Raw genomic sequence first — 288,358 nt, 5'->3', positions numbered from 1 at the left:
TACAGTTCTTCGACATGTTTTGAATGAGGTTTGAGCTTATTCGCTTACAAAAGTATTAGTGCAATGTCTGCACACGCGAGTCAAACATTGTCTGTTCTCAACCATGTGTTTGCTACTCATTGGTTAGTAAACAAACAAAAAGCAGATATTTATAGAGCAAGGTTTATTCAAAATTTATAGTTGTAAATTTGCTTAACGTTTTTACAAATTCAAGTTGCTTGACAACTTGCTAATCAGCTTCATGGCTATATTGGATAGGAGTTGGTTAGCCTCCACCCATATCCTCTGCAGAGACTTGATACTGGCGAGAATTTTGAATGCACCATCTGTCAGGAGCTGAGTGCCAAGGAAGCGCTCGCCCTTAACTTGTTAAATTTAAAACTGGCCGGTTGCAGTATAATACAACAATGGTGGCTGCTTTTTTATGATTGAAATATTCGCGTAAGCCTGTTCACACACAGGTAATATATACCAGAGTTTCACTGATATTTGATACTAATAATTCTGTGAAGTAACTTAACATTTATATGATGACCAGCCGGGTGCCTGCATTGTGCGGGTGTTAAAAAACAGTTTATAAACAGTGGCAAGTAATGCAGTTACCTGCCACTTGCCATTAGCCTGGCACATTGCCAATAGTCTGGCACATTGCCAATGGATAATTTGAGTAAGCTGGTATACGTATTGCTAAACTTACTAATTAGAACCATGAGAGCAAGCTTTAGTGATGTTGGCGCATAACGCAGAGTCGCCGTAGGTATTTTAACCCAGATAATGACTTGTATCATCCAATGAATCCATTGCATCTTGTGTAGCTTAATAGGTTAGCTTGTCACCTTGTAAACGGGAGGTTCCCAGATCAAATCTGTTGTGATACGGGTGTTTCATCGCTAGATTTTAATTGCTAAAATAGCTGGACAGACACCGAACAACAACAGGCGATATGAAAAACTTTGAGATTCATATAGATAGAGGATAGATTACACTAACTTGAACTATATACTAGTCGCTATAGCTGGACAGACCGGATGACAACCTTTGAGATCTATATATATACATATAGATCTATAGATCTATATGTATATATATAGATCTATACATATAGATCTATAGATCTATATGTATAGATCTATAGATCTATACATATAGATCTATAGATCTATATGTATAGATCTATAGATCTATACATATAGATCTATAGATCTATACATATATATACATATAGATCTATAGATCTATATGTATATATAGATATAGATCTATATATATACATATAGATCTATATCTATATATATACATATAGATCTATAGATCTATATGTATATATATAGATATAGATCTATGTATATAGAAGCACCATTATTATGAGAGTTTGGTAAGGCTTCATACCGCAATGTGTAATATTGCATGTATAATAACAGAGTTTTCTTTTCATACTCACATTTTATTTGACTTGACAGCAACATGTCCATAAAAATTACTCTTGTATAAGTCAACCCTAAAAATTTTACCTTACAATCATCTCCCAAAAACTCAGCTTATTCATGACTATATATGGTCTATTATTTCTGGAACTGTTGCAGAATTAATTTTAGACTTACTTTTATCTAGGATTACTGACACCGGTGTAAGGCATCTCATGGAAGGCCCGTCTGGTCCCAAAATCCGGGAGCTTAATCTAACTAACTGCATTCGGGTAGGAGACATAGCTCTAGTCAACATACACAAGAGGTAACTTTCAATATCTATCAGAGCTTCACTTAATGTCTTGAAAAGTGAACTAGTCTATTTGTATTGATATAAAGTTATTAGACATTTTATTAGTAGTTTTAGTATCATCAAATAGAACAAATACTTATTAGGTAATATTTTGATCTAAAACATTTATAAATGATATAGTTATTTTTATATATATACATGTAGTTACAATGCCAGCATCACCAAATTGAACAAAATGCATTTTAGATAATATTTTGATTAAACACAGTGACAAGTTATGTATCGCCTTTTTATATATATCGTTATAGTTCAGTATTTCCAGCGTTGCAATGAACATGTCGTGCCCTGATTTGAACAGTAAATCTGTGAGCTCAAGGATAACAAGCTTTTTTTTTTAGGGACAATTTAATACACCACTTGGTTTATCTCAGTAGAGTGTACTTCATTGATGTCTCTAGGTATTTCTCAATTACCGCCTCGCTGCCATAAACATAGAATTTGGTGCAGTAATGAGTTACCCAACAATAATAGTTACGCATGCTACAATTTGATGACGAAATCATATAATAATCGAGTAGTAGTTTGAAATGGATCTGCTATGAATTTTTATGAAGCTAAATATTCAGGCGCTCAGAGAAAGAAACAATAGCTAAAAGCATTTGCTAGACCCTTTAGTGACAATGCCAGTGCCAAACCAACTGTGTATACACTTGCAAGGCCAGATGGGTTTGTATTGCTGATTAGCTGGGCAAGTCTGAACTGCCTTTCCCTTCAACTCCAGGCTTCTTTTACCCTTGCAGAGCCTCTTTGAGTAGTTAAAATCTAGTCTTCTCATTGGCTGTCCTGTCCTAGCATTGTCATTGATTAAAAACTGAATCCTGGTCGACTTTCACTTCTATGAGAATTAAAATACAAAACAGCAAATACAATTTATATAAAAAATGTTGCTATTGTGGTATTACAGTACTGGTTTTGTGCTACCAAGCTATTGTGGTGCTACAATGCTAATATTTACCTGAAGTTATTGTGGTGCTACAATGCTACTGTTGTACTATCAATCTCTTGTGGTGCTACAATGCTACTGTTGTACTACCACACTATTGTGGTACTACAATAGTGTTTTCCTAACACGCGGGACATTAGGAAAACAAAAGAATGTGAAAGAACAGAAAGAAAAAAAAGAATGTGAAAGAACATAGCCAATTTTTTAACAACGATGCCAGAGCTTATTGATGATTATTTAAAATTTTATGATTAGATATTCACTTATACGAGGTTACCTATTTGTCATTTGTTTGTGAATGTTTTCTAACTGCTACATTATTCAAGCATGTGCCAGATCAATGAGACATGAGACTACGAATCAATCGTTATAAGGGCTCATTGCTTCTACACACTTGATTGCTAGTTGAGGATGGCTTGTAGGTCACAAAATCTTGCGTACCTCAGCTTGTGTTTCTGTGAACACATAAGTGAGGCAGGGATCGAGTTACTGGGTCAAACTCATAGTCTGATCTCTTTGGACATTTCTGGCTGCGCGTGTGGAGATCAAGGTCTTTCTGCACTTGGAAATAACACAAGGTTTCGAGACGTTACCTTGGCTGACTGTAACAAAGTTACGGATCTCGGGCTACAGAAGTTTGCTCAACAATGCAAAGACATAAACAGATTGAGTTTGGCACACTGTAGGGTAAGAAATGCCTTACCTATGTTTTATGTATGTACGTACGTATATATGTAGAACGTTTTATTGGCATTGGTAATCATAAAAAATGATGTTTTTCATTACATACCAAAAAAGAACAAACAGATAAATTTTTATCATCTTAAAATATTCTCATTCATGTTGACACATAGTATGTAAAGCTAATAGTACATTGTAGAACCTCACAGATGGAGCCATAAAGAACCTTGCATTCTGTTGTCGTCTGCTGAATGTACTGGACCTGGCTGGTTGTAAGCTGGTGAGTTGCTTTATACATCAGCATAATGCTTATGATATGGTAGTTTCTCTAATCTCTATCTTGTGTTATTTATTATTCAAATCTGTCAAGGCTGGTGTATACTTCATAAAAAGTAACATTTACCGTACAACCTTTATTTGAATGCCATGGCGCTCTATTTTCTAAATCTTCCTTTAGAGTGGCGCTTTATTGGAGGTGACGTTCAAATAGAGGCCGCCGTTGTATTTTTCAAATACCTCGTCAAAATGTTGCAAAGAAAAACATTTTTCTCTCTTCTTCGGGCGGTGTGACATTAGCCGTTTTGGACGCAAGAAACTAACTTCCAACTTGTCGTAGATATCTAAATAAATATTCACGAGGAAGCTGATACATGTCTCTACCGGTTGATCTCTATTGCTTGCAAATAACCTGCGATGATCTCATAGCCTTATATTGTTAAAGCTTTCGAGTTTTTTATTCTCTTTTAAATTTGAAGGCATATTTTTATTTTGTTAGTATAGTTAAGAAGGTTGGATGAAATATTATTGCGCTCATCGATCAGTTTGCAGCCAAAACTGACTTTTTATGTGCAACAGAACAGGAGTTACGAGCAGAGTGTCGATCCGTTGTAAGCTGAGTTCAGATTACCACAATCATGGTAGCAAATAATATGCTATGAATCTGCAAATTTATAAGTTTGATAATAATAATCTATCAAATGCTACAAATATATATTCAAGAACAATTGACGAGTCATAATTATAATACATGCAAAAACAAAAATTATAATTGAAACAAAAATATTTGCATTGTATGCCACTCGGCAGGTTGCATTCTGATTGTTGTTTTCGTATGAAGCCATGTCATCATCTTCTAGCTGTTCAATCTCTTCCAAAGTGTTTGCTGACCTTCACTCTTTTTCTGTGCTGCTGAACTAGTTGATATTAGCGTCTAAACAGTTTTTTTACCGGAGCAAAACTTTTATGCGTTGCTATTTGAAAAACTTTTCGCAAAAATAATGATAAACTTTTAGCCAGATGCGTGCTTAGCACAAGTCGTTGAAAGCATTGTAATTGCTAAAACATTTTTTATATACGTCGAAATATTAAGACCGCGTTAAACAAGGAACTACTATTAGTCTGATACAGTTACTAATTATTTCTATGGTATTGCAATCAAAGTTTTTAACGAAACAACCTAAAGACTTGGAGTTGCAAACCAGACTTCGATACAAACAGAAACAACGAACGAATTAATTGTTATTGATGTAATCGAGTCATTATCAGCACATTTGTGTGGACACTTTTCTACTGATCACTTGCTATTATGGGCTTGCGAAAGATTAAAAATGTCAAAAAGTTGTGGTCAAATAGAAGTGTCGGGCAAATAGAAGTGGTGGTCAAATAGAAGTGCCATTCAAATAAAGGTGACGTTCAAATAGGGTAATATTTAAAAAAGATAACTATTTGTGAGATTATAGCCTATGAGTTGTAGTCGGTTTGAAAAATGTGTAGCTGTGTTGGCGATTATATGTAATCAGTAGTACCACGGACATAAGAAAATAGTTTTGTATAATTTTTATAACATTTGTATAACATTTTATAACATTTGTATAACATTCCGCAACCGAGTTAGGAACTGTGGGCTAGAAACTGACAAATAGTTTTTTTAAAATCTTATTTTCAAATAGAGGTTTTACAGTATGCTCTTGTAATGTAATTTCATTGCAACATCTTCAGCTTTTCGTACTAGACAAATATAGTTCTTTACTGGTTCAGTCTTAAAATAGAACTGCTGCTCACCGATGCCACATTGCTGCCTTTGATAGACAACCATGGTTCTGCACAGTGTTGCGATATAGAAACACATTGTGGTCATTCATGAAATCCGTTTTCTAAAGTCAAACTTGTTTTCGCTTTTCTTTAAATTATGTTTTAACGGCACATTATGAAAAGCATTTCATCTGCCAAATAAAGTTTAAGAAACATGGCTAGTCATACCGTTTCTTTTGCACAGTTGACAGATCAGAGTGTACAGTATTTGTCTGGTGTCTGCCACTATCTGCGGGAGCTTAATATGAGCGGATGCATACTGCTGACGTAAGTGAAAGTTATCTTGTCTAGTTTTTATGTTATCTCATTGTGTGGTGGGCAAATAGTTTAAACTGTTCAGCCAGTATCTGACATGTCAATGCTCAGTTATGAGTAGCTTGGATATGCTTCAATGTCTTATGTGAATATAGGATACGTCTAGTTTGTCTCTATTTTTATGTTCTTTGTCTTTTCTCTTTATTGATGCAAAGTCTAAACTATTCAGGTAAAATGACAAGAGAAACTCACTGGAGAGCTAGATATAAAACTGTGAAAAATTTGCAATGACAGATCTTTGGCTAGGGGCTCAGCTATGATATTGCATTGCTAGTGAATGCGTGCAAGAGGTTTTAACTTTTGCTCATAAGTGACAGTTTATGATCACTTGTTTAATGCATCAAATGTCACACATACATCTCTTGCTTCAGCACCTACTGAGTCCATCCTTTAGCGTTGTTTTTGTAAATAAAAACATTTTGATAGTTTAAAATATTTTGTAATTTTAAAAGTTACGAAACCATACCTAAAGCTGTTGTCCGTTTACATAAAGCTCAACGCATGAATATTAATTTACAGCATTATGAAATGAATCAATGTTTTACATTCATGTATAATAGTATGGCTAGATACCTCTGCTCTTTTCAAAGCTATTGCGGTTGTTAAGGAACTTATATAACATGAGCTCTTTTGGGTTCAGTTGTTCAAGGTGACTGCTGGCCATCCTTGACACTGGTACAGCCGGATATCCCATGATATCTCTCATCATCGCTTTCATATTCTGTATCTGCAGTGACAAGGCCATGAGGTACCTTCGAAAAGGTTGCAAAAACCTGAGGAGCGTATCAGTGCTTTACTGTAAAGCTATCAGCAAGTAAGTCGCTTAAATACAGTACTGTATAGATATCAGCTAGGGTATTAGTACTGTGCTGTAAGGTTACTAGCTAATATGCCAGTGTTGTACCGCATAGATATCAGTAAATGTGTCAGCACTGTACAGCAATGGTGTCAATAAGCATATGAAGTCGACTTCTTCTCCAAGTCCAACATAAAAAAGTGTAATTAGGCTTTACCCGCACTACTGTTTGAATTTGGTCTCTATTTTCTCTATTCCTAGTACATGTACTATTATTAATTGTACTGAATTTTTCCTAATTAATAGACTATCAGCTTCTCAAGGTTAAGCTAGTTTTAACACTTGCTACACAAACTAAGAATACCTGTATAGCTAGCTTGCAGAAACATCACATGTCTCAACACAAGTTTGCGTTTAATTCAACTAATCAGATTGTTTTGTGTTTTTGTGATATGCGATTGTCAATCATGACTTCCTGCATTGTTTGCAGACGTTCTGTGCAGAAGATGCTGGTGTCCGTACCAAGAGTTGAGTGGACAGATGATGAAGTTCCTGCTCATTTCAACTACTGACTTGTACCCAGTACCTGATACACTTAATTTATCTTTTTATGGATCTTTTTGTGCATTAAAGAAGCCATCCATGTCTTGTTTCACTACATTTATATATTTCCTAAAATCTGTTTATAAACCTATATAGAGTAAAACACAATAAATGCTGCTCCATAATACAAAAAAGTTGTAAGTAAAACATACAAATACTGACAACAAATGACGGTTAATAAAAATATACTGAAGCATAGCCTTTTGACCTTCTTTATAAGCAGGTTTTGATAAATACAAGCTCAACTGTACCAAGCATGTGCACAGAGGCTAGGACTTGCGGACAAAAGTCCTGTAGAAATAAGGATGACAGACTAGTATTTCACATGACTAGATCAATAGTTGATAAACAGAGAAATTTGGTTCCAGTTTTGAAAAATGAATGTACAATAGTTAAAGTAGCTTCAATAGATTCAACGACATGACCACAACATTGAGGTGACAGCTAGAACATAACGTGGCCTTTAATGACTTCTAGTAAATCATGGGATGAAGGTGCTGCCATGACTCCATCGTTGCAGTAGACTGAGAGAACATCTTTCGGTAAGATTGAGAGGTCCTCACTAACTAGAGCATCTGCCCCTAATTCAACACTGGCATTAGAGGTTAGCTTAGCATTGGGTGCAGGTGTCAGCTCAGTGCTGACTGCGGAATCAAGTTGATGAATACTACTGGCAAGTTTACTATCGGCAGTGACATCCCTTCCTCCAGTTATCTCTGGTGAATGCAACTTTTTGTGCTCCGATAATAGCCAGCTTGAAGAGAAGGTCTCGGTACATAGTTGACAAGCGTGGTCCAAAGTGGTCAGGTTCCTACATAACAGAGTTATATGTGATGATACAGTTGTAGGATATGATGGCTTAAAAGATAGCTCAATACCGACACAGTATATTTGCAATATCAGCGTATCTGCAACGTCAGCATATCTGCAACGTCAGCATATCTGCAATGTCAGCATATCTACAACGTCAGAATATCTGCAACGTCAGAATATCTGCAACGTCAGAATATCTGCAACATCAGCATATCTGCAACGTCAGAATATCTGCAACGTCAGAATATCTGCAACATCAGAATATCTGCAACATCATCAAAACTGAAATATACGCATATAGGCAACATCAGCATAATTATAACATCAGCGCCTCTGCAACATCAGCGCCTCTGCGACATCAGCATATCTGCGATATCAGCATATCTACAACATCGGCATATCTACAAGATCAGCATATCATATTATAGAAGCTCGTATGAGTATCAATTTACTTTATAAAATAAGGGTTATCCATGTAGATCGATTTAGTCCATAATTATGAGAAAGAAGTCGGTACCATAAAGGGGTGGTCACACGAGGACCGAAAGGAACTAAACGACACAAAACGACGTCGCTGTCAGTTGTAAACTGTTCGGTCGAAGACATTTCTGGCTGACACGAACCATTTTGGTCCTGCTCGAAATTTCGTGGCCGAACCCTTGCTCTTATTGGCTAGTTAAAATTCTAGCGAGCCCCCATCACATTCCTCCTTACATGCGTGTGAGCAAAGTTAAAAAAGAAATGGGACGATCTTTTTATTTCGTTAAATAAACAACATGAAGCAATTTACGACAAGGCTCACCCGGACTTGTGATTGTGTTGCATAAATGTAAGATGTTGCACTTGAGTTTTGCATAAATGTAAGAGAATTATTGTGGTTTTCTTTCGTGTAGAATAGAAGTAATGTGTCATACTCATCCTGATGAAGAATCATTGACTGATTTATTTATGTAAAACCACAGTACTATGATAACGCCTGTTTTTGTTTGTTATGTACTCAGCATAAAAAAACATTCAAGTGTTAACAAAAAATATAATTTTGTTGATGGGAAGGGTTGGCAAAATCTTTGAGCAACTGAACGATCTTCTGATAAATCTGCTGCGTAATTATAATTATTAATTATTCCTCAAAGTTTTTTTTTTACAATAGAAATATTTAGCCCGAAGACATAAAAACTACCAATGAAACAGTGTCCTGTCTTCATGCGTATGGTATCTAGGAAGCGAAGTGATTTCGGATGCCGTGTGACATGTGGCTTAGCCGAACCGAAGTAAAACAACCTCCAAATCTAAGTCGGTTCGGCCATCGTGTGACCACAGCTTAAGGCTACAGCCTAACCTTGAGGCCTAAACAAAGACCTTGACTAGAAAAATTTACCGTTGGTGCTGCTTCATATGGTTTTTGAGACCCTGCTGTCGACGAAAGGATCTCCCACATTCAGCGCAGAGAAACGCTTTTTCACCATTATGAGTGAGTGTATGAAGCCTGAGCTCCTCTAAAACAACATGTATAGCATAAGCCAAAATTCTATTAGGTGAAAGGTTCCATCTTTAAGGTTCACCATAAGATCATGGCAAGGTTGATGAGAAGGTATTGCTGAATAAGTACAAGGCAGTCTCTTACCGAGACTGTAAAAAGAAGATGAACATTGACTGCACTTGTGGTTCCTCCGCTTCTCATGGTGTCGTTTCCAGTGATTGTGGAGTCCTACCTTCTGCGTGAAAAATTTAGCACAAGGCTCACATTCATAACGGCTTTGTTCTTTGTCTTTATGAGTATCTCGGTGACCCATCCAAGAGCCTAGCTGAGAGAATCTCATGCCACAGACGTCACAGCTAAAGAATGTCAGAAAATAAAATGTAGATAAATGTGAGAAGCTGATTGAACCAGTAAATACAAAGTACAGTATAATTAATTTGTAGTACAGTCTCTACTTACAAACTTAATTCGCCGTGAGGGTTGTTTTATAAGTATACAATTTTGTAAGTAGAAACCAATTTTACCATTTAATTGCCCTAATCTGTTCGCAGCCCCAACACAACTTGGATATAACATTTGTATAAATTATAAATACATGTAGTGGTTAAAACTGTAACAAATGCATTTTAGAATTATATTACCGCGTAATAAATCAAGAAAGTACACGTGAAAAAATAGAAAGCAGAAAAATAACGAATAAAAACTTTAAACGGTATGTTTACCTTTAACCGTCTACACAAGGCAAAGCTAAGACCACGGGAAGTGGGAAAACGGCGGTCAAAAGAGGAGGGCATTGTATTGCTGTCTTGGTTTTGTTTGGTATAAGTGCTTTTAAGAATGTGATTAAACAGATTTTTTTACATCGGCACGAACAGAAAAACCATGTCATCATACAAGAAACACAGAACTTGATTTGCTAAAAACAAGAGTAGTCCTACTCTGTATCAATATATGATAACTCCAAATTACAGAACAAACAAAACAATTATTCATCACTCTCGCTAGCTATGAAACCCACAAGAAGCAAGCCAGAAAAAACATGAAAAAACAAATGGGCAAAATCTGAAAAGCATGACGTATCAAAAAATAATTTGTTTAAGGTGAAGCAAAATTTTTACCAAAAGAGGTTTTGTGACTTGAAAATTCTCTAAGTAGAGGTTCCACTGTATGAGAAATAGCACGTTTCCGTAAAAGTTTAATAAAAATGCAGTCAATGGAGCAGAGTATGAGCAAAAACACGCTTGTTTGGATGACATCTAAACACCCTTGTCCTGATGACATCTAAACACGCTTGTCCGGATGACATCCAAACACGCTTGTCCGAATGACATCTAAACACGCTTGTCCAGATGACATCTAAACAAGCTTGTCTGGATGACATCTAAACACCCTTGTCCGGATGACATCTAAACACCCTTGTCCGGATGACATCTAAACACCCTTGTCCGAATGACATCTAAACACGCTTGTCCGGATGACATCCAAACACGCTTGTCCGAATGACATCTAAACACGCTTGTCCAGATGACATCTAAACACGCTTGACGTGATGCCATCTAAACGCGTTTGTCCGGATGACATCTAAACACGCTTGTCTGGATGACATCTAAACAAGCTTGTCTGGATGACATCTAAACACCCTTGTCCGGATGACATCTAAACACCCTTGTCCGAATGACATCTAAACACGCTTGTCCGGATGAAATCTAAACAAGCTTGTCTGGATGACATCTAAACACCCTTGTCCGGATGACATCTAAACACCCTTGTCCGAATGACATCTAAACACGCTTGTCCGGATGAAATCTAAACAAGCTTGTCTGGATGACATCTAAACACCCTTGTCCGGATGACATCTAAACACCCTTGTCCGAATGACATCTAAACACGCTTGTCCGGATGAAATCTAAACACGCTTGTCCGGATCACATCTAAACATGCTTGTCCGGATGACATCTAAACACGCTTGTCCTGATGACATCTAAACACGCTTGTCCCGATGACGTCTAAACGCGTTTGTCCAGATGACGTCTAAACGCGTTTGTCCTGATGATGTCTAAACGCTTGTCTGGATGACATCTAAACAAGCTTGTCCGGATGACATCTAAACACGCTTGTCCAGATGACGTCTAAACGCGTTTGTCCTGATGACGTCTAAACGCTTGTCTGGATGACATCTAAACAAGCTTGTCCGGATGACATCTAAACACGCTTGTCCAGATGACATCTAAACAAGCTTGTCTGGATGACATCTAAACACGCTTGTCCGGATGACATCTAAACACGATTGTCCTGATGACATCTAAACACGCTTGTCCCGATGACGTCTAAACGCATTTGTCCAGATGACGTCTAAACGCGTTTGTCCTGATGACGTCTAAACGCTTGTCTGGATGACATCTAAACAAGCTTGTCCGGATGACATCTAAACACGCTTGTCCAGATGACATCTAAACAAGCTTGTCTGGATGACATCTAAACACGCTTGTCCGGATGACATCTAAACACGCTTGTCCTGATGACATCTAAACACGCTTGTCCCGATGACGTCTAAACGCATTTGTCCAGATGACGTCTAAACGCGTTTGTCCTGATGACGTCTAAACGCTTGTCTGGATGACATCTAAACAAGCTTGTCCGGATGACATCTAAACACGCTTGTCCAGATGACGTCTAAACGCGTTTGTCCTGATGACGTCTAAACGCTTGTCTGGATGACATCTAAACAAGCTTGTCCGGATGACATCTAAACACGCTTGTCCGGATGACATCTAAACAAGCTTGTCCAGATGACATCTAAACAAGCTTGTTCGGATGACATCTAAACACGCTTGTTCGGATGACATCTAAACACGCTCGTTCGGATGACATCTAAACACGCTTGTCCGGATGACATCTAAACACGCTTGCCCGAATGACATCTAAACACGCTTGTCTGGATGACATCTAAACACGCTTGTCCGAATGACATCTAAACACGCTTATCCAGATGACATCTAAACACGCTTGACGTGATGCCATCTAAACGCATTTGTCCGGATGACATCTAAACACGCTTGTCTGGATGACATCTAAACACCCTTGTCCGGATGACATCTAATCACCCTTGTCCGAATGACATCTAAACACGCTTGTCCGGATGAAATCTAAACAAGCTTGTCTGGATGACATCTAAACACCCTTGTCCGGATGACATCTAAACGCGCTTGTCCAGATGACATCTAAACACCCTTGTCCGGATGACATCTAAACACGCGTGTCCGAATGACATCTAAACACGCCTGTTTAGATGTCATCTAAACACTCTTTCTGAAGTAGATTTAATTTTGTTACTTAGCTCATCAACTAATCAGCTAGTGATAGCGCCTAAATATTTTATCATGAAAATATGTGAAGGTAACTTCCTACCATACAATGTCTTAAATCTACCTCAAAACACTATGGAAAGCTAGACATTGACATACAATAAAGACCAACTGTGTTTTGTGTAGATACAGATCAGTAGCTAGCATATCTACGATATTAGAAAGCTTATCTTAATAAAATTACTAACCTGTAAGGTCTTTCTCCGGTGTGAATACGTCTGTGGACTTCAACGCTGCGCTTTTCTGTGAAGCTCTTTTCACAAATGTCACATTGATACGGCTTCAGTCCTGCATGAATCCTCTTGTGTCTCAACAAGTTAGACTTGAGAGAGAATTTTTTAGAGCAGATATCACAGTGATATGGTTGGAGCCCTGCATGCATCTGCATATGAGCATGCAAGGCTCCTTTACTACTTAGAGTAGCACCACATTGGCTACATGTTACAGCTTTCTTATTAACTTCTTGAATTTTTTGGTTGGCATCAAATGTTTTGTGCCTCGAGTCCAGGTGACGAAGCAAGGCAGCGTAGTAGGAAAACTTGAGTTCACACTGATCACACTGAAACCTCTCATCTCCTTTAAAGTCTTTTACCACCAGGCAGCCAACCTCTAGAAAAAAACCAATACAATGAATCATCATTGAAATGGAGGACAGAAAATAAACCACCACGAAAGCAATTGACAAATGTATAAAAGTATTTATACATTATGTATAAAGAAGATGTAACTGAGTAGATCCCAAAGCTGTAAAGAAAAACAATAGGAAGTTAGCCGCTAGGACAAAGACACACCCTGCAGACATTCAACCATAATACAAAGAATAAAGTATTATTGAACTAACCATCTGCTTTAGGTAATTTATCCTGTCTTCGGTGACCTCTATCTTCCCTTTTCTCCAGATTAATATTATAAAGTTCACTCGATCGTCTTGGCCTTGTTGTTTTACGTCTGCTTCTTTTCACGCTGTTACATTAATATGATGTGTTAACAGATCCAAAGTTTCTTTCAAAAGTCACACAAAAATCATTTATCCAAAGGTAACTACCATAAAACCTCTAATTGAACGCCATGGCGCTCTATTTTTCAAACCTTTCTTTATAGTGGCGGTCAAATTCGGCTCATTAGAATTTTGGGAAGATAAATTTAGTCCTTTTACGGGGGAAGCGAATGTAGCCTATATTTTGCCCTCATTTTCCGGTAAAGCGATATTATTTAAACCTTTTGGATGCAATAAATCTGCTAACTTAACGCCAACTTATAAAATATCTCTCAATAAATATGCATTGAGAAACCAAGAAATATCTTTACCAGTTGATATTTATTGCTTGCAATTAATATGCGATGATATTATAGCCTGTGTCTTGCTTCGCAATTTATTAAAGCATTAAATTGTTATTTCACTCCAAATTTGAAGACATATTTTCATTTTATATCTATATTTACAAATGTTGCGTAAAAGTTCATTGCACTCATTTATGCTTGCTACAGTTTGCAGCCAAAACTAGCTTTTTATGTGCAATAAAAGAGGAGTTACGAGTATTGATCAATTGTATGATCAGATGACCGAAATGATGCTATCAAATAATACGGTATAAATCTGTAAATTTATAAGTTATAAAATGATAATCTATCAAATGCTGAAAATATATATTCATGAACAAGTGATAGCAACGAACCATTGTTACACGTTGCAGAAACAAAAGTTAACATTTTTAAAACAAAAATATTTGCATCATCTGCTTGGATTGCTGAGTTCTGATTGTTACTTTCGATGGAACAAACATCATCTGGCTGTTCAATACCTTCCACAATGTCTCTTGACCTCAACTCTTCTTTTGCATTACTGAACTAGTCGATATTAGCCTCAAAACCATTTTTTAGCAGAGCAAAACTTTTACGCGTTGCATTCAGCACAAATGCAACACGTAAAGGTTTTGCTCGCTAAACGTACCCTTTGACTAAATGTAAACCGCTTTTTATATTGATGTGCTTTGAAGTATCAAAACTGTGTTAAACAAGGAACTACTATTAGCCTAACACAGTTATTAATTACTTCTATGGTTTTGCTTTCTAAGTTTTAATGAGAAAATGTGAAAATTTTTGGAGTTGGACCATGAGAGAATTGATCGTTATTAATGTAAATGATTCATTATTAATACAATTTTGTGGACACTTTGCTACTGATCACTTTATATTATAGGCTCATAAAAATCAAAGATTGTCAAAGTGGCGGTCAAATAGAGTGTGGCGCTCTATTTTTCAACCCTTCTTTTATAGTGGCAGTCAAATAGAGGTGGCGTTCAATTAAAGGTGACGTTCAATTAGAGGTACCGTGCAATTATGTTTTACGGTACTTTGTTTAATATTCAAATAAATGTTTCACATACCCATTCATGTTTAGAGATTCGTTAGCGTTATTGTTTGGATCCGAACTTGAATCATCATCTGCTGAGTACCGTCTATCACAGCTACAACTAACTACAAAAGTTACACAAGATGATCTAGTAACATATGAGTGTAGTCTAGTTGTAGTACATAGAAGATAGCATCTCACACTGCACATTACAAGCTTGTTAATGTGTTAAGAGAAACTGCCTTTGCAAAACTAACCATCTCCATCCTGTTCCAAAGTCAATGGTTTTAAGCAAACCTGACAGGTATCTTCTGCCTTGCACTGACCCGTCTCTGCAACAAGACAACAATTATCTGCAATTATTAATATCACTAGTTTGATGAAAAGACAAAATTATCTTACCATTGCAATGAACAAGGATAGGTTTCAAACGTACTCTAGGTGATAACAAACTGACCTGAACAGCTGCTGCTGAAAACATCTACTAAATTTTGCAGGTGACTCAGTGCTTCCCTATAGTCTTCAGCTGGCAAGTTTCGGAATGCAACTGTTAAAGCTTCGACCTAAAAATCATTAGACATGCTGTATTTCCATGCTTATCAACAAGCGTTTGGTAAAATAATCATGTTAAAGTGTTCTGTTGCATTTTCACACATCTGCAATGGTTATGGTTATTCTTCTAGCTTATGTTATAGTCTCCGCAAAACCCTGTCTTTACTTGTAAAATTCTTTCGGCCAAATCAGAAAAAAAGTGATATATACGAAGAGCTGGAAGTAAGCGTTATGTATGGCTGTACAGTTAAACACTGGTAAAAAGTATTTCTGACTGAACATATCAAGTTACCCAATGAAGCTTTTATTAGAATTGTTATAGACCCCCAACCTCTAGCCCACATAAGGTTTAATCATTTGGCTGATGGTCTTGACCTTCATTGATGCTTTTCAACACTCTTATTTAAAACGAACAGGGTACACATTCGCTACATTGATTAAATGATTAGTGAATAGAAAACCACATAGAAACACAGCATAACTCGCATATGAGCTTCAAAAAGTTCTTATTTATTTTTAATGGTGACCAGACTGGGCGTTGAAACTTCGATAATTTTGTAAATGAAGTGATTTTTAAACAAAAATACATCATGTATTTATTGAATTTCAACTACTACGCCTGAGAAAAGAGTGATTTCTATGTTAAATACGTTATATTAGTACTTTTCAACGATACGACAAAATGCTATCTAGTTGTGTAATAGTTAATAAAGCAACAACGTGTATACAGGTGTTATATATGAGCAATCTTTATTGCGTTAATCAGTGGTGTTCAGTTTACCTGTTTCAAAAAATCAAGCATAAATGGTGAACGCTCACATGGGTCCGTCATATTGTAAAAAGTTCAATGAACTTATAAAGTTTGAGTTTGTTCTTCAGAGATAGCACCGCAGATACGACCAAGCTACAGTATCGATCTTCCATTCCAGTTAGCGGTACTAAATCAATACAGTCGGGCCTTCATTCTAACCACGAACCTACAAGTGGAACGTCATTATAGCCGTCGACCCGTTTAATTTGCAGAACCTAAGCAGCAATTACACTCGCTGCACAGTATGCTGGTAATAGGTAAAGCACTGTGTCTGCACATCTAACTCTCGTGGATCTCTTCATACCGTATAATTTTTCTGGAGAAAATTTTCAAAGACATATTTCGTCAATATTGTGATGTCAGGATAACTCCACATTTGCATCCCTTGATACGCTCCAGTATTATATACAGTATGTAGTCCGAAGCATAACTACAAACAGGTAGTTTTCAATTTGTATAAATTGAGTGAATAATTATTGTAGAACCGTGCAAATTTTCGCTAGCCGTATTTTGGACAGCATGGTTATTGAAATACTTGCTCTATAGTAACAGTACACTTGTAATTAGCCCCAGAGGCCTTGATAAATTGCCTCAGAAGTAAAAATTTGGTTAAGACTTAGGTTCACCTAGATTCCAGCATTAGGCTGAGTTATGTTTCAGTCTAGATTTAAGTCTTAAGTCTAACGGTTTTGGGTAAGAAACTGTTATGAAAGAGGCGAGTCACGACATATATTGATGTTGGTTCACCATGGGCAGCAGCCCGTGTGATTATGGCAGTATCTTTTCTGTCAGTAGTAAGCTCATCATAAACAGAAGCTAGCACATTATGTTTACTTTCATGTGATAAAATCTTCATCAGTAAAGCTACTCTCTGATTTCTTCTGGATTCAAGCGATTGTGAACCTAGCTTTTCACGATATGATTGTTTTGTGATTTCATCAGCTCTGTTCTTGACTATTTTTTATAACACGTAATTGAGATAGTTTATACCTCAGTTAACTTATCATGCTGCATGCTTGACTTATATAGGATTCCAAACTACGGCATTTTCGTGATGGCTGCGATTAACTATTCGTTTTTTTAGCTTTTAAGAGCTTGCAATCACATTTTCACATAATTTGCACCTACAACACAGCAGAGTAAGACATGGCGAGTCTTTTGATACAAAATAATTGTAATGTGATTTTTCTTGCAAGTCAACCTTTAAGAATCAGAGCAGCGGCTTGAAATCCTTAGCTGCAAGTAGTATTTCATAAAAATTGTTCACTTTGAGTTGTCTGTGATATGCGAACCACTGCACCACAATCATAAAATGTAATATGCTGTTGCACAAGCACATGTGAAAACAAACAACCCTAAAACAGAGACTTCCTCTATGATTTATATTATAAATTGTTTAGTTGTTCAAATCTCGTGTAAAAAATACGCAGCCGATTTAGGATGTAAATGTGAGATTTTTCTTAGCTGTAGCACAAAAAGTTCAGTTAGTCTATTACCATTGCTATCTCATAGAGTTATCAAACTATAATCAGTCTATGAGTTTTTATTTGGCAGCGTGTTGATAATTCCTTGTCTGCACTCCAGCCATGTGTTTTTCTACTAGAATAATGGCTGATATTTTTTGTGTTATTTGGTAGGACCAGGTGTCTCAAGTAACTTCAAAAGAAATTTATATAACGCTCAGCTACGATTGTATTATATTTTGTTAAAACCCTCATATTTAATAGTAATTATTTTTAATTAATACACATATTAATAAAATGTTTGTTCACACCAGATTTACTAGGCTACTGTTAGTTACCTGTTTACTGCTAGATTATATTGTTGGTACCACTTTGGTGCATCTGTCGGCAGCGGATAAAGATTTGATATAACAAAAACTCATTCTTATAGGGTAAAGCCGTTTTTGGCAGGATTGTGACGCGCGGGACATTTGAACGCTTCCTCGCATACCTCTCAGCTCAGATGCGAAATTCTGGTGTCATTCATACTGTTTTAGAAAGCACTTGACATCAACTACTACTGAATGAGATTTCATCCTTGTCATGAAATGTGTTAACAAATTATGAATCATTGAAGCTGGTGTGACGCGCGGGACCATAATTTGACATGAAAAACTACTCTTTGATCAATTGGAAAAATCTTCTGAATTTTTGAACTCATAGCATTATTATTTGACAAGCGCAAAGCTCTTTTGTCCTTCTGCTAGGAATACATACCATTTTGTTTCCAGGCCCAAGTTTAATGACTCTGTGAGGTTTGAAAGAAGACAGCCACCTGTGACGCGCGGGACTGTGACGCGCGGGACAAAAATAACATCATGAAAAATTAAACATTTTTCTATGTTTTGTTGTTGTTAGACCACAAATTGCCATGAGTTGTAATTGTAACAGTGAATATATTTGTATTAAACCCACTAGTAATTAATATTATTATATATTGCATTTATTTTATTTAAACATAAAACATATATAACCTAAAGATTGTCAGACTTTCATGCAGTAAACCATTTTTTTTAAATCAGCATGATTCATTTTCCATTTTACACAGTTCTTTTCAGTAGCTGGTGGAGCGTAGTAGGCATTTCCAAAGAACAGACACTAGCCTGCCGCAGTCCCAGTAGAGCTGAATCCGCATTTTCGCAGTATTTGCAAGCACAGACAATTTGACCATACATGTCTAGAAACTGGCTTGCAATTTACTGGGCGCAACTCTTTTTAAATTTACTAAGGCCAACCTTAATATCTGGATATTCCTCCTTGAAAATCTCAAAGATGTCACTTAACGTGTAGTTCAGTGTTTCCGAAGTTTTCATCGCTTACCAGTCTTGTCTTTTACACTGATGGTATCCTTCTGGCTTGGCATTTCTCGACTGATCTTACTGTCCCGGTAGAAAGAAGTTATCTTCTCCACTGTTGATTCAAGTAGCTTGTTCCGTGGCTGAAAATTCATTCGCGCTTTTGGTTTAGGCAGACAAACTGCCTGAAGGGCAATATCCTGTTTGGTCGGGCTCATCATGGACAGCTATTTACCAATCAAAAGAGCTTTTCTCCATGGAAAGTGTGGCAATGCTGTCTGTAGCTTTTTTCTCGCTCCTCATTCAGACAGTCTGCTTAAAAATATGGAAGAGGTGCTTGTTCCTGGTGTTGAATTAGCTTCTGCCTCTTAGCGCGATATTTGGCCTTTCTCTCTTTCCTTGGCACGCTTTGCTTCTAAATCTGATGGAGCCATACGAAATCTCTTTCTCTCCCTGTGCTATCTACACCTATATAATCATAAAACTGTACACTAATATTCATTACAGATTAAACCATATTATGTACATATCATATACATGTATATGGCATGAAACCTGTTGAATGTTTACTCAAATTCGTGATTCACCTTACATCATCAAACCACAAGTAGTGTGATTGATAAAAAATGTTGTACGTACTTGTGTATACTTGCTCAGAAATGTATAATAGGCATTAAATATATTTTACCTTTCATTCTCTAGTTTCCTGAATGCTTTAAATCCATGTTGTGCTATGAAAATTTCTCTACTCTTACGCTTACGATCCATCGAATTAGGCATCTTGCAAGCAAATGACATCTAACATAACGCCAAGTATGGCATGACGCTGAGCGTTATGTTGAGTGTGGTGTTATTCTGTCAGCCTTGCCTGACAGGGAGGATGGCATGTTTAGTATGGTGTCATTTTGGCAGTATTACCATACCGAGAGGAAGTGTAGCATGATTTTAACAGCAGTTTGGCAGTCATTGGAACACATGCCAGTTTGAAAGTGTGAAAAAAGCAAACGTACTCTCTCTGAAAAATTCTTAGTGTTTATGAGGGAAACCTACTTTCTCTACTGACTGAAAATTAAATGCATGAGTGGAAAGTAATTTTTGTAACCATACTTTACAAATACACATTTGGTTCAAGGATTACCTCGTGATTTGCATGCTAGGTATGTGTGTGTGTATCAAAAGAGTAATCTTGACAAGCTACATATTTTGAGTTACAAAACTTCATAAAATAATTCTAATTCATTATTTTTCTCAAAGAAACTGGCTTTTAAGACTTGGAATATCCAGCATTACTTTCAAATACCAGAGTATCAAAGAGAACTCCCAAACAAAGGCAGGCATCACCATATTATTAAAAATGTCCCGCGCGTCACAAATACTTCCATGTACCTATAAAACTATAACTTGCAGTATCTTCAGCAAATTGGCGCGTTTGGCTAAGCTATAGCAGCCCAAAATCGAATTATAGATGAGAATTTTTTATCTCAGATAGCTTTGAAAGAACAGGCTGCAACTAAATGCACTTAAATTGTGACGCGCGGGACAAACTAATTTTTGCTTGCCTAAATGGTAAGGAAAAATTTGCATTTGCTAGGAAAAAACACCTGGGCTATAAAATCCACTATAGTATTGATTATAAAATGGAAGAAAAATTTATTTCAGAATGAATTGCAAAGTTTGAGAAGAGATGATCAATTGTCCCGCGCGTCACACACCATACCAGAAAAACCTACTTGCATGCCCAATATCTTCATAAGAGAAGATTTCATTATGAAAACTTTTGTGTTTCCACATGTCTGAACATGTTTGCTTGCCAATTAACTAAAAATTATGGTTGCTAAAGGCAGAAAAAAAATTGCCTTTGTGTGTGACACCATGCTTGGCCTTGCCCTATATACAAAGAAACACATTTGGACTGTTATCATCTGTAAGCCTAATTGTTGTCTGATAACCCAATTTGTCTCTAAATCTGTTGTCCATAATTATCTTGCGGGCATCTCTTAGATCCTTAGTTTGTCACTGAACAGCTACTGCTTGTATTGGATCAAGCTGTCTACTTGCACATGCAGTAATGTAGATATGTCATGAATCTTAACATCGTTTTGTTCAATTTGTTTAATTTTGTTGAGGTAACGTTCTTTTTCAAAGCTTTGAGTGCCAAGGAGAGCAACATCTATCTTTAAGCTATATTAGGATATAGTGTAGTGTGTGACTCATATGTCTGTTTTTTAAAAACTTGTATATAGGTTTGTGGAAATTTTGTGGGTGATCTTCTATTGCTGATGTTAGTGAATGTGTGGCTGTTCAGCTATACTTATGAATCTCTAGTGCACTCAATACAAAGAGAAACCACAGAAGTAGAAGCCATACTACAGATATATGTGATGGGTCGGTCCAATCGAAAGAAGCAGAAAGAACATCGCAAAGGATTAGGGCAAAAAACAACGGAGGTGTGTGAATACGCTATAGATTAACTGTTTTCATACATTGTAGTTTCAAGTCAGATAATCAGCGTATTTATAGGTAGCGGGTAATAAAACATTTTCAACAATCAAATCGTATCATAATACGTTACAACAGAGATAGTTTCATGTATAATTATACTAGGTGTTAGTAGCCAAAACTTGCTATTAGTATATGTATGTCTTTGGATTGCCTTTGTCTCAAACAAATGTTACCCTTGTTGCTAGAGTTGACGGTAAACAAATAAGCAAGCTATTGTAGAATTTCCACTCCACAACAAGACAGCTAAATTGTTCTAGCTGTTTTCATGTATGGTAATGGTTTGCGAAGTAGCGGAAACATTGCTTGCAACTTATATTCTGGAGGCTTTCTTCTTTAATAACTCCTTCTAGTGTTGACTTGATTTGTTTTTACTTACGCATGATCTGTAAGAAGAAGTGAGATACAACTGAATGTTATTACGTCATGTAAAATACTATTAATTATATGTTTTATAGAGGAAGCCTAAAGCGTATAAGGACACAATCAGGGAAAATGCTCTCTTTGTCGACTACTATAAGGTATTCTCTCTTTTAAATCATTGTGTTTTCTGTAGTAATCGCATTCCTATCTCTCACGTCTGACTACATACATGTGTCATTTTACAAGTATGCTAGTCCATCATCCATCGGTTGAGCCTTTTTGCCTGGCAATTTTGTTCATTTTTCCTCCAGAAACAACAAATAGTAGATGATGAAGACTGGGAAGAGTTTATGCAGTGTATAAGGGAGCCTCTGCCAGCAGCGTTCAGAGTCACTGGCTCCAAGAGGTACGTGTTATATATCCATAGCTCCTCTTCACACCATCTTATATAGGTAAGATGTCTGCTATGTTATATTGGTTGTAGTCAGGCCGAGCAGCTACTCCATCTGATAAAGCACACCTTTTTTAAGCAGCTCAATACATCATCAGAATCTCAACCTGATGCCAGTCTTGATTCATCGGTGCATGGAGAAGTTTCAGCAGATACCCCACCAATAGAGTCTCTGGAGATAAAAGAAAATGGTAAATTACTCGATTTTAATCAATTTCACCAAGAAAAAACATTTCAAGTGGTCGTCCTTTTCACGATGTTGTCCTTTTTCAATGTCCCGTATTTTTCATTTTGGGGTTGTTAGTTGAGCTATTGTACCACTTAACAAATTTGTGATTTGACAACATCCGTTCCAATGTTTTATTTTTTTAGACACTTATTTACTACCTTTCCACATAATTAGTAGAGACTTGCATCTTGTAGGCAGCAACACTCATACCGCAGCCCCTGTCACTGTTGATGATGGGACTACGGATGACACGAGTAAAGAATCTCCTCTCGTGAAACCACCACGCTGTCTTTCCTGGTATCCGGATGGACTAGCCTGGCAGCTTGAGTATTCCAGAGTTTCCATTCGACAAAATCAGACACTAAAGAAGCTCCATAGTTTCCTCGTGTCAGAGAGTGAAAGTGTAGGTATTTTGGTTTAAAAGCTATTACTCAAGGTATTTGAGAAGTTAATAAATTTGCTTCTTAGACAGACGCTTTCATCAACCAATCATTTTTCATAAAGAGTAGATTATAGTAATGTCTCGCAGAAATCTTGCTGATGCTATTAGCTTGGTAGGGAGTTCATTTCTTGTTTATTAATGGTGTGATCACTGACATTATATACCGTAACACCTTTATTTGAATGTCACCTTTATTTGAATGCCATCTGTAATAGAATGCAACTATAGGATAATTTAATAGAGGTTTTATGGTAGTTTCTACTGGCTGTATGTCTGGTTGGAAGGACTACTATCATGCATTGGATGATTACTAAGTTTCCATACAGCGATAGCATAGCTACACACCCTCACCCCTATATTGCGCTGCAATCTCATCATGGAAACAGTCGTGTCACTCTCATTCTGTCATGGTTCAGTGTCACTGTTTGGAAGCGAAACACCTGTGCGATGCATCACCTTTGTGCCATAGAAACAGCCTTAACGACCAACGGCATCGCACTCGTGCATGCACATGGGGCTTGCTTTCCTGCTGCTTCATAGGTGTCGCGCAACAATCACTCTTTTATAGCACCCTAGGGAAACATGATCTGCTTGTCAGCGTAGCGCTTTGGCGCTGGCACACCCAGGTGTCACTTCACTGTCACTGTATGGAAACTTAGTAATTCTGCATAAATTAATTTATAGCTTAATGTGTTAGCTGGTGGGTAATTACTATAAATATGAGCATGAAGTTCTTTTGTATCCGCACTATTGTATACAGGTTTATCGAAGTTAACTCTGAACTTTATACTATAATACTAGTAATCTAGTATACTAGTACTCATGGTATAAACTTGTCTAGTTGTCGGTATGGTTGTTAGGGCAACATAAGTCGTCAAGAGGCTGTCAGTATGATTCCTCCATTACTTATGGACATCAAGTCTCATCATAAGATCCTTGACATGTGTGCTGCGCCTGGCTCCAAGACTGCTCAAATGATAGAATACCTGCACGCTGACAGCGATGACCCGATGCCTGATGGGTTTGTCATCGGCAATGATGTGGATAATAAACGATGCTATCTAATGGTGCATCAGGTCAAAAGGTTGCAAAGTCCCAACTTCATGATAGTCAACCACGATGCTACGAGGCTGCCAAGTATGACATTTGCTGACCCGGTAAGCTCCGCAGTATCTACTATATAAATGGCAAACAATCTGTCTGTATATTTGTGTATGTGCGTGTTTGTCCACCTTATAAAGTAGTCTTTCCTTTTTCAATTTGGTCGTATGAAGGGAACTGAATTAATATGAGCACCGTACGTTTCTGACTATTAGCCGCTACTTTTTCTGATGGTTTGAGCCATGCAGCTTATATAAGGGTGCAGCTATTCTGTGTTTTTTTCTTTCACCGCTAGGGCGCATTAACCAAAATCTCCGGTTAGTGCGCCTCTATACATAACCTATTCATCATTTTCCGTTTTCACACAAAAATGACGTAATAATTACAACTCTGAACTTTTTTAGCTCTATGACACGTGATGCTTTTCTGTCCTCGCCGTATTAGGGCTAATTTGTTTTCGGCAAACGATATTGACAATAGACTCCCTCGATATTAGAATTTGGCGACTAAACTCTATTTACTCTATGAAACACGATGCTTTTTTTGCGTTTTTGTGAACCTCTATTTCCGGCATTTCTCAAGGTTCAATTGCTAAATCGTCGTAACCGTTAATACTTTTCACGCGGACAATTGTATTATCTCGATGATGATGAGGATGATGAACTCTTATTGATTAAAAATAATACATAAACAAAAACAGAAAAATGCCCCTTTTTGCGGGCCAAGATGGAAGGTTAATATTTGAGAGGGTGTAAATACAATCTACAGTGTTGTACAGATTTTTACAGTGTTATAATTTAATATTGTAACGATAATATATACATAATACTTGAAAATAAAGATTGTATGAGTATCAGTATTATCTCGAGTAGGAATAGCCTCTAAAATCTAGATTCTCTCACCCTGGATCAGACGAAGACACTACAATATCTCAGTTTTACACATCGTCGTACCAGTATCGTCGTATTCAGAGTTTTGATGGATAGCTGTTGGTGGAACAGTAACTTTTTTATACACACACTTCTATGCAAGAATTGTTATTATTAATTCAGCACATTCAGAATTTTTATTTTGTTTTCTCAGTTTGCATTAATTGTATCATTACCGCATCATCTTTTATGGCAATTGTAGCAAAACCGACTTAATTTAGCTATTACTTGCTAACTATTTCCCTTTTACGTCTAAACCCTTTTATAATCGTTTTATTTTTTTAATTTATTTGACTTGCACGAAACATTTTTCTCATGATATGAAGTTTAAAAGTTGTTTGACAAATTTTGAAAACCTTTACAGTTGTTTTTAGATAGAATGGCAAATGTTGTTATATGTTAAATACAAATCAATTTTCTGTCAACAGACCTTTTTATTATCTGGGCAACGCCGGGTTGTACAGTAACCGACTTAATTTAGCTATTACTTGCTAATTATTTCACATTTATATCTAATCACTTTTACAATTGTTTTATTTTTTTTAAATTTATTTGACCGGCACAAAACATTTTTCTCATGATACCAAGTTTGAAAGTTACAGCTGTTTGACAAAATTTAAAAAACTTTGGTTTTTATTTTCTCTCAAATTATTTCAATTACACAAAACACTTTTCTCATGATATGTAGTTTGAAAATTAGAATGGCAAATGTTGTTATATATGTTAAATACAAATAAATTTGCTGTGCAAAGGCTTCTTTATTACCCTGGCAATGCCCAGGTACAAATACAGCTTATGGTGTAAAATAGCAAGTACAAGCTTAGCAAGTGCAGTTTATGGTGTAAATTGTTGAAAAAATACTTTACCGAAGTTGTTTTCTCGCCTTGAAATGGATTAAAGTTTGCATAATTTTATTTTAATGGGAAAAATTGTTTCGGATCTCGAACGACTCAGTTTTTGAACAACCTTCTGAAACGGATTATGTTCGAGAACTGAGGTTCCACTGTACGTTATTAAAAGATATAGGTCGCTGAAAGTTACGTAATTTTAAATTTACATTGGTTTAAAAACCTTTACAGCTGTTTTATTTATTTTTAAATCAGTTGTCCTGCACAAAACCTTTTCATTATGATATGAAGTTTGAAAGTTATAGTTGTTTGAAAACCTTTACAGTTGTTTTATTTCCTCTCTCAATTTATTTCAACTACACAAAACACTTCTCTCATGATATGTAGCTTGAAAGTTAGAATGGCAAATGTTGTTATATATATAACAACATTTGCCATATGTTAAATACAAATCAATTTTCTGTCCAAAGACTTTTTCTATTACCCGGGCAACGCCGGGTAGCACAGCTAGTCTCTCTATAGAAGTATCGTACATATTTAACAGTGGTCACATAGATATTTGATTACTTGTCGTGTTTATTATGTGTAGGTGACCAGTAAGGAACAACCCTTGCTTTTTGACCGCATACTTTGTGATGTGCCTTGTTCCGGAGATGGGACCCTGAGGAAGAATCCAGAAGTCTGGAGAACATGGGGACCTGGCCATGCCATTAACCTGCACAGTGTACAGAATCGTGTGCTCACTCGGGGACTTGAATTGCTCACTGTAGGTGGTCGACTTGTTTACTCGACATGTTCATTCAATCCTATTGAAAATGAGGCTGTCATAGCTCACATGATCAACAAATGTGAAGGTAGGTTTGTAGGATAGTGGCCAATTGTGAAACAATCCTTGGTCAAATTTGAGAGTTATGTCATCAGAATTGTGATGAGAAGGGAATTTTTAAACTGTTGGTTGTTTTTACACTAGCTATGTGGCTGCTGAGCCTCAGTTACTCGGAACGATTTTGCCTTCACTAAATATTGTACATTCTGCAGAAAACAGAGATTGGCCAACCACAATATTTTAGTAGTGTGTGATGTGATTAGATTGATCAATCTGTTTCCTTGTTGTATCACTACAATCTTCTCCAGCTTCCCATAAGACTGATAATTCAGCGCAAAGGCACTCTATTTTTCAACCCTTGTCTCATAGTGACAGTCAAATAGAGGGGACGTTCAATTAGAGGTGATGTTCAATTAGAGGTGACGTTTAATAAGAGGTTTTGCGGTATACATACTTCGTGATAGCATTTGTGAAAAGAAACTAATCGGTTAGTCTTTAAGATTTTATTGAAACCAAACAGTGTTTATTTGAGTGGTTTTCAACCCTAAATTACAGAAAGACACTACTCCCTCCACTTTTTTGTGTGTGACTTTCAGTCTTATATGCTTTTTTGTGTGTGATTTTCACATTCTTATTACATGTATACAGAAGCTGTGTGCATTGAGTTCTATTGCATTGCACTTTAAACCATAACTGCCACGAACAACTTTTATTGTATTTACTAGGTAAATCAGACACGCTGATTCCGATTTTGTAATCAAAATAAAGATTAGGCCACTAACTTTCAGAGTAATGAAGGATTTTTTATAGCGTTTTAATACCGGTCTCGAAAACAACACGATTGGCATAACAAGCTCCGCCCATAAATACGTGACTTAACCTAGCTTTTTAGGAACAGAAGTTACGTAGGTATGTTTAGACCGATTTAGAATAATAGAGATGGGTGTTTTAAAATCCATTAATATCTAAATTCAGCCTTGAAAATAATATCAGTCTTTTCTGAAAGGTAGATAAGCTATTTAGCATTGCATATTTAAAAAGCGCGATAGTAACGCTAGCTTGTGATAAAACCGCGCTTTTTGAGCTCATTTTTCTCGGCGTCCAGCCCATTTAAACGTCATGTAACAAGCTGCGAGCAATTTTAAATAGTTTATATCCCTTTCATAAAAAACTGAAATTATTTTACAGGCTGGATTTAGATAATAATGGGTTTTAAGACACCCATCTCTATTATTCTAAATCGGACTAAACATTCCGAACTTCCGTTTCTGAAAAAGCTAGGTTTCATCACATATTTATGGGCGGAGCTTGTATTGTCGATTGTGTTGTTTTCGAAACGGATATTGAAACGCTTTAATAAAGCCTAAATGACTTTGAAGGTTAGTGGACTAATCTTTATTTTGAGTACAAAATCGGAATCAGCGTGTCTGATTTACTTGGTAAATACGATAAAAGTTGTTCGTGACAGTTATGGTTTAAGGATTTCTGTCATTATCAAGGACCGTGATGACTAAAGAGGCAAGCAGCTGTTTTTATTTGTTAGGCTCTCCTCAGGGTTTCAATGAGCATTTTCGCACATGATGACTAGAGGCTGTCATCCAGTACACAACAGGTTTTATGAGCTTTTACACGAGGATAAGTCCAAAATAGTAGGAATTTTGTCATAACATGTTATTACAATAAGATAGAACTTTACATATTTTTTCACTTTTCAGCAACGTTCCCTTTTTTCTATACACTTGTTCCACCTTTCTACAAGGCTATCGATTTGTGCAGAATGAAACTCTGGCGGCTGGGTTCTAAACCATATATGCACAGTTTCAATAGTGGCTGCATCAGTCACGAAGTGCTTGCCCCTCGTATGATTCTTTCATCGTCCATAAAAATGAAAATTTTTTGGTACCAGATCTGGACTATAATGAGGGTGTACTAATGCCTCACAGCCCAGTTTCTCAATTTTTGCCATTGTATGGCCAGCGGTATGTGGATGAGCATTGTCCTTGTAGAACATGACACCACTTCTTGGCTCATCAGTGATGTCTTCTCATCCTTTCTTAAATTCATCAACCCACCTATAGCAGCTTGTTTGTGACATACAACTTGTCCCATATTGATCTTTCATTCTACTCTGTATGACACTTGTTTTTTCATTGTCAGATGTTATCAATCTTTAAACAGCTTCCCTGTATGTGTGAGCATGTTTTTAGCTTTGCGGTCATTTTGAATATAAGTAATTTCAAAAAGTTGAATGTCTAAAATGTTGAAATTTTGATTATGTGTTGACAACTCCTATTTATAAAAGTTTTGGAAATATTAAATGGCAAGATAAAATAGAACAAAATTGTGACAAAATTCCCACTCTTTATTGACTGGCCCTCATATATCCATATAAGCATGCTACAGGACTGAAGCAAAGGTTTTATCTGTGACTCTCCAATCAACTTTCTTCACAATAGTTTTCTTGCTTGTTGCTACGAGTTACGGTTTACAAATATAAATAATGAAATGCCATCCAATTTAGATTTAAAGATGATTGGAGTACAACTTCTGTCATTAGAACAGCATGCGGTGACATATTACCCACATAATATCTTTGCTGTGGAGTCATTTAAAGAATGTCTGTTATGCTTTCCATGTTAATTCAAGGTTTGTGTCTATATGTCCAGGTTCAATACAGCTGGTGGACTGCTCGAAAGAACTTCCAGAGCTGCGAAGAGCAGTTGGTTTAAAAACATGGCGTGTATTGACGAAAAACGGAGACTGGTTTGCAAGCTTTGAAAACGTACCCGATAACAAACGGAGCTGGGTGAGACCATCCATGTTTCCCGCATCCAATATGGATGACATTCACATAGATAGATGGTAAGTTAACTGTCATTTAGCTGTAGTGCAATGGTTTGGCCTGTTGCGGGTGTTATGGCTGCCGCCCCTGTTTTTAGCCTGCGCATTGTGCCACATCACCAGAACACAGGAGGCTTCTTTGTCGCTGTGTTAGAGAAGATAAAGTCACTACCCTGGCAAAAGGTTGCCCCAGATACTGACAAGTTCGAGCCCGTGGTAAGTTTGACACATAACCCTACGCATATAAAATTTCTGAGTAAGTTATGGTTTGCAGCTTTAAACCGTATGTTTCCTATATTCACTCTTCATCTCCAAATTCTTTTATTCACCATGTTCCCATGACAGGGATTAAATGCAGATTTGGAGTTGTGTGCACATTGAATTACCGTGCAATACGAGTTGCAATGGACATTCGCATGATGAGGTTTAACGCAGACATTTTGTTAGAAAAAGTAAGGGTTTCTACACCAGAGGTCATAGTGGCCCATTTGGAGCAGCTCAGCTTAAAATAAGAAAGAATGAAATGTTTAAAATGGAATAGCTTGCACGGCATTTGCTTGCACATCATCCGCAAGTGTTATTTCCACCTTTCGCAAACATGAAACATTCGATAAAGGTTTGCGAGTAATAAAACTCGCTTGACACGCAGGTTTTTGCTGTTTCAATATTCTTCGTTTTTTCGTGACGTAATATTATTGTTGTCAGCCATCTTTATAGACAATTTTATTGTTAAAAACACGAAGCTTTTGCAATAAATGTTTGAATACGATGCTTTTGTTTGCAATTTCTTTATTATAGTATCAAAACAACACCAAAAAGTACTATTAAATAAAAGAAAAAAGATCGTTTTCTACAAGCATGGCGGCTTTTTCGGGAACAAGCGCATGTGCAAACGGCTTGATGACATAAAAAAATGACGGTTTGTGGATAACTTGCAGATTGAAGCAAACTTACAGATTAACCTTGTCATGGAGATATACATGTAGTTACTGTCCACCTACGTTCTTTTAGCCAACTGACAGCAGCTGTTTCTTCGACTGATATAATCTCTTGTTACAAATAGTTTTAAAATACAACTTCACACTACTGTTCTAATTGCCCAATGTGCCAGCAGGCATATTGCATTTTGGTATCAGTCATATTCATCCCTCAACTATCTGTTGTTCCTATCTGTTGTTTGTATCTGTCTGATTGGGGTCTGTACTAGCCCTCATACAGTTATAGACGTTTAACTTTACTCAGGCTGTTCAAATGCTAATATAGTTATCGTATAGGTTATTCCATGAATGTAGGTAGAGAAGGCAGAAGCGAAAGAAGCTGTTGAAGAACAATCTGACACCACCACTCCTTCCGAGTAAGTATTTTATTGTGTTGTTTTGAGCTGCGGAATGTCGTACTTTTTATGTAAGTCATTTGTCTTTTAAAAGTGAACTCAGATTTCCTCATATAACTATTCGTATAAAGGAAGTTTCTGTTCTTTTTAGTCGTAGAAGGAATCTCTTTTGAGTTGGATGAATTTATTTTGTAGAGAACCACCGAACAAAAAGATAAAATATGTCGGCTTCAGGGAAGAACCCTTCTTCTATCTAAAGAAAGACAACTCCCAGTGGCCAAGTATAAAGTAAGCTTGAATACATTTTATTGATGTACGAGCATTATAGTGGGAAAATACAGTACCGCAGTAGGCGTAATAGCAACATGCAGTCATTTCACCATAGCGATGATAGTATATGAGTGGCAATCAATGAGTAATGGCAATCAAGTAGTAAATGAGCAATAATCTACTCATGATAGTGGTACTTTAGTAGCAGTAGTAGTACTCTAGTAGTAGTAGTACTCTAGTAGTAGTACTCTAGTAGTAGTACTCTAGTAGTAGTACTCTAGTAGTAGTACTCTAGTAGTAGTAGTAGTAGTACTCTAGTAGTAGTAGTACTCTAGTAGTAGTAGTACTCTATTAGTAGTAGTACTCTAGTAGTAGTAGTACTCTAGCAGTATTAGTACTCTAGTAGTAGTAGTAGTACTCTAATAGTAGTACTTTAGTAGTAGTACTCTAATAGTAGTAGTAATACTCTAGTAGTAGTATTAAATTAGCAATAGTGGCAGTGCAGTAACAGTAGTATTTGAGCCATATTAATGCCGGGGTACTTTTAGTGCCAAAGCAGGGATCAGTTACAATGTACTAACTCTTTGATAGAGTGTTTAGGCATGTGCTTGTAGTGCTCCTCTGACTGCTTTAGAAAGTTCTTTGGTTTTGACGAGACATTTGATGAGACCCAGCTGATGGTAAGGTCAAAGGAGAATGAAAAGAAGAGAAATATTTATCTCTCCTCCAAGTCCATTAGAAATATAGCTCTCTGCAATGAGCACAAAATCAAGGTATGTATAACCTTGAGTTTGTGCCTCACTGTTTATGGATGTGCTAGAAATGATAACAGTTACACCACATTTCTGTTTTTTGTTACAACTAACGTGGAGTCTGCTACAGCTGTGTACTATCACTGCCCTATCCTCATACACTTCATATTTGGTAATTCCCCAAACAATGTTTTTTGTTTGTGGTAAGACGACTCACAAATTAACCCTAGTCAGGATGGTACCCAACGTCATTTACTGATTGGTCAGCGATGATTACAGCAGTGGGTCATGTGATAAAGAAAATGGTTAGCGTAATTCATGTCTCAGCATTTAATGATTTTCTTTTGTCATCCTTGAGTGATCGTCTTCTCTTTGTGAATATTTCAAAAGGGCTACCGTGTAAAGAGATAAAATCTAAATTGTGTCAATAAAATAATGTTTGTACTTGAACCACAAGAATTTAGATTTAGCATGCATTGGAACTAGACCTTAGATGTTATGGATAGTATCCATAGCATCTAAGGTCTAGTTCCAAGTGATCTTGTTCTGGGAAAATTGACATTTGACCTAATTAATTATATAAGGTGAAGAATGGCTGTTGTTTAAAGCTGTGTTCACACCTGCTGGTTTGCAACAAAGTTTTTGTTGCCGATATCTGAAAGATTTTATGGGAGTTATCAGCCCAATTTTTTCTGTTCACACCAGGTTGAGTATTGTTGACAGTTTTTTACGAAGTTTCTCGTGGACGTTTTTACGTGAAATTGTTACTGGTGTTTAAAGCTATGACAAAAATGTGCTCAAATGCAAAAACAAACATAAGCGTTCACTTTGAATGGTATGGAGTGATTCACTGTGAGAGTGATTTCTTTGGCTACTCAAATTAAAAATCAGTCGAGAATTGTCTACCGATCGGGCATGGCCCGATAACATTTCTCTCTGGACAAAATCGGGCTCGTTTGCTCTTTTTACACGAGGCGGTTCTCGGCCAGTGGGTCAAATAGTTCAGACAATCGGCATGAAATCGGCTGGTGTGAACGCAGTTAACACAGGTCATGTTGTCTAGTGCCCGCCTTCCTTTAAACCTGGTTCCCATATACGTCGCAAAGCACCGGCGACAGCACCACAGGCTATTAGCGGTGAAATGGGAACCTACGGGCCAGGGACCGCCGGTAGTTGCCGGCGGCATCGCAATAGTTTAGCGCTGTTCAAATTTCGAAGACTAGAAATTTGAAGACTATAGATTTGTTCAAGACTAAGACTATAGATTTGTTCAAATGTCCACTGTAATAGAAATTCTCACCTTCGTTTAAATTTTGAGTTTAAGAGTATAATTTCAAAGGTGGCCATAGAAGGTTTTTATCATATCTTTGCCCTGAGTTTCATATAGAATATTAAAGACTAGAAATTCCCCTGTCATACAGCCCACGACCAAAGTGATAATGGAAAAAAGAAAGGGTACTGCTGGTTGTTGAAAAAGTAGTTAAAAAAAGTCAGAATTCTACAAAAGTAGAATTCTTTAGTAGATGTTGTAGGCTTCACCTACAACATCTACTAAAGAATTCTCTGAATCAGATGAGTTGTTGTTATTATTTTGAATAGCGTGTTGTTGAACATTAGCATTTGATGTTGATGGTTGCTGTAAGGACCTTCTATTTCTCCTCTTCCGTAATAATTGGGAGACAGGTGGATGGCCAATGCGACGACGTGGTGTTCTGGGAGGTTGTATGTTCATGGTAGTTGTCAAGTTGTTTTGAAATGAAATTCAAAAGGTCAATTATGCAAAACAAAAGGTTGTATAAAAATCAGACCTAATCTACTACTATCTCAAATCTATGTTTTACAACAATAAAATAAATATTAATTCAAGCTGTAGACCTAACCTACTGTACGTAATTTAACTAACAACAGCAATAAAGAAATATGTTTATTATATCTCTGAAATGCAATATTAAAAGTAAAACAGCAAGCTGCCGTGTAATATACAGTTTGAAGGTTGGTTGTGTTGTGAATGTAGAATGGTTTTGACAGCGATATGTAACAGAAAGCAAGCATTAGCATTCACTTGTCTGGAAGTTTTCTGCAAACTGGAGTGAAATAAAGAAATATTCTTGTCATAAAAGGGCATTGTAGTTCTGCCCTAGCTTGTAGATAAGATGTAAAGAAATCTGGCTAATGTTCTAGATAATTAAAAAAACCTTCGATAATTGGACAAAAAACGTAGGCTGATAAACTGTTCGAACATACAGCGATATGTAACAAAAAGCAATCGTTAGCATTCACGCGTCTGGAAGTTTTCTGCAAACTGGAGTGAAATAAAGAAATATTCTTGTCATAAAAGGGCATTGTAGTTCTGCCCTAGCTTGTAGATAAGATGTAAAGAAATCTGGCTAATGTTCTAGATAATTAAAAAAAACCTTCGGTAATTGGACAAAAAACGTAAGCTGATAAACTTTGTACCACATTTTCGTTCCTGTAAATCGGTCTACGCCTCAAACAGTCTACGTTAATTACACAAACCTTCGGCAATTAAACAACTCTATAGACTGGTGAGATGTCCACGTTCTTCTCGTAAAATGCTAGCGACTTAATATTTCTACTTTCTGTCGCACGGCTTTATCGGCGTTTCATATGCCGGTCTTAATTTTAATTACAATAGGCTTGTAAATTTTTTATTTCGATTTAAGGCCGAATTAATCTGTCTATTTATGTATAATCCGATCAGATGGGTTAGTTTCAGGGTTTTGCGGTATCCTTTCAAAGACTTGGTAACATATTTAAAAAGGTTTATATGTGTTTTGTATCGTCATTATATTTAAACGACTCTACACAAAATTGGTTAAATTTGTTGATGAGACTTCAGTACAAGGGTTTGCGACAGCCGTTAATGAATAATTTTCGGGAGTTGTGTGCACATGTGCATTTATCATAAATCTCCCAACCAATCACTTCATTCGTGTTTGGTCGTGGGATAAACGTGCACAAATATTTTGTCGATTTTATCTAAAAGTATCAGAATTTTTCTATCATTTGCAATTGTTTTTTATGTTTAAGGTGATCTGATTGTCGGGATGTTTCTAGATTAAAATCGATGCAACTTGATCGCGATTAAAATGCTCAGACTAAAGATTAAAATACTCAGATTAAAATGCTTATTCGTCGAAATATTTTCACAAATATATTTCACGCATTCAATAAAACCATGTCTATTGTTCTTACGCGTCTGTTTTATCATCATTGTAATGCTGTCACTTTTAGCAGTGATATCTCATAACTTACCGTAAAAATTCATTTAACTTTTTAACCTTACCTCGAAGGAGTACATATCATTGTCTGATAATCATGACGAGCCTGTTGGTCACCTGTGATAATCGAAAAGTGCTGCAAAAATTATTTGCGAAGTATTGGGTCACATGATCAGATTACGACTTGCCGATTAGACCAAGCCGAAACAAAACGGTAAAGTAGCGAGCATCTATATTTGATACCGGGTCTTCGATAAAACCCGAAGTGTTTGTCATAAACTAGTACTACGACAAGTTTTATATTGAGCTTTGTATTCGCCTTTCAATTCACGTGAGAACATACGTGACAAGACGATAACCAAATTTCGTGGCTACGTCATCGAAATAAAGAGATTCCAATCTACGGCGGCTTTTCGTTTTTGAGCTTTTAAGAGCTTGTAATCACATTTCCACATATTTGGCACTTACAACACAACAGAGTAAGACATGGTGAATCTTTTGATACCAAATAACTGTAATGTGAATTTTGTTGCAAGTCAACCCTTAAGCCTGGTTCCCATATCGATTGCGAGTCTCCGGCGTTAATTTTGCGCAGCAAAACGTTTGCAACGCTAGGCTTGGCGGCATATGTTCACGTAGGCTATAAGCTGCATCGCTAAGCATAATCGCATAATCAAGTAAAATGTTCACTCGCCATGCCGTTTCTATAATGATGACCTTCACCCATACAGTGCATTTCGGGAAGGTTTTGCCTGCAGCCTTTTGCGAAATTTGAACAGCGCTAAACTATTGCGATGCCGCCAGCAACTACCGGTGGTAACCGGCGCGTAGGTTCCCATTTCACCGCCAATAGCCTGCGATGCTATCGCCGGTGCTTTGAGACGTATATGGGAACCAGGCTTTAGCGCCCGGCTCAGTTCAATTCAGTCGGCTCATTTCAATTCAGTCGGCAGAGTCCTAAGAGGATATTTATGGTTTAGGCACAGCAATTCTTGATTAGCATGTGATGATTCACAGTGTTTTGAGAGAGTCCCTGTGTTTACACAGACTGTTCATGGTATTTGATTTCATAATTTGTATCGGGTATTTATTGTTATTTCCTCCTTGTAGTACATCAACACAGGTGTCAAAGTTTTTGCAAGGAGTGAACATGTTCTCTGTGATTGCTCTTACAGACTCGTTCAGGATGTATGTATTTTCCTTTATTCCATCTCATCAATTCAGACATATTGTTGAAGCAACTATGTGTACTTCTCATCATTGTTATCATTGCAGAAATCATTAAACTGACAGCTACGATAAACTTTTGTCAATAAATGGGCTGTTGGTGCATCTCCGCATGTGTATTTCTTATTATGAGGTTTTGGTCTGCCATCAGTGTAACTATGTTTAATGGAAGCTATAGTTTTAACAAAACCTGTATTATCACATTATTCTTATTGATATTATTTTAGTTATTTATGCTACATACATATTGACCATAAAAAAACATTTGGATCTCTGTAGAAATTGTATTCCAAGTGCTGATTTGGGCTTGTTGGTTGAGGCGAGTCGGGTGCAAGAAAATGGCTTGGCTAAATTATCATTGCCTACGTTTGTTCATTGATTAATAAGTACGCTGGGCAATCCCTTCTCCGGCATGTTGTCTCTGTGGCGCAATCGGTTAGCGCGTTCGGCTGTTAACCGAAAGGTTGGTGGTTCAAGCCCACCCAGGGACGATCGTTTTTTAATCGATACTTATAGCAATAGTTCAGCTCATCTAATAAATACATTTTATTATTTTAGGGCATTTCGAGTGTGAGTAAATATGTACATGGACGTCGGGTCACAGTGATAAAGTCTGACGTCATAGCTTTGCTAACACAAGAAAATCCTTTCATTTCTGAGCTTTCTCCAGCAACTCAGACAGCTATATTTGAAATTGGGGTTGGTGGAATGGTTATGCTCTATCGTCATGTGGACAGGTCAGTTTTATTGAACCATTTAATGAAACTAGTTCAACTTTGTGTTGGTTTTGCTATAAAAGTTCTTTGCATATCTTATTTTATATACGTTCGATCTTATTTGTAGTAACTATTGTTTCTAGTGAGACGAGTACTGAATCAGACATACTGATGACCGGTTGGAGAGGCAAGACATCATGCCGGGTGTATGTACCTAAGTTTGAGAGGCACCATATACTCAGACTATGTGGGGTTGATCCGAGTGTAGGTCAGTTTCTAATTAGTTTTGTCTTGACTGCCAGATTCTGACACGAGGATAATCCAGCTTGCAAGGAAGTGCAACAATGCGGTTGTCTGAATGTAGCCAAAGTATTTTTATAATCATTCATCTGTTGTAGTACTTTTGGATTCTGAGTGGGCTGTGAAAGGCAAGACTGATACATCAGATCAGACGGAAGAGGCTGAAGTGATATCAGAAATAGCTGATGACGATTCCAAGTCTGGCTCCGTGGACCAGGGTCCAAATACACCAGGACCTGATTGTACTAATAAAGCTGATATCAATGACACAGGTGGCCCTGATTGTACCGATAAAGCTACTATCAATGTCACGGCTTCTGCGGTTTCAGTAGACCCAACAAATGTCAGTAGAGAATAGAAGAGGGATGCAGGCATACCACATGTATGAGTGCCTGTCCCTCTTTTGCAAGTAGATGCTGTAACTTATTTCTCTTTTGCTATGATCACAACATGCAAATAAAATTTTTTACTCGGCAGTGCAGCACCTCTCAAATGAACTTGTATGCTTGCTGTAGGAAGTACTTTGCAATGGCAGTATAAATGGGTGTAAACTTCATAAACTCTGTGACTCTACACTTCGGAGAAGTATTAACAGCGGTGAAGTCCATGCGTTTGACAAAAATGATGAGGCGGCAACTAAATTTATTGTTAATCTTGCGTAAGTAAACTTCTCATGGAACAGTTTGTCGCCATTCAGCATGCTCACACACAGGTATTAATGTTGGTACACAAGAAACAAGGGGTCATTGTAGTTGTGTACTTGAGTACTTGAAATGTTAAGTCTGGGCTATGCATTATTAGCATGTAACTTCATGTTTGAGGTCGTTAAATACACATTTAAGAGAGTCTCACGTTCTAATATTCACCGCAAGAGTTGTCAACATCTAACCACCCGTCGTGTGAAGGGAAGCAAATCTATAATAGGTTTAATTATTAATCCAAGCATGAAAATATTCTTTTTGTTTAGCTGTAAATATAATGGATGCCTCATCTGAAATGGCAGTGATCTGCTGTGTTACCTGAGCTTTATACGGTCCGCTGTAGAAGCTGATGAATGACATGGATCTGCCAGTGAAAGCTTTTACTAACAGCAGATGTTAGGCTGTTTGATTTGTGAATCAATTGTGTACACAACAAAAGAAGTATTGGGCTTTCATGATTGGACTTAGTAAAGCTAGTGGACTAGCCGGTTTGTGCTCGTAATACGCCTATTCTTGCAGCTAAACCAGCTTTATGTTGGAACACTCTGAACTTGTTTGAATATAGAACTATTTTCAGGTAGGTGGTAATATAAAACCTGTGGTTGTAGATTAGGGTTTAGAGGTCTGCACTTTATTGCTATTATTAGATCTAGTTCAGGCTTAAATGATGATCAAGTTCTGTTAATAAGTTGCTGTTATAATTTGTTGAATTGATATTGTCAACAGATTGGCCTTATCAGCAAGTTACAAGGCTGTCTGTTTGTCCTCTTGCTCTTCGATACAATTAATGTTGACCATACCAGTGTGCTGGTTGATTTTGCTTCAATTTAAATGCTGAGTATGAACATCATGGCTGGACTTATATTCATAATTAAATTACTTCAAAGCAGTTTAGCCACAGTATACAGTAGCTAGAGTATATACTAGCTGTATATAGTACATTCTTGACAAGATAGGCTCACAATGCTAAGGAACATCTTTGTAAGGTATTAGCTCTTAGAAGCTGCCCTGGAGTCACTATTTGTTGATTTATTTATAACTATAAATATTTTTATAATTGGCTTCGTACATGGCATAGTTTGTATGTAAACACTTTCATTGGGCAGTTGTGTTATTAGTATTATTTCATTAGTATTACAAGTTCCATTTCACCTATAACTACTAAGTGGGCTTTTTAGCAGTAAGAGCACCCTGCCAGTGTGTCTCATGGTCTGTCTGTATGTCCTTCAGAGATGGTGTGCCGATATGTCTCGTAGTGATGGCTGGACGAAAAAACAACTACAAACTCTTTACTACAATTGTCGTTACATGTGGATTCCTCTATTTCTACGTTAGCCTTAGCTCCAATCTACGTAAGTCTTTGCTGCATTTGTCATACTTTCTCCATGATTAGTTTAAATAAAGCCTTTCCCTAAAATGCTAGGTGTTGGGTTCTCGTATTTTAGTAGATGGGAGATATCGGTAGCTGTCATCAATAAATATCATACCTTCAGCGCTGTTTGACACTTAGCATTTTAGTAGTTTGGGTTTCACTTCTAGAATAAATTACACTTTTTTACATTTTTCTCATTGTGCTGGATCCATATCAATTATGTTACAAAACTTGTTGATATTGTAGTTGCTGGATCAAACCAGAAGTCGCACTCTGAATACACTTTCACTGAGAGTGTCCCCAAAACAATAGAGCATACAGACACAATTGAGGAGTTGCCTGAGGCTTTTGAGCAGTTGTCAGAGGAAACTCTCCAACTTATAATAAATCAGAAAAAAATTGAAAATAGCAAAAGGTACTATAGCTCTCTATTTGTAGCAGATTCTTTCTCCTATTGTAATGTACCTATGGACAGCTTGAAAGGCCTACATCAGCTCACTAAAATAGTGCTGTTATTTTGCTGCCAGGCAGGAAGGCTATTTTCACTGCAGCTGTTGGGGTACTAAGGATATTGTCACTGCAGCTATTAGGATACTAGGGCTATTGTCGCCGCAGCTCTTTGGGTACTAGGGCTATTGCCATTGCAGCTGTCTGGATACTCGGGCTATTGGCACTGCAGCTGTTTGGATACTAGGGCTATTATCACCGCAGCGGTTTGGACACCAGGGCTATTGTCACTGCAGCTGTTAGGGTACTAAGGCTATTGGCACTGCAGCTGTTAGGGTACTAGGGCTATTGGCACTGTAGCTGTTTGGATACTAGTGCTATCCATCGTTTTTTTGACGTCAAGCCTTTTGCTCGTGCGCTCGTTCACAAAAAAGCCGCCATATTTGTAGAAAACGATCGTTTTTCTATTTAATAATACTTTTTGGTGTTGTTTTAATACTATAATAAAAAAATTGCCAACGAAAGCATCGTTTTCAACAATTCATTGCAAAAGCTTCTTGTTTTTAACGATAAAATTGTCTATAAAGATGGCCGACAACGATAAAATGACGTCACGAAAAAACGAAGGATTGTCACTGTAGCTGTTAGGGTACTAGGGCTATTGGCATTGCAGCTGTTGCCATACTAGTGCTATTGTCACTGTAGCTGTTTAAATACTAGGGCTATTATGTTGCAGTGGCTGGGGTACTAGGGCTATTGTCGTTGCAGTTGCTAGGGTACTAGGGCTATTGTCGTTGCAGTGGCTGGGGTACTAGGGCTATTGTGGTTGCAGTGGCTGGGGTACTAGGGCTATTGTGGTTGCAGTAGCTGGGGTACTAGGGCGATTGTCGTTGCAGTGGCTGGGGTACTAGGGCTATTGTCATTGCAGTTGTTAGGGTACTATGTCTATTGTCGTTGCAGTTGATAGGTTACTAGGGCTATTGTCGTTGCAGTGGCTGGCGTACTAGGGCTATTGTCGTTGTAGTTGCTAGGGTACTAGGGCTATTTTCATTGTAGTTGCTAGGATACTAGGGCAGTAGTATGTAAATTGGCTGCTCTGAATCAGATATTTTGCCCTGGCACTTTTGTTTTAAAAAATCCAAAAAAAATTTCACAAATTTAAAACTTTCACAAAGGCAAAAGTTTTTTAAGTGAAGTTTTTTGGAATTATCCGAAGGGATTTTTAAATAAAGACTGATAACAAAAATGTAATTCTGGTCAAAGATTAGGGCTTTCTACACGCAAATTGATAGGACCTGCCGCTCAAGCTTGCCGTTTCCGCTTTCTCCATTACCACACAAATCCTTGATGCTTTTGATTGTCACTTCCTATTTATTATATTTATTATCCATTTCTATACCTTAATTAATAGTCGCGTTTGACTGAACATTCAACAACTTCTTATTTGACTGTCACTTATGTGAAATAGATAGTATCAAGTCAACAAGCTAAGTCAATAGAAGTTTATCCTCTGAGCGTTGTAAGAAATTTGAGTTGGCTTTAGCAAAATGTCAGGCGAAGCAGTGTAAAAGGGGTTAGCTAAATTAGGAAAGGTCAGCTATCATATCATGCTCGGGATTAATCAAAGGTAATTTTTGTACTAAAAAGGTATACCAATAATAGTAGAGATATTTACTAAAATCTTTATCCGGATGATGACATTAGTGATGTGAGAAGTTTGTATGGAGAGGCATCTGTGAGTCAGGTGCTTTAGGAAGCAAAGCATTTGGGTTTTGGAAGCATAGCCAAGCTTCTAAAATCTGAAGTTGAAGGTGTTGTGGGTGGTAGGTGGTTTCTTAGATTGGATGACCCTAGCGCCAAAGATTAAAAATCTTTAGCCTAACCTAGAAATATACCATTTGGCCCACACACCAAAAAATCGACCGAGCAGTTTTGTTGAGAGTTGAAGCTGAGAGAGTAAAGCGGGTAAAGATAAAAAAATACCTTCATGAATGATGTAATAAACCAGACTACAATCATAGATGTGTTCAGCTACTAATCTGCTGACAGGAACTTTGTGTGGAGGCAAGCCAAGCCTGTTATTATGGAGAGAGTACATCCGACTTTTGGTGGAACAAAAAAATTCGAGTCTTCACTGACAAAAATACATGTCTATGAGAATAGATGGTTTGAGTTTACAGACATCATCTAACATCTCAATAGCTTGTTGACCAAACTGGTGCAAGGTTTACACGATCAACCCCACCGGAAACAAAAAATATCCAAAGTAGCTCAGCCTACTTTTCAAGGTCCAAGCTGTATATCCATACAAGGACACGAACTCTCATGAGCGCTTTAAAGGCCGACAACTCTTGAAACTTACGACTTAGGACCCACCTTCCCTAGAAGTGGAAACGACAACCCTTTGATCACTGCTGCATGGGATCCAAAACAATGTGAAGTATGTGAGTATGTGAAGTAACGCTGCTAATTAGGCAGATGTGCCTATGTGCAGATGATAAAAAACAAGCGCAGACAATCAAAAACTTAGAGATAACCACATAATAAATGAATGAATTTAACCACTTGCTTAACTTTGATGAGCTTATGCCCAAAAAGATACAATACAATAAGTATACAAAGTCTATTAAAAAATACATTTTTCGAGGTATACGCGCACCAAGGTTTGAGAATAGAATCTCACCAGAATTGTGTGTAAAGGTAACTGAAGTCAAAAAGTGGGCCAAGACAAAAGGTATACCTGAGTACAGAATGATGAAAAAAGCAGCTTTACAATATGCATTAGGTTTTAGAAATGGCATGAAAAATTACATTTTTAAAAAGCTATACCCGCGGCAACTATAGTACCACCGATTAACAGTTTATTTCCTTCATGAACATTGTGCTCTCACTGGTTGAGGATAAAGTGTTGATGAAAACAATTGTACTACAAATATAGAAAACCTTACAAAAGGCATTGCTTTTAGTAGATTTAGGTGCTAGTATTGGTGGAGGCTTTGTGGGTATTGATGGAGGTTTTGCAAGCAGTGGTGAGGGTTTTAGGGTAGGCTTTGTAGGTTTGGCCGGTAGTGGTGAAGGTTTGATACTTAGAGTCTCAAACATTTTGGTTGTTTTAAGTTTATACGTAAATCCTTTGCCGCTTGATCTTGAAAGGTTTAAGTTCATGTCTGAATGTGTCGTACAGACTTTTGGCTACAAAATAATTTATTCGTCCAAGAGTTTCAATAAGGACATGTACAAAATTTAAAATAGGATCTTGTAGAAATTGCTTCTTCATGAATAAGTCATTGACTAGTGTCAAAAACTCTTGCTATGCCTTTTGGGAGGAACCCGCGTGTCTAGCTTAAACTGGAATACCTAGTGAACAGCAAAACAGCAGACATAAGTTCTAACGCTATCACTAAGTGTAACTATTCCGAAATATGAATGACTTATAATAATCAGTCACTACCCTTTTGTAGTCATAGGGTCTTGAGTTATTGAATCCATTTTAGTGCCTAAACTCGAGTTCCATTCAAGAAACTGATAAAAACTACCCCACTTTCCATCTTTACAGTGAACGCTCATGTAGCTGCTGTCTAAACCTGTAGAAGGATATTTAGGATACACCTTTCTGTGATAATGTAATCCGAGACCCTCTAGTTTTTGATGGCCATAGGTGTATAAATAAAGCCCAAATCTCCAGCGGGTTCACCAATCTCAGGAATATATTTCGTGGTTACTCCAAACTCATCGAGCAATTTGTGATGCTCGGTTTTATCGTACATGTAAGTATTGTTTCACAGACCAAAGTCAGTCTCCAGGATTTCTACTAGACTCCAATTGCGCTAAAGTATTTAAGTTTGATACATGATATGGAAGCGTAAAATAGCTTTTGTAAGCTGTAGATCGTGTGTCGGCTGATCTTTACTCACACTACACTAAGCTGTTGCGTGGTACAAGGCAAAATTATATCACTGAAAAGAGTATCACGTGTGATCATCATACGATCAACACACATCGTCAAAGCTTTTTATTACTAGTGGTATAAGTGAGATGTCGACAAAACTTTTGGTAAAGCTATATGATATTTTATTATTTTTGTCTCTGTCACAATGACAGTCAAGTTGTGAAAATCTATAGGATAACTGCTAGATAATTTTCCAGTTACTTATTAATAATGACATTTTTGGCGATAAACAAAACTGGTCATATTGACATTGATCGACTCGTGAAGGCGACTGGAATTAGTCTCAAAACAATTACTTTATATTTATCTTTATTACTAATCGGCTGAAGTGACCAGGTACTCATACAGCAAAAAGACAATTACAACTCAGCCGGGGTATTACATCTATGAACAGCTTCTTTCCAAATTACCCGTAGGCTCGTCTAAGGTTTACAAAAACACTCAATATTAGTACCACTGCAACGATTATAGGTCAACTAGCCAAACTGATAGAGAATGGTTATGTATACTCAACCGATCGCGTTTGTATTTACACATGGATAGAGTAGACGCCCCCAATAACTTATGAAACGGAAAATGATCAAATCTTCAATCAATCCTCTTAGCAAAACTGATGCGGGAGAAATAATACAGCACCACCCTACATATAATTACAAATCCATGTTATGTGATGGGCTAAACAGCTTAAAGGTGTCTATCTCAAATAATCGAGGTAACGCTTATCCTGGCAAGTTCACTGCTGAGCCCGAACTGTATAACATAAAATAAATGTATGGAGTTTGATTAAAACCTAAGAAAGTGCACCAAGTCAAGCTAGCTCGAGCAAGCATTTTTAATGGAAAATCCTTGTTTCACCAGCTATTCTTCAAGGTAGATGTAGTAAGGATATTTTTTGCCACCAGGCTTACAGACCCAAAGTGGAATTAAAGATACAAATTCTAAACGACGAATCTTGAGGTTATAAGAGCATATTCCAGGTTGCTAATTAATAAACTGCGCGCAATCAATCTTTAGGTAAAAAGTATCATATATACTGTCTCATATTTATTTTTTGTTATAAAAGAGTTTAAAGTATTTTATAAGAGATAAAAAAAGGATATCTTTTAAAAAAATAACTTTTTGAAAAATTGTTTTATTTTTTATTTTTCTATTTTATCTACTCAAGGCAAAAGAATCTGGTCCAGAGCAATCAATTTACATACTATTTAGGGATATTGTCATTGCAACTATTAAGGTACTTGGGCTATTGCTATTTCAACTGTTGGGGTACTTGGGCTATTGTCATTGCTACTGTCAGGCACGTACACGTAGGCTATTCTCATCGCAGCTATGTTACAGAGCTAGTCATTAAACTCTGCTAGTAGGTCTGTTACCATGAGTAGCCTTGCTACCAACATAACTGAGTCACCCTGAGGGCGCTTCTCTCATTGTCCCATAAGAGAAGTACTCTAAACAAGTATTAGCCTAATATTGTTACTTTTAGACTAGCTAAGATAGCATGGTTCTGCGATGCCGAAAAGAAGTTGCAATCGCTTCCTCCGACCAGTCATATGTATGACATTCCAGGACGAAACCTTTCACTCTCACTAATTGCCAAAGTCGCTTCTACATCTTGGGTGGCATTTTTAGCTCGAACCGAGATTCCCGCATGTATTCAATACATAGAGGTATTCAGTACATAGAGGTCTGTTGCTATCATGGTTACCTTCTCACCTTCCCATTTAGTGTCAGCTACCATTTCATAGACTTCTAGATGCGTATTTTGTTATAGTCATCACACTCTGGTCACGCAGACTTACATGCATGTGTGAAGGAGGGCCTTACCGTTGACCAGCATGAAGGACATGTGAGAGCACTTTTCATCAGAGATCCTTGGACTAGATTAGTCTCAGTCTATGAGGACAAAGTAATGTTTATATACATTTGTACTCTAGAGTCTAATCTTGTAAAGGGAAGATTGTGTGGCTTTATGTTAGCACTGTTGTAGCAGGTAAACTGATACAGTAGATATTGCTGTCTCCTTGCCTATCGTGTTACAAAATATGTTTTTTTGAATATGCAATTTGAATCACGTACGCATCGAGTTACCTTGAAATAAGCGTTTCAATGGACATTCGCATGCTGCTGGTTAACGAGGAGCTTTGTTAATAGAGATAAAGAATTCTACTCCCAAGGTTATAGCTGTGCACTCCTTTCTCATTTAGCAGCATGCTTTTGAAGTGGGAATGACTGAAGTGTGAAAAATGTTTAAAATGGAATAGCTTAAGCAGCATTTTCTTGCGTATCATTCGTAAATGCTATTTCCATCTTTCGCAAACATGAAACATTCAGTGAAAATTTGTGAGTAACAAAACTCGATTGACACGCAGGTTTTTGACGTTTCATCCTGCAGATGATGCCCTTAAAACAGTCAGTACTGGTAATTAACCGTGCCCTTAAAACAGTCAGTACTGGTATTTAACCGTGCCCTTAAAACAGTCAGTACTGGTAATTAACCGTGCCCTTAAAACAGTCAGTACTGGTAATTAACCGTGCCCTTAAAACAGTCAGTACTGGTAATTAACCGTGCCCTTGAAACAGTCAGTACTGGTAATTAACCATGCCCTTAAAACAGTCAGTACTGGTAATTAACCGTGCCCTTACAACAGTCAGTACTGGTAATTAACCATGCCCTTAAAACAGTCAGTACTGGTAATTAACCATGCCCTTAAAACAGTCAGTACTGGTAATTAACCGTGCCCTTAAAACAGTCAGTACTGGTAATTAACCGTGCCCTTAAAACAGTCAGTACTGGTAATACAAAAATATGTCACAAGCAGGTTTACTTTCACATACCATAAAACCTTTATTTGAACACCTCTAATAGAACGCCACTATTGGGATGGGTTTAAAAATATATCACCGCCTTTTAATTGAACGTCACCTTTATTTGACCACCACCGACATTCTTTGATCTTTACGAACCAATAATAGAAAGTGATCAATAGAAAAGTGTCCACAAAATGGTAATAATAATGACTCGGTTCCATCAATAACAATTAATTCTTTTGTTGTTGCTATAGTGGTTGCCATGGTTTTAGTGACGGTGTACCTGAGAAGATCGATCAGAAAATCATTAGAACTACATTCTGATTTGAAGTCACTAAGGTCTAAACTTGACCTATTGTCTTCAGATTCGTCCAAAATGCGGTATACAATCTGACCTACAGACTTTAAAGCGTTTTAATGAGCGATGAGAATACTTTTCAGGAACACCATACAACGTAATAACAGCCATTGTCATGGCATATTCTAATTTTAAAACGTTGAAAACGTCTTTAAAATTTAAAATGCTATATCCGTTTTCTAACTCCAAAGCTTTATGGGTTTTTCTTTAAAACTTTGAAAGCGACTCCATCGAAGTATTTAATAACAATATCAAGTAATATTTTATAATCAAAGTAGTTCTTTGGTTAACTCGGTTTGACACTGCGTCGAATATGCAAAACAGTTTAGCAAAAATGCTGCGGTCAATGGCATCGATGTCGATTCACCCAAAGGAGTGTGTAAAATATAGGTGACATTAGTCTCGCTTTGCCCGCCAAAGGTTAAATTTGTTTTCCCAAAATCCTGCCAAGCTAGTTAAAAAATACAGATCCATCCACCATTTGGACGTCACCTCTAATAAAATGCCGCTAGAGGGAAAGGAATGAAAAATAGAATGCCGTCGCATTGAAATACAGGTTTTATAGTATATGGATATGTTATGAGTGAAGGAGTAAAATATGTTGATATTAGGGACAGCACATATTAGTAATATACAGGTAGTCCGTATTTAATAGCATACTCGGTACCAATGATGCTCTTTAAAAATGATCTAATTTTCATATAATGTTCCTGCAATTACAAAGGTGCAGTGGCAGTGCATTAGTGAGTGTAACTGTATGCTGCTATTACAAAGGTGCAGTGGCAGTGCATTAGTGAGTGTAACTGTATGCTGCAATTACAAAGGTGCAGTGGCAGTGCATTAGTGAGTGTAACTGTATGCTGCCATGCAAAGGTGCAGTGGCAGTGCATTAGTGAGTGTAACTGTATGCTGCCATGCAAAGGTGCAGTGGCAGTGCATTAGTGAGTGTAACTGTATGCTGCCATGCAAAGGTGCAGTGGCAGTGCATTAGTGAGTGTAACTGTATGCTGCCATGCAAAGGTGCAGTGGCAGTGCATTAGAGAGTGTAACTGTATGCTGCCACCTTTCTTATGTTAATGAGCAATATTTTGTAACATTAAATTTCTTTTGTTCTACCTATTTATTAAATATAAAGAGTTGTGTAGGTTATTAAAATGATGGAGGTAGTCTTAAATATGTAGATTTGTACAGTATTATATAACAGAGGAAAAAAGTTAAAATTCTAAATTAGTAAATGTATAACATGATTACGATGTATCTCTCAGCAAAGCTTTAGACACTTGATTCTCATTGGCTGCTTGCATCTCAACTAATGTTACTATTATTACTTATGCTATTAATTAGATTTGAACTATAAATATTTCATTTCCTTACTTGACCGGGTATCATTCTATTAGACATTCGATTTTGCTAATATATTTTATTTGACTACGAGATGTCATGATATACTATATTCTAGATATAGACGTACTATGATATAGTGTTTATTCTGTCATATGCTGCTTCAAGCTGGTATCCCTTTGTATTGAAAATTGATAAAGAAAAATTAGCATGCTTTTAAAAATTATGTTTCACGATTATGCTGCCTGATATGGACAGTTACGGTCAGCACCTTAATGCCCTTAATGCTGATGTCAACTGTGTTTTTAGATTATATTTGCCATCTAAAATAATCAGATTGCATCTCCAATCTGCCTGATCATCCACTAAATGTTTACATCCCCAGAAAACCCACCACCCCTTATATCAAACACCAAAACATCACAAATCCGCACTATAGAACAGCAATATGCAAAAACAGCTTTTTCCTCAAACACTCACAATTTTACTACAATACTCTCTATTTTATTTTAGTTTTGGTCTGATAGTATAAGTTGCTTTTGAACGACCTTGACCAGTAATAATAAAGTTTGTTCATCTAAAGTGCACATTGTTTCGTTACTATATATAGTTTATTAGTAGTTAGTATAATATATATAAATACTAGTTAGTATACTTTGTTAGTATAATATACTATATATTATATAGTATTTATTGATAAATATTATATTCTTAACAGATAGTAAAGCAAAGGTTTGTACAAGCTGACGAGTGTTATAAAAGGTGGAGGATAGTACGAAAGCTGCCTTCCAACATGACTGATGATAAAGCTGTTCCTGCCAATCTCAGCTTTGCCCAGTTTATCGCTTGTATCATAGAAACCAAAGACCCTAATGACCTCGACCCCCATTATAGGCCACAATATCTCATGCAAGGCCTCTGCCACGAGCAATATACCCAAATAGGTGAGTAGTTTTTGTTAGCTACTGCACTCTAGTTTGTTAAGCGAGTTCACTGCATAATCACTTTTACTGTAGTGAGTGAAAATTAATTTGAATTTCTATTTGAATTCGCTTCAGGCACCCTTGAAGATCTCAATAGAGATTTTCTGTTTACTATGAAAATGGCTCAACCAAGTCTCACAGCAGCACAACTTGGGAACCTGTTGAAGATATTTTCTCGAGGACCTCGTCGACCTTGGGAGGTGACAAATCTAACAGATAAAAGACTGAGGACTGCGCATTACTTCAAAAGTTTAACCGAGACCAGTATACAGGGGCTTCAAAATATCTATAAATGGGATGTGCTGCTTCATTCTTACAGATTTCGCCCATTAACTTGAAGGGTCAAGGTAGCTCTTGCCGCGTCCATGTTTATTTACTTCGGATATGTGTACACTCTGTTTCTTTCTTAATTGTATCACCCTTGCCAGTAGTTGAACCCTAACTGTATCACTCTTGCCAGTAGTTGAACCCTAATTGTATCACTCTTGCCAGTAGTTGAACCCTAACCGTGATGCAAAGCTTTGCTGAATAATTTTATATAACAGCAGAGCTAAATGTTGGTGTGTTAATAGCTGGTTACTACATGACCGTGACCTCATTTTCAAATATACACGCAGAACAAACTTCTACATCCATATCCTGGGTATGGAGACTGTCCAAGTTGAATCTTAGCATGACTCAATTAGAGTGAAATCTGGTCGCTCCCAGTCTATGTTGAAACAGTGTCAGCTAGAAATACACTGCTAGAATAAATGTATTACTTAGATCAGAGACATACAGAAATTTTACCACTGCGGCATGACAAACACCTCCAGGAATTGTACTTAGAACCTCACAACCTAACTTTAAGTGCAATTGTAGAGCATGTTGATGTAAGCAGTGGAAGTAGTACGGTAGAAACAAATTGGAGTTGTCTGTTCAATTATACACAATAATTACATGTTGGTGTAAAATTTACAGCTCATAATTGCTGATGGCTGACATTCAGATATTTTCAAACTTTTTAAAAATACCTACACTTTTAATCTTCACATATAATTACCTTTAATTACCAGTTATAAGTAATTTAATTAGTAATTAAATTACTTATATTATTAGTAGTTTAATTACTAATAATATAAGCTACTTTTATATACATTTTTAGAAACATTTTAAGAGTGCGCTGTAACTTAATAATGGTTTTAGTTAATTTGGAATAATAGGCGTATTTTACTAAAGCAATATAACTGAACTGAGGTTATTAGCATCCTTTGTTGGCAAAAAGAAAAGAATAAAAGATTTCAACCTATTTTCACAATATAGTCTTCTTAAATATGGGTGTATGATTAAACCTGGGACAAAAAAAAGAACTAGGCTGAAATACGGTGTCCAGGATAATCTCATCTCCAGTGGTGTAACTAACAATAAGCCATCATTTAAGCTTAGTTAAATAGAGCAGATATAGAACATCACAGGGAAGTATGAGGTTGCTATAATTTTGCTCTCCTTTGTAGTGCACTAATAAAATATGAGAATTACGTCAAAGACAGATTTCTATAAACTGAAAAAAAACAATAAATTGCTAGTTTCATACACTGAATTTATTCAGTGAAACTTCCATGATATATCGACACTGTTCGCACAGCTTATGAATATCACTAACTGATCAATCCTTCATTCGCTCAATAATCAGCAAGGGATAGCAAGTTGGCGAGTTTGGAATTGGCATAGGAATTGGCGAGTTTTTGACGAAATCGGTTTGTGTCAAATTATCCTAAAGCGCTAAAACTCATCTAATAATAGCTTGCTCAATAATCAGCAAGCAAATTTAGTAGAAATATTAGCTCATCAAATGATGCAAGTGAAAACGTTCTACCAGAGCACATGATGTGAGCTCAGAATCTAATCACAGAGTTGGCCCACCGCGTTGTTTGTTACAAGTCAGATACCAATTATAAATAGTTTACTGAAGATGAATTGTATGTATTGTACAACTAGACTTTTCGCTGGTCAATTTACAAGAGGCAAAGCAAACAGGATTACTGTTCCTTGAGCAATACATCATGTACAGCTTAACGCCATGGTAAACAGAAAATAGCTCAAACATAACTAGGTATGTATAATGAACACAAACTACAGATCATATCAGCAGCATCAACTCGGCTTCTAAATAAATTTACTGCTGTCATTGAAGTACATGTATATTATAGTGGTCTCTTTATAGCTTTTGAGCCCACGTTGTAAAGCATAGTTAGCCATAGTTGCTTCTATAGCAATGTATGGATTGTCTAGTAGCTCGTGCTGTGGTGATGTGAGGGACTGTCGTTGCCTGATATCATATTCAGTAATCAAGGACAATAGAATTTGGTGATTTATAAAGGCCCAAGTATGCATAATTTATCTGACACTCTGCTTCACCATGATCCAATATGAGGCAGACTTGATACTCAATCTAACAATCCAATGAATGTAAAACTGTCAAACAATCTAAGGGGTGCTATACTCTGTCCAATAAACCAAGGGGTACTATACTCTGTTCAATAAACCAAGGGGTGTTATACTCTGTCCAATAAACCAAGGGGTGCTATACTCTGTTCAATAAACCAGTGGGTGCTATACTCTGTTCAATAAACCAAGGGGTGCTATACTCTGCTCAATAAACCAGTGGGTACTATACTCTGTTTAATAAACCAAGGGGTGCTATACTCTGTTCAATAAACCAAGGGGTGCTATACTCTGTCCAATAAACCAAAGGGTGCTATACTCTGTTCAATAAACCAGTGGGTGCTATACTCTGTCCAATAAACCAAGGGGTGCTATACTCTGTTCAATAAACCAAGGGGTGCTATACTCTGTCCAATAAACCAAGGGGTGCTATACTCTGTCTAATAAACCAAGGGGTGCTATACTCTGTCTAACAAACCAAGAGGATGCTATACTTTGTCTAATAAACCAGTTTCCAGGGATTTAGTGCTAATCTAAGAACTGGGTTATTATTAAATAATTTACTGGCTTTATTAGCTAGCAAAAATATTAATGCCTTCAGCTGACAGAATGAGATTATGGTTGCCAATGGCAACGCCCCGTCAGCCTCAATCTTGTCTATCATCTGAAGTTTTGTGACATGCAAATGATTTCCATGCCAAATCACTACATGTCATAGTGTGTCATAAAACACAAGCTGATGAATACAATTCTAATATAAGCGTACATTTCCACCGTAAATACCTATCTTCGATAAGCAACGGTGAGTCAGAACATCAGAGTAAATATATAAGGAGTCATCTGCTCCTTTGTGATTTGTGTTGAATCTAAAGATGGTTAGCTGCTTTGTAAAGATAAAGCAAAAATCATCAAGAAAAAACATTTGTTAATCATTCTTTTCCCTTTTATTCTGAACCACCTCCTTAGCAAAACTTGACATTATAACTCGATTATAGCAGGATTGTCCAGGGGCTGGCAGGTATGAATTACTCCAAGGCTTGAGGGCAGGGCAAGGCTCTTATAGGATTAATGAGCCATCACAAACTGGCAGAGTACCTAGCCAAAACTGGCATGACTTGAAAATTATGAAACGTGCCTGTATGAGTTCTCCTGATATTATGTCTGTGAGCATGTATTCAGTCACCTGAAACATAATAGCTGCAAGATTTCTTCCATGTTTTCAATCATTGATTATACAAGTTTCAAGTAGCAAAATTTTAAAAAAATTTTAGAATTTGGAGTGTTTTATGTCTATGAGAGTTTTTTTTTAAGTTTAGTATCAAAAATGCATTGCAATATCAAACGTACAAATATTTTATTACATGGTAGAAGCTGCAGAAGGTTCTGGATTTTTAGAGTTTGATGCCATTGAGGACCATTTATGATCAGTGTTATTATAGATGTTATTAATACCAGTACTCTCGCAGTCCTGTGTGCCACGAGAGATCATCAGGTGTGCTGGTAAAGCAGAGAGAGTAAGAATTCACACAACTATTCTGATTTGCTGCAAGGCAGAAAATTAGCCGAAATGTAAGAGGGATGTGCTGCAAAACCAAATGTAGAAGTTCGAATGCCATGCGGAGCAATCTTTTTTACTACCTCTTTTTCTACATGGCGGATGGTCACGGCTCTTATTATAGCAAAGACTATTACAGGCCATTGTCCGTTCGTCTGTCTGGCTTTTCACCTTTCCTGTCACAAAGCACAGAGAATAACATTAATATTATTATTATGACGCTACAGCATGCGGCCAGGTTACAGAGGTATAAACGTCAATCAAATAAGCTGAATATCATGTGTTTAAGCCCGATATTGGCCAACATTCTGGTTGTCTCAATCATTGCATGATTATGTATAATGAAATGTTGTGATTACGCAAAAGTTGCTCATTTAAAACAACTGCTATTGTGAAACAAAATTAAAATGCTTTGACATACAATTATGAAGGTGTATAAACGGAAAGAGCAGTAGCTGTCGTTCAACTTCTGCAGTTTTATTAGTTGAATTTGCTTTTCTTTTGTTACATAATCACAACATCAGGATGCTTTTTATGGTAAAACAAAACTATATATACTTTACTGAGAAATGAACCTTTTGTGATTGTAGAGCCTGTATTTTTTTATTGCAGTTTTAAAGTCTTTTTTGAAGTTTGAAAGTTTTGAACTCTTGCTACGTTATTCAGGTAAACATCGCATGACAATCCAATAAGCCTTTTGGTTGGTCAGGCTTACAAGCAGCTCTAATAATAATAGCCTCAGTGAGTCACAAGTCACTCTAGCTTTTTCCGATCTTATCTAACTGCCTCCCTCAACTCTCATGCCACTAGTCAAGTTCATACTACATGAATAACTCGTCCTATTCATGGTATGTAAGTCTCAGGCGTGTGTGGGACGTGGTAACCTTTTGGCTATGTCATAACGTGGCACCGAGTAGGCTATATCTCGATGTTTGGCTCTATTTTCAGAGCTTGAAATCAGAGATGAAGTACGGGCTGTCACAGCTTGTTATTGAAGTTAGAATATTCATGCGCTAATTAATAGGATGAATGTTATATCTCATGGAATGGATGTCATTCCTGTCATGCATAATCCCTGTATACAGCGCCCGTTATATGCTTGAGCATTATAATTACTTGGAACATGATGAAAAATTATGTATCTTTACTGTTTCAACGCATTTTCTGGTTGATGATAGAAACAACAGATTGTGATTTTGATTATAAGTGTTACCAAATTAACCTTTTTAATCTAATAAGGTGGTCAGAAAGGGAAGTTGTTCTTTTGCCATCTCCGCCTCCACAACAGTGACTTTGAAGAATGTATTAACCGTTGGGCTGGTCACTAATTGAGCTTTCTACTTGAGGAGACTCAATCGTAGAAATCAACCAGAAAGGAAGGGCATTTTAACGATGCATATCCTTCATGAGTGCACAGAGAAATAATGGTGTGTCACTGTTTTTAAATTTAGAATTATTGATGGCCTAAGCGCTAAAAACAAATTATCCTCGTGTCAGCCACCAACGATAATGTTTAGTGTCGTGAGGTTAAACAGCAGAGAAAGTGTTAGACTATCATGAAACCAAAAGGCATATACGGGAAGAGGATGGAACCTTCTGTATAGGACTGGTTCCTTCTTGCAGTATGCTCAAAATGCAATCTTCCGTTGTTTTTGTTTGGATCATTATTCTGTTGCAATTTCAGGTCTTCATCGGTTCCGGTAAGCAAATAGGTTTAGCTAAATGTCTGCATCACTTCTGTGGGCCAGTCGTGTGCCACTTCGAGATGCCAACCGAGTCGTGGTATCTGATGATTAATGACAAGGCAACAACCATGGAGCCAATGTCAGGAGAGATAGTCCAGCAAACCCTGTCCTCAAATGTAAAGCTGGCCTTTGAGCAGAAGTTATGTTATTTCTCGATTACTACAAAGTGATCACTCGTTTTTCTACGTCTAGTTATTTTAGTAGGATAAGAGGAAATTGTGTAAAATTTAGTGTAACCAACTCTAATCACTTGGTGAGTGTTGGAGCCAGCCATTATCTACCAGTTCCATAGCAACAGGGTCAGGCGGAAAGCCTGAATCAGAGCGACGTCAGAGCACGCATCGGTAACTATGCCAGGAAAATATAAGTGATACCAATAGAAAAGAATCTGTCTATTACCATACACATTCAGCATATACAGGTTGGCATGTTTTAACATTCCTTATCTTTAGGTAGTCTCCGTAACTGCGTTGTCAACTCATACCGTAGGTTTGTGTCATAGACTTTCAGGTCATGTGATCAACTGTAGGTCAATCTTTACTAACACTGCTGACTATTAGGTCATGAATTTTGAAATATTATAGCATACTAGTGGGCAACAACTGTATTCTACAGTGAGATATCGTTATGTGTAAGATCTATGTGCACAATTGCTCTTAGACGTGGCACTTTGGTCGAGCTGCTAGTTTCGAATCTGAATATCTGTGTTTGATTCCTGCATGGTACAATATGTTTTCCTAATGCTCTTAGTGTGGCTTTGGACAGACAGATGGTCACGGCTCTTATTATAGTAAAGTTACTTGGCTGGCTGTTCTACCATAGACTGGTACATCTTAACTTAGTACACTATAATTCATTTGTTCATATTCTGTAGGCTCAGATGTCATAGAATATACAACACACCCACATACATGATTAGCTAATCCATAGGAACTACTCACCACAGGCTAGTACACATACATGTGTATCAGTAGTGTATCGAATATAGATACGATAGATAGATAGATGTATACGATAGATCTATAAGCTTCAAGTATCACAGAGCTGTGAGCGGCAAGCTCAGTTTTTATGTTCTTGTACATGATAACCTTTTGGTAAGTGCACTCATAGATACTTGACTCTGGTCGCAGTAACTCTTTGGTAAGTGCACTCTTAAATACTTGACTCTAGTCGCAGTAAATCTTCACACAAAAGAAAGATAATCTTAAAAGAAAAGATATGGTAATCCATATAGGATGATCTGTGATATAATCCCCTGGATTATTCCGCGTTAACTAGTGCCAGCTCATTTACACCAATCTAATTCATCACAGATAAAGGGATACGGGCTGGTAGAAGAACAGAGCAGGGAGAGAGCGGCAGGCCGTGCATTTACTCCGTATCATAGACGATTGCTCAAGAATAAAGACAAGGCTTAGGTGAGTTATATTCTTAACATTTTGGAAGATGTGAAGAGGGTTAAGCAAGAGTGGTAGTGATATGTTTTGAAATACATGTATCTGAAACTTTCGTGATCCATTTTTAAAAACCGTACAGGTTTTCAAAGATTGTACAGGTTTTTGAAGACTACAAGTTTTTAAAGCCTACATGTTTTCAAAGACTCTACAGGTTCTTAAAGACTACAGGTTTTCAAAGACTACAAATTTTTAAAGACTAGGTTTTTAAAGACTACAGGTTTTCAAAGACTCTTCAGGTTTTCAAAGACTTTACAGGTTTTTAAAGACTACATGTTTTCAAAGACTCTCCAGGTTTTTAAAGACTACAAGTTCTCAAAGACTACAGGTTTTCAAAGACTTCACAGGTTTTTAAAAACTGCGGGTTTTCAAAGACTCTACCGGTTTTTAAAGACTGCAGGTTTTCATTGACTCTACGAGTTATTAAAAAATCAATATTCTTTAACTTCTCCATACTGACTTGACTGTTTTCTGAATCGCTCATGCTTTATATGCCTCCAGGTGGAACAAGATACCAAGAGACTTTCTCTTTTGGGTGTCTTGAAACTTATTCATAAAGTGCGAGATATTTAACAATGCAAAATTTTTTTAAATAGATACAAACATAGTTTAACAACAAGTTTCTATAGTCAAACTTGAACAATCAATAGTTAATATTCAAAATTGGATTAATAATTACCGGTTTAGTGTAGCTGTTTCAGTACGTATTATAAACCCTTTGGTAGAGACTGTTTCAGTATTATAAACCCTTTGGTAGAGACTGTTTCAGTATTATAAACCTTTTGGTAGAGACTGATTCAGTATTATAAACCCTTTGGTAGAGACTGTTTCAGTATTATAAACTTTTTGGTAGAGACTGATTCAGTATTATAAACCCTTTTGTAGAGACTGTTTCAGTATTATAAACTCTTTTGTAGAGACTGATTTTGTAGCGTTAGCTATTGTAGCACATAACATACTTTTTATTTCAGAATGGAATTGCTAAACACTGTAATATTGCTGCTGGCAGCGATATGCTTCACATCTACTAATGCTACGTTCAGAGATCTCGACTACCTTGACCTTATACATCCTATTGATTTCTGGCTGCGCTATGTGGAAGGGTTCAAGGTCACATCAGTCTGGCAGGGCAGTCAGTGTCGCCGTGGAACCATACCCAAGTCCAAACCTGGTGACTTCCTACATCAAGATTATGTGGGGAGCCTTACAGATGGAACCATATTTGATACAAGGTAGGTCTGTCAACTTCTTATTCATAATGTCTGGCAGGTTTTCACCAGTGTTACACAATAGCCGTTATATGTACACCGTCAAGTTATATAACCAACTCTGTACAGCAGTCAGTTATTAGTAGCTGTTATCTTTTGTAGCGCTCAACGAAACAAAACCTATAATTTCTTTTTGGGACTCAACTATGTAATAGATGGAGTAGATATGGGCATGACAGGAATGTGTGTGGGAGAAATGAGAGAGATCGTCATTCCTCCTTCACTTGGCTATGGAAACAGAGAACTCTGTGAGTATTTCTAGTTTTACAATTTTTTTTATTTTTTCTTATTCATGAATAACTTATCTTGTTTCACTATCCTGAGTATTTCTAATCTTACAGAATGTTTTTATTTTTTTCCCAATTATGAATAGTTTCACTCTTGTTTCACTATCCTGCCCTATACCTATGTTTGTTATATTACAGCAAACATACCGGCAAACTCTGTTCTGGTCTTTGATGTGGTTCTCAGAGATATGTGGGTAAATCCCTACAAGTTTGAGACAACTTTCCTTCCAAGCACTTGCACAAGAAAGAGCCATCCAGGAGACTTTATTAGAATTCATTACAACGGAACACTGGAAGCTGATGGCTCTACCTTTTGGAACACGTGAGTTCTTTCAAATCTAACCTTTGAAAACGTCTCGAGCCAGCCTAGTCACAGCTTTGATCATAAGTCGTATGGTACGATCTCTATGTTTTAGCTGTTTCCAGTATGATGCGTATTCGGAACAGAATTATGCTAAGAAACCGGCCTAAACTAGCCTAAACCAGTCTAAACCAGTCTAAACCAGTCTAAACCAGTTGAACATTAGTTCAGGAGAGCTGTCCCTAATGAGTTTAATAGCTTCATTGAATAGCAAAAATATTAATAAAGGTTTCAACAGCATTTTGGTATCAACAATTTTATTTTAATCAGGAGTAATTTTACTCTGAGAAAATGCGTTGTAGTTTAACATACTGTATTTGCAAATGAGCTGGGAAAGGGCAGTAGCGCAGGCCAGAGGCAAACAAAATTATTGTGTTTATGATCATGTAATGAAATGTCATTTTACCTGGAAAAACTTATTGCTATGGGTAATGCATTATTGCAATGTATTATTATTGTAATGTATTATTATTGTGCTGTAATGTTATTGTATTATTCACTTTTGTTTGAAGATTTTATATAACTTTACAATATCCTAATGCTGTATTCTTCAACAAACCCTGCTTCATAAAAATAGTCTTAGGTTATCTCCCCTATTCTTTCAGAAACGCAATGCTGAAAAGCTAATTTTGTTATGAGCTACTCTCTATAGATGTTAGCAATATTATATTAGTCTTGCTATTGCAATAGCTGAGAACTCAGCAAAGTTTAATATCACTTAAATTTTGTTTTGTTTTTATCAAACTGGCCGAAATACTACAAATAAATTATAATCAAATCTCTTAGATTTAGCTATCCAAGAAATACGAACACTGCCAATTTTTGAATTTTGCGATATAAGCCTAAAAGAAGTAGCAGTGAAAATGCGCAACCAGCCATATTGAAATGCTAATTTTAGGTAGTGGGCAGACCAAAAAAAGAGAATTTGAGATTCATCTTAACATAAATCATGGAAGATGGAAAGATTGCTGGGTTAAGGTTGTAAAATTTTGAGCTGAAAGAATAAGCAGCTTTTTCTCCTACTTTGAAGGTATGATCATGGGACAAACTCAACCTTGAATTTTACTCTTGGAGAAGGAAATGTGGTTAAAGCTCTCGACTATGGACTGCTTGACATGTGTGTTGGAGAAACGAGAAGGATACTTGCTCACCATTTGCTCGCCTATGGTAGCGGTGGTCGAGGCTCTTCAATTCCACCGGACTCGAATCTTATTTTTGATGTGGAATTGGTAGAGATTGGTAGGGGAAAGATGAAATGGTGGAAAATTGATGGACCCTCATGTGGAAGAAACGAGGGCGTCTTCAACCATGATAATCTTTTCATACAGTACTCAGGTGTATCTGCCAGTGGCTACGAACACAGTACTGGGTGAGTTCCTATTATTGAGGTATTGTTATAGCTGCATTTTAAATAAGCCATAACTGGCTAGAAGTTCACATTGTGATGCCATACGTAAATATATACTTTTGCATTTGCTTAGGCCAGGAGGATTCAGTTACAAAGTTGGAGGCCCTAAAGCGTCTTTAGGATTAGACCACGGTGTTAATTTAATGTGCATCGGAGAGAGAAGACGACTTCTTATTCCTCCAGGGTATATGACAGCTGACATCAACAATGGTGAGTACAAAAGAGATACTAGAAACCATATGCTTATTGTTACACTAATTAAGCTTTCTGTACAGAAAATGCATGTTGTATTAATTTGTTGTTACAGCTGGATTTCCAATCGGAGAGCGACTAACCTTAGACATCAAGCTCTTGAGAAATGATTTTGGAAAACCAAGTACTTTGCCTCAACCTGCACCTACACCAGCACCCACACCTGTACCCACACCAGCACCAACACCAGCACCCACACCAGCACCAACACCTGCACCCACACCTGCACCTACGCCTGCACCTACACCTGCACCTACGCCGGCACCTACACCTGCACCAACCCCAGCACCCACACCTGCACCTACACCTGCACCTACACCAGCACCCACACCTGCATCAACATCAGCACCCACACCTGCACCTACACCTGCACCAACTCAAGCATCCACACCTGCACCTACACCAGCACCCACACCTGCACCTACACCTGCACCAACCCCGGCATCCACACCTGCACCTACACCAGCACCCACACCTGCACCAACCCCAGCACCCACACCTGCACCAACCTCAGCATCAACACCAGCACCTACACCTGCACCCACACCTGCCCCAACACCTGCACCTACACCTGCACCAACCCCAGCATCCACACCTGCATCTACACCTGCCCCAACACCTGCACCAACACCTGCACCAACTCCAGCACCCACACCTGCACCAACTTCAGCACCTACAGCCACACCTGGAAAGCAAACACCTATTCTTACTTGTGTTGGAATAGCTCCATGGAACAACCCAGCTATGGATTCTTGGTGCACAAATAATTGCAACCGAGAAACAAGAAGTTATTGTCCATCTACTCATTGTCGCTGTGTATAACGTTTCATCAACCAATAAATTGTCTACACATTTTCCAGACACCCGCCGAAACTCACACCTGGTTTCAAGTATGCTGACAGTTTATGAACATCCTGTAGACACTCTAGTACTAACCAGAGTCATATATTATTTCCTTTAGTCCAGCTGATGTAGTTTATTCGCGATCGTGCTATCAGCCAACCGGCAGTTTAATATGGTATTTATTGTTGAAAGTAGATAAACTTTTACTTTAGAATTGCGGAATCTGCATCGATTTCTACCACTACTAATGAAGAAGCTCTATCTTGGCAATTACTTTAGCAAACCGCTTTTGTACAATTACTATTCTTGTACAAGTACTGGACGTACATGTCTATAGTCGTTCCAATGTGTTAATCAAGATTTTAGGGCTGCATTAACAGGAAAATAAAGGTATTACATTGGTTTCTAACAGCTTAGGGTTTTAACCTTGTAAATCTGTTTAAAGACATCGTTGAGACGCTACCGGCTGAGTATTAAATGTTGAAAGAGCATTAACCTTTAGAAGGAAGGGTAATGGTTAGATAATCCTATTAAATTAAACCTTGTTCTTCATGTCTGGCACAATTTCCCTTGATGAACGACTGTATCAGACAATGCTCTTAACACCAGCAAGTGAAAAGTGAGACAACGATATGCCAAACATTCGGAAGAAATACCTAACCCCTTTTGCAAAGCTTAACTGTCAGGGGCAAAAAGCACCATTTTATTTCACACTATCACATAACGCATTGTCATAAAACAAAAAAAACAATCATAAAAATAAGTTGCATGAAAATTTTATGATGCATAAGATGAAAAAATAAAACTCTGGCTAACCATATGTTAAGGATCTGCTAGTAGCATATGTCTATGGTAGCATAGATCTACCATATGTCTGCATATCAGAGTGAAGTAACACAACTGTGTAAACTCACACAGTTTAGAAAAGATTCTAGAACACTTTTGCAAACCCTTATAACGGCCGATTGAGATCTGGAAGAAGGAATAAAACTCGAAAAAGAGAGACAAATTCTCTGAGACAAACGAGCAGGCACTTGCGCTAGAATACATTCAAGGCTGGCTGTCCATAAAGGATGTCAACATTATATGCAGTTTCTCTGCTGCTCATTATGGTGTCTGGTATATCCGTTCCATTCCTTATAATTTCCCAGATATGGCGGCCACGGTTAGAAAAACACAAAAATACAATAATAATAAATCTTTGGTAGAATCTGTTTTGCATAAAAGAGAAACAATGCACATAAAAAAAGTTTCATATCTCAATTGCGCTGAATGCTCCATACTCTTTTGGTGGGTCGCACTACAAGTCCTCGCTTTTGGCAACATAAATGCGTACTAAGATTTATGGCTCACCCAGCTATGACTGATCCATGAAGCCAAGAGCTAATGGTTGGTAACATACCATGAGCGGTAAAAGAGTTATATTCGAGATGCGCTTATCTATTGGCACAAAAGTCTATTTTGGAATCGTCAATTCTTTCCTCGATATGAAAGCATGTTTTAAGGTAGCTGATGATAGTCTGGTAGTAGTGAACTGAAATGTCTGCCTGCTCCAGGTTGTTGCCAACATCTGGATATATCTGAAAGTACAAGCTTGATATGCTTTAGTGTATGTAAAGGTTGACACTGATATACTATAATACGATATTGTAGAAGGTTTCAATGCACTCAGTATCAGACAAAATCTTACTTGTTGCTGAAATATATATCTCACTCTTTGTAGGTCTCGCATAAGATTCATTGAGTTTTCTACCGGAACCAAAGCTGTAACAATAACAGTTGTGAAAATGTATGGTGCTCCTTTGATAAGAGTTGAGTAATAATGGATAGACGTTAAAACGATTCACATGAATTCAAATGTTTTTTAATACTCTTAGTTATGGTAGATACAGCCGCTATAGCAAAACATAAATCTTTTAAAATCTGTAAACTGATTTTTACCATAAAAAATTAGATTATTAGCTTGTGTATTGTAACATGTGTGAAATAAATAATCCAACTACTTACTAGATGATAGTTATAATCCAATCACTAGACAAATAACAGTTATAACCAATCACTAGACAGATAACAGTTATAACCAATCACTAGACAGATAAAAGTTATAACCAATCACTAGGCAAATAACAGTTATAATGCAATCATTAGGTAGATAACAGTTATACAATTATGATAGTGATAGTAAAGGCAGTGAATAAAACCATGAAACACTCGAGTCAGTCACGAAAGCTGCATTATCAGCAATTCCTAAAACATGTACGCTGAATATGAATAAATAGAATAAACACAAAAACTAAAAAACTGACTCTATATTAACAAGACCATGGTTTAACTATTGCTCTATTGGTTGCAAGCTGATTGGATATTATATATTATACAGTCTTTCATTCATCACTTAAATATTTAGACAAAACAATAAATTATTATTTTTATTTCTTTTCCCAACAGGATTATTTTTAGTAAAACTAATACAAACCGCTTTAAATAGGCACGTATCAAAATGTCTCTAACATAGTTAACTAAAATGTTCAAAGTATGAGTATTTATCAAATCTTTTGCAAAGCATGCAGCAGAAATGTTTCAGGTTGGTCATTTTTAATGTTACTTTAAAATTGTTAACTTATTTTAAATAGTCAAAGTTACAAATGCAGACAAATTATGCACAATAGCCAGCAAACCATTCAATTACTAAAAATCAGCTGTGGTCTGTTATGAATTTCCAAATATTAATGACATCACAGTGTGCCAACTATACTTAGGATAACTCCAATATGGACTAAGACTAACGCCATGACACTGAATTGACCAATGAAATGGTGCCATGGAACTGAATTGACCAATGAAATGATGAATCAGCATACCGTCATCAGTGCCATGCAAGAGCAGGAGGTTGGCCACTTGTGGAACAGCACAATAAGCAGACGTATCAAGGCATTCATAAATAAGCTCTGTAGAGGTTGTCGCGTTATGCATGTAGCGCTCTTCAAACCATCCACCTGCGGGTACATGACATAATTTCGTTAACTGTATGTGCAACAAAAAGGAGAGCCAGTTTAAACAGGAAGTTGGAACAATAACTAGTACCTCGTAATGATGTGGTTGGGGATTCAGTGATGACACATTCTATGCTTGCGTTAGTAGCTGCGTAAAGGGAAACAAAGCCACCATAATCTTTCCCCATCACTGCAATATAATCCTCGTCGACTTTGTAGTAATCCGAGTGTGCCATCAGGTAGCTATGAATAAATTTACATAAAGAGATTGGCTTTGTTTTACAAATGGGAAATAATGCACATACTGGCAGGTGAGGTTTATCTATAGCTATGTTGTAAGGAAATATATCCCGTGTCTTGCTTAATGTATTTGTGCAGTTGTGCCATTCCCATATACAAGCGAATAGTGCACTACCATTGCTAGACTAAAACTAACTTGGCATAGAAAGGAGTTATCTATTCATGTTTCTTGATATTAGCGAGAGTCATCTGCCCTTACATTTGCAGAAGCTTCAAAGCACTCAGTTTAATATGAATAAACTACTACCAACCTTGTTACATTGGAAATGTCTCTCGCTTCAACTACTCCAATTTGCCCATGAATTGCTTGACGGAGTTTCTCACCTCTTCCTCCTGCACCTCGCACATCTACTAAGGCTATGATGTACGTCTGGTTTTTAGCCAGGTACTCTTGGAAACCTAAGTGGAACTGCTGTGTAGCAGTTCTGCTCCCAGGCATGTTATTTCTGAAATAATAAGCTAATAGAAACTATATGTTATACAGTTGTATTATGCGTGTGCTGAGTGTACCAAAGGGCATGTTAGTGAGTGAGTGAATTGATAAATGAATGAGGTGAGAGAGTGTGAGAGAGAGTGAGTGAGTGAGTGAGAGAGAGGGTGAGAGTTAGAATGAGTGAGAGAGAGGGTGAAGGTGAGAGAGAGAGAGAGAGAGTGAATGAGTGAGAGAGAGAGGGTGAGAGTTAGAGTGAGTGAGACTGGGTGAGAGTGAGATTGAGATTAAGAGAGAGAGTGAGAGAGAAAGAGAGTAAGAGAGAGAGTGAGAGAGAGAGAGTGAGTGAGAGAGAAAGTGAGAGAGAGTGAGAGAGAGGAAAAACGAGAGTGAGAGAGAGAGTGAGCGTGAGAGAGAGTGAAAAAATGAGAGTAGACGTGAGAGTGAGTGAAAGAGATACAATGAGTGTGAGAGAAAGAGTGAGAGAGAACGTGAGAGTGAGAGAGAGTGAGAGATAGAGTGAAATAAAGTCAGACTGAGAGAAAAAAGTGAGAGTGAAACAGAGAAAGTGAGAGTGAGAGAAAGTGAGAGTGAGGGAGAGAGAGGGAATGAGGTGAGTGATTGATGCTCTTCTATGCTGACGTTGGTACGTAAGGTGAAGTCACCAGACCGAAGGCACGAGAGATAAAAGGAAATATTTGGCAGCACTCACTTCCACCTTTTACCCACAATGCTTGCGGTTAAGTACAGGTATCATGTATCATCTACACACTATTGTCTGGCCTGTGTGAAGCCACGTATGAAGCTAGCCGAGAGTGCAATGAGAATTGGGGGAGGGTACAAATAAACAGTGAGCGGCAATATTAATTATTGTACCGCTGCCACTGCCGCTGCTAGACATTAAACAGACAATTAGCGCTGTTCGTATTGCTGACTGCCACGTAGGTCAGTCAGTTTACTGCATAGCGAGCAACGAGTTGGCATCAAAAACTGGACAGAGAAGAAATCTAAGGTGAAAGCAAGAAGAGTAAGAGATAGAGGTGAGGAATCAGAGAAGAAATCTAAGGTGAAAGCAAGAAGAGTAAGAGATAGAGGTGAGGAATCATAAAGTTCTATAGAGAGTCTAGTATTAAATGACTCCATATTTTCTTCAGCTACAGAATTACATATTTTTGCAATTTGAACAACTTAAAAAAGTGTTTGATTTAAAATTTCAAGTACCTAGTTGCATACGCTTCCTTTGCATTACTTCTTCTAGCGAAAAAGGTTTTAGAAGCTGTTGAATACAGGTTCAACTATTGCAAGTTTAACATTTCAGTTGTCTTCAAATTGTTAACATACAACACAATGTGTGGTTACTTTGCAAGCTAATTACAAAGTAATGAGCTCATTTGGTGGGTACCCAAACATCAAACCCCATTTTGACTTTCATTTGATGATGTTATTGAAATATCCTTATATCTGTCTTTGTATCGGAGAGTCTTAAACCAAGCCAAATGTCAGCACTTTTAAAACTTTTCGTTGACTCGATGTTTTAGAATGAAGTTACTGCTGAGCATAGCTGCTGTTATCTTTGCTTTCGCATGGGCGGACGACTTGGACGGGTTTGTTCCAGGTTTTAGGATTGATCAGATATTTATCCCAAGCAACTGCACATACAGAGCTCGAGAAGGTGATTTTATGTACCAAGACTACGTGGGTACACTTGAAGATGGAACAAAGTTTGATTCTAGGTATATGAGTGGGAAGATTGTAAGAAAATATCTGTTAAGCTTTTGTATATTTGCATTTTATTTACATAAATTTGAGCTAACTGAACACTTGTGGTGTTAATAGTGGTTAACTATCAAAATTTAATTTGGTCTTTGATCCATACGAGTGTAAAACAGTGACCTGTTTGTACTTGTCAAATATCTTATTGTGGTTGTGATGATATGGGGCATGTCATGATCAACTGCAGGAGTATACTTGTGTAAAAAGCAGCAAATCAATTTTGTGACTAAATTATTTGGTAATGAGAGTGATAAGATGTATGATGGCTCTAGATGTAAACTTACTTATGTGACTGATTGAATTTCCTATAAACTTTAGTTCTTGACTTAGGTACTAGTATTGTACAACTACTAGAGTCAGTCATTCTATTTGTATAGTTTTATGATTGTACAAACGGTTTATTCTAAAATACTAAACTTCCATGTTTTTAAGCGGAAAAGATCACATCCTGTTTCCTAAAGCTGAAGTAAACGAGTGTCTTTTAACGCTACGGGTGTTGGTACCACAGGAAGTCATCATATGTGTATTACTAGAGTTTTGTTTGCTATGGCGGCTTCATTGCTTGTCTTCAAGATAGAAGTAAATATATTTATCCAATTTAACAACGCAAATAGGTATGTTTTAAAAACCAAAAACAGCAGATTTACCAAAATATACAAAGCATATTTTTCAATTTGTAGATAACAGTTTTAATTTCTTGTTATCTCGGGATAAACTGTTATCTCATTTTTAAGTAGTTTTATTTATTTGACTATTTGGTTTGTTTGTCTGCAGTTATGATCGTGGAAACACATTCAATTTTCACCTTGGAGTCGGTGAGGTTATTAGAGGCATGGATATGGGCATGAAAGGAATGTGCAAAGGAGAAAAGAGAAAAATAACGATACCTCCAGAGCTTGGTTACGGCAACAATGAGAGAGGTTTGTTTGTTTTTTTCTTAAAACTATTTTATACTGGACAATCTACCAACTCCAAATTGCATTAATTTTTGTTGGAATACTCCTTATGCGCCGTATGTTTAGGCAAGATACCCCCAGGATCAACGCTGATATTTGAAGTAGTTCTCACGGATCTGGAGCCTTCAGGGTTTAAAATTGAGCTGCTCCACATGCCTGATGGTTGTACGAGAAGATCAGCGGCTGGTGACTATATCCGTGAGCACTACAATGGCACCTTCACTAATGGCACAGCGTTTGATAGCAGGTGACTTTTTGCAAGTCAACGAGTGCATTATGGAGTTATCCTCTCTCACTTTATTTTTCCTTGCTAAGCTTATTATTTTATAAGAGATGTGTTTCTCTTATTTCCACTCTTCTGTCTTTAGCTATGACAGAAATAAGACCTATGATTTCACCCTCGGAGAGCAGCAAGTGATTAAAGGTGTTGATCTAGGACTGATGAATATGTGTGAAGGGGAAGTAAGGATGCTAACTATTCCACCCATTCTGGGGTATGGAGATCGAGGCTATGGTAAGCGCAAGTTTTTGACAAGTATAGAATTATAGCCAAAAAACAAAAGAGTTGGCTGTTCTTGTCACATAGTTACCCCCCTCAGTTTGACAAAACCATAAAATTTTGTGGTCAAAACTGATTAATTTTATCATCAAAAAAAGAAAAGAGTTGTACAGTTATTATGGTACATACTTTGCTAAAATAGAAAGTTCATGGAATCTTAGTCACTACTTTGTAAAACTTTATATTTTCCTTTTTGTTCTGTTAAATGAATTTATATACCCATTTAAATAAAACATGCTAGCTGCTATGATAATTGTGAAGAAAACTTAAGAGAGAACCAGGTTCAACTCGCGAGAGTTGAACTTAGTTCTCTCAGAAAGCAACCTTTTGTGTCTCAGTTTTTTACATTTAAGTGTCCTGTAATTCTTGTCATGCGAATGTAAAGCTCAGCTTATAAGAATAACTAGCTGTGCTACCCGGCATATTAAAAATCTGCTTATAAACAATGAAAGGTAATGAAAGTTGTCTGCCACTTGTTATTAGACTGGCACTTTGCCAATGGATAATTTGAGTAAGCTTACTAATAAGAGTTACGGCTTCTCATGACGTTACGCTATGACTCTGTGTCATGACCGAAAGCGTAGCGTGTTTGCTCCCATATAGCGACATATATCGCCTCGCAAATCTATCAACTCCTGTGCCTAAATTGGGAGTGCGTCGAACTGGTGAATGAGAGGTTCCGAGATCAAATTTTCTGCTTAATGGTTTCTTTATTCCAAGATTTTAAGAGCTACAGCTGGACATATACAACGGCGGACGACAAACTTTGAGAAATATATACTGTATATAGATAGAAGAAGAAGGCAATATTAACTGATGGTTAATCTTTATAGAACAAATTATAGCATATATACAAAGAAAGACAGCAGTTGCTCCTGAAGCCATGTTCAAAGCTACCAAAGACAACTGATTGATAAAAAAGGATGCTATGATGCACTATTTGTAAATAGAATAGAATAACTTGCAGCCATTTTAAAACTGCTTGTCAAACTTTGTTAAGTGTCTACTGTTCGCCTTGTTCATTACAGTTGGTGAAAGTAAGAGGCTTGCTTCAGTAGTTGTCATCACTTGCCAGAATGCAGAAGCTTTGCCAGTGTACAGAATTGTCAAATAAGCAGAGAGTATAATTGATGCCCACGGCAGGTGTGCGTAGTGTCAACTGGGTGACAATGGAGTTAGTTTATCATTATTGAGTGTGAAACCGGTCAGAATTGAGCAGCGGTTAGTATGATGAGCTACTGAAGGAGCCAGATGCTGACAGATGCTAACTATTAGTAGGAAAGAGCTGAGGAAGGGACCGGTAGCCATATTTCTGGGGAGGCATGGGAGAAGATGGGCAGACAGCAATTTCTGGTAGAGGTGGTTGTCCTATCTCCATAGGATAACCTAAGTTAGTAGGAGCATTTTGTCTTAAGGGCCATGTACATGGCCACCCCTCAAGACGTCTGCGGTACCACAAGTGGGCTTCAGTATTTATACCACATCCAGATGGATAAATGCAAGTTTGGCAACCTGCAACCCATTAAATATTTGCATAAACTGAGCACCAACGATTAAAATATTAATGAACCTACATACTGAAATGAATTTTTGGCTTTTTGTGAAAACTTACAGCTAGGACAATTATTTCCGTAAGGCGCTGGAATAGCGCTTCTTTTACCCAGATTCATTTGATTGATGTAGAAGGGTAAAGCAAAAGGAGACTTGAGAATGGGAGGCATGTTGAGAACCCACGAAGCCATATGGTTCCCACTTTGCAAGTAGTCCTGTCTGTTTGGTCCGAGACCATTGGTTGGGTAGAAGTCTGCATTGTGAGACACCGCGACAGGAGCCCACGATTGTCTTATCTCCCCCATAGCTTAACTCTACTTACAATACCTAGACTTCTTCTGCATGAATAATGACAAAACCTATTTGAGTAAAATATTGCAACCAAAGCTGTGATGTCATATCATGAGTCATTGACCTAAATGCAACTGGCTTCCTGATTAGGGTGTTCGCACCTCTAAGGGGTGAGAGCTTTTGTTGTTTACAGATGTTCGTAAATCAATGGTGAAGATGAAAGTGCATTTATAGTCACAAAAAAGTCTGAGCTACGATTTTTGTATAACTAGTGACAACCTATCAGCAAGTCTTCTATATGTTGCTGTGAGAAAAACTTTTAAAATGTTTAAATTTTTTTAGAATGACTTCTCAATGACATATTGTTATCATATATTCTATATATGTAATAAATAATAATTATTTTAATAATTTCATTTCAAACAGAAATGTTTTTTAAATTATTCCATACAAGAATCATAAACAGAAAAACAAAAAAGGCCTATTTCTGTTTCTTTCAAAACAAGGGGGTGTGAGATTGCCCTTGTCAGTCGTAGGAGGTTTGGCAATGAGCAGGGAAGCGCTGGCCTATAATAATATGGTTTAGAAAGGGATCGAAGAGGTAAAATTTAAAAACTTGACTACTGTACTTACAGTTTTCATCAGACAAGCAAGAATATGGGAGAATTCTGGCTTCATAATGAAATGAATTATCCGGAACTGTTAAAGCAATGCATGTGTACGTTATATTTTCATAGGCGATGTTATCCCTCCCAAAGCAACTCTAGTCATTGAAGCTCTGCTCGTGGAGATAGTGAGTGGAAAGCTAAAGTGGTACAAAGTGGATGGTCCGGGGTGTGAGAGCAAGGACTCAGTCCAGCAAGAAGACACAGTGACTGTTACATACAACGGCTTCACAGACACGAGATTTAAATTCAACAGCGGAGACGAGGAATACACATTCGCCATGAGTGACGCACGAGTCCTGCAGGGAATGAGGGATGGAATGGCAGGAATGTGCATCGGAGAAAGAAGACGTTTAAGAATTCCACCAGAGTTAGCTGTGGGAGACGTAAATGAAGGTAAAGCAACGGTTATAGTGAGAATCAATGCCTGTTTTTCAGCTGATAGTTTACCAAATAGAAATATACTGTTATTACTGACTACATGTATATCTCATTTTTCTTCCTTATATCTCATCTTGTGTTTGTAGCTGAGGTACCAAACAACGTGAGGCTAACACTTGACATAGAGCTCATTGACATTCATAAAGAGGACTTATTTAAAACGATTGATGCCAACAAAGACAAGTACTTAAGTATAGAAGAAGTGGAATCTTGGTTGAGGAGTACTCATGATGTAAGTAATATCTTGTTACATCAAACTTACTCCAAAAGAGCTCTGAGAATTACTAGATAATGGCAGTGAAAACTGATACTACATGGGTGCATGTTTTTATCCCCTATAAATTATAAATAATTTATAGTTTATTTATAAATAAATAATTTATTTATCTAAATAAATAAAATTTATTTAGAAATAAATATTTCTAAATAAAATTTAGAAATAAATGTTTCTAAATTTAGTACAAGTTAAGGATGTTAGATTTTGTGAGCTACTAAACAACACACTCAATAATTCCCGACTTCGGCGTTTCCATTTTGTTCTTTTGGCAGGTGACGGAAAACATCATTTTGTTATTAGTTATACATATACACATTATTTTGGTCATGCATGTATTCCTGATAAGCCACATTTTGCCCTCACTACTGTATAACAGCTAACAGCTCTCTTTCTATACCATCTTATGCTATTATTAGCCTTAAAACAGTTATACAAATAATTTAATTTTGCTTGCAGTTCAACAACGATAATAAGGGTGACGAGGAAAAGTTCGAGGAACTAAAGTCCTTTTATTTCACCGATAGAGATGCCAACAAAGATGAATGGCTGTCAAGGAATGAATTCAATGGATTACTGTCGAACCATGATGAGTTGTGAAGAGTGGAGAGTTAGTTAGTAATGAGTGATAGCAGTAGTAAGTAGTCAATAGAGAGACTAGTACATAATTAAGGTACTTAGTCCAGGTATGCATATGTACATTAAGGTACGCATACTTACATTATGATTATGGTCTCATATTTGCAGCCCTTCGCTCTGTTGAATATCGAGGGTAGTACAAGCTTTACCGACGCTTCTAAACAGAAAAGGTATCTTATGTTTCACATGTGTATTCTGGAAATACTCTACATGTTATTTTACTTTTTGTATGTATTTGTCTGTCCATGTCTTGTATAATAAATAATGCTGATTGTCCCACTCACCTGCGCCATGATCGAGAGGCACAGTGAGATACTCGATCTGTGGTAGTTTAATGTTCTCATAGGCAGTAATGAGTGTATCATAATGCCACTTGTCTATCTGTGTTGTGTTCGCCACATTGCCTGCCAAAAACCAGAAAGTGTTTGTAAAAGCTGACACCTGCTCTACAGCTGATGATCAAAAGGAGCACCTATAGCGTTTTAGTGATATAGCCGCGGCAGTGATGAAATATGTATCATAGTTGAAAACTGAATAAAAAAATGAAAACCATGTTAATGCAAAGTACAAAAAAGTAGAAATATTTTTAAATACCGGGGTTGTAACTAAACAATTTTACCGATACAGTTGTGAATGTCAACTTACTTATCAAGGCTACTGCAGTATTAGTAAATGTACTTGTTGAAAGCTTGAAAATGGTTTAGCTACTTAAAATTTGCTAGTCACAAAACAGGATATGATCTTCTTGAATCAGTTCTATCACTGTGTTTCCATGCTTCGAATTGGGAGTTGCTTCCACTACGAATCATAGAAACGGTAAGATTCGAACGCATTTGACCCCATTTTGTTTCGTTCGCTAAATTTGTGCAAAGGCATTCGCTGTGAGAGAGCGAGTCTACTTTAACAAGTTTTTTTTAGGAATACATCGTAAATCTTGGAAATATCTATATACTCAGTGCAACTCCAAGTCGTTGAAACAATAGGGTGTGAATTCGTCAGCAACGAGCAACTGCGAACCTGTTCAAAGCATGGAAACAGTGAATGATATCTTGCCATTTATTTCTGTAGTTACCAGTACCAATTAGGGTTATGGTTGTTGACCAACCAGTAAAAGGTTTTTGAACAAGTTATGCCTAATCATCTAGCAGTCGAATTCCATAACAGAAACGATTTGATCTTTGAATCTCTGAATGTAACAAGATATCTTGTTATTGGAAGGTAGTAAAAAGGCTCCTAACCGGTTCTTCTACAAGAGCCGGTTCCTATAAACAGGCTCTGGCTCCTATGAACAACAGCCCTGTGTTAGACAATACTGTGTACCTGTATAGAGCAGATCTGTTTTAAGTACATGGAATGTTGGGATATCCGGCCCAAGAATTGACAAATATATGTAAGCAGACGAGTGGCTGAAGCTTGCCTCAACATAGCTAACCGATTGGTTGCTTCTGGTGATAGGCAGCTGGCAGCTAAGGCAGACAGTCTCTCTAGAGGAGATATTTAGGCTGCAATAATAGATACAAGTTCTAGAGCAAGAACACATTATTCCTCTTGGATTCATATGCAATGCTGTATGATTAGAGTAAACACTGCTAGCCTGTGAACCAAGATATCTGTGAAAAGATATCTAAGAGCTCTGCAGACTCGTGAAAAGAATCAATTAGTATTGAGCCTCTCGGTTGTTTGTGAACCAAATGTCACGTCATTGAGAGTAATGCTATTAGTTGTTATGATTACAGTACTGTATGATGTTAGAATAGATAGAGAAATGAGTAGGATATGATACATTCCAGTTGACTTTTATCTCTAAGGACTGTAATGTGAAAATAATGATGTCTTGCTGTTTTGCTGCCTCACTATATTTCTTTGCCTAAAAGATGTTTCGTTGATGACATTTCCGTAGAATTCCAACATCTACAGTCTCACCAGTTTTTTCAAACATGGAAAAAATAAAACTGGTTTTTCTTTCTGTCTGAGAACCAGTAAACATGGAAGGACACTAATCAATAAATGCTCTTAAATAATATTGTTATCCACGCATTTTAGTAAATTAATATGCAGTATTATTTTTTATATGCAAAGCAGATGGCAGTATGTAAGACCACAGCTATAGGCTGGTTGCTATGGAGTTTAATGACATACATCAATAGAACACACGCACGCGCACACACAAGCGCACACACCACACGCACCACACACCTCACACCACACACACAGTACAATACAAACCTGTACAGGTGCTGGTGTGTAAAGTTGGAACCTGTACTTAAAAAGTACAGTCGAGGTTCATCTAATGCCAAAATCTCAACATCAGACCAGTAGTGCGACGTGAGAAATGTTATATCTGGGTCTCGGCGTTCGACTGCCATTTCCTAAATGATCATGAATGGTAAACAACTGGCACAGTCCTGTTCACTTTAGATTAAACATACAGCTAGGGATACTAAGTAGAAAGGAGTGTACTTTCAATAACTGATTCCATAAGCGAAATCCTGTGACCACCTTGTCCAAAGAGACACCGTTTATTACGAATAAAAAAAGTCAAACCAGTCATTTTAGACTAATAGACTGTTCTGGAAATCCTATTAATATCTAGAGCGAAAAAGGTACCAGAGAGTTTTCATACATGTTAAAAAGGTTTTAACTTGTGATGCATAAAATAAAAACTTATTTTTGAACAAAGAGAAATTGCTACCCGAGCTTCTAACATGTAACCATTGCTGTGAATGTTTGCTGTTGCCAGCACATCTGCCACTACAGCGGTTCTAGGATTGTGTACCAACCTTAATGGCTGCCACATGCCTATACAACTTGTTCTCAATAGCTGGGTCTGGCAGGAGAGTATAATATTCCTTTCTTTTGCTGTTGTACACTGGTGTTCCGTAGAGGCCGACCCAATTCAGGTCAAGAGCGGATGACTTATACTCATAGTTTACTTGACATTGGCCCGTGCTACATTGACAGATGATATACTGCTCAGTCTGATGGTCAGTGCTGAGCCAAACCACTAAGACTCTGCTAGCATCCATCCATGTAACAGCTGTCAAGTACCTGTAAAAGTGGCAACTATAGCTCAGACTCAATAGCTATGGCGAGTCACTTGCCCATCAAGTGGCAGAATTATGTTTGAGTCTTAAGCAAGACCAATTGAAGTTGCCAATGTACTGATAAGCATCTATCATAGTCTTGTTTTGGTTTGTGTCAGCTCCGCTCTTGTGTGCCTCTTGGTGATGTTAGGTCAATACCTAGAAGAGCCCTGACAGCTTGACCTCTAGAATTAGATAGCCAGAAACTGAAGGTTTTAATGCTGTCTCAAAGTTGAGTGTACACCAGATATTTTCAGAATGTGGATTTCTAGTTAGATTGAGCAATAAAATTACACTACTTTCCCTTACTAACACACTCTAAAAACCATAAACTGGACAGGTAATAAGATCGAGTTTCGCAAGCTTCAGTAAAGCAATCAAATTAATAAAAGTGAAACCAGTTTGCAACCAACTGGTTTCGATCCTGCTCAATTTGGTTTGACCAGGTGCAACTGAAGTCAACATTCATCAGACAATATAATATTAGCATAAGTGCTATGTGGTAATACAAGCCCCAGATTAAAAGACTCCCAGCCAATGTGAATTTATCATTGAGTGTCAACTAGCCAGAGCTCGAGATAAGCCTAGTGAACTCTCATTTGCAGAAGTCTGACGCCACAAGTTTATGACCGCACATGGCAATAGCTTTATTTTTGTTTATTTATATATGTTCATGGCTCGATATTTAAACCATTTTTTCTATAAAAATGATTATGGGCTGCCCACTAAAAGTAAATATATATATAAGTATATCTACAAGACGTGTTTCAACCAAATCAGGCAGAATCAGGCAAACATGTACTTTAAATAGTTGTGACTTTAGTGAAACATAATTTAAATGTAATTGAAATTTTTTTACTGAATCAAATACTAGATTTATTTGCTTTTCAGCTCAAAGAGTGACAGTTTAGGAAAACACACAAGAATAAAACAATACAACTCAGGTCAATACTGCATATTCAGAGGAACAAGTTGAAAGTTAACGCTGCTGTTGCCTCAGGCAGTTAAATTTGGCTTATTTGCCGACACTGTGAGGATTCTAATGATGCTTGGAACTCGAGCGTTGAATTTCTTTAAAACGAGTCATTAGGGTTATATTTAAATCACAAGAAATTTTGTCATTGCCGATGGTTCTGGAAGTGTTTTAGCGTATGTATTTTTTGTAAGTTTTGTATGTTTGTAACTTTAGGGATGACAGAAGGAGAAAGGAGTAAGACAGTAGAAATGAGGTAGGACAAGGAGGATGGGTAATGAATGACCTTTGAACTCAGTTAGACTACAGATTGAATTGAACTCTTTATGAAGATGATGGAAATCTTATGCCACTAAAACTTTGTTTCTGCCAAAGTGTTTCATGAATGTTAAACAGTTTACCAAAGTTGACCTGTGAGCAGGGCCCACAGACACAGGACATGGAAGTTGTGAGCTTTACTTACCCCTGTGTAGATGGCAGATTTAGTTGTCTCGTCTCCTTGTCAAAGACGTAAAGAGTGGCTGATCCTGCTCCATTGCTAATCTAAATAACAAGGAAACATTTTTGTTACACATCAGTATATATCTCAGTAGTAGAAAAGTATGCCCATGATGTTGTAAGGCACAATGTTATCTCGTCACTTACTGATGAATGAGAGGGATCTGTTTGATAGGATCCTGCCTCCTGTGTGTTTATTTTAGCAAACACAAACTTGCTATCAGTCGGTGAAATCCACACTAAACTCTCCATATTTGGGAAAATGTAAGCTGTAAAAAAGAGACTCAACAAATATAATACTCTAATACATAAACCTGTCTGGAGTTGTCCTACCAATGAGAGTACATATACAATAAATGAAGTACATGTACTGGCATAAGCTAGCAACTGGCAGACAATGCCACAGAGTTGAGAGGAAGCTGATAAGAATTAGTGACGATGGAAAAAGAAAGATCTATAGACATACCTCTGTAGACTCTGTCAGGTAGACCATTAAGTATGACGGAAGAACCGTCTGATGTGACGCTCTGGCTAGGCTGATCAGGTCTTTCTTTGTAGTATATGTTGTTGTCTTCAATATAGACCTGAAAATCATGTACAAATGTGACTATGGTAGAAATGTACAAAAAAGATCTACCACAGTAGTCAATAGCTGTAACCGTACTGCAGTATACTAACAAAAGTTATTTAAACAAGTGAAACTCGTATTATAGCAATTAAAAGTGGTAAGTTTATGCAGACGATCAGATAGGAGAGCCTGAAGATCGTAAAGATATTATGGGATTACTAGCCATTTCATAGAAATGATGGGCTGTAATATCTTCAAGGCAAAAGCCATGGTATAAATGACTACATATAGCAATAACGGCTATGGTCAGCCAACGGTCAGAAAAGTAAAACTATAATAAAAAGTTGCATAGCACTACTAGCTATAAGTATCAAAGGTATAATAAAGAAGACTGTACTAAGGCGAAACCAAGAAGATATACTGCAAGAAAGAGATATATCAAATAATCAGAAATAATAACTACCAGCTCTTCTTCAGTTCCAATCCATGCAGCATACTGTAGCCTTTTGTCAGACAGCTTGAACATTCTAAAATGAGATGCAGCTGGTGTATAGCTGGCATTTAGGGATCAACCCAAACCATAAAAATGAGAAATACTAGGACTAGAAATTCCACTGTCATACAGCCCACGACCAAAGTGATATTGGAAAAAAGAAAGGGTACTGATGGTTGAGAAATGCAATATTAGCAGTCAAATGGCACTGCAGTGCAATAGCTTTTAGCAACAGCGTTCTATAGCTATCACTTGTAGCTGCCGCTCTTCTATAACTAGAAGAGCAGCAGCTACAGGTGTTTTACTGAGAAGAGTGGGACCTACTAGTGTCACTCAAGCTCACATCATTTATAAAATTGTCAGCTACAGGGGTTCCTCCAGTGTGCCACATCTCCCACTCATAGAGTGATAATCATGCAGTGCTTATCAGTTTGAGGTTTAACAAAAACAGTTAGTACTAACTTTGATTGCAACTGATCGAATACAAGGTAGTCCGCTTGAGTGATGATGGAATCAGTTTGAGAGTTTAGCTTAACAAGAGCATAGATAGTGTTTGGTGAAGCTTTCACCTCTTCCGCTCCTCGCATTTTCTGTCAACAAATTCATCTCCCAAGTCAATTTTAAGCAGTAAAATAAGGCATATAATATTACATACATACTGTATCTCTTTTGCATCAATAAACAGAACCAGAACTGTTATTTAAATTATTATGACAAGAGAACAGTAAATATTTTATGACGATGTTTTAACATTCGTTGTATGTAGGCCTAGACCTAACTCAACCCTAGATTGCTTTGCGTATAATTCACTAACAACAACATAATAACATATTAGCGATAAGGTAATTGTACGCTAGGAGAGCTCTAATGTGTTTACATGCAGTTAAATAAAAGTGTTGAGTAATCCTGAGTGAGCATTAACATCGTGTGCTATTGTGTCACCTAATAGATAGCTGTCAGCCAACTCGCCTATAGTTTCAGCTTTAGTACATGTATGTGTATACTTAACATCATATACATGTACATCTCATCAACTGCATCTGTAGGCCTATACTTAACATCATATACATGTATGTCTCATCAACTGCATCTGTATACTTAACATCATATACATGTCCATCTTATCAACTGCATCTGTATATTGAACATCATATACATGTACTTCTCATCAACTGCATCTGTATACTTAACATCATTTACATGTACATTTTATCAACTGCATCTGTATACTTAACATCATATACATGTACTTCTCATCAACTGCATATGTATACTTAACATCATATACATGTACAACTCATCAACTGCATCTGTATACTTAACATCATACACATGTATGTCTCATCAACTACTGTAGTGTTAGATCTAATAAAATGTTTTGTTTAAATATTTGGAAAATAAAAAGGCTCTGTTAAAATAAACACGCACAATAAGGTAACCATGGTGATAAAATAGGTTGTTGTGCCGTGTTTTTGTGTAGTTTTATAAAATGTTTTATTGTGTTTAATTGTGAAACAAATTTAGATTCATCGCAAAAAAGATTTTAAGATGGTATGTATATGTATGTCTTTTGAATATTAAAACTTAAACTAGCAGAGCGGTATTTCAAAAAAACATTTGAGGACCAAACAGACCTTTTACAAATTAACATATTTCCTTACTTACACTTGACATAACAGCCTGAGAAACTAATATAGACTCAGATCCAGCAGTTGAAATATCAGTAAGGGTTGCATATCGCTGCTCAAACTTGTCGGTAGCATTTACTTCGCGACGAATGTAGAGCACGTAGTTATCAGAACCTGTAAAGCAGTTTATAACTTCCTTCAGTGTACAAATAGATGGCTATCTGCTCCACACAGCGAGTCAAGATATTTATCCCATAAGTAAGTCATGTGAAAATGTATGGACTCACCCTATAAGTTTCAAAATTACCATACACTTGAACTTTAGGACTCAATAAGCCTCTTATAGTTAACTTAAATATAACAAAGGTATATATTTTTTTATCTTAAAAATGTACTTTTTTGTGATGATGATTGATTATTATTGAGATAAAATTTTAATTCTCCTAATTGCATACTATTCTCCCTCACTGAGAGCTAATGAAACATCAGCAAATGTTGATTGGAGTTAATTCTTTCTATCGAGCCATTGATTAAATCCTCTGAAGTTTTCACGAAAGTTAGACGTTTCTATTTCCCCAGAAGTATATATTCAGTCATTATTGAAGGTTTTAAGCATCCATTTCTCATAACAGCATTGAATGAAAAAAATATTTATATTTAACACCGCTCAGCAAAGTAACAGCAAGTGTATTGGTTTTAAAGACGAGTAAATAAAACAACAGATAGAGGAGATTTTGAGCATTAAACTGATACCACGTTTCTGTATTCTTGTTTTTAAGACAAATTACAACTATATATTTCAAAAATACTAAATTTTTTGTAGACAGCCCCATTCTTTTGCACATACATGTATATAACGCAGTGGTTAGCAACAAATGAGACCTCGTGAAGAGCAATAGTGACTCAAGTGCGTTTAGTATTATATATACTCACCTCGAACCCAATTGAATCCAGGTCTTCGCAGTTGTAAGCTATCATCTGTCAGCATGCTGAGAGGCAAAGGACTACCTGGATCATAGATATCTTGATCTGTAAACCAAAACAACACGTTAGAGCTAGAAATCAGGTGATCAAATAAGTCAGACTAACCCAACAATTAGCGCAATGATATCTCCGCTGTTGATCACATGCAATATGAATCTTTTACAGAGTTCATAACTCTACCATACAACGTTGAGAGTAGCCTTAGGCTAGTAGACTAAAACGCCTAACTTGCAAACAACTGGTTGGGATGGAATCAGGCATGTCTCTAGTTGTTGAGGTTCCCTTGCCACTAGACTCAGACATGTCCAACCAAGATCGCGGAGGCAATGCTTGAGCAACAAAGTTTTTCAAAAAACACGCACAGCCTCTTTTTCCAGTAAACTATATAAGCAGACATCGTACTTGATCTTTTAGGGGGGTGCTCAGACACATACAACATACCCAGCGGAAGTGCTCACACACATACAACATACCCGGCAGTGGTGCTCACACACATACAACACACCTAGTAGAGGTGCTCACACACATACAACCTACCCAGTGGAGGTATTCACACACATACACCATACCTAGCAGAGGTGCGCACACACATACAACATACCCAGTAGAGGTGCTCGCACATATAAAATACCCAGCGGAGGCGCTCACACACTTACAACATACCCGGCGGAGGTGCTCACACACATACATCATACCCGGCGGAGGTACTCACACATACAACATACCCAGCGGAGGTCCTCAAACACATACAACATACCTAGTGGAGGTGCTCACACATATAACATACCCAGCGGAGGTGCTCACACATATAACATACCCAGTGGAGGTGTTCACACATACAACATATCCAGCAGAGGTGCTCACACACATACAACATACCTAGTGGAGGTGCTTACACATATAACATACCCAGTGGAGGTGCTCACACATATAAAATACCCAGCGGAGGTGCTCACACACATGCAACATACCCAGCGGAGGTCCTCACACACATACAACATACCCAGTGGAGGTGCTCACACATATAACATACCCAGCGGAGGTGCTCACACACATGCAACATACCCAGCGGAGGTCCTCACACACATACAACATACCCAGTGGAGGTGCTCACACATATAACATACCCAGCGGAGGTGCTTTACTGCCAAAAATATATATCTATAGATAGTAGGGCAGGAGGAAAGTCTACAGTTTCTTTGTACATTTTTTACAGCCTTATTACCATATTTGAGTACGTACTAGGGCTAACCAATACGATAGCGAGGGCAATCATGCCAAGTATAAAGGCTATGACAGCAAGAGCGATTACTATTCCTCTCCAGTTCTTCTCTTCTTCCTCAGAGCCAACCAGCTCCTGCAATCAGAGTTGTCATATTTTTTATTCTTTAACTTAATTCACGTGTCGCTGATCTCATCATACACTGCGTTTCCATGCTTCAAATAGATTTGGAGTTGCCTACTACCATCCAACTCGGGCCCTGCTATTTCAACAATTCGCCGTTGCACTATTATATACCCTTGATCTCTTTCAGATGCGCGATGTATCCCTCAAAACAAAACTTGTTAAAATAGACTCTCTTTCTCACAGCAAATGCCTTTGAGGAAGTTTTAGCGAAACGAAATGGTGTCGAATGCGTTCGGATTTTACCGCTTCTACGATTTATAGTGGGTATAGTCAACTTCAAACCCATTCAAATCATGGAAACATAGTGATTGTTCAGGTAGCGATAAACTAGTACCTCTATGAGCTTCCCTTCATTGTGCCAGATGCCTGCACAACAGATGAATACAGCAACTCTCAAAGTTTCATTACCCTCCACCAAGGTGGGACTATTTCATGGTGAGCATGCATACAGAGACCGCGTTGTACCAACTATCTAGGCAAGTCTGATGTATAACCTCAGACATTCACAGCGAGTTCTTTCTTTGTACATGTATAACGCTGCATACAAGTATTACAGTAAGCTCACACGCCTTTGCCTTTTATCTGATTAATAATAATAGTCAAGTTGAACTTTGTGTAATCAATGGGGAATTATTACTGGTCAGCAATAGGCGAGTTCCCACTGCTGCTGATGTTATTTTAGAAATGCTGCATCTGTGCTAGTGTAAGGTTAGCCCTATATATTATACTTATGAAGTCAACAAAATTGCCCAAAACTTTTGTAGACATTGTGAATTAGCCTCCAACATTATAGCTAAAGGCATATTTAGTTGTCTGATTCGTCTAACGGACCTCAGGAAGTGCAAAAGTTTTTCTACAGTAAGCTGTTGGCCTCTAGAGTAAGAGACGGATAAAAGAAATTTTGAAAACAGTAAAAATATGAAATGTGTACCAATAAATGGATGTACATTGCGTATAAGCAGCAGTCTGTTGTCGATGTCATGCATCGTAGATAAACGCAGATGATACAGTCAAATAGACAGCTGAGAAACCAGCCATGTGATGCTTCAGTTAGCATAGAGCGGGCACATAAAGTAAGTAGCCATCTCATGCTATTGTTAACCATTTTAGGAAGATTTTTAAGACCGTACTTATGACAATACAGCTAACTGTGACTCCACACCTTTAAATTACCGAAGTATGTCAGTGAATGCTGTTGAGTGTTATGTTTAATTGAATCAAGAAAGAGAATGGATTCAAAGAAATTTTTACAATTCACTTCATATAAAGGTGCAATTACACCAGGACAATCTGTTGGAGTTGTGTTTCTGGTGAGAGAGTTGGAGTCGGACTGGCTTCTAGTTTTTTTACGATTTGAAATACGTTTTACAAAGACTTCACACCAAACCATCTCATACTATGACTATACAAAGTGGGTCAACTTTTTAATCAATGAAATACAACATCAATATTTATTCCATTTGCATGTATTTTCGGCGCCGTTAAAATTTCGATACATTATTGGTCAATCCCATGTTGAACTTTTCAATGATGGCTCTCAAAAACGGATAAAAATAGTATGCAGCAGTTTACCGATCTTGTGTCGGCGAGTGGAAAAAATACTTTTTTACAATCAGTTTTCATTTTGCACCAAGTAGGCTTTGCCGGCGGGGAAGCAATTCCAATAAATCGTCCTGGTGTAAGTGCACTTTTAGCCTTTGTTACACTCTTGTCTTGAAGACTACAAACTAATAAACTATGAAAGAATGATATAAAACCTGATCACAGGCTTTTTGATTAGTATAAAGTAGGAAGTTATGTTCGTAGCAGTCAACTGCCAGCTAATTTGTTCAGACACTCACTCTTGTCAATGTCACATCATTGGTCGATCAATAACAACGAATTGCCACTTCTCGCGTATAATTATAGCAACTACTAATGTATTTTCCTTAGCGTGACACGCTTGAAAATGGAATGTTTTGCAAATGAATGCTTGCATTAATCTATGGGATATATGTAATGCCAAAGAGAGAGAGAGTAATTTATATAAAGGTTAGCTATACAAATGACACCTGCAATAGTACTCCCACCTTGTGTTTGACTCGTTATGTTTACACCCTTATTTGTAAGCTAACATCTTTCCGCCCTGCCCTTTTTCAAGGGCAGTCATTTCTAATTATAGTTTCCTTCATGAGTTTGAAGTATTGTAAACTTGGGCTATCTTCTGTGTCTCTTTTTAGTGTCCACATTTCACCTTAGTCATGATCTAACCGAAACCTATGTTTATCTTTGTGAACATATCAACCAATTTTATTTAAATACAAAAAGTTCACAAATAAAGCTAAGTATGGAAAAATGTTCTAACTTGATCATTTACATCTGGTGTCACTTACGTCTTTAACCTCACTTATACCTACTATCACTAGTAGCTAGTACCACTTACACCTAGTGTCACTTACACCTAGTGTCAGTTACATCAAGGGTCAGTTACATCAAATATCATTTACACTTAGTGTTACTTATTACTTGTGCCACTACATCACTGTAGTTGTCATGCATTAAGAGCATTATCTATACATGTCTATATCTGCAGTGTCTATGCAAATTATTATTCATATAGAGATTACCACTTCTATTAGTTGGCACTTTATCTAACCCTGTTACGATCTCTGTTAACAGGTGCTTTGTTTGTCCATGGCAGTATCTATTAACATAGGGCACTATAGTTTCATGTCACTATCTCTGTTAGCAGGTGCTCTGTTTGCCCATGTCAGTATCTGTTGAACTAAGACACTATCTACCCATGTCACTATCTATGTTAGCAGGTGCTATCTTTGTCCATGGCAGTACCTGTCTACATAGAGCACTATCTACCCATGTTACTGTCTCTGTTTGCAAGTACTGATGCTCATGTCTACATAGGGCACTATCTACCCATGCCACTATCTCTGTTAGCAGGTGCACTGATGCTCATGCCTACATAGGGCACTATCTACCCATGTCACTATCTCTATTAGCAGGTGCTCTGTTTGTTCATGTCAGTATCTATCTACATAGGACACTATATGTCTGTGTCATTATCTCTATTAGCAGGTGCTCTGTCAGTTCATGTCAGTGTCTATCTACATAGGGCACTATTTGCCCATGTCACTGTCTAAGGTTTGCTTGTTGTATAATTATTTGTCTCACTGCTTCGCTACTTTCACATGTTATGTTCTGTTTATCTCCGCAAGTGATTAGTGTAAAGTCGTCCATTTATTGACACAGTAATTAGATTGCCTCAATCACATGTTGTTTTTATAGCTCTATTTCATAGAAATACTTACAGGTTCGGTTGATAGATAGCTATCGTCTCTTTTCCTATGCCCATGCTTAGGTACAGTGGCAGAAGAAGAGCTGCCGCCAACATTCATAGCTAAATTGCTGACTAGTGAAAGACTGGCGAGATTATGATCAACCAGCAAATATCTCCCTCGCCTGCCTCTTGTTAATGCAGTCTTAGCCAATGTAAATTGACCTAGTATCAGCTTACACGCACTCATTTATATTATATTATATATATATACCCTTCCATAATACTCAAAGGAGATTACTTGTCTCCTTTCTACAAATATATATTTATTAGTAGATTAACTGTGACATCAGCGCTTTTATTATATTAGCAGCATTTGATACATGCGAGCTGGCGAAGACTAGAAAAATCTATTTAGCCTTTTTCAGCCAATAATTATTAATTCCTCTAACTCTCTATATCATGTTAAACTCTGATGACACCTAGTACTGAATGCATACCACCTAGTACTGAATACATGACGTTTACAACGGAATACACGTCCTCTAGTACTGAATACATGTCACCTAGTATTGAATACATATCACCTATTACTGAATACATGTCACCTAGTACTGAATACATGTCACTTAGTAATAAATACATGTCACCTAGTACTGAATACATGTCACTTAGTACTGAATACATGTCACCTAGTACCGAATACATGTCACCTAGTACTGAATACATATTACATAGTACTGAATACATGCCACCTAGAACTGAATACATGTCACCTAGTACTGAATACATGTCACCTAGTACTGAATACATGTCAAATATTCACTCACTTTGCTCACATTTTTCCTAGACATGTTTATGCTTAGTCAATAAATATATTTTTTTATAAATATAAATAAATTTAGTTTTAACAAATTTAAAAGTTAATAAATTGCCACATCAAAAAGCTTATATATTTCTGTAAAATATTTTTATCCACAATTTGACTTTATTCAGAAGCACATGCTCAAAAATTAACAACCAACTTTGAACTGTGAAAAATCTTTTTTAGATTTTGATGGGTTTTGATGTGATAGTTTCTGACATAATTATAATAGGAATCATAAACAAGTTGGCAGTATGATATGTATTCTAGCTGAAGGATTTGTAGATTTGGTGTTTTTTATATAAACAAGCTTAGAGTTGAAAGTAAATAAGTCAAAGAATGTTACAGATTTTTATATCTAAACTATCAGAAGTTTTAGATAAGTAATACTAAAAGGTTGAATATAATCAATTAATCGTTACTACATACAAATAAAATGTTACTAGGTACAAATAAATTGGTTTTGTGAACAATCATCTAACATTTAATAATTCTTTTACTCCTAGAATATCTAACTCAAGGTTGAGGAGAGCTGAATAAATGGCATATTTATGTCAGCAATTTAAATGTAAAATAATAAATGTCAGCCTGTAAAAATAATTAAAAAAAGAATAATATTTCTTTCAAATAATTCGGACACAAATGCCCCAGACTCTCAAGAAACTCCAAAAATGCTACAAGGAAACTAAGGCTATGCCGAAATTTTTGACAGGAAGTGATTGAATTTAGTGCTGAAGAAACTCATAGTTCTTTTTATCAATAACCTGTGGTCAGGCTATATTTATATACAATAACAGGTACACAGGCTATGTTTGTACACAATAATTACTCTAGTGCACAAGGTATGTTTATAGAGTAACCTTATGACGGACACGAAATTCACGATATCACCATCAATATCAAAACATCAACATTGAAGAGAAACACATGATATATTGCTCTCTTCAAGCTCTCTGCTCAATATTGGCGATTGATTGTCTGAAGATCATATGGTAGGGTTTGGTAAAGTGACTATAATGCCCGCAAAATATATCAGGTCAATCTTGCTCAGCACAGGTATAAAGATATACACCGTATATATATATATATATATATATATATATATAGGGCTCTCTATATTATAAGCTAATACAGTAAAATATAGTAAAATAAAAGAGTTCTACAAGAAATTGGAACAAATAGTATTAGTTATGGAAAATAGATCTACTCATCTTTGCAGCTACTGTCAGCTTTATCACCTCTCCTGTCAATCATCAGGCTGCTACTCCCATGATTGACTAAACAGGTCATGAAACTGACAGTAGCTGCAAAGATAAGTAGAACTATTTTTTATAACTAGTATAATATATATATTATATATATAATATATGTTTATACCTCTATATATCTATATATAGCATATATACACAATATGTAATATATATATTATGTATATCTATATATATATATTATCTGTATCTATATAATATATATATATATACAGATATATACTGTGCTTTGACGTAAGGACAATATTTGGTTTTGGTCGAAATGTAATGATGGCACTGAAGGGAGGATGGTGTGCAATGATGCCGACACGCAGTGATGCCGACGCGTAGTAGCAGCAATACACATTGATGCCAGTATGAAGTAATACCAAAAACATAACCAGAAAACTTTTTGCTTTGATTGTACCATCATAAGATCTCTTTGCCTAACTGGCAGAGCATCTTATTGCTGTTTTATAACTAATTGTATAGAAGCAAAGCTATGTTGTTTGTCTGCTGCCATGCAAACCTGACTACATTACTAGCCAAGTTAGAAAAAGAAAACTGGAAGAATACACGTCCAGGCTTGGCCCATTCATAAAAGCAAAGAGTGAAAAGAGGGTTTGAAATTGATTATAGAATTACATTGTGCCGATGAAAGCAGTTGCTCTCCAGCTGTTCTATCAAGAACACGGCTCTCTCCTGCCCTGTGCAGCATTATAATTGCTTCTGCATTTCCCATACACCCCTTGTACCTTTACAAAGGGTGTATAAAAACACAGAATCACCACTACATAGTACAGCAGTACTGTAAAAATTATTAGCTTGCTATTTTTTCGTTAGCTGTATGTGTGATTCCTACATGCATACAGTGAGTCACGGTGTGATTCCTACATGCATACAGTGAGTCACGGTGTGATTCCTACACGCATACAAGGAGTCACGGTATGATTCCTACATGCATACAGTGAGTCACGGTGTGATTCCTACATGCATACAGTGAGTCACGGTGTGATTCCTACATGCATACAGTGAGTCACGGCGTGATTCCTACATGCATACAGTGAGTCACGGTGTGATGCCTACATGCATACAGGGAGTCACGGTATGATTCCTACATGCACACAGTGAGTCACGGTGTGATTCCTACATGTATACAGAGAGTCACGGTGTGATTCCTACATGCATACAGAGAGTCACGGTGTGACGGACCTAAAGACAACCTGTTGAATACGCAGACATGCAGTGAAAATATTTGTGACTAGCTAAAATCTCCTTTAGGCTTACTTTGAAAAATTTTGGAAATATTTGTTCAAGTATCCTTCTAAAAATGGCAGAATGCTTATAAAAGACCACAAATATCGTGAAAGCAACATTATATAGATTGGTTTGCAATTCTCTTCTCTTTGAATACTGATTGGTTGCAACCAGTTAAACGGCTGACTTTCACGCACCGTAAGTTAAAAATATTTTGAAAAACAGAGATACCTCTGCTATCAAATCTATATATATATTTCTCAAAGTATGTCGTCCGTGTGTCGTATGTCTGTCTGCATTCTGGCTATAGCTATTATTAGAATAACTGCAGCTGGACAACAATGCTGACGCAATGTCATGGAGTACCGTCATTAAAAGCCTAGCAGCTTACTGCAATTTGCCATTGACAATGTGCCAGGCTAATAGCTTGAAAGTTACAGTTGTTTGACAAAGTTTTAAAACTTTCACAGTTATTTTCATTTTTCTCTTAATTTATTTCAACTAGACAAAACACTTCTCTCATGATATGTAGTTTGAAAGTTAGAATGGAAAATGTTGTTTTATGTTAAAAACAAATCATGCAGCTAGTATATATATAAACATAGTCCGTGTGCAGACAGGAAGTGATACAATGCTTTACTGAAAGGCAAGATGGGCAGAAAAAGTCAGAAAGCATACTAATGATTCGTTAGCTACTCACGTCGCTGTCCATGTTAGTCAGCGCAGTCGATCTGTCAGAAGTGAAACCGCTCTGTAGTGTTCAAATGCGCGCATGCGAGTGTACAATTGTACGATTCAAGCGCACCTACATGACAGATTCGACCATGAAGAAGATTTCTAATCTATAGCAATAAAAGGCAGGTATATTACTTGCGCTATGCCAGCTATACTCATAAGTGTGTAGGAGAGAGAGAGCTAGTCAGCCGTAATAATTGCTGCCGAGAGATGCTTATTGCCATGAAAGTAAATAATTCCTGATGTCCATCAGTGTAATATTATTAATAGAAGTTATTATTAGATTTGGAGCTGAGATGGAACTAAGGTAAAAATCCACTCAGAGCTTTGTGTTTCTGTCAAGCTAACCACTGTTTGTCCCTAATCATCTCCTCATGTCATAGCTGAACGATCAACGTGTTTAAAGTGAACGCCTCACGTATCCCACAAGTCTCTGCACAGCCCTCATGCGTATGAAAGGGATAAGTGCAATGCTAATATGTAGCCGTCCTCATGAGTTGCGTACATGAAATATTTTCTCTAGAGGCAGCAAATTTAGTTGCCTCACCCCTTGCACCTATTATTTCCTTTATGCACTGCTGCCTTATCAATAACAATCATTGCCAAAGATAACCTGACCTAAATGTACAACCTTTTTAGAGGCTGTATGCTCGAAGCAAAAACAGGATTCTACCATGCACTCACTATTATAAGTATACTACTCCATGAACTTGAATGACCTCAGAAAGCATCACACTCATAATCGATAGAGAAAAACTTGATTCTGTTGAACTGATTACACAGCATCATAGGGTAAACTTGTTCGGTTTTATGACTGAAGTTTCTCGTGTGACATTAATTTTAATTGTGACAAGGTCTGCCACTTTCAACATTGTACACCACTTGTGACATAGTGTGCCACTTTCAACATTGCACACCACTTGTGACATAGTGTGCCACTTTCAACATCGTACACCATTTGTGACATGGTGTGCCACTTTCAACATTGTACACCACTTGTGACATGGTGTGCCACTTTCAACATTACACACCCCTTGTGACATGGTGTGCCACTTTCAACATTGTACACCACTTGTGACATGGTGTGCCACTTTCAACATTACACACCCCTTGTGACATGGTGTGCCACTTTCAACCTTGTACACCACTCGTGACATGGTGTGCCACTTTCAACAGTGTACACCATTTGTGACATGGTGTGCCACTTTCAACAGTGTACACCATTTGTGACATGGTGTGCCACTTTCAACATTGTACACCACTTGTGACATGGTGTGCCACTTTCAACAGTGTACACCACTTGTGACATGGTGTGTCACTTTCAACATTGTACACCATTTGTGACATGGTGTGCCACTTTCAACATTGTACACCACTTGTGACATGGTGTGTCACTTTCAACATTGTACACCATTTGTGACATGGTGTGCCACTTTCAACATTGTACACCACTTGTGACATGGTGTGCCACTTTCAACAGTGTACACCATTTGTGACATGGTGTGCCACTTTCAACACTGAATACCACTTGTGACATGATACATTGGGTGTGACAGATTATCTGTATGCATAAGTACTATCTGTGTATGTAGACCCTATTTTGACCAATGTAGTTACCATAGTATGATCTCACCTCCATTGTGACCTGGATTTGAGGATGCCAAGGCTCATATCCACTGATTACGCTAGAGGAGTTGCGGATGATATGAAGAATGATATAGGAGTTGCGGAATAACAAGGACAAACTGTAAAGCTGCCACAATATCAACCAAACTGGGACTACATAATATTATGTAATACAATTCTAATATTATTCTAATATTTGAATAAAAATTATTTTAGTGCTATCAGAATTGATCCCAACTTAGGTTATTGCTAATTATTTAATATTTCTATGCCACTTTCATTATCACATTGTTGGTAGCACATAAAACATTACAGACATTTATTTAATTAAAATAATATATTAATTATATTGCTCAAAAATGAACAATCTGAGAGGGGTAAAAACCATATATTTGAAATCAGCTCGAAATTCTGATCTAGATGCCACTCTTATCACATAGCCGACCTTCAAAAGGAATAAATCCCTTTTTTGATAGCTTTTTGATGGCCTCCTACTCTACTGAAAGTGATGAATGAGAATTTATTCAGCCATTGTCATTGATCTAACAAAACTTGATAGTTGGTATTGTATTATATAAGTACTGTATTTCAAATACATTTTACAAATATTTACACAAAAGACTTCAAAAAATTATTTAGATGACTTACGCTATTAATACAATTTGTTCAAAATTTAGTGAAAATTTGTAAAATTTTACATAGCAAATGTTAGTAAACTTATGCTACAAGATTAGGTTTTCTCTTGCAGATTGTAATAAGGATAAGATTAGGTTAATGGCAGTGGTAACAAAAGAACAGACAACTCTTAAACCTCCTCTATTCTGACCGCATCTTTTGCTAATTTGTGATAGCTCTATAGATGAGCTTACTTCACAGTTTAAATATTTATGTTGATCATGTTTTTAGATGTTCGGAAAATGACCAAAATTTGCGACTTTTGAATGAGAGATAGTTCTGTGCAATAACCCTATCTATGATCCCACGGCTTTAGTTGACTAGATAGTTCAGCATAGAGACAGAGGTAGGTTGTGGAAGTGTACACTGCTTATTTAGCTTCTCAAATGCCAAACTTAACTGGAAGCATGTTTTATGTCTCAAATGAATTAACAAAGGCAATGCTGCCTAGACCTCTAGACAAAAGACAATGCTGCCTAGACCTCTAGATAAAATGTAACGCTGCCTATACCTGTAGATAAAAGGCAATTATGTCTAGAGCTAGAGAAAAAGGCTCCTTTCTTAATTGTACCTTTTTTACATAACAGGTACAGGTTTTCAACTCATTTTAACTTATGCAATATAAAAAAAATCATTGCCAGCTGCTTTAGCAATCTTCCATCTAATATTCGTTCTCTTAGCAGAGAAAGGCATTTTAAACACTATTTGTCAAACTATTTATTCAATTTTAGTGGCTAACTGTTGTTTTTTTTGTTTTATTATTGTTGTATGACATAACATGAAAAACATTTCTATTTAAAATAAAATTATTGCCAATAAAGTAATATATATAGATAATATATCTTGAATTTTGGCTAAAGTTGTAAAAGGAAATGCAATTTATTATGATTTGAAGACCAAATGCTTACACCAGAGAATACTTGAGACTACAAGTGTCTGCCAGTATTTGAAAAAATAGTGTAAAATCCTGTTACTGTTAGACATGTTCATTTACTAAGGGAGAAGACAACAACTAAATTCAGAAGTTCTATTTTATCATGACTAGTTCATATATTAAAAGCTGAGCCGACTGATTAAACAGCAAATTTTTTTATATCTTGAGCAAACATTTTAATCAATACCATTCAACACCTATTTGTCAATTTAAATTATTGTCAAATATTAAAAATACAAAGCTTTTTAAGTGCGAGCACATATAAGAATTAGAGTATTGTGTATATAAATAGAGGGTATAGAAGATATCTGATACGATGTTTTTATATGAAGTGTATTTGATTTGTGCTACAGAATACCATGCAGCGAGGCTAACTGAAGCATAATATCCGTTTGTATGTACAATAAGACCACGTTCAGCCCTGCCCCTTTAAAGCTTTCAAATGAATCGCCGACATGGATCAGCAGATCTAAAGACTTTGATAAAAGCTACAAAAATATCTTAATATCAATAACTGAATATTCACATTACGTTTCAGTTAGCAGGGCATGTGAGAAGTTTGAATTCCATGGGTCAAGTTTTTTCGCTAAACAAACCAGGCTCAATGTAAAGCCTATCATATTTTTTAGTAGAGAATGTCAAGTTGTAGCTGAGAGTAGTCTAGTGTATGGCAGCGTAATAAAAGATAATATAGTATGTAGAGCCTTCCTAATCTAGCTGACTCACCGCACTCCTACTGCACATTTATTAGTGTAATATCGAAAATATTCCCTCCAGAATTTTAACAAAAACCAAAACCATCAATTAAATTATCTTTGCATGAACACTTGATCTCTCTGTCACAAATAATGTGAGCGATGTAGGATTTGTTACTCCATGTATTGGTTATAACTTATCTGGCATTAGTGTCCGCATCTACGTAACAAGGTGAGATAGAGATGATGGAGAAAAGGGTTTACCAAGTTTACCAAGTCTTTTAATTTGGAATGTAGAAGGGAGCGGAAGCTCACAGCTATCATGTGTCAAGCTTAAGAATGAAAGAGATAGACTGATACAATGATTAATTTATCCACTATTTGCAGCCTTAATGTTTGCTGTAACTGAGGCTAGAAAAATAAGAAATAAATGGGCAACAAGTTATGTGTTTGCTCCTGATATAGAAACGTTAGACCTACTAGAAGGATATACCGGAAGAAAGGTGGTGTGTATTACCGCTGTGAGAACTGACGGCTTTTTTTGTAGCCGTCAGTTTTAGCTGCTAGTATTTCAATATTCTCACCTCCATTCTACGGAATGCGGCCTCAACAGTGCAGGTATACAGTTCGACTGGATCGTCCACCTTGATCGGCCGATAGTGAAAATGCTCGTCAGGAGAGTCACCACCACCTTTGCCTTGCGTGTTCGTAACAATCGCGGCGGCTGCCATGTTGGCTGACGATGTGGAATGGATGGATCGAGCTAGAGAATGCCTGCTGGAACCAAGACCGCTATTGTTATGAAATAATCCGAGGCTGCTGCCAGCGCTGACTACACCGACGGTAATGCTATTCATGGCAGTCCGGTCATCTGAATATTCAAAAAGCTGATCAACGGATTTATTGCAAGTGTTTGTTTACTCTAAGACGCGAATAACCCGTATCGCCATTCGTCATCTCATATCGTTGAATGGTTTTAAAGCTTTATTGTGAATTTCTTTACTCTCAATGCCTACTAATTCAATCACTTAAACGTTTGTTAACAACTTAAGAGCGCTAGCGACGGGTAGCAAGAAATGCCTTGATGTGAGCATTACGTTTCTGTTTTATTTCCAGGTTCAACCATATTTCAGACAGTTTCTATAAAGGCCTTGCTGACTGCAATAGAGTGTCCACGCCTCATCAATCCAAGATAGTCTTTTAACTCAGCCAGTTCGCTTTAAAATTTTGTCATTTTTTTCTGTTATTAAACAGGTGTAAGGAAGATGCAATCCTTTCTATGTCAAAAAAGTCATAGCTAGTAAATGATGCATGCTACAGTACTCTCTGTGTGCACTATTCATTTCTATCTTTTCTGTTGCTCTGGTTTGCAAAATGGACAATTTTAAAAGTATAGTTAAAACAAAGGACCAGTTTTTGTTAGTATCGCAAGACCATAGCATACAATACATAACAAGATCATAACCTAAGATATATGACAAAATTATAACATAAAATATATGATAAGATCATAACATAAGATATATCAGAAGATTCTAACATAAGATATATTAGAAGATCATAACATAAGATATAACAGAAGATCATAACATAAGATATATTAGAAGATCATAACATAAGATATATTAGAAGATCATAACATAAGATATATTAGAAGATCATAACATAAGATATAACAGAAGATCATAACATAAGATATATTAGAAGATCATAACATAAGATATATCAGAAGATCATAACATAAGATATATCAGAAGATCATAACATAAGATATATCAGAAGATCATAACATAAGATAAATCAGAAGATCATAACATAAGATATAACAGAAGATCATAACATAAGATAAATCAGAAGATCATAACATAAGATAAATCAGAAGATCATAACATAAGATATATCAGAAGATCATAACGTAAGATATATCAGAAGATCATAACATAAGATATATCAGAAGATCATAATATAAGATATATCAGAAGATCATAACATAAGATATAACAGAAGGTCGTAACATAAGGTATATGACAATAACAAGAGAACAGTGTTTTGACCTTGAAAGGCATCCGTTTTAAGCAATTACAGGTATTATTATTAATTTAGAAATTTGTGATCAGTTCAGATCCCCAACTAGATATTCAATTACATCAATTTATGACTTTAAAATTTAGTCTTTTGCCTATTTATTTACAGACAAACCTGATTTGCAGAAATTTTCGCTAATTTATTAGCTTCAGCTAGCTATTGCTTTCTTCTACCACTCATTAGCTGTTCTCATGTTTTGTTAATCAACCTAGCATATGCTAGTCAGGCTATGAAACAATAATATAAGCAGTGTACATAAGGAGTTATTACTCCATGTACTGCTACATCACAACTCCAACAATAATCTAAGATTAAAAACCATGTACATATATAGCATGTTTGGTAGAAAAAAGAAATTTTCTTGATTGTGAGATTTGGTGTGGTATGGATATATGGTTGTTTTGATATATGTTTTTGTATAGATATGGTTATTTCTCTACTTTAGCAAAATAAATTCAAACTCGAGTAAGAAAGAATGCATAAAAAAAACCACGTGAAATTCATAGATTTTCTGTCAATGGCAGAATTTACTTTTTGTAGGTTAGTACTTGAGATGGGATTAAGTGTTTGTAGGAATTACGGCAGAGTATCTTTTGATTATCTACATTGTACTTACTAGCAGTATGTGGGCAACACTTATGTAAGTGCTAGCACTTTGTGTAATATGTAGATCAATATGTAATCTATACTACATCATCTTCCATATGCTTTCTCTTAACTACTGTCAGGAAGTCACACTAAAATTTGTCTAAAACGCTACGCAGTAATTTTACATAAAAAAGAAACAATTTACATAGAATAGCATATCATTCTTACATTTTAATAAATTAATAGTAAACTCTACTTACCTGTAGCAGAGGAGCTAAGGCTAGTAATATGCCGATATAAAACTGTGTCAGATTTAATATTAATATGTTTAGGTTAATGTAAGGTTTAATAAAATTTATTTTAAGGTTTTCTAGTTAAAGAAAAACACCTGCCACATATTGAGGCTATTTTGATAAACAATTCCTCATTTGTACCACCTCGATAGTTTACTTTTCTTAACTCTTTTCAGCATCGCGAATTGCTGCCTTCGGCTGCAGTTAATCACGGCGCATTACTGAGTTGTACGAGCAAGCTCTGTATATATAGGGCTGCTAGAGAACCATCTCCAAACTTAAGCATAGCTGTAACATAGCATAAACATAGAGGAGGCTGGAGATCAACTCCAAGAGAAGGCCACAGTCGGTAACAGAAATGGCATCCAACCTTAAATTGATTTCTGCAACTGGGTCAAGGTCGTTGCATGTATGCAGTTGCTGAGGGTGCCTATTACTGGGTGCAGGCATGTTTAGCCAAAACCACAAAGCCACTTTTTGTGCAAAAATTAAAATTCTTGAAAACACGCGTGTCTTCAAGAATTTTAGTGTGCATATGGAGTGTGTGCATATGTCTTCTCTGCTTGCAGAAAGAAGACATATGCACACACTCCATATGTCAAGGTCTTCATGATGTAACATACCCTAAGCATAGCAGGACTCAGAGAACTGAGTAGGTAGAAATAAGAGAGTGTTGGTACAGTTGATTTTTTCATAGAGCCATGCAGCTACCTATAAAATGTATCGTAAGAAATAGAGTTCTGTGAATAGAGTTATTAAAATAGAAAGCAATAAGAAAGAGGAGTGGAAAGATTGAATGGAGGTATGAAAATACTTTTGAATTGATTTTAAATGGTCTGATGAGAAGAGAAAATAATTTGTGAACTGAGGGATTTTCTGAAAGAAGACCATGATTTACAAGGCACCAAGCAATTCCGATTCGAGTCTGAAAGGATTCGAATATATAACACGATCTGATAAGTCAAGCGTACAATTAAACTGCATAGCTCTGTTCTCCGCTGTTGACTTGTAGATACCGGTGTTGAAACTAAAAAATTTTTGCGTAACTTACCATTACTTCAGCAAGATCCAGTGGTCCTTTTCCAGTGGCAGCAGCATTTTTACGCGTTGGCTCACGATGAGTGAAATTGACGGCGCCTGCTGCTGCGGCAGCCATTTTAGCGTGTTTATGAAATAAAGAAGGCAAAATGTGAGTGTTGAAATGAGGCAAAGTGATAAGAGTAGTGGCCTCACTAGCGATACAAATTGTCTTGCTACAAAGAATTTGATTACAATGTGCCGCCGCCTCCCGTGACTATCGATGCGCGATTCTTGGCTATTGACGACTCAAAGGAGTGCTATTGATGTCCTGTTTCAACGAAAGAACACTGTATATAAGAGATATCAATAATTCACAAGCATATCAGTCCAAGCGTGTTCATTACAGTATGAAACTAGCTGAATGTTTGGCGTTGCACGGATAATAGAAAAGGTTTCTGCATAGAAAATATATCTTCAATCAACATATACAACATTTACCATTCTAACTTTTAAATGAAGATGTTTGTTGATTTCTGTGTGTGCTATGAGTTTAATTAAGTTTCTGCTATATAATTATACATATATATTATACGTATAATATATATAATATATATAATATATATAATACATATAATATATTATACATATATTAAATAACATTTTTGAAAGGTGTTTTTAGTACAATAGCAGCCCTGTGGGCCATTAAAGGTTGGCAGGCGTAATAAGTTTGTTCACAATTATTCCATAGTATGACCTGATGGCCATGTGGTGTAGTGGTTAGCTCTCTTGTCTGCAAAGACTGGTATTTCTGAATTAAATTATAGGGCGAAATGGCTTTGTTGGTCTTAGTAGTTTAAGCGGGCATATTTAAATCGCTATCACTGGACATACGACAGACCAACAAACAAACACTTATATTTATATAATTATATGCTTAAAAATCAGCTTATAAACAATGAGAGGTAATGAGAGTTGCTTGCCACTTGCTATTAGCCTGGCACATTGCCAATGGATAATGTGAGTAAGCTTACTAATAAGAGCTACCGCTTCTCATGACATTACATCATCACTTTGAGTCGCGACGAAGAGCGGTAGCGTATTTGCTCCCATATAGCGACATATTATATCGTCTAATGAAGTTATGAAGCTGGTGTGGCTGAATTCGTAAGGCATCAGATTGACAAGTCAGAGGGTCCGAGATCAAATCTTCTGCGATACGGATTCTTTATTCCAAGGTATTAATTATTAGCTATAGCTGAACATACCAAAGGACAGGCAACCAATATTGGGAAATATATATATATATATATACATGTATATATATATATATATATATATATATATATACATGTATATATATATATATATATACTAGCTGTGCAACTCGGAGTTACCCGAGTATTACAAATCAGCTTATAAACAATGAAAAGTAATGAGAGTTCCCTGCCACTATTAGCCTGGCACATTGCCAATAAATAATTTGAGTAAGCTTACTAATAAGAGCTACCGCTTCTCATGGCATTACCCTATCACATTGCGTCATGATGGAGAGGGGTAGGTATTTGCTCGCATATAACGACATATATTGCCTAATGAATACATCAAGCTTGTGTGGCGAAATTGGTAAGACAAGTCGGACTTGCGAACTGAAGGGTTCGAGATTAAATCTTCTGCAATACGGATCTTTATTTCAAGATATTAGTAGTTATTGCTGGAACTACACACATACACACAACCAACTTTAAGAAATATATATATAGGTATACTCGCCGTGCAACTCGGTGTTGCCCGAATATTAAAAATCAGCTTATAAACAATGAGATGTAATGAGAGTTGTCTGTCACTTGCTATTAGTCTGGCACATTGCCAATGGATAATTTGAGTAAACTTACTAATAAGAGCTACTGCTTCTCATGACGTTACGACATCACCTTGTGTCGTAACGGAGAGCGGTAGCATATTTGCTTCTATATACTGACATATATCACCTAATGAACACATCAAGCTTGTGTGGCTGAATTGGTAAGGCATCGGATTGACAAGTCAGAGGGTCCGAGATCAAATCTTCTGCGATACAGATTCTTTATTCCCAGATATTAATTATTAGAAATTCCCCTGTCTCACAGCCCACGACCAAAGTGATATTGGATAATAAAAGGGTACTGCTGGTTGATAAATTCAATATTAGCAGTCAAATGGTGCTGCAGTGCAAGAGGAGAGCTGTAATGTACTGGGTGTTATTATGTACAACAAACAGCAATAATGAAAGGAAAAGATTATATGTTTATATCTCTCCTCTGCAATAGGAGAAATTCAATATTAGAAGTAAAATGGCAAGCTGCTGTGTAATATACACAGGCTGGGGGGGCTGTATATTATTGGTACCAACGATATACAGCTTTTAATATCACAACTTCTTGATATTGGTTACTATCAAGAAGTTGTGATATTAAAAGCTGTATATCGTTGGTACCAATGATATACAGATATCGAGATTTCTGTATTTATATCTAAAATATTATACTGAATTTAAAAATCTAAACAAATCTTAGCTGGTTGTCGTAAAAATCGATGTATATCTATAAGAAAATGTTGGCCTATAACTTAATTTTGCAGATATTAAAAACGGTTTGGCAGTACAGCGATATTGGGCACAGCCGCAGTATCAACAAAATCTTTAGAAAAATAATAACAGTAACATATTGCACACTATCGGTCACTATATACTTTGCTTTTGTAAATTCGAATGATTATTCTGTAACTAAATCTTATAATAATCTTATAAAATCGAATAATTAATCTTACAATTAAATATTGTAATAATCTTGTAAGAACCGTTAGAAAAATATCATAGTCATTTCCTTTACTTTCACTGCTTTGGACATCAGTTGGATTACCAAAGTACTCATTATAAGTGTCCAAAATGTCAGAGTCCGGTAGAATTGGTAAAAAAGAAACGATTACTTTTCAGTACTTCTACGTTAATTACAGAAACCTTCGGCAATTGGACAATGCCATAAACTGGTGAAATGTGCACGTTTTTTTCGTGAAATGCGCACGACTTAATGGTTCTACTCTCTGTCGCACGGCCTAATCGGCATTTCGTTGGCCGGTCTTAATTTTGATTAAAAAGGTTTGTCAAGTTTTAATGGCGATTTTAGGCCAAATTAATCTTTCTAGTTATATATTATCCGATCAGATGGGTTAGTTTTAGGATATTGCATCAACTTTTCAAAAACTTGGTAACATATTTAAATAGGTTTATATGTGTTTTGTATCATTATTATACATAAACGACTCTACACAAAAATGGTTAAATTTTTTGATGGGATTTCAGTACAAAGGTTTGGCCACGGCCGTTAACGGATAACTTTTTGGGAGTTGTGTGCACATATGCATTTATCATAAATCTCCCAAACAATCGCTTCGCTCGTGTTTGGTCATGGGACTAGCTGTGCAACTCGGCGTTACCCGAGTATTACAAATCAGCTTATAAACGATGAAAAGTAATGAGAGTTCCCTGCCACTTACTATTAGGCTGGCACATTGCCAATGAATACTTTGAGTAAGCTTACTAATAAGAGCTACCGCTTCTCATGACATTACGCCATCACATTGCGTCATGATGGAGAGGGGTAGCGTATTTGCTCCCATATAGTGACATATATTGCCTAATGAGTACATCAAGCTCATGTGGCTAAATTGGTAAGGCAGGTCGGACTTGCGAACTGAAGGGTTCGAGATTAAATCTTCTGCAATACGGATCTTTATTTCAAGATATTAGTAGTTATTGCTGGAACTACACAAATACACACAACCAACTTTATAAATATATATATATAGGTATACTCGCTGCGCAACTCGGTGTTGCCCAAATATTAAAAATCAGCTTATAAACAGTGAGATGTAATGAGAGTTGCCTGTCACTTGCTATTTGTCTGCCACATTGCCAATGGATAATTTAAGTAAACTAATAAGAGCTACTGCTTCTCATGACATTACAACATCACTTTGTGTCATGACGGAGAGCGGTAGCTTATTTGCTTGTATATACTGGCATGTATCACCTAATGAACCCATCAAGTTTGTGTGGCTGAATTGGTAAGATGCAGGTCTAGAGAACAGGAGGGTCCAAGATCAAATCTTTTGCGATACTATATATATATATATATATATATATATATATATATATATATATATATATATATATATAACTATAAATTTTAACTTGTTACCATTCATCAATAAAAATGAACCATGAAGTAGTAAATCATTTTTAAAGTTTACAGTTCTTAATACATTTTATATAAATGCTCTATTTAATATTGAGTACTCTGCTTTTAGTGAACTGCAACCTTCTTCTTCATTAGTATATATATATATAGACATCTGTATGATATATAGATATAAGATATATAGCATATAGTAACACAGCGGAGAGACAGTATACTACGCATTGTCATTTGGAAATATTATTGTCTAATGGGATGGGGTCAGTTTGTTGCGGTTGTTTGTTGTTTGCGGTGTTGTTCCACACCACTAAAGACTGAAACACATACCGGTAAGTGAAAAGTAAGACAGAAATTACTACAAAATTTGGGGCTAAGAAAGTTCACCCAGTATTTTTACACTGAGCTCTTCTCCATTTGTGTTGCAAAATGTTGTTCATTAAACAAATTAAGCGTGTAAAGTTTAGTGCTTCTCTCAGCACAGATAGTAGAGAAAATAGTAGAGAAGATAGTAAAGAAGCTGTTAGTTACACGAGAGAGAATAGGCTCACATTCTTAGTGAGGCTGCATCCTACTAGCTGTATCAAACACACACTATAATATCCCAAAATGAGTTTTGCATTTGTGTGTTCGAGCCTTGTTAACTTGCTTATTCTGTACTGCCTATTTTTACTGTTAGGGTGACCAATCAGCTTGCGCCATTAACTGTGTACTGTTAGGGTGACCAATCAGTTTGCCCCATTAACTGTGTACTGTTAGGATGACCAATCAGCTTGCCCCATTAACTGTGTACTGTTAGGGCGACCAATCAGCTTGCCCCATTGACTGTGTACTGAACACATGATCAATCAGCTTGTTCCCTCAGCTGTTGCCATAGCAAAAACTTCAGTCTCAACTGAGGTTTTGACATGCCAACCTTTATGGAGTTTAAAGTTATTATTGAGATGCTAATATAACAATACGTTCCCGTCAAATGTTTGAATGATCAAAATATCCGGCTAGTTTTATCCGATTAATGAACAATTCTTAAGTGATTGAATAAGAGGCTTTGTAGAGGGTAGGTAATTATTCCATGACATGAAGTGCTCTTGAGATGTCGAAGTGTGCCTTAACAAGCAATCTATCTCAACTAATAACACCTGCGCAGTATGTAATGCTGCAGAGCTGTGGATTCTGGTAGTACTGTACATTATACCAGTTGGTTGTTCATGATTAGTCATGGCTCTGTCAGTATACTGATCAAAATTATGTATTTATATATACTTCTGTGCGGAAAAGTGAAGCTCTATTGCAAATATTTCTTTTGATATCGCTCATAATTTCATGAGTAATCACACCTTGTCTGCTGATGTCATTCAAATGGAGCGAACTATGAATCATCACAAAAGCTATGCAGAAACCAATTGAAACTGTTTCAGTGGAAAAGGTACACAGAGATCCAATATGAAGAACTTGTTGCTAACTCTCCAACCTTTGTTTAAAATGTAGAGGCTTTTTGTAATCTGTCCTTTTTTTTGTTTTGACGCCTGCGAGTTATGTGGTAAGATTGAGACCGACAGCGCTGAAATTTGAGCACTATCACTTAGACGCAGAACACCCTAGTTTGTGCTTCACAAATATCAACACATAATAACTTCTCATGCATGGAGGTCATAGACCAATTTATATCTGTAGGCATACGGTAAAAATTCGGCTATTAGTGCAAACAAAAGGATTTTCGAGAGCTATGAAAATTGAATGCACGTGTGTTTCTCCTGAAATTTCTATTATCCAGCATTCATGCATACTTGTACAATCAAATTAGATTTTTTTAAATATAGCCTGTTTGAAATATTTAAAGCTGAATGAAAAACTTTTTTTAAGCATTTTAAAATTACAATAAATTTAATTCAGCCCATCTGGCAAATTGAGTTGGGTAAAACAAGCTGACTGATACTTGTTCTATATATAGCCTAAGGGTTCTGTTTTAGTAAGACTCTCAATTACTTATAGCCACTCATTTGAGAGGAGGAAAAAGGAAAGAGGAAACGGTAGAGAAGACAACTTCTACTGATAATAATTTTAGTGCAAATAGCAACAGCTGCCAACTTCGGGTTCAATTATCTTAATACTCAATCATCCAGGATAAAGGCTTAACAATCTGTGTAAGATTACCAATGCACTAAGCTTTTAGTAAACATTAGTCATGGGTGAACTCACTCAGCAGGACCTGAGGCTAATAGACGATTAAAAGATAGAAAACAAAGGTATTGAGTGGCTCATCACTCCTAGTGCTATTAGACATGAGTACATCTAGGGACTTACGGTTCCTTCTGCCTGACTTCCGCTATCCTGTAACACCAGAATACAAACATACGTAAGCTGATATATGGTACCAAGTGATGGTAGCCGCTGTATTTCAAATCATTCTTGAGCTTGTACATATTGTACGTACTTGTACATGATGTGTATGCTTGTACGCAATATAGAATCGGATACATGATGTACAAGATGTATATGCTAGTATATAATATACAATCAGTTACATGGCGAATACGTTAGCACAAAATGTACAAGCAGGTATATGATGAATATGTGCCTGCACAATGCGCAAGTAGGTGTACAACGTATATGCTAGTATATAATGTGCAAGTAGGTATACAATGTATATGCTAGTATAGAATGTGCAAGTAGGTATACGATGTATATGCTAGTATATAATGTGCAAGTAGGTATACGATGTATATGCTAGTATATAATGTGCAAGTAGGTATACAATGTATATGCTAGTATTTAATGTGCAAGTAGGTATACGATGTATATGCTAGTATATAATGTGCAAGTAGGTATACAATGTATATGCTAGTATGTAATGCAACTACCAATACGTATATGTGGTAATTCGGCCAAATAACAAGAATATATGATTTAGATTTGTCAAACCCGTTAACCTGTCTACCTTGGATTCCGTAGCTCGGAGTGAGTACATTCTTGGCTGCTGCTTCGCAACTCTCTTCCCGCATAACCTAAACTTGAAATTAACGCTGAGCTAATAAAAGCAGCTTTCCTAGGTGAGAAATTCTAACGAGATATTCGAATCAATATGAAGTAATCGTAGTGTATTCATAACTGCATATCATCTCTTGAAAAAGTCATTGTAAAGTATTGATTAAATAAAATATGAGTGTTATGTTGACAGTTGAGTTTTCCTCGTGGTCACTTAGAGACGCAGTGGGACATTTACGCCCGCTGTGTATTTACATCATTAGTTTTTCATCATGACATCATAGCAATGGTTACCCGTTTAGCGTTCATCTACTTGTTAAGTATTTAGTTGGCCACTGCCCATCTGTTACACTGTCTATTCTGCCTTCTCACTCAATCCTTATCCTTATTCTCCTTTCCACTTAATCACTACACACTTGTCATTACATTGCTAACCACCTGCTAATCACCTGCTAATCACCTGCTACTCACTGCCACTCACTTGCTACTCACCTGCTAATTCTCTGGCACTCCTTCACTACTTATCCGGTAATCACTTGCTACTTATCTGGTAATCACTTGCTACTTACCTGGTAATCATTTGCTACTTATCTGGTAATCACTTGCTACTTATCTGGTAACCACTTGCTACTTACCTGGTAATCACTTGCTACTTACCTGGTAATCATTTGCTACTTACCTGGTAATCACTTGCTACTTATCTGGTAATCACTTGCTACTTACCTGGTAATCACTTGCTACTTACCTGGTAATCACTTGCTACTTATCTGGTAATCACTTGCTACTTACCTGGTAATCACTTGCTACTTACCTGGTAATCACTTGCTACTTATCTGGTAATCACTTGCTGCTTACCTGCTAATCACCTGCCAATCACCCTCTGCTCACCTGCTACTCACCTGCTACTCACCTGCTACTCCCTTGCTACGCACCTGCTACCCATCTGCTATGCACCTGCTACCCACCTGCTATTCACCTGTCGCTTGTGGCTCATCTGCTAGTCACCTGCCATTTACATGCCACTCATCTGCTACTCACCTGCCACTCACTTGTTACTCGCTGTTCACCTGCATTTATTCAGCTATCAATTACCTGCTGCTTGTCAGATACACACCTGCTACCTGCTTATTACTTAACTATCACATATCGACAAGTTACCTGATGTTTCCTTCTAGTGAATATAATCAGTCCTTCAACGGTGTTGTCTCAGAAATTTATTATTTAGTTGCTACTATTAATAATTTTGTGCATATGACAAAACCACATGATAGGATATATGACAAGTATTATAGCATAGAATGTATGACAAGCTTATAGCATAGGATACACAACAAAATCATAACATAAGACATAATTGTGTCAAGATCATACTATAAGATGTATAACAAGATGATACTATAAGATGTATGACAAGATCATACTATAAGATGTATGACAAGGTCATACTATAAGATGTATGACAAGATCATAAGATAGATGACAATACAAGATAACAGTGTTGTGACTAGAATGGCAGGGTTACTTTGAAAGCAATTTTTTAAGCAATTACAAATATGTTTCCTTTAAAATTTGTAATCAGTTTAGATACCCAACCATATATTCATGTATATAAATTGTTTACTCTAAAATACTTAGTACTTTGCCTATTTACATGTATTTACAAATAAACCACTTCGCAGAAGTATTATTTGATTTATAAGCTTCAGGTATCTAATCTTATCTTCAACCACCCCCTAACTATTTTCATGTTCTGTTAATCACGCTATTTTGACTTGAGTGCTGAATTTCTCTATCATACGCTACTTAGGCAATAGAACAATAATATAAACAGTGTAGGAGTTGTTACTAAATTTATCATTATATTGCAACTCCAACAATAATTGAGGATTAAAACCTATGTAACACGCTTATAGAAAATCAAGAATTTTCTTAATTGTGAGATTTTATCATCAACTGTGTGGTCATTTGTTCATCTTGGCAAGTCAATTTAAGCTCAGAGTGAGGAAGAATGCATGGGAATAATCACATAAAATTCAAGGCCTTCAGTCAATGGCAGAATTTACTTTTAGTAGGTTAGTATTGAGATGGGATTAAGGGTTTGTAGGAATTACTGTAGAATAGCTGTTACTGTAGGAATTACTGTAGAATAGCTTTTGCTGTAGGAATTACTGTAGAGTAGATTTTACTGGAGGAATTGCTGTAGAGTAGCTTTTACTATAGGAATTACTGTAGAGTAGATTTTACTGTAAGAATTACTGTAGAGTAGCTTCTAATGTAGGAACTACTGTAGAGTAGCTTTTGCTGTAGGAATTACTGTAGAGTAGATTTTACTGGAGGAATTGCTGTAGAGTAGCTTTTACTATAGGAATTACCGTAGAATAGCTTTTACTGAAGGGACTACTGTAGAGCAGGTTTTACTGTAGGAGTTACTGTAGAGTAGCTTTTACTGAAGGGACTACTGTAGAGTAGGTTTTACTGTAAGAGTTACTGTAGAGTAGCTTTTACTGAAGGGACTACTGTAGAGTAGGTTTTACTGTAGGAGTTACTGTAGAGTAGCTTTTACTGAAGGGACTACTGTAGAGTAGGTTTTACTTTAGGAGTTACTGTAGAGTAGCTTTTGATTAATTAAAGATACTTGATAATAAACTGACTAAAAAGATTAACAGCTAAAGGACTCAGGTTTTACTGTGTGCACTACTATATCACACAGAAAAATGTGTTGAGCTCTTTTCGTGCCATCAAAAATGCATTCTGGTCAATTGAATATAACCACGCTTTGCATACTGGTCTACAAACTGAATTAGTCTAAAAAAGATCTGCTAACAAAAGAACATGAGAGACTCACTAATACTGGACAGAATAGACTCACTAATACTGGACAGGATAGACTCACTAATACTAGACAGGAGAGACTCACTAATACTGGAAACGAGAGACTCACTAATACTGGACATTAGAGACTCACTAATACTAGACAAGAGAGACTCACTAATACTAGACAGGAGAGACTCAGTAATACTAGACAGGGGAGACTCACTAATACTGGACAAGAGAGACTCACTAATACTGGACATGTCTGTAATACCTTCTTGTATACATACTTGCCTATCATTCTGTAATTTTTCTATACTATTGACCAAATTGTGTTATTATCTAGACTCATATGTATCATGGAAATGGTGAATATGGCAGTACTTCGCTAATATCTCGGCAGTAATTCACTAATATCATGGTAGTACATGTACTTCACTAGTATTTTGGCAGCACTTCACTAATATCATGGTAGTACTTCACTGGTATCTTGGTAGTACTTCACCAATATCTTGGTAGTACTTCACCAATATCTTGGCAGTGTTTATTTCAATCATTATATAGTTCTTGTCAGTTTATAATCAGTTTAACGAAATTTACTACAGCTATTAAGGTACATAATCATCAGTACAGATTCACTATAGTAAGAGCTTTGTATCATGTACTTTTTTAGATACAAAGTTTTTACTGTTGCCAGCGCACCTCATAGAAGGGTGAACATAAACATGTATTCTTTAATTTGGTGTGTAAGAATAAATGAAGCCCATGAGGGTACAGAACCTGCAAGCACCTTTCAGCCAACTGTCAGCCAACTGTCAGCCAACTTTCAGTCAACTGTCAGTCAACTGGACCCTTAAGGTTCAATTACATTATTGAAGTAATGTACACTAGATTTTGAATAAAATTCAAGCTGCTGAAATGTATTTGAAATGTTTAAACAACATAAATATCACTCTGACTTTTATGTAACTAGATTGTCCTGCAACCTTTGAAGCAGATAGATGTGTATGCATATTCTCTCAAATTACCAATAAGAAGTTGTCTCCTCAATATAATGTAACTTGAGTAGGAGTGACATAGCGGATAAAGCATTAGTATAAGCAGATAGATGTTTGCTATACTGCATCAACTATATATTTAGTAAGTTCTTAAGTTGCAAATATAAAGCCAGCATAAATTACAATTGATCTGGGAGAGGCCTAAAATTGAAATGGGAAAGATTACCACAGGTGATAAATAGAAAAGGTGAGGATGAGGAAGGGGTAGAGTAGGAAGGAAAAGGTGTCGGAGGAGAAAGGAGGTAGCCAGGTAGGAATGAATGTGAAAAAAGAACTATATGAAAAAATGATATAAAAAGGTGTCGGAGGAGAAAGAAGGTAGGAATGAATGTGAAACAAAAACCAAATAACAAAGATGAAATGAAGATAGAAAGAGGAACAGAATGAAGAAAAAATAAAAGAATGTTGGATACATATAATCAATAGTATAATATAATCAATAATGTAATATAATCAATAAGAGCAAATGTAAAATAGGAGTTAAGGTAAAAGTGAACAAAGACAAATGAAGCGATGAACGGAAAGAAGAGAAAAGCGTTGGTGAATATAAATTAGACTAGAGAGAAAAGGGAACACTTAGCATCATACAAATGATCCTCTTTGCACATTTTGTACTTGTCCTTCTCCTACGCAATGCTGAGTATTTGTGAACATAGCAATAAAGTCGAGTGGACTGTTATTTGATTGTAAAGCATTTGCATAATCTAGTTGAAAGTCGTCAGCAATAGACGTCTTAAGGCAAGACTATGTCAGCACACAATGACTCTTGATTGAATGATTACTGTGTGCATGAATTCTTAATGTTGAGACTAATATTTAGTTAGGCTCAGCTGTATCAGATGATCAGATGCCGTGGCATTGATTCATTCTTGCTGATTAACCCGTGATGAAGGGAGTGTCAGTGCTAGTCCCACCTAGCAATCAGTCTAGTCTCCTTTTCTGAGCTGATTGGTGAGTTTACTTTTTAAAACCCATTCAGCTTTACAGAACTGGGTGGTAAACCTTGTAAAATTTTATGAAGCTTCACTAACTTCACTATTCAAAAATTGTGCAAATATAGTAACTCTTTGAGTACATCTATATTTTTATGATGTTTGTAGGTGAGCCGTCAGGGAATACAGGAAAAAGATGGCAACCTTAAAGGAAAGAATAATTGAACTGATTCAAGCCGGAAACATAGAAAGTGCCAAGGCGGAGCTCAACCTTTTACAAGATGGATTAATAGATGAAGAAGGAAATACTCTTTATCACGAAGCCGTGTCACGGCAAGATGTGCTGTTTCTGAGGTAAGACTAAGATTAAGCTGTTAGGAGATGGCTGCTAAGGATCCACAAAAACTAAGATGTTGACTTATATGAAGAATATAGAATATTTTTCATATATATGTATATTCCTTCAAGAATTTGACCAATTCTTTAACAGATGGCACAAATGTCAAAAAAGACTTCAGATTGTAAAAAAGAAGAGTGTTCAGAATCACTCTACTTGAAGCTCACCTTTTGCAAATTTGCATTTAAACATTATCACATCAACATTGTTATTTGTCAGTTATATGTGAAGGAAGAGGTTGATAATGATATCAATGGACTGTTACTTGTTCTTTTTGTACCAGTACGTTGTATGGAAAGGTGTAAAATACTAGACAGGTGTCACAGAAACAGCTGTACTATCTGATTGGTTAAGCCCTGTAGCTAAGTATTCTGGATTGTTGCAGTTATGACCCACATATATAACCTATGGTATCCTAAATACAGTTTATGTAACTCATTAGCCCATTTGCCTTTATGTTGTAGCTCATGACCTGAGAAAAGGGGCTGATGTAAGATTTTCATTACTTTCTATTAACTGCTGTAATTAAGAAATAGCTCAAATCATGTCTCTAATTAAAATTCAACTAAAGGCATATCTTTAATTAAGATGTAACTCAAATCATATCTTTAATTAAGATGTAACTCAAATCATATCTTTAATTAAAATGTAACTCAAATCATATCTTTAATTAAAATGTAACTCAAATCATATCTTTAATTAAGATGTAACTCAAATCATATCTTTAATTAAGATGTAACTCAAATCATATCTTTAATTAAGATGTAACTCAAATCATATCTTTAATTAAAATGTAACTCAAATCATATCTTTAATTAAAATGTAACTCAAATCATATCTTTAATTAAGATGTAACTCAAATCATATCTTTAATTAAGATGTAACTCAAATCACGTATTTAATTAAGAAATAACTGAAATGACGTATGTGCGAATGGTTTTAGTAAATATTGCTTATGGAAGATGCTATTTTAAAGCTAGCCAGGTCCTAACATTTATTAAAACATCTTTTAAAAAACTAGTATCTACGACAAATCCTTTAAAATGCGATTTAGCTACTATTTCAGACTATCTAATTATAATATTTCCTCTATGCGCTAGCAGCATATACAACTCCAGTCATTTATAGTCTATATTTAAGACTAGATTTGCCAATAAAATAGATGTACTATGTCTCTATTTGCAAAATTTAGATCTACTATCACCTCTAGTCATTGAGTTTTAAATGTTCTCTGTTTCAGTTGGTTACTGACCAATTACCAGTCCACACTTTCACCCAACACGCCCAATAATTCAGGCACCACATGCTTTCATATCGCGTGCCGCCAAGGCAAAACTGCCTCCTTCATGGCCTTGTGGAATGGCTCCAAAGTGCAACAAAAGCTTTTGTGTCAGAAGGCAGACAGCGACGGTCACACCCCCCTTCACATGGCATGCCTTGGTAAGACATTTTAAAGCAGGTGATTACAGGTGTTTGTTATGAAGGCTGCAGACAAGTTTACCAAACTCAAACTGCAGCCGACTTATAGAAACTTTATAGTTATTGTCGCAGGATGTGGCTATGAAGGGGCTTGAGGCTGTGAGTGACTGTGATCATGAGGAGCCTGTGGCTATGATGAGCCTGTGGCCATGAATTTCTTATTTCGAAATAGCAGGTATAATGACTGGCATTATACGCCCAAGGTGAAAGACGCTTCAGTAAACACTTCAGCCCAAACCCTGTTGATAAGTGTTTAAACATGATTTGCATTTCTCTGCTTTGCAAGTAAATGCTGCTATTAAGTGCCGCCATGATTCTCGTGTGATTCTGGGAAGAATATTCCAGAACAGCTGCGATGGATAAGATGTAGTTGCAAGAAATCTGATGTTTGAACTGCTGTTTGCAAGTTCTGCTACCTCATTTCTCATGACTAGCGGATATAGTTAAGAATGATAGGAATCGTAGTACACCTCTACGTGCATTCAAAAGTTGGCGACGCCCAACTAATTTTCATTTTGAAATCGCAAACTGTGATCCAGAAGAATCTGTAACTGGCAAACATTGCAACTCACAATTTTTGATGACTCCAATTGTACCATTACCATGCTCTGCAAATCTTTCAGCAGTGTCAACTAATACGAAGACTTCAGACACTTTTGACAGCAAACATCTTATCGGTGGAACTATCATTAGTGCTGCTTCTGTAGTACTGACTCGAGAAGAGCGTAACGCTGGCAGCTTATCACTTTGCAAACGTAAATAAAAGTCAGCAATATGCTGCTCTGTTGTACTTTTTATGTTGCTCTCTGTTCATGACAGAAGGTCAGCTGTCTGTGGCAAGGGAGATAGTTGGCAAAGTGAAAGAGGCAGCATTTGCCACAAACAAAAAGAAGCAAACTGCATTACATATAGCTGCTGCCGGTGGACATACATCATGCGTTAGATTGCTCACCCAGTTCAAAAAGCTTATTGATGCACTCGATTCATTTGGTGAGTTTGTAGTATGCCACATGACTGCTGTTCCTTTTACACTGTATGCCACATGACTGCCACTCCTTTTGTAGTATATGTCTCATGACTGATGTCCCTTTTGTTGACCCACTGCTTCTCAGATTATTTTCTTACTTATGGAAAGATCAAGTAGGCATAGCAAAGGATCTTAAGTAGGAGTAAGCCTGGTGTCATCGATTCCTTTCTATCACCTGTTAGAGTTCTGTAACACAATATTGTACCCTCAGCTTGTCATTGGCTCTACTCAAATATAAAACACCTGTTAGAGTCCTGTAGCAATGTTTTTTTCTCAGGTTTTTGTTGGCTACACTATAAGACAGCTGTTAGAGTGCTGTAACATAATGTTGTACCATAAGGTTGTCATAGGCAGGCGCTGCTCTAGTATCAGACACCTGCTAAGGTCTTGTCTAGTATCAGACACCTGCTAGAGTCCTGTCTAGTATCAGACACCTGCGAGAGTCCTGTCTAGTATCATACACCTGCTAGAATCCTGTTTAGTGTCAGACACCTGCTAGAATCTAGTCTAGTATCAGACACCTGCTAGATCCCGTCTAGTATCAGACACCTGTTAGAATCCTTTCTAGTATCAGTCACCTGTTAAAGTCCTGTCTAATACAGTCACCTGCTAGAGTCCTGTCTAGTATCAGACACCTGTTAGAATCCTGTCTAGTTTCAGTCACCTGCTAGAGTCCTGTCTAGTATCAGACATCTGTTAGAGTCCTGTCTAGTATCAGACACCTGTTAGAGTCCTGTCTAGTATAAAACACCTGTTAGAGTTAACCATTTAAGACGCAGTCTTTGTAACATTCATTTTTAAAGATTCTTCAGATTATCTTAATAAACCAATAGGTTACACATACTTAGTATTCTATTAAAGCCAGTGCTACTATAACATTCAGCAAGCCATTCAGTAGAGCATGATGCTGCTTCTCATATACCGCGTTTATAAGGAGCAGTGAGAGAGGGGTGGGAGGCTACCCCAACTAACAGATTTTTAGTTGTTGCACTAGTTGGGATAACTTGAGATAAATGGTGCAAGTTGCTATTGAATTTGGAGTGAGCCATTTGAATAAACGTAGAGTTTTTTTTTTCCAACCGTTCGTTGTCTTTTATTACGCTTGGAGGATCTGAAAACTTGCTAATCAAAAGATTGAAAAAGTTTTTCTAGTCCAGTTCATATCAGACTCAGGATCTGGTCTTTATAATATGAATAACTAATGCAGCATACAGAATTATATAATATGCTGTCTTGTGTTGAACTTACTCTGATCATTAGGAGCATATTGACTTTCTTAGCAGCCTCTTTAAAAGTAATATTTTTTAGCCTGAGTATGTTATTATTATTAGACCAATGCAAGTCATTGGGCATGAGAGCCAGGTTTGAAAAGTCTCAGTGAGATATGTGAAAACACAGATCCTGAGTCAATATGCTCCTAATGATCAGAGTAAGTTCAACACAAGACAGCATATTAGCCTATATAATTCTGTATGCTGCATCAGTTATTCATATTATAAAGACCAGATCCTGAGGCTATATTCACCTTTGCTTGTTTTTATCCCAATTACCTACTATCATTACTTACACTATTTCTTTTGATAACTCAAATTTGGTTTTTGATCTAATTGCAGATAGAAACTGGCAGGCGGTGGATTAACAAACCAAGGTCATCAGCATGAACTAACTTTCTTTTTCTACGCGAGGCTGTCCACTAGTGGTACACCTGTTTTGGCATAAGCTAGATAATTGGCACACTCCAAAAGGGCTCCAGAAAAGTTTATTTTTACCCAACATCCTTAGTGAATCTGGCATTAAACAGATAATAAACTCATGCTAGGTTTGTCACATCGGCAAATGTTCAAGGAATGAAATGAAGTCTTACTTTATGGCCCATGGTGCTAAGTGAACTCCCATTCTGCCTTTTATATCCATTCAATCAATATTGTAGCCATGCTGAAGGTACCAGTTGAGGGAAGTCTGCTTTTGACAAGTTATTCTATGAAGCATTATGTTGTTTGCTAGCCAGGTTACAATGTCCTGTATTCGGCTTTTAGCGGCTTATTTGCTTTAGAGCCTCCATGTACATGTAGGTCGGTTATACTAGGTCGATCACGCACGTACTCATTCTTCGTAAAACTAATTGACCGAGTTTTATGAAAGGAGAATTTGCAATTCCAGCATTGTACAAATAGCATCGACTAAAAACAGATGTTGTCAAGTACATAAGTGCAGCAAGATATTATGAGTTATATCAAACCCTTACTTGCGTTGAGTATGGGTATTTGTTTTTAAGTCTCTGCTTTCTCTAGGGGTTACTTCTGTCAGCTGGAAAGCAGAGTAAATGCGCAGACGCAAGTCATGTCAAAGGCATAGATTTGACTGCGCTGCTTTTGCAGACACGTTTTCAAAATCTTACATTAACTCGCAGAAGTAATTCTTCAGTTGTGTCAGCCAATTTCTGGTCATTTAAGAAATTTCATTTACTGTAAGAGAAGCCACCGTAGCATAAGGCCAGTTTCCAAAACTGCTATTGTACCAAACGGAACTCTAATTGACATTTGTTGGCAGGTATTATTGCTACCGTTTCAACTGGTATGATTAACATGTGTCATCCACAAGTGTGGGTAGATGTGATTAGTGTAGACTGGTGCATAAAGCCTGGTTCCCATATCGATTACAAGACTCCGTGGTAACTTGCGCAGCAAAACTCTTGCGGCGCTAGGCTCGGCGTGATCTGTTCGCATAAAACCTGCATCGCTAAACATAATCGCGTAATCCAATAAAATGTTCGCTCGCCATGCCGTTTCTATAATGGTGACCTTCACCCATACAGTGCATTTTGGGCAAGTTTAGCCTGTGGCCTTCTGCAAAATTTGAACAGCGCCAAACTATTGCGTTGCCGCCGACAACTACCGGCAGTCCTCGGTGGTCCTCGGCGGTACCCGGCGCATAGGTTCCCATTTCACTGCTAATAGCCTGCAATGCTGCCGCCGATGCTCTGCGACATATATATGGGAACCAGGCTTAAGGTGAGACTGACTGCTAGATCTAACTTTGCAGTCAGAACTTATGCTTTGCTGTCAGCCTACATCAGCAACCATGCCAAATATTTCATATTTATCATAATTGTGCGTTGTAGATGCGACAGCATTGCACTATGCCGTCAATGGAGGTCACCTAGTGACAGCAAAATATCTGCTAGAGAGATGTCATGCTAAAAGCAATTTTATAACAACTAGTCAAATGAATATAGCTCATGCTGCAGTTGCCTCTGGAGACTTCAATATGGTGAAATACATCTTTCACAAAACAAAGGAACGTACGCATGTTATGATAACATCTACCGGTGCCTCTGTTCTTCACATCGCTGCAGGTATGAAACGGTGCACTTACTTGCGGGGCCAAGTTGATGGTCAGTAATTTATGATAAAAATCTACTTTTTTCAAGAATAAGTAAATTGCTGTTATTTAGATCACTTTGTTAGAGACGAACTTGGATAAAGTTTCAGGAGATTTTAGCAGAAGGTTTTGCTATCATTCGCGATTGTGTTTGATGTTTGAGTTGATCTGACTGCCAGAATGTTTTAAAATATAAATCTACAAAACTTAATGGTGGTTAAAATGCTCAGATCAATCAAAAGTGCGATTGTGCTGTCTAAAGTTGCAAAGAGACTGACAGAATAGAGACGCGCATTGCTGCAACTTGAACGTAATAGCCGATATCAACTATAGCAATGATAGTAACTAGTGATGTCATTGTGCATGAATTTTTTTTCTGAGAATTTTAATCGTTATCAAGTTTTGTCGAATGTAATCTTGAAACATCCTGGCAGTCAGATCACCTCAAACTGCAGAAACAATCGCAAATGATGACAGCAACTGTAAGACCACATCTATAGGAATACATATCAGCACTCATGTGCTATCAAAAGTCCAGCAGTACTTTTCCATGAATTTTAAAAGAGTAAAGTTTGTAAAATAACTAAAAACATAAGCGCTGCTGAGTTTGGTTGAAAATCTGATATGCACTAACATAGTGCGGAGGCTCACTTCAGCGTCTGTGTTGTTATTGTAGGTATGGGGTATGAAAACATTCTAGAATTCTTGCTTGTTCAGCCATATATCTATCAGTACGTAAACATCCAGGAGAAGAATGGTTGGAGTGCAGCGCATCTGGCTGCTTTAAGGAACAGAGCTGGCTGTTTAGCCATTCTCATTGGTTTTGGGGCTGATATTCATTCTAATAAAGACAAGGTGAGTCTTTTTCAGCAACTGCCATAATGAACCACAGTTTGTTAACATATATAATATTAAAATATATATGTTAAGATTATATATGTTAACAAACTATAACATATAATTCAACTAACCAATAATTACGTGTATTTACTTGTAGCAATTACCTTAGAATTTTAAGCATGCATCTCGGCTAGAAACAAACATCTATGATTCTATGTCTATGACCATCTTATGATTGGTTGAGCAGCAAAGGTGTTGCTTTACTTGAAGATTTTATATTTTGAGCAAATTTTAGCAAGAATGCTCGTGTCTTGGAAAGCCATATGATCAAACAGGCGGATTTGGACAATTTCTTCTGTGTCTGGATTTGCATCATGAGTTTTATTTCAGTAGAATATCTAGTATGTTGGTAACGTTATTCAATTAATATTTTGAATTTTTGTTCAGAAATATAAATCACCAAAATAGTATTACCCAAACCTGTTTCTGCTGTTGGGTAGGGTGCTTTGACTTACGTTGAGTTGACAACTCCTTTCAGTTTTCAAAGGTCAAAGATAATTTTGTATCTTTTGATTGTATTCATTAATGAGAACACCCTAAAATACTCATAAAGGTGTCGACATCAACATGCCATTTATATAATCTAAGTGTGTTGGATTTTGAAAACTGATTACCGTAAATAATTTTAGAACCGGATGTCCGTCTATCAAATTATGTGCTACAATGAGACATCGGACATGCGCAGAACGTTTCCTCAGCTATTCGAACAACTCGACTTTGCACGAGGAAACCGCCAAACTCGAGCACGCCACAGAAGTCCTCCAAAATCCCATAGCTCCAACTATGTTATCAATGACAGCAGCATCGCTCAACAAAATGGCGACAAGACAAACAGAAAGTCGGCCTCCAAGAGAACTTCATCACTCAATGCTTCTTACATTGTGAAATCTCAAATGGATTTTACCAAAACAAACCCTATAGCTGAAGACTCTACACCTGGGCTGAAGCAACGAAGTAGGTGTCCAAAGAAACCACATACATTGCAAATTATTATGGTCTGACCTGATTGGTCTGTCAGACATTCTCAATACTCCATGAGTTATTCTCTGCTTCAAGAGCATTGAAGTATCTTATCAGACATTGTGATTTCAATTTGTAGTACTTTTGTAAATATCTAGGATTTCACAAGAATAACATGGCACTGCCTAAGAGCGGCACGACCAATAGAGTTGCTAACGGTTGGTATCGAATGACCAATGATGGGAACGATGACAGTGATGACGATATTAATGTCGATGACATCGAGCTGTGAGTCTGACGTTTGCGACTTTTATTCTTTTCACAGCTTTCATCGCTTTTCCCAGTTTCAACTTTCACTTTTACTATTTGCTATTTCGAAACTTTGTAGTCGAATAAAGCTTTCAAACATAGTTTTAGATATTTTCTCCATTGAGTGCAGCGAAAATATATGTGGCAGTGTGCTGGTGTGTTTTGACCCCATGCTGTTAACTGGATGGCTATATTATAGCATGGGGACCATAAAAACTGCTACCAACAGACTGAGTAGGTTTTATGGAAGTACTAAGGTACGATTGAAGACTATCTTGAGAAGCAGAGAAAGTATAATTGTAATAGTTAAATAACTGTCATAGTTAGTTATTAATTTGCATATTTCTTCATCTAGTCTCCCACTTGCTATCTACTCAAGTAACAAAATGCATACAAATGGATGTCATATGGTAACTCATTCCTGCTTAGTTTCCTGAAAATTGCTAGTAAAGGGGAATGGCTTATTATAATTTACAGGTCATGTAGGCTAATGAGCCTATCATGACAATAACTAACAGGTGGCAACAGGTAATACAGTGACTCCTGTGTTTTCACATATCTCACTGAGACTTTTCAAACCTGGCTCTCATGCCCAATGACTTGCATTGGTCTAATAATACCATACTCAGGCTAAAAAATATTACTTTTAAAGAGGCTGCTAAGAGAGTCAATATGCTCCTAATGATCAGAGTAAGTTCAACACAAGACATAATATTATATAATTCTGTATGCTGCCGCATCCATCCACTCGGCTTCTTTACTTTACTTTCTTTAATTTGTGCAAAATCAAAGTTTGATTTTTCTGTAAGTGGATGCATAACCACTTAGGTATTTGCCCTTTTACAGAATCCCTGAAACTCCTTTGAAAACAATTCAACAGTTCAACAATTTTCAACACAGCACATACACGCCCACCCAGTCAACAGAGGACTTGACTGAAAGGAAACCGAGTTCACCCATTATCCAATTAGAGAAACCTAATAATCAAATATCTGGTAAGACTCTTTTATGTGTAAAATTTGGATCACTAATAGAACCAGTTCATTCTATCATTTGCATAAACATTGCTCAGATTCTGATGAAGCAGCAATGCAATTGGCAAAAGAAATTTACAAAATATTTTCATGATTTTCGTCATGAAGAAACAAAGAATTAAAGACTGTTTATCAGATTCCAATCACAGAAAACTCTATTATATGAGGGATCAGCAGCTAACAATTAATTGTTAAATCAAAGCTTAGTTATGCGGAGTGGCGCAAAGGATTGTAGCGGTGAGACAACTTCAGCGTAGTAGCTTGCATATCATGAGTTTATAGTCAGTGTGAGTGTTTCTTCTTCACTTACATCTACCCTAATGTTGTCACACCTCTGTTATTATAAGGAACTTAAAATTTAGATTCGATAATATAAAGAATCGCTTGCTCAAAAATAAAAAGCTTCGGGATTTGAACTGAACTAGAGAAAGTTTTTCAATTTTGTGATTAGCAAGTCTTCGGATCCTCCAAGCATAATGAAAGACAACAAACGATTAGAAAAAAAATTTATCTTAAGACTGTTGACTAGCTACATGAAGTAGTCTTGAACTGTCAAAGCGTAACAAAAGATTTCTTCTCTTCTGCTAAAACTCATTTCTTTTTAGGTGATGTGCTCCTAACTTGTCATTTATTGCATAATTATTTTATATTGGTAAGTTTAACAGAGTTTCACCAGTTGCTCTATGTCTATCTATGTCATTTGTTTGAAGCAATTCAATATTTTTTTGACTGGATCTATTTTAGCCATGGTAGCACACATAACAGCTTCCGCATAACAGCTTCTTTATAATTCTTTAGAAAACTATAAAGTAGGCGACACTTCTTCACTTGTAAAAGGGTTAAATTCATCTTTCCTGATTTCTGACGAGCTAATTGAAAAGTACAACGCCAGCCTCTATTTGAATGCCACTTCTATTTGACCACCACTATAGGGGAAGGGTAGAAAAATAGAGCGGCATGGCATTCAAATAGTGTTTGTGTGGTATGTTGATGAAAATAAATTTTCCAATGTAAAAGTTATTTTATGACCCGCGCAATGCCGGGCATTTAGCTAGTCGTTACTATAAATAGAACTGTGTCCATCCGTCTGTCTGAAACCATGGCAAGAGTGTGAGGAAAACAGATTACCTCCCTCGGGATTTGATCTCACATCATCCATTTTACAGAAGGGCGCACTACCAACTGCACCACTCCATCAACTTAATAGTTATATTAATTATGATATTAAAGGTAGTATTAACTTTAATGTTGTGTATAGCTTCACCCCACAGAATAATTCTACTATGATATAGCACATTTGATATGTTGCATAATAAACAAGTGTCACTTTAGAATATCTTACGATATGTAATGGTGCTTCTTATAGGCACGACTTTACCAGTTATTGTCGATTATACTCAACAACAAGAGAATGGTGACGGAGTAACGATATACTTCCATAACGGTTCTATGCACACGGTCAAAGTAAAAACAACTACAGTCGATACCAGCAACCCGGCACAACCGATAAAAAGTTTCACGTCTACTTCAGAATTTGAAGTTCATCAGGAGCCAGAGTTTAACAACACTCAAGAAACCGCAGCCGTTGATGACCCCTCTTCGCACCACTCGCCAAATGTCCAAACTTTAGATGAGAATGAAACACTTTATCTGGCAGAAAGTTCAGATGAGTCTCTGCCTTCACCGCCTCCTTCTATAACTAACATGGCAGAGTTCTTCGAAACCAGACCTGATCAAGGAGCAGTACTGGCCGACAATGACTCGCCTGACCTGAATCAGCCTGAAACCTCTGGTGCGAGAAATTACATACCTCCTCCAGATTACAGCAGGGTAGAAAGTTTATCATCAGCCCTAGAGAGTTCATCAACGATGGATGCATCAGAAGGGGTTGCTGAGATCAACGCTGCAATTGCCAAACCTAACAGAATGGAGCAAAACAATGGAACTGGATTAACAGATCTCCAATCTTCTCTCTCACATCAAGCACTTTTGGCAGCAGCAAGAGCTCTCCCTGTTCCTTTACCATACACCAGACCACAAAGCAATAGGTACGTCGCTGCCAAACACGACACAATACAAGAACTAGAAGAAAAAGATTTAAGTTCTTCCGTCTCACATCAAGCAATTCTGACAGCTGCAAGGACTCTTCCTGTTTCTCTGCCATACACGAGACCGCGGAGTAATAGTTACTCGCTTGTCAAGAATGAAAAACAAGAACAAGAAGATAAAACTTTGAATTCCTCTCTCACACACCAGACAAATCTGATAACAGCAACAGAAATGCCTGATCCTCTTTCCGATACAAATTCACAAACCAACCCCTATACTGCCGACAAAGAGAGTGTGATAAAAGAATTGAAGGAAAGAAATCGTTCAAAGCAAACAAGCAATCTGCAAATTGTCGGTGAAAACGAAAGTACACGAGAAAGGGCGAATCCTGACAAAACTTCTTTGGAGGCTTTAGCGAATACCACAACCCATTCCAATGATGTTGATAAGTCATCTAGACAAGGTAGTGCTACCAAAGTTAGCAACTTGCAAGTTGCCGATTACAATGGCGATCAATTGTCTCAACACACGAGTGACTCAGCAAATTTGGAATCTAAAAATTATCCAGGCAATAGCTACTCACAAGATGGTCTTGTAGTTGACCAGCATAATTCTGCTGACGAAATTGAACGTGAATATCTATTATTTGCGGAGGAAGAGCTCAATACACGAGATAACAGAAGTGAGAGATCTGATAAAGAATCTGGAAGTATTTCTTCCGAAGCATTTTCTCAGTGCCAAGAACCATCCTCGGCTGAGGTAAAACGTGGTAAGTAAATATTCTTTTGTAAAGAAGAATTTGTTAGACTCTATTGCACTCTATTTCTTTATTTCCATTTGTAAAGCCTTTTTAGATGGGGTTTTATTAACTTGAGTGGCACGACCTAATTGAACAAATAGAATCAAACAAAAAAATCGAACCTTGTCACATGCATTTACAATGTATACATAAATAAAATACTCGCAGTTCAAATTTACGCAAATTCAAAATGCTATATATGTTAAAGATAGAGTAAAGCATAAGCAGACAACTCTTTGGTTCTCAGTTTGTTTTAATATAAAATTTGATCTTTTATTAGTATTTCCTTCAGTAACTATGAACAGCGAACTAAGAAATGCTGACCCTCGGCTGATGAGAGAGATAGTCATTCACACAACTAAAGCTGACACAAAGAATATGTAAATAATGTGTATAGTAATTGCTATAATAAATAGCCAAAATATATGTTGTTGATGGTAAATTTAGGCCTGGAAACTGCTAATTCAAACCTAGGGCTTGCCTTTTGGCTAACAATTGATAATCAATAAGCACCTACAGTAAGTTTTTTTAGTCACAGTAGTGGCTCTTCTTCTCTTACAACTTCGCTATTTTGAAATTATATTACCCTACAGACTACAACTCAATTAAGCACATTTATCTGTGCTTAAACAACTCTATTTATACTGTTTTCTAAACTTGTAGAATAACATTCGGTGCGTATTTAGAAGTTTTCTAGTTTAGCCCATAAGATAGCTTTAGAATCTTGTAGAATAATTTGCATGCAGAGTTTCCTAGAGAAGTTGACAAGTCAAATGATTATATCTGCGAAAATACGCCAACTTCATTTCTTTTCTGATTGTAATTTTGATTAGTGACATGAGAATATTCAGTCTTTAATCTTATATTTTGTGTCATCACGCATACAGCTGATCGAACTGCTATTTTATAATAGACTCCAACAGCCTAGTGCGCAGAGTTCCTTCAAACACAAGTGATGGGAGCAATTCCAACCTTGAACTCAAGTCTTCAACTTCTTTCAAGTTCAACTACAGAGCGTATAAAAAGAAAATATCCACAAAACATGACACGGCCGCAGATTTATTCGAGTACGATCCAGTAAATTAACATTTCTGTAGCAACCCCTTGACCTGTGACCTTTGCAGCTCGTGAATTGTCATAATAACTAACTGACTAATAGTATTGCATTTATCTTGTTTGTTTTCTTCATTTCTGTATATAATTGTTAATGAGGCCAGTCATTGTGAATGTCCCCAACTTAATGATGTATCTATAAATTTAACGAATGAATTTCTTTATGGTATTAAATAAGATAACCCAATATAGATCCATAACTGCAGCTGCAGTTGACTATTTGTGTATGGTGTTTTTTCGGAAGAATGTTGAAAGCATCATCCTCAACGTTCGAACTTTTTCACCTAACTGTTCCTTGGAAGAGTATGCAGCTCTAGTATATCGGGATAATAAAATTGCGCAGCTCATGTATATCAGGATAATAAAACTGTGCAGCTCATGTATATCAGGATAATAAAATTGCGCAGCTCATGTATATCAGGATAATAAAATTGTGCAGCTCATGTATATCAGGATAATAGAATTGTGTAGCTCATGTATATCAGGATAATAAAATTGTGCAGATCATGTATATCATGATAATAAAAATGTGCAGCTCATGTATATCGAGGATAATAAAATTGCTTATAAAAGTAAACTTTAGGGTATAAAAGAACTTTTGTCAAGCGCTGTCATTGTCTAGGAAATGGGAAGGATCGCAAATGCTGCAAAAAGGATTGGAAAAAACCAAACGACATTGAGAATGGTGTTACTGCAAATGTTTTAAAATTGTCATAAGAATATGAGAGCGAAGTCAATTTGGTTTTCAAAAAAGTGGCCCTAGATTTTTATTTACTTTAGAAAGTAGAAATTGTCTAACGAATTAAGAGCGACTATTTTGGTACAGCTTGTGATTTTGACTGTGCGTGTGTGCGTGAAAATGATTCAGGAAGAACATTGGTGCTCAATTGACTTTATACCAAACAATGAATCATATTGCGGATTTTTCAGCAAGAATGTCTATGACTTTAGGTCAAACTAAAAGAATCATTAACTACTGCTTAATTGGTTACATTATCACACTGCTGTCTACCACCCGCTATCTACCGCTCGCTGTCTACCGCCCGCTGTCTACGGCCCGCTGTCTACCGCCCGCTGTCTACCGCCCGCTGTCTACCGCCCGCTGTCTACCGCCCGCTGTCTACCGCCCGCTGTCTACCGCCCTCTGTCTACCGCCCGCTGTCTGCCGCCCGCTGTCTACCGCCCGCTGTCTACCGCCCGCTGTCTACCGCCCGCTGTCTACCGCCCGCTGTCTACCGCTCGCTGTCTACCGCCCGCTGTCTACCGCCCGCTGTCTACCGCCCGCTGTCTACCGCCCGCTGTCTACCGCCCGCTGTCTACCGCCCGCTGTCTACCGCCCGCTGTCTACCGCCCGCTGTCTACCGCCCGCTGTCTACCGCCCGCTGTCTACCGCCCGCTGTCTACCGCCCGCTGTCTACCGCCCGCTGTCTACCGCCCGCTGTCTACCGCCCGCTGTCTACCGCCCGCTGTCTACCGCCCGCTGTCTACCGCCCGCTGTCTACCGCCCGCTGTCTACCTGCAGTATACTTGCCATATACTGCTCATCCTGCACTGCCTACCAATTATTGGCTGCCAACCATCTGCTGCCTACCATCCACTGTTAACCTAACATCTATCTAGGAAACCAATCACATGAAAGCTTTTGCCTCTATTACCTACTGCTGTCAACCACTGTTGTCACTCTCTGCTGTCACCCACTGCTGTTGCCTAGTGATGTTACCCACTGCTGTTGCTACCTACTGCTGTCCCTTACTGTTGTCACTTACTACTGCCTGCCGCTGCTGTCACACACTGCTGTTACCCACTGCTGTCACCCACTGCTGTCACTCACTGCTATCACCCACTGCTGTCACTCACTGCTGCCACCTGCTGTTGTCACTCATTACTCTCACCCACTGCTGTCACCCACTGCTGTCACCCACTGTTATCACAGCGTCATACACCAATAATGTTTAGCAATTATCTTACATTCTCCATACCCAGATATTAAAACAATATCCCTTCTTTCTCATCTGCCACCTTCCTCTCAACACATCACTAGCATATCACCTGCTAACCATTACCTATACTTGGTTTTTTTGTGATGTCATTCTATCATTGTCGGCCATCTTTGTAAATAACTTTTATAGTTAAAAACACGAAGCTTCTGGAATGAATTTTGAAAACGATGATTTTGTTTGCAATTCTTTTATAATAGTATCAAAATGACACACAAAAATACTATTAAATAAGAGAACAACGATCTTTTTCTACAAATATGGCGGCTTTTTCGTGAACGAGCGCGTGTGCAAATGAATTGATGACGTCAAAAAAATGATGAATGGTTACTACAGATCTTTCCTTGCTTCAGAAGCAAACTACCAAAGCCATGATACTTCAATGGCCAACACACCTGTTAATTTAGGGCACTCCTGATTCTCATGCACTTTCTGAGTGTAAAAACATACATCAGTAAACTATTATTGCTTCTCTCAGCGGTGAGAAAGCAATATTTATACCATTTTTGTATAAACACTTTGGAAGCTGGTTGTGGGCTATACTGCCTTGCTGCTGGCTGCCAATTACTTGTACACAGGTATTGCAGACAAGGAAACCCCTTTATGTTGATTATTATATGGTATATTTTAACATAAAACAAACCATAATCACATATTTAAAAGTGTAAATTGTTTACAATAAGAGTTCATAGTGATCATAAAAAAGCAAGAGCGTAGCAGTGGCTTAAAAACATTACAAAACATTTTTGTTGTGTCATTATTGTTTGCTGACTAAGTGACCTATCACCTGAACTCAGCAAAATGGATCTGGTTACAAAAGTGACTTGAGAGAAGAAACCTGCCTGTGGCACCATCTCTAGCACTCATTTCCAGAATAGTAAGCAATGCGTGTCATTTGGCCACCAAACTAAATAGCTAGTAAGTACAAGTATGAAGGTAAAGTTAGAGTTAACCTACGTGCAGGTAAGTCATAAGTGGGTCAAGCATTCGAGTTAGTATAGCTTATGGGCCAATATGGCTTTTTAGCCCAGCCACCAAGTAGCCGCTAGAGACGAGGAGAGAGTGAGACAGCTGATGAGAAGTGTTGGCGGAGCTTGGTTGCCAGTCGTTGTTTCTAAACTTGGTGTATAACTCGTGTAGCGGAGTCCTGTATAAATAGTAGAAAATACAGTGAAATGAGCGTATAAAAACTATTTTTTATAACAACCGTGTGCTACAGAGTACATCTCTACAGAGTAAGTGAACTGTGTAAGTGGATAGAGGGTCTAATATTGACATATGATTAAGGTTCACATCACTTTCTACTAAAACTTGGGTCAAGATTTGCATACACTTGTGCCAATGAGTAAGTCTATGTTTTGGATATATCTAATTCATCACTTCTCATCTATGTTGATATGGTATGAGAGCTTACCTAGCGCACCACTTCTTATCTGTATTTATATACTATGAGAGCTGGTTGTAAATGCTTATGAGCAGGTAAGAAGCTTCTTTGTTATTTCAATATATTGCAGTTTGATTTACCTGAACAGCCGCTGAGACATCTTGCAGTGCTTGTGCTGTTGGTCACTGTTTTCTCTGTCATGCCGTCACAGGTGCCTGCTCCAGATTCTTCCTCCACCTAAAACAGGAACAGTATAGACCTGATATACTAACATGAGATTTTATGTTTTCTTACTTGGGCTCAATATATGTAAAACGGAGCTGCCGTTGGCTCAGTGCCAAGTTTTAACAATTATACAGGGCAATAATTTAAAAAAGGACAAAACTTAACTATGAAATTTACACTTAAAATTATGAAGAACATTAGAAGCTTGCTTTTGGTATAAACCCTGCCATCATATCTATTTGAGCGTCTCTAATAGTAACAAGCACCTCCTAGTGAATGTCATATGAACGTACTTTTATCACATGTCCAAGGTTGTTGAGGCCAGTCTCAAATTCGGAGACATTTTTGTTGAGAAAGAGGATGTTGTAGGCGGGGATTCCAGGCAGCAGTGGGTCACCCAGTTCTAAAAGGACATCATAGTCACCTGCTGGTACGGTCAGTTTGAGGGAAAATGTGATAGTTATATCTCCATCCTCAGGACCCCATGTTCTTGCATCATTAAACTCAGATATTTCACCAGTTGTATAGTTAGTAAATGGATCCACTCTAGAAGGAACAATGTATCACATTGCGGTGGTCAAAGTATGAGTGGAGGCCAACCAGAGAGAAACAAGAAATTTTCAAACATAAAATTTGCAACTTGTAATGAGAAGTGAGCAGTCAGTAACTACCTTAGCCTGAGGATTATTTTAGCAACTCTGGAATGGATCGGAGCAGCATAGCCATCATTCGTCAAAGTTAAGCTAAAGCAAGCATCAGCTTGCTTAAGCACGGTCGTTGGCAGAATAGCAGAAACAAGTCGCAGATGATATCCTAGTTTTCTGCAAAAAACAATCATTCAGTTATTGCCAGTTTTTACCAACCTTACGATAAGATACACGCAGCAATAAGAGACAAGCTATCTACAGTAGGATCAAAGAGGCTTATTAACTCACGTGAGGATATCATCATAGCAACCGCCACTCTTCCAGGAGTCAATCACTGCTGTATCAGGCGCCTTAGCAGCATTGCGACCAGCTATGTTCAGGTAGGTATAGTGAAACCTGCTTAGCTCTTGCTCAGCAGTAGTGCATTCAGTTCTATACAACACAAGGATAATCTATTCTCCTCAGAGTAAAATATTAACACTGACAGAATCTTCTAAAATCCTTTATACATTAAGCAAGAGAGCACAAGGTTCGGTAGTCGTCTGTAGTTTGCTCAAAGAAAAATAAAACAAAAAGTAAGATTTTCGAATACGTGACTACCATCTGCTAACCAGTGAAGTATACCGTAAAACGCCACAATTGAACGTCATTTAAACGCCACCCTTATTTGATCGCCACTATACAGGGGAGGTTGAAAAACAGAGCGTCATGACGTTCAATTAGAGGTTTTACAGTATGTATAAATCTAAACGTACTTGTGCACCAGGCTGGCATCGAATAATATTTTGAAGTTTATTTGCTAACTCAAAGGTCTAAGTGGATCAACGCATCAGGGTCAGAGGCTGCATACTCTCGCATGTAGAAAATGCAATGAGCCATTATGCCATGATTTGAGGTTGGATAATTTTGAATATATAATGACAACACAGAAGGTGAAAACACTGTGAACACTCAATTAACCGCTGTAACCATGACCCTGCTGTGACTCTCTGAGTAGTGAGAAAAGACAGTCACTCACCATAAGGTCTAGGTTATGGGTAGTGAGAGCACACAGTTAACCCACCTTGGTGCATTAGCTCCGCATGTTTCTCCACCCATCGGTACAAATACTGTCTCATTTTGAAGATACGCATAGTCCACAACAATATCGCTGTAAGTGCCAGCATCCGTCTGATTGTACAGAAAACAATTACTATAGTGGCCTGCAAGGAAACGAGATACATAGCCTGTATTTTGTATTCACTTATTTACATCTGAAGTTGTGACCTTCAGAAGCCCCCCAGTAAAGTATATCATATAGCCTCTCTTGGTGGTTTACACACTCAAAGGCAAACCTGCTGGATTCCTTAACGCTACAGAAAGAGCTTATCTGCTCATGCAGAGTTTTCCAGCGGTGACTGTATACTACATAAAAGAGAACAGCGACTATCCAAGTCATCACTTGGCCAAACAACATCACATCCTTTCAGAATCATCTATTTAGCATTGTTAAAAATACTATCTAATATAATTTAACTGAGCCATAATACATAAAGGTTATTCCTGCACTTGAGAGCCTATTTACTTAAGTGTATACTTTTATCAGCAAAACCTTTAATGAAAACTATTGACCATAAATATCGTTATTCGTAACCAAACTACAGATAAAACACTCACACAATTTTATAATACGTGTACTAAAAATCTGATTCCCATCTTGTACAACAATATTTCATACAATTTAACCATTATGATTTCACCATATCTTTTGATGCACCTTACTAATTCAAGCATACACACAAGGAGAAAATGTTAATTCAAAGGTCAAGGTTGATATAACTCACTCAATTTTTGGTTAGCAATGAAAGGATTAATTTCGCCATGCTTTGCTTAGAAAAGTGAGTTTAACGTAAAGTTTCATAAAGTTTAACATAAAGCAATTTGATTGTTTGCTGGCTAATGTTTGCTGGATAATCGTGTAATGATGATTTATCTCAAGCCTGATGATTTTCAGAGTGAGTTATACTGGAACTAAAACGCACGGGTCTTTTAGTTTCAGTTCATAGATGATCACATATGATACTGGAACTAAAACGCATGGGTCTTTTAGTTTCAGTTCATAGATGATCACATATGATACTGGAACTAAAACGCACGGGTCTTTTAGTTTCAGTTCATAGATGATCACATATGATACTGGAACTAAAACGCACGGGTCTTTTAGTTTCAGTTCATAGATGATCACATGTGATACTGGAACTAAAACACACGGGTCTTTTAGTTTCAGTTCATAGATGATCACATATGATACTGGAACTAAAACGCACGGGTCTTTTAGTGTCAGTTTATAGATGATTACATATGATACTGGAACTAAAACACACGGGTCTTTTAGTTTCAGTTCATAGATGATCACATATGATACTGGAACTAAAACGCACGGGTCTTTTAGTTTCAGTTCATAGATGATCACATATGATACTGGAACTAAAACGCACGGGTCTTTTAGTTTCAGTTCATAGATGATCACATATGATACTGGAACTAAAACGCACGGGTCTTTTAGTTTCAGTTCATAGATGATCACATATGATACTGGAACTAAAACGCACGGGTCTTTTAGTTTCAGTTCATAGATGATCACATATGATACTGGAACTAAAACGCATGGGTCTTTTAGTTTCAGTTCATAGATGATCACATATGATACTGGAACTAAAACGCACGGGTCTTTTAGTTTCAGTTCATAGATGATCACATATGATACTGGAACTAAAACGCACGGGTCTTTTAGTTTCAGTTCATAGATGATCACATATGATACTGGAACTAAAACGCACGGGTCTTTTAGTTTCAGTTCATAGATGATCACATATGATACTGGAACTAAAACGCATGGGTCTTTTAGTTTCAGTTCATAGATGATCACATATGATACTGGAACTAAAACGCATGGGTCTTTTAGTTTCAGTTCATAGATGATCACATATGATACTGGAACTAAAACACACGGGTCTTTTAGTTTCAGTTCATAGATGATCACATGTGATACTGGAACTAAACACACACGGGTCTTTTAGTCTTATAATAAGCTCATTCCATGGCCTTCCACACACACGGGCATTTGTAAAATAATTGTTATAATAATATAATAATCGTTATTCAAGTCAAATATACATATAAATATTAACAAAAATTTACAGATTTTCTACGTAACACTAATATCATGATATATTCGTTCAGGATATATTATATATCACGAATCGTCTATTCGCAATATCGAATCGTCTGTTGATTTTTGAAAATTGGAAAGCTCTAGTTTAACAGCATCCGTTGGCGTTTTTAAGTCATGCTGTTATTAGTATTTCTTGCTTCTTTATCAGTGTACTGCAGCAAAAGTCAGCGAAGGACAGTGAACGTCAGCAATGAACAGCTGACCACATTAACCAAGTTTGGAGTAGAATTGTTAAGCATTATAAACCATATCTACAGACTTGAATTGTCAGCCAATCTTTAGCTATTGCAATTGGAAATATTCTTTGCGAAATAAAAAATGTTGATTTCTTATACAGTGAATGTCTCTGGTTTAAATCAGAGTCAGATGGTTTACATTACGTTGTAATGTAATACAACTCATTGCTACTAACAATTATCACTTCTGGTGTCTGAGGACAGGTTTAACTTCATGCCGCTTTGTTCAATTACAAGTGGTATGTGATGACTATCATTGGATTATTCAAGGCTGCAATATCAAGAAGCGCCAGTGAACATGTTCTATCATTGTTAGGTGTGCAGTAAATGGGATCAATTGTCTAAGACAGGCTACTTGATCGGCATTTATGCTGATAATTTTACCTGATGAGGGCAGGATAGTAATGCATACCTATTCGAGAGGTTGTGGCTCCGCTTTCGAAGTCTGCTGTCGTGAGAGGTCCAGTACTGCCAGTGAATGCTACTTTATAAGCAGGAGTCCTCAATTGTACACTTCTGCTAGTCGGTAAAGCTGCCAGCATTGTTGTAAGGACGGTATCTCGGTCAGCCTGTTCATCGTCGGTGATAATACCATAGTCACCAAATTGGACTGTATGGTACCATTGTCCTACAGAGCATAAATAAACTAGGTCATGCACCATCATAGTTACATAAATAAACTAGGTGAAGTATTTTAATAGTTTTATAAACTAGGTCATGGAATAACATGGTTTAATGATCTAGGTCATGTAATATCATACATTAATAAAATACAGAAAACGGTTTTGAGAAATATTGTTTTCTCAATAAGATAAAAATGGAATAACACAAAATCAGATGATATATTATTTTTTTACAATAAACTGAGACAAATCCTTACCATAGACTTAGATAAATCCTTATCATAGACTTAGATAGGTTCTTAACATAGATTTAAATAACTCCTTACAATAGACTCAGATAAATCATTACCATAGACTCCGATAAAGCCCATTTGCACACAGAGTATCACATCAATGTTATTCTCCAGAATTGGGGTCAGCTCAGTGATGTGGTTGATGATATCTTCCAACTCCATCTCAGTCGTGCCAGTATAATCCTGCAGCAGACTATGTTTATCATTCTCTACTCTGCGCAGACTATGAGTTTTTATTAATCAGAGTATCACTGTTCAGGCTATGAACTGATCAATCATTTTTAACTATATCTTTACAACTACAACTAACCATACTTATTTTATTTTAATTAATTTAGACTCATGGACTGACTAAAATAAGCTGGTAAATTGGTAATGAATAATATCAAAATGATTGTACAGATAGAACCAGTAAAACAATCATCTATAAAACGAATTATTAAAAGATGAAGTATAAACACATTTCAAGTTTTTTATAATGTTGCACTCATAGTGATTCATGTTTGTTGTTTAGGAAATTGACAGTTTCAACTAAAATGCTAGATGCTCATGATTTTTCGATGCATTCCATATGCCAGATGATTACATGGCTCAAGCATACATTGCTTTCATTTGATACCAAACTAGTGGTGGTCTTCGGTTCACGGCAAAAAACACGAGCTATGAGTTATTCGCTATAACAGGCAGGATATGACTCCTAATTACATGTACTAAAGTACACTTTAGTACATCAATAATGTACTAAAGTAAAGATTCAAAATCAAACAATGCTTGATGTGATTACACCAACCATGTTGTTGGTATAAGCGAATCGTATAATGACTTTGAAGCCATTTGCCCTCAATGCATCCATATCTCCTTGTATGACATCCTTATAGTCACCGATTTCACTAAGGAAGTCAAGGTAATATTCCCTCCAGATCAAGCTGATTGTGCCATAATCACTGAGGACAGCATCTAATGAGTCTTTCTAAAATCATGGTACAAGTTAATAAAATGTTGCTAAAGCATTACATGAAACTCGGTTACACAAAATGGCAAATATATATGATAAGTTTAACGATGACTCAGAAGTGAAAAGCTTAAAATAAAGTAGATAGTTTTAAAATAATGTTTGTACTGCATGTAAAAATGATATTTTTACTGCATCAAATGTTAAATATAATACATCAAATACTGTATCTAATACATCAAATACTATATCTAATACATCAAATGCTGTATCTAATGCATCAAATACTGTATCTAATACATCAAACACTGTATCTAATACATCAAATGCTAAATATAATACATCAAATACTGTATCTAATACATCAAATACTATATCTAATACATCAAATACTGTATCTAATACATCAAATACTGTATATAATACATCAAATACTGTATCTAATACATCAAATACTGTATCTAATACATCAAATACTGTATCTAATACATCAAATACTGTATCAAATACATCAAATACTGTATCTAATACATCAAACACTGTATCTAATACATCAAATACTATATCTAATACATCAAATGCTGTATCTAATGCATCAAATACTGTATCTAATACATCAAACACTGTATCTAATACATCAAATGCTAAATATAATACATCAAATACTGTATCTAATACATCAAATACTATATCTAATACATCAAATACTGTATCTAATACATCAAATACTGTATATAATACATCAAATACTGTATCTAATACATCAAATACTGTATCTAATACATCAAATACTGTATCTAATACATCAAATACTGTATCTAATACATCAAATACTGTATCTAATACATCAAATACTGTATCTAATACATCAAATACTGTATCTAATACATCAAATACTGTATCTAATACATCAAATACTGTATCTAATACATCAAATACTGTATCTTATACATCAAATACTATATCTAATACATCAAATACTGTATCTAATACATCAAATACTGTATCTAATACATCAAATACTGTATCTAATGCATCAAATACTGTATCTAATACATCAAACACTGTATCTAATACATCAAATACTGTATCTAATACATCAAATACTGTATCTAATACATCAAATACTCTATATAATACATCAAATACTGTATCTAATACATCAAACACTGTATCTAATACATCAAATACTGTATCTAATACATCAAATACTGTATCTAATACATCAAATACTCTATATAATACATCAAATACTATATCTAATACATCAAATACTGTATCTAATACATCAAATACTCTATATAATACATCAAATACTGTATCTAATACATCAAATACTGTATCTAATACATCAAATACTATATCTAATACATCAAATACTGTATCTAATACATCAAATACTGTATCTAATACATCAAATACTGTATCTAATACATCAAATACTGTATTTAATACATCAAATACTGTATCTAATACATCAAATACTGTATCTAATGCATCAAATACTGTATCTAATACATCAAACACTGTATCTAATACATCAAATACTGTATCTAATACATCAAATACTGTATCTAATACATCAAATACTCTATATAATACATCAAATACTGTATCTAATACATCAAACACTGTATCTAATACATCAAATACTGTATCTAATACATCAAATACTGTATCTAATACATCAAATACTCTATATAATACATCAAATACTATATCTAATACATGAAATACTGTATCTAATACATCAAATACTCTATATAATACATCAAATACTGTATCTAATACATCAAATACTATATCTAATACATCAAATACTGTATCTAATACATCAAATACTGTATCTAATACATCAAATACTGTATCTAATACATCAAATACTGTATCTAATACATCAAATACTGTATATAATACATCAAATACTCTATATAATACATCAAATACTGTATCTTATACATCAAATACTATATCTAATACATCAAATACTGTATCTAATACATCAAACACTGTATCTAATACATCAAATACTGTATCTAATACATCAAATACTGTATCTAATACATCAAATACTCTATATAATACATCAAATACTATATCTAATACATCAAATACTGTATCTAATACATCAAATACTCTATATAATACATCAAATACTGTATCTAATACATCAAATACTGTATCTAATACATCAAATACTATATCTAATACATCAAATACTGTATCTAATACATCAAATACTGTATCTAATACATCAAATACTGTATCTAATACATCAAATACTGTATTTAATACATCAAATACTGTATCTAATACATCAAATACTGTATCTAATGCATCAAATACTGTATCTAATACATCAAACACTGTATCTAATACATCAAATACTGTATCTAATACATCAAATACTGTATCTAATACATCAAATACTCTATATAATACATCAAATACTGTATCTAATACATCAAACACTGTATCTAATACATCAAATACTGTATCTAATACATCAAATACTGTATCTAATACATCAAATACTCTATATAATACATCAAATACTATATCTAATACATGAAATACTGTATCTAATACATCAAATACTCTATATAATACATCAAATACTGTATCTAATACATCAAATACTATATCTAATACATCAAATACTGTATCTAATACATCAAATACTGTATCTAATACATCAAATACTGTATCTAATACATCAAATACTGTATCTAATACATCAAATACTGTATTTAATACATCAAATACTGTATCTAATACATCAAATACTGTATCTAATGCATCAAATACTGTATCTAATACATCAAACACTGTATCTAATACATCAAATACTGTATCTAATACATGAAATACTGTATCTAATACATCAAATACTCTATATAATACATCAAATACTGTATCTAATACATCAAATACTATATCTAATACATCAAATACTGTATCTAATACATCAAATACTGTATCTAATACATCAAATACTGTATCTAATACATCAAATACTGTATCTAATACATCAAATACTGTATTTAATACATCAAATACTGTATCTAATACATCAAATACTGTATCTAATGCATCAAATACTGTATCTAATACATCAAACACTGTATCTAATACATCAAATACTGTATCTAATACATCAAATACTGTATCTAATACATCAAATACTCTATATAATACATCAAATACTGTATCTAATACATCAAACACTGTATCTAATACATCAAATACTGTATCTAATACATCAAATACTGTATCTAATACATCAAATACTCTATATAATACATCAAATACTATATCTAATACATGAAATACTGTATCTAATACATCAAATACTCTATATAATACATCAAATACTGTATCTAATACATCAAATACTATATCTAATACATCAAATACTGTATCTAATACATCAAATACTGTATCTAATACATCAAATACTGTATCTAATACATCAAATACTGTATCTAATACATCAAATACTGTATATAATACATCAAATACTCTATATAATACATCAAATACTGTATCTAATACATCAAATACTGTATCTAATACATCAAATACTATATCTAATACATCAAATACTGTATCTAATACATCAAATACTGTATCTAATACATCAAATACTGTATCTAATACATCACATACTGTATCTAATACATCAAATACTGTGTTTAATACATCAAATACTGTATATAATACATCAAATACTGTATCTAATACATCAAATACTGTATCTAATACATCAAATACTGTATCTAATACATCAAATACTGTATATAATACATCAAATACTGTATCTAATACATCAAATACTGTATCTAATACATCAAATACTGTATATAAGACATCCTATATTATAACAAATACATGTAGTATGAAATCTAATATCTCATTCCCTCATTTTTCGGCATCAATCAGGACTGGCACCTCTCCGCTCAGCCAGTGAAAAATAAAAATTCGAGAAATAAAAACCAATAAGCTCGTATCTAATAAAGGCACCCTTTCATTAGTCGTAAGCATGTTTCCCTTTTCTTATGTTCAATAGACGCTGGGTTGAGGGCGTTTAAGCTGATTTATGAATAAAGAGTGTCGCAAAAAGCTGGCATTTTTACACTTCACCAAAATGTAATAAGAAAACGGTGAAGTACGATGACTGTTACCACAATGTTGCTCATAGAGTGATCTCACTGGGCCAGAGTATGAGCGAGATTACTGTAGTTTAGGTATTCTCTGTAATTTAATTATTTTCTTTTTCTAATTATGTTTTTCAAACTTTTAATGAATATTTTTCACTCCACAACATACTGAAGTTGTGGAAGCTGAACCTTAAAGTAGCGAAGGATTATTGTACATTGCATCAACATCCAATACATCATATACTGTTTTTACTGTATCGGGCATTGCACCCACTGCATTAAGTATTGCATCTGTAGCATTAATTATTGCATCTGTAGCATTAAGTATTGCATCTGTAGCATTAATTATTGCATCTGTAGCATTAAGTATTGCATCTGTAGCATTACTTATTGCATCTGTAGCATTAAGTATTGCATCTGTAGCATTAATTATTGCACCCACTGCATTAAGTATTGCATCTGTAGCATTAATTATTGCGTCTGTAGCATTAATTATTGCACCTGTAGCATTAAGTATTGCATCTGTAGCATTAATTATTGCATCTGTAGCATTAAGTATTGCATCTGTAGCATTAATTATTGCATCTGTAGCATTAAGTATTAAATCCAGTTTATTAAGTGTTGCCTTTACTGCACCATGTATAGCACCTACTTCACCAAATATTGTATCTAATGCAGTTAGCATTGCATCAACAAACTCCAGTGTAAAGCGGTATTCCCAATTGCAGAAATTAATAGCAATAATATTTTTGGTTTGCTATGTTAAGATGACACATTAACCTTAAAATACACAGAGCTTACATGGGCTTCTTTGCTAACCTTCACAAAGCCCTTGCTGACCTCTGAATTTTCCTAAATTTTTACATTTGTCCGGCAGCGGAATAAGTCTGGGCCAATATTTTTTAATGATTGAATTTTTTTGTGAATTTACAAAACAAGCAAATTTTTATATAATGTGAAAGTAGCAATAACAGCATTGCTTAAATATCTGTATTTTATTCAGTATAAACAAGTAATACACATCAGACAGATGGCTTACCGTACATACAAGATACTCAAACTTTTTAGTAAAATTTACATTGACCTGCTTTCTACATATTTTATACCTTTGCTATGATTGCTCTGACTTAATCTAATGACAGTTGCTGCAGGTGTCTTGTTTTCACTACTGGTCTCTGCTCGGTTAAAAAATGGCTTGACTTTTGAGTAAAACTAAATCTAAGGTGAAATGGAAGGCTAAATCTGCAATTTTGTTCAAAAATATATTGTATCCATTTTTCTCTACCAGTTTACCGTCAATGGAGATGTCGAGCCAAGTGATGCGTCCGCAAAGCTTTCAATGACTACAGCTCCTCCACGCTCAGGATTTATTACATCAGCATCTTGAGAGCTATAAGATACTGTTGTATACCTGCAAATAAGAAATTAGACTATAGCTTTGGCATATGGCTATGAAAGCAATTCCTAAGTTTCATTTTTTCTCTTACCATCACAACATTGACAAACATCTCGATATTACTTTGTATGTTGAAACGATCGTAGTTAGAGTACTTTGTATGTTGAAACGATCATATTTGGAGTACTTTGTATGTTGAAATGATCATATTTGAAGTAAATATACTTAAAAGAATGGATTGTATTCTGTTCAATTTGTTCCACAGCCCATAATTTATTCAAATTGAATAAATTTATTTATAAATCTAAATAAATCCGTAGCAAACAAGTTGCTTAGAATTTTAAATTTAGGAAACAGCAATAAATGCTGAAATTAATTACATATAGTATTCAAATAAATTCATGGTATAAAATTATGTAAAAAAACTAAATATAAAACCTAAATTTTATGCAAAAACTGAATTAATGAAGTACTCCTCTGGCGAAGGAGGCTTTTGTTGTGGTTTTCCCCTGGTGACGCTTGAATGAAAGTGTAGGTTAGTGGGTAATATATGTACTCAGCATAACTTATTCTCTTTGATACTAAACATAATTTTTATTGTAATTATTCATACATTTCCTTTTTTAATTTATGGCAGCTTTTTTACTTTTACACATAACACTGTAGGGTTTCGAGCTACTTTGCATGCTAAAATAGATATTGATTCAAATTTTGCATCGCGCATCGAAAAACTTGTTTGTATGGGTGACCATAAGTTGAGGTTTAACCGTTGTTTGTTTTTAAATAGGATAACAACAGTGAGGAAAAATGTCTTGTACTACTCTCATCAGTTATGGAAGAACCTTAGCGCATTCCTAAGACGTAGTTAATGAATAGAGTTCCAATTTATAAACTCATATGATCTATGAACACGTGCCCAGTGTGATTGAAATCAATAAACAGGCGTAGAGGTTGTTTACGTGATGCTACACTTCAACTAGTGCTATTATCAAACCAGATCAATAAAGCAGTACACAATCCTTCCTTACTCATTGCCGGAGAGGTCGCTGCAATCTTCACAGGCTAAAACAAGACAAACAAATTAAGATATAGGCTTAAATAATATTCAGACAATCACACTAAAAAGTAGCTGATTGTGATAAACTATAGTCTTGCTTTTTCTCTAAAGTCCTTGTTTGAAAGTTGTTATCTGAAATTATTTTGTTAAGATATATCATATTATCCAGAAGTTTACGTCAACACTAATTTATCGCAAGGATTCTGATTTAGATTTTTACAATCTACAAAAATATAGACTTCATGAGAATTGAAAGATCAATTTTGAAAGCAATACGGCTTTAAGAGAAAACCTGACAACGTGGGGAAGTGCCTTTTTCCAAGATTTTTTGGTTCAGCGGGAGCTGACGGTTTGCGTCAAGCAGTAAGAGTTTGTGTTTAAGCCACACCTAAGCTAGCTAAAAGTTTTTGATCTGAAGAGCCTTGACATGGAATAGGTTGTTCAGGAAGCCAACTAAGAAACTACCAACATGCATGTATGTAAAAATTTAGCTTTGAATCTGTCTCACCAAAGCTCACCTCTGTCTCTCTGACGCACAGAAGTTTTGATAAGCATACAAATTATATAGTTCACAGTAGCATAGTACAACTTGATGTCTGTAGAGTTCTGGTTCCGTATAGTTATAGCAATTTGTGTTTACTGAATAGGCTTGTAATTTAAAACGGACATATAGCGTTGCACACTTATGATAAAAACGGTGAAACCACAGTATACATACTTCAACTTTAGAATGAGAGAATTTGTATTTATAACAACTTGTTTAACAGTATATTCGATGTACTTAGTTGATCTGAACGCAAATTACCAGAGTGTTTGTAAGATCAAAAAAGGAGGTACCAGCCTAGGCTAGTTAACACACAGTTGTGAATTTTAATATTTCTCTACTTGGTGCTCATACAAATTAGGCCAAACGATGCATAAATCACCTTAAATCTGATTGTAATGTCTTCTTACCAATCGTGAACGAAGTGCAGATACAAACGATGACCAGATTCAGCACCAATTTGGTGTTCGCCATCTTCCTCCAATATCTTTTTCTTTTTTCAAACTCTTAGCGTTTATGGTAAGTGGAGACTTCCTAGATGCCTATCTGAATTGTGTCGTAGATAGCCCTCAACTGTTTACCACAAATTAATCGATTATTTTGATTAATATCGATAACACATTGTTTGAAGGTTATTGTTTCAGGACCATGGATTCACAAGCTCATTCACCACATGGACGAAAATAGTCCAGTATAAACAACTGTAACCATGGCACACGCGTAAAGGATGCTGTATGAAACTATTGTTCTATTATCCTACTATGAACTGAGAATGTTTGAAACAAACACAAGCTTGCCCTTCTAGTTATGCAACGTCAGCGAAGAGCCAGCCGTTGTCTTTTCTTTTGACCTCCAGAGCTTTAAACCATATAGTACCACAATAAAAACACCACATTTTGCGTGGATAAATCTTATGTTGACATAGTTTTTCATATATTCATCCTGAAATATCTTGTCACTGAATTAGCTTGAGTTACCAAATAGACACATAGTTCGGGAAATCTTCTAACCTCCAAATGTAAAAAATCAATGTATATTATTATCTTTGTTGAGTAACTTGCTGAATTTTTATGGACCAGTATTCGTCCTCCTTAATAACCTTTGATGACAGTTTAGTATAATAATAACTTGAACTGTGAATCAATCGCTAATCAATACGAAAACAATTATTTATATATTGAAGTCACTGTGGTTAATATAGTCCCTTACCTTGAAATTTGCAAAAAATATCTGTCAAAAAATGATATGGGAATCAGCGTTCTCCTAGACTGGTGGTATCATTTTGGTGCGAATAAGAAGTTATGCAAAACTCAGTTTTTATGTTTTATGTTTATATTTTATGACAAAATATTTGCAATGAAAACACCAGCATATGTCAACGATTGAAAATTAAGTGAACATTGAGAATATGGTGATTGTGAGTAAAAACAGAGTGACATGGAAAAAAAATACCATTTAGTTTTAAGATATTTTTTGTTTCATGGATGACATTAGAGAATCAACAAAACAAAATACTAGAAGATCGCAAACTATTATACCATTTTGGTCAAGTATTACAGGCTACTCTTTGACAAAAGGAGCTACCATAGAGTTATGTTTCACAGACAGCAGGACCTAACATAGAGCTATGTTTCGCTGATACCAGAAGCTACCCGTAGAGTTATATGTCTCCTTGACGGGAAAAGTTATTATAGAGTTATGTCTCACAGACAGCGGGAGCTACCATAGGGTTATGTCTCCTTGACGGGAAAAGCTATCATAGAGTTATGTTTCACAGACAGCGGGAGCTACCATAAGGGCCAGTTCATCAAAAAGAGCAACGCGCTTCTTGTCAGTACATCGACACCATACAGTCGCTTCCACAATGTCTTTATCCTCTTCAATACGCAGGATGTTTCTGTACCAATCAGTTGAAGGCTCAAAAGCAATGTTGATGTTGGATTTTTTTGTGTCATCGGAAAACTAAAACACATGTCATTCACAAGGATGCATGCCATCTGGAAAAATGCGTGTCAACTGCAAAGGTTCATGTAATCTGAAAGGTTGCATGTTTTCTAAAAGTTGCATGTTTCCTATAAATCTATATTTTACCAGCAAAGTTGCCTATTATTTTAATGTTGAGTGTTATTTGCAAAGTCATACGTCATTTGTGACATGTTATCTTTAAGGTTGCATGTTATCTGTAAAATTCTATATTATCTGTCAAGTTGCATGTCATGTTAAAGTTGTCCGTTATCTGTAAGGTTGCAAGTTATTATAAGGCTGCATGCTATCTGTATGATCATATGTTATCTGTTAGGATAGCAGCATACTATCTGTTAAGGTTGCATGTCACCTGAAAAGTTCTATATTATCCATGAGGTTCCATTTTAATGACAAGAATACACGTAATGAGGCGATGACTGATATACTCTCTCTTTTCTAGTTTTCAAACTGTTTAAATTGTTCTCCTATATCTATTCCCATAATAACCATGCCAAAATGCTACTTGTAAATCGATTCTGATGTGACTCACTAATGTAGAGTTTCCTGACACACTAGCTAGGGATTCGAGCAAAACAGGCAAAATTCACCTTGAGGTCAACTCGTAGGCTGTGCTTGCCTGTATTCTTCCATCTGCGTCTCACCTTAGCTAGTTTACTGTAGACAGCGGCTACCAAGCTCCTCACACGCTCGCTACAGACAAGACATGAAGTTCTTTTGTTAATACAAACAGAATAGTATATGGTTATAGAATGTTCTATCACTCTAGACGGGAGGGCTTCCCATACCGTGTCCAATAACTTTAACAATAATTACTAGATTTAGCCATGATTTGCAACTGTAACAGCTTACTCTTTAGTTAAAGATGAACTCCCACAAAAGTTTTAACAGATTTTATAAGAAAGTATCAATATTTTTTCATTATTTGCGATTGTTTTTAATGTTTGAGGTGGTCTGACTGTCAGGATGTTTCAAGATTAAAACCGACAAAACTTGATCGCGATTAATACACTTGATCAAGTGAAAGTGCGATTATGTCATCTATAATTGGAGAGACCGACAGAATAGAGACGCGTAACGCTGTAATTTGAACACAATAGCCGATATCAACAACAAAGGAGCCGAACAACCAGTGATGTTATTTCAGCACATAGTTTTCTTCGGACCATTGTAACCGCAATCAAATATTATCGATTTTAATCTTGAAACATCCTGGCAGTCAGATCACCTCAAACATACAAAACAATCGCAAATGATCAAAAAGTACCGATACTTTCTGATAAAATCTACTAAGACTTTGTGAAAGTTCATCATTAAGTAGACTAGCGGTGCTGACAACTATATATTTTTAGCATTGGTGCTACTTCCTGTAGACATTTGTTTGAGTTGATGTTGAGCTATTAGTAATAGTCATCTATTGAAGCTGCCTGATTAAGACATAACATGTGGACCTAATAACATAAGGCATGCTGACAGGCATCATAAATATCTAAAAACAATATAACAGCGAGTGAGGATGCTGACAGGCGGAGTAGTGCCTGAATACCTCTGCTGTTCTATTCATGTTCATGCTGCCAAAACAGAATTATACTAAACTAGTGGAAAAAACTAAATCATGGTGGTTCTTAACAACAAGTGCTCTAGTAAAAAGCTAACTTTGATCATACTAAAGAAAACTTTACCATATCTCATCAATCTTGAAAGCGTTGCATTCATAAATTATAAACAAATACTAAAAGTTCACCCGACAAATCATGCAGATTTTGGTTGAAATAGAACAAATCACAAACTTGCTGTTACATAATCAAATAGATCTGTAGTGGGCACTGCAGCTGGTACAATATAAATTACACAGAAATAAACACAGTACAAAGAAATAAACAAAACACCTTCATTTAAAAATTAGAATTGTAAATGTTGTATATGTTGAGTAAAAATAAATTTTCTGTACGAAAACCTTTTTATTACCCGTGCAACAGCGGGCATTCACCTAGTTCAAACATAGAGACAAAGTCATGTTTTTATCAAGTTGAACAATGGGTGAGCTTCAACAGTTCATTTGCCAAATCTCAAATCCAAAAGTTATTTCTATCACATACCTTTCATCAAATCTGATGATCTGGAAGAAGCCCAACCTCTTCTTACCACATGCAACCCTAAAGGACTTGCCATGAAATGCCTCCGATACGACTCTGAATTTGGATTTTCGAGAGAAACCTGATAAAAAAGTTTTTTATTTAAAACTGCATAATCTATATATATAAAACTCTGTGTATGTTTTTTGTACATCCTACGTCCAGTTATAGCCATTAAAATATAGCGATGCAAAATCCGTATAGCACTGGATTTGATCTCGGAACCTCCAGATGTAGAGGTGGCTCGCTTCACCATTAGAAACAGGTATCCAACTGAGCACAACGACTAACAATAAGTAAGATATTCATAATTCATTACATTGGTTAAAATACTCTCGTTTAAAGCGCTTGGGATTATTAACTAGCGCTGTTGATCACTACCCGTAACAGAACAATTATGAAGCCGTCTGCAAACACAGGAATTGTTTTAGTAAAGATTACTAACTAGCTTTTGAGGTAAGTTACTCAAATTCAGTGGGTAATTATTTTATTACCTCTGCAACTCCGAGCGTTTGGCTAGTCATAATATGAATTGACCTGTTTGTTCCTAGCTTTCACGACTCCCTCGATGGTAACAATTCAACACAAATGTTTTACACTGTCTCATTAATCAAGGTTACAAAGGTCAAGTTACCAAACTACTAATATAGCTTGAGTAACCACCTCTAGTTAAATAGCCTTAGTAACTAGCACTCTATGAAAACAGCCTGAGTAACTAACCTTCTATTAACATAGCCTGAGTAATCAACCTTCTCTTAAGATAGCCTGAGTAACTAACCTTCTATTAAAATAGCCTGAGTAACTAACCCACTAATAAGACAGCTTAGTAACTAAAAGTGCTTTTGTATTACTTACGCAGAGGGGCTACGCAATTGGGTAAATGTGAGGCATTTGGGTCCCAATTGCCTTCCTCCCACCATTTTGGGAGAAAGACTGAATTTTTTGCCAAGATTGGTTAACACGCTATGGTGCATGTTAACCAAGTTAGGCAGGGTCAGTTGACAGTGGATAAGTATATATATGGAGATGCATCAGCAAAAGCCATAGCATGAGATTTTATTAAATATTCAAAAGTTTTTAGGAGATGATAACTGAACACTTGCCTAATACAAAACACAGGTCTTTGATAGAGTAATTACTGTATCAATCATATCATTGAAAGTAGCCGTAGAAGATAACTCCAACTTTTATGGATATGCATAGAACTAAGCAAATACTTATCTCGTACTCTATTCTACGACAGATATTTGCTACACATATCCCTCTAGAGTATGTCTAGGGAATGTGAACTTTCTATTAGGGTAGCTTGAGTAACCCACCCACTACTAGTAAGGTAACCTAAATAACTAATTTGTCATTAGAACGGCCTGAGTAACCTTCTAGTAATCTAGTTAGACAAGCTGAGTGAACAGCCAGGTTATTCATTCACGCAGCATCTGATTAGATATACTACCTGCTTTACTATCCATGGCTCCATTCCGAATGAGGTTATTGGTGCAATGACTTGTGATGATAGGCAACTGATCAGAAGGCGTGGTAGAGGTCATAGGCGAGGTCGTAGTTCTCACATTTAAATCTAAACAAGAAACAATAGGATTAGACTATGCCTTGGTTACTGACACATAGATGTAGATGGCAGTTGTCCTCTAATACTTGACACATCTTCTATGCCTTGTCATATTTCAATTTGGCTCTAAAATTAGACACTAGAATCTAATTTAATGAAGCTAAATTAGAAGGTAATCTAATGAATTCTAATGTCTAGAATTAGACATTAGAATTGAATTAGTTGAACTACAGTGTAGATTCATTGTTAGTAATAGTCTCACTGGGCACACATTGTAGGATTAATATTGATATTTGTGCATTGCTTTCTTACGCTTTTCTCGCTTGTTATATAATTGGTTTTGCACTTTTTCTATTGTATCATTTAGTTAGAAACCTTAAAAAGCTTGCCAGGCTAGCAGGGTGTGACTTGCTCTTATGAATGAGAGTGAAGAAACTGTAGACCTTTAAAGGTGTCTAACAGTTACATATGATCACATACATATTAGTGGGATGGATGCCAATGTCACATCTTGCACAGCTAGTTCTGTCACCTTACAATACCATTACATTTGACATCTCTTGAAACTGTACTGTGCCAAAGCAGTATTTCTAGACACAAAACCTAAAAGGTAGAGAGGTCCATTGCGAAACAGAATACAGTGCACCCCACCATACGACAATAATTCATTCCGGTGTTGGCATGGCAAGGTGAAAATGTCATATGGAGGGGTATAGAAACCCATTGTAGTTGTCTAATGCAAACACCCCTAGTAAAAAACATCAAAATTTTATATACGTACTGTACATATCAAAATTAATAACAAAAAAGTATATTAACCTTAGTAACTATAGTTACCTACAGTATCTTTAGTGGTTATGACCTGCAAGAAAATGTAATATTACAATATACTGTGTGCAGTATGTACTGTCGGAAGTTCTTACTTTCGAGACAAATGTGTAGCATAACAGTATGTACCGTGGAGAGTTCTTACTTTTGAAACAAACCTATGTATAACATAAACGTTCAATTTAACTTGATTGAATTTAGCTTACTAAACACAAACACAAAGCAAAGTTTTAGTACGTATTTTACTAAACTAAACTTCAATTTTGGCATCGTTTTAATCTGTGTTATCTGTTTTTGGTTCAGTTTTCTCCACAATTTATTACGAATAATGCTGAACTGAGAGAGAAAGCGAGCATCGTATCTATTTCAGGCGTTGTGGACGGAATTATGGTGAGTAGCATATGAACATTCTTGTTATTCTGACATAATCAGTGTGTACACCGACTGCCAAATTTGAATTTCGAGATACTTCTTTTTTTGCTGTCGTAAGGCAAAAAATGCCGTATGGAAGGAACGAAACAACATGGTGTTCCACATCACAAGGTAAAAAAACCTTAAAATAGGGACGTTGTAACCTGGGTTGCACTGTACACATAGATGCTACTATGACCATGCTATGCAGACGATTAAGAGAGCAGCCAATGTCTAAAACGCCTGAGCTACATACAACATGTTGGGGTTCAGTTCCTCAAAAGGTCACTGTTTGTGACAGGAATGACATATAGACTTAAATTGCTCTCTGTAACTGGACATGTCTCCAGTTGTCGAGGTTCCCTTACCACTAGACTCAAACGTGTCCAGCCATGATTGTATTAGTATATAATAGGCGTTTCTATTATGGGTTTATCTTTGTTTCACTCGTTACCAAGAATATAGCAACATTTTATAATCTTTTAGCTTTTGGGTGTTAGCCATAGCAAGCTTTGCGTTAATTACAGTAAAGGCAGTTGAATGTGAGACATACAGAAAGCAAGTTGTGCTGCCCAGCGTTATATTTTACTTTTAACCAGCACGGGTGTTTCATAAACTCTTCTAATATACTGGTGCGAGAGCAATTGGGAACTTTATTGTAAGTAAACACGTAGTGTAAAACAGTTTATTTTTTCTCCTGATTGCGGTGTAATCATGAGAGTTTAATCAGATGATGAGATAATAAGTTATTGCCAGCTTTAACATGAAGGTTTGTATGTTTTCATTTATAGATTGTTATAACTAACTTTTATTACTTTTTTTGCTTTATTGATTACAGAGTACAGTGTCACAAATATAAACCACTGTTGCTAACCTAACCATATCAGCTCCAATCCAGTACAATGATCACAGAGTTATTGTATGTGCTACAGTGCTTTTAAAAAACACGCACAGCTTCTATTTGCAGTAAGCTAAGCAGACATTCTACTTGATCTTCGAGGGATAAACCATAAAGATAAGCTCTTGTCATTGACCTCGAGTCATTCCCTGACTAAACAGCTAAACCTAGTTACTGAGCTGTTTGAGCAAGGTGACCACTGGTGTATCGGTATAAATCACTAAACATGGCGCAGGAACAACAACGAAAGAAACATCTTATATTCTTCTATTTACCTTCACACTTGGAATAACATCTGAGAGTAGAGGAAGTAGTAATTCCAAAAAACTTTTTGCTGAATCCGGAGCAGGACCCTGACAAGGTTGGAGAAGTCACCTGCAGAGATTCAAACTTATGTGAGAACCGTATGCAAAAAAGAACGCGAAGTTACAACATTTTCGAGACAGATACAACTTACAGTGATTGAATGTCCAAGACTGTTGATAGCACTGTCCAGTTCGACCACACCAGAGTTAAGCAGTATTATGTTGTAGTCAGGGTTGCCAGCGAGTATAGGATCCCCGAGCTCAAGGAGCAGTTCGTACTGCCCAGGTGGTACATCCAGTTGGAGAGAGAAGGGTACCGTGATCACGCCAGATTCGGGAAGCCACGGCTCAGCTTTAGTGAACTCCTGAATATGTTCACTTATGTAGACCTCGGTGCTGGGAGTAGAAAACAGTTCATGAACTAAATGAGTAGAATTATTAGATGTGAATGTATTGTTGAAGGATTATTCAAGCAAAATTTTTAAAGATTATGTCAGAAAATTTAAATACTTTTCTATCATTTGAGATTTTATTTGTTGCTTTAGGTGATACGACTGCCAGGACGTTTAATAATTAAAATCGAAAAACTTGATTGCGGTTGAAACTCTCACAAGTAAAGATGGCTTCAAAAATGATGTCAGGAGTCATATTTCCTGTTTGTTCCAATCATTATGATATCGGCTATTGCACTCAAGTCGTAGGGTTATGTGTCGCTATTGCCACATATTTTATTTTGTATTTACCCCTGATTGTTAGAACACAACTTCAAATATAGTTTCAGATAGATTTCTAAAGATGTTTCAAATAATTTAAAGATGAGTTGGTTAGAGATTGTCCGATGTTTTTCCTGTAAATGCTGTGTAAACAGACTTGTATAGTCCTGATACCAATTAGACCATATATTTATCACTTATAAACAATATGAATGACTACTAATGTCATTTTTGAAGAAGTTTAGGCCTTTTTATTCTCAACACTTTAATTGCGATCAAATGTTACTGAATTTAATCTTCAAAAATATTGGCAGTCAAATCACTTGAAACAACAAAACAAAATCTCAAATGATAAGAAGATATCTATGCTCTCAAATAAAATATTTTAAAATTTGACATGAGTGATCCTCTAAAATTAATTAGGGGGAACTTTTCTCTTCAAGGACATCATGAGTCACCCCGCCAGACACTAAGATTTACAAGAGATAAAAGGCTATAAAGGGACAACAGCGCAGAACTGATCAATAATGGAACGTTATAATATTGTATGTTGTTTTTGAATAATCTATCTAAAAAACCTTTATAGAGCTATGTGATGACTTTTATTTTTGCAAAGCTTTGGAAAATTAAGTCAAACTTACCTTGACCTTAGAATAAGTTTAACATATCTGGGGTTAACAGGCGCGGCATAGCCATCATTTCTAAACTTGATGAGGAAGCAAGCATCGGCACCAGATGAGGTATTAGAAGGTAAGACAGCGCTAACAAGTCGCAGTCGGTAACCAAGTTTGCTGCAACAATTGGACATACGCAATAGGAGAAAAGAACAAGTACTACTTGCTATACTTATAATGCAAGTATAGAAGCACCTGAGCTGTAACTTGAACTAAATTTTATTTTCTTATAAAGAAAGACAATTGATAAGAAATACACCACAAAAAATTATTGATGAAGGGCCCGAAGTGTGTCTGAGTATGGCACTATAACTGAAGTAAAAGTAAAAAGGCTGTTTGTGAGAAAAAACTAAACACAGCCACTAGAATGAGCAAGCTCACTACCTGTACACAGTTTTTGGATATGAGAAGCGACTGATGAGACATTTAGACACAGATAACAGCAAATAACAAACCTAGCTGGATAAAACTGAAGATTGGTGCAATGTAGCTTACTACAGTATTTGAGATTAAATTAATAACATACTTCAATGGAAGCTGACTGAAACAGCTGTAAAAAGTGAGGATGCACAGCTGTACAGAAGTGATGCTGTATCAGAAGTGAATGGAAGAGATATTAGGTTGAACTAGAATAGATTATATATTTAATAACAAAGGCAACTATTTGATATCGCAAACATGCGCGTGTGATAAGGTTTGACTCACTCCATTGGCTGTATAGTAAGGTTTGAGTCACTCTATTAGCTGTATAATAAGGGTTGAGTCACTCTATTGACTGTACAGTAAGGTTTGAGTCACTCTATTGACTGTACAGTAAGGTTTGAGCCACTCTATTGACTGTATAGTAAGGTTTGAGTCACTCTATTGACTGTACAGTAAGGTTTGAGTCGCTCTATTGACTGTATAGTAAGGTTTGAATCACTCTATTGACTGTAGAGTAAGATTGAGTCACAACATATTGGCTGTATAGTAAGGTTTGACTCACTCCATTGGCTGTATAGTAAGGTTTGAGTCACTCTATTAGCTGTATAATAAGGGTTGAGTCACTCTATTGACTGTACAGTAAGGTTTGAGTCACTCTATTGACTGTACAGTAAGGTTTGAGTCACTCTATTGACTGTATAGTAAGGTTTGAGTCACTCTATTGACTGTATAGTAAGGTTTGAGCCACTCTATTGACTGTATAGTAAGGTTTGAAACACTCTATTGACTGTATAGTAAGGTTTGAGTCACTCTATTGACTGTACAGTAAGGTTTGAGTCGCTCTATTGACTGTATAGTAAGGTTTGAATCACTCTATTGACTGTAGAGTAAGATTGAGTCACTCTATTGACTGTATAGTGAGGTTTGAGTCACTCTATTGACTGTATAGTAAGGTTGAGTCACTCTATTGACTGTACAGTAAGGTTTGAGCCACTCTATTGACTGTATAGTAAGGTTTGAAACACTCTATTGACTGTATAGTAAGGTTTGAGTCACTCTATTGACTGTACAGTAAGGTTTGAGTCGCTCTATTGACTGTATAGTAAGGTTTGAATCACTCTATTGACTGTAGAGTAAGATTGAGTCACTCTATTGACTGTATAGTGAGGTTTGAGTCACTCTATTGACTGTACAGTAAGGTTTGAGCCACTCTATTGACTGTATAGTAAGGTTTGAATCACTCTATTGACTGTATAGTAAGGTTTGAGTCACTCTATTGACTGTATAGTAAGGTTTGAGTCACTCTATTGACTGTACAGTAAGGTTTGAGTCGCTCTATTGACTGTATAGTAAGGTTTGAATCACTCTATTGACTGTATAGTAAGGTTGTCGCTCTATTGACTGTATAGTAAGGTTTGAATCACTCTATTGACTGTACAGTAAGGTTTGAGCCACTCTATTGACTGTACAGTAAGGTTTGAGTCGCTCTATTGACTGTATAGTAAGGTTTGAATCACTCTATTGACTGTATAGTAAGGTTGTCGCTCTATTGACTGTACAGTAAGGTTTGAATCACTCTATTGACTGTACAGTAAGGTTTGAGCCACTCTATTGACTGTATAGTAAGGTTTGAATCACTCTATTGACTGTATAGTAAGGTTTGAGTCGCTCTATTGACTGTATCATTATCAAAGCACAATGCTTGACTACATTTTAATAACTTGGGGTTAATTAACAAAACATTGACTTAGCCAAGCACAGAACTAGGACTAAGTTATAGTACTATATTATTTAGTTTAAGTTAGTAATATGGATAAGAGCTAGACTACTAGAAATGACTATTTGCCAAACTGCGCTCTCCATATAAATTTTAGTTTCTAGTATTTCTATACTTTTGGGAACTTTATTACTTCTATAGAATTGTATGGTACTATACAATTCTATAGAAGTATAGTACCATACAATTCTAACATAACATGAAGGTTATTGTACTTAGTAATACTTAAGTATTACTAAAGTACAATAACCTGCATATATTAAGGTGCACACAATAGAACTTACAGTCTGTAACCAACACCGGGTCTCATATTGCCATCTATTCAAGGACTTCAAGAATAGACAGAATAAAGCACTGTATATGTTGCGCTTACTTGAAGATTTCGTCAAAGCATCCTTCTTCCCTCCAGCCATCAAGAACTTCCCGCTGGTATGCTAGATTCATGAAGGACCAGTGAAACATTGACAACTCCTTCATGGCAGTTTCACAATTGCTTCTATAAAAACCGCCAACTGTTAGAACTGCGTGACCTAATTCAGGTGTGAACCGACAGTATTACATAGTGAAAGACACAACGAAGAGCCGCAAAAGTACCAGCCATGTCATAAGGTAGTTAGAACTGTATGACCTAATTGAGGTGTGAACCGACAGTATTACATGTTAAAAGATAGTGGAGAGTCGCAAGAGTAGCAGCAATGTTATAAGGTAGTTAGAACTGCATGACCCAATCCATGTCATAATGTGTTCCTTACTTGATAACAAAATCCATCCAACATTCCAACTGAGTATTCCTATTGTTACAGAAATATGGTGGGTTAATCAACCTATTTATTCTCATGAGGATAATATCTATTTTTGCCAATCTTGCCACCATATGTACTCCAAAAACATTTTTTCAGCGTAATATCCTGTTTTAGGTGGTTGTTATCACAGAATGGGAACGGAATAACTTATTTTCAGTTATTTCATATAGGAAGTATTGCTTTGAGATACGAGAGAATTGACATACAAGCTCAGTCCTACAACGCATTAAGCTTGTATGTCAAGGTATGACTGTATAGGGTTATCTCCGTTATATCTTTTAAATTGATACAGGAAGAACGGATGTGTAAAAAATCTTTAAAATTGAATAGCTGGTACAGCATCTTCTTGCGCATAATTTTCAAACACTGACACGCATGTCAGGGAAACATAGTGCTATACTAGTACCCTGACTGTCTAGTTCATTAGTTTGTAAGGTGTATCATAAAGCACAGCGATAAGTAGATACACAATTATTCAGAAATACTGTTCAGAAATATTATTCAGGCTTGAATACTTAAATACAATCCAAAAGGTGGATTGCTGAAACACAAGAAACCTTGGCAAATATTTAGTCCAGTACCAACAGAGCAAGAAGGTGAAGAGTAAGGTTGGTGAATGTTCTGTTTTAAGTGATTAACTACCTTGAATCCCCGCAAGTTTTTATAATAAAACTGAATTTTAGACAAGTTGTTTAGGAGATTAGACTGAAATAAGATTGAAATAGCAAGCTTTGAGTTCTGTATAATAAATAACCAGGTCAACAGATGGAGTACTGAATGCAACAAAATTATTTAATACAAATATGGCTGCTTGCGCATGCATACCTAGGAGGGTTGGACGCACATGTTTCACCACCCATAAGTGTGTACTTGCTATCTTCTGCTAAATAAGGGTAATCAACTGCAACATCAGTGTAAGTTCCAAAGTCTGTTTCACTTGCCAAGAAACAATCATTGTGATGACCTGCCAACATTTAACCATGTCATCACCTAACAGAGATGGTAAGACTCCGGTTATTATGGTATGAGTCTGAGTATAAAGTACCTGTCTTATCATGTCTCACCAGCCACTCATAGTATTTTCACATATTCACACTCTCTAAAACTCAATATACATTTATTAGGCTTCTAGCTACGTAATAAGAAAAACAAAAGATACTACATGTCTTGAATGTGCTACTATCTACATCAATAAATTCCTTTTTGTCATTGTGCGTGTCGGCTAGTCCGTGTAAACGTTATGCATTGTCACCCGATTTTACCCCAACTTCACATGCATATGCTCCGTGCATGTGCCTCCCGGCAGACCACTAAAATTATTTGGTTTTAACCGTCCATCTGATTTTCAAGAACCCATTTATCTTGTTATCAGATACTATCAAGAGCCGGCTATTTGATAGTATCTGATAACAAATGGAAAAAATCCTGGGCATCGGCGGGCTCACTGCTAATAGTATGTTGGCCGATTGCCGGGGCCAAGAGAAAAAAGACTGCCGACGGTTGAGCCCCGATTCGGTAGACGACACGGCCCTTGGTAACTCTTCCGGCCAGCCGAGAATCATGCCATATTGGCTCTACAACTGAGGGGCAGAGCCTAACCAAACAAGGAGACCATATAAGATGCCACAGAAGTAACAGAGAGCAGAGCATCTGGAAGCCTCACACTATGTAGTTAATTGTATATTTATTGCATATTGGACTGTATCCTTAAACATTTGTGAAATATGTACTCTCATTGCCTTGTACTCAAAAGGTCTGATTCTTGGGGAGCAAGTAGAGGAACTCAGTTGGTTCCTCTACACTGGTGGCAGCAGTGGGATCCCGACTCCACAAGAATCAGCGGATCTTTGGATGCTCTACCGAAGGTTATCCTAGTAATAATAAGGGAAAGCTCCAGAGAGAACGAGTAGCCTGAGACAAGACCACCTCCTGATCACGGCGAGCCTCCAAGAATCTGAAAAATAATCTCAGGGTTAAAAGGGTTAAAATAAGGGTTGCCATCAGGATGGCTACTAGACACGATCAGAGCTTAGAGACAGGCATTATCTGGTCAAGATACCGGAGAGGATTATAATGATGCCCCGGGCCCTGGCTCATCAGTTCAAGTCACCTAAGTACTCAGACTCAGGAGATGTAAAGTACTTTATTAGCCATTTTCAGAGAGTGAACGTAGCCAATAGATGGACTGAGGTGACCAGCCTACTCCATCTATGAGAGGCTTTGTGAGAGGAGGCAAAGAACTGTGAACAAGCCGATGGGGTAGAAGCTGTCTTTGACGCACTGAGAGCTTGATACAGCCTTTTCCCCAAGCAAGCTCGGTCCAAACTGATTGTCCTGAGGAGAGCCACAACTACTCTCCAGGAGCACACAGGCCAAGTGGAACGGCAAGTCTGAGTGGCGTATGAGGACTTGCCAGCACCATACCAAGCAGAAATGGTTAAGGCGCTGTTCTGCAGCATCTTGAATAACTCCGGCCTACAACGCCATTTATTGGCAGTGCTCACACCCACATTGGCTGACAAGGTCTGAGCTGGCACAAAGTATTAAATCTGTTAAACTTGGATAACCGATTACATCTGTTAAATCTAGGTTACGCCAGTTGACGACCGTCTAGCAAATGAAAGAAGGGCAAGTGAAGTGGACTGCAGTAGTGCAGGGCTAAACCATCAGCCAGCTAGAGCTACTTGTACAGCAACTGACGAAGCAGGTTTGGCAATTGTGTGATTAAAAAGACAGACTTGAGAAAGCCACAGCAAAGAAATCCCTTCAGTACTGAAAGTGTGAGAGTCCCACCCCCAAGTGAAGATAGGGTCCTAAAGGAGGAGGTGAGACTGCTCTAGTCAAAAGCCACAAAACCGGGGAAACGGCGAAAAACAGCAACAGTAGTGCCCACTACTGGTTGCACTCAGCCCTAAATCAATTCAGATCCTGCAAGAGATGCTTGGAGCTGCTGGTTGGAGATACCATGCCAGGTTGGACTCCCGCCCGAAAGAACACAAGAGGTGACAGAGATGTGACATGGAGAAAGTCTGCCTCAACTACTCCAGACAAGGTAGCAGTGAAAGAGCCTCCAGCCAGAGCTATCTAGAACTACTATGAGGCTTAGAGAAAGCTGGTGCCAGGATACCTGGAGGATGGCTCGGTCAAGAAAACACGATCCGGGTCTGAGTGAGTCACATCAACTGTGATGCTAGGAGTACGCTCGGAAGTAAGTCTGAAGGACCCTGGCCTGTGGGTAACTGAAATGCTCTTGCCCACTCTGGGGTAGGAAGGATGACCAGCCACCTTTGCCTGACATGGTAATGGCTAGAGATGACAGCGACAGTAAGGAGACAGATCAGGAGCTGTGAAGTATGCCAGGCAGCAAAACAGAGACAAAAACATCTGGCGGTAGACAGAGGCTCTATGCAAGAACCCCTGGCAGAATGCAGTCGTGGATTTGGTGAGACCACTACCGGCGACGCCAAGAGGGAAAAAATGGATACTAATGCTGAATCACCACTTCACTCAATGGCAGGGTGCTCTGACCCTCTTGGAGATCACAGCACTAATGCTGGCTAGGGCTCTAGACAAAAGAATCTTCTGCTACATAGGCTTAGGCAGACAGGCTTCTGCGACAAACAGATCCACACAAGCTAAGGAGCACTGTTTCAGAGTAAGCCAATGACTAAGCTGTACCAGCTTTGGCATGTGCAGAAGATGCACACCACCCTCTACCATCTACAAGCTAATGGAGCAGTGGAAGGAAATAACTGGGTGACTCAGTTCGAGCACTGCTGTTGACAGGAGACCAAGAACAATGGAATATGCTGCTTCCCCAGTTGATGAGATCATATAAAGGTACACTCCATTCAGCAACTTGAAAAGCGGCCAACCTGCTGATGCTCGGTCAGGAGTTGCACCTACACGACCAACTGGAGTATCATCCCCCACCCATAAATAGTCAACTGACACACGAGTATGTGGTAGAGATGCTCAAGCAGCTGGAAGAATTACATACCACCCTCTGAGAAGAGCAGTTAGCCATTAGACAGGAAAACAATGAGGAGCCACACCTTTATGCTTCGACTGACTGGGTATGGCTAGTAAACAAGTGACGGAAAAGAGGAGACAACCCCAGGCTACAGGCCAAATTGAGTGCCTAATACAACATCAGGGCCAATTCTCTATCAAGAGCGAGAGTCGATTAAAACCCTATCATGCCTGATCAAAGGAGTTAAGATGCGTACCAGCCACCATTGAACTTCGCGGAGGCCCCAACATAAAGGGGACCAGAGCCGAGAAAAAAATGTAGAAGCCAAGCTGGAGCTAGCCAAACCGAGATCCGAGACTACGAAGAACCCAGAGTTTAGCCAAGATTTAGAGGCTTGGCTAGAAGAGCTTTAGAAAAGATTAGAAAAAGAATGGCTCGGTGTCCAGAGAAAACAGCGCCCGAGATTGCTTGGCACAACCCTCAGCTAGCTCAGACCACTCAGCAACCCAACCGGTATAAAAAGTAGGCATGGCTATTTACAGTAACAGTCAAACCTGAGCGGTCTTTATGGAGGCTGAGAGAAGGCGCCAAACTTGAAGGATAAGTAAAGCAGAGTCATTTGCACTCGACCACCACATTGAGCAAATACTGCCCAGGATAGTTATCGATACTCATCAGCCGAACACTTCACAGCATTCTTCCGAACTTGTCACCATGGCTCAACAAGGTAAGGTTATCTATTTTCTTGAAGATATGTTGAGCCAGATGACATTGGAGGCAGGAGAAAAGAAATACTTGGAGTCTCCTAGACTCGGACGAGAAGCTTGTGTCTGTGTGTCAAAGCACCGGCATGACAGACTCACACAAGAAAATGGGGTCTCCAACAGTGAAGAAGGAGAACGTTTTGAGTAGGCTGCCTCCATGAGCAACACTGTTTCTAATAACAGGGAAACTCATGTCGGATCACATCTGGTTGGCGCTCAGCCTTCCATCAATCGACTGAAGGCAACCAAGATCGTGTCTTTTAAGGAGATAGCCAAGGTTACCTACCAACCAGTCGAGTGAAACCGAGTTTCTTCTACTCCGAGATCCACAAGAACTTCAACCGGTTGGAAGAGGTTGTGAAGGCCAAACTCGACAAAACGGTTTGGATTTCTTGATTGCCAAAGGCTAAGCCGACTACGGAGCGGACCACAACTCATACCTCGTCTAGGATCATAACTCCGATGATGGAGCTAGAGAAGATGCCTACTCAACTGGCCAAAAGGAATGTCATTAGAATGATGCACTTCTTTAATGACACCACCAGTACAAAGTGACCTAAGTCATGCAGGGCGAGCCCAGCACTTGCAGACTGTATGGCGCCGTCACCAGCATCCGAAGATGTTGACAGCACATTTTACAGCACTTTGCCATCTTCATGTGTGTCTGTCGGTGGCAGCATATTTCGCGTGATCAAGTGATGACACACCAAAGGGCACATGGAGGTGGCAAGTGCAAGTACATGGAGACTAAGTAAGCGACATTTCTAAAAACAAGAGGATGGCCTGTCGACCTCTCTATGAAGCCGTGTACCCCCACTCTGACTGTGGCTTGCCAGCCTTGCAAGGAGCCGGAAGTCAAGCCGATAGGAGTAAACAGGCACGAGTCTAAAGGAGCGCACCAGCCCAAGTGACCAATGGAGCCGCCGAAACCAAAGCCAAAACCGACTCTGAGTTGCTTACCCACAATTGAGCTGATCTGAATCTGCAGAGCAGACGGATCAGGCTCTGTACTGCCCGACTGCCAAGTCATTTAGACGAACAAAGGAGACTCCGGCACAACCTGAGTCACGCTGGGAACGACTGGCTCGTATTTTAGGATGCACGCCTGCAGACTAGCCCCTGTACCATCACCAGGAGGAGCAAGCTCACCAGTCATTAAAGGGCAGCCATCATTGGCAGCTGGCTATGCCATCATTACTGGCTATGCGAATTGCTCGCCTAGTCTGATCCCGGAAGCCGAAAGAAAAGGTTTGTATTTTCGCAGAATTAGAAGTTTGCCACCTCAAGTATGGGGCTCAAGAGCACTGGCTCTGGCCCTAGCTGATCTCTCCTTTCAACGCTGAGTGGGTGGCTCCTAAAGCCTCCACTGGAGAGAAGAGAGTGTGATGGCCAATCGCAGGAGCCAAGGCGAAGAAAGTGGACTGCCAACACCAAGGCGATCGACGCTATGACGGGCCAAGCCTCGACTTGGTGGATGACACAGCCCTTAGTAATGCTTTCGGCCAGTCAAGGGCCAGGTGCCAAGTCGGCCCTACAATCGGGGGGGGGGGGGGGGGGGCGAAGCCTAACCAACCCAGGCGACTATATAAAATGTTGCAGAAGCAACAGAGAGCAGAGCACCTGGAAGTCTCACACTGTGCAATTAATTATATGTTTATTGCATATTTGATTGTACCGTTATGTTTGCGAAATATGTACACCCATTGCCTTGTAATCAAGTGGGCTGATTCTTGGGGAACAAGTAGGGGAACTCGGTCAGTTCTTTTACAGTATATTATAAAACAAACCTGTATAGATGATGGAAGATAGGGTTTGAGAAATGTGCTGCACTCTTATTGATGAACCTTTATTCAATCTAGACGAGTGCACAATAAACAACCTTTGAGCAAGTACAGCTCACCTCCAAATTACGACATCCCTGTTTTACGGGTTTTTTGCCTTACAATGTGGAACACGATGTTTTTCCGTCCTCTCGTTACGGCTTTTTTCGCCATGTGACATCAACAAAAATGTCTCTCGAAATTCAGATTTGACAGTTGGTGTGCTGCATACGTCAAAATAGCAAAAATTCCGATATGCCAATTGCCGAAATTTCTCCCACAACACCTGAAAGGGATATGATGCTCTCTCTCCCTCTCTCAATTAAGCATTCTTCGTGTTTCGTAAATGCTTGATACTGCATGAGTGAAACGAAAATTAGTGAAAAGTAAGCGAAAGTGAATACTTATTGTGCATTTTAGCGTTTGATATGGTAGTTACTATAAACTTTAATTCATTATGCGTATATAATAATATAACTACATATAACTTTAATTTGTTAGCCATGGGTCCTAAGATTGATAATGACGTTAAAGGAAGAAGTAAGAATCATAATTATAACCAGATCATGACCACTAAATACACTAAAGTTACTGTAGGTAACTATCGTTACTAAGGTTAACATAGTATTTTGTTACTAACTTTCAATATGTACGGTACGTATATAAAATTTTAATGTTTTGTACCACGGGTGTTTGCATTAGGTAATTACAATGGGTTATCGGTTCCTATACCTTTCTATACGACATTTTCGCCTTAATTAATGTTCTACGGCAGGCCTACTGTACTAATTATAATTATATCCTGAGTAAAACATAATATCAATAGCATACGTACAAGCCTCAGCTCTCACGTGAAACACAAGATTATTAAGAAAGCAAATGCATCCTTTGTAACGGTAAAAGTATTGATAATCTTTTTAATCCATTGTGATGTCCTAACAGAAAGAGGGACCACCCACCGATCCTTGAGGAGTTTTTACTGCTATTCTTGTAGTCTTCATCAGCCACTGGAGTATCCAACAGGGTGACTGCTCTCTTATACGCAGGCGTTCTTATTTGGAGGTACCTGTGGGAAGGGACAGCATCGAGCAGTGCTGCTACAACCTCTCTTCTCATGGACCATTCACTCTCACTCACCACACCTTCGTCTCCGAAGTGGGTAGAGTAGTACCACTCACCTATATAGAACAAGAGTTTAGATTTAGTAAGAACTGTTTGACCTAGTTTCCTTAGTAATAGCCTTAGGGAGCAGAAACACAAGGATTGTAATATGTTATGTGTTCGCTGTATATATGGCTAAGTTTGTTACAAAAAATAAACATGCTTTGTGAAGTTGGCCAATGAAACTTGAAAACATTAACTATTCAAGTCATCCATATGCATCATGTGAGTGGCTTAAAATAGTCTTACTTCATGGCCGGCAAATCAAGCCAAAGGCCTTAGTTTTGGAAACAGACATCAGCTGCACGGTAAATGCTGGGAGGCTATATAAATACCTACATATTTGACAGAAAGTCGCAGTGAGTCTATAATCATTGCATCAACAAGAGCTGTGTTCAGTCGTCGCCAGCATTGGAGGTTGAAAAAAGAAATTGCATCATACAGGATTTGAACTCATGACACCTAGCTTAGTAGACTAACACTCATATGCCTACACCAATCAGCTACCTGCACTGTGGAATAATCCTTTTATGTATAATTATTACACGTGACAATCTCTCACGGCACACTGGACTTCCAGGGCACTAGTAATAAAAATAATGTGGTTGAATCTCTCACCCCAGACACCGATGAAGCCAACCTGCACAGACAAGATCACATCAGAATTCGACATCATAATTCCTTTCAGTTGTAGAATGTGCTCCAAGATTTGAGGCAGCGATGCCTCTCTTGGATTGGCATTCTGCAGCAATAGCAACATACAAAATTCCGTGCTAAAGAAGAAATTACTACTAGGAGTTCCATTTAGAAGAGAAACTGACCTGGTCAGAAGTGTAGGCAAACCTAATAGAAGCCTTGAATCCATGGAATCGGAGGGTCCACAAATCCACCTCTATAACATTACCGATAAAGTCGAGAGGAATGTCTGAAGTGATGTAGGAGTCCAAGTAGTATTGCCTCCAGATGATGTTAGTGTAGTTATTCTCACGGTAACCAATCAGCTCTTCAGACTGGCAAAATAGTGACACCAGCAATAAAATAACTCAATAGTCGCTAAATTATTAGCACATTTAAACCCGCAATTAATCTGCGCATATCTTAGTAGGAAATGAGTCTGTGTAAAAATACCTGCAGCGCTGACTGACACATGTTGGCATGAAACTAAAGTCTGTCAAACTATCTTGCTTTGGCTTAGAAACCAGCAGCAATGAGTATTTTACAATTGATTTTCTTGTGGAAACAAAAATAATGGAATCAGAATTTTTCGTTACTCGTTCTCTAGTCACAGCTGAGTAGCAGCCCACATAAATGTGACATACATATAAAATTGTTCCACCAGCAACTCTTGATCAACGCAATCACTTCAATATAGATTTGTTACCAAGCTCTAAAATTCTACAGGTGAGAATGAGAAAAGACCTGGATTGATCCTAACTTATACGAACTAAATAAAAAATAGCAAGTTTTTTAATTCACAGAGCTGCCACAAACAACACTTTCACACCAGGATAATGGAGCAAAGAAGACAATACGCATGTCTGACAAGAGAACACAACCGCTATATGCAACATTGCTTGGCAACAGCAGTTGTGATCATCACATGTAGCGTAGGTAGTGAGGTTTCTATACATATCCTATAGGATCCTGTACATTTCTCAAGGTTGTCAAAATGCCACGTAAATACACAAATATGTTGTATATGGCACCTTTGAACAAGTGCTCCAATTCACCTAAAGAAACTTTAGGTGATACATCTTTTAGATGATATTCACACTCGTGCCATGGTTGTTACCAAGTTTTATAAATAACGTTAGGGTAGCCAATTTAAGAATAGTATGAAATGTTCAGAGAATAATTATAAGAGTAAGTATTGACAGTTTCCCAATCACTTGCAAAACATGTTTATGCATGTCTCAAACTATTGAGTCAATCAGGTATAGTAAACTGAAAACCCTATTTACCGTGATTATTGTAGGGTCGCTAGCATAGCAATTTAGAAGGATGGCCCCACCTCTCTCCGGGTTAATTATACTAGCTTCTGATGCCTGATACGAAACCTCTGCGTATCTACAAGTATAAGTGAAGGAATGTGGCAGAATATAGGTGGACTATAACTAGCTGTAAAAGAGATATTTAACACAAGTATTCAACCACACGGGTGGCCTGCTGCTTTTGAATTTGACCAATAAAGAGACTGCTAACAAAATCAACTCCAAATATTTGTTTTATAGACCAAAACTTATCTGGAAAGTCAAATATTTTTTCCCTACAAATCTGTTTCGTGGTGTTGTTCGTTAGGTATCCTTGGTTGAAAACTTTTAAACGATGACACCTGATGTGCGACACCCGAAATTGATTTTTAGTGAAAAAAATTGACTTTCCAGACAAGTTTTAGTCTAAACAATTACTCTACTAGTTACTACTAGTGCTGAGTTTTTGTAGCTTGAAATCTTGCTTTATCTTTTTTGTTTAGTCGTACAATTACTGCTGAACATAAAATTAGAATAACTAAATACTTATACTTACACTATAAAACATAATGATGCGTGTGCTATGTATTTTATCAGTAAAAATATGCATAAAATAAATCTAAATTGAATATTGTGTTAACTGCAGGATGTATAGTTCACCATGCATAGTGCCACTGTTGGTAGTTTTTATTACATTTTTATATCTTAAACAATGCGAGTGATAAGATGAAAACTATATTTCATGTACGAACGATAGAGCAACCTACAGCCATTACAACCTACAGCCATTGCAACCTACAGCCATTACAACCTACAGCCATTGCAACCTACAGCCATTACAACCTACAGCCATTACAACCTACAGCCATTACAACCTGCAGCCATTACAACCTACAGCCATTGCGACCTACAGCTATTGCGACCTACAGCTATTGCAACCTACAGCCATTACAACCTACAGCCATTACAACCTACAGCCATTACAACCTACAGCCATTGCAACCTACAGCCAATACAACCTACAGCCATTACAACCTACAGCCATTACAACCTACAGCCATTGCAACCTACAGCCATTACAACCTACAGCCATTGCGACCTACAGCTATTGCAACCTACAGCCATTACAACCTACAGCCATTACAACCTACAGCCATTACAACCTACAGCCATTACAACCTACAGCCAATACAACCTACAGCCATTACAACCTACAGCCATTGCGACCTACAGCTATTGCGACCTACAGCTATTGCAACCTACAGCCATTACAACCTACAGCCATTGCAACCTACAGCCATTACAACCTACAGCCATTACAACCTACAGCCATTACAACCTACAGCCATTACAACCTACAGCCAATACAACCTACAGCCATTACAACCTACAGCCATTGCGACCTACAGCTATTGCGACCTACAGCTATTGCAACCTACAGCCATTACAACCTACAGCCATTGCAACCTACAGCCATTACAACCTACAGCCATTACAACCTACAGCCATTACAACCTACAGCCATTGCAACCTACAGCCATTGCAACCTACAGCCATTGCAACCTACAGCCATTACAACCTACAGCCATTGCAACCTACAGCCATTACAACCTACAGCCATTGCAACCTGCAGCCATTACAACCTACAGCCATTGCGACCTACAGCTATTGCAATCTACAGCCATAGTAACCCACAGCTATTGCGACCTACAGCCATAGTAACCTAGAGCCATAGCAACCTAGAGCCATAGCAACCTACACCCTACAGTTGTTGACAAAATCGGCTTAATGATCAAAGAGCCACTAATCCTGTGTAATTACGCAGGTGATCGATGTGGGCAGCAGACACAGTAAAGAGTAAATTATGAGAGACTTTCAGAAGCGCTATCTGTCTAATGAGGTTACACACTGTACTTGTTCTACACACAATATACTTCCACAGTAAGTTGGCAAGTGTTTTAAAATCTCATCCTATAAAAGTCAGCTGTCTCTAGGTCAAGTTTAATTGGTTCAGAGCTTTATATGAATAAAACAACTCATACAATTTCAAGGATTAATATTTAGGATTTGACATTCTCGGAATGAGCTAGGGTGCAAAACTCAAAAACTCACCCAGGAGGAACTCCAGATAGCATATGACTGCAATTGTAACATCCTAAAATAACATAAGAACACATTTTAACATTAAGAACACAAGAACAATAAGTTTGGATGAAACCTAGCAAATCATGATGGGTCGAGTTGACAGTGAATTTTGAAAACAATTTTATTTACGTTAACGAGCTTATACAGTAGAGTAAGTGCAATTGTGTTTCAAGGATAAAGGGTTCCCACATAGAGACCCTTCTTTGGTAATGCACATCTTAGTGAACAATTTATTATCTCTACTTTTCACAGGCACAGAGAGAGGAGAAAATGGAGTAGAGGCAATAGTAGGCACTAACCAAAAAACATGTGAGTACCGTGCACTGTCAAATACTGGCAGTTCATGCAGCCCTGTGGCAGGTTAACTGTGGTAGTACAGATTAACTGTAGTAGTACAGATTAACCATGGTAGTACAGATTAACCGTGGTAGTACAGATTAACCGTGGTAGTACAGATTAATTGTGGTAGTACAGATTAACCATAGTAGTACAGATTAACTGAGGTAGTACAGATTAATCGTGGTAGCACAGATTAAAAGTGGTAATACAGAATAACTGTGGTAGCACAGATTAAAAGTGGTAGTACAGGTTAACCGTGGTAGTACAGATTAACCGTGGTAGTACAGATTAACTGTGGCAGTTGAGCATACAGCAATAACTGCCAGTTAATCAGGAGATTTAACTGTATAAACCAATGGCTATTAACCTGTGCTCAGAGGTTTAGTGAAGTTAGCATATTTTATTTTAAATGTGCTAGTACCTGATAGTCTCGTGTGACATGAGAGATCATCAGGCGTGCCGATAAAGCACAGCGAGTAAGACTGCACACAACTATTCTATTAGGGCAAATAGCTTAAGAGTGGTGGGCTACAAAGCCGAATGTCACGTTTAAATGTCACACTATACAATCTTTTTTATCACCTTCAACCATGGCGATGGATGAACACAGCTGTTATTATAGTAAATATCACTTTATTGACAATTACATTTGGAACAGAAACATTCACTAATCTATGCCATATATGAATCATAGGAGAGGGTGACAGTTAGTCAATCAAATAAAAAACCTGATGTCCTAAAAGGATATCAGGATTTTTTTATTTGATATTTACAAATGGAAATATGAAAATATATTCATACAAAATGTTTCCATTACAAATGGAAATATATCGTATGAATATATTTCCATTTTGTAGATGGGAATATATTCATACGATATATTTTCATCGACATTGGTTTGATCAGTGTACATACAACACTTGCAGAATTCAATTCCTTCAACAACGTTAAGAACCGCTGGCATAAACTAAGCTGTAGATACGAGGTATGACATTGCCATCAACCTAGAGACAATATATTTAAAATTTTCCACATTTTCTTACCTGCTGAAAGATTAATGACAGAGAACCAGAGCCCCAATCTAATAAAAAGCAGCGCATCCATGCAGTGGCAGCCTATGACAAGCTAGTCTGAACACTTCGAACAGACTGGTCCATTAGCAGCTCCAAGGCTCTTTTTGAATAGAAATCCATTTAACTATGACCAGCAGAATGTATTATTACGCATGAGTATATTTATTAAAGAAGTATTGGCAAACCATGCAAATCTATGGACCTTTACAAATGTGAACAGTCAAGCTTGTCACTACAATAATTTTGCAAGTCACAATGATGATGCCGGGCTTACTGATGCGAATAAGTTAAGAGCATCGCGGGTCAAGCAGAGTTTTTGAAGATGGCGTGGCATTAGGTAACTTGACTTTCAGCTTTCGAAATGTCATGTTCACTCTCACACCTAGTAGTTGCTTGCGGGCGGGAAGAGAATGATACCAGTGATTGTTTGTTGGAGGATTCATGACTAAGAGGGTGCCGTGTCGTAGTTCTATTTTAAGGTTGTCAGAGTCAGCAGGCCGATGTCTACTCCTGTGTCTCACACTCTTGTGTCTGAATACAAAGTCTCGCCCTCTGCCAAGAGATAATGATGCTATGGGAGCTTGAGGATCCAACCCTTTCTCATTATCCTGATGTTCCCCCATATAGTCAATGCCGTCCTTGTACCTGTAGATGATTATAACTGGTGAGAGGGGTTTTTGGGCTGGGAAGCTTATTCTATAAAATATGACTACCAGCTCATCTATCGAGTCCACCAATACTGTAGCAAAACACAGACTGTACAAGGACATTTCGCAATAACTGAAATATGTTGTGACATTATAGATCCGCATTATGTATACACAGTAATCCTTCCAACATTGTTGCTTCAAGTATCTTGGGTGATGCCAAGATGCCTCAATATGAATACATATAGCAATACACACTGCTAAGGCATGAATGCTGAGCACACAGTCTATTGATTTCAAAGTTCCCTAACAACAAGCTGGTTCATGTCAGCGATAACAAAAACTCTTGCAGGAATAGCTTGAAACCATTTTTGAACTATTGAATGGAATCTGACCACTCCTCTCCTGCACTTACAGAGAATCACATGTCAGCAATTTTCGTCATTTGCCTTTTTCACACCGATTGATTCAAGAATATTTATATTGACTCGGTCTCTTTATTTCTCACTTCAATCACTCTTTTTGGTTCAGTTCTCATTAATTTCTTACGGATTTCAGTATTGTGTATGCTGTATGTCCAAGGACATGTACTTATATGTATATGTATAAAAATGGTGAAAGCGTAGAGAGCGGTATAAGTGTCCTGATGTGTCAAAATTTTGGTAAATACTTCAAAAAATCTAACAAGAACAAACTTGAAGCTATAAAATCAAGTATCTATATTACATGAAATTAAAGACATTGACAGCTGATTACCGGTTAACAAGCACAAAGTTGAAATCACATCCGCACAGGGCACTGACTTTGTCCCGAACTATCGATAAGAACTCTGGCCATGGCTGAGAACTGACCATTGCTCCAGAGAACTTGTAACTGATATCAGGATCTCCATATGCGCACTGTAATCAATTGAGGTCAACAGCTTTTGGATGACTACTAATATTATGCATCAAACTTGCACCGGCATCCAGAATCCATTTATACCTATTTATATTCTCACAAATATTCAACATATTATTATAATATCTGCTAACATTAATATTGGATCCACCTCCTTATCCTAGTCATAAATATGTGTAATACACTTAATGATTGCAAAAATGCAAAAACTAAAATATTTCAGTGCTAGCCATCTTAGGTAATTTATCTAGCTGGTTGTTGTGCAAGTCACACTAAGCATTCTACAAAGGAAATTCAATCTTTTTATTTATACTATCTGAATGCCCGGCGTTGCCCAGGTAATAAAAGTCTTGGCACAGAAAACTTATTTTTATTTAACATATAATAATAGTTACCATTCTAACTTTCAAATTTCATATTATGAGAAAAGTTTTTTGTGCAGTTTAAATAAATTAAGAGAAAAAATAAAACACAGTAAAGGTTTTCAAACTTCATCAAACAACTGTAACTTTCAAACTTCATATCATGAGAAAAATGTTTTGTGCAGGTCAAATAAATTAAGAAACAAAATAAAACAACTACAAAATTTTTAAATGTAAATGTGAAATAATTAGCAAGTAATAGCTATATTAAATCGGTTTTGCTACGATTACAATAAAAAATGATTCGGTAATGATACATTTAATACGAACTGAAAAAAAATCCTGAATATGTTGAATTAATAATAACAATTCGTGCATAGAAGCCTGTGTGTATAAAAATGATTATTGTTCCAGCAGAAGCTATCCATCAAAACTTTGATTACGACGATACTGGTACTTTACGATACTGGTACAAATGTAAAAATGAGATACCGTACTGTCTTTGTCTAGTACTTTGTCTGACTGACCGAAGAGAGAATGTCGAGGCCATTCCTACTTGACATAATACAATTGTCCGTGTGAATAGTATTAGCCTTTACTAACTTAGCAATCAAACCTTACGAAAAACCGGAAATAGAAGTATAATGCACATTTGAAATTGAAACGGCACATTTAAAAATTACAAATTAAAAAAAATGGATAATAGCAAAAAATTAGTTTTTAAACAATTTCCAAAAATAACAAATGCTAAAGGCAATATTAGTTAATATTCAAAAGTTTAGCATTTAGTGTGTCATACAGTGTATGATAAGAGCAATAAATTGCTAAAGATTTTAATAGCTATAACTGGACTGGCAGACATTCAAACTTTGAGATTTAAATATATGGATGAGCGCTGAATTATTACACTTTATATTCTAACTTCTGGTATTCTTTTGTGTTCCCCATATATTTGTTTACTCAGCTCACAAATTGATTAAAATATTTAACATCTGTCTAGTTTGACGTTAACAATTATTTGGATGTTGATTAAATATTCTAAGAGGGAATATTAAATTTGAAGTTTCGACGAATGAATTTTTGAAGTTTTTAACTTCTTTTTAGCTACATGTGAATTTCTGTACTCAATATTTCAACTAATTGAAATTTTTAACACGGTCTGTTTGAATTTAATAGTAAAATTTATGCTGAGTGCTAATAAGTTTTCAGCAACAGCAATGTAGCAACAGAACAAATAAACTGGTCACAAACTGCGAGAATTACAATGACAGAACCAATTAAGTTGCAAGCAAAATTAAACCATTGACAACAATAAACTCCGTAGTCAAACCTTTACTCGGGATTGCCATAACATACTAAAATTTCAACATACAACACCGAATCCCAGTAATTGTTCAACTTTACATCCAATGTAATTTCCAACAGATGATGTTGTAACTTGTAAGCATCTCGTAGGTTAAAGAAACAAGTTACAGTAAAAATGAAAAATACATGAAAAATATACATTATATAAGTGAATATAATATATAATATGCACATAATTATATATTATATAAGTGAAGGTAGTTTAAACTTCACCTAGTCACAGTTGGCATGAGTTACAATACATATCTCTACTATCATCTCTACCTCCAAAAATTGCTGAACATACACTTTCGTTCGTATGTCTTTAAAATAGCTATGATAGCCTTTTTTCCTTGATCACTATTTTAGCATTTGAGTTATCACATAGTGTTACTTGATACAACTAATAACTTACATATTTATTAATGAGCTGTTGTATGTTTTTGGGCTGTGGAACTAATTAAATGAATTACGATGTATTGTTATCGGAATATCAAAACATGAAGTTTTAAATACCAAACAGATCACAGAATGAATCTCATATGCCGAAGTTTGACTCTATTTTCTGTGAAATATAACAAAATTAATACATTAATTTTGAACACTCTTCTCATGAGTCAAATATAAAATTATTAAGTTATTAAATACATACAGTTTACCTGCTGCCTTGGTATGTCATGCCATTTTCCATATACTTTGACTCGACTTTGTTCCTTGGAGAGGTATTTGAACTTTGATTCACATTCAGAAAGAAGCAAGTCAGCTTCGGAGCGGCTGTACAACAAGCCATAACAGCAGCTCAGCTGGTTTGCCGAAAAATGCTTGCTGGAACCCAGTTCCGCGCACGAACAAGGCCGTGCAGTAGATTGCATGGCTTCAAATGTCTAAACGGATAGCTATCCAACAATCTACTTATCGCCACTTCTCCAGGGATTTGGTAAAATGTAGGAAGAGTCTAGAATGCACAGTCGATAAGTTTCAACCTACAATTATACTGGGCACCATTTATATTTTAATTAAACTACATGTACCCATTTTTTGTATATAAATATGCCATTATATAAGTGATTGTAAACAAACAGAGCATATAATACTGAAAAACACATCAGTGGTCCTCTAGCGTTTGAAGTAGATCTATTTCTTATATGGTAAACACTAACCGCTATTACAGTCAGCGCAAGGTCAAGCTATCTAAATTAAATCAGCTAAATCTATATTTCAATTTATATAAGAGGGAAGGTCTTCATTCACCTTAGCAAGGATTTGGTGTTCAGCTAGATTTCGACTCTTGGGAAGTGGAAAGATATAATTCACTTTCGCAAAAACTTACCTCACATCTAAATTTCAACCTATCAAAAGCCAAGCATTTTAAACGGTAAAATCTTTGCAGTTTTGTGAACTTCCAATCACCCAAAAATGAATCTTTTGTGAACTTCCAAGCACCCAAGAACGAATCTTTTGTAAACTTCCAAGCACCTAGGAATGAATCTTTTGTGAACTTCTAAGCACCCAAGGACGAATCTTTTGTAAACTTCCAAGCACCCAAGAACGAATCTTCTGTGAACTTCCAAGCACCCAAGGACGAATCTTTTGTGAACTTCCAGGCACCCAAGAATGAATCTTTTGTGAACTTCCAAGCACCCAAAGACGAATCTTTTGTGAACTTCCAAGCACCCAAGGACGAATCTTTTGTGAACTTTGGCACGTTTTGTGGACGTGCCGAATCTTCGAAACATGAAAATAACTTGTATATTAGTACCCTGTAGATGGTGTACAGAACCATAGATGCTATTACTAGATAGTAGATGTATTAGATACACCACCCTTTAAAATAAACTATTCCTTCAAGCTAAATCAACTTACTTGAAATTATGCGGATTAAACGGTCGAAGTTTTACTATTCGGGCAAACCTTGATGACCTGAGCTTTCGAGAATTTAGTAAATCAGGCGCTCCAATGGCTTTAGTGAGAAACCCTCATATTTCTAAACAATAAGATAGTCACCACTCACAATTCAGAGGTCTACCTCCAGAAATCTATAATTGATTATAGTAAGCAAAGTTGAAATCCGAGAGATGTGGACCTCACAACTCAACAATGAAAAGGCTATAAAAATGAAAAAAAAAACTGAAGTACACATAGATGAAAACAAGGCCAAACTACAGGTACAAGCCGTTGACAAACAAGTCTTTGAAACCTAGGCACTCGTAGTTATCATTGTCAATTCAGGTAATAATGCTTTTCAAACTGTTCAAAGAATGTGGGGTTCCATCAGGATAAGGACTACCATGAGTCATTTGACCAGCTGCAATGGAATTAGTGACATCTCCTTTTTTGGTATATGCTCAAATTTCAAGTTAGATACGATTACTAGCGAGGTCACAGTTTGAGGTATGTTATCACAAGAGCAGAACCAACTTGAGCAATTCATTTTCTACCACTTGAAAACGATACTGAGTGAAAAATGGAACTATTGTGTTAACAGGGCTTAAAACCATAGCTGTGTTGCAGGAAGTTCACCATCAGTACTGGTTATGCTTGCCTACAGTAACCATGGCAGACATCCTACCCCCAAGGACAACTGGCTTGATTTGCTACACATTTATTTCGTATCAGTTATGTGTAGAACCTATTTATTAATAGGCCGAAATGGTATGGGAGTAAAACTTGGCAACAGGGTGCGCAGATGATTCAAACATGCTCGCATTGCAAGATAAAAAAAACCTGAGCTCATAAAGAAATGCTTAAACCTTACATCTCAAAAACTGGGAACGTACTGAATATACCCCCAGTCAGCAACAGCCTCCTTTCCCAAGAAGTTGAAAAGGTTGAAATGAGCCTAGCCAATCATGAGCCTAGATCAGCCTATTCCGAAGTTATGGTAATATATTTTCAAGAGTATCCTTTTCGTTCTAAAGGGTTCCAGCCTTAATACCAAAGAGCGGATAATCAATTAGAACTTCAGCCGAAATGTTGTGAGATCAGAGAGAATCTTACACTAAAAATTGAGCAGTCACATATAATCACCAAATTTCTCCACTATCTTTCACACAACTACATGATTGAGAATGAATGATGTGCGACACAAAGCTATGACTACTGCCTGTACAACAAAAAAGGAGGCTTAAGTCTTGGTAGCCAAGCCGTGAAGCATGAAAGAAATAAGCATTTATGATCTGTCCTAAATGCCATTTTAGACCAGACGTTAACCAAAAATTGAGTTGAGGAAAGCACTCCGTATTTCCCTGTGGAATGAAGAAATCCCCGTAAAGTGAAAAGAATAACTCAAAATATCTAGTCTAAAAGAAGAGAAATTTATTTGCGATGACAGGTGATGAAGGCATGTGATACTCGATTACCTCCAAAAAGCCTTTTCACATCTTGGTGACAATAACATAATGACAGCAATGAGGAGCTACTTATACTTGCCTGATATGCGCAAACAACAAAAGCAGCGCAAAAAACTGTCATACAAGGCGTAGCACAGTGACTTACTTTAATTTATATCTGGTCTTGATATGGAATCGGATACTATTCTCGCTCACAAGCACAGAATCTCGCGTGTAGATTTCAATCGCAGAATATCACAAAAACACAGTATCAGGACCGTGGAGCAATCGAGACAGGCCTCAGCAAGCTTGGAGTCTTGTATACAGGTAACAAATCCAGCACAACACATTTCTTCAACCAGTCTGCAACTTGTCGGCTTGAGACCCTGGAAGTTTTTATTAACAGTAGGCCGGCATGTCAACGCATCATCACCATGACCCTACCTTGATCAGCCGAAGCTGTGTCAACTCTCATCAGTTACCATGAAGAGGTCAACGAGCGACTTCTTTTGCATGCTAACCATGCATTCAAGCATAGATATGACTGTATATTCATAAAATGTCCCAACATAGATTTAGTTGTGAACGCTTTATACAACAACACAAGTGAAACTAAGACTGACCAGCTAACCCCTGACTTATGAGAACTATAACAAATCACATCTTCCGAGATCCTCCCCAGCATATGGCAAACAGTGTAATGACTGAAACAAATTCGACAACTTTGCAGCTCTGTGTAGATCAAGATTTAAAACCAAAGAGTCATAAACCATAAATCAAGACTCCTAGAATTATTCCAGTGATGGTGAATGACAAAGTGACCAGATGAACTGCATCAGTATTAAAGAAAAGGACAGTCAATTACTTGGCATGGCAAAAGTGCTAATCAGAGGCAACAAAAGAGCTAACAACCGCCCCAAATACCTGAGACTATGACAGACTAAGACAACCCAAGTTGATGTCTACTAGTGCGACCACTACTATACATGATCAAAAGAAATGAACACTTTGAGGTTATATTCACCTAGCAGTATCAAGAAATAACAAAACTTATATTTTTTATAAGTTTCTGGTTATAGACAACCCTCAGCACAGCTATTTCTCCTTTATGACTTGTAAAGAAACAAACCATCTCAAGTTAAATGAACTGGTAAATTAAGTCACAATGTGTGATATATTGCTATAAGAAAAAGCTGGGATAATGCCTAAAGTCAACATTACGCTATACACAATAATTAATTTTTTGCTAAGCTTTGTTTAGCTATGTAAAATAGCTATGTACAATATAGCCATTGTTAATCTATATATATATATATATATATATATATATCTATATTTCTCAAAGTATGTAAACCACTACAAAGTATACACTAGTGTTGGGCCGGTATTTAATTTAGTGCCGGATCGGATATCCTTGCACATTTTTATCGGTTTTCCCGGTATCGGTATCCTCGGTATTTACCATCTTCGGTATCCTTTGCCAACTAAGAATGTTCGGTATTGTCGGTACTATTGTTCGGTATGTGGTTATCAGTGTGTCTTTAAATGGTTCAAAGTTTAATGGTTTAAATTTTAAACCATAACTGTCTCGAACAACTTTTATCGTTGCGCAAAAAATAGCCTGTACAAAAAAACATTCTTTAGCCAGCAGTATATTGTTACGGCAAAGAGACTCCTTGTTTTAGAAAGCCAAAAAAGAAAAGAAAGATGGAAATATAATTTTCATGATAGATGTTTTTATTGTTTATTCTATTAAAAAATATAGTTATTGATACAAACGTTATGTATAATAAAGAACATATAGATAATGGCAAGGGGCTCTCTTTGTTAAATATACTGAAACAGTTTACAGAAATCTTACTATCACACATTGTAATCAGGTAATGTAAGCACATAATTATAAGCAGTCCAATTAGAGTCCAGTCCTGTTAGAGTCTTTATACATCCTCCCATCTGTGGAGAACTCCCAAACCTTCGAGGCTGGTGGCATTATCAATGTAACGTAATATAATAATAGATACAGTAAGCGTGGAAATTTTCGTTGAATTTGTTCGCCAATGCGTGCTGAGATTAGCATGTTCGTCACGGAGCGTTTTAAAAATCTCTCCGGATATCCGTATAACCATTTACCGGTAGGCTTTTACGGATAAATACCGATCGTATCAAACCAGCCGCGGATACCTAGCTGTCACCGAAAATGATTGGTTTCCTCGGATACCGAAAATCCCTCGGTATCGGTAAGAGCGGATAACCCAATACCGGCCCAACACTAGTGTATATGCATTTCGGCTATAGATCTTAAAATCTATGGGATAAAGATTCTGTACCGAAGAAGATTTGATCTCGCACCCTGCCGTTTGCCAGTCTGACGCCTTACCCACTAGACTACAAAAATCGAATTGCTAGCTTGCAAATTTAAGTCATTATATGAGAGCAAATACCTAACTGCTTTGCGTATGACGCGGGTCATAGCATAACGCCACGAGAAGCTGTTCGCTCACATTATTAAACTGGCTAATAGCGAGCAAATCTTACTACTTCTCATTGTTTATAAGACAAAACACTTTTCTCATGATATGTAGTTTGAAAGTTAGAATGGCAAATGTTGTTATATGTTAAATACAAATCAATTTTCTGTCCTAAGACTTTCCTATTACCCGGGCAAAGCCGGGTAGCACAGCTAGTGGGTATATAAGCTAGATTTTCAGATCAAGGGTTCATTGCATACTTGAGTCTCTAAACTACATTTATTACACTTCTATTCTTATTCATACAGGCAAACTATGTTACTGCTGTACCAGTACTATACTTTTACATACCATACTGTTGTATCTTAATATTATTTCATTGCATACTTAAGAGTGAACAAATTACATTTACTATGCTTCTATTATTATTCATACGGAGAAACAACAGTATGAATGACCAAAACCTTGACATAGTACTGACTGATTTCAGCGATATCTTTACTGGATTAAACATCCAGATTGAATTGCAAAGTGGGAGCCAGCCTATACAAATGCGATCATGTAAAATTCTGCTATCCATGAAAGAGGACTTATTCATGGATATAAAGCTAGAAGACTATGGTATTATTGTTTAACAAACCAACGGTTTGGATAAAGCTACCTACAGCCTGTCTCAAAACCAAATGGAAATATGAAGGTTTGTGCGGATTCCTCAGAACCTGAACAAGGCTTGCTAAGTGCAACTACATTGTGTTACCCAAGCTCAATGATGTACTTCTTGAACTAAACAAAGTTCAATATTTTACATTGTAATGCAAAAGGATTTTGCCAGTTTTCGCTGGCTGAGACATCAACAGCCTCCATCACTTTGGGAGACCATTGACTCGGCATCTGAAGAGTAACAGCAATAACTAGCTGAAAGACGGTATGACGGAATGAATGACGATAATAGCCAAAGACTTGTTGATGCATGGTGCTACGGGGCAAGAGCATGACAACAATCTATGTGCACTGTTCACGCATGCCAGAACAATCAACTCAAACTTAGCAAAGACATGGGCCAATTTCTGCAGATGATGTTACCATCATCCTGGTCATATACTGACTTACATGTATGATGTATCAAGCCGGATCCAGGAAAAATTCAATTCACGCTAGTAATAGAAACCCCATAGACCTAGCAAAAATGAAAACATTTGCTCAGGCATGTTATCTACATGTCCAAGTTCATCAACAAATTAATCAACTGACTAGCTGTGCCATCCGGCGTTGCCCGGGTAATAGAAGTCTTTGGACAGAAAATTGATTTGTATTTAACATATAACAACATTTGCCATTATAACTTTCAAACTGCATATCATGAGAAAAGTGTTTTGTCTTATAAACAATGAGATGTAGTGAAAGTTGCTTGCTATTAGCCAGTTTAATAATGTGAACGAACAGCTTCTCGTGACGTTATGCTATGACCCGTGTCATATGCAAAGCAGCTAGGTATTTGCTCCAATATAATTACTTATATTGGCAAGCTAGCAATTCGATTTCTGTAGTCTAATGGGTAAGGCGTCAGACTAACAAACGGCAGGGTTCGAGATTGAATCTTCTTCGGTACGGAATATTTATCCCAAGATTTTAAGATCTGTAACCAGACAATCAATCCTACAAGCGACAAACTATGAGAAATATATACATAGAAAAAGAAAAGCTTGGGCAAAAACTTCTCTCAGGCCAAGGACAGACTTGAAGAATATGAAGAATAGAAAAACTCCTTTAACAGACTAGAGGCCTCAAAAACTGTCTTGTCCAACTTACAACATTTTTACCTGGCCCAGCTTATGGCAATCCATAAAATCTACAGCTAGTTTGGGGCCATCCCTGCTTCAACACAAAAATTCGGTCATCTAGGCGTGAGCAGAATTCCATGCCATGGAACTAGAGTGTTGGCCATTGTGTTCATAACTGAACAACCTGACTGATAGATCTTTGGGCATCGGGACATCACTATTTAGACTGGCCTCAAACCAATAGTAGCCATCTTTAGAAATTCATACACAAAGCTTCCGGCAGATTACAGGCAATGCCAATAAACTTACAAAGATACAAAAACAAAGGTTAGCAGGCAGAGGGGAACTGAATAACACACAGCAAACTTGCTTTCGTGTAAATCATACTTCGAGATACTCCGGCACCAACAGCCATCGGAACATACATATAACCTCTCGAAATATAGCTAGGATCCCCCACTGCAAAATAGCTTAATGAAAAAGATCTGGTCTGCTACTGTCACAAACTGCAAGCTACAAGACTTGATTCACCTCATACAGAATTGCTGGAAGGAAACGGCGTTTTCTACCTATAGAGCATATCAAAATTTCCTAGATGAACTCACTGTTGAGATGGGTGTAGTTTACAAAACCTCAAGTCATTCTGAGAGATATGCAAAATATTCTGAGACTGTTACACACTGCCCACAATGGAATGAACTTCACTTTACACAGAGCGTGTCACACAGTATTTTAGATCAATAGGATATTATATATTGCTAAACCCTATCAACAACTGCCAGAATACCAACAAGATTTTCTGGCTTAGCAGAAGGAGATCATGTAAAGCCATGAGGTGTCAAAACAGCCTCGGGCAAAAGTGGAGATAGACTTATTCAAGTTTTAGGACAACCACTACCTAGTTGTAACTTACAACATTGATTATTTTGAGTACAAACAACTGACCAACTAGTCAATGCTACCAATAATAAGGACTCTGAAGAAATATTTTGGCCACTTAGAGATTCCCGAAACTTTCATAATCGACGATGGCCCACAGTTTGCCTCCCACTAATTCGCCACATTCAGCAATGATTGAAACTTTACACACATCACTAGCTTAGCCTATCTTCCCCAATCTAATGGCAAAGCCAAGTCAGCTGTAAAAATCACAAAGCGCATCTTGCGCAGATGCTCTGACCCTGAGTCTGCCTTCCTCGAATATCGCAACAGACCCAGCGAAGCAGAACAGGTTAGCTCTATACAGCAACTCTTAAGATTAACAAAATCTGTGTTACCGCAAAGAAGTGTAGAGCCCGCAGCTCAGCCAACATGAGAACAAACACATCTGAAGATTTCAAAGCCCAGATGCAATGTGACAGGTCTGCCCAAGATTTATGCCAAGGCCAACCAGCATTTCTCCGCGACTGGCAAACTCACCTGCGCGAAAGGAAAGAGAGCATAGTGGAAAAAAACAACTCAATGGCAAGTCATATTCATTCCGTATTGATGATGATGTGGTATACAGAAAAGGAAGGGATACTCGTCTATTAGGGACAACCACCTCAGATTATCACACCAACCCTGAAAATTAATCAGCCTCAAATCATAAAATCAACCTCAATGATCGACCAGATGCAGATCATGACACACCAGACACACATACCTCCAATAAGTTCCCAGTTACGGGACGCTCCCAGTGTACCAATAATCAACTCCAGTGCTTACAGAATCATGTAAAAAAATAAAATGGATGCTTATCGCAGTGAGGATGTTTGGTGCCTCAATTATAATCACATCAGATTCTGTACTATTATGTCAATGTTATATTTACGCTTAATTGATGATTAGCTGTTTTGCATTAATGCCTACAAATTATTGTTTTCTATAATTTACCTGTGTTCTTATAATGCAGAATATAATCATGCGTACTCATGCTCCGGTAGGCTGGTTACAACTCACTAAAACTGGTTCAACCTAGTTTTGTGTTTTTAATCCTTGAAAAACCTCACACAGAAAACACCGGCAGTCAGTTTGCGCCATTCTTTGTTTGCACCAGCACATGGACAATAGTAGAACCCTACTGCCAGGCCGGTTACCATTTGTTGTTTTCTTTTACCAAAACCTAGAAAAGTTGTTATTCTGACGAGTGACTTTGGAGTTGCCTCCTCTCAAAAAACACTTAAACCATAACTGTCACGAACAACTTTTATTGTATTTTCTAGGTAAATCAGACACGCTGATTCCGATTTTGTACTCAAAATAAAGATTAGTCCACTAACCTTCAAAGTCATTTAGGCTTTTTTAAAGCGTTTCAATATCCGTTTCGAAAACAACACAATCGGCATTACAAGCTCCGCCCATAAATATGTGACGAAACCTAGCTTTTTCAGAAACGGAAGTTAGGAAAGTTTAGTCCGATTTAAAATAATAGAGATGGGTGTCTTAAAACCCATTATTATCTAAATCCAGCCTGTAAAATAGTTTCAGTTTTTTATGAAAGGGATATAAACTATTTAAAATTGCTCGCAGCTTGTTACATGACGTTTAAATGGGCTGGACGCCGAGAAAAATGAGCTCAAAAAGCGCGGTTTTATCACGAGCTAGCGTTGTTATCGCGCTTTTTAAATATGCAATGCTAAATAGCTTATCTACCTTTCAGAAAAGACTGATATTATTTTTAAAGCTGGATTCAGATATTAATAGATTTTAAAACACCCATCTTTATTATTCTAAATCGGTCTAAACATCTCTACGTAACTTCTGTTCCTAAAAAGCTAGGTTACGTCAAGTATTTATGGGCGGAGCTTGTTATGCCGATCGTGTTGTTTTCGAGACCGATATTAAAACGCTATAAAAAATCCTTTATTACTCTGAAGGTTAGTGGCCTAATCTTTATTTTGATTACAAAATCGGAATCAGCATGTCTGATTTACCTAGTAAATACGATAAAAGTTGTTCGTGGCAGTTATGGTTTAACGCGTAAATAACTCCTAACTAGACGACCGAGCACCCACTATAATACGTACTAGATTATAATATTAAAACAAATTTGTGGAGCGTCTTATACGGTAGGCTAAATTTTTAATTTCATATTATTAAATGATGGCGATTGAAAGATTTTTTATACGTAAAAAAGCATCTCGCAATGGATTTGTGTCGCTCGTTACAATATGACAATTTTAATTCGCATCGTTGATATTGGGGAAAGAAACTGTCATTTGTTTTTTATACGTGTATTTAGTTAGCAAACTCAACTTGCACGTAAACAATGACGAGCAATGTGTAGACTGTAAAACGATGCAGCGTTGCTTTCACAGGATACACAATGAACGGTTCTGCCAACGAGAAAGGAACGTGCGCATTAACGGGCGCATAGGCGGTACGTCTCGAATGTAGCTTTAGAGCGTCAAATGATTTGTAGGGTGTAATAGAAATACATGTGTGTAGTTGGTTCGACGCAAGTTATTTCCGTAATGCGTATAAACGCGCTTTGCATCAAGTCTCGCTAGCCAAAATAGTTTAAGTGAAAACATGTAATGTACATATTTAATTACAGTATGTACATGTATTATGAGCATATTATACTTTGAATAAAAACGAAACAATACAAAGGGATATAAACAAATGATTATATCAACAGAAAAGTGGCCTTAAAAACTCACTCAAGTTTAAAGTGGCCTAAATTTGCTAATGTTTCACTTAAAGAATATGTCGACTTAAATACGTTATAGCATAGCATTATGACATAACTTTGAAGAAATGTTAGATTTCGTAATGTGATATTATTTAGCCATTTGCGCATAAAATAAATGCATCCGTACGGTCAATGCAGTGTCGCATAGGGATAGTGTCCCTATACGACACTGGGTCAATGGAGCGGCAGTACGGAATGTAAAGACGGATAAAGCGCTACCCACCCGTCCTTTCCTTGCGCGGCATCTACCTTTCCGTAGCTAGAGCTAAACAATATAAAGTACAGTACGTACATTTGTATAAACCTTTCATATCTATTGTCTATGAAAGTACTCTACGGTAGTTATAAATACTGTAGTTGTATTCTCAATAATAGTTTGTTGCGATCACCTTTTGTAAGTGCCGTTTAGAGTTGTCAGCTCAGAATTTGGACACAATTTTTCGTACGTGATCAAAGATTATACATGTACAGTATTAGAAATTTTCTCACTGAGACTGCATAACTAGTGCGTTAAAGTCGTGGGAGCACAACTACAACAAAATATTTGCAGTTTCAAGAATTATTAAGAGTTACATAAATGCACATATTTAATTGTTAATATGAGTATTCATATGATTATATGATGTTCCGTTTTAAATCACACAAAGTTCTGGACCGAAAAGGGCAAAAAAAGTACAGTATTTGTTCAAATATGTGACAAGTAGTTACGTATTCTGCTTTTGACAAGTGTAGTGCAGTTTCTCTTGGTCATATATGATCAAAATGTAAAATTTTTTGTTTTTTCCTAAAAGTTTAAATATATTTAAACTTTTAAGAAAGTTAAGACTTACACTTCATTGAAAACAAAATTTCAAGTAGCAAAATGGGCGATACAAAGTATGCTTTCTTTACTGGATTCCGCTAATCAGCTAAAACGGTTACTAGGTTTTCCTAGTAGGTGTACGTACAATCGTATCTCCACAAGCATTCAGGGTGAAGTAGCTCTATGGCTTCTAAAATGCGACGACAAACTCGCGACGGAAGATATCTACTAACTTTCAGTGATTCCAGCACAAAAAGACACATTGATGATGGCGTTGAAAGAAGGCAGTCAGTATGGTTTGCTTGCTAGAGACACTGTTACTGCGCCTAAAATATCTTGTATTCAAGTTAAACTCACTGATGCAGCTTTAAAATTGATAGAAGATATTAAGCCGGGAAATGTAGGTGCTCTAATGAACTTAATATATTGTCCTGTACAATCCAAAATTAAGATAAATTTTCATAACTGTTAAAAGTTAACGCGCTCGCGATGGCATCAAGTCTTTGCTTGCAATTATTATAATTTATGTTGAGCTTGAATTTGTTTTGTATGATTGTGATTTTTATACTGTGTTCTCACTCTGCTTTAAACATTCATTTTTCGTTTTACTTTTTTAAAAGTTTTGTCAGCATAAGTAATGCAAAATTTGATTACTACTACAATTCTTCGCATAGCGTGTATTCTCAGTTGGCAATTATCAATGCTCTAAGTATCATGTTATTCAATAAAAACTATTATAGTGAAAGTATCTTCAGTACATGTAAAAGTTATTTGACCGTTTCCAAATGTTTCGGTACCGTTTGTTCAGTAATGGAATCTGCATGAAAGAATTCTGTGAGATGCAATAACTTACTTACTTGCTTTCCAATTGATCCTAAGCGCCAGTTCAAGGCATATAGGGTATATTAACCTGTATCATTGTGTATTAACTGAGCTCTGAGTAAAGTGAATCATAGTATAGTTGTTTGTATAAAACGAGGGTAATAAAGTGGTAAAAACTATATATATGAGTATTTATGTATCATCAGTCCGATTGTCTAAGGCCAAAGGTGATATAACGAAGGTGAATAACGAACGCCAATAATTCATACAAATGTGTATCGCAAATTAACAGTTATAGTCTAAAGACGATCATGTTTAATACAGCTTTAAAGCTGAACTTCCCGTTTAAACTTGAAGAAATTATTGCATTGTTTGCTTTTTCTAACTATGATATGGTTTTCAACTAGGTCCAATCTGGTTACATACTTTTATGTTTGCAGAGGAAGGCGCTTTCAACATTGGAAATAAAAGATGAAGAAGGGGTAAGTCACGATGACATAAGATATGCCTTTGGAAACTTCAAAAATGTGGATTCCAGCTATTTGAAGTACTTTGGTTTGTCTTTAGAATCAGACATTGACATAAGTAGAACATGATGGATGCGTAATTATAGCAAATTGTGTGCAGATAATAAGAATACCTAATGGACGAAGCTCCAAGGATATTACATTCACAGTAGGGCCATTGCCCAGTGATCAAACAGGCAGCATTGACTGCATTCGCCTTACAAGAAATGGGTGAGTGCATGGTTCTCCTGTACTTATTGAGCAGCTATGATATAACAACATGTTAGATCAAAATTACAAATGTTAAATGTTTTCAATCATAAGTAAATCCTAAACTAGTCCGCTGTTTTTAAGCTATCTGTAGGTCACCTTTTTCTCCTTTGCTCTGTTTGCCTTTTTTGTCAATGGAATCTAATTTGAGCAGATCTGAGATAGGAGCATTTGCTCTAATGCAAGTTTGGTATTTGATGTTCAACAGTATTGGAAGACGGTGCAAGAAACTAGGATATTTGTGTTATTGGCCTCGGAGAGAACGCCTGTTACGGGCACACTAATTGGTTTATCTTAAGGCTCTATCACTAACCAGTGACATCGAGTTAGAGCTCAGCCATTTCTTATCATAGTAATAATCTTGTACTTTTGCATACTTAACTCAATTATTGATCACCTTGCAATTGAATTCATTTGGGAAAATATTTTCTATTTTCAACTATGTAAAGCTTACTACGGTATGATGTCATTAGCGGCTGTAGTGACTATACAATCTCATCGCTAATATCTTACCAGCCGTGCTTGTGACTCCATAGTTGAACTGCTCAAGAAATATAAATGATTTGAATTTATAAAATATCATTTGTTGGTAGACAACTGGAGACATTGGACAGTATGACTCACAAAATCTCTGTAAGAGCGACGGATGAAGTGTACCAATCGACTCGAGAGAAAGTGGCCGTCAAGAAGGAAGAAAGTAAAAAGAACTGGTGTGTTTGTAGATAGTGCTGTGTTGAATTGAGTTATGCACGCTGCACAAAGTTAAATTTGACAGTTCAGTGTTGATAATGATAGGGCTTTGTTGAATTGAATTATACACACTGCACAAAGTTAAATTTGACAGTTCAGTGTTGATAATGATAGTGCTGTGTCGAATTTAGTTATACACGCTGCACAAAGTTAAATTTGACAGTTCAGTGTTGATAATGGCAGAAATTGCTTTGAAGAATATGAAGTGAATTTGATGTCTTCAAGAAAATTGGCAGGTTTTATTTTTAGTAAGTTGTTTTTCAAACATGCATCACGGAAAATATTCAGAGATTTAGTTGATTACACATGATACATAGTTTACTGCAAGATGAAACATGACTTAGCAATGCATATGATCTAATAGGAAGGTGCTGAGCTCTAGTTATTGTGTTCTATCTTGAACAAGTGATCTATAACGAGACCCTCTTGGCTAATCCTGTAGAATTGCACTGGTTTTAGCTACACATACATGTAGGTGATATTTATAGATAATCGTCATAATACTGTGTGGGGCTTGCTATGAATCACCTGCAACCCGTGTTGTAGTGCCAAGGAAATAGACCAGACAAAGGGAGGTGTCAAGTCGAAAAGAGTAACAAAGACAATTAAAAATGGAACCAATGCTACTTCTCGATCCAATCTCCAAACGAATTCCAAACAGACCAAAGATGATTGGCCGCCTTCACTGACCTCAAAATCTCCTAATTCTCTGAATTCGGGGAATGCGTACAATAATAACTCATCACCCGTACCATCATCTATGGCTGCATCTCAGGCTAACACCTACAGTAACCCTTCCAACTTAGTCAGCTCACAAACTAATGCTGCGCGAATGGTGGACAAGTTAAAACGTAAACAGCAATCAAAACTAAATTCGGCAGCAAAGGAAGCCGCATTTGCTCGTATTAAGACCAGCGGACCAAGCAAGTCGGACAAAGAAAAGACCAAGGCCGCTCTTTTAGCTATCCCTTTGAGGTTAGTGACTGCATATATACTAGAGAATGCAAGAAGAGGTGTGCGGCATGTTGAAAGCAATTTAAAATTAGTTTTTTTTTTCACTGCACCTGGAAAGTGGTAACTTAACTCTGTTTTTGTCCCTTCAAATAATAAGTTGTATTTAGAGATAGTTATGCGCATCAGCGATAGCCTTCTATTTTCATGGAAGCTCACAGGTGAAGCGAGCCACAAGATTTGCTACCACTGTGCAGACGGGTTGGTCTGACCAAATATATGGATTGCTCTAAGGCTAAGGTGTTACGAATCTCTCTGTGTACCAAAAGAGTTTAACATCTTCGTTAGATGATACCTTGAGGTACTCGTAAATATCGCTATTATGTCTCTGATATCTTTGATAATTCAGTGATCCATACCGGCTGCAAGGCAGCTGCATGTTCATAGGAAGTTGAAAAGTCAGAAACAGATGAGAAGCATTACACTTGTCACTGTTTGTCACTGTTTGTTACTCAGTGTCATAGTCACTCTGTTACTATTGGTTAGTCAGGTGCCCAGAGATTGGTGGATTTTTTGCCAGCTCTGTGCATAGCTTTTAGATATTTTATACTTTTGTTCTGCGTTGCATAATATTGAGAGTGGTGATCATAGAGTTATCATAGGGAAGATAACTCTATGGTGGTGATGATGCCATGCTCTGCACTACTACATATGACACGTTGCACTGATATGGTACATCTTCAGTGGGTAATACGTGCATATCATGTCTTGATATGGTACATCTTCAGTGGGTAACGTGTGCATATCATGTCCTGATATGGTACATCTTCAGTGGATAGTGTGTGTATATCATGTCCTGATATGGTACATCTTCAGTAGATAATGTGTGTATATCATGTCCTGATATGGTACATCTTCAGTGGGTAATGTGTGTATATCATGTCCTGATATGGTACATCTTCAGTGGGTAATGTGTGTATATCATGTCTTGATATGGTACATCTTCAGTGGGTAAAGTGTGTATATCATGTCCTGATATGGTACATCTTCAGTGGGTAATGTGTGTATATCATGTCTTGATATGGTACATCTTCAGTGGGTAAAGTGTGTATATCATGTCCTGATATGGTACATCTTCAGTGGGTAATGTGTGTATATCATGTGCTGATATGGTACATCTTCAGTAGATAATGTGTGCATATCATGTCCTGGTTGTCATCTGAACATACTCATTTCATTCATGGATATCCCTAACCCGCTAGCGAGGCTAATATCTGAACTTTGTGGATAATTTCATTTAAGAACATAATTTTTGAGCATTCAAATTTGAACTGGAGACTATCAAGGTCGTAACAAGGACATTTAACAGGACCAATTGTACTCTCTATAAACAAAGGCAAAGAGTCATGTTTCCAAGTTTTGGTACATTGCTGATACTGGCCACAATTGCCTCATTTGCGCTGATGGTAAAGTTCACACTAGAAATTAGCTTATGTTTTCAGACTTTGCCAATTTCTCTCTCACTCGATATGTAGACCTTGAGAGCCAACTTATGTTGCCAATAGAGAGCTCTTTGTAATAGCTGGTTTGTCTTAGCAAGATGTTATATCGCCAGCGCAACTGGGTGCTTTTGTTGTGTTGTACCACTTCCTGCACCCATAGCTATTCAATTTTGCTGTAGGGATTTACCGTACTTTTTAGACTATAAACCGCACCCCTATATAAGCCGCATCTGCTTTATTTTCCAAAAAAAAACGATGATAAAATAATACATAGGCTGCACCTTTGTATAGGCCGCAGAACTCAGGACAGTGCTTTTTAACACAGTAGCAACTTTCCTGTTTAAAACAGAACAGTGCCTAATGGCACTGTTTTGTATTAACCAAGGCTTTTTAACCTAGTGCCTAACGGAACAGTACCGTTAGGCATTGTTTCGTATTTTTTTCACCGCTAGAGGCGCACTAACCGGAGATTCTGGTTAATGCGCCCTAGCGATGAAAGAAAAAGCCACAGAATAGCCTCACCCTTACATAAGCCCCATGGCTCAAATCATCAGAAAAAAGTAGCGGCTAATAGTCCGAAAAGTACGGTAGTTGTTCTTAGAAGAAATAAATTACGTTGTATAGCTGCCAAAAAAGATCACTGATACCCAGTCACTGCCAGATGTCATTTTGACCCGTCCAGGCTTTCAAAGAGTTACAACGCATTTCCGCAATCTAGGCATGTGAGTGTGGACTGTATGCATGTAAACTGCCTTAACACTACATGCCAGACTTGATCTCTAATTGCATCATCTGGTCACTTAGAGAAGAGGGTCTGTGTTTCAAAAGTTTCTGGCTGTGCCACATCTCTTCCGTAAAACCGTAGTTCACTTTTATAATTGACTGTTTGTGTTTAGTTTTTGAGAACATACCTCTCTAGCTGGCTCATAGAAGTTTGTTGGTTTGTCAGTATATAGTCATGATGGTGAGAAATAACCTAAATGAGTTCCTTTGCAGAGAGCGAGTTGTGCATACTCTTGGATTGAAGCCCAACATGTATGACACACCACAGTTGCTGCTAAAACTGCGCGCTGACGGTCTGAATGACTCGTCGTCAGATGTCTCACAGGTGCTCGGTAGAATCGGCATGACCAACTCTAAGGGGTGCTGGTCATTGCGACCCGAGCATCTCTCAGAGGTCGACGTCAATTGGGCCTTTTACTCAGAAACGGACAAACAACTAGTAAAAAGGTCAGTGGCTAGAGGAAGTCAGTAGTGACCACCGAGTATGGAGCATCTGTATTATAGCCTTTAGCGCTTGAGTGCCACTGACATGATTTGATAAAATAACTTAGTGAAATAATGGTGTATCTTTTCCGGAGATAGAATTGCCAAGTTGGCATATTGATCTGTATACCTTCAAAGAATAATCTTTTCTGCATTGGGTGTTCTGACAGTTTCACTCGGTTTTACAGGAATTTGAACAGACTAGGCACTAGCAAACCTGTCGTAGCCGTCCTACCAACGTCTGACACTACAAAACGGGTAAACATCTCCCTTTCCTACACCATTTGCTTATCAATCACATGAAGCAGTCTTAGCGAGCCATCGCTACGCAGCTCTGCACACGCACACACACACGGGAAGCACACACGGGAAGCCTAGTCTCACACGTACTACTATTTTCGTTACTGACATTGAGACTTGAGCTAAATGCTTATTTAATTAAGAATAAATGAACACTTCTAATGATGTCAACTTTAAACAGATGCAAAGAAAATACAATAGACATGCATTGATTTCACACTCAAGGATACAGCGGTGTTATAGAGACGTAGGGAGACTTAAGTCAGGCCTTTCATATTATATATATTATATGGATGGCTGCTGAGATTAGCTCCTTTAAGGTCATGCTTAACTGTAATTAATTGAAGATTTGTAACTGATCGGCTCAAATTTCGAATTGTAGATATTCTTTTGTGCACTCGTAATACACACGGCTGTCAGTTTACATAGATTCCTTTGCTTGTTTTTGCTCATATCTCATAGAACATCCGCATCACTGTAGCATCATGTAGCGAGTGCATGTCATCTGCACTGTACACAGCTGCACATTCCTCTGTCTTGTCTTTAGAAAAAGGATGTAAGGGATGAAGAAGATTTGCCATTATCCAAACAACAGAAATACAACATAGGTGAGCTATAGCATATCCCTTGCCTATGTACACTTGTTAAATGTCAAGTGATCGTGTCCTACAATTGCAGTTTAGTTCGCTTGCACTGAAAACTTCTTGATCGTCTAATTGACAGTTAGAGGGAAATCACCTGTTTAGGCTTCCCATTTACACTCAGTTTGCAGTTCAATCCTCAGTCAAATACCGCCAATGTTTATCTCTCTCTCTAATGAATGTCATCCTATAATCAAGCACTAGTCTCTTGTTCCCTTTCACTTCGTCTCTTCTCTTTCATACTCAATAAAGAGGCTGGTCTATAAGCCGCTTGAGATTGTCCATGTTATTTTCTGAGTTATGCAATAATGATGCAGTAGCAAAATCTGGTTTGATTAGCTCTGGCAAATCAACTGTAATCAATCTGATGACATAGAGGTATACATACAGGTTAGACTGTGTTAGATATGCTCAGAGTGATGATATAGACTATTATAGAGGCATACCTACAGGTTAGACTATGTTAGAGATGCTCAAAGTGATGACATAGAGGTATACGTACAGGTTAGACTACGTTAGAGATGCTCAGTCTCATGACATAGAGGTATACGAACAGGTTGGACTATGTTAGTTATGATCAGAGGGAAGACATAGAGGTATCCGTACAGGTTGGACTATGTTAGTTATGATCAGAGGGAGGACATAGAGGTATCCGTACAGGTTGGACTATGTTAGTTATGATCAGAGGGAGAACATAGAGGTATACATATAGGTTGAACTACCGTAAAACCTCTAATTGAACGTCATGGCGCTCTATTTTTCAACTTCCCCTTTATGGTGGCGGTCAATTTGAGGCGGCATTCAAATAGAGGCTGGCCATGTATTTTTCAAATGGCTTGTCAGTATTTTCTTGTCAGAATTTTCAGCCCTATTACGAGTGAAGCGAATGCCGCCTATATTTTGCCTTTTTCCGGTGGACCGATATTAAACATTTTGAATGCAATAAATCTGCTAACTTACCTCTAACTTGTCAAAGATCTCTTAACAAATGTGCACAAGAAACCGAGAAATATCTCTACCAGTTGATATCTATTGCTTGCAATTGACCTGCGATGATATTATAGCCTATGTCCTTTGCAGTTTGTTGGATTTTTCAAATTTTATTTCATTGTAAATTTGACGACATATTTTTATTTTCTATCTATATTTACCTTCGTTGAATAAAAGCTCATTGCACTCACTGATATGTTTGTTACAGTTTGCAGGCCAAACTAGCTTTTTATGTGCAATAGAAGGGGAGTTATGAGCATCGATCTATTGTAAGCTATGTTAAGATTGCCGCAAGGATGCTATAAATCTGCATATTTATAAGTTATACAACAATAATCTATCAAATAATACAAATATATATTCATGAACAAGTGACATAAACGAACCATACTTATATTACATGCAGAAACAAAGATTTACGTTTTTAAAACAAAAATATTTGTAACGTTTGCTCGGATAGCTGTGTTCTGATTGGACAACTAGAAGATGTTCGATGAACGAACATCTTCTAGTTGTCCAATACCTTCCACAATATTTTCTGATCTCAATTTTCTTCTGCACTGCTGAACTAGTTGATATTAGCGTTCAAACAATTTTTTTTGGCGGAGCAAAACTTTCATGCGCTGCATTTAGCACTAATGCAACGCGTAAAAGTTTGCTTGCTAAATTTTTTGCGTAACCTTTGGTCCAAAACTTGCGAACCGGTTTTTATATGAATGTCCTTCGAAGTATTAGGACCCCGTTGAACAAGGAGCTACTATTAGCCTGAAACAGTCAATAGTTTTTTCTATGGCATTGCTTTCAAAGTGCCATCTACCGTCGTAAATTTAAGCCGCTTTTTTATAAATGTAGGCTACTTCGAAGTAGAAAGACGGCGTTAAACAGAGAGCTACTGTTAGCCTGAGACGGTTATTGATCATTGCTACGGCGTTGCTTTCAAAGTTTTAACGAAAAAAAACGAAAAGCTTTGGAATTGGACAACGAGAGAATTAACTGATATTGATATAAATGGTTCATTATTAATACGATTTTGTGGACACTTTTCTATTGATCAGTTATTATTATAAGCTCGAAAAGATCAAATAATGTCCAAGTGGCATTCAAATGGGGGTGGCGTTCAATTGGAGAGTGGCGGTCTATTTTTCAATCCTTCTCTTAGGGTCGCGGTCAATTGGAGGGGCATTCAATTAGAGGTTTTACGGTATGTTAGATATGGTCAGAGGGATTACATGAAGGTATATGTACAGGTTAGATTATGTTAGATAGGATCAGAATGATGACATAGAGGTATGCATACAGGTTAAGCTACAGTATGTTAGTTATAATCAGTCTGATAACATATAGGTATAGGTGTGTATGACTGCCGTCATTATCTATTACATTATTTAGTGAAGTTTCATTTGTATTTTCTTGAAGATACGAATGCAAGTCTAGAAGACTGCACAAAGTAAGTAAACTTTCTATTTCTGTTAGTAGCTACTGTTCACTCTTAGTGCTTTTTGCTTGGGCCTGTTTGCGTTGAAGCGTTTTAACCAGCAGATCTTTCACCTAGGTTTTTATATTAACTTTTGATGAGATGCAAGAGTTCTATGACAACCATTGTATTGTTAATGTAAGAGAATTGTAAGCTAATTTATGAGCTACCCGCTATATTTGCCTTCAAATCTCTGTCTAGTCCAGCGTTGAAGCGAGTTGTGAAACCAACTGGAAAACCTAGATTAAGTGTGAGTGTTAATTGTTTATGGTGTGCATCTAATCCGTAACCGCTATAACTGTTCTATCAAGTTTAATGTCAGCATTCCTATTGTTTTTATTTGATATCCTTTAAAGTTTATGCAACATGACAGCTCCGGAAAATGAAATTGGTCACATCAACATGACAGCCCTTGGTCCTGAAATGTTTGTAATCACTTGACAGTGTTGGTCCTGAATTGTTTGTAATCACTTGACATCCCTAGGTCCTGAGTTGTCTCGGCAATATGACAACCATTGGTCCTGAGTTGTTCACAACAGCATGACAGTTCTGGGTCCTGAATGTGTCACAGCAACATGACAGCTCTTGGTCCTGAATTGTTTTTAATCACGTGACAACCCTAGGTCCTGAGTTGTCCCAGCAATATGACAACCCTGGCTCCTGAATTGTTCACAGCAGCATAACAGCTCTGGGTTCTGAATTATTTCACAGCAACATGACAGTTTTGAATTGTTCACAACAACATGACAGTTCTGAATTGTTCACGGCAATATTACAGCCCTGGGTCTTGAATTGTTCACAGCAACATGACAGTCCTGGGTCCTGAATTGTTCGCAGCAACATGGCAGCCACAAGCTCTGAATTTTTTGCAGCTACGTGACAGACCTGAGCTCTGTTTTGTTTATTACAGTTGTTAGGTGTATTGACCAGAGTGATAGCTCATATTCAACACTCTATATGTTGAATATGAACGGTTCTATATGTTCACGGCTTATATCAATCAACATAGTTGACTGATATTAGCGGTGAATATCACACCTGTCTCTGATTTACACCTTTAACATACTAAAGAATATTGTGGTAGACAAATTAAATAAATGTTCCTTAATTCTCATGGCGAAGTCAGTTTTACAAGTTGGATGATATATTTGGGTGTTTAATTACAAGAGGTTTACTATTTCTTTGATTCATTTATGAGTTGATTTCTGATTTAAGATGTAGAAATCTGTATTTAAAGTTTTGGCTTTTAATTAAATTTGTATGACTTTAACTAAGATTAATAACAAAAGTTACATGCAGCCCTTAATTCAAACTGGATATTCCTCAGTGCAGTTGTGGAGATTGTCTAAGATTACTATTTCCCATCACAGAAGTATCGTTCGTAATGGCAATTCACCAAAGAATATTATAGAACTCCTATTTCAAAAGCTCAATTCCTAAACGTTTACCCAGTTTCATACATTGACGGGTGCTATTAAGAAGCATTACTTCAAGTGTGGAACTTCAGAGATAAGCAGTCATAAGGATTGTTTCAGCACTTGATTGCATACAGCAGTAACAGAAACAGTAGTATACAGTTCTACAAAGCTGCAGAAAGCTCATGCGCTACACATGGCTGTATTTACAGACCATAAGCTGACAATTGAATACTTCAGTTAGTTTAGGGGATTTGATCATAAGATGCCATTTCAACATTGTTAATGGGAGCTGTATTATTTTGGTAGAGTAACTTTGCACCGCTGGTCATCCACCTTTTTCATTTGCTACTTACATCGTTTCTGGATCATAAGCCGTCTGGTTTTCGTAATTTTCAAGCGCAAGACACTGCATAATCCTAGGTGGCTCACCACGACCCTTCATAACTCTAAGTAGCAGATCGGTTACATTTATAATTGTAATCTTACATAACGAATTAAGTTCTTTTGTAGCTCCAATTAGGTTCCATTATAATCTTCGGTAGCCAATTAGATTCCTTCATAATCCTAGGTAGCCTGTTGGGTTCATTTATAATTCTAGGTAGCCAAGTAGGTCAATTTATAATCCTAGGTAGCTAATTGAGGCAATTTATAATCCTAGGTAGCGGATTGGGTCAATTTATATTCCTAGGTAGCTAATTGGGTCAATTTATAATCCTAGGAAGCTGATTGGGTCAATTTATAATCCTAGATAGCTAATTGGGCCAATTAATAATCCTAGGTAGCTGATTGGGTCAATTTATAATCCTAGGTAGCTAATTGGGTCGATTTATAATCCTAGGTAGCTGATTGGGTCAATTTATATTCCTAGGTAGCTAATTGGGTCAATTTATAATCCTAGGAAGCTGATTGGGTCAATTTATAATCCTAGGTAGCTAATTAGGCCAATTAATCCTAGGTAGCTGATTGGGTTCTTTCATGACCTTATGTAACCAAGAGTAAACTTGTCTGTTTACTGCTGACATATGTAAGTTTTCATTTGTGAGTAAGGTATATGTGTGTGCACAAAATACTTAGCTTGTACATGGCAGGCCTATTATGCAGGGTTTGCTGCTTTATGGTTATTAAATCAACTTTCTCTTGAGTGCCAACCTACTTTTATTTGAAGGCATTTTACGACGGTGACAAACTCAGACCAAAGGAATCGTTATAAGGATGAGTTTAACCGCGAGTACCAGGAATATAAGTCACTATTTGAGTATGTAGAAGACAACAACCACAAGTTTAACAGTCTCGCTGTGCAGCTCTACGCCGCTGAGCCGGACTCAAATGAATACAAGGTACAGACAGTAGTGCTACAAATACTGCCACGCCTAAGTTTTGCTTGTGGCAAGAAGGCTTTACGTCACATATTATAGTTGCTATGGAAACACTAGTTCATGTCCTCTATTAACGAATTTCCTTGATTGGCCAACCTGATGCAATTTCTCGCCTACCCGCTTTGCATGCTACTTCTAGTAGGTGGAACAAACATTGTTGTAAATGTGACTGTCATACCAGGATGTACAATTTTATATTTTGGGCAAGTAGAAAGAATCATGTTCATCTACTTGACAAGCATTTTAGTATGAAACTTTCATAAGTTACTAAAAGGAGGCAGGTCATGTCTTTGAGACATCAGCGCTGCCGAGATGTAACAAGATAGGATATCAAATCCTAAATATTTGAACTTGAGAGCAAATTGCTTAGCAGGTTTTTTGGGACATTTAAAATATCAGCCACTCGTTGATAATGGCAATTTTTTTAGCTTCTTCGTTATTGAAATAACTGTCAATTTAAAATTACCAATATCAAATTATTGAAAACTTATGCATAGAAAAACAATTTTTTCAAGTTCAAATTCAGTGAAAAGTTTAAGTATAGATGTGTTCATTTTTAATAAGCATACTTCCTTTAATGCGGTGTGTGATAGCTTTGAAGTATTTTTCTACACTTGTAGGACCCTTTGAAGTATGCAAAAAATGTTAAGCTATTTCCTGCGAGTGATATGAACCAAGTTATATAAAAAATATCATTCAAGATTCCCTAAAGAACCCTGAAGCAGCTATAATTGTGTTACTCAATACAATCTACTAGCATACCTCTGTCTTTGCCACTGGATACCTCAAACTGTTAGAGTCTCTAGCAGCATACGTCGTAATATACAGTCGCCGTGTAACTAGCATCTGTGTCTATCCTGTATTTGTTTACTTTTATTAGTAGTTACCCTAAAGATATGAAGTATCATCATTCCTCGATTTATAATCGCCTCAACATGAATTCTTTGAAATAAGATTTAAAAGTTGACCAAGAACTGCTTTCTATATTTGATGCCATGTTCATCGCGTGAAGTGTTATGAAACATTGAAGTTTTGTAAATATGCATGTGGCACGTCACATAGTTGGGTTCTACGTTGCTCGAATAATAATAAAGAGTGCTTCATATCTGCCATGTTTAGTTTTAAAATCATGCATCTCAAGAAGTCGAGTGCGCATAGGAGCAGTGATGAGAAAGGGAAAGAAGTCATGCTTACCTTGGATTTAATTTAAAATGACAAATCATAAAAAAATATGAAGTAGACTTCTTTGTGTATCAATTTTTTTTAAATCTCCGAAGCTAATAATCAACATGAGAAGGAGGTGAAAGTGATGCGATGAAAGACCATCCTATTTAAAAGGAAGAAACTCGCATTGATAGTTCAAAGTAAGATGTAAATAATGTCCAGTGTTAAAAAAGCACTGTAAATAAATTATGTCAATTTTGAATTCATGTACTCTCAAGCCTTGTTCACATTGGTCACACTCCAATAGTAAAGCTGACCCGAGTGTATGCGGACATTACTGTAATAAAATGGTTGGCTGGGTCATACGCATTCATCGTGCTTTACCATTGCGGGCTATTAAGGTATGCTGAATTTCTATCGTCGCCTTCTCCGCTCTCCTCTGCCACTCTTTAATGCAAAGGTGAAGTGACAATGAAAACCTCCTGTTATTTATTATTAATTTAGTTTCTTACAAATAATTTGGATTTTTTGCATTTCGTTTTTTGCATAGTTGTTCATAATGCATTTGCTCATTGCTTTGTGTAGTTACTTGAAACATTTATTACCCAGTGTTAGAGCCGTGGAATTCTCACAAGGTTATCTGTTGCAACATACAGTTGAATTTGGCATATAGGCAATTATCGGGATGGGTTAACTTGGTATGTCACAGTTTGACTGTGTTTTACTACACACCTGCTACAGTCACAACATTTACCTAGAGTGTTAAACAACAGCCACTTTCACTCATGGTAAACTATCTTTCATGGTAAAACATCCTGGTTTGATGCCCAGACAAGTTACTAAACAAGAATATGAAGAGTAATTGAGTTGCTAGAGCAATTCAGACAAGGAAGTGAGAGCTTTCCTTAAAGATGTGGTTGCCATATACTCTGGAAAGCACCGGTGACAGCACCACAGGCTATTGCAGTGAAATGGGAACCTACACGCCGGGTACCACCAGTAGTTGATCGCGGTCAACGCAAGAGTTTAGTGCTGTTCAAATTTCGCGAAAAGCCGCAGGCAAAACCTTTCCGAAATGCATTGTACAGGTGAAGGTCACCATTATTGAAATGGCATGGTGAGCGAACATTTTCATGCGGTTATTAGCGATGACCCTTTATGTGAACAAAAGCTGCCTAGCATCGCAAGCGTTTTGCTGCGCAAGATTGCCGCCGGAATCTCGCAATCGATATGGGAACCAGGCTTAAGTCGTTGTGGAGATTGTTACGATCGAAATGAGAACACTAGTAGCTGATTGCCTGAAATTGTTATTTTTCCATGGGTCAGCTGATCTATATGTTTAAGGCTGGTTCACACTATCTCGGCGTTGATGCCGCAATACTTCGTTGATCGTCAGGGATAACAATGTTCACACCCCTCCGCGTTTGCATCAGCGAATACTCCGCGACATAGTGTTTTCCTTTCTCGAAGAAACCTCTTTGTTTCCGTGTTCTGGAATCAAATACTAGTCCCGCAGCAACTATTATAAACAGAAATAAATAGTTTACGCTATCCACGCACGACAGCAAATCACCATTGTCAAAGTGGTGCGCATTGTACAGGTTGTCATCGATGCCCGAGGAACTATTGGGAAGGTTTGACTGCTGCATACTTTCCTAACGTGTTTCCCGCCATCAGTTTCCGGTACACATAGTCGACGATGAATGCCAAAGGGACAACGCCGACATGCGACGATATAGTGTGAACCAACCTTGAGGTTTTTTCTCCTTTCACCTAAACATGTAAATGGTATGCAGTACTTATCGGTTGCTCTATAAATTGACCTCATTGTATGATGTTTCTATCCGCCTGTTAAATGTCCAGCAACAGCAACAGTTTTTTCAACAGGATATGCAAATATAACTATTGCATGTTCTATACTTAGCACCTAGTTTAAGGCACTCCAATATTTTATAATTTGCAAAAGCTCATTTGAAAACAAGTTGTTGCCTTCTGATTTTCTGTTACTGCAATGTTATTCTTGCTAGAATAAAGCAAGTATACAATAAAAGATTTGCGGCAGAATTGTCTAAATGTAGTGGATTTTGTTGCAAAGCATAAGACAAAGCAGACTGGTTTCAAGAAAAGGTTGCAATCCAGTTACTGTAGCTAGACTCCCTGCTGTTAATACGATATATTTTTGATCAATACAATAGTAGTTTTATTCAATTACTGCATTTCATTTTTATTTAGGCTTCTCAAGGTTATCGAGATATGAGAATTGTATGCTGGGTTATTTCTTGTTGTAGAAAATAGAAAAGAAAATCAGAAAAAAATACAAGGAACGAAGCAAAGAATACCACACTAACAAGCTGCGGTTAGACTATTTGCAAACAAAGTTAGCTCATATAAAGCGTATAGTCAATGATTATGATAATGCCACGCTGAAACGATAAAGGATTGATTATTTGCCGTCTTTCTTTCCATGCCGTGACATTGACAACAATTGCATATCTGGCGGACTATCCTTGGCCTAGCCTCAGCCACTTATCACACTTGTTAGTTGAGCACCTATTTCTATCAGCCAATCGCCTTCCACACCAAATCCTCATCTACTTGCGGAGGGCTTCACTTAAGCAAGACCAGGACTCGTCTCCACATACTCATAGGATCTCTTCACAAATTTTTCCGTTGTTTTAACTCAATCAAATTAGGAGTTCAGTTGTTTAACTTCAGGAGTAGTAGGAATATTGTGATAAGTTCTGTGACCTGTATACATGCACTGGACATGACCATAGCGGAGATTGCTGCGTGAAGTTTTCTGTAAGTAGATGTTTTTTCCTATTTCCAGGAGTCATCATTCGTTGAAGAGAATTTAACTTTCCTCCACATTCAATTTTGTCAAAAAATATTACCTACTTCTCCATGCCAAGCGTGGAATCAATGTTATTAATCTACCTACTATTGGGTTTTTTTATTGAAGAGCTGGAAAATCTAAGCTTTGAATTGTATGAGACTTTCATTGTATCTATGTCTATGGTGTATGCAGCTAATAATTTATATTTAAATTCTATTATAAACTATGAGTGCCTATTCAAAAGAATAGTAATATATCTACAAAAAAGCAGTACATTAACAACGAAATATCATATGTGCACAATGTAACATATACCGGTAGCCTTTGTGGAATGTGTAGCAGAGTCGAAAAATAATTACATTATATGTGATTGTCTTCACATTATGAGCTCTATGAAAAGACGAACAAGCTAAATTGCTAGATGCTTCAAAACTGTTAATTGAGTTGTCAGTAGGAGTCAAACTCTGATAGAGCTTTGATCGGCTCTAATCCCTTGGTTTGCGCTCCTTTACGAACTCGAGCACTTTCATCTTCTGGATCTTCTCTTTTCACTAATGCTTTCTTCGGTGGTGGCTTCATCCTCCAATGCACACCAGCCCTCTGTGAATAAGACAGGCTTGATGTATACTTGTATAGTTATAGTTTTTTGACTGGAAATTTTATTCTAGCCTTAGTCAGAAAATAAAAGTCACAAAAGGGAAACCGGTGCTGTTAAATATTTCCTTTTCGGGATCCTCAAAACTTGCAATGTCATCACGGCAGTTATTCTCTAGCCAAGAATGAGTGAGGTAGGAAGGAAGGTGTCAATACGCTCACGTAAAGATATGCTTGCAAGTGGGATGATCACTTTTCAAAATAATTCAGTCAGCAAGATAAACAGACTGATGTTATTGAAAACAATTAATTATCATTATTGGCTTGCTCCGAGCTGTCTGGAAAAGAAATCATACCTGTCGACATTTGTATTTCGTAGATGCCACATAGGAGGCTTTCACTGCGTAGACCACTGCATTCATTAGATTCTTGGCAGCTTGTATGAGTGAGGTGGCGCTATCCAACTAAATGTAAAATGCCAAGTTTGGTTATCTTTTCAGCATTGTTACATTGCATGTGAAAATGATATGAAATGTGTGCACAGTAACGTCACACTAGAGGTGGAACAAGACAGGTTTTTAAAGTGCAAGACTCAAGACACGGTCTTGTAAAAATTCGAGACACGAGACAGTAAAATGATGAGCATTTGGTGATGATTTCACTACACAAGGACTAGCGTGTTTGATATATGAAATTGATAAACCTCTTTTTAAATTGAAATTTCTCCTGGTGTAAACGATTTAAATACAACATTTTAATAGTGATATGCATGTATTTTTTGTAAACATAAGTAACACAAACAGCTATAAAATAGCGAAGTTATATATTTCTAAGAATTTTGAGCTTGATTGATAATAATTATTATAAACATATTGCTTTATACATGTGTATTTTTACCATCTATTGAATAGGTCTTACTTTATATTGCAATGAAATTTGTAATGAAACCGATAGCAGCCGATCAACAAAGAAGTACCGCAACTAAAAGAACACACGATAACACTTTCATTCTTATTGTTTCATTTATGTTAAGTTTGGTTTGTGTATTAACTGTAGTATGTGAATTATATTTAAATCTTACTTATGAAATTATATGAATTACTGTATATATTTTTATATTGAGCTAACGATAATGTCATTGTTACCGGGAACACGGACTATGGTCGACACGGCCTTTAGTTCGTTTCTCCTTGTCCGGGCAAGTTTGACCCGCAATTGGTTGTATATAAAAGGGGCTCGAATTTTATGAAGGGCAGTTGGTGTTTGGACACGATACGATAAAATACAGATATTTTACCCGCAACAGTCTTATTTATTAAACCGGATTATTCGGAGGGTAATTGAATACGACCCGGTAACTGTTTTAAGGACACAGAACTGGACTAAAATGTATTGACAGGGCCGTTGTCCGGACTACATAATTAATAACAACAGGTAGTAACGGACCGGGTATAACTTTAAAGGCAGTTGCCAGCAATCCATTACAATATATGGAGTTGTCGTTACCGCGAGAAGCCATGCTTTAACAGCCGTTCGCAGGCGCTCTCGTTCTATTTCCTGTCTCGAGCTTGGTAATAGTTAGGTCGAGACGAGATCGATCCGGGACGAGACAGTTCGATACTCGAGATGTCTCGTTCCACCTCTACGTTACACTGGTGGGGGTTAGGCTATGAATTGGATTGTATAAATGTGATACAACTGTATGCCTGTGATACTTGGATGTACTTTGCTATGGTGTTATGATAAGAGAACTAAAAGTTGGCAGGCTTGTGGAGTTAATATCTCTAAAAGCCTTAAAGTTCACTGCCCTGGTCTAAACTATTACAGGGTGTTTGTGTGAGAGAATAGATAGGAGAAATCTGCTATGGCACTAAAACATATCGATATATTAAAGGTTGTTAGAGAGTGGATATGTGCAGACAACCCTAGACAAAGATTATACTCTGTTTAAGCCTAAATCTAGTACCTATAAACTGTAGGTATGTTCAAATTGCGGGGTGAACTTATCCTTTAAGTATTGCGCATAACCACTCTGAATGTAGCTACCAATGTTGATACAGATACATGTACATGTAGATACATGCCTATCCTGAAAGTGTTCCTAAAAGTGCTCCTGAATGTGTATCCTATTTATATGTATATACCAGTGTTCCACATAAATACTTTACATGTACAAAATTGCACCACATCTCCATACCTGCACTATGTGTAAATACCCATACCACAAGTATATATTGCCATTTATAACACAAACTTACACTATATGTACATACCCAAGCTAGATGTACATACTCATGTTACGCAAACATCTGTATGCTACACATGCATGCCCCTGCTATATGTACATACTCCGCGCTTCATGTACATACTCATGTACATGTTATCATTACAAGTGCATACCCATGCTACACGTACACAGTACATAGACTCAGAAACTAACACCTAAAAATAATTTTTTCATCAGCTCAAAGCACCACGGCATGATTACAACATAGAACTTGCAATCCCCATTGATGGTCAGCTCTTGTTTGACATTGTGGAGTTGCGTTGTCAGGTTGCAGTAAAAATTAATGACCAACCTGACTGAGAATTAATCAAGAAAACCTTTGCTTATAATAGCGTACTATTAGTGTACTATTAGTGTACTATTAGTGTACTATTAGCGTACTATTAGCGTACTATTAATGTACTACATATCTAAATGGCATACTTACAGGCCTTAGCAATAAGTAGTACGTACATCAGAAATTCCTTAGACAATAACTAGGGTATGATGTAACATAATGGGTGACCAACATGACAGCTATACTTACCCCGGAGACAATCAGCTCTCCCTCAACATTTTGAATATCCGCTTTTACTTTACTTGTTATGTTCAACTGGTGGCAGCAAAGGACAATACGCCCCAGATAAGCTGCCAGATCTGTCTTGGACCTCGAGTCCGGACACTGCATAAGTCATTACAAATATTCTACCGCATGCCATACTTTCCCTATTAGCAATCCTAGCCACAATATGCTTCCTTTTCTATCATCACCACGACATTCTTCACTGGTCTTTCCGTATTAGCTTCGTTGATATAAGCAATGAAATTTTAAATACAAGATAATAAGAGTCAATGCATTACAGGGTTGCTCCAACATTACAGGGTCTCCAACTATTATGTAATGAATGACTGTCCCAAGAAGTCTAAAAGCTTACATCGTCTGCGATCTTTTGACACAAGTCATTCAGGTTTGTTCCTATCTGTGAGATTCCTTTAGCTGCATTGATAACATCGTTTGTGGTTTTGAGTGGTCCTCGACCCCTACCAAAGGTAACCATGAGAGGATTATGGATGAGACTCAATAGTCAACCAATTCCCTTATCCGAGATGCCCACCCATTATTACCTCTTCAAGTTTGTAACAGTCCATACGTAAGACAAGCGTGCTGATAAAATTGGTAGAGCATGAAAGTATGTATATAGAGAAAAGAAATAAAGGCATGTAACGCGACAGACTAGTAAAACGAACAGCAGTGTATTAAACCTCTCCGCTCGAAGGATTGTGAGAAAGTTTCAGTGTATGTGAGAACCTTGTTATATAAAAGATATTACAACAACAGTTGCATAATAAAGCCATGATGAGAAACCTTCATTTTCAAGAGCTAACTTGGTATAAGGTCAGCAGTTATATTTTATGTAAAAGCAAATAATTCTCTGGCCATCCCTTCACTGATAGATGCTTTTATGTAATAATGCTAAATATAAAGCAGTGTGCTATAAATAGCTACTAGGCTAGCTTGTACCGGGCCTTTGTCTCTAGCAATAGTTGTTTACCTTAAAGATTAACTTACGCTTCATTTAAGAGTGTTTTCAACGCTTGAGGTGATCCGACTGCCAGTAAGTTTCGAGATTAAATTGACAAAATTTCATCTCGATTAAAATGCTCAGAAGAGAAATACGTGCGAAATGACATCACTAGTTGTTATCATTGCGATAGTTGATACAGTATTGGATTGATCTTGTATTGTTTATATATTGCATTGTAGATATGGCTATACAAGTCATAATCACACTTTTGCTTGATCTGAGCATTTTAACCGTGATCAAGTTTTATTGATTTTGATCTTAGAACATCTTGACAATCAGATCACCTCAAACATCAAAAACAATTGTAAATGATAGAAAAATGTGGATACTTTCTGATACATTCGACAAAAATCTGTGGAAGTTCCTTTTTAATCCTCAAGTTGTGAAATAACATTTATAATGAGTAAAATTATGAGACAGGTGAAATTAGCAGTGTGATGAACAGTTTGAGCTATTGACGGTCGCAAACTTAAGCCCTATATATATATATGGTAACAAAGTCGACCAGTTTACTAAAATGGCTACAGGTGCAGACTTTACATTAATCAAGAGTAATCTTCTCATTTGAAATCTATAAATGATCAGCATACTCGAGCACGACCAATGATTAACGAAAAGTGCAAAGTCTTGGCGTTATAGCTATGTAGCTATCTACTGAACTAATTAAAAATTCCATGCGTTGGGAAACATGGTATTAACCGAATCGCTTTCCATCATCTGAGGCTTTTAAAGAAGTTTGTTTAATACAGCCTAATATTCAATATGAAAACCTATCTTATTATGAAAATCATTAAGGATGCTGTCTCATGCCGTCTAATCATCTACCAACACAAACAATATCACATCACTATTGCAATAGTTCGAAGGTCAACAGAGTTCAATATTAGTTGAATTTGTGTTTTGAGTTTTTAGTCGAATTTGCATTTTGCGTTAATCAAACGTGTTTAAATATGCCCAAAATGACCCACACAATCTCACATTTTTAGCTTCACTAAATGTAAATCTTTTCAGTTTTGCTTTCATCAAGCATATTTAACAATTGTAAAAGTAAAATTGCACACGCATCTTGATAAAATAATTCAGTCTGCGATTAAAACGCATCATTAAAAGTCATCAGCATTTTAACAGCTCATTGTGCAAAGGACAGACCAAGGGAGACAAATCTATAAATGTTTTTGGCATATATCCAAGCAAGGGAAGCAACTACTGTATTACAAGTTGTTAAGAGTCTTGTGTCACAACTAAATTCGGGTATAATGGGAGAGATAAGTGTTAAACCTGGTAAAATCAGTCATTTCCATCATAATCATGCACATCTGCTTTGCAAGCATAATGATGTCATTTCCTCTTGAATCCCATTTAGCTATCTCAATATCGAGCTTTCTTTTCTCCTCCCTAAACACTGCGATTTGTTCCTGGATGGCAACTTTTTCAGCATCGGGAAGCTCTCTCATCCACGCTCTAGCTGTTTTTCCTTCTATCAGATCTTCTGGAGGCAACATGGCTGCAAAAGTTAAGCAATAAAAATGATGTGACTTTGAGGCTTTTGTAAAAGGTATTTATGCAAACATTTGCAAGAGTAGCATTCACAACATTGTCAATAGTGTCAATAGTGATGCTATTCATCCTTTGTAAGTACGCAATACTGTATGTACAATTAACTAAAGAGTAGGTAAAACTCACAAAGGATGATACGATCTGTACTTTTATTACAAACAACTAAAATATATTAGCGATGGTGGTTAGAACACTGTAGTAAGAATAATCTATGTGAGATTTTAAAGCCATCTTTCGTTTAAACCATATCTGAAAACCCACTATTGCCCTCTATAATGTAAGCTCTCTCGAAAAAGCATCAAATAAACAAAGCCTTTTACTATTTAGCATAAGTTGTCTTCCTCTTCGTTAATATGATCAATAGGAGACAACTCTCACAACAATTACATTTTGTGAAATTGTTTGAATCATTGATTTCCTTATCATATGTGGGTGAGATAAAAACTAAAAACCAGTGCAACAGTCAGAGATGTTGCAGAGTCTTTGTACAGTCGCACACCTTGCATTGACAGAAACAAGAAGTCGGAGCTATAAATCTGCTAAGACAGCTAGCAGCTAGTACGTACTAGGAATTAGGTTTCACAGAGAGAGGTTAGTGAAAAACAACGCAATTAAAGGTAAGCTAACACACCTCCCATTTTCTAAGGATTGCAAGGAATGAAATCATATGGCCACAGAGGTTAGAGAACACAATGAGAGAAGCGGATAGAATGCTATAGCAAGCTAATATACCATCAACATAGTTCTCCTGCGTCATTTGAACATCCTCTATGTCGTATTGGTGCTTGTACTGGAGGTACAGATAGTCTGTGTAAGGAGGAAGTAATCAATATACATCAATTAAAATTTGTGAGCAGTTTATAGTTATAATAGAAATAAATTCACCATCTAAACTCTAGCGCAGGTTAACCATGAATGAAGTGAATCTAATAACATCTTGTCATTGATAAAACGATATGAAACACTTCCTGGGACATGCTGCTATACACACAAAATTTTAGCCTATCAAGGTGTTGATGTATTGTATTTTAAGCTTTTGGACAGTTTAAATGGTGAATGACAACCCAACATGTAAACTGTATGCGCAATTAATGGTTTTTTTTATCAACTTTCATCTTACATAAACACAGCAAACAGTATATGTACTTTCTACTACGAACAAACAGTTTAACATCTTAATATAGTAAGTTTTGGGGATAGATAAATAATAGAACGATATCTATCAAAAATTAATATAATATTCTGTGAGCTCCATAACCTCCATCATCCATTATCAGGCCAGTTATAAATAGCAATTAATTTGATCTAGTTTGATAAAAATGTGTTGATTTAGTTGCCACTTCTGTAAATAGATACTAAAGCCACGCTCGACAACTACAACTCCTAAAATAGAAATAAACTAATACATGGTGGAACTGTCAGGATGATGGAACTGTAAGTAAAACACACACAAGGTGTGAAGATCAGTCTCATCCACCGGGCATAAGAGAGAAGTAGTCATTAACTACCTGAAGCATCTTGAACAGGGAGTTGATTAGGTAGCTGTTCATCTGGAGGATAAGAGCCAGGCATCTGCCTCTCCGAGTTGTACTGATCATAGCCTGAGGCACTGCGCTCCGAGTACCCATCATACTGCTCACTGTCTATGACAAACGGATGAAACACACCTTAGCAACATCGCTAGGAGTCATAGCTATACCGCCGGCAGTTTTCTTTTAGAGCTCAAACTAGTAATATAATATTCGACTAGCTAATATAAACATATATGAAGTATGTAAGGGTGTTAAAATGTTAGTCAGTCTTTCTACCTGTGTAGTACTGGCTGTTCTTATCGAGCCTGGTAAGCTGTGAGCTATCAGGCTCATCTCTGTAGCCTGCAGGATTTACGGTGTCAAAAACATTCTCTTCCGCTTCCACATCAGATCCCAAGTCTTCAGGCTTCTACAAGATAATCCTCCAATACAATCGCAAATTCAATTCAATAATTTCAAATAACATAAAAATGTAAAATGTGGAAAAAATTGCTAGGATATTCGAGATTAGGAATCGTAAGTCAATACTTTCGAACATCTGATCATGCAACAATAAAATGAGAAGTTATATTTTTAAAATAACATTTTATAACCAGAACCATGACAGTAATTGCACCCGTTATACTTTCTGTACAAGTGAACTGAAGGCTTGAACAGTTAAAAGTGCTACAGATTGGTAACTTAACAGGGCTCCAGATACACTTCAAGTGGCCAATACTAGGTATTATTATAGCTTTTATCTTGAAGGGTTAGTCAGGTGCCTCTGGCAAACATTGCAACAGCTAGAGTCTGAGAAATGACACGGTGCATTTTCTGAACACTTGAATATGAATAAAAAAACAAAATTGGATAACTAAAAACCTCTGTGAATTGCCTACGTGTTCCGCCAGAAGCCATACCACCAAGCCACGTATCCTCTAAAGGAACTGACAACCGCAAGACAATAGTATGGCTAGAAGAGAAACCCTGCCACCATAGTGAACATAGAAGAAATCAAATGGAATATATGAAAGCATCATGTTGAAGCATGCGGGAAAATTGTGTACAGAGAAGCGAATATTTACATGAGACTCTGCGAGAAATGTAACGAGATTGTCTGCGCTATGGTTGGTTTCCTGAAACTAGAAAGAGCATTGAGAGAATGTGGTGAGACTGGCAAGTCTGGAGGCTGTCAACTATATATGTCACCTGGTATGCCAGAGTTTGATCTTTTCATGATCTGCTTGTCAAGGAATGGTGACTACGTAAAAACAACAAAATAACTCCAGCCTTAGGATCTGGACAAAACGTACTCTGTTCATGAGAACGGCCCTTCTCACGTCTCTCACTCCATCATAGACGAGCTGCGCAGAGTAAACAAAGTCATTATAGTCGATATCATTCTGCCTGCCAGCCAATAGCAAGGATACGGCATCCTCCACATGGTTTACAAAGTTGGGCATGACTACAAAATGAATAAAATGATATTAGTTTCCCATCTACTAATCATGAGCGTATGAGATGTGCAACGGTAGAATGTATAAGTATTATTTTGTAGTCAATATGGACATCCATAATCAGATTATTAAATGCTTTTAGGGGGAATTTGGGTTGTAGTTTTATGAGTAGTGAAGATATCACCAACAATTCATCATTATCCGGACTTCACAATACTGTTAGATTACCAACTTTTATAACACATCTGTTCAACTCACTCAATAATTCCTGATTTCTGTCTATTTATTTTCATTTTCTTTCTTTTAGAATGTAATAATATACATCATTCTGTTGATGAGTACCAAAGCCAATAAAAGACTTACACATACATACCACTACAAAATTATGAAATGTCACTTTTCTCATTCAAACCAACATTAGAGAAAGAGCAGGCAACTCTGTATGACAAAAGCTATTTGACTTTTCTCATTCAAACCAATGTTAGAGAAAGAGCAGGCAACTCTGTATGAAAAAAGCTATCCGCTTATATAAGTAAAATAGGCAGTCTTAGAAAGAGCATATTAACCTCCAATTAAGTGATTATTGGTCATGTTTAATAACATTCTCGTTGCTATTTCAGAGCCTACCTTGTTCTCTCAACAGATCAATAGAGTCCATCACTTTGTCCGCGTACACTCCCGGAGGACAGTTCTCTATCTCAGCTGATACAACGTTGCACACTCGAGAGCAACGACCTCTGATTGCACCCGCTGTCCTGTCTAGAACATCGGAGTCTGTATCGTTGAGAGAGGCAATGCACTTGTTGACATCCTCCAGCACGTGCTCCTCTGCACAAACAATTCATTACGTATACATCTATGCATACATCTATGTTGGTAGGTTTCGATGCATAATATAAAATACGAGTACTGTGTGCGGTACAATCGGCAGCTACTATGAAGTGTTCTGTGTAAGTACAATTGGCAGCTACTAGAAAGTGTTCTGTGTAAGTACAATCGACAGCTACTATGAAGTGTTCTGTGTAGACTTTGCTATGCATTGTTGAATTAACTTACATCACATACTGAAAGTGGTATGAGCAGCAAGTGGCAAAGAGAAAAAAGGGCCACAGTTAGCCATTAAAATCAAATACATAAATGGTTTGGCGGAGCGTTTAAAATACCTTGCTCTGTTAAAAGAATGGATAGGTAAAGTGTGATAGGTAAAGCACCTAGCAATGAAATTTTCAAAATACAGTCAAACATGGATAACTCGAACTTCACGGGACCGAGCAAAAGTGTTCGAATTATCGGAGCGTTCAAGTTATCAGAGCACTGTCACAAGTCCATGTATTTACTTATTTATTAGTAGATACATGTACATATACAAACTATAATATAAATCAAAAGCACAAATGGCTTGTTTCAAATTAAATGCTTCTAATGTAAAGTTTAAAACGTTTTTATTAAAAAGTATAGAGATTTTTCGATCACTTGAGATTGGTTTGTTGTTTGAGGTGATGTTATTGCCAGGACGTTTTTTAGATTGACATTGGCAAAACTTGATCGTTGTTGAAATGCTCAAAAGAAAAGACATCTTTTTCTTTTGAGCGTTTTACCCACGATCAATTTTGCCGATTTTTCTTGAAGTTTATGCAAAGATTACCTTACTTTACCTGGGATTCGTTAAGAGCAACACTCCGAGGCAGTTCAATTAAAAGTTTTACGAGGTTTTACGGTACATTGTATATCACTCACGCTTTTTGAATGGATACTTATTGAATGTACACACGTATTCTGTGTTTAGGTCAAACGATGAATAGTTTTTTTAGCTAAGACAACGTATACGTTTAATTACAACAATTTTTAAGACGTTTTAAACATTCAACATTCTGACGTTGATTTAACACGGAATCAACGTCGGAAAACTATTCATCACGGGCTAGCCGGGTCACACACTCAAGGATTTTCGCCACGCACATACAAAACAAAAACAACATGCTGTTTTTGTTTTGTATGTGCGTGGCGAAAATCCTTGCGCACGTGACCCGGCTAGCCCGTGCCAGTGTCGTATAGTTTCACAGAGTCCCGTGACCAAGAGCCGGAAACAAAAACGCTTGATTCCAAACAAACCCGATCGACATACTGATCTCTAATGGAATATTCTTACCTCGCTCTCAACATCTCACTCTTTTGCATTTACTTTACTTTATTACAAAAAATCACTGGTAGTTTCTTGTAGAGAATTTTGTCTTTTTTCAAATGGTGTATAATACAACAATCAATTTCAGAGCGACTGCCAATGGGAGTAATTTCTGTTGGTTAGTGTTGCGGCCTCTCCATTATAACTTATATAAAACAATAGTGGGCGCGGCTTATTTGTTTGGAGCCGTGCGAGCTCCAATATGCGCATCCGTTAGCAGCAAAACTCTGTGAAGTTATACAGCTCTGTACTGGCAGAGTCATATAGCTTTAAAAAGTCTCGCGACCAAAACCGGAAACAAAAACGTCGGATTCCAAACAAACTGGATCGACATACTGATCTCTAATGGAATATTCATACCTCGCTCTCAATCCTTCGTTTTTTCGTGACGTCATTTTATCGTTGTCAGCCATCTTTATAGACAATTTTTTCGTTAGAAACACTAAGCTTTTGCAATGATAATTTGAAAACGATGTTTTTGTTTGCAATTTTTTATTATAATATCAAAACAACACTTAAAAGTACTAATAAATAAAAAAAACACGATCGTTTTCTACAAAAATGGCGACTTTTTCGTGAACGAGCGCATGTGCAAACGACTTGATGACGTCAAAAAAATGATGGATACCGCTCTTTTTTGCATTTACTTTACGTTTTTACAAAAACGTTATTAGCAGCTTTTTGTAGGAAATTTTGTTGTCTTTCAAATGGTTCATGATACAACAATTAATTTTAAAGTGACTGCTAATGGGAGTAGTTTTTGTTGATTAATGTTGCGACCTCTCCATTATAACTTATATAAAAATAGTAGGCGTGCCCTGTTTGTTTGGAATCAAGCGAGCTCCCGTATACGCTTCTGTTAGTCGCGGGACTTTGAAACTATACGGCTCTGGCCCGTGCTATTCATCGTATAGCAGTATAAATCAAATTTCACGAAACCTTTAGAAAAGTCGTTGACAAAAATATTTTGCCGATGGTGGTAATAACGACGCTTATGAATTACGAAAAGATGAGGTTTACCTCTATGGCTTTGAATAACGTAATTTTCTAAAGCGATAACAACCGTTTCGGTAGCCGTTGGGCAAAAAACAGTTCGAATTAACAGTGTTGAGTTCGAGTTATCTATAGCAATTTATCATTCCGTGGGAGCGGACCAAAGAAACCGTTCGAATTAACCATGTGTTCGAGCTATCCGTGGGCGAGTTATCCATGTTTGACTGTAATTGTTACACGCTGCACGCAATTTGTTGACATCCCGCAAGTTGAAATGAGTTGAAAGCATGTAACTGTCATGTAAAAAACGAGGAGGTCTACAGAATTATCACACCAATCTCACAACCAGCCTAGAGCGGGCAACAAGGCCATTCGAAGCTTATTGGGGTCTAACAAACAATACGTTATTGTGGTTGAGGCCTAAGGCAGGAGGGACAGTGCAAGGTCCTATGATTATGCAGTCAAATAATGACACAAGAGATTGCAAAATATAACTTTATAAGGAGAATCAGAGTTGTGAATCTAATGGCAATGATGAATGATATGAGCTGAGATAACAAAGTTAACTAATAACAAGCACCTCATCTGGAGAGTTTTAAGCTGTGATATCATGACAGCTCTCCGATGTGTACTGAATTGTTACAGTAAAAGATAAGAATTGATAGATTACCACCAACAAAAATGAGTTAACTGCTGAAAAAAAAATTACAACTGTATCGACTTACTCAGGTTCATCATATTCATTATTAGTTAGTCAGGCCTTCACTCTGACAGTAGTTGAGATCTCTGAATATATACATGTATATCGCAATATAGAGATCTCTGAATACATACATGTATATCTCAATATAGAGATCTCTGAATACACACATGTATACCTCAATATAGAGATCTCTGAATACATACATGTATATCTCAATATAGAGATCTCTGAATACATACATGTATATCTCAATATAGAGATCTCTGAATACATACATGTATATCTCAATATAGAGATCTCTGAATATATACATGTATATCTCAATATAAAGATCTCTGAATACATACATGTATATCTCAATATAGAGATCTCTGAATACATACATGTATATCTCAATATAGAGATCTCTGAATATATACATGTATATCTCAATATAGAGATCTCTGAATATATACATGTATATCTCAATATAGAGATCTCTGAATATATACATGTATATCTCAATATAGAGATCTCTGAATATATACATGTATATCTCAATATAGAGATCTCTGAATATATACATGTATATCTCAATATAAAGATCTCTGAATACATACATGTATATCTCAATATAGAGATATCTGAATATATACATGTGTATCTCAATATAGAGATCTCTGAATATATACATGTATATCTCAATATAGAGATGTACATGCATATACCGATGCAGAAATGCAAGCTCTATGCATAAATCCACTATAGTTCTACATTTAAAGATTGTTTCTCCATCACATCTCATGATGCATGGAACAGAGAAAGATTTAAATTTTTGAAGGACGTATTTTCTATGATATATCTTTTTATGCATCGAATTAGTATTTGTCAGAGAATTCAACTGTTATCAGCAATACCTGGTTGTTATTTAAGCGCGTGTTTCAGTTGCTGTGGCAACCATTTATGTCAGTTTAATATAATGAATTTTGATTCATAATGAAAAGATAAACATAAGACAACACTAAATAATTAGTTATAGATAAACTCACAAAGTTGTACGTAGGTCACATGAAATGTATAGTAGGTCACATGAAGTGTATAGTAGGTCACATGAAGTGTATAGTAAGTCACATGAAGTGTATAGTAGGTCACATGAAGTGTATAGTAGGTCACATGAAGTGTATAGTAGGTCACATGAAGTGTATAGTAGGTCACATGAAGTGTATAGTGTAAAACAACAGGATTAGTTTACGACCCTGTAATATGGACTCCGGTAGTTCATAGCCCGTGTACTTAACATGTCTTTGGAACAGAAATCAATTTCGAGTGTAAAAATATTGTTGCGTACATTTTTCTTTGAATGTATGGAAACATTCCTGCAGATACATCTTCACAGGAATAGCAACTCCCTAGTGAGGGTTTCTTCAGAACATGGAAACACAGCTATTGCTATTATGTAACTAATATACTCTAAAAGTAAGTTTCTTTACTTATATTGAGCTCCATAATCATGCCACCTACTGATAGGAGTGTCTATATTGTATGTCCTATTAATTTTTCTAGAAAATATTTAGCTGCAACAAAGCATCAAATAATCTACAATTATATTTTAATTTGACAAAAAAACTTATGACAAATATTAAAATTCAAAAATACTTTAATATGTAGATTGTTTAAATTTTACTTAGACACACTGGGTTGCATATCTTACTTGTTTTAGAGTCCAACTAGTGACCCAACTAGTGACCCAACACCCTCATATGTCATAGAAACACACTTTTTTATAACAACTGCACGGAGGACTTTTGCACCAAAGATCTTAAGAGGATTTCTCAGTTGGTTTCCTTTTTTCCAATTCTCAACACAAAGGTGGTAAGAGTTATGCACCTAGCAAATGTCGATAACAGTCTAGTAACATATTCACAAATTATTTTCAGGAAATAAATAGCATTTAATGGAGCAAACATTAAAATGTGTTATACCCTAGTATTACCATATATCTTACGCACTTTTATTGTGATAATTTATTACTAACCATGGAAAAATATTACACATCTTTGACACAAAGGTGTTGACCTATTTTATTCTTGTGTATTCACTGAAGAGTTCTGACACATTTCTGTAGACCAGGTTACAAACTTTTTGCACATCCCACCAATACTATGGCCTTTACAAAACAATAGGCAACCAGCAATCTTTCAGGGCAGCGAGAGCTGGTCATATTAGCCACCGAGTCCAATGGTGCATGAGCCCTCTGAATCCAGAAAATAAAACGCTTTTGACTAAGTTCGGTCTTAACGGATTAACGGTGGTTTTTAGCAGGTGAGTGGAAGTTCAGCTAAGAATTCCTTTACTTGTACTTAATTGGCTAATCCCTTTTCTAACGGACATTTCTTAAAATAACACGGCGCAACTTTTAAAATCCAGTTAAGTGGCCTGTTAAAGGATTATTTATTTGGAATGCGCAAAGAATCTAAGTGATTTGTATATAGAGGTGATCTCTCTAGGCACAAGTGAACACGTATTAGAATTGCGAAGACAACCAGCCCTGCTGATTAGGAGATAAGTTATCAAGAGTTTATCATTGGCAGCAGGAAGTGTCTAATGATGTCAAATAAACAGTCGTGTGGACTGAATTTAGGGAGTAGGAGGATGCAAACACGCAGACGATTATTGCATGAAGGTAATAATACCATGAAAAGATGTGCTATATCATCTTGTCGCTATATAACTAATTTGAGCTACAAAAATGTAGAAAAATTTGCTTCAATAAAGTTAATTAATAGCATGATAAACACCTCATTTCCTGGTGATAATAATAGTAACGATACCCTATCATTCGGAAGAGGAGAGTCATTTAAAGGTCTATGACTCAAGGGACAGACCGCAAAGCTAGAACTTGAATAGCGACACTTGGAATTGAGATAAAGAAAGACACAAGATTGTACCATAATTAGTAATAAAAAATCCTTTTTTAAAATATTCAACTCAAAACCTGTCAATCATATCGCACATCAAGTCGGACATTCGCACCAAGTTCAACAGCTAGAGACAAGAAAAGCTAAACAAACGAGTACCGCTGATATCACTACAAGGATGTCCCAAGGTAGAGCTTAGGCAATGAGACAGAATGTACAACTGCCTTACATATAATAGATACAAGTGCATAAAGATCTAGCAACTCTCACCAGATACTGCGAGGAAGTCATCTATAGTTGTTATCTCATCAACGGCTTCCGTAAGAATTTTAACATGTCGCTCCCAGGAATCCTTGAAAACGTCCATGTTCTCTTGAGCTACCTTGGACTTTGGTCGGCATGCTAGAACTCTTGCAGCATTCACAACCTGCATGACATGGCAACTCTGGGGGTTGACTGACATGTATGGCACGGCCTCAACAACATCAAGTACTACATTTCTAAACTAAGCCCTGTTGGTTAGACCCTGTTGGACTAAAGAGCTACAACAAGTACTACCTTTCTAAACTAAGCCCTGTTGGTTAGACTCTGTTGGACTAAAGAGCTGAGGCTAGATTAAAGATGAACTTGGACAAAATTTTAGTAAATTTTGTTAGAAAGTATCGCATTTTTTATTATTTGCGATTGTTGTTGATGTTTGAGGGGATCAGACTGTCAGGATATTTCAAGAATCAAGATTAAAATTGATAAAACTTGATGTCGGTTAAAACGCTTAGAAGAAAAATACATGTAAACTAACGCCACTAGTTGTTATAGTTGCTATAGTTGATATTAGCTATAGCGTTCAAATGGCAGCGTTACACGTCTCTATTATGTCAGTCTCTTCGCAACTATGGACATCATAATCGCACTTTTGCACTTACGTTTGATCTGAGTGTTTTAACTGTGATCAAGTTTTGTCGATTTTAATATTGAAATCGATATATCGTAATATATCCTGGCAGTCAGATCATTTCAAACATTAAAAACAATCGCAAATGATGAAAAATGTTGATACCTTCCGATAAAATCTACTAAGATTTTGTGCAAGTTGATCATTAAATCTACAAGGATGTTGGCAGGTCAGCTCTGAGTGCTAATTAGGTGCTGAAGGAAGGGCCTAGGTGTCAACGTACTAGATCCTTAGGGTCTCAAGAGAATCATTGACTAAGTAATAACAAACAACGGGGAGGAGAGGGAGAAATAAACAGATGGGTGCACATGCAACTGTAGAACTCCAGGTCTAGCAGTCTGGTAATATAGATTAGGAACCCAATTTCAAACTGTGTTACGGCTGAAAAGTCTTTTTAGGGAGACAGTTGGCAACAAGATGAGCTGAGATATGGTAGCTTATAACTCTGACCACAGAATATGATTAGGTGACAAAGAATATTCCTGCAAGGGAGAGTTGAGGTAGAAACAAGGGAGAAACGAGGGAGAGCTGAGGGAGAGATGGTCTGAACTATGTAAATAGTGGTAAGAGACAAACAACACACAGAACTATCTAACCATACTAACCATACTAACCAAACATTCATCAAGTTGAGATATCACCAAACCTGTACATGTCTAGAGTACTCAAAGGTCATCAAAGGCCACACCCTCATTTTTATTAATTCTAAGATACATAAATATCAAGACAGGAAGTACAATATTCATTTCTGTAAATTCTACCTAACTACGTTAGTAATTGAATTGTATACAAAATGTTCCGGTGTAAGCAGATGCTCGACCATATAACTGTGTAGCGTTTAAAGGGTGGTAGTAATTGGGTAAAGGGTGGTAGTGCCATTGAATAAGTGTGAAACAGACCATGAACCAACAGTATAAGTGGCAGAAAAAATATGTTATATACATTAAACATTTCGTCAGAGAGTTAAACCAGCTACCAGTACAGGCAAAAAAACACATATTATATACTAATGGAGACTGAAGCAATATTCCTCTACTGCCTATTACCTACAAGTATGCAGTTTGTAAATATGTTTTTCAAAAGCTATGCTAATAACTACCTACAGTATATGTTCAGTTAGCTATAACAAATGCTCGCGTTAACATTAACTACCTACAGTATATGTTCAGTTAGCTATAACAAATGCTCGCGTTAACATTAACTAGCTTTATCTTCAGTTAGGTTTTCTACTGGCTAGCTAAGCGATTACTGACAACATGCAATGAACAACTGCAATATTCATAAACTAATGGCATTATCCCTAAGTATAACGTCTGCTAGATCTACTCTTGGATTGGTAGATGGTGAATAACTATACAATCAGCTAGCTTTACCATCAGCTGATATATTATGTAATAACACTAAAGCTATAAAACTAGTGGCTATCTTTACCATCAGGTAGACATGCCTTGGGCAGCAGCGCATCAAGTTTGTTTTGGAGAGCTTTCTACCGTCGGCTTGAGAAGAGAAAACCTTTGAGAAGCTGAACCTTTCATAAGCATGCGTGGTGAAGAGAGTGTAAATGAGAACAGAGCAGGGAATAATGGAGGACATACCTGGTGACGGAGAGGAGTGGATGAAATATATTGAGACAGAGAGATGAATAATATAAGACATACCTGGGACAGAGAGGAGTAATATAAGACATACCTGGGGACAGAGAGGAGTAATGTAAGACATACCTGGGGACAGAAAGGAGTAATATAAGACATACCTGGGGACAAAGAGGAGTAATATAAGACATACCTGGGGACAAAGAGGAGTAATATAAGACATACCTGGGGACAGAGAGGAGTAATATAAGACATACCTGGGGACAAAGAGGAGTAATATAACACATACCTGGGGACAGAGAGGAGTAATATAAGACATACCTGGGGACAGAGAGGAGTAATATAAGACATACCTGGGGACAAAGGGTTTCTAGCTGTACAGCAGCTAGTCTCACAAGCTTTACACCTTCCTCGTTACTTGACATAGAACAGGCAAGGTTAGCGACCTCGACAAGTTTACCGGCATGCTCCATGAACACCTGACCGTATTCCTCGACCTGCAGCAAAACAGAAGTCCTGAGGCAATGGTGCATACAGGGGGCAGCCAGCACTACATCAGAGTGTACAGAATCAGTTGCTGCGACAGTACAATAAACTGCACCCGAGTAGCAGGCAATCACATGTCTGATTGCCAACTGCAGACATGTCGCTAACCAATGAGGAAATTGAAAGCGAATCTGTGATTTATGCAAACTCATCAAGTGCAGTAATGATTCGTGAAGCGAAGACTCCAAACAACAAGCCATCTGTTTGTTATGGAGATTATCATGGAGTAGGGAGTTCAGATATTTCTAGTGATATTCGAAGGAAAGCAGCCATAACTATGTCAACACTGACCATGTGTTAACCACTGCCATTACAATACACACGGATGATCCGAGCATTCATTCAATGCAATAGCAATAGTACCTACCGTTGTATTTATCCTACTGTCTGCGCTGGCCATCTCAAGATGAATACGAAATTACGACAAAAGGAAACAGCCCTCAGCAACCCTTTTATGCAAGTTAGAGACAGTCGTTACTTGGAGCAGCTTATCAAACGCAATTACACAATGCAGTATAACATCTTCTTATCAGCGATGCCTTCATCCTTTGTACAGCAGCGGGGAGTTGAATTGCAACCCACAATGCTGTGGGATCAAGCCCTACATACACTGATTAGAAAGTCATATACATATGCACAGAGATATAAATGGGAAGAGAAAGACTGCACTGCATAGATTTACTATATCCTCGGGGACGCAGAAATGACACTGACTGTTTTCCTCCTATGGCAGACCTCTGAATCAAGGTTAACACAGAATGCAATTTCTTTGATGCAGTTAAAGTGGGCAGCAACCGAAGGCATATCATAACAAGATATCTGCAGAGATGCAGCCACTTAAAAACTGTCAAAGAGTATAATACAAGACATCATCTAGTTGGACAGCATGAGCAGAACATGATTGGACAAAGGCGTGTAAAAGTTGCCTATACGATGGTTAAAGGCATGACACGAAGTAGAGTGAAGAATTGATGTAATCATTGTACGCTGTCTTCATCGTCCTGCATATATAATGGCAGCTAACGTTTTAAAAAATTTAATAACAATTCTAGCATACATGGATGCTAGTCTATATAAAATTGAAATTGTAATAGCCGATGAGGGGCTATGCACCGCCTCACCCACCTTTGCTCTCCAGGTCCATGATGGAGTCCAAACCTTTTTCCTATGATGCGGTGGCAGAGGCCCAAGATGGAAGGCCGTGTCTATAAACAGCGGTTCCAACTTCACAAAACTAAATACGGCCATCATCTTGCTGACCAGTTTCCCTCAGAGGCTAATAAACTTGTAAACAAGGTAAACCGGCCAGACTGAGGTGAAGATTTAAAATGAAAGCGCCAGAAGAGGAGTTGACTCGGCGGTCTTGCATGCTCAGCACGTCTGACTTATGGTGATTCATTACTGCTATCAGCTGGTCGTGAGTCGGCATGACAACGGCTAATAACTAAAATCTTGAGAGACAAATGATGGAGAGAAATAGGAAGGGCATGCTCGAACACATCATATCTCATCTTATCCAGCCAATTACTCTTGGCAAAGCACAAACCTGAAGCAATAATCAATATACAGTAAGGGCTTATGAACAGATTTCAAGGGCCCCATGCCTTACATGGGCCTACAATAAACCTATCGCTGTTTAATGTAAGCGTATTGCTCGAAAAATGTTCCCGCGCAAGACTTAGTGTCTGCAATAAATTAAATTACATAAAGGTATATTAAAATACATAAAATGTTGAATAAAATTAGTAAAAACAAAAGAAATGTTAATAGCAAGGTTAATATAAAGAGTCATTTTGCAAATTCTGCCCAAACCTAGCAATTCCTTTACAATTATACCGTTTCACCGATTTGCAGAGTATAACTTCATTCTGAAGGCAGAATACTTTTAGGTAATAAAAACTATTTTCCGAAGACGAAAAGGCAGAATGTTATGTTGAATTTGGTGAAGTTCACCTGACATCTATTACAGATACCAGTAGCCTATAAAATGGGATTGCGATTCTATTTAAACATTTCATGCCTCACAAAGGTCAAGGAGAAACAAACCATTTTTGAATTTTATCGCATCCTCCTAACTGTTACTATTAATTGTTAGTGACTAGTTACGTTTGGAACAATACTACTTTTATTACACAGTAACTATTAAAATTAGGAAAATATATATATTATATTTTCCTAATCTATGGATACAAATCTCAGTGTTTGTCTTTTTGTTATACCCTGTGTCCAGTTATAACAATTAAAATCTAGCAATGAAAAATCTGCTTGGCACTGGATTTGATCCTGGAACCTCCAGATCTAGTGGAGGAGAACTTGATTATTAAGCTACACGGTATACATTGGATTCATTGGGCAAATAGTCATTACATTGGTTAAGATACGCACGATTGAAGCGCTTGCTCGAGGTTAATAACTAGCACTGTTGACTGGTACATGTAACAATTGTTAAGCTCGCCCAAAACGCAGGTTGAGCACCCAAAACCTTTTAGCAAAGGTAGGTAAATATTTTCCAAGTAAGTTACTCAAATTCATTAGGTAATTACCCTATTACCCGTGCAACTGCGAGCATTCACCTAGTTGACCATATATTTAAAGACCTTTTTAGCAACTGAGCAACAACACATCAAACGCAGGAACTATATTTACTATAAAATATCAGACTATACTTTATAGCATCGCGTCTTTCAAAGAAAATTATAGTTCAATTAAATATAATATGCAATGTTATATATCGACAATTAATATTTATCAGATTTTAATGGCTATGAAATCCTCCCGAGGATAGGGTTTAGTGCCAAGCAGTCAAGGGACATTTTGTTTGTGGTGCATTGCCAAGAATTTCTATGCTTCATTCGACACAGCGACCAATCATTTTCAAAGCATTTTCCATCATGGTTACGATCACTTCAAATAAAGCTAAACTAAGTTAGTTCGTAGCTTATCATCCAGAACAACCATTTGGTTTCATGTGTTTGGCTACCGGAGTCGGTTCATGCGTGACACGAGTGAATAAAGAAGGAAAACCTCTATCTACGCTTGGCTCGCTACTCCTGAACACACTATTGATTTTATATATGTTTTAATTGTGAAGAAACATTTCATATTTACTATAGTCACATTTACTTGATAATATTCTAGAGGCCCACAGGTGTGCTAGTGATAATCTCAAGAAATATAGGAGACCAATTTAGTAGCGCAGTTCAATGTGATGAAACTAGGCAGAGATAGTGGAGACCAGGAAAAAACAGTAAACAGACGCAATATACTTGTATTGCTGGTCTATCCTCACAACAGAGTTAAGAGTCAAACAATCGAAACAAACAACTAATTCTGACCAACACAGAATCTTAACCAGACCATTCCTTGCTGCTCACCATCCATGGATAATTCATCACCAAAAGAACAAAAATGTTGCAGAGCATCAGGATTATACCTCGAGGCGCCTCCTGAAGTAGTCTTTAGTAACGACTAACAATTAGAAATGTACACAATATTTATACATGAGTCTGGTGACTACCCTGTGTATTACATTTACATCTGTCTGCACACTATATAACTGCAACTATGCACAGCAGAAAGGAATGCATACTCCATCCAGGTATGCATTATAGATGGTTGCTAGGTAATTATAGATGGTTGCTAGGTAATACCTTGGCCATCAATTAAAATATTTAGCAACTCGTGCTCAAAATGTGTAGAAAAGACTATTCCTATAGCATGGTAAGGTGTTAGCTGCATAAGCAGTTGACCGCCACTTCGACATTCTTTGATCTTTATGAACCCAGAATAGCAAGTGATCAATAGAAAAGTGTCCACAAAACGATGCTAATAATGACTAAGTTACACCAATAACAATTAATTATTTCATGGTTGCTGTTCGTATCGAAGTCTATTTTCTAACTCCAAAGCTTACAGTTTTTTTTGTTAAAACTTTGAAAGCAACACCACAGAAATAATTAATAACTGTATCAGGCTAATAGTCGTTCGCTGTTTAACGCAATCTTGAGACTTCGACATATGTAAAAAATGTTTACAGATATTGATTAGTCGTTTTGGCAGCTATGATAGAATTTTGAGACTAAATCTATTTTTTGAGAATAAAAACCATTTAACATTTACGATGGAATTTTGAGACTAAATCTTGTGCTAAGTGTCCATGCAGCTAAAAGTTTATCATTATTTCTGTGAAAAGTATTTTAAATAGCAACGCGTAAGTTTTGCTTAAATAAAAACTTGTTTAGCAGCTAATATCGACTAGTTCAGCAGTACAGAAGAGTTGAGGTCAGCAGACATTGTAGAAAGTATTTAACAGCCAGAAGATGAAATGTTTCCAGATGAAAACAACAATTAGAACGCAACTGACAAAGCAAACGATGCAAATATTTTTGTTTCAAACATGCTAATTTTTGTTTCTGCATGTATTATAAATATGCTTTGTTTATGTCATTTGTTCATGAATTTGCAGCATTTGATATATAATCTATATATATATATAAATATCAGTATTTGTTTTTGTTGGTCAGTATAAGTGTTCATGTGTTCAATTATAACAATTGACAAAATAAAATGATTATTCAGTCTATGTACATGTTTCAATATTTGTCTGCTTGTTTGTGTGTCCAGTTGTAACGACAAAACTTTAGGAGTAAAAGATCCGCTATGCAATGAATTTGAACTTTCAACTTCAAGTCCTGCAGACAGGCATTTATCCAATACACTAAGCTGCTCAAATGGCTATACTATGGAATAAATTGTGCCCATACTCATTACACATGCCAATCTTTCATGGCTTCACACTAAACACTGCAGCTAGCATTATGCTAAAATTGTTGTCAAGAGGAAAAATGCTTAAACTCACATGGGCAGCAGGACAATAATTGTGGTCAGTATAGAGCTGCAGTAGGCACCGCAGCCAGTACAGAATTAATTACACAGAAATACACTGAGTACACAGAAATAACCTGAGTACACAGAAATAAACAAACACCTTCATTTAAAAGTTAAAAAGGCAGATGTTGTAAATGTTGATTAAAGTAAGTCTTCTGAGCAAAAACTTTTTTATTACCCATGAAATGCTGATGATTTAGCTATTTATTATTATATAACTTATAAATTTGTAGATTTATAGCATATTATTTGATAGCATCATTGCGGTTATCCAAACTCGGCTTACAATGGATCGACGCACATAACTTCTAATTTATTGCATATAAAAAGACAATTTTGGCAGCAAACTAGCAAACATATCAATGAATGCAATGAACTTTTATGAGACATTGTTAAATATAGTTATGAAATAAAATTATGCCTTCAAATTTAAAATGAAATAAAAAATTGAAAGCTCCAACAAAATTGCAACGCAGGCTATACGATCATCATAGGATAATTGCAAGCAATAGATATCAAATGTTAGAGATATTTCTCAGCTTACCAATACATACAATGTATTTATTTAAAGATCTACGACAAGTAGGAGGTGAGTTATAGCAGATTCCCTATATTTAAAAAAGTTAATGGAAGAAGAGTACAAAATGTAGGCGACATTCGCTTTGCTCGTGAAATGGTTAAATTGATCTTCCCAAAATTCTGACGAGCTATTTAAAAAATACAAAGCCGGCCTCTATTTGAACGTCACCTCTAATAAAACACCACTACAAGAGAAAGGTTAAAAAATAGAGCGCTATGGTATTCAAATAAAGGTTTCACGGAAAGCTTTCAAAGTTGCCAGTTTTAACGTTGATATGAAAAACATTTGTCTTGCTATGTCATAGAGGGATCCTCAATGGAAAGTATTAAAAAAATTCTGAGCTCACGTAGTTATTTGTAAAACTCTAGCTAGACCCTACTCGCTGGCCACTTGCAAAACAGAATGGCTGCTTTTTCATTAATTCAAGTATTAAAAACAGTGTAATAACATATTGTCCGCCAAAAAATAATAAACAATGGCAGTGAACATAAGATTACAAATTGATAATTATCTCGTTATTATTAGTGCAAAATAAAAACTAGTGCGTCGAACAAACAGTAGAATATTCATTAATCCTACAAACAGAAACCTCGGCTCCTCTATTTTTATCCTGTTATCTCAGTATCGCTACCGCGTTCCTCTTTTGGAGTTGTCTACACTATTGGTTTGATAATAAATTCACAGATTTTGACTTGCGATTACAACGATGCTATTATTTGCTTCAATCTCCTCTTATGGAATGACAACTCCATTCCTCAGCAGACTTGAAAACCTAAAGATTTTAGCCATTAGCATTTAGTCATGCATCCAGCTATGAAAATGAAGAATTGATGGATAACCCAGACAGATATGCATGCTCGGGAGGTGAGCAACTTAAACCTTGGGTCCATGCATAGCAACAACAAAGCAGGCAGCCACACGTACAACTGCATTAACCTAAAAGCTGTCAATACCATTAACTTTTGAAACATTTTCTGAGAAAAACAAAATCAGAGCCACATTTCAAAAAGAAATACCCTGCTTTCCTTATATAGAGCTAGTCAGAAATGAAGCTAGTACAAATGAGACCAACAGACTGAAAGACACTGAGCTGACAGGCTGCAGTTACCAGCCAGTATATGACACCTTATGCATATGAGCACCAAGTCATGCAGTACATCCCTGCAATACTCTCCATATGTAAAACCGGTATGGAATGGTCCGGGGCAGGACAGACGTTAAGAATGAGCAACAACCATGCACCAGCCTTGGATGCTTCTTACCACGGGACTCTAGTACTCCATCTACGCACACACCTTCAACTGCATTTATGGAATAATGTTACAGCTTACATAAACTGAGCCAGCAACGAACAGGGTGGCTAACAGTTAAAACCTCTCAATATATAAGTGAGAGAGCAGACAACTCTCATTAATTCAATCCCATTCTACAATACTTGTTCTGTAAACAGATTGATGCACCATTAATAAACAAGAACACAGTGAATGGAACTACCTCGCCTTCATTTCCTGCCTTGGCAGCCTCAATGAGTATAAGAAGGGGTACATTTGTTTCAAGGAATGAGTCAGAAACATGGTCGACCACAGCCTTCCGTAACTGCTTTCTCAGATCTCTCGTTTTCTTACACATGTTCTCTATGGCCTTGTCAAGGGACTCTGTTGGTTCCTGCTCCCCGACCTACAAAGCAACACCAAGGCCAACTATTGTGGAGCTTATTTGGTGTGATGAGTGCCAAAGGAAAAGGTCATTAAGGAAATCGTTGTTAAGCAGAAAAAATAATCCAGCAGAAAAAAAAGAATTATTTTGAATAATCTTTAAAACAAGTTGAATAGGTCAAAGGTCACAACTATCCATAAATAAATAATAACATTGAATCCCGTGATGTGTGCTACTGAGATTTGTGTGTATTTCCTTAAGATATAGCATAAAAAGTAGTTTGGATTACAGCGATAGTTGGTTACTTTTCATATTTTGATAATTCATGACATGTAAACTTCAATTGTCATTATATTATATTTTTAGTCATCAACGTATCTGTCGCTAGATAAAATATGGCACAAAAGCAATTTTTTGAATGAGCTTTTGATGCCACACAGCAGTTCATGAAGTCTTTAACAGTCTAATATATACCAGAAACTACAACTGAGGCTTTTATGCTAAAACTGCTAAAACACTCATCTCTAATCCGCAGATTCATCAATGGATTAACACCAGATTCCAAATAATTTTTTAGCATAAGTTAAAAATATAATATTATTAGATAGAAAGGTATGCAGTTCAATGCTGTGGACTCAGAAGTGAACTTCAATATCTTTATTAAACGCTTCAACGGTTGGGCTAACCCTTATATACATGTACATGTGTTGTATATATAGTAATCAGATGCTTATGCCATGTAGGACATGACATTGCATATTGTTGTTTGACTTATGAGCAACGCTCAAGCAAGTGATTCGATGGCCAGGGGAACTATTAGCTAATACCCAATGAGAAGACAACCCTTATAATTTTCTAAAGCATAAGAATATAGGTTTGAAATTATCGACCATGAGCATCATGTGGGCCAGGCACTGTCTTGGTTATAAAATAATAATTAACTCTTCATTTACAGAGTGGCCAAAGTAATAGAGTGATTGACTAAAAGATCTCATAGACAATAGGAAGAGACAACTAGAGTGGGAGAGTGCATTAGTAATAATCTCTCTGTTGCAGTCGGTCAAGGTGACTAAGACTGTCTATGGTTGTGGCTTACCAGTGCATCATGCACAAGAATACCTCGAATCTAGGCGTAATGTAATACACCTAGATTCGAGGTAATTAATAAGCGATTTGGAACCCATAGATTTTTACCGCAATTTCTTAAAACTCACACTCAACTGGTTATGAGATTTTTAGTTATCATCAAATTTTTTCCACTTATAAAAACATAATAAATATGATTAATTATAATATTTAATAGAAACGCTCATTTTTTGTGTTAACGAAACACTGCTAGGCCACGCTTCATTTCCGTTAATTTCTTTTCAAGTCAGATCTAAATGGGGTTACGTATGATATCATTAATAGTAATGGTAAAATATAAGATAGATTGGCAAGTAACTTTTTTTGATCAATTCCTTTTGATATCTCCATTGAAACTGTCGATAGATAACTTAATAAATAGAATAACCTGGGCATACAGGGTGAATCTGGGCTATTTTAGTTTCTTGTTAAACTTTTCCAATGCATGATGACAGTAAAACTAAACAACCAGCATGCGTGAATCCTTTGCTGAAATTAAGAGACTAACAAAGGTCTCTGATAAGCTGTGTATATAAAGAGTAGAACTTGAGCCAAGTTAGTCCGTACTCTACAGGATGATATCAATCACTAAACTGCGAGTGGACAATAGCTATACAGGTGCTTACATTATGCTCATACTGCGTGAGCAAGTCCTGCAGAGCCTGACGCACGGAATTACACTGTTTCACGATATGCTCTCTTCTTTCATCTCTCGTGCATGACGAGTCAGCCATGAGAGCCGCTCCACTAATAATACTCTCCAGACGCTCCTCGAGACAGGGACGGGTCCTTGAGGCGTTGTAACTACTCGGTTCCATTATCACCTTGGACTAAAATAAGTAACAGAACTGCAAGTTGAAAACTGCACTCACCATCTGCGCATTAAGACTCGGTGTAAAAGTCATATAGCGTAAAGTGCATGACTTTTAATTACGAAATTAATTCGGATGCAGAATACAAACAAGTCAAAGAGTGAATAATTGCCAACGATGATACCTTTAGGACGAGAACCGAGAGATGACAGTTGCAATATGCGACACAAAAAAAAAGATTCATGCTGGTGTAAGTTCCTAATAGGATATTTGTATTACTGCTGTGCTTACATGTCCTACTGATGAGACAAAGCGGCTAGACACTATTAAACCAACTGCCAAATTAGAAGCTGAGTAGAACTACTAGGAAAGCCATCTCAGGTATTACTGCGCAAGAGTATCAAAAAAATTAAAATCATTCCGCAAATGTGAAAATTGCTTGATAAAACATTTGTTATGAGATGGCCTTCTATAATGGTGCTTCAAATTCCTCACACACGAAAGAAAATAGGGAGAAGTGTCATGTCATGTGGGGTGAAGATAGCAGCTTACAGCATAGTAAAAAGCAGAAGGTATATAACAGTTCCACTACAGGCAATAAAGGCAAGCTCCAGCACAAACAACCAACCCTATTATAAAGAGACAAAAGAAAGAAGAGCACTGGCTGTGATAAGAAGCATATATAACAATAGATCACAATAAACGATGCATGTCTACAATAGGTATTACAGGTTCACAAGAAAAACAAGTACAGCAGCAAGTATACGCACATCAAAGTCCTCGAGTGCCGCAGCCAGTTCCCCTATTCCCTCGTAAGGATGGTGAATGGATGGTCCAGTAGCCTGAGAAACCTCTCCAATAGTATGGACGGCGTCGGATACCTCCCCCATAACGTAGTCTCTGTTTGATTTAGCGGCAGCCAGCTCGGGATGCTTTACATAAGTCTGCAGGAATAGAGATACGTACATTGTATGACATACTCTTTCTCATTATCTCCAATAAACATAGTCGTGATAGAATGGATATTGGAATATCTCCAACTTGTAAAATTTTAGTCAAAAGTGAGAAAACCACTTTGATGCCTTAAACTAAAAACCCATAACTCAATTTAACTGAAGGACTTCACACTGACAGCTGTTCACAACTATCATAAATTATTATTTGTTTGTTATTTGAAAGTTCTTACAAAGTGATGTCAAGTAGAAATGCATATTAAAACAACATGTATTGAGCGGTAGGGTTAGATGAAAAATCAGAAGTTGACAAACAAACCAACTAACCTCCAGATGAGAGCATTTAACGAGGTAACTAATGTAAACTGAGAGCATTTAACGAGGTAACTAATGTAAACATAATTCACAAAAATAAACAGTTTCTCTCTTATCTAAGTAGAGAGTTTTTACCACATATTTCATGTAAAGACAATTCCTAATTCATTACATAGCAATTACAACACTCACTACTCTAATACAATATTAGATCAAACTCTACTTAGAAAGCTCATACTCTACCATAACTTGAGTAACTATGAAAAGGCAGACACAATGTATAGAGAATATAACAAACTTAATTTTCTATTACTAGCCTTGACACGTTTTGAATTTATGTATGATTCACTATTCGGAGACAAAATATATTTAACTTTGGCGCCACTACACAGGCATCAACCGACAATCACTATCAAAAAGACATTTCTAATTAGCTATAGTGCAAGACAGCATTACTGGTTTCGCTGACATTATAGCCACAGTTTACGGAGCACCTACCTCCACAGCCCTTCAATACAGACCATTAATTAAACTTAGCGTAAGAGACATAAGTAATCACCAATGGTCAGACCAATATATTGAGGCACAACTAGCGCTGTAGCGGAATAACGGCAAACATTTGGTTCTCAAGCCACAAAAAACCTCACACACAGATGAGACATGCCTTGCAGGTAGTGAGTAGCATCAGAGAGTTCTTCTTAAGAACTGCTCGAGCTGATGCCAGATCATCCCTTCTCCGTGGGTCTTTTAGATCCATCTGCCGTCTGCCAGTGCGATCGGCTAGCTCAACAACTCGCCTGCCCAAGGAGCGAAAGCTGTCAATAACTTCCTGTTGGCTTGAAGCTTGATGTAATCTGTGAACGTCCTCTTCCACCTGCATGACAGTAAAAAGTCAAGGCTGTCTATATTTATAGTAAGCAAGTTTTAAGGATTACTCACATGAAATTTTAAAAGGTTTTATCAGAAAGTGTAGATAGTTTTTTATCATTGAAGATTCTGTTGTTTTTTTAGGTGATCCAGCTGGCAGGATGTTTTAAGATTAAAATCGACAAAACTTGATCGAAGTTAAAACTTTCAGAAGAAAAAGGCATGCCTTGACTTCTCTCAAAATAATGTCATTAATCGTGCATATTGTTTATAAGTGATAAATACGAGTCACATGGTCACATATGGTCTCGTATATGGTCACAGAGGAAAACAACAGACAAATTCTAACCAATCTATGATTAAATCCTTTGAAACATCTATAAAAATGTATTTGAGGCTATATTTGAAGTTTTATTGCAATAATCATAAGCAAATAAAAATTAAAATATATACCAATACAGGCGCGTAACACTGCAATTTGGACGCAATAGTCGATGTCACAACGAAAAGGACAAACAGAAAGTGTGACTATTGACGTCATTTTTAGAGAAGTCTTCTTCTCGTTTTAACTGCAATCAAGTTTTGTCAATTTTAATCTTGAAAAATCCTGGCAGTCAGGTGACCCAAAACAACAAACAAAATCACACATGATACAAAAACATCTTTACTTTCTAATAAAATCTTTTAAAATTTCATGTGAGTAATCCTTAATTACTGCATTTATATGAAGCAAGTTTAAATACTGACACAACACACAAGACATGTAACAAGACACGAGCCCCTAAAAGTGTGTTTTGTGTTAAATTTTAAAATTGGCTGTCGCAAGTGTAAGATATATGGCAATTATGGCTATCACTTCAGTTAGGCTAAGTTGGGGTTACTGAGATGTGGTGGCAGCAAAGATGGGTAAGGTGTGAAATCAGCAACAAAGCGGCTCTTACAGCGCGGAGAGACTTGAGGAGCAGGTAGACATCAACCATATCAGCGAGTATTAACAGTCTAGTGACAGCCGACAGCAAAGCCCTGGCAGCTCTCACCATAGAGCTCCTCATCACGGATGAACATGGGTCATCAGCAAACTCTGAAGAGGCGATGTGCATATTATCTCCTGGAAATATAATATATACAGCATACTATCGCCTTGAAATATAATATATATATAGCATAGTATCTAATGTAAATATACTATATACAGCTTATTATCTCCTGGAAATATAATACATACAGCATACTTTTGTAAAAAAAAAATAAACAGCAGCATATTGTATTACAAGCTAGGTAATACTAGGAACTTTGCAAGTCATAGGACATCAACTAACAGGTGAATGACAGGTGAATGACAGGTGGGAGTGGTCATGAGATTCAGCAACTCTGTATTTACTAGACTCATGAATTAGATCTAATGCAATTGCAAAACAGCACAGCTAGAGATCATACTATGAGCTCTGAGTGTAGTTTCACTTCCAATGATTTAACAAAGCAAACGATATTTTCATAAAATGGCTTATGTGGGTGACAGAAAAGAGTAATTACCAGCTTGTCTAACGTCATCCACTGCAGCCATCATTTCATTGCGCACTTCAGCATTTTCATTAGCAATATCTTCCCCTTTGGCAATGAAATTTTGAGTAGCTTGATGCACCGCCTCACACAAGAGATGGGCTTTTTTCGATTTTCCTTTTTTCAGCCTTTGAAATATGATTAACAATCAACAAATAATTCTGCTGAAAGTTTGAGCGCACACAGCGCGTGCTTAGCAGTTTATGAGCAAATACAAAAGGGTGTAATGAACAATCTCAACAACAAAAGAAAACAGGATTGGCATTCATTTAGCAGTGGGAGACCCTAATCTCACCCTTCCTTGACCTAGACACCTCGTATTGAGTGTGCTCCTTGTGTGAATAAAAAAGTAATTATTTAAAATAGTAAGTCAAAGATAGACAGGTTGGAAGTTTCTCCTACTTGTGCTACTGAACATCAAACACTCAGTATTTAGCGCAGGTCGTAGATGAAACTAGGTTACCTTGAAGGTCCTTTCTGATTTACTAGAGTTGTAACTTGCATAACCAGAGGCTCAAGCGTTTGTTCTACAGACTTGGTACGAATTTCTAGGTCTGTGAGATTCCATGTAGCATCCATGCCGGAGACATTTTGTGTAGCCATTGAGCGTTGAGCACCAATTCCCAGCTTTAACGACACAAGGGAGAATGTTTTATGGCAAGATTTCGAAATTATACGATTAAATAGCAAGTACAACTAGCCAATTTTTTCAGTGCTACATGGTAGCACAGCTAAACTTCGATATACAAAGTAAATCTGTTCTAATATTTGCTTATTATTTCAAAACCGTCAGATGTTGAAACAAATATTCGAACATGAATACATTGTGTTTTAGTTGATCTATTTCACAGTTAAAAACCTCATGATAAATACTTCAGGTAATTACATATATAGCATTAAAACAAATACATGACATCAACTATGTAAAAAAACAAATTATATATAACAAAACTCAATAAATAATGTAATAATACGTAGTGGTTTTCATTGTGGCATCGCCTTTACATTGATACAGCCAAATTGAGAGGTAGCCTCAGCAACACAGGGAATAGAAAGTGCGTAGGTAGAGATATTGAGCTAAAGAAAGTGCGTAGGTAGAGATATTGAGCTAAAGAAAGTGCGTAGGTAGAGATATTGAGCTAATTTACGTTGAGCTATGTGAACTTGAATTAACATCACTTATTTATATACGCACTTCTTTTTATATTTGATATTTTTAAAAGGAACGATACAGAACACTGTTTAATATTCTTCAGGCATGCAGAACCAACCTATGAGAAGGAGAGCGGTGTACATACATATGTACTGATTAACAAACTTACAATGATCTAAGAAAGTTCGGATGATATAGATTGAAATTTGTTTGATATGTCGAGAGAAATATTTGCCCAAATCTTATGTCAGATTTCACAAGATTTGTGTGTTGGAGAAAAGTTCTATAAGTCGAGGTTTAACTATATAATGCACATCTCTATTTTAACTAAATATTAGCCCTATATGACTACTATAACTAAAGACACAACATGACAACTGACCTCTGACAACTGTGGAGACAGCTTAATAGGCCTACAAGCAAGCATTGTTAGTTAGATGCGATATCAATTATCTAGCAGATTTCATTTGTGGAGATTAGTCTTAGAACAGGGATTAAGTGACTACGCTGAATGTAATATTAACCAAGTGAACATCTGAAACCCATTTTGATTGTTTTTACTAAATGTACTTCAGTATAGCACTTGCACAAATGTAAAGTTAGTTGCATCGAAGGTTGAATTAAATATGTAGTCAAATCAGATTAGTAACGCAATAATATTAGAATTCATAAGTATATTTACTTGAATTACACGTAAGTTGAAAATGTACTTCGATTGCACCAATAGCTGGCAGAAAAGTAATTGACATTGCAAAAATTAGAGGGGTATTTATAGTACCACTGGCCAATCGTTGATATGTTTTGGGAAAGTTTCAGAAGATTTGCAATCCAAACTGTTGCTAAAGCCAATGATAAATGTCACATCCAAAGTTTTCAGCAGACTTTCATGAGCTTGTATGGTGTAACATTAAATAAGCCTACTTGTTTTATCTCAAGATAAGTCATTTTGTAGAGTTGCATTGTATTATAGTTTTTAAACCAGAAGAGAACAAGCTTGTAAGTTGTCACCTTAGGAATCTATAGATGCAATTAAACTATATTTCTAGTATCGTTATGCAATTTGCAAGCTATTATATAACCAAAATTTAAAGTTATTATAGCTGCAATGTCAAATAACATGTATATGCTATTGAAGGCTAGTAATACATACCATCCATACGGTAGTAGCATTAAAGCATTTATATGAAGACTAAAGTAAACATTTCATTTTAAAAAAACCCAATATTTGACACCAACTTTTGAATTTCCTGGTGCAAACAGATATTCCCTTCTCAAATAAGCAAATACTGTTGAAGAAACTACATATCTATAATGCATTCACATTCGCATATATGTGAGCTGAGTTAATAAATGCAATTAAAAGTTCAACTCAATTAATCTGCAGATGCTATCGAACATTACTATGCTATTACTTTCCTACAGTAGAGGACGACAAAGTAACACTATGAACTTTAATCATGGGATAATCGTAATTTTGTAAGATTATCTTTTTATTGTACTAAAAAGTTATATTACAAACTCACACCGAATCCTGATTATTTATTTGACCTACCTCTTACCTCTTCTTCATTAGTACGCACTAAAGTAAAAACAAGTGGTGCGCCTTAGATAATTTTAAGCCTTAACCAGCATTTGTATATCAAAATTATTGCTTTATTATGCAACTAGGAGAAAAAAAACAATAGAATGTCATAATTTATAATGTATTATACTGTTCTAGGTTATTGTTGGTTAATTGTGAGTTAGCTGTGTTATGCACATTCGCTATTATGTACATGTGTTAGCTGTGATTTGTTAGCTTGGTTTTTAAGACCTAAGTTAAACTCTAATCTCGAGACTACGATGAATACGTTTTTAAGCTACCTTTAATTTTCCTAGCAGAAAAATGCATTAAAGAAGCAAGCTTATACAAACTACAAACGCTAAAAAGTTAAAACTATAATAATTACCTTATTTATAAACAGTACAGATGATTTACAGAGACGCAAATTCAAGGCGATCCCATGAGGGTTCTTGACGTTTGGATGCAACTGCAAACTATTTTGAAGCGTAGCCAAACGTGTTTGAAAGATAAATTTTGGTACCAAAATTAAATAGTTCAGCAAAATCTGTTATCAGAAGTATCTCGAATTTGTCAGATATGCGATAGACGCTGAAAACGCTCGTTTTACTACAAGATAAATTATCGGAACGCCATCTTAACTATGCTAAACAAAGCACATCCAATAATATTTTGTCGTCATTACACAAATACTCCGATTGGCAGGATTTCGTGAAAGGCTATCCGGTTGTGGTTTTTCCAATTTTCGTGGAATGTTACGATAACTCATATTTAGGCTTTTACGTGTACATGATTGTACTCTTTTAAAAGCAGTTGTAGCTATGACAAAGCGTGGCCAAGTGTGTGGGTGCTTATATTTATGAATTGACAAGTTTATGTATATCTTTTTTACGTATCAAACTACAAAGAAACTACGATTGCCGTATAATAATAATTATGGCAAGGCAAGATATTGGGATTGTGACGCAATAGAACTGCCTTGCGTCATCGAGGTGCAGGACGTAGTAATGTTCAAGCGCATTACAACTTTCTATGCGCAATAGATATTTACTGCTACCGAAATTGTGCTTCTACTACAAATTGCCCATTGTGATTTACTGTGAATTTACTTCCGTAGTGCATTACTCAAAGCCCAGAAGTTTATGTGTAATGCATACTGCCAATGTGCATTCTTCAAAACTTGAACTGCATGAATACTACAGCTGAACATTGATATGAAGTTAATATTGTGGATCCACTGGTCCTGCTGACTTTTCATACATATGTATTGCAATGTAAAAAACTTGTCAGATGTTACGTTCAGCAAGTTCTAGAACTTGCGCTCTAAACCCCATATCACTCCGGAATAAGGAATCAGGCATTATCATCATTCCAATCGATTAAACTGGAATCTTTGTTTTGTATTTTCATTACCATTATATTGAAAATTTGTAGTTTTCTATTTCAACCATATACAACATACTAATTGTGATCAATGTGCTTGCCTACTCATACTCGAGTTTGAACAGCAGTCACATCTTGCAATTGTGTTATGGTTGACACCAAGTCAACTCAATACTTTTTTCTGTGATGAGTGTTCCCGACAAAATGCTGTGAATGTATGCACAGTGTAATGCCAAAGCGCCTACTGCGGTTTGCACTGCGAAACACGCACTCGCAATGCTCTCCGTTTTGCACACTGAGCAGTAGGTAATACTACTCCTGCACCAATACTGTTTACTGTGTATTAGAAGTGAGTTCTACTGCATGTATACTGCATACTGCGCAGTAGGAAAAGAACATAATGCAACTATACTGCATGGCTGTGACTTGCTCACTACTACTGCACTGCTAATGCAACTACATGTACATAGATATCCAGGCAAAAATCTAATGGAACTACAATGATCTAATAATAACAATAATAACTACAAGAATTTAATGCAACTACAACACAACTACAATGTTTTACATTTGGGCATCAGTGAGTACTTGTCAGAAGGATTTTCGTAATGGTCATAACCCTGAAAGATATATTGTCTTGCCTCAACTACAAAGTGAACTTTGATGAGAGCATGCTATAATTTTGGTTGAAGCAGGATGCACTTGGTAGAAAACACAGGACGCAGTGAAGAAATATGACTCAGATGACTGTTTTAATTCACAATTATATTTATGTACACCAAGTTCAAACACAATGGCCATTGGTAACTAACCAGTCATGCTGAAGTCAAATGTCACACTTTTAAGTTATGCACTGAGATCCTTTTGTTCATGAGAGGTGGTACCAAACCAATACAAATGTACCGACTAGTGCTAACTAACACATACGATCAACACACTTCATAGAAAAATACATCACTATTTCCCTTTCGAAATGAAATAGTCCCAAGTAAAAAAACATCAAGATATCCATGCGGTATACATCATGATAGGATGACTGGTGTGCTAAAGTAAAAGATTTGAGCGATAACATCTCTTTGGAAAGAACTTGAACATATTGTTTTAAGGATTGAATCGGGAGTTGCAGCAAAATAAAAAGCACAGGTTCATGGCTTTATAGGTCATGAATGGGTATCTTACAAAGATAATAAAACTGAACAATACATTGTCTCTGTGAGTATTCGAGTTATAAAAACCTTCTCATACTCCAAGCATAAACAATTGTAGTAAAGGTTCAACACGGATTAATTTAAAGATACGTAATCAAACGCTACCAAAAATGAGGTAAAATTCCAACAACTGCAAAACTTAACGGTGTAAGTCTTTGGGAGCCATTTAAAACCTTAGACTCACCAAACAGTCGAGAGTTGGTACTATGATCAACAGTCTCCGAATTACTAATGGCCCTCTATGCCAACAGCACTGTCATGCTTTAGTTTAAATCAGTAGAAAACATAAAAGTAAGGTCTGCCACAAAGAGTTTACACTGTTCCAAATAACCAAATGATTGTTACGAATTAAATTAACACACATTATATATTCTACCTAGAAAGTTAGAGAAAATGTGTAGAGAGGCAAATTCTATGTACAAAGAAGAACTGAAGCACCTGTGATGGTATAATAATAACTGCATGCTGTACTATACGTATAAGATGTTAACAGATGCTGCCTAGCCAATAACTCCCTCCTAGTCCTGCCTTAATAATACATACTAGTATATCCGGGCTACTTGCCACACTTAAATACTGTTCTTACAATGCTGACACGAAATAAATTACGAAACATACTTCACCCATTAAAAATAGTCTGCGAAGTCGATTCTTACTAGCAACATTTGTAAAAATGACCAAAAATGCGTACCTAGATAAAAGCTAGATTTATCGCCTAATAGATTTGCCTAAAGGATATTTAGTAGTGAGTGACCGGGATAGAGTCTCTTGCGGTTTGCAGTGCATATCATTCAACCTCGTTCTACATCTGCAAAAGAAAACAAGCAGTGTGTTATAATACATCAACATCGAATTCTTCAAAAGATAGCAGGAGAGATGCATGAATGGACTTGCTTACTGGTCACAGTAACTACAAACATTAATGACAGTCACCTGCAAGAACTTGACCTAGTGAAGGTGATGGCTATTATATAGCGGCTGTAGGATATTGTAAAGACTATCATTAAAACAGTAGATTATGACCAGTACTATTTAAAACTATTTTGTAACTTTACTCTTATTTACTGCGCACAAAAAACAAAAAATATTTTGCTCTTACAGCCAGCCTTACTAGCCTCAAGAAATATTCCACCAATGTCATTATGACAGTATGATTTCAAGGTTATTCAAACTGCTCATCAACCTGAGCCATAATAATCTTATCCATCTATGGAATGTTGTTTTTGTATTTTACTGTCCTTTATTCCATCTTAACTATCAAATCTCTTACAAATGATACACATAAAATTTAGATATATCATTTGTAAGTTGTAAACCAAACATTAAACACTTCATGTTTTTGAAGACCAAAGCTTTGTTACTAGAGTTAATCATAGAAAACCACTACAACAATAAAAGGATGACTTTTGAAGCCGTTTATCCTTTTAATTCACAGTTTCATTAAAGATAATCTACTAGTTATTTGCCATAAAACATTTCAAAATAAAGACTTCACTTCAAAAAAACCTTTGGGCATACAACATAAAACTTTAGTAAACATCTGTTTTGACCTACAAACTTAAAATGCATGATGCCCAAAAATTCATGAAACGTGACAGTTTTGTAAAAAAATATTAGCTGATAGAAATTGAAAAATAAAACAAACAATACTACAAAATTTATCGATTCATTGAATCTAAAAAAAATACTTTGTGTTAGTTAGACTAAGTTGTGCCGCACATTTTTACCAAAAACTGCCACTGAACCCACTACTATTCAAGTCTACACTTCCATCCACATGTCCCTAAGGTAAGGTAATAACAACTCCCTTTTATTGATTATTAATTTAGTTTTTTAATATCATTTAAACTTGAATTTGGTTTGTTCCCATAGTATCACTTCCCGCATTTATTTTAATGCTATATGTAATTACTTGCAGTATATACTGCCGTTTTGGAGCTCTAGAACAAATTAAACAAAATACGATGTACTTTTGTCAAACTATGTGTTGCCACATAGTTTGACATATGAAGCAGATACGGAACTGATTAGCTTGGTATTTTGAAATGCGTTTGTACTTATGGCTCGCCATTTGACAACTAAAATATCAAAATAGCAAAAACTCCAATAGAATTCACATTGAAAAGGAATTACACAGACTAAAGTATAAATGCTTGCCTGATTAAAGTTTTGATAGTTGTGTTCCTCAAGGCCTGTGTGGGTAAGATGGTTGGGAGGTGAAGCAGACATATCATACTGATATTGCTGAGGGATCATTCCCTGGCCCTGATATATTTGTTGGTAAGTCTGCTGACTCTGTTGCATGCCATACTGAAACATGTCCAAACCAGCATCAGAGACAACTGCAATGCTCTCTGTAGATCCATACGCATGAGAAGTTGCTTTTCTTTTTAGAGACACGGCTTCATGCAGTAGGCAGGAAATTGTACCCAACTCAGAGTTCGTAGCATAGCTATTATAACCATTCTAATGGCGCATTCAGTTCATGAGCTAATGCATGTTACACAAATACTAACCTATTTGGTTATGGCTACAGATTTACAAGGCTACTGATTTGTCAGAGACTACTTACATTTAACAATTTGGTACAAAATTAAAATTTTTATAGTTATCAAATTTAAAATCAAGATAGCGCATACGTAATTAAATGTGTTATATCAAATTGATGTGAATAACTGTTGTAGTAGAGACAAAACACAAAATAGATTACACACACCGAAAGACCCTTAATGGATCAAAAAAGACTAAAATATTTGTATTTATATTTATCTTTACCCATAGAAGGGTACTATTAGTCAATTTCAAAGCAGAGAAAAACAGTAATACGAATCAAACAGGGATCGCTGTGAAAATTGATATTTATGGAGTGATCACTTACAATTGTCTTCATGAAAACAGCAAACTGTGTGAAGATTTTCGATTTACTAAAGTGCTCATGACTTTAAAATTTCATAAAAATTAAAAAAAATTGGCAAAAAACTTAACAATCTAAATATACATTGGGGTGGAAGGAAACGTGAAATTTTTTAATTCTTAGAAAAGAAGTATTTGTTGAGTTTTGTTCTTACGGTGCTTTCAGATATTTTACGCATTCCACGGGAAACATGAGAAAAAAATTTATGAAAATTTCTATTGCGAATTGGAATATATGATAAACATTTGCTCAATCCTACACAAAACTAAAAAGTTGGAGTTATCTTATATATGATGCATTGACTAATATACAATCATCACAATTAATTACCCTATCATCTACAAGTGAACAAATCCAAAGATGCATGTTAAAATGGACAGAGTATATTTGTTATAAAGCAAGTTTTCAGTTATTAAAGAATTAATATTTTTATCAAGATTTCCGACAACAGCTTTTGCTGATGCATTACCACGCCTGTGTCAACAAATTCTACCCGACTAGGTTATCGTGTACAGCTATGTACACCAATAAACACAAAAACAGCCTAATTGCTCCTACAATTGCAAAAGATGCGATTGCAATTCAAACGCCTCAAGTCTACTACAATCGCATACCCTTATGCATACCTCTACGAGTAGGGGGTCCGAGGGCTTTATTTTTCAGAAGTAGCATAACACATTTATTCATGACTGGTTTTGTGAACTTATCATATCAAAGCCAACGATAAACAGTAAATGATAAATGTATTGTATTACTGCTGTATAAAATGAGTCAACATAACTTTTTAACCACTCATGAGCTGTAGTAACAAATTTGTTTTTATCAAAAAAATATTTTGTGTGAAATGTTAATGCTCGCCCAAACCACAAAGCAGTCAATATTTATGCTTCGAGGGTGTAATTTTACCTGCCATTTACCATGGTACAAGGCTTCAGAGTGTAATTTTACCTGCCATTTACCATGGTACAAGGCTTCAGAGTGTAATTTTACCTGCCATTTACCGTGATACAAGGCTTCAGAGTGTAATTTTACCTGCCATTTACCGTGATACAAGGCTTCAGAGTGTAATTTTACCTGCCAGTTACCGTGGTACAAGGCTTCAGAGTGTAATTTTACCTGCCATTTACCGTGGTACAAGGCTTCAGAGTGTAATTTTACCTGCCATTTACCATGGTACAAGGCTTCAGAGTGTAATTTTACCTGCCATTTACCGTGGTACAAGGCTTCAGAGTGTAATTTTACCTGCCATTTACCACGGTACAAGGCTTCAGAGTGTAATTTTACCTGCCATTTACCACGGTACAAGGCTTCAGAAAGCATATTTAACACTTAGAGAAATAGCATGGTGCTAGCTTTTATAAAAATTAACATTAATAAATCATTGTGTTAACATATCATTAACATAGCGTTAGTATTAACATATCATTAACATAGCGTTAGTATTAACATATCATAGTATAAGTACCTTAGCTTTAGACGCATATGCTGGTTAGTTGCTGTGCGGAATAAGGTAACTTTAAAAATTATCTTTTTACATGCAGTGTATCTGTTGTACCTGCCTGTGAGCCAAGCAATGCCAGTTTAATGTCTGTTTAATCATGTCAGCTTGCAATTAAGTATGCAAATGTTAGCAACCTACGTTGGGTGCTGCAGGTGCGATCTGCATCTGGCCAAGCTGTGAAGCCAACAAGGTCGTCGTAGGGTCAATGATGTTACTTTGCATGGAGGTGACAGGGTTGACAGGTGACATAGCGACTTGTGGATATATAGGCATACCTGGCCAGCTGCCAGCAGGGGCAGCATTAGACAGATAATTAGACTGGTTGGTAACAGGCATTGAATATCTGGCATTCATGCCTTGTGGCATCATCTGTCCCGCCATCGGCCTGCAGGTGAAGACAGCTAACACAGGTAAAGACAGGGAACACATATAACAGCAGTTGTGCCTGGTATGTCAACAGTGTGAAATATGGTGTGCGAATGATACCTTAGTAGAGTGATCAGAAACAAGGGTGTTTACGCTGAACTTTGTGTGAATCTTGAGCTGATAAAATCACAGAGCTATATTTCACTCAAATCACAGCATTACTGCAAATGATTCACACCTATACAAAAAGCTACGAAGAAAACTTTGGAAAATTTCCAAAAATCAGCAAGGAACACAGTCAACAGGAACAACAAATATGATTACTATTGACCTTGGATGTCAATGCGACATTGACATCCAAGACATTGACATTGGATGTCAATGTCGCAAGACTAGCCTGGGATATAGTAAAGTAAATACCCATACTGAATTGCGGCCTCATAGCCCATGAGTGCATGCTGGTTCCGGAAATCCCTTTTTTTTCTATGACCAGAGTCGGCAAACTTCACCAGGAGAGGTTCCTGACCAGGTGCTAGAGGTTTCTTGTTCAAATCAAAGATAATTCGCTCACATATCTCTTTGCTGTCCATGCGACAAAAACCAACATTTCTCGACTTGCCCGCTGTAATGAATATATAAACTGGTATCAAAGCGTGGCTGGTAACTGAGAATACTTAACGGATTGGGACAAGTGACAACAACCAAAAGGGTAATTTCCTTAAAAATATAGAAGAGGAAATGTGGAGTAGAAAATCCTGCATTCTTCATGCTAGCATACATTGTTGAATGATCAGATCAACAATGTTATTGGCCTCCAAAGGCCAATGACATTGTTGATCTGCTTGGCCTTTGGAGACAGTCTAGCAACATTCGTTTTCCAATTCTAGTAAATTTTGAACTCCGGAAGGCAAATGGCTTAGGTTTTTATTTGTTGAAACTTTTGTCGGGTTCATGTAAACCGTGTGTCAAGCGCTGTAGAAACACGGCTTTAGGTAACTTAGCTACATATACACAAACTGGTAGCAATTATAAAATAAAATACTCTGACGCAACAGAACAGCAGAACAAAAAAGAAATGCTGCCATAAAAAATCTGCCTGGCTGATTGCCAGCTTCAAGTGATAGTTATCAATAAGCTTTAACGAGTAGACAAATCTTCATGAGTGTAATTACTGGCTGTTGGTAAATTTGGGCAAGCTAAACAGTAGGAACATCATCGCTATTAGGTAATAAATAGACTAGACTGCAGTCAAAAAAAATGATTAATGATAGTATTATCCTTGATTGAAATGAAAAGAGGGTACCCAGGCTCAACTTCACACATGTACCATTATTTAGTTGAAGTTTATCCCTACTAGCATTCTACATTGTATTACTCGGCTCATCACTATAGCTCATATGTACGAGACAAAATTTTAACACCAGAACACTGCAATGCTTTCTAAACATATTGTATAAATTTCCTGTATAATAAGTATGTAAATTGAAGTTTTCTTATTGACTTTCCGTTTGTATTTCAACTGCAGTCCCCCTATTTTAAGCCAGAGAATGCATTTACACGGTACGGGAGCAGTTTGGACATCGTCTCGTCTGAATATTCTTATTTGTGATTAACTGGGTTCGTTGTGAGAAGGAAGCCACATGTTTGTAATTTATGAGATTTATGTAATTAATGTATTTAAATTTTTTATGTGTTTTTCATTTAACTTTCTTTTATTTTTAATGAACATTTTTTAACCACGAAGTACTGAAACCGCAGCTGATGAGCCACGAAGCAGCGCGAGATTCCTGTACTCCAATAATGCTATGTGACTACCCGTCTACCTGCATGAAGGACAGCAGAAGTCAAGGATACCCATAGAAGACATAAAAACTCATACAAATAAGCTGGGTTACTATCAGCACCCATCAAAGGTACTCAGTCTATATAAACTAGTATCGACATACTTTCTTTAGTTTATAATGGTAAAATAAAAATGGTTGGTTTCTGCTTCTTATAAAACTCTACGCAAATATTTCAAACAGCAAAAATGCAACAAAGAGAACAAAGACATAAGACGGTGGAGTGGAAGTCATGTCAATGCCAAGTACTTATCAGATTACCCCTTCGGTTAAGCGATGGTTAGATCAAATGATTATTGAAAAGCCAAAATTAACTATCCGCACAAAAGAAGACAACTCTCTATGATTTACATTTGGTGAATTGAAACAATTTGCTGTAGAATCACGGGTGATGACTAGTTTGTAGGAATTGTCCAATTCCAAAAGAACTGACCAGAATTAGGTTATTTAATGTTGCATCGATATTGGTAGTTACTAGGCCCACATAAAATATTTCTATCACTTCAAAGGCTTCTACGCCATGAAGTTGACATATACTGACACGACTTACTGCTGTCTCGAAGTATCCTAACGCTTACAACATTGCCAAAGTTCCTAACCAGTCCTTCCAATACATTCTCATCAACGTATTCAGGTAGATTGGCCATGTATAGGTTTGTTGGATCTTGATCCTGAGCCTAAGAAAAAAAACTAAATTTAACAACAATAGACCAATAGTTGATTTTCTAAATCATTTGAACTGAATACTAATGCAAAATAATCGACACTATTAATATGGTTTTTATTTTTAATCCAGTGAGTAGTATTTTAAATGATTTATTGTATTGATAAAACCTCACCACAAATGCTTCAATAAGAAGATTACTAGGTACTGTCATACTAGGGGAGAAGTCTAAAATAACAGCCTATAATTATGGGAGTGGACTATGCGCAAACGCGGAAATTCATTATCTACCAATAAGAATGGGGTTCCTAAAGAATATTCTCCCGAGTTCCTTTCTATTGTTATTAATTCCTGGGACATTCGATTGTACAGTCTAACTATTGTCTTTTATCATTATGCCATGATACACACGAGGCACTCAAGGAAGTGCTAAATAGTAATAGAGTGTGTGTGACTAACTTGTTGACTAGCTAAACAGGTGCTAGAGACATGGCCCCTGTCTAGGCTTAGCAAATCACTGTAACCGCTGATCATATTCAATGAAGCAACAAGGAAATTCCATGTCTGTTCACAGAATGCTTGGTGAACATCTTTTCAGCAAAGTTTTTCTGCCATTAATGCTAACATTTGAATAAACATAAAATCATCAACCGTTTTTTCTTTCATTCTAACATCCATCAAAAAAAGAGTGGGCAACTCTTTGTAACTTACAATGAGCTGCCTTCTATAGCTGAGTGTGTATGAACTAGTACTCTATATATAAAAGTTTGTTATTTGGAGCATTTGATGAACAGGTTGAGTATCTTTAATGTACTCTCTTCCCTGGGAACAATGTAGAACACCAATAGCCATTAGCATCTCTCATTAAAACAGTTTCATGCCTGGGCTGTATGAAATACTTTACTGGCATACAGTAGAGCAGTAATATAACTAAATCTCAATTTGCATTTGCAAGAAAATGCAACAAACAATTGGTGAATGTTGAGCAATTATCAGTTAGACAGCGTCTTCAAATATCAGAGTACGGGATGCAGAAAGGTTTTGTTAATCAAGAATAACTAAATAATTACCACTCTTTGTTTACTATTGGTGTTTTAAAACAACTAAGTGATGCTAAACTAGTAGAAACGATGCTGAAATACATCTGTGAAATCTTAACCAGCATTACATACTACAGACATGAGGTATAAACATAGCAGCTAGAGTGATTCATCGTAAGACGAAGTCAACATAACTCAACATATAACAAACAAAAGCAGTGCTCACCGAGCTCTCCCTCACTTTGGCCATCTGCGCTTGCATGCCAGTCTGCTGAAGGTTTGCCACAGCTCTCTCCGCATCGGCAGGCTTTTCAAAGTCGACAAACCCATAGCCTACGAGAAAAATAGTGTTGTTCATTTAATCTCGCATAAGATATAAATACATTTTAGACGATGAAATCAATGTCTGTTATACATAGTTTACATGAAAAACAAAGGAATTTGACTTGATAAGCTGGTGAAAAGCGTTATAAAGAGTGTGTATAACCAATTTTTAACCATTGAGATGTACAAATACAGTGCTGTGCAAAATCTAACAAATATGTGTTAAACCATTAACTAAATTTAATTAACGGATTAATGGCACCAAATTAAAGTAAGACATATCTAATCAAAGCAAAGTGTGATTAATTAAATTTTAGAACATTTATTAATTAATTTCTTATCATATTTTATTCATCTGTTTATTATATTACGATATAACAATAAAATATTAATTTACCAACCATTTAAGTTAATTTTGATATTGGTAATAAGATGTCATTTAAAAACTACAAAGTGTGATAAGTTGATTAGCTAAAAAGATTGGCGTCAATGTACAATGCACATAGTCGCACTTTATACGATTCTCTTTAGTACAAAACTCTGAGACTGTTGATATGCATATTGTAAGGACTAAATGGAAACTTGAGACTGTAAAAGCAATCAAAAATCCAAATAGACATATGATTTTTCAAAAAAATTGAGGGCGTCTCATAATTTCGCACAGCACTGTAGTATATCAAACAGTATCCATATGTACAATTAGTACACCAAACAGTATCAATATGTACGATTAGTATACTAAGCAGTATCCATATGTACAACTAGTATACCAAACAGTATCCATACGTACAACTAGTATACCAAACAGTATCAATATGTACAACTAGTACACCAATCAGCATTCCATATGTACAACTAGTATACCAAACAGTATCCATATGTACAATTAGTACACCAAACAGATGTAGAGCTAATACTTTCAGGTTTATATGATAATCAAGTAATGCATAAGATAAATATCCATACGAATGGCCTGTTTACAAATGAAACTAATCCGGTGAAAGAATGGAGTGAAAAGATAAACTCTTTCCTCACCTTTGCATTTATTTGTGAGCTGGTCTACAATGGCTTTCGTAGACCTGATATTTCCATATCCCTGACATAGCGAGTGAAGATCTCGATCAGTCGTACTGGGTAGTAGACCTCGAATGTAAAGGTTTGTTTTACTCACCGAGTCACCTCCACCTTGGTGTCCGTACTGTCGGCCCTGCAGGAACCATAGACCAAGAAACAGAGATGAAGCCTGTTATTTACCAATGATTTTTCCTAATCAATATACTTGCAGTGAAAAGTGACTCAAATCATATTGCCAGGAAAACACAAGCTAAGAAGCAAGTTTTGAAGAAGTATAATACTTTTAACACGCTGGGTTAATCGAGCGGTAAGCTTGTTGTGAGAAGAAGGCATGCCTACCTGAGAATAATTCCCATAGTTTGAAGCAGATGGCATCTCATTGTTATATCTAGTATGGGGAGGCCGGTTGCTGTAGGAGTTCCAACCACCAGAACTGGGACTATGACCACCTCCACTAGCACCACCCACCATTCCTGATCGTCCAACGGAGACGATACCTCCTCTATTACTTATCTAGAAAAAAAGAGGGCGCGAGCTGTCTTTATGAAGAACACTACGGGTATGTAATATTCGTCTATTGTGCAAAGGATAATACCACGCATGAGGTTCTTCTTGCATATCGTTGTGCTGCTTATAGCGAGGCTAGCTGCAACCTTAGCATTGGTATAACATCACCTTTATATATGCATAGAGTAATACAATTGAAAGTAAAGATTGACAGTTCGCTGCAATGCTATGTCATGGCTGATGAAGCAGCTGATAAATGACGTCTGAAATCACTTGCCAAAACTCTGTTACCTCAAGTCAGGCGTCAGACAGCACTAATGAACTAGCCTACAACAACCAATTTGGGTGACAATGAGTCTCTGCATTCTAACCTTTGCCAAAGTCCAAATATTTTATGCAGATGGCATGCAAAATGGTCATCATAGTGTTATACTATCAACTCCAGCTTGTAACAAGCCTCATAGTAAAATATGTTAGCCAGGCTAACAATAGACTCGGTAAAAATTCAGTAGAGACGTTTGAATTCGGTGCTAACAGAACTCTAGAGTAGTGCTTGGCACGAATACTTCTTGGCCAACAAGTTTTTCGGTTATCAGGTTTGTTGATACGAGTTTTATGTCTAAAATTTCCAAACATCGGACATATTTTAAAATGTACAAAGCAATTATAATTCTATTCAGTTATTTTTTGTTTTCTACTACTTTCTAACGACTGATATTCGTGCTTGCAGCCTTAACCTTTTGACGTTTGAACCCCTTGTCAGAATCTCTATCGGCCGGAATTCCGGAATTCACATGGCTTTGTTTACGAAAGCCGTTTCTAAGTAACAGCGTAAATCAATCAAATTAATTTTTGCACAAGATATCAGACCAAGTTTTACTCTCATTTGTAACAGTTTTAAAATATCTTTACCTACTTCCTTTGTTTTAATAATAAACTTTGTTTGAATGACATCGCGAAAAAATTGACACGACTTGTTTGTTGGTAGGTCATGAATGATTGTGATGCAAATAAAGAACTTTATAATACTAATTACAATTTTCCAGTATATTTTGAGTCATAAAATAATGATGAACATGTGCTCAATGGATAAGATGCTACTGGAAATGTTTTTACGAGTTTTTTAAAATCGTACAAACTTTTATAGTTTTAGTCCAAATAATGATAAAGTACTGTTTTTTTTGTTTGATGACATTTGCTGTGGGTTGCCCGACTTTTTTACTAGTGTTTCACCAAATATCATTGTATCATGAGCATGTTCAGATATATACATGTATAACAAAAGTTATTAATAATAGTTATAATAAAGTCACTAGCATGCAATGACAAATAAGGCCAGTGTTCAAAGGGTTAACAGGCAGGTTATTAAACAGTGTTTAGAGAGCAGGGCGCAATAGAGTGAGTTTTTGTCTACTCTACTCGACGGGTCCGTGTAACAAAACCCAAACTCGCAAGTCAAAGCCCGAACCCCCAAGACCGAAATGCTCAAAATCTCTATTACTAGATACTCGAGAGAAGATAAACTCGCAACTCCTACAAGTTTTATTACCAGTGTCCAGCACTGCTCCAGAGTAAACCTTCGACAGAAACTGCAATATTTAGCTTCGCCATAATTGGCCAAGTTGAGCCTGGAAGGTATTAGACACAACCTTTGTGTGCGAAGTTATCATATGATTACTATATTATACCCAATGTTTAACATTCCAAAGGTTTTAAAATATATTTATAAATATTTACCGACATGTCAGCAACTTCGTTGTTCCAACATTCAATTGATTACAAAAATAGCTCAAAGACGAATAGCATCCAAAAAGGAATTCATTTGACAATTTAATATTTCAACAGTTTCTTTATTGTTCTTTATTGTAAAGTCTCATGCCTGGAACAACACTACTTGTTTAGCTGTCTATTTGGTGACAACTTCAACAACCACTAGCTGTAAATAACCATCAACAAACAGGCAGTGTCTAAACTCTCTAAATTTGTAGTAACTGACTAGTCAAATGTTTTGTTGCAGTTATAGCATCCAGACTTTTGTTTCAAACATTGTAAATATTTTTTGACAACCAAATATTTCATTCAACCATACCCTTGCCTATTTGCCTTAAATAAAAGTTTATTGAGCTGATTGTGAGTTCAGTTCTACTCTACGCGACTGTTTATCATAAACTTAGGTTGCTTAAAGCCTAATTCACACTGTATCACCAGAGTGTCGGCATTGTCCTTTCGACGTTCACCATCGACTACGTGCACTGGGGACGGATAGTATCGATGAAGCAACGCGGATATTTCACTGAGCATCGATGACAGCTTATACAATGTGAACTATTTCGGCGATAGCAATTCGTAGTGGCGGATAGTGTGATTTATTTATTTCCGTTTTTGATGAGGTTTCTACCAAGAGGTTTCTTCGCAAAAATTAGAGAGAAAAATGAGAACAGTACGTCACGGAGAATTTGCTGATGCAAATGCGGATGGGCTTGTGATATTATGAACGGTGTTATTATCGATGATCGCCTAAATATTGTGGCATCAACGCCAAGATACGGCGATAAAGTGTGAACCAGCCTTTAGTTGAAATATGTCCACTTATGAAACCATAGATCGGTTACTGTGTGACTAGAGCTTAATATTCGGAATACAAGGACACAAACATTTCCAGCATACCGGAGGGTTTCCCTGATGAGTGCGGGGCGCCGACATGACTCCCTCTCCGCTGCTAGTAATTGTACTATCCGATTGGCCTGGAGAGGTTATTGGAGCAGAGGGAGGATGTGGAGTCTCGCTTACACCAGCGCTGCTACCTTGATTGGCACTCGCACCAGGTATTGCCTGTAAAACACTTCATTTGAGAACAACAACTAGAATCCAGTGATTTAGTAATCGGTAACTAACTACTGAGATGTCATATTTCTAGATATTCTAAAAATCTGGTTACATGAGTGCAAATGACAGTGAAGTTTGGAGATGCACGATAAAGTGTTACGTAAATAAAAGACATTTGAAATACAATAAAATTTATTCAATACAGTCTGAATTGCAAGCGCAAACCGCATGGATTAAGCGAGCAGGTAGAATCTTAATCTACAACTTGATATCTATGGAGATAAGGTAACTCTGACAGTCCTAACAACTATCAGCGCAATCGGTCTATTCAACCGGATGTAAGTGAGACTCAAAAACTCATGGAAAATGTACTAGCCAAGTCTAATGGCCTAAGAATGACAGTCCCGCTCACAAAGTTATTTGGCCAAACTGATGATTGAGTGCATCAGATATTGCCTGCTTGTCGTTTCCTTTAGCTTGAATGATGCAATTTTGCACATACCCACTGTGAAGTACAACACATCGATAGAATTTCAGAATAAATAGTCAAAGTCCATACAAACTTATCAACATACTGAGTTGAACTGAAACAGATATGTAAACATCTCGCCAACGCCGGCACGGTGCCACTACTATTGCGGTTTTCATCTATTAATACTGCAATATAGTATTGCAATGCACCCAAAAACCACAATCATCCCATGATTCACCGGTGACCATTATTGAAGTATACAGTGCATGCATTCCATGATTTATAGCTGTGCGTTGCCCACCTGTTTGAAGAGTAATAGCTACAGCGCGTGTGATGTATGCAGACAAATACCGTTGTCATATGAAACGATTAGCTACTCCACGGAGCATGCCACAGGAGAACAAAATGGAGCCCTTTTTTCACACTGCAGCCATCCGGCTAGCACCAGAAACCACAATTGCTTTCGGCTTATAAGGCAGCTTTGTCAAAATTAGCATGTATTCATGTTGGTAATTTCAATTTGAGGTACAAAAAAGTGAAAATAACAAAAACAAGCTAAGGAATATCGACCAGAAATGTCCAAAGCTAATAATAAAGCTACCTCTATGTCATTCAAATGCCGCACTTGAAATTTAAGAATGTCATGTGTCAAGTATGATGTTCCCAATAACCCCATGTAAGTATAATACACTGTGTTTCCATGATACGGTTAAGAGTTGTGTTTCCATGATACGGATGATACAGATTTGGAGTTGTGCGCATGTTAAGTTACCTTGAGATAAGCATTTCAATGAACATTCACATGATGCCGATTAATGCAGACGTTTTGTTAAAAAGAAAAGGATTTCTATACCAGAGCAACACATTCGTAGCTGTTTAAACCAAAACAAGAACTATTAAAGTGTGGAAAATGTTTAAAATGAAATAACGTGTCGGCATTGTCGTTCATCATTCGTAAGAGCTGTCTCCATATTTCACAAGCACGAAACATTCGGTTGAAAAGCGAGTAATAAAACTCGCTCAACTTGCAGATTTTTGCTGTTTCCATTTTGCGGATGACACAAACATGTGAATTTACCGTGTCATGGAAACACAACTCTTAACCGTCTCATGGAAACACAGTGATAGTAAGCAGGATTGCTGTATTCAACTGGTAATCAGTCTAAGTCTTTAAGTGGTGACCAACATGTAAAATCTAAGAGAACAAGACAACAACGCTGTGCATGAAATAAGACAAGCATATTCTAGCATACCATAGAACTTCTATTTGAACGCCAAGGCATTGTATTTTTTAATCCTTCCCCTAAAGTGACGTTTTATTAGAGGTGCTGTTCAAATAGAGGATGGTGCTGTATTTTTCGACTGGCTTGTCAGAATTTTGAAAAAATATATTTAATCTATTTATGGGCGAAGCAATGCTAATGTTGCCTATATTTGAAACTCTCCTTCAGGTACAGCGACAGCAATGCCATCAGCCTTAGCATTTTGCTAAACCGTTTTTCATATACGTAGAAGTATCAGATTGAATTAAACAAGAAACTACTTTGAGTAGATGATATTAACTGGCAATGGTTATTAATTATTTCGATGGTTTCGCTTTCAGTTTTATTATTATGAGCAATATTTGGAGCCAGTTTTGCAGATGAAATCGTCAAGCTTTGGAGTTGGAAAATGGACTTCGATATGCCATAACAATGGCTGCTAATAAGTCGTGTTCCAGAAAAGTATTCTCATTGTTCATCAAAATGCTTTAAAGATTGTAAAACACGGTATGGACGAATCTGATGACAACGGATCGGATTTAGACCATAGTGACTTCGAATCAGAACATAGTTCTGATGATTGTGACGATCGATCTTCTAAGATACACCGTCACTAAAATCACAGCAACCACTACAGCAACAACAAAAGAATTAAATGTTATTGATGTAATCTAGTCATTATTAGTACCATTTTGTAGACACTTTTCTACTGATCAAGAGAAAGATCAAAGAATGTCGAGATGGTGATCAAATAGAGGTGGCGGTCAATTAAAGGGTGGCATTGTATTTTTCAACCCATCTCCTATAGCAGAAGCTTGTAAACTATGGGTCAAAGTCATTTTAGACCAGAATATCTTTTACAAAGTTTTTAAAATTGTTGGCTTATGATATTGGTAATGAATCTAATTAACAATATATGTCTACAGAATATATTACGCAGACCAATTTTTAGCAAAATGAAATAGTCCTCAGGAAAGTGATATCGGTATTTATATTTTACTAGTGACATTATTTTTTCGAAGAGCAAAAATGACAGCTTTGACAGCCAATAAAGCCAATAAATACATTTTATGACAATTTTTGAAACAATTTATTACACGAAAACAAACAATTGATATTTTGATAAGCAATAAGCTATTAGTCTGGCTGATTATTGCCTCTAGCACAAAAACTGCTTCAGTGTTTCATGATCCCAAGAAAATATTCTCATTCTAACAACTCTCTTGAACAATATAAACTCATATTATATATAAAAGCTTTCCTTTATTTAAACCAATCCCTTCAACCATGCCCTGTGTCAGGGTACACATAACCATGACCCAGGAAAATAAAACAGGCTATCGAGTTGTATTTGAGTTCATTATACATACTATACATTTAATTCATTCAAGAGCTGGTTCAATGGCAAAACCGTTGATGTTGAAACCAATATCACTAAAATACAATGTGAATTGATTTAATTCATTCCACGGTGCAAACATTGACAATAATTTGTGATACCACATAATATCAAAACAAGAATGCTATACAAAACTATTTCAAAACTTGAATAAGAAAAGAGATTAATAAAGTAGTAAACATAAAAAAGAGGTTCACCTGAAAGACACACAACTGTGGAGGTTAATCGATGAGAAGGTAAAGGTGATGATAGATATATGTAGTCTGAGTTTAATTTAGACTAGGTGAATGAGCAGGTAAAGGTGATGATAGAGATATGCGACATAACTGACTTTAACTTAGACTGAGTGAATGGCAAACTAACTAGGCTTTTTATTTTCATTATAAATTTCAATATTCTTGTTTTATTTTTAGTTTTCTAAAACCTATTCAATTTCAGAAGTAAAACTGTGATGCCTCAAACATTGTACATTGGAAAGTATTTTGGAGCAAATGTTGCAAATGTTGGACATTATGTATTTTTGGGTGTCATGAATAGTAGATTGTTTTACACTGTTACAGTTATTATCCATAACAGAAGTATCATTTACTAATCATCCACATACATTGACGACATATTAACAAATCATCACAGCATAACTGTGATTGCTGAAATGACCTAGAAGGTTCCCACTTTTGTATTGCTGGTTACATATAATCTCAGTATGCCTATCATTAAGCATAGCTGAAGAAACGGGTTGTGTTGGTAGAATTATAGTTATAGCAAGCCTCTTCGAAAACGATTTCTATTGTTTTTACATCTCATAAACAAAGAGTATTCAAGTTTCAGCTATAAGTGAAACGTTTTGAGAGTTATTTTTAGAGCAGTTCAAAAGCTAACAAACAATTGAAAATAACATATATATAATATAGTATATTCAATATATATAACATAAAATTCTAATTGCTTGAGTTTCAAGCAATTAGAATTTTATGATATATATATATTGAATATACTACGGCAACTCAGTTAAGAGGATAAAAAAACCCTAAATTCAGTTTTTTTCTAACGAAATTTAAAAAAAAAAGACTGCTGCTATTTTGGCTGTCCAATGCACAGTAAGCTTTTTTGTGAAATGGCCAGTTTTATCATACTAAGTTGAACAAACCTTTCCTGACTCTAACGATGCTGTTGAGTTATCCACAATACTGGTTGGGTCATTTTCTCCATTTATCCGTTGATTATTTGACTCTTGCTGAGGCGATTCTGCGCTACTTACTGAAGCACTCATGCTGTGTTCTACAAAAAACCGTAATGAAGTATTTGTTTCATTTAGCTAGCAAAGCTGCATCAAATCGTCATCACACGACGCTAATATAAACTCCGGTGCTTGTCATTGTTGTTATTCATAACACGACAAATAATTGAGTGGCTAAACAATATCGATAAGTATCAAATGAAAACGTATGTTGAAAATATAGAAGATAAGATTATGGCAATATCTCTATGAACGTGAACGAAATCAATAACAATATAAGCTCCAATGAAATCAACTATTGAATTGGCTTGAATAGCCCATAGGAACCAAAATAGCTAATTTAGGCAGATAAAAAGCTAACAATTGTATTATCAACACTAGCAATGTACCAACGCAAGATGCCAGCTAAAACCGAATTTCTTATCTTCCTGGTAGCACTTATTACCTTCTTATTTATACGATAATCACGAATCTTAGTATTCACAATACACTTAAAAGTAAAAGTAATAGTATTTTACAATTTTCTACGCAAGCGGATTTTGCGACACATTCGATCCTATTACTTAATTTAAGGTTGCCTCGAAATAATTATAGAAATTAAATTAGGATGTTGTCTTCTTAACGAAGAAGATAGAATCTGCCGTTCACCTTGTTTACACCAATAAGCGGCAAGATAGTAATCGTATGATTGGTAGGTTCGTTTATTAAAGGCGTGGTTATAAACCTAGAAATGTTACGATGGCGTCTATTGGCCTAAGAACAATCGTGTAGTGCCCTCTGGCGGAAAATAGTTCATTGAGCTCACAGCAATGCCGACGATTAGCTTCTAGCTAACCATATTTTTATAAATCGCATAGGATTTTCTGATGTTTTCACGCAGCACTCAGGCATCACCGAAACCAGACGTTTAAAAAATTTAAATCTACATAGGTTTTTGGTTCCTTAATTGCACGTTAAGTAACATTGATGACAGAGGAACGTGGTGCTTTGCTATTGCGAAAACAGCTCGCAGGTATTATGTCATAAGTTTTACATTGGTAGGCGCCTCTTGTGTGATTCGCACCACCTCTTGGGTAGTTGTAAATTTTGTAATTGAAGTTTACACAAATGACTAAAAGTCTTTAGTTGTAAATATGCTATACAGGTTTATTGTAATATAAAACTTAGGACAAGGTCAATGGAGAACAACACCTCTTCTGATTGCCCATTCTTGGCGTTTTTGTCGCATTATGACAAATAACGCTCTTTAAAGTGTTTTACGCACTTTTTTTATTGTCGAACAAAGTGATAGCATTAGGGTATACTAATAAAAAAACATTGTTGCTTTTCATCCCAATAAACAACACAACAAAAATGAGATTGTAGTAGGCTTTTTTCAAATCTATGAAACATTTTAGAAGACTGCAGAATATGCTGGAGCTAGGCAAAAATTTCTGGAGATATCTGCGTGTAGGATTATAGGAAATATACCCGGTTGAGGAACCTGCTGATGAAGGTACTCCCAAACGAAAATGCTCTTTCTGCACGCAATTATTTTTATAGGCCAACTAGGTCTTGTAACTATATATATATGCAATCAAAATAAGCTGTTGATGTGTCTCGATCTTTGATGCAAATCAAGATTAGTATAACCAAATCTTCACATTCAAGGGGATTAAAGATTTAAAAATTAGAATGATAATTCATATCATTGACTACCTATAATGGCTGGTTGTTTTTGCTTGTATTGATATTCAATGTGTTGACACAAAATTACACCTATAGAATACTGTTGTAAACATGTATAACTGCTATTGACATTTCGCCTGTGTTGCTTAGTGATTATCATGGTATTTATTATGTTGAAACCTCATAAGTTGGGAGAAGACAGTTTTAGTTTATAAAGTTCTAGGAACTAGCAAGGTTATTGTTGTATTAACTACTCTAAATATTTAATTTAGTGTAATGTTGTTTTCATATTTAACCAATAATGTAACTAGTTACCAACATTATCGTCATTATTATTGCTCCACAAAGGTGGGAGTTATTGATCCATAACATGGAGGGAGCTGGCTGGTTTGGATGATAGGAAGCATTCATCGTTTGCAGCAGTTGAATTCGTGAGCAGTTAGTTGACTTGTAACAGGAATGGTGATGTTAGATGCAGACATTCCATGATTATCTTTTAGCTATTGGTTCAGATGAAGCATTCAAAGGATGCAAATTTGCTTTGTTCCACCATGTGGTAGGAAGATTGTTCATAAAATCTATACCAGATAGAGTTTACAATGACCGAGGGCATGCTAGAGGCATGCAGCAATGATAGGAAGTCGAAAGTTGGATTGAAAACAATTCAACGTGTACTACAATCCGAAATTAGTAAAGGTATTAAGTTGCTAAGAATTTCTCTCAATCTTTCAGAATAAGGACACCATAAAGGTGTGTATTTGGTCATGGTAAAGCTCTTGGCAGAGCGTTTTCTATTTCAAAAGTCTGACCTCGTTAATAAGGAACAAACTGTTATTCTGCTCGGATGGTGCCAAGTTAAACACTGTTAATACTCTAGGGAAAAATACTATCCATGTCAAATGATAAGTTCTAAGTTAGACATTGGGTCTTCCCTCACTTTTTGTGGACCAAAACATTGTAATCAAGAAGTTCAACGTGAAACTGTCAGGTCTCAAATGTGTTTACAGTATTAAGGTGAGGTATGTTTACAACTGAGCAAGAGGTTGCAAATGCTGACCTTGCGCACACTGTATTTGAGGAACTAAATTCTGATTTGTCAAACAGGGCAGTTTGTGAACTGCTTCAACTACCATATAGGTACAAAATGACAAGTGGTGACAAGAAGTTAATCATAGGGTTGGAAATGTTGAAAAGCCTTATCACCTTATGCTTAGAGATAGGGCAAAATCGTTTCCTATCTATAATTTTCGTCTAGTGGATTTTTACCACTAGAGATTAACGAGGCCGCGAACAAAATGGTCAAGGGTGGTGCTATCATACTCGTTACAGCTACTACACCATGGATAGTGCCAATGAAGGTTTTTAAAAAGCCTTACTACTCTTGAGATCTGCGTTTGTTACACAGAGTTAAATAAATTCATCTCATAGTCACAGAAGATAGCAGTCTGACTGTATTAGGTTTTGCAAAATGTTCTCCAAAAATGAAGGCAGTGGTGTTTCTTGTCAGATCCCATTGACAGAGTCCTAGCTATTTAACTACATTACAGCACACAGAGAACAAAGGTGCCGTCTGCCTCAGAAAGGCTGTGCAGTGCTCTGGAGATATTTGAAGGCTAGTTCCTTAGAACTATAGTATGGTAATCCATATGGATTAATGTCATGGTACTGGGTGAAACAAAGGTTCAACCCAATGCCAGAATGAAACTGATTTCAAAAATATGTTGAAACATGAATGACTATCAATATATTTAAATTAAGCATATTATTTCTCGACAGCAATATTGCTGTTTCAACACGGCGAAGTATTTTTTTTTCAACACCACCTAATGTATGAGTTGGTGACAGTTTTGGTCAGCAAACTTTGTGGTCATTAATGAGGAACACTAGATGGTAAGGAAATACGTTCGTCATATTTTGATGGTTAGTAGATACACTGAAAGGTATGAGGTCAAAGCAAAACAAAAACGAAGTTTTGTCCAATGTCATGGATTTACTAAGGCAAGAGAGGGTTGGCCTACTTTTTTTAACCAGTGACATTTTCATCAGACCTCGGTTTGTGAGACCCAGGCTTCTTACCATCAGCAAAGGATTACTAGGTCTAGATCCTAGGACATTCACATTGCACATTTGGTCATCACAATGTTTAGCTGAAACACAAAAGTCGCCTAGAGGAATAAGACAGTTGGGAAGATGGTCAAGTCGTGGAGATCTTGCAGTGATGAATTGAGCAAGCTAGTAGAGCCACTGAGACTAGCTGCTGCACCAGAGAGACCGTGACAATTGTTGAGGTTAGATTGGTTTCACAATATATGGCAGAATCTCAGTTGAGGGTTTTAGGAGAAATTTTGCTTGAACTAAATTCAACTAATGTCATAAATCATTTGAAGAAAATATTTTTGGTTTGTGATTTCACATTGTAAGATCTCCTACAATGAGTTGCAGTATGCATTATGCAGGTGAACAGTTTTGAATATTCAGCCAATCCTATCAGTTCTTTCATGTTACTAGCAGGCCCTATCATCCATGAGGTGATGGACCTGGTGAAGGGGCTACCCAAACTACAAAGATTTTACTCAAGCGGTGTGATTCTTATCCGGCGTTGCTGGCCTGCTTAACATCTCCCCATGAAGGTTATTCTCTAGATGAATTGCTGCTGAGTTGTAACCTACATTTTAAGTCTTTTTGATAATTTAGCTTTGTATTCGTCATCACGACATGTTCTAAAGAAAGTAACTATAAGGAGTGGGTGAAGACCAACCATAACAGTTTTTATGAATCAAGATTATTTATCCAGTTGGGAAAGGACAGCCAGCTGTGATCAGGGACAGCGGATGTTACGAAATTGTTATCGGCATGTCTAATGACAACATCAGAAGAATGGCAGTTAAGGTGTCCAAAGGGATTGCTGTCATACCAATTTCTAGTCAGGGCTCTTAGTTTAGTAGACAAGCCAAACTAAAAAGCAGTTAGTGAAGAAATTTAAGTCCTATTTTGACAAAAAAACTGTTGAGAAGGGAGCCTTCCCGAAAACTAGATGACTTTGTTAATATGTCTCGAGTATATTTGTACAGAGACCATCATATCACATAAAAAAATATATTTTGAAACAATCTTTTGTGATAGTCTTGCTTGACTCATTCAAAATACCTTGATACATATGGAGCACTAATTACATTTTCTTTGGTTCTAATACTCGGGATATTTTTGTGCCTATCAAGCACTATGGAGTATTACACCAGAGACTTGATTTTATTTTGGCTTAGGAGATGAGATATATATGCACATAGCCAGTTTCAGTTTGCAAGCTGTTTGAAAACTATCACGATAGTAACTTTTTACATGTATAATGCATTGTAGTGCAGTGTTTATTATGTGCCAATAAATTTCAACTAGTCAACATTATGTTCATTGTTCCTGTAATACAACAAATGCCAATCAACATGTGCCCCTTGGTAAGCAAATTTCTGCTCTGTGTTGTTAGATGCACCATCATCATGTAAGATGAAGGTTTTTCCACCAGGAATGTTTTTAGTATCTTAGTGTGCAAGTTGGTTCATAAAAAATATGCATGATAGCCTACAAAATAATAGTCGTCGCTGGAGAACTCGAGCATGATAGTTGCTGGTTCTATTGTATTGTTTAAGTTAGCTGCCCTCCAAGACAATACTTGCTATAGTTGAAATATCCGCAATCAACCAAAAATTAGCAACTCACTACGTAATCATTTATTTTTAATATAAAGCCAGTCAACAAGAAGAACTATTTCAATGTATCTTTTAAGAGCTTGATTAGTTCAGGTTTATTGTTCATAATAGTAGGGACCAACCGTTTTTTACCAAGAAAAATTGGTGATCTGACATTGTTATCAATTATTTTAGCGCATTGGGCGGTGAGAATTATTCTGCAAAGAAGCAATTTTTTAACATGGCTGCTCTGTATTACAAAGAAAGTCAGAACTAATGGCACCTTTAAACTATTAATTTAAAGCTAAGCTCTGGCTAATAATCACCTCTATGGATGAACCTTATTGTAAGTGCAATTTGTTTTTCATATTAGTATATTTATTTACAGTTGGTAACTGTGTTAGGATGCTGCTACTTATACCACATCATAAGTGATGACTGTTGTCTTTTTTGTCTTATTCTAGAGCTGAACAAAAGTTGTACGGAGGGCTTTTCGGCAGGTTTAATCGATGATGAAGATATATACAGATGGGAAGTAGTTATCTATGGACCTCCTGATACTAATTAGTATGTATTTTAGTAATCCCACAATGGTTTGTGTGCAGTGTTTTACAAACTTCTATTTCAGCATTTTGCTGGTCAAGCAATGAAGCGTGTCAAGTAGCTGTTAACATTTTGAAATCCAGCTAAGCAGATTTGGGATCGTTTTATGTTCTTACCACTTAACTTTTCTACTCGTACTCCAGTTGGTTGACACTCGATTACCATAAATTAAATGATTGACGTAACGAATTAATGACGAAAAAAGACCTTTGCTAGTTTTATTGTACATTTTCATGCAACATTAGAAATTTCTATTCTAATTGTCTGTTTGATTTTTCTGTGCTTATCACTCGACTGCAATATGGACTAAATGAGGTCGTTTCAAAGTACTTGCTTGTCAGGCATGATTGCAGTCGACATAAGTAACGTAAGTGACATTGTTAAATCATGGTTTGCGTCAAAAGATTTATCGATGAACTCCCAAAATATCCTCGATTTGGATTAAATAGCTTAAAAATGCTTGACATTGGTTGGCATGGACAATCCCTCTTTATTTGAGCCGTAAGTTGTCCAGACTTCAGTCTTGATCTGACTTGGGTATTTTTTGTTGTCAGCGTGTACAATTTTTGCAGGATTTCAGTTGTTATCTGACACCTAGTGAGCTTCTAAAGCAATCTGACTATTGTGTGAAACTTAGAATGTGAGTGTTAAAAGTAGGTAAGACAGGTTTGTGTTGCTGGCGCACTTCTTAATTATCAGTTGGTAAACCTGGACACTATCTGAAGGTTTATTATTGGTTATCAGTGTTAAAAAAGTGCTACCAGTCGCTTCGATGCTTATTTTGATACTATTATATGTAGTATTTGCAAGGTTATCTGCTAGTTATAGAAGAAGGCTAAAAATGTTGAATATAATACGTATGAAGTTATTTTCTATGCTCCTGATTTATTAAAAAGAAATTTCATGCTTTTACAGTGAAGGAGGTTACTTTAAAGCTCACTTAATATTTCCAAAGGAATATCCAGATCGGCCACCCAAGCTCACATTCGTCAGCGAGATCTGGCATCCTAATAGTGAGTTCCAGTTATTCATTTTCATTAAAAAAAAAGGGGAAGTTTCATTGCTGGCAACTGCAAAGCTCTTTTTGTTGTTTATTGGGGGTGCTCACACATAAATACAAAAAGAAATCGTCTTTCTCATAAAGATGCTGTATCAGACTATGCCTAGAGGTCCTTGTGACAGTTACTAAATGACCTTGTAAAGTGGCATGCAAAAGCTATAATTACTTGTTTTGTTATAAATACAATACAAAAGTTCTTTACTTCTGTTTATTTTATTGTTTTGCACATTGATATCACTCATAGTTCATTGTTAGCATTCATTTGTTTATAAAACAAATAGAGAGTTACTTGATCGTGGTGTGGTTGGATTTATTTTTTGGAAACACTCAAAATTCTTTAGTTTTTTTTTCTATAAATAAAGAACAACAAACCATGTGGTCATTCTAAAAGCATGTTGCACCAAGGAAGGTTAACTCTCAGTCACATATTTGCTATCAATGTACCCTGAAAATCTATTGAAGCGTAAATAGCATTTTACAATATATGTTTATCATTTGTTTTTTCGATCATTTGTTTTAGTCGATAAAAATGGGGATGTATGCATATCAATCCTGCATGAACCTGGAGATGATAACTATGGGTATGAAAAAGCAGCAGAGAGATGGCTACCCATACATACTGTTGAAACCATACTTATTAGTGTTATATCTATGCTTGCCGATCCCAATGACGAATCACCTGCCAATGTGGACGCTGCCAAAGAATGGAGAGAATTTCCTGATAGTTTTAAAAAGAAAGTTGTGAAATGTGTGCGTCGTAGTCAAGAGGAACTTTGATAATATGCATTTGCTTGTTTAATTATTGCTGCGTATGCCTGGCAACCGCGCCGGCGTGATAAAGGATGGTGCCTCTTAACAGTATCACAAAATGTACGTACATAGAAGCTATTTTGCACACATGGCTAGGGTCCTATCTCATTGTTTCGCTCTAATCCAACAGTGTCACAAATAAAACACTAAATATTTAAACACTGAAAGTTCAGTAATGTTTTTACAGTCAGTTTCTGACTTGTTATAGCTCTTGCAAGTATATTTAATATAGCTAACTTTCAACCTCCGTTGTCATGCATTAACTGTTTGATGAACACAGAACACATAATTTTAGAGCTCAAGCTAGGATAAAAAAATACTTTGATATGTTATGCATACATTGGCAGTAACTACAATTAGTTACAAAACAATTAGTGAAGGTTTGCCATCTGCCTTTAGATCGATTTGAACATTATTGCTTTACAAATAGGTGTCATAAGTCCACACACTGAAGGCATACGCCATGTTAGCTTTTACTTTAAAAGCTTTGCTTTTTATGAGAATGTTTCTGAACACATGTTCACCCTGTTGTCTGATTATATCATGCTACTTTGTGGGTGGCGCGTACAAAATTTAAATTCGTGCTGAAGTACGAGTGTAGCAGAATTGTCCATATACATTTATTCTTTAAGAATGGAAAACTCCGAATGTTAGCTTTAAACAATCATAATTATTTATTATACAACTTTAAGCAGTTGGTAAGTATTATATGTTCCTGTTTCATGAACAATTCAAGTGCATGTCATAGAAAAATATAAAATTGCAAATCTTCTCAATGGATGGTCCAATGGGCTATTTATGTCAGCAATACCTCTTCTTGCCTTGGTGACTCCATGTCAGCAAATATTTTCAAGCAGAGCTGTTGGAAGCAGTGTCTCTTTCACTTGTCTTTTTGGAATCTGGAGTTTCAAGGTGAGTTACCTAACAGAGATAAAATCTGCCCGTTCAAGTTAGGAGAACACTTAATAAGTTGTCTACCTATGTGAGTAGGCAACTCTAATGTACAAAACTTCATGTTTTTTGTCAGTGGTGCAAAATCTTGCTATAGCTGGATAATTTAAACTGTCCAGATGAGCTTATAAGGATATTTTGTCTACTGAACCTATCAACAGCCATTTCATTGTCACTAACCTTGCTCAGCTCATTTGTCAGTCGAGCAATCTCTTCGTTCTTTCTCTCCAAGTCTTCTGTCAGCTTGGCTATTAGTTCATTCTCTCGAATTTGCTACGGTAAATTTATATAAAGCTTTTAACTTTTTGTTTCCTTTTGCCACTACATCATATTACGAGCATATTTGTCACAATAAAGAGCAGTATCCAATATTCAGTCTTCCATCACGCCCACTCCTGGCAAATTTTGTCACAAGGCTGCTTTTCCCCAATGATCAGGTTGGCATAACAAGCAAACTAGTGCACTCTTATGTGAATTTGTCTCTCCATTATTGGAAGCTTAAAAGCAGCATTTTTGGTAATGCTAGCTCATGAAGGAAGCAGTAAATTCAATAGCGGAATAATTACAGCTAACATATTATTTTTAAAAACAAATCAGTAGCTTATAGCTAGCATCAGGAAGCCTGCTTGAAATAAACCATGTCAGATTGCCCTTATATTACCTCCATCTGCGAGATGCATTCATCCTGTAAAATTTATAACTTTTATGGCAGCCAATAGATCAGTCGATGGCTAGCCAGAAACAATGACAAAATTTAAACTTACACATTCTAATATTAGCAGTCTTGTACTTACCTTACACATTCTAATATTAGTTGTCTGTTACTTACCTTACTTACATATCCTAATATTAGTTGTATGTTACTTACCATACTTACATATCCTAATATTAGCTGTCTGGTACTTACATATCCTAATATTAGCAGTCTGGTACTTACCTTACTTACACATTCTAATATTAGCAGTCTTGTACTTACCTTACACATCCTAATATTAGCAGTCTGGTACTTACCTTACACATCCTAATATTAGTTGTATGTTACCATACTTACATATCCTAATATTAGCAGTCTGGTACTTACCTTACTTACACATTCTAATATTAGCAGTATTGTACTTACCTTACTTACACATCCTAATATTAGTTGTATGTTACTTACCATACTTACATATCCTAATATTAGCAGTCTGGTACTTACCTTACTTACACATCCTAATATTAGTTGTCTGGTACTTACTATACCTACATATCCTAATATTAGCTCTCTTGTACTTACCATTGCATCGTTCTCTAGCTCAGCAGATTTTATGGAATATGCGCTGCTCCTACGCGTTGTGGGAGTTTCATAATGAGGCAATTCCTGTTTCTTAGGAATTGCTAGATGGTTTGTATCAGAAGAATTCTCATCTTCAGATATCAGTATGGTGTGTATTTCTGGTGGCGTATCTTGCAGAACAGTCTCACTAATAGCTGTATTTTGTTCTCTCATTTCGGCCAATCGTTTCTTAGCATGCTTCATTAGGCTTGCCTGAAATGTAGAAGTTCCAAAATTTGCTATGTAACTGCTTTATGGGTTTCAATTGAATTAAATAAAAACATAAAAATAAAAAAATTTAAAATCGCTTAAAAGATCAAAATGTAGTTTTTGTTAATAATGTTATAGGTGTGTCACACTGCCACTGTTTAAAACCTGTTCCTCGTTTATGTTTGACAACTTTGACATACCTGACTGTATATGCAGGTGCTTGTTAACATATAACAATAACTTAATATCTACATATCTTACCTTAGCACTCGGGTAGTATTTAATGGCACGAACGATATCTTCTCTTTTAAGAACAAAGAGTTCTGAATAGCCAACCGAAGTCACATCGGCGGTCCTTCTGTAAACATTTGTATTTATTGGTTGAATGAGTTTTAGAAAATTAGCCAAAGGTCATGTCATTACATTGTTCTCTATTCCTAGATGTGTACAAGCATTCTATTATGCTGCTAAAACATACTTGAAATTTTTTTTGTATAATATCTCCTTTTCTAAATTATATAATAAGTATTTGTTTTAAAAACATTATTTCATGTCTGTTATTATGTAAGTGGAGTTCTCACTGAATGAAGCATGAAACCTTTTTATGCTTGCAACTCCTTTTCCCTTCTGTGTAATTAATGTGGGAGCTTTCAAATACATGGAGAAGACAAATCCTAAATGAGTGGCTTCACTTTATATATATCATAAACTTACGGTAGCTATACCAATAAATAGGGCAGTTGATTTTCAATAGAAATTCATTTTATATCTCATTTCCATTTTTAGCATTTGTTGTTAAATACTTGCCTTTAGGTTGTATTTGTATAGCTTCATGAGATAAATCAGAATGAAACAATAATACAATCATTTAATTAAGCTTAGCGAATGAGACCTGACAGTAGAACAGTTTTGATATTGTACCTGTTAATACCTCCATCAAGGTTTAAAACACCAATTTCTCCAAAGAAGTTTCCTGTTGATAGCTTGGCTATTATTTTGGATTTCTCCCCGATGACTTCCAAATGACCATCAGCGATGATGAACATTTCTCTCGCTATTTCTCCCTTTCTGACCACCATGTCTCCAGGGGTGAATATATATGTCTGCATTTTGAGTACAAGGTCATGGAGGAACTCGGGCTCGCAGTCGTCAAATATGCTCACCTAGAGAATTGAAGATCATCTTTAGAAACTGAGCTACTGAAAAAAAGACTTGAGATTAAACAAGACACTCAAGTAACAACGAGGTTTATGAGTAAAAGGCAAACAGATTTTCTACTCAAAATGAGTTTACTATGTAGCCTTTGGTAGTTTAATAAAATAAAACTATTATAAACTTTTAATTAAGCTATATACTGCATTTTGAAGAATTTTGCAACAGTTAAAACTAAATATATCAATCCTTATGTTTAAGCTTCATAAATACAAGAAAAAGACAAAAAAAGTTGGTCTGCAAAAAATGATCTGCAAAAAAATGCAATTTTCGAACTTTTCGGACTTCGGAGTTTTGGACTTGAAAGCTTAAAAACAAACAAAAAGCTTCTCATCACAAATGGTGTGCTTCTTGTCCTTAGTAATAACTTAGTAAAAACTCTGCTTAGCATGTGTTCCTAACTTTTGAAATAGGAAGATATATTGAACTTAGTGTTTGTGCTTTAGATTTTCCATAACACTAAACTCTCAAGGCTACTCAGAGGCTTGTTTATAAAACCCATTATGTAAGTATATAATTCCTTCCATGATAACAAATGGTCAAAATTAGTTAAAGAAATGTGGAACAGTGATCTATATACTGTATATATTTCACAGTGTCCGTATGTATCTGTCACAAAGTGTCCATATATCTGCATTCTGCCTTTAGCTATTAAAATCTTGGAATAAAGATTTAATACCGAAGAAGATTTGATCTTGGACCCTACCGTTTGTTCAGTCTGAAGCCCTACCCAATAGGCCAAAGAGAATAAGTTGATAGCTATCTGATATAAGTCGCTATATGAGAGCAGATACCCAACGGCTTGGCATACCAAGCAGGGTGATTGCATAAGTAAGTTATTGTCATTGGTTAGCTTGCTAAAATTTTCAATTGGCAATCTGCCAGGCTAATAGCAAGTGGTAGGCAACTCTCATTACTTCTCCTTGTTTATAAACTGATTTTTAATACTCGGGCAATGCCGGGTAGCACAGCTAGTCTTATATAATTGTTTGCATAGATGAATGAAGATAGTTTAATGTACCATTAAAAATGCAATAGACAGGTTTAGCAAATTAATAGCTATACGTTTTCTATAATACTGAATTTGTATTAGTCCCAGCTTGAGTCATAGTTTATAAACGCATGCAGAATACTGTATAATTGCTAATGTATTCATGCTTGCTAAATAAGGCATGTACTTCTCTAGAGTAACTACACACATGTAACTCTCTATCAAGTAAACATACATACAGTCAAACATGGATAACTCGTCCACGGATAGCTCGAAAAAATGGTTAATTCGAACATTTCCTTTGGTCCGTTCCCACGTAATGATAAATTGCTATAGATAACTCGAATTCAACACTGTTAATTCGAACTGTTTTTTTGCCCAACAGCTACCGAAACGGTTGTTTTCGCTTTAGAAAATCACTTTATTCAAAGCCATAGAGGTAAACTTCATCTTTTCGTAATTCATAAGCGTCGTTATTACCACCATCGGCAAAATATTTTTGTCAACGACTTTTCTAAAGGTTTGGTGAAATTTGATTTATACAGCGATACGATGAATAGCACGGGCTAGCCGGGTCACGCGCGCAAGAATTTTCGCCACGCACATACAAAACAAAAATCGCATGTTGTTTTGTATGTGCGTGGCGAAAATCCTTCAGTGCGTGACTCGGCTAACCCGTGATGAATAGTTTTCCGACGTTGATTCCGTGTTGAATCAACGTCGGAATGTTGAATGTTTAAAACGTCTTAAAAAATGTTGTAATTAAACGTATACGTTGTCTGAGCTACAAAAAACTATTCATCGTTTGACCTAAACACAGAATACGTGTGTACATTCAATAAGTATCTATTAAAAAAGCGTGAGTGATATAGAATGTACCGTAAAACCTCGTAAAACTTCTAATTGAACTGCCTCGGAGTGTTGCTCTTAACGAATCCCAGGTAAAGTAAAGTAATCTGCATAAACTTCAAGAAAAAACGGCAAAATTGATGGTGGGTAAAACCCCAAAAGAAAAAAATGTCTTTTCTTTTGAGCATTTCAACAACGATCAAGTTTTGCCAATGTCAATCTGAAAAACGTCCTGGCAATAACATCACCTCAAACAACAAACCAATCTCAAGTGATAGAAAAATCTCTATACTTTTTCATGAAAACGTTTTAAACTTTACATTAGAAGCATTTAATTTGAAACAAGCCATTTGTGCTTTTGATTTATATTATAGTTTGTATATGTACATGTATCTACTAATAAATAAGTAAATATATGGACTTGTGACAGTGCTCTGATAACTTGAATGCTCTGATAATTCGAACACTTTTGCTCGGTCCCTTGAAGTTCGAGTTATCCATGTTTGACTGTATGTAGCTCTCTCTCTCTAGTAAACATACACATGAGCCTTTTTCTCAAGTAAACATACACATGTACCTCTCTATCAAGTAAACATACACATGTAGCTTTCTCTAGTAAACATACACATGTACCTTTCTATCAAGTAAACATACACATGTAGCTCTCTCTCAAGTAAACATACACATGTACCTCTCTCTCTCTCAAGTAATCATATACATGTAGCTCTGTTAAGTAAATACACACATGTATGGTTTTCGGGACAATATACCTACATCTGTTGAGCAAATACTTGTATGTACCGCTCTATTACGAGAAAATACACATGTGTACCTCCAGGTGGTTTTGCACATAATGTTCAAAGCGGCTATCAACTAACAAAAAATTGTTGCATATCCACTGCTGGAAAATTTCAAATAAAACATTTCAAATATGATGCTAAATTGGCATTGTTAAAAAGAGTGACACTATTTCAACCAAGCCTACGCTGATATCTCTGCAGTACGAGTTCTCTGCAGAGTTGTTAATTCAAGTCTCAGCATATAATTAAAGATCTTTATCATATAAAAAACTTTATTTTTTGCAGAAATGAACCAATAATAAGGTTTATGTCTCTTTGGTTACTGTTGCTGCCCTTTGAGCAAGTGATGCTACTGCAGAGCCATTCTGAATACTAGTTGGTACATGGAAACTAGAGGCCTTGGGTGCATTCACAAACCACTCACTTGTTTCAAGATGTCCAAATGTACATGTAATGCAAGCTCTGTTTTGAGCCTGTCTGGTAGCATCTTGAGAGAGTTGATGTCAAGTGCTCCTTGCATCCTTCCTCGTGACCAGGCATAGTCACACCACCTCTGGACTCTCACCTGCATTGCCTTCGGTACTTCGTGCTTTCTCATGTACAGCTTTGCACCATCCTAAAAAACACTCTCAATGATCAGTCTAGTATATCAAACAAATTCATTCATTTTACGAAAATAAATTTGTTTTTATAGCTAATTTCATCCTGATATGTTAGTTATACCAATGATGCTAGCTGGTTGGGGTATTTTTAGCACGTTCTATAGTGATAGCACATCTGAACCTCCGCATAAAGAGAGTGCTTGAATTTGCCTCAAACTTTTTACACAACATGAGCCAACTCATACAACAGTTCTGACTTTATTAACTAAAAACTATTTTATTTTAAAAATTCTTTTCTAGTCGATTAAGCAAGCTGCCTATTCTAAGCAATACTGCTATTCAACTTGAAAGAGCATGGGTTCTTGTCATCAACTAAGGATTTTTCTCCTACAAGATGTGCCAATTTTTGTTGAATTGTAGTCATCAATACAAATACTATGGCAAACTTATCTTCAGAACTGCTATTGGAGTGTCACATTATGTAGCCTAATTACTATGAAATTTCATATTTGCAGTAAAAAGATTGGTCTTTTCCAACAGCATTTTTAACAATGGCTTTATTCATAAGCTTAAACCGAGGTTTGTTAGTGCAAGTTAAACTACCACCTACCAGCAGCTGTTCATACTCCTGCCTCGTAGCATTGTAATTATTAATAGAGTTGCCAACCTGGCCAACGATGGTGGCAAATACAAACACACCAATCAGATAGCTCAGTATCTGGAAGAGGTACCTGCAAGATATGGAATGACCATAAAGATTGATGGAAGACACTGCAACGTATCTAACGCCAGATAGCCCAAAATGTAACGGTTGTACATTTATTTTGTTCAAGTTGTTTGTACCACCTCACAAAGTGTACCACATCACAGAGTGTACCACTTCACAGAGTGTACCACTTCACAAAGTGTACCCATCAAAAGGCCATCATGTAAAAATCTATTTAATTTGTGTCTTGTTTCACTTATTAATATTTGAGATGGCTTTTCTTGACCCAGTACCTGCACTCCTTGACCTAATACTTGCACTTCTTGACCCAGTACCTGTCTTCATTGACCCAGTACCTGCACTCCTTGACCTAATACTTGCACTTCTTGACCCAGTACCTGCCTTTATTGGTCCAGTACCTGCACTTCATGATCTAATACCTACACTTTTTGACCCAATACCTGCATTTCTTAATCCAGTACCTGCCTTTATTGAACCAGTACCTGTCTTTCTTGACCCAATACCTACACTTCTTGACGCAATACCTGCACTTCTTAACCCAGTATCTGCACTTCCAATACCTACAGTTCTTGGTTCAATACCTGTACTTCTTGATCCAATACCTGCACTTCTTGATCCAATACCTACCCCTTTTGACCCAATACCTGCACTTCTGCAGCCATTACCTGCACTTCTTGATCATTTGCTCTCATTCAACACGTTCTAGAATGTAGCTGGCACATATGAACAATACACATCATATATTGTGCGGTATTTCCCCACTCGCATACGAAATGGTGCACACTAACACATGCTGTGATGCAGTTCAAAAATATGAAACAATGTGTAATCAATGTTGACACTATTATGTAGGTCACAAATTTGAAACTGCACACTCCACGGATTCTGTCATTCAGTTCACAAATACAAAACAGTGCACACTTCACACACACTGTGATGCAGGTCATGAATATGGAACAGTGTACACTTAATACGTATACTATGATGCTATCAAAAACGTTACTCAAACATTAGAAACAAACTCTTTAGAAAAATCTATAGCCAAGGACTCTAGGCATAAACAGGAAGCCATCCGTGGTTTGTCAGCATACCGTATGTGTTTCTATGAAGAAGCTGATTCAGTTCATACGTTCACAATAATGTCACTGAGAAGAATAGATGGCCAACGCTGCTAGTAAGGAAAAGGTTCACCAAAAGTCACAGCACAGCATGTTACGGCAAAGCGTGGCAATCTGCGTAGTATGCACCAACATTAGAGGTTTGTAGCTAAGCAGTAAGCTACATAACAGCCATGATAAGCAGCATCACAACAGGACAACGCTAGTGAGTAATAACTTAGTTACCAATCATGGCCCCAAGTTTTTCTACAAGTAATATATTATAGAATCAAATATGTTCCTGATTCTAAACAATGCTGGATAGAATTACATTTTATTGTAAAATCTTTATTGCATAATTGTTTGTTGATAAAATAATACAGCCTACTAAGCATTACTCGCAAGATATAATGAGTATAGACTTCTGTCTATTTAATAATTTATAGGACATGATTAAGAATTAGAGGATTATAAATTATGTTGGAATGTAGCTTTGTAGTAAGTTCTATTAAAGTAAGTTTTTTAAAGGTAAGTCTTAGAAAGGTAAGTTTTAGAAAAGTAAGTTGTAGAAAGGTAAATTCTAGAAAGATAAGTTCTATAAAAGTAAGTTCTATAAAGAAGGTTTTTGAAAAGTAAGTCCTAGAAAGGTAAGTTCTAAAAAGGTAATATTTATAAAGGTAAATTTTAGAAAGATAAGTTTTAAAAAGGTAAGATTTAGAAAGGTAAGTTCTACAAGATAAGTTCTAAGAAGATAAATTCTAAAAAGGTAAGTTCTAAGAAAATAAATTCTAAAAAGGTAAGTTCTAAAAAAGTAGGGTCGGTAAAACCAACTGATAATGCAACTGAAATCATAGTCAAGAGTTATTAGCCTGCAAGTCTGACAAGGCATCTATAAGACCAATCAATTTTAATAGAGAAAACCAAATAATGATTTGCTCTATTATTCTCTGCGACAGTGACCCAATATATTCTAATCTTATAACAATGCCCTTTTCTTCACAATTTGCTATGCACCTCACTGAAGTAATGATTTTTTATTTACAGTCAACACTAGAAGGCTGTGTATTCAGTGACCAATATAGAAAATTTCTAAATATTGTCACCTTATCCCTATTATAGACATTGTGCAACTCGTGAATAAGGTCAATTTGTTTAATGAGTTTGTGAAAACTGATTTGAATAAATAATCAGCCTTTTGAAATCAAAACTATCATCTCATTAACTTTGTAAGCGCATAAATAACACGTCAGAAGATAACTCCCATTTAAGCTCATGGTTTTCGTCAAACCGTAGCCCAAACTTTGTTAAAAGATTTACTAATGATCAGTACTGCACGCACTTCCAGTTGTCTTCAGGAGTTGGCAGGTCACCGATTGTTGTCAGTGTCAATGTTGACCAGTAGAGAGACTTGAGGTAGACAGTAATTGTATGGTTGAACAAGGTCTCATTTTCTGGCAATGTAATGCCTTCGATATCTTCTGACTAGAACAAATATCATACACAGAGTTGCCTTCATGCATTCATTTGCAACTAAGAGAGACAACAGGGCCACTGTCAACATTTTTTGTTGTTGCAGAGCTTGGTTTTTATTTAATTTTTAAAAAGAACTAAAAGTAATAAGTAGATATAGTCTAACTGCAAACTGCTATAACAGTTTCAGTTTCTTTACCCAAACTCAAAATTTAAAAAAAGTTTTATTTGACTCGCATTATACCGCAATAACTAGAAATAGTGCCATTTTTAGCCGATTTACAATAGGGAATAATTTCCAATCAGGAATAATTTACAATAATTCACAGAAAGTTTTGAATGAAACTCAGTTTTGACATCCCTCATGCTGCTATGTGCATCTGTGATGAGTTTTTTGCTCATACCCTTTCTTTTCCCAAGTTTAGCTTATCATATCAGCATCTCGAATGTTTGGGAGTTGATAATAACACATGGCAGGGATCATTTCAAGCTCATATCCATTATAAGGTAGTTTATACAATCTGCTAATAAACCAGCTATCAACTTTTTATAGACTCAAAGATACACTACTACGATGCACTACTATGATACACTACTATGATACACTACTATGATGCACTACTATGGTACACTACTATGATACACTACTATGGTACACTACTATGATACACTACTATGATACACTACTATGATACACTACTATGATGCACTACTATGGTACACTACTATGGTACACTACTACGATACACTACTATGATACACTGCTACGATACACTATTATGGTACACTACTACGAAACACTACTATGATACACTACTACGATACACTACTACGATACACTACTATGGTACACTACTACGATACACTACTATGGTACACTACTACGATACACTACTACGATACACTACTATGATACACTACTATGGTACACTACAATGGTACACTACTATGGTACACTACTATGATACACTACTACGATACACTACTATGATACACTACTACGATACACTACTATGGTACACTACTATGGTACACTACTACGATACACTACTATGATGCACTACTACGATACACTACTATGGTACACTACTATGGTACACTACTATGGTACACTACTATGATACACTACTATGATACACTACTATGATACACTACTATGATGCACTACTATGATACACTACTATGGTACACTACTACGATACACTACTACGATGCACTACTATGGTACACTACTATGGTACACTACTATGGTACACTACTACGATACACTACTATGATGCACTATTATGGTACACTACTATGGTACACTACTATGGTACACTACTATGATACACTACTATGATACACTACTACGATACACTACTATGGTACACTACTACGATACACTACTATGATACACTACTACGATACACTACTATGGTACACTACTATGGTACACTACTATGGTACACTACTATGATACACTACTATGATACACTACTATGATACACTACTATGATACACTACTATGATACACTACTACGGTACACTACTACGGTACACTACTACGATACACTACTACGATACACTACTACGATACACTACTACGATACACTACTATGACGCACTACTATGGTACACTACTATGGTACACTACTATGGTACACTACTATGATGCACTACTATGATACACTACTATGGTACACTACTACGATACACTACTACGATACATTACTACGATACACTACCATGACACATTACAATGAAAAGTTGATAGCGGGTTTATCAGCAGAATGTATAAACTTCCTGATAATAGATATGAGCTTGAAATGATCCCCTACCATGTGTTATTATCAACTCCCACGCATTCTAGAAGCTGATAAGATAAGCTTGGACTTGTGCTTTAAATAGACAACGGTACACTCCTATGACAGCACAGGTTGTTTCCCTGCTATACTAATGTAGAAATCTTTTATTAAATTAACACAACTGTTTAACATAGAATTAAGATGGTTTCGAAACCGATCACATGTTGACTATGCAATAAATTAAACTACAATGACTGAAAAAGGAAAAGGTTCCATTTGAGCTATAATTCTGATTACACACTAAAATGAAAGCTGTAACACTTACGAAAAGGACGTCATATAGGCTGAAGGTAGCATCATAATGACACAACTCCAAATTAATTTGTTAACCCATAGATTGTGTTAAAAGGTTTGGCATTGGTGAAGGCTGATAAGACATGTATGATGCAATCAAAGACATGACAGACACATTTTACAATGCTCACCTTGGATATGACATAGTAGAAGGCAGCAAACCAGTGACATAATAACAAGAGTATGTGGGTCAAGTTGCATACTCTCAACACGTTCGGATATGTGGCCTGGTTCTCAAATATATAGAAGAACTGAACCAATCGGTAAATCTTTATAAACCTTGGGAAGCGCAAAAGAGGTTGTATTCCTACAATAGTGATAATATCTCTTCTTTTTATCATATTCCTGCTTGAAAAATATTGTATTTCTAGTGACTTGGTCATTGAAGAACGTTGCGAGAGAATGAAAAGAGAAAACAGAAAGTAACTCCAATTATTCCAATTATTCCGAACGATCCAATTATTTGTAGCTTTTTGCAGAAGTAGTTACACGCGAGTGGATAAAAAGGAAATTGAGAAAAGATTAAATTGGTCGTTATAGGTTATGTGATGCATTAAATTATACCAGCAAGTTTGTCCATAATGTACGAGATGAGAGCATTAAGCAAACTTTTATAGCATAGCAACTTACTCAAATGCAGCTAAATTGCGGAGAACAGGAAATGACATAAGAAATTAGAAGAGAATCCAAAAAAATGTGAAAATATGAGAAAATGAGACAGTAAAAGTAAAGAGAGAAACAATACATATCGTGGTTTGCCATGATGTGCTACAGTGATGGTAAAGATTGCAAAGAGATGGAGAAATATATTTCTTTAGTAATAGATGCTAACCACTATGAGTGTGGTGCACTGCGATGAATAACACATTCTACCAAAAATGCTAAACTAATATATTAAAGAGCCGTTTGTTCGTACAACTGCTGGGATATCTGGCAGATAACTGAACTTATGACTATTTCGAGAAGTGAGGTTAAAGCGTATTATGATTGTTAATTAACTGACAGATATTGGCGTTATTACTGTCTCATAGCTGGCATGCAACTGGTGTGAACTCATGCAACTGGTGCCATGAATTTTAAAGGGTGATTCATACTGTATCGCCGTATGTCAAGGTTGTCCTATCGGCGATTATTCGTCGACTCTGCAACGTAAACCACCGACATCACCGAGGCAATGCTAATATGTTGGGGAACATTGCAGCTGTCAAACTTTTCCGATATTTCGCCGAGCACCCGCGACAGTCTGCGAAATATGTACCACTTCTGTGATGGTGATCGGCAGTAGCGGATTGTTAAATCTTTATTTGCCTTCATGGGAGTTGCTGCAGGACTAGTATTACATCATTTTAGCGCCTATTGTATAATGAGAAAGCGATGCCACCAACTATTTGTCGATGTAAATGCGGATGGGTTTGTGTTAGTCAGGAACAATGTCATCGCAAACAATCACCAATATATTGTGGGTTAATGCCGACATACTGTGATACGGTGTGTACCGGACTTATGATAGCAGGCAGATATGATTATAGCTATCCAGATAGCTTACATATAACCGGTGTTCAAGTTATTTGTAGTTTGTGTGCTAAACAAGAGAACTCGCTATTTCCATTTAGTTAAACACGAAGCTCTAGTCAAATTCAAAATATAGATGGATTGATAGATAGATATAACCTTTAGTATCACCGGTCAAGGTCATTCAAAGTAAATTATACCAAGAAATAAAAAACAACAAATAAAATAATGATTACTAAAGTAAAATTACACGTGTTGGAAGAAAAAGGCTCTTTTCCCATAACCCTTTTTTATAACATTGATTGACAAGGTGTCGGTGTCTGATATAAGGTGTGGTGGATTTGTAGAATGGTAGAATGAGTATACAACCTGAGTATTTTAGATAGCAAATATCTAATGACACAGTTAGCCCATCAGCATAAAGTGTAAAGTGAATATAATATTCAGTAATCATTTATTATAGCTGCTTGCTGCCTGAACAACATTCTGTCGGACTCACCCACAGCAAATTGGAAGAAGTCAAGAGGTAGTATCGACAGCAAATCCATTGCCAGATACCGCGATTTGGCGTAATGATATGCTAAACGCTTCTGCTTAGTCACAAGCAATCCGTCTTCAAGGAATCCTGTTCTGATTTGAACGAGGATATCCAGAAGGTACGCCAAATCGGCTAAAGCATCAAGAAGGAGCCAAGTTGTGGTAAATTCTTCCTAAAATATATGATAAGAATATCTGTAAGCAAGAACATAGATTAGTTCCTATTCCTTTTGTATATCACATTATATATATATATATCGTATATATATATATATATCGTATATATATTACTTTATTGGTAATAGTTTCATTTAGAAAGAAATGATTTCCAAACTATGCCATACAAAAATCATAAAATAGAAAAAAGGGCAACCGTTAGTCACTAAAATCAAGTAAATCGACTGACATACTGCGTTTAAAATACTGTTTTCTGCTACGAAAAACAGATATTAGGTAGAAGGTTATTAAAGCAGCTAGCAATGATATTTTCAGAATAGTTATTAAATGTTGTATGCAATTTGTTCATATCACGTAAGATGACGTGGGTTAAAAACCTGTAAGTGTTCTATAAAAACGAGGACACAATTCTTGAAAGATCTTGAAACCTTTAATACACGTAAAATAAACCTTTAACACAAGTAAAGTAAGAAAACGCAAATATTTGGAAAGATTATTACTTGGAATAAGATATGCTAGCATATGATGTAAATTCACAATTAGTCGAAATGTTCTTTTTTGCAACAAAAATAAATCCTTAGTGACATATCTTGAAGCTAGATTATAATAAATGCGTAAACCATAAATAATATGGTGAACCGATAATAAAATGCAATGTCTTTCAATAGCACTATGTCTCCTATTAATTACTTATTTTACCATTAATAAGGTTTCTGTTAAATATCTTTCTTTTTACTCTAAAAAGTTTAGTAGATGTTAACCAAGTTCTTTACTTACGAAATAAATTGCTTTATTTATTTTTATAACAAAATTTTTTTTAAAGGTTATATCTTATGATTTGATCAACTATTCTTTCAAACCAAGTTTTTTTCCAAGTCTGTTAAGCACTTTATTGTGTACGCATCATCTGTGCACTTATATACATATACCATATGGCTATACATTACTACAGGCAAGGGCTGTGCTATACATCTATATATACCATAGGCTATAATAGTATGCATACATATGTAGTGTAACAAATATCATAGCCTTAGAGTTAGTCAGAGCAAGCGAGTGAAAGTGTTGTTTATAAAGCGTTTGCTGCTGCTATGTAGAGAACTTGACTCTGGATGATGGCTTTAATTTTGGTCTAGTACAAGTCTACTATCATACTAACAGCCTCAGTATTGATTTTAAATCACGGCTTGTCCGCATTTCTTCACTTCAGACAAGTGTGTCTTATATTCTATAATTAGGGAACAGTAGTTGATAGGTGGGTGTCATTTATGCCTACCCTCTCGTGTTAACTCGAGACCTTTTCAACTATGTTGTATTATTAAAAGGCTCTCAGCGATTTTGAATACGACAAATAAGAATACTAACATTTGTATGCACTGTTTCTCAGTTTTGCCTACAAAATAATGACTACAAATGACTACAAATAAATTACATGTTTGTACATGTATAGACCTACATGTATTTGTATAGATTTTAATGATTGTTTCTTGAAGGTTTTGTTGAAACAGACTTTTAATAAAAATTTTGAACTATACAAAATGATACAGATAGCAAAAATGGAATCCATTAACCAAAAACAATACTAAATATTTGGACAGCCAGATGACAGATTCCCGAGCGCTATTAGAAGTTATGTGTCAGCAAGCATGCAATATGTATGCTTAGAGCCCAGGTAATCAGTAGACCACTATATGTAATTCATAGGCATAACGTTAAACACAGCCTTCATCTTAGCCACTTTGTATGTCTAAGCAGAGAGCAATGAACATCAACCTGACACTTGATTGAATTTACACGATTTACACGAATAACAACCGGATGGTCTGACATATAATTTTCTAGAATATTAATCAAAACGCACAATCATAAAGAATATAAAATGATCATAGTTATGACATAGATCTATAGAGCTAGGGTGTCTTTATAGCTATCATGCTACATTAGGTTGCAATTTGGACACCCATGAGTTTTTTGTTGGGATTTTCAAAGGACAAGATGTACAGCAGAAAGCCTAACACTATTGACAAACGGAAAGAAGGAATTGAAGAAGAATTTGCTCAGATACCGAGAGAAATGCTAATGAAGGTTTGTAGTCCCATATTTTGACCCTGTGATAACTGTATTGAGCAAAATGGCAACCAGTTTGAACACTTTATGTGTTCAAACTGGTTGCCATCTGTCAACTGTGTTCAAGCTGATATTTTTTAGCATTCTCATCTTGCCCACGTAACATTACTTTTTCACTGTGGACTACAGGAATTTTTAATTTTTTTCTCTTTTGGATCTGTTTTCCACATGAATTGAGCAAATTGAGCAAGCTGTAACAATTCAAAGAGTTTCTACGCTATTTTGTGACATCCGGTATTAACCCAATCAGTAAATCAGGTCTACGTTTTTTAATTATGAACAATTTTTTAAGCCACATGCCTAAATCTATGACAAATACACAATTATATAATTTTATGTCAGATCGCGGATTGCTAAGCTGGGAAAAACCAAGTCCTAGTATATTTTAAGACAAGTTAAAATCAAATTGCTGTGACAACCAAGAAGGTTACTTTTTATCTTTGGGGAATCCTTAATGAGTTACACGCAAGCTGTAGGAAAAGGCTTGTCGTTATATGATATAGAGAGTCGTCTGCTCAGATTCAATAGTGAAATACATGTAGACCACAACATCAGAGAATAATATGTTACTAGATGTGAGAATGTGCAAGGGCAACAACTCAGGAAATCAGGAAATAGATTCGAGACAATATTTAGAACTGTGAAAGGCTCCTAAAAGAGATTTGAGACCAGAATTGTGAAAACTTGAAGTAAAAACTTTTTCTGAGGCCTGCTCTGTAGTCATACAAGTTTTATTTAGGAATATTGGAATGTTTTTGTATTTTTAGTCCAGTTAATTAAACTGGATTAGAGACTGTTTCTAATCTAGTTAATCTGGTTATCTTTGCACTTTTTTATAATGTTTGCATTGGTTTAATTTATATAAAATTTAAATTGAAAAATAATAAAATTTGCTGCTTGTTCCAGTAAAACAACACAGCTTATTAAAGTAAACATCAGCAGGTAATAGATTAGAAACTTTCAACAATGTGTATGTACCTAGCAGGTGTAAACCTGATAAAATATGCCCAAAATCATGTTAATACATGTATTATAAATTTTTTAAAATTAAATTGTTAAATAATTTTTTAATACATAAAATGACAAAATATTAATATATAACCAATTATAATAATAATAATAATCTAGGTTTGTCAATGATTTGGGGAACTAAATAAGTGAAATGATTAAAATGGTTTTATAGGAAAATAACCGCAAATGATAGTTGAGTTGGCTGCTCTGTAGAGGTTTTATACCAAACTCGTAGGCTTTATTACTGCTGCACACACATTAAACATATATTATTGGTGTATACCTGCTACAGAGTTCTAAAACTGTTAGCTGAAAAGTACCCTGCCTGTGTCCACTTGCAGTAGAAGGAAGAGAATTATAACCAAGCGTTCAGTAGAACAGGCACTGATAGAGTAGGCAGAGTCGAAAATGTTAAAGTCAATGAAATCGGCACAATTTCAGTGTTAGAAAAATGGAACAGAAGAAATAATAAAAAAACAAGTGAACAGAAGGTAAAAGGGTTAATGTATATTATTATATATTATTATTGTTGTAAAAGTTTTTCTTCACAGTCGTGTGGTGGTAGGTGACTGGTTGTAGTCCATGTTGAGTCCGGGTCTTAACAAAAGGCCAAAGGATCCAACATCTTCCTCAACTCCACTAAGAGAGGACCTTTCTCAAAATGTGAGCTGTTCCTAAGATGGCCGTCTTCTGTATAGTCTCAAAAGACATGTTCACTCCCACCTCCGCCAAGTATGCTATATGCCTCATTGATATTGTTCCGAGTGCACCAATTACTATTGGTATCACGTCGGTCTTCACCTTCCACAGTCTGTTTATCTCGAACCCAAGCTCTTTGTATTTACCAATCTTCTCATCTTCCTTCTGTACTACCCTTGTGTCTCCAGGTATTGTTATGTCTATGACCTGACACTGTTTGGTTTCTTTATTTATTAGTATCAGGTCTGGTCTTCTAGCTTCAATAACCTTGTCTGTCTGCACATTGAAGTCTCATAGCAGCTTCACTTTCTTGTTCTCCAATACAGCTTCTGCACGGTGGTCGTACCATTTTTCTGTGTGGGGCAACTCAAGTTTCTTGCATATGCTCCAGTGCACTGCACTTGCCATTTTGTCATGCCGCCCTTTATATTCTGTCTGTGCGATCTTACTGCATTCGCTGACTATGTGGGACACTGTTTCATCTTTCTGCTTGCACAATCTGCATTTTGGATCGTTTGTTGACTTTTCTATCTTGGCCTTCCTATAGTTGGTTCTTAACGCTTGATCCTTAGCAGCAATGATCAGGCTTTCAGTGCCTTGTTTGATACATCTCCTTTTCATCCATTGCCATGTCTTCTTTGCTGCTTGATCCTTTGTCTGTCTTAGATGTTGTCCGTTCATTGGCTTATCATGTCAGTTTTGCTTTCGTTCAGTTTTCTGATGGTTTCTATGCTCTTGTCTTCAATCTTCACTGTTGGTATTTATGATCTTACCAGCTGTTCTTATAAATTTGACTGGGTTGCCTTCTGTGTACTTTTTCAGACTGTGACTTTTGTAATTCACAGTTTCCTCAACACTCATTAATCCTCTTCCTCCTTGGTCTCTTTCAACATATACTCTATCTACATCAGATCTTGCATGAAGACCTTTATGCATTGTCATCAGTTTCCACGTCCTTCTGTCCAGTTGCTGTAACTCAGCCTTCGTCCACTGAATAATCCCTGCTCCGTATCTGTACAAGGACACAGCCCATGTATTGATAGCGGTAATGAGATTTCCAGCAGTCAGCTTTGATTTCAGCACTCTCATAAGCCTGTGAATGTATTCCTTCTTGATCTTAGCTTTCATTTCAGATTGTTTTATATCATCTGTCTCCATAACTCCTGAATATTTGTAGCTTTCATTATCTTCTATTTCATGGATTTCTGTTTCATTGGTAGCATGATATTTCCTCTGCCAGTTAATTTCCCTCTTATCATGGTGATGGTAGCGCACTTATCTAATCCAAACTTCATACCGATGTCATCACTGAAGATTCTCACTGTGTGTATCAGTGTCTCAATCTCATTCTTGTTCTTCCCATACAGTTTCAGGTCGTCCATATACAGTAGATGGTTAACTGCACATTTGTTTTTGAGATGGTACGCTGGTTTAACTTTGCGCAGTACAGTTGTCAGGGGTATCATTGACATCACAAACATCAAAGGAGAAAGACTGTCCCCCTGAAAGATACCTCGGCTGATCGATACTTTTCCTAGTTCTTTCCCTCCACTTTCCAGCTCTGTTTTCCATTGTTTCATACCTGCTGTCATGAACCTCTTGATGTTTTCTGAGATCCCTAACATATCCATTACTTTGATTATCCATGAGTGGTAAACCATATCATACGCTTTTCTGTAGTAAATCCATCCCATCACCAAGTTGGTTTTTCTTGCCTTACTGTCTTTCATAACACACTTGTCTATTATCAATCGATCTTTAGTTCCTCGACTTTTTCTACCACAGCCCTTCTGTTCCCATGGTAGTAGTTCATTTCTCTCCAGGTGTTCATAAATGCTGTCCGAGATCATTGCAGTCAGTACTTTGTACATTATTGGCAGACAGGTAATCGGTCTATAGTTTGATAGTATGTTGCCTTTGCTTGCATCCTTAGGTATTAGCACCATTCTTCCTGTTGTCATCCATGATGTCGGAGTGCCTCTCTTGATAATCTCATTCATCTGATTCACAATTCTTGTGTGAAGAGCTGTGAAGTTATTGACCCAGTAGCCCTGTACTCCATTCGGTGCAGCGGTTTTCCATGGTGACAATCTTCCAAGGATTCTTTTTAATCTCACAACATTGATCTCCATATCAGTTTGTTTCTCTAAATCTTTGTAGTCATGTTCAGCCTCCTTGATCCATTTGGCATCTTCTTTATGAGTGTGCAGTCGTGCCCATATGTTACTCCAGAACTCCAGCGCAGCATTGGGCTCAGGCGGTGGTATCTGTTTCTGTTGTTTACCTTCTAGGCTTTGGTAGAATCGTTTCTGGTCTGTTTCAAATAGATGGTTTGTATGAAACTGATTCACTCTGTCAGAATACCTCTTAACCTTTGCTGCTGTGGATGTCACTCTCTGTTTCAGTTCCTCAATCACTCGATCTATTCCTTTTTTCTTCAGCCAATAACCTTGCTCATATATATTATAATATATATGAGCAACAATATATATTATTATATTATATTATTATATATTATTATGTATAATAATATAATATTATAATATATTATTATTATATAGTTATGGTATATTACACTGAGAAGTCTTTTCAAGAATCATTATTTTGTTCAGACAAGTTTTAATTGTAAATTTGGTAAAATTTTGCTAAGCCAAATAGTACTTTAATATTTCTTTAGCCGCTATATACTATGATGCATAAAATATTTAATGAGTAAATTATGTGCATAATAAATTAAATTAACTATAAAATAAATTAACTTGTATTTTGTTGCTATGATCTACAGGTTTGAACTATCAATTTAGCGTATTTTAAGTGTAACTTCATTTTCTCACTACATTGTCTCAATAAAATTATAACAATTTATGTGTTTAGTGTTTTTACTTGAAGGTTTTAAAGTAAGAGAATTTTATTTAAAAATAAATTATATCTTGTGTGCTTTTCACAAATAATTAGCCAAGCTCCTAAAATGCAACCATACAGGGGGAATCAACTCCAAGCCCTCGACGATGCTGTAAAATAGTACTTATAGAAAACTTTGTATGAAGTGACCAGCTTCAAATCATTAGATGACTTAAAATCCATATCTCTACAAATACTCGTGAGGTCATCACTCCCCACCCCCTCTCCCTTTCCATGTGAGAACATACGCTAAATAACTTGGCTTTCTTTAAACACCGAGCAGGACTTTTGTAAGGAACAACCTGCCAAGTACCTACTTATTACGTGTAAGTAAGTACATGTAAGTGTAAGTACCTACTTATTATGTGTAAGTAAGTACGTGTAAGTGTAAGTACCTACTTATTACGTGTAAGCAGGTGTTCTATCAGTTTGCATAGCATAGACATATGACTGCATATTAATTATCACAAATACTTATACGTACAGTGAACACTACAGCCTTACCAGGTTGCTATAGAATATTATAAATGTAATACAAGAAAACTTATTACACTTCTATATATACAGCATATCTATATGACAGATTTGACAGATTTTGGCTAAATTTAAAGCCTTCTTCGTCGAATGAAAATACTAAACTGGTAATTGTCTTCTCAGCGCATATACATAAAGTTGCCACATATTAATGCAGCCAATGATAATTAAAATGATAAAAGAAGTATATGTAAAATACTTAAAAGAAAACATGTTACTTCTAAACAGCTTTTAAAGAGGGTTGACTCGAGGGTTTATAGATTGTTTTTAATGGCGCACAAGTATATGGTGAGTCAAGCTGCTCGTTCAAACGACGCTATCAGGACAGGTGTTATTACACAATCTAAAAGCAGGTAGCAAAACATTGACCTGCAAACAACGCACTACTGCCAGAGATAAAAGGCAGGCATGAAATAGCAAAACCGACTTTTTAAAACCGTATTGCAGTATGTTCAGTTGTGGCAAACCACTGTTGAAACCTGCCAAGAAAAGTTATGGCTATAGGAACCATGGCGTCTTCTCAGGACATGGTACTTGGAGAAGAAGAGAGTTTAATAGTCCTAGAAAGTTATCTATGCAGCGAATATTAATCGTTGTACGTGTGCGGTTTCTGTTGCAACTGTATGAGGATATATCGGAGCCCCCTATTAGAAATCTGCTGTTACTAAGTCAAAGATGATAATCTAGCTGAAGCTGCAACGTACTCCGTGAAATGAAATGTAAAGATATTGTAAAGCGTGAAAAAAACATTTCTGAGAGGTAATATTGACCAATCACATCAATCGATTTGTAAAATATTACATATTAAAATTAGTTGCATCAACAGTTCATCTTGATCACCTCAACGCTGCCACACAACATTTCTATTGTCTCTTGCAGCTTTTAAGCCATTTATGATTGAGCATGACAGTTTTAAAGACATCCTAGCTTCATTGATCAAAACTAAATAGATGTCAAAACTATGATCATTGTATATTCTGTATGATTGTGAATTTTGCTCCGCGGCATCATGAGACGCAGTCAGTCTACCTATTTTGCTGCCGTTTTAAATTTGAATTGCCAAAGATTAAAATCAAGCATTTAAATCCCAAGAATGTTTGCTGTTTGCGATCGGCAAAGTAAAATAAACACTTAGCGGAAAAATTACAATTGATTTCTGGTAGGTTATTTTGCAAACAACGCAGCTGTACCATTAAAAAGTCAAACTGTTTCCATATAGCAAATTACAGGCAGCATCGCGACTCTACCATTAGAATGTACTTTACCTGGATACTTGGGAAGGCCTGTCGCAGAATGAGTATCCACAAGTTATACTCGACAGCGATGGATAACATCATTAGCCAGTAAAATATGAGGTCACCATCGGGGTGAAACACTGTGAGCAGACAATTTGAACATAGCTTCGCGCAATCTCTGCTTCTCCTTCTCAAGTTGTTTTTAGCTTCTGCCTCTTGTTCGTTCACCATTTCCATCGGGTGAAGGAGAGACTCGGTCACTCGACGATTTGTATTGAACCTGATATTAAATAGTTGAGTAAGCAGATGATCAAGTAAGTTACCGTAAATAACTGACGCATTCCTAAAATTTGGTTTACTAAAAGTGTATTTAAAGCAAAAGTATTACTTACTTTTCCATAAAACTGTCTTGCTTGCTCTTCTGGTGTTTAGCCATAGTATGTGTAATTTTCACTGCATGCTTGACGGCTGTCCATTTAGAGGAATCAGTCCGTCCCCTTACCGGCTGCCTCGTTGGGAATGAGGCTGTTCTTCGAGGAGCAATTTTATGCATTCCATTTTGCTTTTTTAGCTTAGGTGACGCGAGAGCTTCTGATTGTGCATCTGCATTGAGAGCGTCTAACGACTTGGGTTTCAACACGACCTCTTCACTTCGCTGTTTGCTTATGCTAATTGTTCCTTCCTTTTGGCTTCCTTTTCGTCTGCTCACCATGTCAAGTGTCGGCAAAGATTGGCTGTCAATAAATCGCGCATCGTCTCCGACTGGAGTCAAAACTGTGTCCAATGATAGCTCCTTTCTTATGCAGCTGTTGATATAGCCAGTCGATACAGCTATATCCTCCCCATTCGATGGCACTTTTGAAGATTTCGGTCGAGTACCAGTGGAAGTATTCGTAGGCATAGTAGCGATGGTAGCTGCTTTTGGTGATTTTAAGAAGGAAAGATGGTCGATAGAGCATGCAGTAGTCAGCTCATCGCTGTTTTGCTTCTGTTTCCGCAGCCAACTGTCTCGACACACTGATTGCTTCCTCTCAACGCTCTCCAATGACTTTTGTTTCTTCTTCCTTTTACGGCTCGTTTGCACTCTTCTTGAACCACCCTACAAATTCATACGAACAATAGAGTTTTCTGCGCAAAGATACCTTCGAAGCGCTCTTGGGTATTCAAAAGCGATGAACAACTGCTGGCCTATCAGTTGCTGGAGAGCGACAAGCATGTGATGTTAATGCCATGACATTACCGCTGTTGTAGTAGCATTATAATTTATTGAGCGGACTGACCTCTGTTCAGGATTCGTGTCATCTTTGAAACAGTTAATTAATTAGGCAAAAAGACAGAATTGATAATTAAGGCAAGCTCATTTTAAACACAAAGTAACGAGAAAATCTATTGAATTCAATGGACCTGATACAAATATAGAAAAGAAAGGTATCGATTAGAATCCAACTCAGACAATAGTTTTATTTATGTTTTAGACGACCAAGTCAGTGTGTCTATGACGACTCCCAGGAGTGCACCAACTATTTCCTACGCATCTCTCACGCAAGCATACCAACCTGGTCACCATCACTAGAGACGTACTCCATGATAAGCACTATTAGCTGGTCTTCTTCAGCCGCGGTTGTGAGCGATAGAAGCCTCCTTCATACTCCTTCAATTTTCTCAGCCTCAGGCTTTTACGACATCAAAATTGTGAAACGCCTCTCGGAATGTTTGCAAAATATAATTTCCATTTTTGAGAAGAAGCCCGGTCTTTCTGCTATTTCGTGTTTAGATCGTGAAAAGTTATTCAACCAGACCAAAGCGTTGCATAAAGACGACTAGCTGATCAAATGTAGGCATGTCAAAGCTGATTTTCCAATTTAGTTTTACTAAAGGGCCAGACTATGTCCATAGAATGGCATTGTTGCTTCTGTTTAGCTCTATAGTCGAGCAACATGGATATTATTTAGATGTTTATTTGATTCCATATGCCTCTTGGTAAAAATATTTAATATGGATTAATGGAGTTCCTTCAAGACAAATGCCTTTTCAGTCAAACTACAAAATGTAAACAATTACATTCCTTTTCGAAAGATCCAGGCTTCCAGGTCTCTCTAATGGCTTCTCAATCGGTGCAGCCGCTATATTGACTGAACACGTCACTGCTTGTCATGATATACTTATTAAATAATGCTCCTGCATTTGTGTGCACATGTATCATTGAATTACAACCAATCCATAAACCGAATGTTCTTGTCTGTGTGTTATTTCATACTTCCAATTCATATACTTGCAAACAGGAGAACAGATCTTCTTTTTACTCGTAGAATCATTAAATCATGTGTGGTTTACATTTTCCTTTTTCTTGGGGACTTAAAACTATTAGCTTAAACAGAAAACGTATATCCATGAGTATTGTATCAAAATTGAATTTAACTCTTGTGAAACTGTTTAAAATAATTTATTAGGTGAGAATGATAGTCTTTAAGAATATCTTACAAAGGCAGACAGACTCACTACAACTTGCAGCTTGGTCATTATGTGTTCATATATTCAGGGCCATTACACAAATAAGGTAAATTTATTTAAACATAAGTGTTCTATTATGAGCAGAAACGTAGTTCTTTTTATTATAAAAGTTTACATAATATTTACTGATGACTCACATTATTTTTCTTAAAGATCGTGAAGTCCTTTTTTGAGGTGCTTCAAAATGGCCGACCAAGACACATGCTTTAAAAGCTAAAAGTGACTATTTATCAAATCTTTGGTAGCAGAAGGCTGTAAACTAGTGAGATTTACAAGAAAATAGTAAAGGTTTTTGCAGAAAACAGTTTTAGCAAGAAAAGTCTTCAAATGGACAAAATTGTTTGGAGAAGGCATAATATGTATTGATGATGAAGAGAGATCCGGTAGGCCTGTTGATGTGGGCACCTCTAACATGTATATAATTATATCATATATAAATAGAGTGAAAAACATTTACCGAACTTTCACGAAACAGAGAGAAATTTATATTTATCATATCTCAAGGAAAATGGTTGCACGCTGCTGTCTACATGTTACAGAAAGGTTTGATCTATGCTTAAACTCCCTTAACCCTCAGCTATGCACAGCTGCATGTCATAACATCACATAAACATTTTAAGATAACTCTTGCATGTTAGAAGCATGAAGCGTATATCTGGATATCACATCAAGAGCGGCACCACGCATTAGTTAGGTTAGAGTCTCACTATATAAATGGCCGTATTGTATAAATGCCAACATTTATTCCAGCACTGTTAATGTATACCCCTTTTGTCGGCAGTATAAGTTATGATGTAATTTTATGTACAAACATACTATCGCTAGACAAACAGAAAAGCATTTAAAAGCATTTGCGTAACCTTCTGTTCATATTTACACAATGTAAAATTTACCAAGTCTATACCCAAACACATGTGTATCTCGAGGCATGATGAAATGTCCATTTACTTTGCTTAATTTTAGCATAAAAACATTTTATATCCTATGCAAGTGTCATATATATGCAGCTGTGTTTGCTTTATTAGTTGATTGATTGATACAACGATATTGATCAGCAATAAAGCTATATCGTACTCATTCATAATTTCATTATCAAACAAGCCTCCTATAATCGGATGTTGAAAATTGTGTTTGGGACCCTCCAGTCCTTCTCTTTGATATCAATCGAACAACAATGTTTGTGACAAACCCTCCCTTAAATCAAATGCTAAATGCATGTATAGGATTGATTGATAGTTTTCTTATCTCCTTTGAAAGGAGAGCCATGTTTTATGACATGTTAGTCCCTTTTGACAAATAGGATCGACTTGGTAGATACTTTCCTATCTAATTTTAATTGCTAAAGTCTAAACACTATGAAAATATCCAAAAGTTATTTTGTATTAGCTGTGAATATATAGAAGACTAATTGTAAAATCATTTTAAAATTATAGATTGAACCTCCCCTCTCATTCCTCCTAATGATGAAAAACAAACTTTTTTCATCATTCTCAGAGGTAAAATGTTGACGTCTTTATTTAGATCAGGTAAACACCTATCATGGCTGATAATGTTGCAGAGACCAATTTAGAGCTCTGCCGAGACACAAACGCATGCTTGGTTGGTCCTTGCAGTATTTAAAAGTTTTCCCTTCCATAATTCACACTGTTTCAGAGAAAGGGCAGTGCCTGCCGCACCTCTGGCAGAGAGCAACAGGGCAATGATGCACATAAGTAACTCAAATGGCCTTCAACTCCATTTGCTAGCTGAAGCAGCATTTTAAAATCGGAAGTCCTTACCGTCACTATCAGTGACCTTTCTTCAACTAATCTTTAACCTTTAACCTGTCACTCACAGGTCAGGTGCTCTAGACCACTAGGCCATGTTACCATAGTTACCATGGTAACTCCCTTCACTGAAAACTGGTAAAATTCAACACATTCTACACTTTAGTTCAATGATTCCTGATTTCTGACTCCACTTTTTGTTTCGGCAACGAAAAACATCATTTTGAGATGACTACTAATAAAATGCCAATAAAAAATTATGCATGCTAGTTTTTTTCTGAAACATAGTAATGGCTTAAACATGACAAACTAATTATCAAACATGACTTTACATGTCTTACTAAACGTGTCTAACTATGTTCAATTGTAGAAATCACAGAGATCAATCATAGTTTAGGCTACAGGCAGCGATACTTATCTCAGGCAGCAAAGATGGATCGAAGAATAAAGCTTTTACAAAGGTCAGTCCTCCTAGCCCGAGTCAATTAATCGAAACTTCCCTAATTGATAAGAGGCTCTAACAGAGCACTCCATTGCTCGGTGTACGAGGTTTAACAGAGACAAATGCTAAGGTTTACCTTAGTATATTTTTGAAAGATGAAAACCGCTGTGCTCGTATTAAATCAGTTTTTAGCGATTTTTATTTGAGGCGACAATGACGAAGGTGCATTGATCTTGTAAAAGGTTAATATGTCTTGCTGGGTTGAATTATTAATAAGTATCCAGGTCTGGATGTATATAGCGACCCTTGATCAGCAAACAGTCAGGACTTTTTGCTATGGATTTCAGCTTCATCAGATTCTGCCAGCAACAAGGCAGTGATTGTACATTTATGTAAAATCACAATTGTTTGCGACTAAAGAAAACTGACACCCTTCCAACATTTGTATGTTATTGTCCCTAGTCAAGATAATGATGCTAACCTACCTACTTAAAATCTCTATGGTTTTAACTTAGTTTCTGGCTGAGTTTAAGTCAACTCGGACTGTTATGTTCAGACTGAAGCAGTGTTAGAGATAAACTAACCAGACAGGTATATGTTACTTTATATGTTGAAGCCTTACCTTGTTCCCCTGACTTACTCATTCTCACCGTTTTTATCATAACAAAAAAACGTACAATCGCATTTGTCACGTATACACACGTGTCACATTATCATCAGTGCAGAGAAAAGTCACTTGTATACGCGTGTCACGCTACTTTCGACGCAAAGAAAAGTCACTGTATACGTGTGTCATGCTACCATCAATATAAAGGATAGTTACTTGTATGCATGTGTCATGCTACCATCAGTACAAAGAAAAGTCACCTGTACATGCGTGTCACACCAACATTGATGCACGAAAGAGCTGTTGAGCTAGCACTTGTTAACCATTACAGGATGTCTATAACAACTAATGACAGTGATGCTGGTGATTTAACTCCACTCTAACAGGCAGTTGCTCTTTTTAATAGATTTTAACGGTTTTCATTGTTATTATAAGTTGCTCGGCACTCTACAACACCTTCAAATAAAATTCATTTATAGTTGAGAAGTTTATGGTGTTAATTTTAAATTCTATTAAATTAAGTTAATTTTAAATTAAATTATGATGCTAAATTAACATACCTTAGACTGGCTGAGGAGGTCGAAAACCCTGTATACACATCTTAATTAATTTTTTGGTTTACCTTAGGTACAGCGCCGTAACCTTCCCTTGAGCTTTAATCCATTTGTGATCAAACTGCGTAATTTGGCACTTTTCTAATCCAAAGATAAGAAGATTGCAAAAGACTGGTGTGTTTGTACGAATATGAGCAGATATACTCTTGCAAAGTAGAAAACAGTTCAGCTAACTTGAGTAGCAGTGAGGCAGCGCAGTATCTGCAGCGTTATATCATACATGATGTCGGTGTCTGCAGCTGTCTAATCAATTTCTTCTCCTCCACTCTTATCAACAATTAGCTAACAAGGTTCGACACGCTAAGCATTTCTCTGAGTAGGTAGTGTGAATGAAACACTTGAACATTATTAAATTCAATTGGCTTCCGAAATGGGTGAAAAATTATATAAAATTCTTTTAGTGAATTTAATACCTTGCCTGAGGTTTTAAACCACCAAGGGACTGATGGTGTACATAAAATGCTCCAAAAGCCTGAACTAATAGTTCTCGGTCAGCACAGATAGCTGCTAGATTTACAAATGTCCTAAAGTGCGAGTGACTGT

The 288,358-nt window shown here is 36.6% G+C and overlaps 15 protein-coding genes, 1 non-coding gene and 1 pseudogene across 21 annotated transcripts in view; 9 read left to right on the top strand and 8 right to left on the bottom strand.

Moving 5' to 3' along the window:
* The window catches only part of LOC137392009 (F-box and leucine-rich repeat protein 13-like), a 37,203-nt gene extending 29,896 nt beyond the window's left edge, over positions 1-7,307 (top strand). The window contains exons 16-21 of one of the 2 annotated variants that reach the window (XM_068078596.1): positions 1,612-1,731; positions 3,145-3,409; positions 3,603-3,683; positions 5,679-5,761; positions 6,543-6,623; positions 7,109-7,307. In XM_068078596.1, the coding sequence (XP_067934697.1) occupies positions 1,612-1,731; positions 3,145-3,409; positions 3,603-3,683; positions 5,679-5,761; positions 6,543-6,623; positions 7,109-7,304 (826 nt within the window). In that variant the 3' untranslated portion in view covers positions 7,305-7,307. Of the gene's footprint in view, positions 1-1,611; positions 1,732-3,144; positions 3,410-3,602; positions 3,684-5,678; positions 5,762-6,542; positions 6,624-7,095 lie in introns of both variants that reach the window. The other variant, XM_068078597.1, reaches the window with a different exon arrangement.
* A 332-nt stretch (positions 7,308-7,639) lies between these two features.
* On the bottom strand, positions 7,640-16,693 carry LOC137392010 (zinc finger protein ZFP2-like). Its single transcript, XM_068078598.1, has 9 exons — positions 16,553-16,693; positions 15,677-15,782; positions 15,477-15,551; positions 15,254-15,344; positions 13,708-13,829; positions 13,055-13,475; positions 9,646-9,857; positions 9,400-9,517; positions 7,640-8,019 (listed from the first exon to the last, which is right to left on the bottom strand). Exons 1-9 carry the CDS (start codon positions 16,601-16,603, stop codon positions 7,653-7,655), a joined length of 1,563 nt encoding a protein of 520 aa, XP_067934699.1. The 5' UTR covers positions 16,604-16,693; the 3' UTR covers positions 7,640-7,652.
* Positions 16,694-17,002: 309 nt separating this feature from the next.
* On the top strand, positions 17,003-38,250 carry LOC137389945 (RNA cytosine-C(5)-methyltransferase NSUN2-like). Its single transcript, XM_068076142.1, has 17 exons — positions 17,003-17,022; positions 21,705-21,826; positions 22,337-22,399; positions 22,553-22,647; positions 22,726-22,883; positions 23,116-23,324; positions 24,224-24,520; positions 26,831-27,095; positions 29,734-29,929; positions 30,007-30,124; positions 31,201-31,262; positions 31,437-31,529; positions 32,146-32,284; positions 36,616-36,693; positions 37,291-37,469; positions 37,592-37,716; positions 37,847-38,250. Exons 2-17 carry the CDS (start codon positions 21,761-21,763, stop codon positions 38,104-38,106), a joined length of 2,403 nt encoding a protein of 800 aa, XP_067932243.1. The 5' UTR covers positions 17,003-17,022; positions 21,705-21,760; the 3' UTR covers positions 38,107-38,250.
* On the top strand, positions 37,150-37,223 carry Trnan-guu (transfer RNA asparagine (anticodon GUU)). Its single transcript has one exon. It is a non-coding gene; the product is annotated as a tRNA-Asn (tRNA).
* Positions 38,251-38,749: 499 nt separating the features above from the next.
* Positions 38,750-50,315, top strand: LOC137391391 (carbohydrate sulfotransferase 11-like). Of its 2 annotated transcripts, XM_068077850.1 has the most exons (7): positions 38,750-39,026; positions 39,680-39,801; positions 40,068-40,236; positions 45,701-45,884; positions 45,989-46,123; positions 49,443-49,668; positions 49,783-50,315. In XM_068077850.1, the coding sequence occupies exons 2-7, from the start codon at positions 39,708-39,710 to the stop codon at positions 50,043-50,045; spliced, it is 1,071 nt and encodes a 356-aa protein (XP_067933951.1). In that variant the 5' UTR covers positions 38,750-39,026; positions 39,680-39,707; the 3' UTR covers positions 50,046-50,315. The 2 variants fall into 2 exon arrangements, with proteins under 2 accessions (XP_067933951.1, XP_067933950.1); XM_068077849.1 differs by having other exon boundaries at positions 38,750-39,801.
* Positions 50,316-56,735: 6,420 nt separating this feature from the next.
* On the top strand, positions 56,736-72,459 carry LOC137390797 (uncharacterized). Its single transcript, XM_068077114.1, has 15 exons — positions 56,736-56,849; positions 57,857-58,117; positions 58,256-58,401; positions 58,579-58,762; positions 59,832-60,170; positions 60,283-60,419; positions 60,517-61,281; positions 65,925-66,039; positions 66,566-66,760; positions 67,575-67,720; positions 67,823-68,003; positions 68,125-68,270; positions 70,895-71,218; positions 71,350-71,495; positions 71,997-72,459. The coding sequence occupies exons 2-15, from the start codon at positions 57,858-57,860 to the stop codon at positions 72,135-72,137; spliced, it is 3,225 nt and encodes a 1,074-aa protein (XP_067933215.1). The 5' UTR covers positions 56,736-56,849; position 57,857; the 3' UTR covers positions 72,138-72,459.
* Positions 72,254-93,793, bottom strand: LOC137392299 (A-type potassium channel modulatory protein DPP6-like). Its single transcript, XM_068078970.1, has 14 exons — positions 93,701-93,793; positions 81,646-81,760; positions 80,353-80,448; positions 79,457-79,593; positions 78,254-78,381; positions 77,762-77,825; positions 77,197-77,314; positions 76,878-76,999; positions 76,696-76,775; positions 74,957-75,224; positions 74,403-74,545; positions 73,497-73,678; positions 72,461-72,580; positions 72,254-72,333 (listed from the first exon to the last, which is right to left on the bottom strand). Exons 1-14 carry the CDS (start codon positions 93,704-93,706, stop codon positions 72,254-72,256), a joined length of 1,659 nt encoding a protein of 552 aa, XP_067935071.1. The 5' UTR covers positions 93,707-93,793.
* Positions 93,794-109,039: 15,246 nt separating this feature from the next.
* LOC137391180 (uncharacterized) lies at positions 109,040-122,771 on the top strand. The gene is made up of 11 exons (XM_068077561.1): positions 109,040-109,136; positions 109,286-109,471; positions 110,755-110,954; positions 111,813-111,983; positions 115,142-115,375; positions 116,078-116,256; positions 116,931-117,255; positions 117,420-117,549; positions 118,417-118,565; positions 119,971-121,422; positions 122,366-122,771. The coding sequence occupies exons 2-11, from the start codon at positions 109,314-109,316 to the stop codon at positions 122,536-122,538; spliced, it is 3,171 nt and encodes a 1,056-aa protein (XP_067933662.1). The 5' UTR covers positions 109,040-109,136; positions 109,286-109,313; the 3' UTR covers positions 122,539-122,771.
* A 2,421-nt stretch (positions 122,772-125,192) lies between these two features.
* On the bottom strand, positions 125,193-139,842 carry LOC137391641 (uncharacterized). The gene is made up of 12 exons (XM_068078160.1): positions 139,704-139,842; positions 138,721-138,754; positions 137,590-137,707; positions 131,975-132,154; positions 131,241-131,367; positions 130,681-130,896; positions 127,882-128,020; positions 127,107-127,250; positions 126,843-126,992; positions 126,465-126,717; positions 126,087-126,183; positions 125,193-125,709 (listed from the first exon to the last, which is right to left on the bottom strand). Exons 1-12 carry the CDS (start codon positions 139,765-139,767, stop codon positions 125,585-125,587), a joined length of 1,647 nt encoding a protein of 548 aa, XP_067934261.1. The 5' UTR covers positions 139,768-139,842; the 3' UTR covers positions 125,193-125,584.
* A 1,168-nt stretch (positions 139,843-141,010) lies between these two features.
* Positions 141,011-152,760, bottom strand: LOC137391684 (uncharacterized). The gene is made up of 9 exons (XM_068078206.1): positions 152,636-152,760; positions 151,381-151,503; positions 148,775-148,924; positions 147,573-147,816; positions 147,391-147,490; positions 144,865-144,987; positions 143,376-143,493; positions 141,867-141,969; positions 141,011-141,255 (listed from the first exon to the last, which is right to left on the bottom strand). Exons 1-9 carry the CDS (start codon positions 152,668-152,670, stop codon positions 141,058-141,060), a joined length of 1,194 nt encoding a protein of 397 aa, XP_067934307.1. The 5' UTR covers positions 152,671-152,760; the 3' UTR covers positions 141,011-141,057.
* Positions 152,761-165,204: 12,444 nt separating this feature from the next.
* LOC137391485 (DNA oxidative demethylase ALKBH2-like) lies at positions 165,205-169,671 on the bottom strand. 2 transcript variants are annotated; one of them, XM_068077977.1, is made up of 4 exons: positions 169,560-169,671; positions 168,968-169,263; positions 166,459-166,601; positions 165,205-165,700 (listed from the first exon to the last, which is right to left on the bottom strand). In XM_068077977.1, exons 2-4 carry the CDS (start codon positions 169,178-169,180, stop codon positions 165,343-165,345), a joined length of 714 nt encoding a protein of 237 aa, XP_067934078.1. In that variant the 5' UTR covers positions 169,181-169,263; positions 169,560-169,671; the 3' UTR covers positions 165,205-165,342. The 2 variants fall into 2 exon arrangements, with proteins under 2 accessions (XP_067934078.1, XP_067934079.1); XM_068077978.1 differs by lacking the exon at positions 169,560-169,671 and having other exon boundaries at positions 168,968-169,326.
* A 10,949-nt stretch (positions 169,672-180,620) lies between these two features.
* Positions 180,621-196,846, top strand: LOC137391829 (RNA polymerase II elongation factor ELL2-like). Its single transcript, XM_068078367.1, has 11 exons — positions 180,621-180,764; positions 181,627-181,668; positions 181,814-181,923; positions 182,556-182,672; positions 183,259-183,687; positions 186,162-186,395; positions 186,620-186,689; positions 187,279-187,339; positions 189,779-189,809; positions 192,420-192,591; positions 196,083-196,846. The coding sequence occupies exons 1-11, from the start codon at positions 180,630-180,632 to the stop codon at positions 196,227-196,229; spliced, it is 1,548 nt and encodes a 515-aa protein (XP_067934468.1). The 5' UTR covers positions 180,621-180,629; the 3' UTR covers positions 196,230-196,846.
* A 132-nt stretch (positions 196,847-196,978) lies between these two features.
* Positions 196,979-231,386, bottom strand: LOC137391830 (catenin alpha-2-like). Its single transcript, XM_068078368.1, has 21 exons — positions 231,324-231,386; positions 228,685-228,848; positions 228,195-228,349; positions 227,603-227,769; positions 226,459-226,668; positions 225,297-225,470; positions 224,341-224,544; positions 222,428-222,610; positions 215,274-215,417; positions 212,647-212,803; positions 206,229-206,429; positions 205,458-205,609; positions 205,230-205,286; positions 204,442-204,574; positions 204,142-204,276; positions 203,366-203,440; positions 202,355-202,580; positions 200,426-200,531; positions 200,038-200,172; positions 197,581-197,688; positions 196,979-197,230 (listed from the first exon to the last, which is right to left on the bottom strand). The coding sequence occupies exons 2-21, from the start codon at positions 228,822-228,824 to the stop codon at positions 197,078-197,080; spliced, it is 3,015 nt and encodes a 1,004-aa protein (XP_067934469.1). The 5' UTR covers positions 228,825-228,848; positions 231,324-231,386; the 3' UTR covers positions 196,979-197,077.
* Positions 231,387-233,064: 1,678 nt separating this feature from the next.
* On the bottom strand, positions 233,065-251,556 carry LOC137390052 (RNA-binding motif, single-stranded-interacting protein 2-like). 3 transcript variants are annotated; one of them, XM_068076291.1, is made up of 11 exons: positions 251,399-251,556; positions 250,864-250,994; positions 246,425-246,589; positions 243,590-243,763; positions 243,212-243,383; positions 242,079-242,185; positions 240,699-240,825; positions 238,728-238,929; positions 238,080-238,326; positions 235,684-235,836; positions 233,065-234,334 (listed from the first exon to the last, which is right to left on the bottom strand). In XM_068076291.1, the coding sequence occupies exons 2-11, from the start codon at positions 250,984-250,986 to the stop codon at positions 234,329-234,331; spliced, it is 1,476 nt and encodes a 491-aa protein (XP_067932392.1). In that variant the 5' UTR covers positions 250,987-250,994; positions 251,399-251,556; the 3' UTR covers positions 233,065-234,328. The 3 variants fall into 3 exon arrangements, with proteins under 3 accessions (XP_067932392.1, XP_067932394.1, XP_067932393.1); XM_068076293.1 differs by having other exon boundaries at positions 238,734-238,929; XM_068076292.1 differs by lacking the exon at positions 251,399-251,556 and having other exon boundaries at positions 250,864-251,335.
* A 186-nt stretch (positions 251,557-251,742) lies between these two features.
* LOC137392318 (ubiquitin-conjugating enzyme E2 G1-like) lies at positions 251,743-258,869 on the top strand. Its single transcript, XM_068078998.1, has 4 exons — positions 251,743-251,965; positions 256,769-256,871; positions 257,823-257,920; positions 258,488-258,869. The coding sequence occupies exons 1-4, from the start codon at positions 251,920-251,922 to the stop codon at positions 258,742-258,744; spliced, it is 504 nt and encodes a 167-aa protein (XP_067935099.1). The 5' UTR covers positions 251,743-251,919; the 3' UTR covers positions 258,745-258,869.
* Positions 258,870-259,626: 757 nt separating this feature from the next.
* On the bottom strand, positions 259,627-283,461 carry LOC137390796 (cyclic nucleotide-gated channel alpha-3-like). The gene is made up of 13 exons (XM_068077113.1): positions 283,432-283,461; positions 282,268-282,974; positions 281,906-282,155; positions 273,154-273,364; positions 271,274-271,449; positions 268,871-269,013; positions 266,318-266,438; positions 265,530-265,721; positions 262,175-262,416; positions 261,515-261,611; positions 261,005-261,256; positions 259,909-260,001; positions 259,627-259,698 (listed from the first exon to the last, which is right to left on the bottom strand). The coding sequence occupies exons 1-13, from the start codon at positions 283,459-283,461 to the stop codon at positions 259,627-259,629; spliced, it is 2,586 nt and encodes an 861-aa protein (XP_067933214.1).
* Positions 269,872-270,486, top strand: LOC137392226 (uncharacterized; annotated as a pseudogene).
* Positions 283,462-288,358: the final 4,897 nt, after the last annotated feature.

Source organism: Watersipora subatra, chromosome 3 (genome assembly GCF_963576615.1).
Source record: "Watersipora subatra chromosome 3, tzWatSuba1.1, whole genome shotgun sequence".
NCBI classification, from domain to species: Eukaryota; Metazoa; Bryozoa; class Gymnolaemata; order Cheilostomatida; family Watersiporidae; genus Watersipora; species Watersipora subatra.
Note: the sequence above shows the minus strand (reverse complement) of the source record. Positions and strands in the feature narration are given on the sequence as shown.

Bases quoted from the DNA above. Each gene is read 5' to 3' on its own strand.
- LOC137391485 (XM_068077977.1), bottom strand. From the start codon at position 169,180: ATGCAATCTACTGCACGGCCTTGTTCGTGCGCGGAACTGGGTTCCAGC. The intron at 166,602-168,967 runs GTAAACTGTATG...AATTGATTACAG, and splicing joins ATGACATACCAAGGCAGCAG to TGCGCATATGGAGATCCTGA. The intron at 165,701-166,458 runs GTAATCAGCTGT...AATCATCTACAG, and splicing joins AACTTTGTGCTTGTTAACCG to GTACAAGGACGGCATTGACT.
- LOC137390797 (XM_068077114.1), top strand. From the start codon at position 57,858: ATGGAATTGCTAAACACTGTAATATTGCTGCTGGCAGCGATATGCTTC. The intron at 58,118-58,255 runs GTAGGTCTGTCA...TATCTTTTGTAG, and splicing joins GGAACCATATTTGATACAAG to CGCTCAACGAAACAAAACCT. The intron at 58,402-58,578 runs GTGAGTATTTCT...GTTATATTACAG, and splicing joins CTATGGAAACAGAGAACTCT to CAAACATACCGGCAAACTCT.
- LOC137389945 (XM_068076142.1), top strand. From the start codon at position 21,761: ATGGGTCGGTCCAATCGAAAGAAGCAGAAAGAACATCGCAAAGGATTA. The intron at 30,125-31,200 runs GTAAGTTTGACA...CCATGAATGTAG, and splicing joins CTGACAAGTTCGAGCCCGTG to GTAGAGAAGGCAGAAGCGAA. The intron at 31,263-31,436 runs GTAAGTATTTTA...TTTATTTTGTAG, and splicing joins GACACCACCACTCCTTCCGA to AGAACCACCGAACAAAAAGA.
- LOC137391684 (XM_068078206.1), bottom strand. From the start codon at position 152,670: ATGGGTGGTGAAACATGTGCGTCCAACCCTCCTAG. The intron at 147,817-148,774 runs GTAAGTTTGACT...TTCTACTCCCAG, and splicing joins AAACTTATTCTAAGGTCAAG to CACCGAGGTCTACATAAGTG. The intron at 141,256-141,866 runs GTGAATTTTGCC...CATGTGTTTTAG, and splicing joins GCCTACGAGTTGACCTCAAG to TTTTCCGATGACACAAAAAA.
- LOC137391180 (XM_068077561.1), top strand. From the start codon at position 109,314: ATGGCAACCTTAAAGGAAAGAATAATTGAACTGATTCAAGCCGGAAAC. The intron at 116,257-116,930 runs GTGAGTCTTTTT...AAATAATTTTAG, and splicing joins TTCATTCTAATAAAGACAAG to AACCGGATGTCCGTCTATCA. The intron at 121,423-122,365 runs GTAAGTAAATAT...ATTTTATAATAG, and splicing joins CTCGGCTGAGGTAAAACGTG to ACTCCAACAGCCTAGTGCGC.
- LOC137391391 (XM_068077849.1), top strand. From the start codon at position 39,669: ATGTCCTTCAGAGATGGTGTGCCGATATGTCTCGTAGTGATGGCTGGA. The intron at 40,237-45,700 runs GTACTATAGCTC...TGTTACTTTTAG, and splicing joins AAAATTGAAAATAGCAAAAG to ACTAGCTAAGATAGCATGGT. The intron at 49,669-49,782 runs GTGAGTAGTTTT...AATTCGCTTCAG, and splicing joins CGAGCAATATACCCAAATAG to GCACCCTTGAAGATCTCAAT.
- LOC137392010 (XM_068078598.1), bottom strand. From the start codon at position 16,603: ATGACGGACCCATGTGAGCGTTCACCATTTATGCTTGATTTTTTGAAA. The intron at 15,345-15,476 runs GTTAGTTTTGCA...TAACTTTTGTAG, and splicing joins TTTGGAACAGGATGGAGATG to TTAGTTGTAGCTGTGATAGA. The intron at 13,830-15,253 runs GTATGTGAAACA...TTAATGTAACAG, and splicing joins GAATCTCTAAACATGAATGG to CGTGAAAAGAAGCAGACGTA.
- LOC137392299 (XM_068078970.1), bottom strand. The intron at 77,000-77,196 runs GTATGTCTATAG...TCTTTTTTACAG, and splicing joins ACCTGACAGAGTCTACAGAG to CTTACATTTTCCCAAATATG. The intron at 74,546-74,956 runs GTTGGTACACAA...ATGATCATTTAG, and splicing joins GGCATGTGGCAGCCATTAAG to GAAATGGCAGTCGAACGCCG.
- LOC137391641 (XM_068078160.1), bottom strand. From the start codon at position 139,767: ATGGCGAACACCAAATTGGTGCTGAATCTGGTCATCGTTTGTATCTGC. The intron at 128,021-130,680 runs GTATGCATTACT...GTTTCCTTGCAG, and splicing joins AGCCACAACCTCTCGAATAG to GCCACTATAGTAATTGTTTT. The intron at 126,718-126,842 runs GTAGTTACTGAC...TGTTCCTTCTAG, and splicing joins AAAATAATCCTCAGGCTAAG to AGTGGATCCATTTACTAACT.
- LOC137391829 (XM_068078367.1), top strand. From the start codon at position 180,630: ATGATGGCGTTGAAAGAAGGCAGTCAGTATGGTTTGCTTGCTAGAGAC. The intron at 187,340-189,778 runs GTGAGCTATAGC...ATTTTCTTGAAG, and splicing joins ACAACAGAAATACAACATAG to ATACGAATGCAAGTCTAGAA. The intron at 189,810-192,419 runs GTAAGTAAACTT...TTTTATTTGAAG, and splicing joins AGTCTAGAAGACTGCACAAA to GCATTTTACGACGGTGACAA.
- LOC137390052 (XM_068076291.1), bottom strand. From the start codon at position 250,986: ATGAGTGCTTCAGTAAGTAGCGCAGAATCGCCTCAGCAAGAGTCAAAT. The intron at 246,590-250,863 runs GTTTGTTCAACT...AGTGTTTTACAG, and splicing joins CATCGTTAGAGTCAGGAAAG to GCAATACCTGGTGCGAGTGC. The intron at 235,837-238,079 runs GTAGGTTGCTAA...GACATGTTTCAG, and splicing joins TCGCACCTGCAGCACCCAAC to TATGGCATGCAACAGAGTCA.
- LOC137391830 (XM_068078368.1), bottom strand. From the start codon at position 228,824: ATGGCTACACAAAATGTCTCCGGCATGGATGCTACATGGAATCTCACA. The intron at 205,610-206,228 runs GTAGGCTCTGAA...TTCATTTTGTAG, and splicing joins TGATCTGTTGAGAGAACAAG to TCATGCCCAACTTTGTAAAC. The intron at 203,441-204,141 runs GTAGTTAATGAC...CTCCTTACACAG, and splicing joins CCCTGTTCAAGATGCTTCAG to ACTATCTGTACCTCCAGTAC.
- LOC137392318 (XM_068078998.1), top strand. From the start codon at position 251,920: ATGACAGAGGAACGTGGTGCTTTGCTATTGCGAAAACAGCTCGCAG. The intron at 251,966-256,768 runs GTATTATGTCAT...GTCTTATTCTAG, and splicing joins ATTGCGAAAACAGCTCGCAG to AGCTGAACAAAAGTTGTACG. The intron at 256,872-257,822 runs GTATGTATTTTA...ATGCTTTTACAG, and splicing joins GGACCTCCTGATACTAATTA to TGAAGGAGGTTACTTTAAAG.
- LOC137390796 (XM_068077113.1), bottom strand. From the start codon at position 283,461: ATGGAGTACGTCTCTAGTGATGGTGACCAG. The intron at 262,417-265,529 runs GTGAGTGGTTTG...TCAATTCTCTAG, and splicing joins ATTTGGACATCTTGAAACAA to GTGAGCATATTTGACGACTG. The intron at 259,699-259,908 runs GTTAGTGACAAT...TATCTCTGTTAG, and splicing joins TGACAAATGAGCTGAGCAAG to GTAACTCACCTTGAAACTCC.